This window comes from Amia ocellicauda, chromosome 3 (assembly GCF_036373705.1).
Source record: "Amia ocellicauda isolate fAmiCal2 chromosome 3, fAmiCal2.hap1, whole genome shotgun sequence".
NCBI lineage: Eukaryota > Metazoa > Chordata > Actinopteri > Amiiformes > Amiidae > Amia > Amia ocellicauda.
Genome location: NC_089852.1, coordinates 29,549,632 through 29,826,470, shown reverse-complemented (window position 1 = coordinate 29,826,470; position 276,839 = coordinate 29,549,632). Strand labels below are relative to the sequence as shown.

The 276,839-nt window shown below is 40.6% G+C and overlaps 10 protein-coding genes, 1 long non-coding RNA gene and 1 other non-coding gene across 22 annotated transcripts; 6 read left to right on the top strand and 6 right to left on the bottom strand.

Moving 5' to 3' along the window:
* Nucleotides 1-2,411: 2,411 nt before the first annotated feature.
* Nucleotides 2,412-36,803, top strand: spata13 (spermatogenesis associated 13). 8 transcript variants are annotated; one of them, XM_066698951.1, is made up of 14 exons: nucleotides 2,412-2,937; nucleotides 5,509-5,544; nucleotides 22,744-24,537; nucleotides 26,325-26,645; nucleotides 28,351-28,492; nucleotides 31,749-31,876; nucleotides 32,023-32,202; nucleotides 32,698-32,883; nucleotides 33,090-33,269; nucleotides 33,685-33,917; nucleotides 34,248-34,377; nucleotides 34,491-34,863; nucleotides 35,067-35,141; nucleotides 35,383-36,803. In XM_066698951.1, the coding sequence occupies exons 1-14, from the start codon at nucleotides 2,926-2,928 to the stop codon at nucleotides 35,562-35,564; spliced, it is 3,972 nt and encodes a 1,323-aa protein (XP_066555048.1). In that variant the 5' UTR covers nucleotides 2,412-2,925; the 3' UTR covers nucleotides 35,565-36,803. The 8 variants fall into 8 exon arrangements, with proteins under 8 accessions (XP_066555048.1, XP_066555050.1, XP_066555047.1 ...); XM_066698953.1 differs by lacking the exon at nucleotides 5,509-5,544 and having other exon boundaries at nucleotides 35,383-36,802; XM_066698950.1 differs by lacking the exons at nucleotides 2,412-2,937; nucleotides 5,509-5,544 and adding an exon at nucleotides 7,905-8,142.
* A 1,883-nt stretch (nucleotides 36,804-38,686) lies between these two features.
* c1qtnf9 (C1q and TNF related 9) lies at nucleotides 38,687-43,695 on the top strand. Its single transcript, XM_066698948.1, has 4 exons — nucleotides 38,687-38,743; nucleotides 39,263-39,455; nucleotides 39,938-40,000; nucleotides 40,176-43,695. The coding sequence occupies exons 1-4, from the start codon at nucleotides 38,741-38,743 to the stop codon at nucleotides 40,943-40,945; spliced, it is 1,029 nt and encodes a 342-aa protein (XP_066555045.1). The 5' UTR covers nucleotides 38,687-38,740; the 3' UTR covers nucleotides 40,946-43,695.
* A 1,638-nt stretch (nucleotides 43,696-45,333) lies between these two features.
* On the bottom strand, nucleotides 45,334-52,677 carry LOC136746452 (NACHT, LRR and PYD domains-containing protein 3). Its single transcript, XM_066698947.1, has 8 exons — nucleotides 52,243-52,677; nucleotides 51,793-51,870; nucleotides 51,280-51,366; nucleotides 49,493-49,579; nucleotides 48,835-49,002; nucleotides 48,515-48,682; nucleotides 48,023-48,109; nucleotides 45,334-47,238 (listed from the first exon to the last, which is right to left on the bottom strand). Exons 1-8 carry the CDS (start codon nucleotides 52,518-52,520, stop codon nucleotides 47,061-47,063), a joined length of 1,131 nt encoding a protein of 376 aa, XP_066555044.1. The 5' UTR covers nucleotides 52,521-52,677; the 3' UTR covers nucleotides 45,334-47,060.
* A 100-nt stretch (nucleotides 52,678-52,777) lies between these two features.
* LOC136747032 (NACHT, LRR and PYD domains-containing protein 3) lies at nucleotides 52,778-57,143 on the bottom strand. The gene is made up of 7 exons (XM_066699986.1): nucleotides 57,060-57,143; nucleotides 56,751-56,828; nucleotides 55,454-55,702; nucleotides 55,197-55,244; nucleotides 53,364-55,089; nucleotides 52,952-53,042; nucleotides 52,778-52,804 (listed from the first exon to the last, which is right to left on the bottom strand). Exons 2-7 carry the CDS (start codon nucleotides 56,767-56,769, stop codon nucleotides 52,778-52,780), a joined length of 2,160 nt encoding a protein of 719 aa, XP_066556083.1. The 5' UTR covers nucleotides 56,770-56,828; nucleotides 57,060-57,143.
* An 8,558-nt stretch (nucleotides 57,144-65,701) lies between these two features.
* Nucleotides 65,702-71,226, bottom strand: arl5c (ADP-ribosylation factor-like 5C). The gene is made up of 6 exons (XM_066698946.1): nucleotides 70,620-71,226; nucleotides 68,438-68,498; nucleotides 67,434-67,581; nucleotides 67,150-67,233; nucleotides 66,828-66,979; nucleotides 65,702-66,466 (listed from the first exon to the last, which is right to left on the bottom strand). Exons 1-6 carry the CDS (start codon nucleotides 70,663-70,665, stop codon nucleotides 66,418-66,420), a joined length of 540 nt encoding a protein of 179 aa, XP_066555043.1. The 5' UTR covers nucleotides 70,666-71,226; the 3' UTR covers nucleotides 65,702-66,417.
* Nucleotides 71,227-74,552: 3,326 nt separating this feature from the next.
* cacnb1 (calcium channel, voltage-dependent, beta 1 subunit) lies at nucleotides 74,553-143,114 on the bottom strand. Of its 3 annotated transcripts, XM_066698943.1 has the most exons (14): nucleotides 142,863-143,114; nucleotides 137,375-137,461; nucleotides 108,344-108,463; nucleotides 106,669-106,791; nucleotides 106,107-106,243; nucleotides 105,403-105,479; nucleotides 102,731-102,759; nucleotides 97,098-97,178; nucleotides 96,830-96,888; nucleotides 95,995-96,104; nucleotides 88,656-88,807; nucleotides 85,995-86,090; nucleotides 85,027-85,212; nucleotides 74,553-81,955 (listed from the first exon to the last, which is right to left on the bottom strand). In XM_066698943.1, exons 1-14 carry the CDS (start codon nucleotides 142,947-142,949, stop codon nucleotides 81,455-81,457), a joined length of 1,845 nt encoding a protein of 614 aa, XP_066555040.1. In that variant the 5' UTR covers nucleotides 142,950-143,114; the 3' UTR covers nucleotides 74,553-81,454. The 3 variants fall into 3 exon arrangements, with proteins under 3 accessions (XP_066555040.1, XP_066555041.1, XP_066555042.1); XM_066698944.1 differs by lacking the exons at nucleotides 137,375-137,461; nucleotides 142,863-143,114 and adding an exon at nucleotides 128,801-128,943; XM_066698945.1 differs by lacking the exons at nucleotides 137,375-137,461; nucleotides 142,863-143,114 and adding an exon at nucleotides 114,057-114,422.
* Nucleotides 143,115-146,872: 3,758 nt separating this feature from the next.
* Nucleotides 146,873-146,944, top strand: trnac-gca (transfer RNA cysteine (anticodon GCA)). The gene has a single exon. It is a non-coding gene; the product is annotated as a tRNA-Cys (tRNA).
* Nucleotides 146,945-147,700: 756 nt separating this feature from the next.
* On the top strand, nucleotides 147,701-152,151 carry rpl19 (ribosomal protein L19). Its single transcript, XM_066698942.1, has 6 exons — nucleotides 147,701-147,814; nucleotides 149,130-149,236; nucleotides 150,569-150,691; nucleotides 151,094-151,214; nucleotides 151,498-151,608; nucleotides 151,979-152,151. Exons 1-6 carry the CDS (start codon nucleotides 147,810-147,812, stop codon nucleotides 152,100-152,102), a joined length of 591 nt encoding a protein of 196 aa, XP_066555039.1. The 5' UTR covers nucleotides 147,701-147,809; the 3' UTR covers nucleotides 152,103-152,151.
* Nucleotides 152,152-166,120: 13,969 nt separating this feature from the next.
* Nucleotides 166,121-177,567, top strand: st8sia6 (ST8 alpha-N-acetyl-neuraminide alpha-2,8-sialyltransferase 6). The gene is made up of 7 exons (XM_066698940.1): nucleotides 166,121-166,856; nucleotides 167,356-167,418; nucleotides 168,489-168,569; nucleotides 170,007-170,151; nucleotides 171,250-171,362; nucleotides 172,219-172,311; nucleotides 173,339-177,567. Exons 1-7 carry the CDS (start codon nucleotides 166,759-166,761, stop codon nucleotides 173,859-173,861), a joined length of 1,116 nt encoding a protein of 371 aa, XP_066555037.1. The 5' UTR covers nucleotides 166,121-166,758; the 3' UTR covers nucleotides 173,862-177,567.
* On the bottom strand, nucleotides 171,241-185,754 carry LOC136746447 (uncharacterized). Its single transcript, XR_010816399.1, has 4 exons — nucleotides 185,669-185,754; nucleotides 178,912-178,980; nucleotides 171,528-171,582; nucleotides 171,241-171,323 (listed from the first exon to the last, which is right to left on the bottom strand). It is a non-coding gene; the product is annotated as an uncharacterized LOC136746447 (long non-coding RNA).
* Nucleotides 185,313-191,055, top strand: 42sp43 (P43 5S RNA-binding protein). Its single transcript, XM_066698941.1, has 9 exons — nucleotides 185,313-185,460; nucleotides 185,691-185,791; nucleotides 185,967-186,063; nucleotides 186,264-186,352; nucleotides 187,461-187,534; nucleotides 187,744-187,824; nucleotides 188,716-188,945; nucleotides 189,949-189,999; nucleotides 190,385-191,055. Exons 1-9 carry the CDS (start codon nucleotides 185,326-185,328, stop codon nucleotides 190,637-190,639), a joined length of 1,113 nt encoding a protein of 370 aa, XP_066555038.1. The 5' UTR covers nucleotides 185,313-185,325; the 3' UTR covers nucleotides 190,640-191,055.
* A 48,681-nt stretch (nucleotides 191,056-239,736) lies between these two features.
* Nucleotides 239,737-275,596, bottom strand: LOC136746443 (SH3 and cysteine-rich domain-containing protein 2-like). Of its 2 annotated transcripts, XM_066698937.1 has the most exons (12): nucleotides 275,486-275,596; nucleotides 274,824-275,050; nucleotides 262,564-262,903; nucleotides 256,627-256,721; nucleotides 253,076-253,157; nucleotides 251,458-251,573; nucleotides 250,361-250,439; nucleotides 249,867-249,922; nucleotides 249,479-249,567; nucleotides 246,756-246,807; nucleotides 245,465-245,602; nucleotides 239,737-244,272 (listed from the first exon to the last, which is right to left on the bottom strand). In XM_066698937.1, the coding sequence occupies exons 2-12, from the start codon at nucleotides 274,911-274,913 to the stop codon at nucleotides 244,174-244,176; spliced, it is 1,236 nt and encodes a 411-aa protein (XP_066555034.1). In that variant the 5' UTR covers nucleotides 274,914-275,050; nucleotides 275,486-275,596; the 3' UTR covers nucleotides 239,737-244,173. The 2 variants fall into 2 exon arrangements, with proteins under 2 accessions (XP_066555034.1, XP_066555035.1); XM_066698938.1 differs by having other exon boundaries at nucleotides 251,458-251,570; nucleotides 274,824-275,596.
* Between the last annotated feature and the right edge of the window lie 1,243 nt (nucleotides 275,597-276,839).

Sequence of the window (276,839 nt, the reverse complement as noted above, 5' to 3'; positions counted from 1 at the left end):
AATGAGATATTGAGAAAAATGTCTTGCCATACTCCTGAAAGTGCTGTTACCAACTTTAAACCCACATTTACATGCAATGTTTTGGGAATCTATGTAATGTATATATCTTAAATTAAAATGCATTTTAAATCGTCTATATTTACTATTACATTGAATTGAAAACTGTCTCTCTCCATTTGATCTCTTTAGCTGCAAAAATTATGTGTTGGTTCATATACAGTGCAGTCCATAAGTATTTGGACAGTGACACTTTTTTTTGGGGCTCGGTACTCCAGGATTTGAATGAAAGAATGACTAAGACGGAGATTAAAGTGCAGACTTTAATTTTAAGGTATTTACATCCACCCATGAACTGTGTAGGAATTACAACCCTTTTTATACATAGCCTCCCCATTTTAGGGGAACACAAATAATTGGACAGTTGGTTGCAGAGCTGTTTCTTGGCCAGGTGTGTGTCGTTACATCGTTAGTTCATGCACAAGAGAGTTAACAAAATGTCTAGAGTTTATTCTAGGTGTGACATTTGCATTTTGAGTCTATTGCTGTTGTCTCTCAACATCAAGCAGTGTCAATGCCAGTAAACCAGGCCATCATGAGGCTGAAAAATCACAATAATTCGATCAATCAAAATCAACTGTTTGGTACATTGTTAAGAAGCAAGAACACACTGGTGAGCTCAGCAACAGCTAACGACCTGGTACACCACGGAAGACCACTGTAGTGGATGACTGAGGAGTGCTTTCAATTGTGAAGAAAACCCCCTTTTCCACTGTCGAACAGATCAAGAATACTCTCCAGGATGTAGGCATAGACGTGTCAAAGAGTACCATAAAGAGAAGACTTCACCAACATAAACTCAGAGGGTTCACCAGAAGATGCAAACCACTGAACAAGAACAGAATGGCCAGGTTACAGTTTGCTTAAAAAGTAAATACAAAGTGGAGGTAGTGTTATGGCTTGGGCATGTATGGCTGCCATTGAGACTGGCTCACTTGTCTCTATTGATTATGTGTCTGCTGATGGCAGAAGCATCTTATCTGCTCAGATCCAACCAAATGCCTCAAAACACAGTTTTTCAAAAAGTGGAATGTCAATCACCCAACTTGAATCTAATTGAATATGTGTTTCACTTGCTGAAGACAAGACTGAAGACAAAAATGCCCCGAATCAAACAGGAACTGAAGATGGCTGCAGTGCAGGCCTGCCAGAGCATCACCAGGGAAGAAACCCTGCATCTGGTGATGTCTATGGGTTCCAGACTTCAGGCAGTCATTGACTGCAAAGGATTTGCAACCAAGTACTAAATACTGTATGATGACTATGTATAAAAAGGGCTACAATTCTTACACGGTTCATGGTATATGGATGTAAATACCCTCATATTAAAGCTGACAGTCTGCACTTTAACCTTGTTTCATTAATCAAATCCAATGTGCTGGAATACAGAGCCAAAATAACGAAAATGGTGTCACTGTCCAAATACTTAGGGACTGCACAGCCCATCTCTTCATGCTTAATGAGCAGCAGTGGTCAGCAAATCTTAAAAAACATTGAATAACATGAGACTGGGCTTGAATTTGAAATTGCCCGAACACTGAAATAAATGAATTCCTAAATAATTAAGTAAATTCAGGCATGTGGTTTTGTCAGTGTAATGCACCTTATAAATCCTGTCTTGTGTTTAGAAGTGTCCAGGTTTTTAGGACCCTGTTCTGAAGACATGCAAGCTATCACTTCCATTACATTACAGTAATTTGCTGTGGTATCAGTTCTACTAATGGATCCAACATCACACAAAATTGCTGTAGATAATAATACTAATAATCTTTGCTATTCCACTTCCAGAAAGAGAGCAAGTCACTACAAAAATAGTTCAGTTGCAGTCCCACAGTACACCACACTACACTTTACTGTGATTTCACCATGGTAGGCCAATGCTATATTTAATGTGTTTTTACCACGCAATACAATAATGACCAGCTGTGTGGAGTATTAGGGCTGTGGGCTCCAGAGCTGATGGTTATGGGTTCAACCCTAGGTGGTGGACATTGCTGTTATACTTTTGCAGGTAGCACCTTGCTTCAATAAGCTGTATACTGTATATGAGTAATTGTATTTAAAATAATAATAATAATAATAAAACATACTGTAACAATTGTAAGTCGACCTGGCTAATGTATATAATAGTACTCTAAATATTTACAACATCGCAAATACAAGTCCGATCGTTTTATTACACACAAACCCCAAACTCTAATGTATCAGGGAATAATAATGATAATAATAGGTGTGTGGGCCAAAACTTTTATTAAAATAGCTAAGGTGGCAACCAGCCTACACGTTTTCATGGTGTGCAGTGTTTCAGTTTAATTGCAATAGGGGTGGTCTGTGTCGATACTTTCAAAAGCAACGATGTCCACAAAGGTCTGAGATTTCCTTGCTGAACAATACCTTAACGCACCACTTTCACGGTCTTTTCACTTTCGACTCCGCCTCACTATGGGACAAGTGCGCCTGGTTTCGGGTTGAAGGATGATGCAGATACTACTTTAAACAGTGACTTACATACACACCACTGGGTGTGCGGACTTCAACAATACCGGCTGGCTTGTATTGCCGTGCCAGGTTGTATATGTGTGTGTTATTTCCAGTGGACAGTGTGTTGTGTGCAGAAGTGCGGTGGAGTCAGTGGGGAGATAAGTTCACTCACTTTACCCTCCAGCTCCGGCGCAGATCCGACTGTGAAAATGCGATATTGTCCGTCTCTTTCCATAACAAGGACACACGTATCTGTTTGGATATATGAATGAGAGGGCGTGGAAGCCTTTCTAAATTTGCCTCTGTTGCTTAGCCGTGGATTTTAAAGAAGCTACCTACTGAAAAGAACAAGAAAGAACATTAATCTCCCCAAACAAGCACTCCACAATGATGGCAAAGGTAAGTGTGCGGCAGCTGCGCGTAGAATGTTAACAATTAGCACAACAAGTTGTTGGTGGTAAATCGTTCCTTTCCATTGTGACGTAGTGTTGTTCTTTTTTTTGTTTGAATCACAATAATGAAAAAAAAAATAAACATCTTCTAGCTATTCGGGTTTAAGAACTTTGTCGGCAACTTTTTGGTTTCATTTTGAAGGTCTGTGTCTCGGAAGGGCTTTGTCGAGGCCGCTGGGTTTCAATGGTTGTCATGGTTACCTGGAGGGCTGGGGGGCCGCCGGCGGGAAGCGGGGGCCCCAGTGACCCGGGACACGGTGCGCCTGCTGGGGTTCAAGACGCGCAGTGCGGGGGCAGCTCCGACTGGACGTGCAGTGCGTGGAAGGCAACAGACACGACTCACACTTAGGGCTACACCACATCAAAACTGTGATCAAAGTACAAACTCGTGTGTGTTTTTATCGGTTTAAATTATTTTTAGAACCCACTTTATGGTTTTTATACATCAAAAACGCAAAGGAGAACAACATTGCAACTTTATAACTTTGAGATTCACGGAAGGGTCAAAGGTTGACCTTATTTCCTTATGTGAAATCTGACCATGTGCTTTCCTAATTGCATCAACACCCTGAAAACCAGAAGATGCGTCTCTTCTTAAAATGTCCCTGTTATGTCAACTGAGGAGAAAAACATATTACACCCTTTATTTAAAAGCAATCAATATCCAGGATTATTTAAAATAACAACCACAGTTAGACTCTGTAATATAATGCTGACAACACATTCATATATATAAAATATTACATATGTAATTTGCTCATATATAATAATTAGTTTTTTATATATATATTTATTTACTAGTGAATTGCAAGTCTAGTTGACAGTTATTTATTAATATTATAATGATTATTATGATCTATGGCTTTTGGCATTTGACTTGTGTGCTTCAGTTGTGTGACTGTTGAGAAACATCTCTGGGATATGGAAATGCAGTTGAAGTCAAAGATTAAGACTAACTGATTTAGTAGCACTCTCTGCTGTGGTTTGTGCACTAGAAACTGGGTTAATATCATCACAGGTCACAGGCTCCTTTGTATTAAATTAATTTTTCCAGGTCATGAAATCCGCCTGTATCGCCTAAGGTCCCCTAACAGCACTATTAAGAGAAGCCTGAATATTGTCATTTAAAATAAGAGCAGGAATCCATACCCAGTGGTGTGAGCCTGGAGGCTGCGTCCTTTCTGTCTTTTCACAGTGCTGCACGCACGCACACACACACACACACACACACGCACACACACACACACACACACACACAAACACACAGACAAAACCCTGTCTGTTGTTTCACAGTGCTGTACATTTAACACAAAACAGGAATGCTTTTAACACATCAGTAAATGTAATCTGCAGTGATACCTGGTGTTTCTTGTCATTATTGCCTAAACCAAAGCATCTCTCTGAAGTCAGAGGCAAACCTGTTCCTTGAAGAACAGGTGACTTCCTGAGTCCACTTTGTGCATTGTAGTATTTCATAAGATAACCACTAATGACTGAAGAAAAACTATAGTCCTTTGTGTCATCCTCTCTGATCTGTGCTGGCTAACTGATAAAATCAGCCACCAGCCTCTTGCTGTTACAGACTCTCCTTTCTCCTCGTGTTTAACAATAGAGCATTCTGTGCTGAGCATTAGCATTAGCCTGCAGGTTTCTCAAGAGACTGAATGAAGATAAAGACACTAAGTGGTACTTATGATTTCACTTTCTTTATTGTCCATTTGGTGATTGGCAATGCCCAGATAACCTCATATATAAAATACCAATATAAAATTGATCCACAAGCAGGAGTGGATATAAAAATGACAGCCCCTGTAAGTGTGAGGCTTTGTCTGAAATCAGTCCTTCAAAGCATAAGGACCAAGTTAACTCCTGTGAACCGTAATGCACAGTCACATTGTTGCAGTGATTCCTTGGTTAAAGCACCCCATTTCAAATGGAGTAGCAATCACACCCTCACTAAATTATATTATTATATTTCTTAGCAGACACCTTTATCCAGGGCGAATTACAATTATTACAATATTTGTTTATATAGAATTACCCATTTATACAGCTGTGTTTTTACTGGAGCAATGTAGGTACAGTGTCATGCTCTAGTGTACAACAGCAGTTTCCCCCAGTTAATACAGTTAATAAAAAATAAAGACTAATTGATCCAAGGTTTTTATTGTTTCAGTTTTTTCTTGAATGGTTTAGTAGTTGCTTCTACAATCTGACTGGTTAACTTGTTCCAAACTCCAATGAATATGTTGTTTTGTGTTCTGTCATAATCAGCTCTGTTCTTAAACCTGTTTAGTAAAAAGTACAATCCTATAAGACCTCACGTTTTTGCTTTTGTTTGCTGAGATTTTTCAGGAACATTAAAAAATAAATATATGTACAGTTCTACACTGTAAGCATGCAGATGTGTATGCGTATCCTATCATATTACTTCACTCCTACATACCCTGTGCAAGTTAAAGGATATACATAAACATGAAGCACATCAGTCTGAGTATTGTTTTCTTTTTTAATCCAGAGAACCTGCTTGAGATCTATCAGCACTCCAAACCTTGTAAGTAAATTAAATCTTTTCATACTCGTTTCTGTTTTAATTTCAAATTTTAAATAATTTACTTTGAAAAATAGATTCCTTTTTGTAATATAGTTCTTTAGAGAATATGATACTGAATGAGAGCACAATTGCTCGGTTCTGTTTGTTTTTTGTGTTTACTCTTTAGCAACTGTGGACCCAAGCTCAAACTCGTGAAGTAGAGTTAGCTGCAGTGTGTGTTTCTGATTATTAGATTATTAACAATTGTATAGAAAATTATTTTCAGTGTTGCACTTATTTTTTGATATACAGTACCTGTTATTTACAAAGGAATCTTTTAAAATAAAAGTGTTCAAACATGGTCTGATGATTCAAACATTTTAAGTAGGCTACTTCTCCCCTCCCCTAAAACTAAACATTAACATTAAAATCAATGATATACAAGGCAGTCACTTATTGATTGAACCCAAAGATAAACAGTGCATGCCAAATGGTGTGGATAAAGTTGTCTGGGGCACAGTGAAATACTGCTGTTATATACTTTGCAGTAAAGGAAAGTGGCTGACACTGTATATGGGCATAGCAGTCTCTACTGAGAGACACACCCATGGAAAGAGAGAAGGTCAAAGTGCATTCGAATGCCCAGGGTCAAAGCTAAATAACCCACCATCCACTGAAATCAGGACATTTGAGAGACTGACTCGCCCTCAGTATGCAGCTACATGGGCAGATTAAACATTTGTTTACTAAATATTTCTTAAACTAGTAATGCTATTAGAGATTCTTTGAATTTCCTTTTTTAAGCTCCTGTGCCATATATAGTTGCTCATGCATGTCGGGGTGTGTGCCGTCTGGAAGTGGCAATTGCTTTGTCTCCATGGTGACACTGCTTTCCCTTTGCCTTGTGAGTAACAGCAGTTTTTGACAGTCGTCAGAGCCGAAGGGTTGGCTGACCCTTGGATGACAGAATGCCAGCTGAGAAAGGGTAGACTCGCTGCCTGCAGTGCGATAGCAGTGCGTGTCCATTTTCCTTCTACTGAGCAACACCGGTCTCTGGGATGCCTTTGCATTAGCTGCCATTAACACTGGGCAGTGTGCGTGTTGCCTGGGGGAACACCGGTCCCACCCACATGCGCCTTTTTCTTTTCATTTAAGGCTTTTAAAATGCAACACAACTGATGCATGAAACACGGCCAGTCATGCCAAAACTAACGGCCGCTGTTATAAGAGTACTTGTACAAGTTCACAGAATAGACTGTAGCGAGATGGCAGTAGTTTTCTTTACTGAATTAATGTACTGTATATTGTTGAAAACTAATAATAATTGATATAGCGCCTTTCATACTAAAAACAGCTTGAAGCGCTGTACATGAAAATACAATTACTTGAATATTTAACCACGGCCATGTGTGTTACTGACTACTTCATCAGCGCAGTGAAATACCTCGAGGACCCTGCGGATTGCAAAGCTCAGTGGGGTGATTTGAATGTTTCACCAAGTCACTCAGCTATCGTTTCCTCAATGGGCTTTAGCTTACTGGCATAGCTGGCTGAAAAGATTGACACAATGTATTGGTATTCTAAATGCAGGTCAGGAACTACTCTTTACAAGGACACCTCTACTCATTAAGGCTGAAATCATTGAAATGGGATTCTGGTTGTTATGTATAAATCTTCTTCGCTTTAGTTTGCATTTTCTTTGCTTTAAACTGCATTTTCAATTTGTATTATACTGCATATCATGTATTTATATAAAAAATATACAAGCAGAATAAATAATTGACATAATAGAGTATATTTAAATAGGGAAATAAATCGATAGAGAAGTTACCATCCTTTATTTAGTCAAAGGCAGTAGTTCATGAATTCTCAGTGTTGTGATAAATCACAGCTGTCTGGTCTTTTCATAACTGGAGTCGTCCAGTAGGGGGAGAAGTCCCTCTGTGTCCTTCAATTAAAATCCAGGAACAGGTGATTATTAAATCAACACATTTTCTGTGTATTTTACCTGGTGTTGTGCCCCCACTCAGAGGTTATCAGTTCTTACAGAAATGACACGTATACTGTGTGTGTGTTTATATATATATATATTTATAAAAGACATATAAGGCGTTAAGCCTGCAGAACAGTAGCCTCTCGGGACAGTGTAGCTGTGGTCCCAGAGTGGCCCTGCCTCTGCCCAGGGTGGGACCAAGGCATTGTGCTTCAGACTGAATGCACGCTTGTACACCTGCACTCCCTGATTCTTTATCAAACAAATGGCAAAACTTTGCGGCTGCTAGAAGTGCAGCGGGTTTTTCCACAGACTTGCCAGACTGCCTGAAATTCCTAACAGCCTCAACTCAGACTTGTAAAACCAGCTAATCTGATTAGAGCAGTGGCAGGGCCGGGGCTGACGAGGAGTGGGAGATGGGGCCGTGCTGTGCAGGCACTCAGTGACAGGTGGACAGACCTCCCAAACCGGGACCGTCTGGAAAGGAGCTGTCTGCTCCGTGTTTCTGATGCTCTGAGAAAGACGCTGCTCTCCTGCCGCTGTGGAGCATGATGCGGGTCTCATTCAATGTATCGACAGAAAAGCTAACCTTCACCTTGGCAGCATGCCCGGCCGTCACGTGGACGGTGAGTAACCCACGACTCGCTCCGACACTTCAGCACTTCAGGGGGGATGTGCATTTTTCGTGGAGCTTGTTCAACTGGATAGGTTGCATCTCTGTCTAGGTACTGGGCTCTGAAATCTAGTAAAACAGGATTGGGACAACGGGTCTGTAAACTGTGATTTGGGGTTCGTTAAGGTTAAATATCCTTCCCAAAATAAATAATCTATTTCCCCCATGATCAAATAAAGAGGGTGCAGTACAATTATGAAATTTGTGCTGCTGACATTTGTGCCTTTGAAAGTCTGGTGAAGATGCAACATGCCACACTAGAGAAGAAGGACTGTTTTGCTAATCTGGACATTTAATTGAAGGAAAGGATACAATGAAAATTAATTAGTGTTATAAAATTCTTTAAAAAACAAATCAGATATTTTTAGTAAAATGTTATGTTATTTTAAATAGAAAAGCATTAAACCTAAAGTGCTTTTTTCCTCTTGGTATCTGCAGCCCCTCTGCTCTAGTCGGCATTTTTTCCTGCTGTTGGTAACTGGTAGCCAGGACAGCAGGTTGAGGCGATGGTGATTGAGAGTGACGTTGCTCCATGGTTGCTCTGCAGTGGGTCTGCAATCCCACAACACTCCCACTCACCCAGTTTCCCAGGCACAGGCTTTGACTAATAGACCTTGTTCCCAAGCATCCCAGCCTGGGAACACACTCACTTATCCTGCCATCAGTTCCAGCAGAAGCAAACAACAAGGCAAAGTATAACTTTTAGTGTCTTCTGGTGGCCACAGAATAACACCAGATACCCGCTGTCAGGGAACCTGATCCGAGCACTGAGGAGGGGAATGCAGTGCAGTCAGGGCTGCTGAAACACCACACTAGTCAGGACAGTAAATGGCTGACCAGCTGGCAACGCCATATGCCTTCATTCAGACATACTCTTCTATTGGTCTACCCTGACCCACTGTAATTAAACCGTCTTAGCTCCATCTTTTGCCTCTAGATGCTGCTCTCAATATTTTAATCATGGTGGGAGCCTGCAGTGCGTACATTGCAGACGTGGCCACTGTAGGACTTTTTTTGTATTGACAATTGTGTGTCATTGCACCAGCAGTTTTACCAGCAGTCCTATGTATTACAGGTATTATTTGCATTTGAGGTCCAACTTTTTATTTACTGTGATTTACATACAGGGATGTATATCTTCATTATCACTTGTCATGCATGCATTGATCTGCTTCAGAGGAATTATTGTTTTGATCCCTCATTAGACCCCGACATACTCTACTTCTGCTTGTTAGCACAAGTTATTCTGTAAGATCTGGAAGCAGCCTTTAGCAAGACTTAATCACCACCATCACACTGATGCTGTGAATCCACTGTAACTGATGTCTCCTGCTTCGCTGATCACAGAAGGAGTTGTGAAGTTATACGTTACTGTGGTGTCCTGTAAGGACTACACCAGGGTGTAAGATTACCAAGTTACCGTGGCTCCTTAAAGGAGAAATGTGTGATGTGGCCATAATTGCCTTTTGTAATTTGTCTGGGACAATCAGGGAACATAACAATCAGAGAGATGGTATACATAAATATACAAACTATACAAACAAAGGTTGTTGACACAGAAAGAAAATCTGGAAAACAGTAAGCAGATTAAATGTCCAGTTTCATAGCCAAAGAAATCAGTAGGAAAAATACTTTTACCTTGATTTTTTGGGAGAACAGAAGGAGAAATCCTAAAAATGTTTCGATTAAGCTTTTCTAATCTATATTAATGATCTGGACTCTGGGATAGTTAGCCAACTTGTCAAATTTGCAGATGATACTAAAATAGGTGGCTCAGCAGATGCAATCTCGGCAGCACAGGCTATTCAAAGGGGGGAGATAATATTCAGTTGTGGGCCGACACCTGGCAGATGAAATTCAATGTGGACAAGTGCAAGGTATTACATGCAGGTAACAAAAATGTCCACTATAATTACACTATGGGAGGAACAGAACTAGATGAAGTAACGCATGAGAAAGACCTAGGAGTCTATGTGGACTCCTCACTTTCTCCATCCAAACAATGTGGAGAAGCAATAAAAAAGGCAAACAATGTTAGGGTATATTGTCAAAAGTGTAGAATTGAGAACAAGGGCAGTGATGTTCAGACTGTACAATGCACTAGTTAGAGCTCGTCTGGATACTGTGGACAGTTCTGGGCTCCACACTTCAAGAAAGATATCGCTGCTCTAGAGGCAGTTCAGAGGAGAGCAACCAGACTTATTCCAGGTCTGAAGGGAAAGTCCTACTGAGAGACTGAGGAACTGAACCTTTTCACCCTGGAACAGAGGAGACTACGTGGGGACTTGATTCAAGTCTTCAAAATCATGAAAGGCATCGATCACATCAACCAGAGGAGCTTTTCCAGATCAGCAGGGACACACGCCCCCCGGGGACACAAATGGAAATTGGGCTTCAAGGCATTCAAGACAGAAAACAGGAGACACTTCTTCACACAGAGAGTTGTCACAATCTGGAACAAACCCCCCAGCGATGTGGTAGATGCTGAAAGTTTGGTAACATTTAAAAATACACTGGATAGGATCCTTGGATCACTTAGTTATTAATAACATTTAAAAATAGACTGGATAGGATCCTTGGATCACTTACTTATTAATGGACACCAAACGAGCAAGATGGGTCGAATGACCTCCTCTCGTTTGTAAACATTTGAATGTTCTTTATGTTCAAAAGTATAAAAGAGGCAGTGCTGGACACATGATCAACATGTACATTTTCCATCCCAGCAGGAATTGGGTAGATTGTTAAAATATTTGTGTAATACCTACAAGGTAATCATTTGATGTTTGTTTTCTGGTGCACAAATATAGAGAAGATACTTTATCATTCCATTGTCTTTGCAGTTGTTTCATTCATTATTATTTACAATTCTGATGCATAGTTGAATTTTAGAAATATTTTCAAGGCGACTCTTTAATATTGACTGCCAGTGTATACACATTGAATATTTTATTCTTATCATTTTCATGTTTGACTGCTTTGAGACGCACATAAATCAATAAAACATTATTGTCTGTTGAATTACCTCATTCTGCCTGGTAGGTGCTGGCGAATGCTGGTACTTAGTTGTTTGTCAGAGAATATTTTGCATTCCAAGTGATTATGTAAATGCAAGGGAAATATTTCCTCAAAGCTCTTAAGTATGTAGCCTTTGTGTTTTATCTGAAAAAGAACTGAACTGTTCCTTTGTACTGAGGTTTACTGTCTCGCCTGAGTGAGCTCTTACAAAACAGTCACATTGCCAAGATTTTTTATTCAGTCACTCCTCTTAAGACAGCTTTGTTTTCTGCTTATATATTACAGGTGCAGGGTCTGTAAGGTGAAATAGTGTTGGCTCGGCAGCGCCTCTAGCACTCACACATGAGTGACATTGATAATAACTGCAGGGCGCTGTCGCAGTGCCATAGAACCACACTAACAAGGAAGGCACTTCAAAAACGCCTCTTCAGCTCTAAAGGTGCAGACTGTGCTGTCTTCAGTGCCGCTTGTAACAAATTAACGAAATAGACAATTTCCATATAGAATAGGGTATAAGAAGATTACTCCAAACACAGTGAGATTCAAAACATGCTGTTCATTTTAATTATCTTTCTGAAGTCACATTTGCAAACTTTCATAAAAAAAGGAAATAAAACTAACAAAAAATATAAAAAGTATATTAAAAAGTATAAATTATGTGTGTATATTTATTAAGTCTATGTTGACTTAAATATGCATTTAATTATCTTGCAGTGTACGATGTTTGATGTGCCTTTCTTCAAGTGACTCTTTTGGTGCAAGCAATTTCTTCTTAGATTAGTTTTTTTTTTTAAATCTCCCAGACAAGTTACAGCTGCCATGCCAAGAGGAAGTTCTTTCCTTATCCTTTAATTAAGTAATATTTAGCTTTTCTAATTAAGACATGAGTTAATCATAGCAATTGAGCCTAATGCACTTGGGTACAGGACTCAGCAGGTATCACTACAGCATTCTCTGAGGAATATTAAAGCAGCCCAGTCTCACAGCATGCGTCCCGTCATCTTTACACATAACATACATGTGTGTGTGTATATATATATATATTTTTTTTTTTTTTTTAATGCAAGAAGATAATTAACAATAATAAACAGGGAACATGAAAGAACATGTTTTATTACAACATTGAAGCAAATAACAGTCCTGCAGTTTTGTCATGTCTACAATCTGTGGAATCCAGAAAGTGAAGTTGTAAATTACATTTCGGGAGTGGGGTCCCCAGCATCCGTTGCTTCACTTGCCTCCCCAAACACCATCTTTGCCGCAAACTCCCAGGCTATTCCACACCTTGGGGGGGTTCTGATGCCTCGTCCACACGGCCAAGACAACGTTCCCTCAGCCCAGTGAGTTTCTATTGATCTATCAATTTATTTATTTACATATATTTATTTATGACAAAGCTGGTATGTGTTTAGCTTAATTAAGTTTAGTTTACAATGTGGTGAGAATGAAAACCCAGTGGATTTGATATTTTTTTCAACTATCCAGAAGTTGGCAGTAACACTGCAAAGAACATTTTAAAATATTTAGTTTTTCATAACCTCTACAGCATTAATCAAAAGTTCATTTTTTTAAGTCTTGAAAGGCTTATGGATTGATCTTTGAGCATCCTGGGCTACAAGACATAAGGTGTGTAAACAGCATTATTCAAAAACACAGCTCTCACTGGCTAATCCCCTCTTTCATCCAACTCCCTTGATTGTAAGTTTCACAGGAAGTTGCAAATGTTAGCAGAGAAGTCAGCTTCCTGTCCACAGGCACCAGCTAGTACTTCTTTCCCCCAGTTGAGGCAGAGTGTGCAGTGCAGGGCTTAGGTTGTAAACTTCATACAGTGGGGCCACGGTCACATCCTACAGACGGACACACTAAAGCTACGTGGGAGAATGAGGCCAGGGGCTGGGGCCAGGGTTGCCGAACCCCAGGCGAGCCACTGAGAAGTTAATTACACACAACAGCTTACAGGGTCAGCTGAGTGCCTGAGGAAGGTTTATAACCCTTTGTAGTGTTTGTACCCCCCCTCTGGTCGCAGGATCAAAACTGTTAATCGTCATCCCTTTCCTAGGCCTGAAAAAAACCCTCTCATTTTGTAGCATTAATCAAAATGGATTAAATGTTTTACAGCATCCTGCCATCCTCTCGGCAGTTACAAACCAGGACTTCAAAGCAACTGCAACTCCACTGAAAGACCACATGTTTCCTTGATGGCATTAAGACTAGCAGACAATTATTATTTTTGAATACTATTACACTAATGATGGTTGTAGTAATCTATCCATATCTCAATGTATCATGTTGTAATGTAGTGATCCACGGCCTGCAGTGTCTGTTAAAGTGGCAGAAATATTTAACAGAAGTCTGTCTGAAAATGTCTTCATACTCCAAAGCGTTTGTCAAAGATTGTTTATTAGCACAATTTCTACAGGTAATAGCATGATGCAGTAGCTATAAAACTATTAAAATAAGTACACCATTACAAGAAGGGAATGGTATGCATTGTATGCTGAAGACAAAAGATGAATACAACAGTCTAGATCCTTTGTAAATGATTTATTCTGGATAACAATATTTCTCTTGGAATCCAGCATGCAGTTTAACTATCTCAATGCCTGTGAGGAGAGCAGAGCAGAGCTGGGAGAATGAGACGCTGCTGCCTGCAGGGCTGGATCAGAGAAACACCGCAGGGGCTCTGAGCACAGTCTGCTGATTCACCAGTGCTGTGCCTTGGGGACACACACTCTTTTTTTAAGGCAACTCTGTCTCTTAAAAATCTAATTAAAATACATTTTACTCAGGTTTAATATGTAGTTCAAATTATATTGCAAGCCACTGATTAACTAAGAATGGCGGTTGTCAAATATGTTTTATTGACTTACTTGGTAAAAGTGTCTTTAGTTGAGACTAATGAGAATTTAAAGATGTTAATCAACCTCTCAGTATGTTAACGTACGCGACGGTCTGGCAGAGAGTTTGGATTCAGCAGTCTGAAATATCTAAGGAGCAGAAAAGGAGCAACGTAGGGTGGTGTGGATCTGTTACACACTGTCTGCCATTCCCATTGTGTATCATCTAACACAGTACAGTGTCACAGGGGGATTCCAGTGTGGGAAAAATCATTCAGAAAGAAGAAGAAAATGAATGCGTCCTTAGTGAGACACTGTTTTGATTCAAGTAGTTCACATTTGTTATTTCTAGTTTAGTGATGCAGGTGGGAGTTGGGGCTTGGCTGTTAGTCAGGATGACAGAGAGTGAGGACTATCCCAGATATTCCCAAATTGCTTTTTCAGTTCACTTGGCTAGGTGGCGTGGTGACATTCACTCTGCATTGTTAGCCAGATAATCACACTTCCCTGCTTCCTGTTTGACTACCAGATATGTCCCTGCAGTAATGAGATCTGTTGAGAGCTGTCATCCTGCTGTTTGCTGAACGAGGCGGCTCCGCTATTCCCATGTCACTCAGTACCGTGGGTTTCCGTGTCAACCTGTGTGCTATGTCTCGCCCGGGGCAAGAGGAACACAAGCTTCCTCAAGTGACACAGTTATCAAAGCGTGAGAAGTTTATGCAGAGAACAGCCTGAGCAGGTGTCTAAAATGGCACAGACCTGCGAAACAATCACCTGCTCTCTCCTTTTGTGTGTTGATTTGTAATATACTCATGAATTGAACACAGAAATGCCAGAACGCTACAGGATTTATGGTCCTCCTTTTAAAATGCATCTCTCTCAATACCCATCAAATAGAAGCAACGCAGATCAATTCCCAACCAATATCAGCTACAGCCTCCATTTTTAATGTTATTGTAGTTATGAATCCCCAGATAGGCTGATGATAATATACGAGTCCCTCTTCCAAGTAATGTAGCCTGCCAGTCACAGCATGTCACCACCCTTCACTGTTATATGTTTGCATCTGCTGAACACAAACCGCGCAAACAGTCTCTCAGCTCCTGCATCAGAAGTATGACAGCAGGTTCCCACATGCAGCGAGCCTTTATCACACACCAGGGACTAACGGGGACAGGTAGTGCATTACTGAGTTACAAATCAAATACCTGAAATAGTTTCTCAAAAATATTTTGCAAATGACTAATCTATTTTCTCTAAAAAAAACAGAGCAATATCAATCAGATGTCAATATGAGCCTTGTTCACAATGTGATTATTTGTAAATGGCTCGTATTTGCTCAGCATGAATCACATTGCCCTGTATCCTAGGAATGTGGAATAAAAGGTAGAGCAAAAGAAAACAGAAGCCCAGAAGACTCTGTAGGAGCTGCTGGAATGACTTCCTGAATTGCTATATCGCAGCTTTAAAATATCAGCACTTTGATAAGGCAAAGGGTATGGTATCCAGCTTTGTATCTAGCAGTTGCAAGCCCCCCTTCGCACACGCACACGCACACACACTCCGGAGGGAACAGAAGACTAGCCTCAGTTTAAAATATTCATGTCAAATGACTCCATTCTCTGTTGTCAGAAAGAGACAACTTACAACTTATAGTCCGTTTGCCTCCCCACCAGTGCTGTTTCCCCACAAACTCACAAACCAGCTGTCTGTGTACATTTGCAAATGGACCTAAATGCTCAATTAAGGATGAGGCACGATTTCAGCAAGAATCTTCCATTTCAATTCAAATCATTAAGATTAGTGATATTCTCAGCTGCTCAGGCCATACAGAAATAAATATGAAATTGGATGTAGCGTATTTGAATTGATTATTGAATATAGCTCATATTTAAACCAGGGAGGTTACTATTCAAATATAAAACCACAGAGGGGAATATTTCTTACAGTGGAGATGAGAAGATATACATCCACCAGCTACACTCAAAGCAGACTTTCATTCATATCTCCCAAAGACCTTATTCCTTACTTAGTGTGCTTTGTGAATTGAACATCACAGGACACCTACAAACTGACATTTATTTTCACTTGTGGCAGTATGATGTAATTTGTTTAAACAGTGCTTTAAATGTTGAATCACGTGGGAAAATCTACCTTTGTTGATGCAGTACAAACACGAGCTGTTGCTGAAACCCGCAATGATACTGACTGAGGTCGCAGACAACACAAACCATTTAGTTTAAGAATGGCTACTTCAGTAGACCAGTAGAGCTGGTCTTTATGTGTGTTGTGGTGGTTTTTGTTTGAACTCTTCTCTGAAGTTATCTAGAATGAAACTGATATTGTTTAAAAATGACATACATACATAGTCTCATTCTCTGTCCCGTTTGGCTTGTAAACCTTGTAATATGAACTCAGAGTGATAATTTGCAAGTCATTTGTAAGTGTGGCGAACAGAAAGCACATGTTCAGCTTCAGCACTCCTCCACAGGTACAGCACGGGCTGCACTGTCAGTTCTTCTTTTACTGGATATCACAAGTCCTAAAGATTTTATATAAAGTTCACCAGCATATGATGCATTCAGTCGCAGCACAGCAGGTGATGATGCCATACGATGCTTCAGTGTGACTGGGCTGAAATTAAAAGGCCCAACCTGCTGAAACGAGCCACTGTGTTGTGCTGAGGGCAGGGGAGAGATTGCAGTTCAGGAGTTACTGATTAACACAAGTCCCTCACAGCAGCCTTAGGACAGTTTCCAAACTGAACAATGTTGCTGTGTAGGGGCTGGACAGAGGACAAAGTTCTTGCCTCGGCTGTCGTCAGTTTGACACAGTAGGCTGCTGTATTATTATTTTTGGGCCCCCATTGCCATATTTGGATCATCCCAGGTTTCGGTAGGTGATTTTTCATGCTTGTTTTCATAGCAAAGCGATGTACAATGTGTCGTAGGCTAATAACATCTGTGATATTGGGAAATGTGACTCTGCCAGCAGTGTTTCAGCCATTGCTTGCATCAGAAATCACCTCAGATCAAAATATTGTACTTCTTGCTTGTTCTGTTTTAGGCAAAACAAATATTATATGTTTTATCTTTGTATAATTTAAATAACTATTCTCAGGGTGTAATGAATAAGAAAATGAATGTACAGTGATATTAGAATCATGCCTCATTGTATTATGTTCTGTTTGTTTGTTTCAAGTAATAATTTGAAAAATAATGTAAATAACGTGAGAAATTGTGAAGTGGGATTTGCTCTAAGAAGTCATAATTGAGTTATTTTCATTCACTCTGATCTGTTCAAAATCCACGAATACTAAAGAAACATATACATATACTCAGTGTCATAGTTTCAGTAAAAGGAACTGATAAACTCTTTAAAGATTAACATACATATTCAGGGAAGTATTAACATTGAAGAACAATCATTAGATATGCTAGTGTACTATACTAGTGCATTGTTTATGCTGGTGTTCTGTTGCAGCGATGGCTGCTGTGTGAATGTTATTTTCTCACAGTGCAAGTCTCCTGAAGGGTGAAGCCACAGCCTGCGATAATAGCAGTTAGATGGAAGTCAAATGGAAAAAATGTGGAAATACAAATTGTTTTGCATTTAAATACATCAGAACCCACCACTCCAGCTTCTACATCCATTTCCCCCCTTTAAATACAATTTTAAAGACTGCAGAACAATTTTGAATCTGATTAAATACATTTCTAGAGCTCCTTCTGTAACAGAAATATGTTACATGCATGTAAGAATTGATTAGGGTTATTACAAAACGAATGTAATTCGGTCAGCTGGGTCATTTAAAACCTACACACTGATAGTTTGCTTACTTGGTTACTTATACAAATTTAAATATATATTGTTTCTTGTTTAGTTTTTGAAATACAGTAAAGGTGGCAGGGTTTCTGTTCAGAAAACATAATCAACATGAAAGAGGAGAAAGTGACAGAGATTGAGTGTGGGTGATACAGCAGTTACTGAATGAATGGCAATGTGGCCATATTGTGATAGTTAATGATCAAACCGAGCCGTAGAGACTGTCCAGGTGTGCCTGTAATTGCCCCTCGTTTTGGAAAAGCTCCAGTCAAGCTTATTACAGTACTTTGCTTGGCCAGTGTTAGACACCCAGTGTATTTTCATAGACTCTGGATCCTGGGAAGTCTGTGTGGTGATTTGAACATCTTGGAATATTAATTGAATGCCGGATAGCAGCTCCATGTTGTGCACGCTAAGGGAGAGTGTAAACGGCAAATCTGTCCAAGGTCAATTTTGCACAAAGCAAGAACTGTTGAACATTTTCTGTACTGTACATAAAGTAAACAAATACATATTCTCTTTTTGGAATAAGTACTGTAGCGATGTGTGCTGCTGTCTGTGAATAAAAATGCTGTCTCTATTCTGACATTCACGTTGTGATGAGGTTTGGATTACAGCCAGGTCAAATACTGCAGCTCGATGTTACTTAATAGAAGTTTTAATGTACTGTAAAGTCCAGTTGGCACAGTCCAAGAAATAAAATGTATCACCACATTCACATTTAATTAGTGTGTTTATCTGAGCAATAAGATTCATATGTGATATGGAAAGTGGAAAGTTAGAGCAGGTACATTCTTAGTGTCTGTCAGACGGGACTCTCGTGGCAATTCGTGCAGTGTTCAGGTCCAGCAGAGACCATTAGCCATGTGTGCCTTTTTAAACCATTTTTGTTCATTTATGTAGTTTATTGTGGTTAGTTCTGATCTTACTAGTGAAGCACACACAGTTCGGACAAAACGCTGTTTAGAGGTGATGTGATCTCATGGTTGAATGTGTTCAGTTGATCTTCATAAAATTTGCCTTTTAAAATGTGTGAAAAATTAAAAGTTCATATGTGTTCCCGTGGCTATTAAAATGCATGTGGTTTAAGGCAACTAGGACTTAAGCTAATATACGAGGGATGTGTTGGATATGCTTTTATGTTTTGGTCCACTCAGTCATGTTGTGAAGCAGCTGAAGGGATTACATGCTCACAGAAAAGCTGTAGAATTTGAATTCTATTTTGTGTAGCCTTTTCTTTTGTTTAATAAAATATTTGTAATTGGTAATAAAATATTTAATTTCAAGAATCTTCTTCAGGCAGCAGAACAAGTTCCCTGAGGCAGTTTTAGTTTATTGTTGCCTGAGTTACATGCTTTTAAATAACACTTTGTGTGTGTGTGTGTGTGTGTGTATATGTGTGTGTATATATATATATATATATATATACAGTGAGGGAAAAAAGTATTTGATCCCCTGCTGATTTTGTATGTTTGCCCACTGACAAATAAATGATCAGTCTATAATTTTAATGGTAGGTGTATTTTAACACTGAGAGACAGAATAACAACAAAAAAATCCAGAAAAACACATTTAAAAAAACGTATAAATTGATTTACATGTTAATGAGTGAAATAAATATTTGACCCCTTTGACTTAGTACTTGGTGGCAAAACCCTTGTTGGCAATCACAGAGGTCAGGCGTTTCTTGTAGTTGGCCACCAGGTTTGCACACATCTCAGGAGGGATTTTGTCCCACTCCTCTTTGCAGATCCTCTCCAAGTCATTAAGGTTTCGAGGCTGACGTTTGGCAACTCGAACGTTCAGCTCCCTCCACAGATTTTCTATGGGATTAAGGTCTGGAGACTGGCTAGGCCACTCCAGGACCTTAATGTGCTTCTTCTTGAGCCACTCCTTTGTTGCCTTGGCTGTGTGTTTTGGGTCATTGTCATGCTGGAATACCCATCCACGACCCATTTTCAATGCCCTGGCTGAGGGAAGGAGGTTCTCACCCAAGATTTGACGGTACATGGCCCCGTCCATCGTCCCTTTGATGCGGTGCAGTTGTCCTGTCCCCTTAGCAGAAAAACACCCCCAAAGCATAATGTTTCCACCTCCATGTTTGACGGTGGGGATGGTGTTCTTGAGGTCATTCCTCCTCCTCAAAACACGGCGAGTTGAGTTGATGCCAAAGAGCTTGATTTTGGTCTCATCTGATCACAACACTTTCACCCAGTTCTCCTCTGAATCATTCAGATGTTCATTGGAAAACTTCAGACGGGCCTGTACATGTGCTTTCTTGAGCAGGGGGACCTTGCGGGCGCTGCAGGATTTCAGTCCTTCACGGCGTAGTGTGTTACCAATTGTTTTCTTGGTGACTATGGTCCCAGCTGCCTTGAGATCATTAACAAGATCCTCCCGTGTAGTTCTGGGCTGATTCCTCACCGTTCTCATGATCATTGAAACTTCACGAGGTGAGATCTTGCATGGAGCCCCAGACCGAGGGAGACTGACAGTTATTTTGTGTTTCTTCCATTTGCGAATAATCGCACCAACTGTTGTCACCTTCTCACCAAGCTGCTTGGCGATGGTCTTGTAGCCCATTCCAGCCTTGTGTAGGTCTACAATCTTGTCCCTGACATCCTTGGACAGCTCTTTGGTCTTGGCTATGGTGGAGAGTTTGGAATCTGATTGATTGATTGCTTCTGTGGACAGGTGTCTTTTATACAGGTAACGAGCTGAGATTAGGAGAGTCCCTTTAAGAGAGTGCTCCTAATCTCAGCTCGTTACCTGTATAAAAGACACCTGGGAGCCGAAAATCTTGCTGATTGATAGGGGATCAAATACTTATTTCACTCATTAACATGCAAATCAATTTAGAACTTTTTTGAAATGCGTTTTCTGGATTTTTTTGTTGTTATTTTGTCTCTCACTGTTAAAATACACCTACCATTAAAATTATAGACTGATCATTTCTTTGTCAGTGGGCAAACGTACAAAATCAGCAGGGGATCAAATACTTTTTTCCTTCACTGTATATAGAGAGAGAGAGATTATGCATAAACATAAACATATACATATTATATCTTGAAACTTCAGAAGACAGTTATCTTCTGTACAGGATATTTCTTGTTCCACACACCTCTCTGAAAGCTCTTCCTTCTTGTTTGTAATCTGCATTGCTAGTTGTGAGGCAGCATTTCAATCCTCTACATAAATTTCCCCCAATTCTTTGTCTTTCAGCCGGTGGCCTCATTATAGTGGGACTCTCTCCTCCTCCTCCCACCCCCCTCTCCCAGTGACTGGAAGCTGTTACATCCCTCAGCTCCATTGCACCATTGTCTTGGTGATAGGTTATACCTCCCAAACAAACAATCCCAGTCTGCTTCTCACGAGGGCCCGCCCTCCAGGTCTCACACAGCCAGTCCTCCCACTCCCTGATCCACAGCTCATTTGTTTCTGTCCTCCAGGGATTTTTCTACAGCTTTGCTTATTCCCTAATGAAAGCACTTGTGCTGCATTCGCGATGTTCTGGCAGAACAGTGCTAGGGAGTGCTGTGGAGTATTGCTTTGAGTAGGGGGCAGTCTGACAGGTTCCTCAGACTGCCTGTCTTCACTGAAGGGCTCTGTTTGAGTGGATCATGTGAAGCCTGCAGTTGTCTTTGTGTTTCACGATGGTGGTAATGAGTCCGGTAAGGAACTTTTCCTTCTTAAAAATATATGGGGCTTCTTCACATTTGCTCAACACTAAGTTGTGAATTAAAGCAATAACTTGGTTGTAGGTTACCAATGCAGACTTTACAAGTTTGAGTCTGAAACTTTTCTGTTTTTGTTTTGTTTTTTGTTTTTTCTTTCATCGTTTTTTTGCTTAGTTCAGTTTTTAAACATAATATGTTTTACGAGACATGGATAAACGAGAAATGATTGAAGTGCGTGTTCTGAAGTTCTTCTGCGGACATTAACAAATGCACAACATACAAATACGGACAAAAGTCATCTTCTGTTGTAAGTAAGTGATGCTTCTCTTTTTCATAATGTCTGAATGATTGTGAAAGTGTTATGCCCATCATCAACTTCTTAAATCAAGATTTGAAAAAGTTTTGTAGACATACTTTTATCACATGACATATTTAAACTAGAATTCATGCACAGGGAGGGAACCTTACTTTCTCATAGAAGTCTCAAGTAAGTGGATACAAATTAAATTCCTTCCAAAATATGTTGCTATAAGGCAGGGAGGGAGAGAATGAGTGTTGTTTAGGTTTCCCCCGCTGTAGCCGGTTGAGCAATTGGCAGCTCCCAGCTTCCCGTTTCATTGCACTCCTCCAGGTTGGCATGACAACTGTTGACACGGCTATGGAAAGATAACAATACAGCGCTGGCAATCAGAAAGTGCACTTCATTAACACTCCCTGAAGAGGACAGGAATCTTGCACCTGCTCAGCACTCCTTCACAGTTAAATTAAATTATACAAAGTTCTGTTAGTTTATTAGAATAAAGTATCTGTTATAAAAAAAAAGTAAAGCTGTCCAGCAGTTATGAAAGTTGGTTATAAAGTTATAAGTTAGTTAGCTGGTGAAGTTGTTTTTTTAAGAAACAAAAAACAAAGACAAATATTCAAGAATACGTTTTTTTTTCTTAATAAGAGGTTTTGTAATCCTTTTGGTTATGATTAGTTTAATCTTTCTGACTTTTACCAAATTAATAATTTACCCTGTTAAATAGTCCTTGGTCATCTCACCCCTCTTCAAGTATCCTCGTCACGTGAGAAGCTTTGTTGAGCTAATAATGTTTCTCATGGTCTTCAGTGTCCACAAAAGATCTGATCCCCCATTGTGACGGGAAACGTGTGAAAAAGATTTCCTAAATGCTGCCTTTGTTCCCTTTGTTGCAGGTAGTGCAATCCACTGAAGAAATGACCCCTTGCAGCACATGTGGGGCCCAAGGAAAAGGGGGTGTCCTGCAGGAGGGGTCAGAGCCAGGGTCCCCAGACGAGGACATAATTTCCAGTTTTTCCAGCAACAGAAACTGCCTTCATTCCCACAGGGTGGTGGGCAGCACTGAGCAGGTTTCCAACAGCCAGCCCAATGGCACACCTATCATGAAAGAGGAAAACATCAAAACCACAAGGCTGAATGACTGGAACACACAGAAACGTTTGGGCGCCAGCGTTCACAGTGATGTGCTGGAGACGGAGAATGACAGGCTGAGCCCGTCCAAGATCATGCGCTTCTTCTCCACACCACGCAAACGATCCAGCTCCAGTTCTGAGAGACCTCAGCCTCCCGCCGTCATGGGCAGCTCCCCCTCCTGGAACGCACTTTCCTCCCTGAAGAAAATGGGCTCCTTCAAGAAGCTCAGATCCACGGTCTTTCAAGGCATCCAGGGCAGGGAGGGCTCAGAAATGGCACTCAAGGAAATGGCTGTGAATGAAGAGGGCAAACATGTCCCCAATGGGGTTGGTGTTACAGTGGAGAGTGTAGAGGACTGCAGGGGCATGGGACAGGGCCTGACCACAGAGGGTTCAGACGCAGAGGATGGAGACGACTCTTTCCTAAGGAATACGCATCGTTCTCGCAGCATCCGCAGGGCCTATGGGGCTGGCCGCATCCCCCTATTGGACACAAGGAGGGGGGACACCCAGCAAAAGAACCTGCAGACCCTTTCTCCCATCGCTCAGGAACCTTGCGGCAGTGAGCCACCTGAGAAGCCAGAGGAGAGTGTCAAGGTGGTTTACAGACGGAGCAAAAGCACTGACAACTTCAACCTCCTCAAGAAAAGCTCTTTCAAACGGAAATCCACATCTAACCTGCCTGAGCTCAAAGCTGCAAATGACAATCAAAAATCTCAAAGGACATTCAGTACCTCTTCTGTGGACCTATTGGATAAGCACCCTGGTAACACAGAGAGGATGTCCAGACGCTGGAGAAGCCCAGTCAGAGCTAAAGACTTCGACCGTGTGCTGAAGCTGGTGAGCAACGTGGCAGATCCAGCAGCTCGGCAGAAGGACAGTTCTTCAAAGAGCTCGGCCTCCGAGAAGAGCAGAAACACCCGGCCTCAAAGCCGTCTGCATGATGACTACTCTCGCCGTGCCTCCTGCTCCTCTGAGCGCGAGCGCCGCCGCTGCCTTTCTCCCAGCCGCAGTTTGGTGACCGTGGCCTCTGGACCAGCTGCCCCCGGGCATCCAGCCTCAGAACCTGCCCCTGCCCACGGACTGCCTGCTTTTCCCAGCAGCCACCCCTCTTGTCACAGCCCAGACTCCCTGTGCCCCCCCAGCCCTCTGACCAGCCCGTCCAGCCCTCTGAGCCCCAGCAGCACTAACAATGAGGTCTTCTATCCTGACGACAGCTGTGAATCAAAGAGCTCCCCTCTGTTTTTCTGCAATGCCCAGCAGCCCATCTCTGAACAGGGACCCAGTCCTGCTCAACCACAAGGCCCCAGCATGGAGAATGCAAAGATCGATACTACCCTACACTGTACCAACCGACACAGCACATTGTCTCTGAGCTCCATGGACAGCGATGGGCGGGCAGAGGGACCGGCTCACAAACCAGGGAAGAGCCCTGTGTGCTTCCAGGACTCAGTCCACACAGTTTACTATGACGATGCAGCTGAGGACAGTGGGATTAGTAGCCAGTCTCAGCTGAGCCTGAACACGGCTTCTGGAGGAGAAGACCGGAAAGAGGAGGTAAGATATTAGTAGTATTTCTTCTTCATATAGCATTTGCCCACAAATTAACACTATTGTTAATATTCTTATCACATGACAATAACAGTTCTGTACGTGAATTTCAAAAGCTGCTTCAAACTCCCTGCCACATCTGTCCACACAACCCCAAGACAGCAGGACAGTGCTGCACCGTGGAGAACAGCTGCTTTAATATCAATAATCCTTCATTAAAAAAACTCTTCAGCAGATAATGCTTGTCTTTAACTCAGTAACTTTATATAAAGAACATGCTGATGTATCATAAGGAGTCTTTTTCTGGTACTTCGATTTAAATCTGTTATAAATCTGATGGTTTATTATTATGTATTCCATCTGAGCATTTATTCACATTTCCTGGTGGTAGTATATGGTAGATATTTCATGATGTAGGTTCCAAGAACATTGTGTGAATTGAATATACAAATAGCTCAGGTAAAAATATACCATTGACAAGTATATTGCACACTGTAGAATATAATACAAATATGGAGTTGTTAATATATCCTTTATATTGTGGAAAGTGTCAGTTTTGCCAAGTCACCTCGCTCTTATGACTGTTACTATACCTGTGCTCCTGTGTGTGGTGGGGAGGTTTGAAAAGTCAGATTTACAAATCAATATGTATCTCTAAAATGTAGACTCACAAATCATGTACTAGGAGTCTGGTATGTTTTTCTGCTGCCATCTAGTGACATCGTCTATGTCTGCAGTTAGAAAACATGTGGTTAGTTCCAAAACTGGTAACTGGTAAATCTACCTCTTATATAAACACAGACATCATTGCAAAGTGCTTTATAGAAACTCTGTCATGAGTGTGCTTTGGGTTAATTGGCACAGAATTGGCAAGATGGTTTGTGAGTTTGTTGCGTGCATCTTCTGCCCAGCTTCCTTCACTCCTGTAGGTGGAGTTGCAAAGTAAGCGATAAGTTTATCTTTATGATTAGTGATTGCACATGTTCTCACAGAAGCAGTGGTGCAGCTCCCTCCAGCACAGTTATCTGTGTACAGAGTGTACTTTTCCTCGAGTTCAAACATCATTGGGTTAAAGTACAGTGCCCAGACAAAGGCAAACTGGGCAGCTCAGACTCAATTATTCGCTCTTAATGCAAGTGGTTTATTTAGGTTTATAATTATTTATACATTATTATTATTATTATTATTATTATTATTATTATTATTATTTATTATTATTTATTATAATTCTCATTTAATGTATTAATTTATTTAATTGGTGATTGAAATGGCCTTGGTCTACTGCTTGCTGTTTCAGTGTTTATGTGGAAAACCTTTACCAGTCACTGAGCAAGAGGTAAGCCTGGTTTGCCTTTGGTTTCAGCTGTTGTGTTTACTTTTACCTCTGCTTAAATGAAGTATATATTTCTTAGCAGTTACATTATTAGATCTACATCCACAGACACAATAAGTATTTTAATGAAGAAACTAGTGACTTTAACATTTCTTAGAAAAGCACTATTCATGTTTTGAAGAGTTCTGTATTCTGAAGGGTTCCATGAGGTGTACAATGTTGATGAAAATCAATCCTGGGGTTTAAATATGTCTCAGCTGTAAGGTTTCGATGCAGATTCAATCATTTTTCTGGCCTTTGAAACAATATCAAGTGAACCTGAGATTATGGGCACAGTGTGGAAGACAGAAAGGTCATATAGTCGTGCATATTTGAACAGAGGAAAATCATCCTTGAATCCAAGCGGCCCGACAATCACAGACCTGTAAAAGCTCATGTCACCTGTTCACATTCAAATAAGGGTGCTGCTGAGGAGAAGTGGAGGAGCTCTCAGTCTGCAGAGGACGAGAAGGTTGACGTTCAATCAGTGATCGAGAGAGCGCGGTACTGGGGGAGGGACAGGCCCCGCCCTCGGCCCGTGTCCGATTACAGCCAGCTGATTGAGCGCTCGTGCTCCATCCCTGAAGATGATGTTCCTTTGCCGAGCGAATCAGAGCCGGAGAGCCGGCCCACCATGGCCCAGATCGCCTGGAGCAGGAAGCGTAGGCCCATCTCGGTCATTGGGGGGGTTGAGCTGTTCCCCCCCACCAGTGATGGGACCATGGACTTCCACCATGAACAAGTAAGGCTGCTGGGCTTCCTGAAGCCCGCTGGCTGTCTCGGTGCTCTTTGACTTGCCGAGCTCTGCCGAGACTCGGTGTCTGTCCTAACTGGCTAACAACTAATCACTTTCATCTACAGTGTGATCAACTCTCATTACTAACACACTAACCAATCAAACACTTCTTCACTTAACAGAACTGAACTCAATACAAATGTTTATTTCTCTTTTTATGAACTTGAATGTTATATTTGCACCTAAATCATGTGTTTACCTTCAGAAAATTGAGGATTACATTGTGCTAGGGAGTGAGAAGGTTTGAAGATGTGTGTGTAAATTGCAGTGACTGTCTATCCAGTATTTGGGGTTTTAATTATTAATTTCCATTGGCGTGGCCTGTGGTGTTTTATCTGGCAAGATTTAATTAAAAAGCTAGAAATAACTGACTTATTAAACTGTACTCTTTCTTACTCTTACTAACCCTCATGGCTTTGCTGGAATTCTTCAAATTGAAGTTCATCTCATGAAATCCTGCTTGAGAAATTGTTCTTTTTATGTTAAATTTGTTAGTCTATTTGTCATGTAATTTTTTCTCAGAGAGATTGATTTAGGACAGGGGTTCTCAACCCTGTTTTACCCTTTTACACCCCCCCCACACACAAAGGTTTTACAGAAGTTTAAACCCAAAATGTGACCATAATCAGCTCTGTGCTGAATGCACGGTTAATGAAAAATACATCGGAAGAAAGGAAAATTATTCATGATTTTTAAGATTCACAATAAAAAGGTCTTGAAGGTCTTATATGCCTCCGAGGGGGGTAGGGACCCCTGGTTGAGAATCTCTGATTTAGGAAATTGCTTGCTACTGATTCATCCTACTGAGTGACAATCTTTGATTTAAAATGTAACGCTTATTAGTGCTGACTACAAATGTCACTGCTCACCACAGTAACACCTATGCAGTGCCCATATAGAGTCCCATAAGAAGAGCTCGTCTGTCTGCTCATCTGGGGGTCTCGGGGTGGGGGGGGGACTGTGCCGCAGTGACACACATTCCAGTCAGAGGGAACGGTCAGTGTTAGTCTGCATGAATGCACAAGGATTACTCATGCAGCAGTCAGAGATTTTGTTTTGTATTTTCTTAAGATTTGACTCTGTTCCCTCTAAAGCTTCAGTACAGCAGTGAGCTGTGTGTATTGCTCCGCGGTGCTTGCTGACGTATCGGGTGACTACCAATGCCATTTGACAATGAATATCAAAGCTGCTTTTAATATTCACTGTCAAATGTACAATGTTAAATTATTGTGTTAGAAAATCTAAAACTTACTACTGATTTAGTGACATTTTAAATATCTTTACTTATATTTTGAAGATGTTTGGTCTTATTTGGTTTGAAGGTTAATTCTAAAAAGGTGGTTGAAAAAAGAAACTGCCTTTGACACTTTTCTATCAAAGATTTGAACAATTTAACACAGGACATTTTCGACTGAGAGACTCTGACAAGTCCTGTGAAAAAGCCCATCATTGTCACAGTGGGTAGGCCATGTTTCTTTGAACCATCTGTCTAACCTTTCAAGCAATCAGCATCTGACTTCTCTTTCTCTCTTTGATCAACTCTTTTAACTCTTGATGAAGCTTTCCAATGTTAGTGTAAGGGGTCTATTCCTGCTGCTCCCGAGACATATTCATGGCTGTGTCATTGACCAATCCTGTCTCTGATCTGCAGCCCCAGCGCCCCCCCATCCCATCACACCAAGTGCCCCCATACCGCGGTGTGTCGGCCCGCTTCCGGCCCTGCGTCCTGTCCCAGAGCACCCCCATTGGCCTGGACCGGCTGGGCCGACGGAGACAGATGCGACTGTCCAGCAGTAAGTCTGAGCAGCGCCTTCATCTGTTTCTAGTGTTGATATGAGTTTGTCTTTCTCACTTTTACATCCATATGTGTGTGGTTTCAGCTACTACACTTTCCCATGTATATTATCTATACAACTTAATGTATGAAGTCAGTTTACCACAAAAATATTTTAATCATAATTGGTAGTTTGTAGTAAAAAGTACATCGTATATTTACCAACTGTGGGCACATCTATGTCTGACCTAAGTGAGAGAAGATAGGTTTCCAGCTGTTTTCAGTTCCCCTCCCTACCAGACCCCATGATGCCTTTGCGATTGCCTGCGCCATTACAGCCGCCCTATTGTTAGCTGCAGACTGTCAGCGAGGGAGCAGCTCCTGTCTGACGTGCACAGAGCAGCCAGGGACTGCTGATGCAGTGCACAGCTCTCAGATTCAATGTCCTATTGTTCTGGGAGTAGGCCATGGTCAGAGCTAGTACTCGTAACAAAAACACTCATCTGCTCTGGGGACAATCTGCTCTAGACACAGTGTGTAGACACAGTATATGTGATGGTAGCACGGAGGGAAATGAAACGGTTCTGGAGTTTGGAAAGCCTGCAGATTGGTGAGTGCTGGTCTGTGAGGTGTTTTCTTTTTCCTGTCAGAGATGACGGTGTTGTAAACAGTCAGCTTCTGTTGGTTTTCATCTACAGTGTGCTTTATTTGTCTTCATTTTTCATCACATTATTTACTTTTAAAATGTAATTAATATCAAACATGTCTTACAGTATCCAGTTCTTATTCAATTTCAAATGAGGATTTATTTGAATTATTTCTCAATAAATCTGTTGTTGATCTCTTATTTAGTGTATTGTATTATATATTCTGTATTATTATGGAAATGTGAAGTGCACCACCCTTACGTGTGTGTGTGTGTGTGTGTGTGTGTGTGTGTGTGTGTGTATTTCTATTAGTTCCCAGACAGTACAGTGTTAAATTATTTTTAAAAAACGAATTGTTGTTTTCTTTCTAGTTAAACATGTAAACGGTGAAATATTGGTGTAGTGATATTGTCTTTGCTGCATTAGTGAAGCTTTGATTGTTCAGCAGTGTGGAGTAGTGGTGAGTGCTCTAGACTCCTGAGTGGAGGGTTATGGGTTCAGTCCCAGGTGGGGGACACTGCTGCTGTACCCTTGAGCAAGGCACTGCACCTAGATTGCTCCAGAACAAAATACAAATACAGCTGTTTAAATTGGTGTAATAAATTGGTGTTTAAATTTAATGTAATAATTGTAGGTTGACCTGGATAAGGTAAGAAATATATTAATGATAATAGCAGAGTTTGGTTTACTGCAGTTGACCCAAAACTTAGACACCTCCACCATTATCTAGGCAACATGTTTTTTCACTCCTAGCACTTCTGCTTTTGAGAAGAGGTCTAAAAATACACCTCCCCAGCATATTTTCAAGAGATAACCTTTTCTTGTGTGACTTCGGTATGCAGACAGAAATGGAAACGGTTAGCCTTCTAGTTTGCAATGATGGTTTCATTTCCTAAACTTCATTAGAACATTCCTCAGAGTGTGTAGTTTGCTGATACCCTCCTCAGTGCAGTTTCTGTGCATTTATGATAGCATGGCAATCTGAATGTTAGGCAGTCTTGAACTGTACCCTTTTCTGCGTGTCTGAAGACTGAGTCCTTATTAACTAACCTTAATGAGCCTGGTTGACTTTCCTTGTTCTTTGGGTGGTGTCGGTATGTTGCAAACTGTAATATTAGAGTAGTAGAGTTATGATAGTTGGATTGAGGGACATTTTATTTTCCACATTCTTCACTACTGAATGGCATGGTGAGAAATGGCACTTCACTCACTAGTGCATTGACAATGGCTGTAAGGAACTGCTAACATGTATAAGTGTATATATAAAGTGTAATAACATGGCTATAAAGGCATGACATGAAGGATATAGATATCTTCTGAATGAGGTTAAGGAGGTTAAATTTAAGTTTAAGGTCAAGTTGCTTGCTCTCACCGTGAGATAAAAGTGATTTTCCTTACTATTATATTTGAACATACGTGTCCATTTTATGCTTAACATTTATTTAAAATCCTCAAGAAAAAAAATAGTATTATTACAAAATACAGGGAAATGCTTTATATATATATATATATATATATATATATATATATATATATATATATATATATATGATGTGTGAAGAGACAATTAAGGAATTCATGACAAGATGTCAGTGTAAAGATTGATCCTTTAATTCAAGCATGCAGGGGAGTTGCTCTCGCAGAATGTCTCAATGAGTTCAGATCTTGCATGGGGTAATATAGTCAATATGACATCATACATCACTCAGTTCTACCCAGCAACAAAGTTACATTTAGCTTATAGGAAAACATATAAATAATTATAATTTTTCATTGAACAAGGAAGCGTTGCTTCTGTCTTCAAACTAAAGTTGAAACAGGAAACACTGTGGTTCAAACCAGACAGACAGAAAAGTTGACTATTAATACAAAGTGGGCAAGACAAATGGCATGCACACATACATTGCAAGCATTATTCATGGGGTTCTATTATACTGTGGTACACAACCAAAAATACATGTGGAAACCAGTAATCTGTGACCTTTGTCTGGATACAAAAATGTTTGGCCAGTGTTGTCAGTTCTGATCAAGCAGAGTTCAGAGAAATTCATTGCTTTATCTCTTTGTGTGTGTGTTTCCTTATTAAATCTCTAAAACTGTTTACAGTGCATTTCCTACTTAATTTGGGCATAAATGCCTCTCCTGGTTGAAAATGTACTGGTCAGGGCCAGTCACATGGTACATATTATTGAAAAAAACAGTTCTTGGAACTCCCTGACTCGGAGCCAGTGCCAGGAACCTGCTGGCATCTTGTCTTCCTCGGAGACTGCAGGTGCATTGATGCTCTGCATTACGCAAATGGCAAAAAATTGAATAACCCTTCTTAAACATAAAGCACCCTGCTGGCCTCCACAGCTTGCTGGCCAGTGCTGAATTGTCACTGGATACCATGGTTTAGACCAGCAATACATCTCACTCTGCTGTGACTGACTGAGGCCTTTCTTATGTCATTTTCTAATTTGGGCACTTAAGTTCTTTGGACATGAACATTAGATACAAGTCAGATGCTTTAGTTGACCTTATTTAAATGTATGAAAATGGTCCGTGGTCGCCAGACTATTTACAGGAGCCAGTTGAAAGATTGAACATGAGATTTAATGTCTGTGCTCGTTTGTTTATCCTCTGCAGATGGAGCTGTCAATACTGGAGCCCTTGTGGACGACAATGGCAGCGAAGAGGACTACAGCTTCGACGAGATGGCCGAGGGGAGTCCTCGATACCTGCAGCCTGGGGGAGAGCAGCTCGCTGTTAACGAAGTAACTGCCATTCAGCCATTTTATTCCCGAGAGGGACTTTTCAGGATTTAATTCCATTGTTTACTCTGATATCATATATTTTTTTGACTAGGCATGCTTTCAACAATTGCTAATGATTTGTGTCTCCTCTGTGCGCTCTGTCCCAGCTCATCGCGGATGGCACTGTTGTCTATGCAGAGGCACTGTGGGATCATGTTTCCATGGGCGAGCAGGAGCTGGCTTTCAAAGCAGGAGATGTCATTCATGTCCTTGATGCAAATAACAAAGAGTGGTGGTGGGGCAGGATTGAGGACAAACAAGCGTGGTTCCCTTCAAGCTTTGTCAGGGTAAGTGACAAAGGTTCATACTCTGAGTCCCTTCTGTATTATGGGTATAAATGAATTATTGTGGTCTGTTGTGTTTATGCAGTGCAGTCTTTAAAGTTGCATTCCACCCATCTTCTGGCAAAAATAAGGGTAATAATGAAAGGATAGTTTCTCTGCCATGTGCCAGGATAACATACATTTATGCTGTGTGTTAAATGTCCACAAGTTGGCTTATGAAACTTAATAGAAAATGTAAAGCATCATTCCTTGTTTCTTAAATTAAGGGAAAACTTTCAAAGTGCAATTTAATCACACTGAAGTAATCCATTGTTCTTAGCCAATTAAGATCCAAAATTTTGTACAGCAGACATACTTATATTTTGTTGTGTAGTTTATGCAGTTCTGAATGTAAGTGTATTCTGAAGTAAGACATGACAATACAGAAAACATACACTTGATTGTGTAATGCTGAGGGTGGAATCGGTGCCCTAATGCGACTGTGTGTTGCTCTCAAAGCTGCGGGTGAACCAGGAGGACTGCGTGGCCGAGAGCGCAGAGAGCACACTGGATGACACGGACCCCTCCTGCAAAGAGCCGCGGCACAAGAGCTCGGAACACAAAGACCAGATGAGGACCAACGTCATCAAGGAGATCATGAACACAGAGCGGGTCTACATCAAGCACCTGAAGGACATCTGTGAGGTCTGTGTCCACAGGAATGTAGACAGTTCAATAAAAACATAATACGATACATGCCCAGAGTATGTTTATCACCTTTTACAGTGGCCTCCACATTTATTAAACGTAATTTGTAAAACGTTAGAGTAATTTTTTTTATGTTCATTTATTTTAGCAAAACATTTCCATTCATTCAGTTTGTAAAGTTAATTGTTCTATTGTTTATTCAGGGCTATATCAGGCAGTGTCGGAAGCACACAGGCATGTTTAATGATATTCAGCTGAGGACAATATTTGGCAATATTGAAGATATCTACAGATTCCAAAGGAAGTTCTTAAAGGACTTGGAGAAGCAGTACAACAAGGAGGAGCCTCATCGGAGTGAAATCGGCTCCTGCTTCCTTCTGCACGTGAGTTCAGAGGGGCCCGATAGGTTCGTAAGGGAAAATAAATAAACAGTCAGCCCGAGAATTGAGTTACAGAACATGTAGAGAAGTAAGTCACACAGTTCATTTCAGCACAGTCAACCAAAATGTCACCACAAAGATGAATTAACTTCTCACTGATGCTTAGTCGGAAATAGCGTAATATTACTACAAAACAAAGAGTGGAAAGATCTTGCAGATGGGCTAGAGGGAACACACAGGGGTTTCGTTTCTCACAGACATGCTGTGCCTTTGAAACATTCGAGGACTGACTTTCCTCAACAAATTAAACCAACTATCCGTTTTCAAATAAGAAAATGTAGTTTCCTTTTGAGTTGGTCTCAGGATAGTTTTGAAGGTCTTGAATGTGAAACGCTGATTGAATTATTCTTCCTCACAGCAAGAAGGCTTCTCAATCTATTCGGAGTACTGTAACAATCACCCCAGTGCCTGCACGGAGCTCTCCCACCTGATGAAGCACAGCAAATACCGGCACTTCTTCGAGGCTTGCCGTCTGTTGCAGCAGATGATTGACATTGCCATCGACGGCTTCCTGCTCACCCCGGTGCAGAAGATATGCAAGTACCCCCTCCAGCTGGCAGAGCTGCTGAAGTACACCACGGTGGAGCACAGGTGAGATGGAGACCTGTGTAGTCCTCCCGAGCAAAGCAGCAAACAGCAGACACAGAATACCGAATTTGATTGCACATATTAAAGAACAGGCATCATGCAATCCATTTTTATGTGTGGATTTATAGAGATAATGACAGTCAAAGGCTTTCCCCCCCCCATCTGAAATTCAGTTTAATCAACTAGAATTTATTACAGTTTTCATTCGATTAAATTACTGTTTATAAAGCTCTGCAAGCAACAAGATAAATATAGGTGAATTCAAATTTTTTTATTGAATGGTGTGAATGCAACTACATATATTGAATATATTTTACACAATTTATTCCCTAGTGACTATCAGAATATAACCGCTGCGTATGAAGCAATGAAGAACGTCGCTTGCCTTATCAATGAGAGGAAGAGGAGGCTGGAGAGCATTGACAAGATTGCGCACTGGCAGGTCTGCATTTTGACCTGGGAGGTGAGTCACCGCTGTCTCCGGTGTCTGATTCCAGCGCATTGAGCAGCAAGAGAATGGTGGGTGGGTAAATAAATACAATCCCCTAAACAGTGATTCTGTCTTATTTGTTAAAGGGGGAGGATGTTTTGTGTCGGAGCTCCGAGCTCATCCATTCCGGAGAGCTGACGAAAATCACCCGGCAAGGCAAGACTCGGCAGAGGGCCTTCTTCTTGTTCGACCACCAGCTCATATTCTGTAAGAAGGATCTTCTGCGGAGAGACATGCTGTACTACAAAGGCCGCATAGACATGGACCACACAGAGCTGATTGACACGGAAGACGGCAAGGACAGGGACTTTAACATCACCGTGAAAAATGCGTTCAAGCTCCGAGACAAACCCTCTGATGAAGTTTATATGTTCTCTGCGAAGAAGCTGGAAGACAAGCAGAGATGGCTGCTAGCCTTTGCAAACGAGAGGAAAAGGGTGCAGGAAGACGAGGAGATGGGTCAGTGAGATATTATATTTATAAATCTATAATATTTGATGATCATCCATGATTTTATACAAAAACATGACAAACATATGCTAATCGTATCCTATGTGATGCCTAACATTGTAGCAAAGTGCAAGGCTGAAGGTTCAACTGTTTAATTTTCCTTTACTCTAACATTAACCTGCAATGTATTTTTCTTTTTTTCTTTTTTGTAGGAATGGAAATCAGTGAAAACCAGAAGAAACAAGCAATGCTAAATGCAAAAAAATCAAGACAAGGAAAGTTGAAGAGTAAGAGTGTTTTCTAGTTATTTTAATATCCAACTGCTGACAGCTTTAAAAGAAAGATAGGATGTGATCTTATCAGCACAAAATATAAAGGAAATAACTTTGAGAAAACATTCTGTGCCCTTCATCTGCACAGTCATCAAGAAGAAAATTACAATTTGTTCCTTATATATGTATCTGTGTTGGTTTCTTTTATGTGTTCTCACAGACATGCAGATACAAGTTAGTCTTTCTAATGTTGCAGGTTTGAGCTACAGTGGATGCCCTGTGCCCCCACCACACCAGGCCCTGCACCCAATGCATCAGCGCCACGTGACGGTGCCCACCAGTGTCCCCCAGCAGCAGGTCTTCTCCCTGGCCGAGCCCAAGAGGAAGCCGTCCCCGTTCTGGCACAGCTTCTCCCGTCTGGCCCCGTTCAAGAAGTGAGGGAATGTGTGGAGTAAGAGCCATTTCATCTGGCGGCAAGGAGTGGAGGACACTTGTAGATATTTCAGTTCTGCTTTTTTTGAGCATATTCCTACCTTATACTTCACAGGAATACTGACAAATGTGTACTCTATATGGAAATATATATGTATTGAGCAAAGTTTAGAAATACTTGCATTTTCTATAAGGCTGGATCCTTTTGTAATATTTGATGTCCAATTTCTGAGTGTCCATGAGTTTTAATGGTGTGTGCAATATTTCTGAAGTATATCTTGCTTTTAGGGACATTATATTAGAGAAGAGAAATTTTAGTGCTGGTATTAAAGTGAAAGAAGATATATCTTTCTTTTTTACCTAAAACTGCAATTTCTTTTTCTGTGAATCTCTCACACACACTAATTTTGACGACCACATAGAAGGTGGGAAGATTAAATCATATATTTATATGTGTGTGTGTGTATGTATATAATGCGTGTGATAAACGGACATATGAAGAAATGATTCTCATGGAGAGAGCCTTTAACTGTCCTTTCAGTGGACTGGCCTGAGTTTGAGCACAATGATTTCCCTGAGCGGGTGGACGTGCTTGCTGAACTTATGGGATGATTCAAAACGTCTCTGTGGACTTCAATAAAAATAAAAGCTTTTGCTTTAATAGTTGAATACATATAATCTTTTAAAAGACACGACATCCAATAGCTGTGTATTGTTGCAGCACTGACAGGCACCTGTTGTTTTGTTTTTTTTATCATTTGTTGTGTCTGAAAGCTGTGACATTTTTAATTATTATTATTTTTTTAAGTTACATTTTCTGGAATGAAGTGGAGACAAGTGGCTTAAACTTTGTTGATGTATTACCTCCACAACTACTGAAAGATTAACAGTGCCATTCCAAAGATCTGCTAAAATGTTACTTTTATTTTGCTTAAACATTTACCATTTTGCCTCTTGAAGCTTGAATTATGTGAAGGATTACAAGTTACAAGCTGATGCCTGCTTTATACATCTGTACGGTCCATGCTTTTCTATTAATTTCCACTATACTTCAAATGCTGTCATTCTGCAGTATGAACATATACCACAAAGTATAAATATAGGCCCTGTATAAAAAACACCAAACTCATATTAAAATGATGTGACCCACAAAATGTGAGAAGTATGCTTCTTTTCATTTGGTCTGCTCTTATGAAAATCAAATATATTTTCAAATGTAAAATTTGCACGTTTACACTATGATACAATATGTATTACACTTTAAAAATGTATTTCTCCAAGTACAAATTATAAGCAATATTGTGTATTTCATAGAAACAAACACTGTATAAATATATGTATATTTTATAGTTCTAAAGTATTACTTCTATATGTATTTTAAGCCATTATGGCCTCAGGCTACTCAGCCTTGCAGACAGATAATCAACAACAAGGCCTGTGTGGAGACTTACCCCCCTCCCCATTGATAGCCCCCACACACCCACACACAATCAGGTAAGTGTGGAACATGTTAATGCACACAAATAAAGCCATTTACTGAAATGCTTTACTCAAGTGCCACAGTGTTAATAGCACATAAGGGGAGGCTAGCTGTATAGTTCCAATGCAGCTACCTCATACATGTATGATACCAATAATTGTATTATTAAATCTGTAAATGGTTATTAAATACACTGCTAAATACACACCAATTCTTCCAATTCAAAATGTTTTAATACTGAAAATACATTTAAAAAATGTAAACCTATATATATTTTCAGTGATATTACATGTATATAAAATATACTTTGTTTCAACAATAATTCAGACGTATTTTGAATACAGTACTATATTTTGCAATATGTTTTGGGGCAGAACCATATTTACATGTTTTGTAATATATAAAGCTCTTGTCATTTCTGCATGTTCCCTCATTATTGTACTTGCCATAGGTAGTATTGAAATACAGCTAATCAGGCTAATCAGTAATGCAGATATACATGTATTGATCACATTGTGTATACTTTATTAATTGTGTAGATCATTCCAGAAATAGTGACATCAGAAGTTCATCACTTCCCCATTTAATTACCCTTAATGTATCTTAAGTTAATATGTTTTAGTTTAATTCTACTGAAAGAGGGTCAATGCGTTGTGCCTTTTTGATTCTACAATTGTTGTTGAGCCAATGAATTTGGTATAAATTTTCCCCATATTGTAATTTATTTCAAATATAAAAACTTAAATACACAACAGTAGGGGAAGGGAATTGGATTCCTTGATGGTGTAAGTCAGCAAGTCAAAATTGCCTGTTATTTACAGGTGTCAAGCAGTGGATGATTGAGAGGCACTTATAAACCCTGCAGGAGCTCAGCCTTGAAGGCCTGGAAGTGCTTTCCCCCATAAATAGTAATACAAATAAAAGCATAAAGCTTTTAGTATGAGTATGTTGCAGGATGACAGGACTGTGAAACTGTGTTGAAACATACTGCATTCATACTATTTAGACAAAGATGCAGACTTGTGTATTGAACCCAAACAAAGAAAAGTATTATTGATGATTTGTAAAACGAAATGTTCAGATGCATTAAATCAGTCTGATGAATCTTAAGCCCCTTCCACACTAGCATCCTGTACCCAGATAGATCCTCCCTATGTTTGGTCACGGTGTCCTGCAGAATGGAGACTCTTACACTAGATTCAAGGACTGTTAGATTTACAGTCACTGAGAGAAGTATACAGTGTGTCCCGCTCTATCTGGGTCAGTGTTGACTGACCACACCTTCTGAGGTGAGTACTTTCTACCAGATTTCATGAACAGAAAGTCTACCCCAGGTTTTTGTGCTCGTGTTAAAGGAACTTCACCCTGCAAGTTACAGAGCCTCACCCAAAATCTGTTGTGCGCCTGTAAAAGTGGGATATAAAATATTGTGACAAGGTTTTGTAGTGACATTCCGTTGCTCTAATCTAGAGCAGATGAATTGATTATGGAAATCAGAGGATGTTGTTTCACTCCACTCTGTGTTATAGACATTGGACTTTCCTAACAAGCCACACCTTCAGGATAGGTTTGACCATTTGCTTGCATGGATTGCACAAGTAAATGTACACTAGACCCTTTAAAACATTGCAACCGAAGTGCAGATGCCATTGTGTGTAAGACCTCCATGTTGACATTCTTCTTAGCTGCGTGAAGATCTACTATGGTTTGTATTATATTTTGCCTTAAAAAAATGCTATTGTAAAAAATCTATCCGGTATTGTTATTGTGCAGCTAATTACTCTATAGATCCATGTGTTGGTCATCACAATTATTCCTGTGAAATTTTTTGTTTTGTTTTTCCTATTTTTATTTTTGGAGTATATCTGAAAAATTAAGTACCTTTATAATTCTCTAATTGAACATGAGCAGTGCTGTGCACAGACATTTTTGTGGTCGGGGGGGAGGTGGGTGGTAAGTGGCCGAAGTGCGGTCCGGGGAGGCGGGTGAGTGGAAGCTGCCGAAATGTGGTCCGGAGAGCAGGTGCTCGGGAAAAAGGGCACTTTGGAAGGCTTATGGAAAAAGGGAATGTGCTCTGCACAGGTTGAGCCTTACCTGTGCACGTGCCTGAAAATGAGTAAGTTAAAATGAGATTAGAATTAGAATATGTTTTCAGATTATATTTAATATTTTTCTATGCACACAAACCGCTGCTGCTATAGGTTAGCATTTGTCTTTTTTCTAGAGCATGGAGTTAATGCCAATATACAGAGTGACCGTTTCCCTTGTCCTGCTGGCGGCTCTGGCCAAAGCAGAGGATTTGCACAGAAGGGACAGCTGTCCATCTGGCTACCCTGGGATTCCTGGAGAGCCTGGACACAACGGGGTCCCAGGCAGAGATGGGCGGGATGGTTCTAAGGGTGACAAGGGAGATCAAGGTAGTAGCAGGGTTCTGTTGAGAGCTGGACATACAGATAGTGAGCATTTAAGCTTTTAATGCTCAACTGTCTTTTTTTTTAACCTTGTAAAGATTACATAATTGAAAAGAGTGAGAGCGAACAGCACAAGCTGAACAAACAATGTATTATCCATTATGAAGAAACAGTTTAGAACATAGAGAATGTAAAAGTGTACAAACAATACAAAACAATCAAATTTCAAAGCTTATGGCAAATATTCCAAATGACGTAAATGGTTTAGCTATCCTCTAGATATTCTGTTACTGTGTAATCGCCACATTCCTGCACAACCACAAGTTGGATGACATGATTTGAATTCTCGAATGTTGAGCCCCTCCTGCTTCAGTAATTATGTTGCATTTGTAGCTTTTAATGAATTTGACAAGTATTAATGAATAACTTGAAAAAGAGAAATGTATAGCGCTGCATGTTTCCAAGTTTTTGGTCTTTGCCTTTGACAGGTGAGTTGGGGACCTGTGGCGCAGCAGGAAAGGACGGGCCAAAGGGAGATAAAGGAGAATCAGGTGAGAAACTCATCAAGAACTCCTCTTGCTTTTGTCATTTTTTATATGACTCATCATTAAAGCTAATTAAACAACTAGTACCACTTCATACTTTTCCTAATTACTCAATTATTGGATTGTCATCCCCTAGCTGGGTGATAGGTAAGGATTGAGATTGTGCTTTTGCTATCCCTAGGCACTGCAGGCACTGCTGGCGTGAAGGGCAGACGAGGGGAGACAGGCGACAGGGGCTTTCCTGGGAAAATGGGGCCTCAGGGCATTGCAGGGCCTCCTGGAGCGAAAGGACAGAAAGGCGAGTTGGGGCTGCCTGGGCCGCAGGGACACAAGGGCGACGTGGGGCCACAGGGGCTCAAGGGGCAACAGGGCCTGTTAGGTCCTCAAGGAGAAAGAGGCTTTTCTGGCCCCAGGGGACCCACGGGGCTAACTGGCCCAATGGGTCAGATTGGCCCACCAGGTACGAAGGGCAGCATCGGATACAGAGGTGAGACAGGGCAGAAGGGAGATGCGGGAGAGAAGGGTGAAAAAGGCAACATGCCGGAGATTCCAAGGAGTGCCTTCTCTGTGGGATTGACAGAGGCCACCAAGCTGCCCCCCATCAACACACCCATTCGCTTCGACAAAATCATCTACAACCAGCAGAGCCACTATGACCCTCTGACAGGCAGGTTCACATGTGCATTTACAGGAGCGTATTACTTCACCTACCACATCACAGTCTACTCCAAGAACGTGAAGGTGGCCCTGATGAGAAATGGGGAGCGGATCATTCACACCATGGACAAATATCAGAACAGTGAAGACCAGGCCGCAGGGGGCACTGTTCTGCACTTAGATGCAGGAGACAGGGTGTGGCTGCAGGTGGTGGGAGGAGAGTTCTTCAACGGGCTGTTCGCAGATGAGGATGATGACACGACCTTCTCAGGGTTTCTGCTCTTTGCCAACTGAGATGACGAGATTAACAGAATAGATTAATACAGAGTATACAGCAGAGTTGTAACCTGAAAATGATTGACTGGTGACCGACTGCTCCTCCTGGGGTCTTTAGGGTTTCAGGGGGAATATTTGTATCCCACCTTCAAAGGTAATGTCTTTTTACTGGAGACCAGCATCAGTTTTTAACATCAGTGACAGAATGCAATAGAAGGATACCCAACTTTCAATGCTGTATATTCGTAGATTGGTAAAATTCATAAATTGGTAGATTGATTTGTCTCAATGTGTCCCATATTAGATTATACTGCTCAAAATATTCTCCAAAGCCACAATATGTCTGGGACTTCAGTAAAAGGAAACTATGATATTCATGCTGTTAATGAATGATCCTGTTTGGTAGCATAACAACAAACTTAATCCTCCCAAGATAGTGCTCTTCCTGTTATTCAGATCTGCCTTTTCAAAACTCATAAAATGTGACTTAGGAATATTTTTATATAGAATGCAAATGCAAAGACTTTTAATTATTTGAGAACGAAGGAGAAATTGACCTTAGTTGGAGGCTTAGTAGTCATACTCTATTACAGGTATTATAAATATTTTATCACATATGACCCAAGAATGTTTCAGACTACCAGTTTAAACCTGAAATATGCTCCTGGGCCAAAACCCCCAAATGATCTGAGCTGTATATAGAGTGAGTACAGTTCCTTTAAGTAACTTGTGAAATGGAACGTGTTCCTCTCAATCAGATTAATTAATGAGTATATGGTCTCTTCTGCATTAAGTAATGACCAGTTTTTGTGGTGTTAGGACACCCTGCCCACACTGACAGCTGTGAGGTTTTTTCACTGTGAATTCCCTGTTAAAAGGACTGTCAAACTCCTCACTGTGCACAGCTGTACAGTCTCTCTCCTGCGTGGATCCGCACATTCTCTTCCCACACTGACTACAGTTATGTGGTGTCTCCGAATTTGGTCATTTGCTTTCAGCTGTCCTGACGCAATAAAACTCCACCCACACTAATATGGCCTTTACTTGATATTATGCTTTATTTATTTATTTTTGTATCATGATAGAAATAGATACTGCAACCCCCCAGAACACACCCGCTCACAGCTGCGGTCTTTTCCTGTGTGAGTTCTCTGGTGTGCCAGAATGTTTTCGCACACTGACCGCAGCTCTATGGCTTCTCACGTGTGGACGAGCAATGTAGCTCCTCCCACACTGACAACTCCACTATAGTCTCAGTCCTGTGTGGATTCGGGAATGTACTTTCAGTGGACTTGGTGTCATGAAACCCTTCCCACACCGGTCACAGCTGTGTGTTATTTTTGTGACTTAAAATTCCAAGACTGTCTGAAACACTTCCCACACTGAGGACAACTGTGCGGCTTATCGTCTGTGTGGATGCGCAGGTGTCTTTTAAGCTTCGATGAGGTAGCACAACTCTTCCCACAATGGCTACAATTAAACGGTCTCTCTTGGGTGTGAATCTGGTAATGCACTTTGAGGTGTCCTCCTGTGAGGAAACCCTTTCCACACTGCTCACAGCTATAAGGCCTCTCTTGGGTGTGGTTGCACTGGTGTGTTTGAAGTGGAAGCTCTTCTGAAGTTCTTTCCACACTGTGCACAGTAATTACAGTCCTCTGGGTTTCCACTGAACTCTGCAGTGTTTTTGTTCACTGCCAGTGGGCTGTAAGGGCTGGAGGTCTTGTTTTGGGGTTGTAATGATAGTAAGCACGGCCTCACTTCCTCCTGAAGGGGAATCCTTTGTTGTGGCTGTTGTCCTCAGCTCCCTGTGTCCTCTCTGTATTGTTCCAGCTGGGAGAGATCTGGCTCAGTCCCTGTGTTCTCATCTATAATAGGCCGGAGTTCATTCTCTGTCTAATAAGTGACACATTTCAAAAGGGTATCTTGTGTATCAGGTCCTATAGAAGGTCCATGTGATTTATGGGGTTTCAGCTGAAGACCAGCGTGCGGTTTTGAAACAAAGGTGTCCTGTTCATTCAGCACTAATTCTGTTTGTTCCTGTTTAACGACAGATAGAATTCCATTGACATGTTCTTTATTCCCGGGAGACACGTTGTTGAGCACCCCTCTTCCATGCTCAGGTCTTGCTGGATTGCGTCTCTGTGTTACACACTCCAGTCCTGGCTCTGCCATGTGGACAGGCTGCGATCCGTTGAGCTCTTCCTGACTCTGTTCACTCTTATGCTGCTCATTGATCTTCCCATTGCCTCCGGTAGCAGTCAGCTCTGTATCCAGCCTCCGACTGCAGTCCCAGTCCTCCTCACAGCGATCACTGGCCTCCACAGCCCCTGGAACAGAGAGAAAACAGGAGTATTGTCTGCAGCTCCACTGAGGCACGGCAATTGAATAAACCAATCCATTAAAAGTGTTTGGTAAAAGGGAAATTGGAATAAAATTGAATCAAATAATTGGCAATTCCAAATAATAAAAATACCACTATGAAAAAAAATCAAAAGAAAGCACATAATTGGAATGATGCGGTCAATAGGAAATGTTCACCACTGGCCAAGTCCTGTCCAGTTCTCCCCTGTGGTGTTTTTAGCTCCTAGAATGAAGAATATAATTATACTTTTACATCTTAAGATGAGAAGAAAACGAAGAAGTTGACATATTTAGGATGCAGTAATCCTCAGCTCTTGGACCAATCAACAGACAAGATGCAAACCTCTTACTGTTTTAATAAGGTATAGATTGTGTTCACTAGAGAATCTGTGTGATTTGGAATGTATTACATGGGGAATTAAATTGCCATCAGCGCACCACAGGCTCTGTGTGTTTCTTTGTTGTTTTATTTTTCCAGTGCAGTCTCTTTCAACAGCTGGATCTGGGTTGAATTTAGTCTCCTAGAACTGCCTCGTTGCCCCTGAATATTGATGTCCTCTGAAGTGCAGAGAAAGTTTTGGTTTTCCTTTATAAAATATTTTCATCAGTTAGCAACAAAAAATAACAATCACTTGGAACAGAGCACCTGCTAGGCAGCAGAGGAGGACATCCCAAATGGTGATTGGATGACAAATGGAAAACACTGCAGTGAATATAAAATAACGTAAAATGCTTTTTGGAAAATTCTAAATGTGTTTTTCTGTGTGGGTCAAAAGCATTGTGCTATAACATAATATAACAACTTTATAAAAAGTTTATTAAAAAACAAAATCTGACTGGACAGGAGCTGTGATGCAGCTGTTTTAATGAGTGATTCTCTCACCTCAAAACTCCACCTTGTAACATTTGTAACCTATAGCCTTTGATAGCAGATCTAGTATATTTTTAATAGCATGTAGTACTATGCACTTCAATGATTTGCACACTTTCATTTTCTGAATGTAAAGCCAGTTTTAAGGCAAATATTAAGAGTCTGATTCTACATTATTCACAAACAGCTTAGTTACCCCTGCAAGGTTAAACCTGACCCCTCACCTGCTCTTCACTGAGGGCAGATTCCAGGTCTGGTCGCTCCTGTTTGAAATACACAGGATACAGCTCAGTCACCTCCTCAGCAGACTGGACACAGGGCACCTCTTCATTAATTCAGGGCAGAATTACAATAACATTCATTAATAGACATACAATGAATTCCAAAAAAACAATGCTTTAAATGTGAAGCTTAACTATATTATCTTGTTTTATTTGTTTAAATGTAGCTGTATAGAGAACTGTGTTGTGATCTCAGATGATGTGTGATTGTGCTTAGCTACTTTCATATACTGTACAGCACTTTGGGCCATTTTGAGCTGAAAAACAGTAAAGCTTTGTGATTTCATATATAGCTGTTTTGACTGCATCCTCCATGACAGAGGCGAGCTATAAATACTGATGCATGCTTTTGTCATGTGTAGCAGTTTTTAAAACATCCGAACCAACTCGGACCTCTAAACTTTGGGAGACAGTGTAGCATACAATACAGTCCCATTTCCGGTTCTGTTTCTTGGGATTTTACGGTGGGATGACAAAAGAGCCACGAGTTTGTCCTTTTAGGACTTTTCTATTACTAGTATTTGGTGATCAAATGATGAATGGACAAAGGCATCAAAGGTTATTCTATAATAATTACAGTCATGAAAAATTACACAAGGTCTAGGGAACAGATGGCATAAGAGAAATACAATAAGATCTAAACACCCAAAGAAATACAAAAGTACATTCCTTTCTTATTCCAACACTAGAGATTGTAACACTATTAATTTCCACTAGAGGGCAGCATCAGCACAGCTTTTTTTTGGGGGGGGGGGGGTGATCTGGGTTATACATTTTATTGTACATAAAGAATCAAGAACATAAACACATACAAATACCCCCTCTCATAATTGTTCACCTGCCATTCCTTTAATTCTGAATGAAACACAAACAAAACAACACATTTTATATGATTCATTTATTAATTTCTCAGCAGACACCTTTACCCATGCTGTCTTAGACTGTTCACAAAATACAGATACTTCAATTTGCAGTTCTAGCCCTAACTGCAGTAAAATTAACTAAGAGGAAGGACAAAATACTGTGAATGATAAAGGATGTTGAAAGAAAAAGTTGAAACGGACATTCATTGGTTCGATAGCAGGGAACGCTGCAGGCTCTGTCAATTTGAGTATTGTTGGTCAGATTTCCAGAATGTTCTTAGTGTTCAGAAGTTCTTGCTCGATTCGTCTGGTGATGCTCCAGAGACTTGTTTCCTTGGATGCATCCACTCCTAAGTTTTCGATCCCAGGTTGTTTCGCTCCAAATTGGTAGTTTTTACTTTCTGCTTTGATGTTTCAGACAAAGAGATTTCAATCGACGAAGCCCTTGCCATTCCTCTCCCTTACTTTCTGCAGAATGTCTATTGGAGGTGTGATGGCTTCGAGGAATAAGACAATGGTACAAATGTTACGCAGACTTTCCTTCTTATTCTATATTGTCGTTTTAGTGTTCTTTGATTTACATTTTCAAGTCCCTTAAGGCATGACCTTACATTTGATATCAAACAAGCCAGATTTCTTTTTACGGTAATGTTACATTTTAAATTTGCCAGTCAAAAGTATCTTGTGGTTTATTTTGTTGTTGTGTTGAGCCAATTGAGAGAAGATGGTGGAATGACATACTGCAATATTGTTTTGTTTTTAAGGTTAGGATTCACCTGTAATCATTTGTCTCTTTAGTTCTGGATTTAGAAACCAAATCTGCTAGCAGCTTGAGCCTGTCATTGGATGGGGCTTCCTTGGAATTTCCCCAGGGAATGGGTGCCAGACTCCAGTCCTGGGGGGCCACAGTGTCTGTTGGTTTTTGTTTCAACAGGAGCTCCCAATTTCTTGATTAATATAATTATTTACTCAGGTAGGCTTATGTAAAACATTCATATTTTATTTTTATAAGCCTAAACTAATGACAGCTTGGAGGATCACTATTGTAAAAGAAAAAAAAAAGTACAACTGAACATCTGAAATATATATTACTCCACTCTGCTCAATATTTTGAAAAAAAATGTCATATTGCATCTGCATTATGCCAATTTGGACTAAGCTGTAGTTGTATATTGTAATTATAAATGTTCAGGTGTTTCTCAACTACTGTTCAAACCGAAGGACCATTAAAGATTGTAAATATGCGGTAATGAAATTAAAGAATTTAATCATTTGAATCAAATGTGAAAATCATGGCAGTCCATTAGTCCCGTGTCACAAAGGCAAGCTGTGAACGATGCGATGTGTGCTGCTCGGGCAGCTTTAGCTTGTGATGCAGTGAGTCGAGAATGTGAATCTGATAAATCAGCCAACCGCAGACCCCAGTTTCGGACCATATAGTTTTGCCTCATTTTTGAATATTTTACTTTTTTATATTACATTTTATCAACTGTATTGGCTGTGCGGTCACCAGATTCCATGTCTCCAGATTGCAACAACTACCGATGGCACTCAGGGAAGTCCTGATGTCATCAAAAGGGAATGCATTTTGTTCTGGAACTACCATATTCATACAATGCTTGGCATCTGTTTCTATCGATTCATTAATGACTGCCAATATCATTCACTTTCACTTAAATATGTTTTACAAAATAAGTGTTTAAGTACTTTATGAATATTGCAATCTGTTTGAAAATCCCTTGTTACTAAAGCTGTTGTTACTCTGCAGCAGGTTCACTAGTATACAAGTAACGCTGCTTTCTGCATCCCTTGCCCCCCCCATAAGGCTCTTCTATGAACGATGTCCCTAAGATCTTCAGGCACACGTGTGAATTACAGGTCTGATTACACAGCTCCAAATCCAGGCACTGGTCACTTGGCTTGTTACATCTCCACCTAGCAGAAAAAGCAGAATATAGACGTAAGATTGGGCTGAAAGATCCTCAGCACACAGCAGGCTTCAACATAACACTGAAATGTAGTTTGAATGAGGACACAATGAGACTGCAAGCACACCAAGAAGACATCCCTGACCAGTGAAGTGGAGAACCCTGAACTTGCTCAGAAACTACAGACACAGAGCACCATGCCGTAACAAATGTAAGTAATAAACAAAACCATCATTTAATGTGCCAGAATGTGAGGAAAACTTATTTGAGTTTGAGGGTTAATGATAATGCCACTTCAGTGAACATTGAGTTTATGGAATATAGGTCAAATCTCATTACAATTAACTTTGAAGAGGTGATCAGTTTATATCGCTGTACTAAGATTCTGTTGGTGCTTTTAAAAAGTGCTTTTACTATTGCCATCGGCTGGAACTTGGAAATATTTTCATTTGGAACTTGGAGTGAGATTTTCAATGCAATGGAATCTGTTGTAACAAGATTCGACCTGCACTTAAAAACAGCAAAAGCAATGGACGATCTAAACTGTGCCCTACAGCACTCCAACTCCAGCCAGTGCTCTCATGGAGAGACCATTCAGCCTGGGGAATATGGTGCTTAAAAAACAAAAAACTGCTGATTTGAGAGATTTTTTTTTTTTTTTTTTTAACAACAGAACTGAAACTTGTTGTTCAGATTACAGAGAAACATCAGACAACAATTACTTGGAAAACAGTAGGGGGTCCTCCAGGATCACTGGTATAGAGAGTTATACATTAAAAGCATGTACACACCCGTCAATGATGAGGGAGCAGTCGGGACGCCTCTGGGATTCACGTAGCACTCTGATTCCTGGCTCGAGCAGCAAACCACAAGAGACTCTAAATCAAAGCCACAAATAAGAGGAAGGGAGTTACAATAACACAGGAAGGGAGTGATTACCACATCCAGATTGTCATATTGTTGTTGGTGAACGCACACAAAGCAGAACACGCTCTGAAGCAGAAGTGTGGTGAAGATATCTATGTCCAGTCTCTGACATGGACAGCCCAGATTTTCACCTCAACCACAGCTTGTCCCTGTCCAGGCACACTTGCGCCTCTACATATTTAACACTCTTTTCCCTCTCTCATAGTCCGACCCGCACCGCAAGCACTGGTCTCGGAACGTCCAGAATGGACATCGTTTTCTTTGGCTTTCTTATTTGAGTTTCTTATTTCATTATTTTGGAACCCTTCATGAGGGGGATACGTACTTTTTGGATTAAAAAAAAAAAAAAAACATACCTCAGTTTCTGTAGACGGCCGCAGCTCTGGATGAGATGCATTAAGCTAGTAGCACATCTTTCTGTGAGGTTGTTGAGAGTGAGCTCTGCCTTTGACAGAGCCTGCAGTGTGCTAAGGGCAAAGCACAGATCCTCCAGCTTCTCATCTGGCAGCCGACAAACCACCACCCTGTAGGAATTACACACACATTACTACAAGGTCACATGACAGATACTGCACACTGCTGGGAGCCATCATCACAACACAGTGACTTCTGTAATTTAGAAATGGTAATAATTTGATGGAAGGTATAGAAAATTATATAAACCAATGTTTCTCACTGGAAATGATGCAGGTTGTTGCATTTCTGAATGAAACAATTCAAGACAGGTATCGATGCGTCTGTGAGTTCATTGTGTCCCAGCTGAAGACGTGTTACTGTCTGTTGTATGCTGCTGGCAGAGCACAGATCATCGAGACAGGTGTCTGTAAGGCCAGTCAAGGACCACCTGCAAAAACACAGTGTAACTCAAGCCAGCAATTACCCAGAGTTTCAAAGATAAAGCAAAAGCAGGTAGTGAAATTCATTACAATCTTGATAAGATACTAAAAGTGATTTTACCCAGCAAGTATGTTTTCAGAAAAAGATCTGTGGAACTATACCAGAGCTTAAATGGCTTATGTAAATAGAAAAGTCTCTTTTTCACATAATGAACATTTGGGAAACTTCCAAGTCATGTAAATTTACTGACAATCTTCTTTTCAAAGGCATGTGTTGATTGCAGAGCACCTTTCCACTGTGTAAAACTAAATGTCTAATGATCATTGTCTATTTATGTGACAGCCAGCATACACACACAATACTACAAAGAACTTTTGTATTTCCCTGGATCAGCTGGCACAGTAACAGGTGAGTAAGAGAAGCTGAACCAGTATAATGCATGCTGTCAGGGCTTTAGTCTGTTGATGTATTGTACAGGATAGTTTAGCTGCACTTACTGCAAATCCTTTACAATGACCCCACGCTCTCTCAGTTCTCCGCAGAGCAGAATCTTTTCATAAACATTTACATTATGACATTCCAACCTGTAGAGAAAAATAATATGAATAGGATTTGTTTTTATTTACATTTTATTAGAATAAAGAAGTTACATTTGTAACAGACTCAGGGATAGGAGTGTAGGACATAGGTACGGATGAGCAAAGGCAAAGTCGAAATCAGGCGAGGAGTCAGAGCCAGCTAACAGGTGTATAGAGGGAATCCAAAAACGTGGACAGGTACACAAGCAAGGGGTCAGTAAACTAGCTAACACTGCAACGAAAGGAGATCCAAGAATCAGAAGTAAAGAAAAGGAAGCAAGGGTCAAAACACAGGCTTACAGGACTGGAAATAGAGCACTTGGAAATGTAACCCAAGGAGAATACAAGACTTAGCAAAGCACTCAGCAAACAAAGGAGAATATATAGAGCACACTGATGAGCTAGGGCAATGAGGAGCAGGTGGGTGGACAAGGATCAATTAACTATGTGGAGGAGAACTGACAATCAAGCAGAAAACGGTTGGGGGTTGAGGAGGGGTGTTCATTTGGATCAGAGTTGGACAGACAAGAAAGGAGGCAAAGTCCGAAATAGAGAAGGCAGAGCAAGTCTATTCTGAGTTATTCAAATTGAGTTTTAATAATAGCAGCAGGACTAAGGATTTTGGCATTTGGGCTTCAGTGCTATTTTCTAACATTTTGGACAGGATGCAGAGTTATTCTCCCCCGCTTTGTGATCCCTTAGGATGAGGGGTTGCTAACCTTGAACCTGGAGAGCCGCAATCCTGCAGGATCCTGTAGACCCTGTGCCTCTCCAGGACCAGGGTTAGCCACCCCTGCCTTAGGAGGCTGGGGTTTGTCAGTTGTAGCACGTGGTGTGAAAGGATTGAGGAACAAGCATTTGCTCAATGATGTCTTAGATTTCCTTTTTTATCCAGTAAAGCAGCCCATTCTTCACTCTTAAGTGGGGATCACATGGACAAAGTTTCCCTACAGTCACTCCTTACATTTAATAGGGCTTAAGAAGATTGGGATGTGGCATGTGTTCCGGTGCGGGTCCATTCATCCAAGTTTGAGCCTGTCCTCTTCTCATATTTTCACTTCTATTTTAGCTTTTTCTTTCTCCTCCTCTCTTGCATTTCTCTCCACAGATTGAAGAAGAGGTGAACGATCTCTGCTGTTGAGTGTCATCACCGGCTACATTTTCCACTATGTCTGCTCTCACCTTGGTCCCTGGATGGTGTACATCATCACTGTGGTGGGATAATCTTTAGTATGCCCATAAATACATGACATGGAGACTGGGTTCTCATGATGAACAGGACGGGGCCAAGAAGTTCCTTTTGAATCAGCTTGACCATACTGCCTGAGTCCAAGTGAGTGGAGAGCCTCCGGTGCCCAGGAAAACCATCGACAGCTCCTGTGTTCTGGTTGAATTGAACAACTCGGCAGTAGGCTTGGGTATTTCCGGGATGGGGTACTTGCAGGATATATCAATCTCCCTACATGGATGACAACTCCAGGGGTGCTGATCAAAGGCACCATGTCCAGGTAACCCAGGGATCTTCAGCTCATCTGTACTGGCGAGCACAGTGGTGGCATTCCTCTAAATCAATCAGTTGTTCTGTGTTCTCAGGAGTAGCCTGGCTATTTCATTGGGCTGCAGCCAGCTCTCCATACTGCAAGTTATCAGAGCTTTACTCTAGTAATGTATCATACAGGAACGTTCAGCTGAACTTATGCACTTACTCCAAATCCTTTATAATGACACCGCTGTCTCTAAGGCCTCCACAGAGCAGAATAATTTCAGAAACATTTACATCTTCACATCCCAACCTGGAGACAAACAAACAGAATATGAAACTGATATTGATTACTGATTAAACACATTACATTTTAAATAGGCAGATTGTCCAAATATGTGTAACTTACTGGCTATCACTGCTAGGTTTGTGGCCCATCTGCTATTAACACTACAGGTACAAATGCCTTTATTATAGTTAACTGTATCAAAGGCTTTATGGAAATCGATACTTTTTCTGGTGATTTAGTGATTGACCACCTGAATATGGACCTGCACTGCACTGCGAACCTGACTGCGGCTTCACAATGACCATGAGACCTTGCCTGTTTACTTTAATCAGGAAACCATGTAATGGCCTGAAGGTAGCTAGGGAAGCACTTACGCTGGGCTCATCCCGACATATAGCGGGGACCCCCTGTACATGCAGTTATACTTTTAATGTAAGAGAATGTACTCACAACACATCCTCCTTCAGCCTGCCTGGTGTGCTCAGGGTTGCTGACATATACGAGTCATCCCTTCCCTTCACAGTGATTCTAAATTAAAAAGATAATTAGAAAAAATTAAACAGCCTGAATGGAACAGTGATTACTATGCTAATGTTTGTGATAAAATACTGAGTTCAGCTTAAGGCGTGGTCTGTGAGAAGGAGGCTGTGTCATAAATTGCCCATAGATGCCCTACACCATCTGTAACATCCTTCCTTTTGTCACTAGAGAGAATGTAGATGGCAGATCAAAGATTCAATAAACATGTATTGATAAGATGTGAAAAACAGGATTAATGGTGCATATTAGCTTGGGTGGGTCAACAACATTTCGGCCACCCCACCCCCTGTCAGAGCCTGGCATAGACTTGCACATCATATGGATCTCTTACTGATCAGTTTGTGGTTCTATACCTCTTACCTCAGGACCTGTAGTTGGCCGCAGTTTTGGATGAGATGGATGAGGCTGGCAGCACCTCTCTCTGTGAGGCTGTCCAGAGCGAGCTGGACCTCTGCCAGAGTCTGCACTGTGCTGAGAGCAGAGAACAGAGTCTCCATCTTCTCATCTGATAGCCTATGAACACCCACCCTGGGGGAAATACACACATTACTACAGACACTAGACACTGCTGGAGGACACAGGCAGTCATCAGTCTCTACACACAGGGATTTCTGTAAATTAGGAATTAAGGAATTCATATTATGTGGAAGCTGCAGTCTTTGAGACAATGGGGAATCCTAGTGACAGCAGCCATTTTGGCTCCTCACGCTTTCCACACTCCTTTTACATATAATACAATACACTTTTTAAATGGCCCAATGTACACTAATTGTTATGTTTTTTCATAATACTATATCATGCTTATTAGGCCACCAATGATTGCTGATTACACCTGTACTTATTTATATATATATATATATATATATATATATATATATATATATATATATATGCATTACTTTATCAACTTTTTGTCCAGCAACTGTCAAGGGTGAGAGTGTAACACAGCTGACCACAACAAACTAATCCACAATGGAATAAATAATTAAATTAAATAAACATATTGTTTAAAGTTATTCTATAGTATAATAAAAAGCCATATAAATATCCTTAACATATGTAAAATGACTTGCCAAAGTTCCTTTATTTTACAGCCAGGAGACTGCAGAGCTTTGCTTAGCATTGTCAGTCCTTTATCTCCTAGATGGTTGTGCTGAAGACTGCAAGGAAACAGAGAGCAGAGTTACTTTAAGGTGTTTAGGTATCTGGACTTGTAAAGCTCTCTGGGCTACATAATACCATAAAGGCATAACAATTATATACTCTATGATATAAGTTACAGAGGAGCATTATTTGGAAATAAATACAACTTGAGAAAAGCATGCTTATCTTTACGACACATTTATAGCAAAGTTAAAATAATTCCTACTTGCAATTACCCTTATTATTATTATTTTGGTAAGACATTTCAACATTTGTATTGTACACAAGTGTGTAGTTATGCTTTGAACATTAATTTTGTCTTATTTGCAAATACTAACTCAAGACTCTGACACTTGGGCAACACTGGCAGCAGCATTTCCAGCTCCTCTGATTTTAAGTTGCAACTCCTCAGATTAAGCCTCTCGAAGCGTCTGCAGGCTTGAAGACAGTACGTCACGACCGCACAATCCGTTCTCTTTAATGGTTGGAATGATAGATCTAACTCTTTAAAGTTATCCATTGCAAGTGTTACAAAGTCTTTTTCGTGGATCTCATAGAGAAAGTGCAAAATGTTAATTAATCCATTATCTCCAAATATAAAATTGTTCATTTTAATCACTTCTTTAATCCATCCTTCCAGAAGGAACCGTATTGCTGGTGAAATGGAGTGATTATACTTCTCCTTCAGTAAGTCTGCAGTTTCACTATTTGAAAGCCCAAAAAGAAACCGGATAGTCATCAAAATATGTCGTTTGTTTTTCTCCTTACTCTCTGCCAGCAGCTCTGCCACCTTCTCCTCTGCCTCTTTGTCATCACACAGAACGTAGGAGAACGCTGTGAAGAACTCCTGAAAGCTGAGGTGCATGAAGCTGTACACAGCCTGTTTGAAAATCCTCTTCCTCAGCAAGATTTTATTTAGAAAGGAAGATGGGACTTGAGAGGGGTCTGGAAAGATGTCTTGTATATGTTTATCATCAAACAAGACTCGCTGCTCTCTAATGCCACTTTCTGCTAAAGCACCAAGGCGTCTCAGGACATCCTGCACAGGCAGTCTCAAACTCTTGCAGTGGTGCTCCAGCAAAGTGTCGACAAAGTACACAAATATTGTAGTGGTTGTACTCAAAGCATGGTTAATGTTTGTACCTTCCTCTAACTGCTGTCTTAAAACTGTGCAAACAATCCAGCATATGACTGGAATGAAGCATGTTGTGAACATAATTTGATTTCTCTTGACATAATTAAAGGCATCCACTGCTTGCTTTTTATCTTGGAAGAAATTCTGAAAGTATGTTTTCATCCCCTCTTCTGAAAAACCTAAGATCTCTGTGTAACGTGGTTGTTTCAAAACCCTTGTCAGTTTGTCCAGTGCGGTTGACCTTGTAGTGATCAGTAAAAAGCACTCGGGCAAGATCACTTTTCTCATCAAACGACTCAGTGTGATTGCAGGTGAGTTCTGCTCATGGAGGTCATGGGAAAGGGAATGTGACACGTCCAGTGAATACTTTAACTCATCAAAGCCATCTATTATAAAGAGGATCTTCTCTGAAGAACACAGGATTTCTGTGACAACTGGCGCCAAGTGCTGACTGTTGTTCAGAATTAGATTAACAACACTTATGTTTTCGCCAATGAGATTAAGCTGTCGGCACTTTATGTGGAAGATGTACAAAAAAATCTCAGAATAAAGTTTCCCAGATGCCCAATCAAACATTATTTTCTGTGCTGTAAAAGACTTTCCAATTCCTGCCTGACCCTGTAATATCACAGTTCTCCGTACTGCTCCATTCTCATCTGGATCAAACAGGTTTTCCACACTAGTGCTCATGAATTCGTCACAGTTTCTCTTATTCATGACTTCCTGAAAGGAGTCTCCTCTGCAACGTAGCTCCTCTTCCCTTTCCTTCTGTTGACGATGCTTCTGTATTATCAGCAGTTTCGTGTACCGATTCTCCAGCTGCACGTCCTCCCCGGGGAGGTGGTTGTACTCCTGCACTGTACTATATTCACATCTGACCCATTCCTGATATTTCTTCCCGAGCTCCTCTTCTCCACAGCAATCACTGACTGTCAGATAAAAACAAATACAGCTGAAGAAAATTGTATTTGTAATCTTGTTTGCAATACAGTCTTTTAATATAAATTAATCTTAGCATAAACAAGCCAAAACTTACCTGATCCTGATGATTGGGGGTCTCCTCTAATTTCAGTCTCCAGTGGACCTGTGTATGGGGAAAGAAACAATTAATTGTGCAATTACAGTATAGTATTTTGTATTGCTGTAATTTGTCTATTCATGAAAATATTCCACTACAGTTTTCATATTGTAGTACTAACCCAAGGTGGGGTTTTGCATGGTGGAGGACACATAAACCCAAGTCTAAGGTTGAAAGGAGATGACAGAGGGAGAGACATGCTGAAGGAGACTTACCCAGGTCTTCGACGAGATAGGGTTCTGCATCTTTCAGGATGGTGTAAAAGGCAGCTTTTGCCCGGTCTCCCGTACAATGCAGGGCCGCATACAGCTCTCTCATGCGGTCCTGACGGGTGGCAGCAGCGCAGATATTAGTGTACGTCTCTTCTTGTATCAGGCCTTGTGAGAGTAGGGCATCTGCCAGGGGCTTCACCTGAGAAACCCTCTGAATGAGTGCAGCCCTGTGCCTGTTCACAAAGATGACACCTGGAGATGAGAGAGGCGGAGAGGTGAAGAAGAGTTTGGGATAGAGGAAGAAAGAGTGGGAGAAGGACACGAGAGGGGGAGATAGAGAGAGACAGGCAGGGGAAGTCCTGTCATCTGAACGACCTTGTTAAACCAACTATTGGCTCATTCTTCATCAAACTCATATTGGAAACCAAAAAGGATTTTCTTTCTGTAGAAAATGTTTTATATTTGAATTGAAGAGTCCGGGGTAAGAACAATGTTAAATCTGCATTTATTCACCAGAAATGTAGAGTATAAGTAATAGGTGGAATCAGTTAATTTATATAATTTATTTAAAGTTTAATCTACAAAAAAGTGTGATAATTTATTCTTCTTTATTTGCAGTGCCATAAATTCTTATAATTGTGTTGAGCATGAAGCTCTTCAGTTTGTATGGATCAACAGTTGTGTAGAAGGAGCACTGCACTGCTTTTGAGAATGCAGTGTAATACCCAGGAAGCACAGGGTTTGTGGTTGGGAGAAGAATTATGCAATGTCTGCAGCATAGACTTGTATAGAAGTTATTTTTTCTCTCAATTTAATTTCAAGCAAACATGTTTATAAAACTATTTTTAGTTATGTAAGACTATGGGATACATAACATACTGGTTTGCTTTAAGAAAATGTATGTATTTTTACTGTGTATACATTTTCAATAAACTTTTCAGTCGTTTGCACAATAGATTTATTTTACAAAAACAAGCAGACATTTCAGCTCATGCATTCATCAGTGCTAACAGTTTGTACACATGTGCAACAAATACTTAGTACAAAATAAAATTTGGGTAATATAGCATCATGTGGATTTTAAAACAAATCCTATTGTCTTAATTGCATGCTCCATATTTTAGATTGTAATCACGACTATCCTGATTATTAGAGCATCACATTTTTCAAGGATGGTGCTATGGAGTGATTGAGATGAATTGCATTAATACACTGTAAACTCAATATTACACTTGGAAAGTAATTTTAAAACTGCTTGATTGTAATTGAGCAGATTGCTGACAGTGTGAAACAGACTTACTGTGCTGGGACTCTGCCATCTTCTCTGCTGACTCCGAGTGTTCGCTGTGTTCCTGCCGATGTCACTGCTGACCCTGAACTAAACAAAATGTTAAAAAAAATAACTAAAACATAACAAACTACCCCATCCTCATAGCATACTCTGCTATTTTACTTTTAGGAAACAACTAATTTTATAGTTTTTCCCCCCTCCAGATTTACTGCAATTTACATATAACCTGTATATAAATCAGAAAAGGAAAAGTTACCAATATACAAACAGTATCTCTCTCCTTGATAACATTTTAATATTTGTGAAAACTAAACTTACTAGCTGTCTTCACTGATTTTCTTTCCATTTAATTATTTTCTAGGTCTCCGTATCTGCTTCCCTCTCTACTCTTTGCCTACAAACTCAGATCCTCTCACATTCTCTTCCTGTTTTTCCACACACACACACACACACACACACACACACACACACACACACACACACACACACACACACACACACACACACACACACACAGCCCCCCATGGGAAATTAAATGCATGCATTTAATAGTTTTGCTGTAATACTGTGTGTGTGTGTGTGTGTGTGAGTTACTAACCCTAACCTGCTACGACCCCTGTCAGATATAAATCAGCAATATAAAAACTTTATATTAGTTTTTATTTTATAGCTACATTCTAGGCCAGGGTTCGTCAACAGGCCAGAACATAATTAGCAGACGGTGTTTTCTCCAGTGGGGCTGAAGCCCTTGAGCCCCCGCATAGTCAGCGCCTATGCATGCATGAAGGCTGTTGATATTTACTGTGACTTTGTGGAGAAATTCAGAAGTTCAAGACAGTAATGCATTTAACACAAAGCTATCCATGTAACTTCTTCACAGCAGGTTCGGTACAGTAATAAAAAAAAAACAGATTTATAGGCTACACCTGGCTTGTGATCATTAGCTGGTGTTCAGCCGATTTTCTTCTTTGGGTCAGTGTGTTTGTGTGGAGGAGCACACATAGCTTACAGTGTCAGGGCAGTGGTATGCACAAGAAGAGAGCAGATTCCATGAGTTGTTGAAAAAAAAGACAGCTCTTTCTCCCATTTACTGTAGTAAGGAAACCCTACAGTAAGACCCAGATGTCATACACAGGTCTTGTTTAGTTTAGCATGTTCAATGCTAGTGCCGCAACATATGTGGAGAGTGTATTCATTTGGGTTGCTGCTGTTGAGACAGCATGGATTAGAGACAGCAGGAGTTAGGTAGTCAAGTCATAGTTGACATCTCTGCAGATGTGGTCTACTGATGAGAAGACAAGGGATATATTGTATATTGCTAGGAAGAGTTTAGTTTCATCAACTGCGGTTTATTCTTCTGCTCTGGTTGCCTACACTCCACCATTTAATTTCCTTCCTGAAAGGTCATGTCCTGGCCTGCATGTTCTGTGTCTGACGGGTGCTGGTAGTCTTGCTTACATGGCCTCGAGTCTGTAAATGTGCATGAATGTGTAGCACAGCTGTCTGCAGCACAGACCTCAGACAAGCCTCTAGTCCAATATGCCACCAGCCACTCAGACAGGACAGCAGACTCATGGGCCATGTCAATGGTGTCCACTGTCCAATGGGACAAGCATTGCTTAGATAAGGCCGGCTCTGGAGACCATGCTCCATAGCAAACCAACAGCTGTGCAGTCTGCCAGATGCCTGTGGTATGATCCATCATGATCCTCAATGCCCACACAGGGCAGAGCAAATGCAAAAGGAGAGGATGGAAGGCCATCAATTCAACAGGGCAATTTGCTTAGAGAAGGAGATGAATTTGGGGCAGAAAAGCAGAGTGAGGATGAAGACAAACCCTTGAACCATCACCAGTAAAGTGAGCATAAGTTGGGTGCACAGACAAGACATGCTCTTCACTAATGTGTTTTGCAGATATGAGGGCCAGCAAAAAAATGGTCTTCACTTGTGTTAGTTGAAGCTGGTGTCTATGACGTGGTTCAAAAGGGGCCTTAAAGTACTTTTATGCACTCAATTATAGCCAATCTGAACTGGCCATCTACCAATGTTGCCAGATCAGAGGTTTTCCCTCAATGTTTAGAGGTTTTTAGTCCATAGAGAGGTATTTCTAGAGGTCACAATTCAAAGTTTTTGTTTAAAAAAAAAAAAAAAAAAAAAAAAGGTAATTAAAAGGATTATAAATAAAACTTAATATCTTTATCTACCAAAATATATCACATGGTGCAGCCTAGCACCAAAACATTTTGTTGGGATGTCCGAAGCTAAGTCTACAATCTCTTTGCCGCCAGCTCTTCTTGAATACACGGGAACACGGGAACACGGGAACACGGGAACACGGGAACACGGGAACACGGGAACACGGGAACACGGGAACACGGGAACACGGGAACACGGGAACACGGGAACACGGGAACACGGGAACACGGGAACACGGGAAGCAAGACTTCACATTAAGTGAACAGAACAAAGGAGTATATATACACAGGATGATGAGAAGGGGAACAGGAGACAGGTGGAAATGAATCAGGGATGATGATTGAATGATTGACTGATTAGAAACTGAAGTCCTGGAAGGGGATCTGGGGCTCTGGTGACCTCTGGTGGCACAGCAGGGAATAAATCAGGCAGTGGATGTTACATCATCAGAAAACTCTTACAGAGATTCTGTCACACATAATTTATTTAAAGTATTTTCTTAATGTTTTTTGTTGTTGTCGTTGTTGTTATTATTTGCCAAACTGTGCGTACAACAAGAGTAAGAGCTGTTTTCAGTTTGAACCCCAAGGCCATTTGAAGAAATGTATTTACTTTATACATTGCACATTATTTATGTTTTAATGCCAGTCACAATATTATTCTCATTTGTATATTATTGCATATCAATGCTCAACACCAGTCGTTTCCATCATTTCATATCAATATTGTAAAAATAGAAATTTGGCAGGTTTAGGTCCAAATGTAGAGTTCTTTCCTAACTTCTACAGGTGTTATTTTTTTAGGCTCTGGCAACACTGCCATCTACCGACACAAACGTGGAACTGACTAGCTTGCTGGCAAACAGATTAAAGATGGGTATTGCGATGGCTACACTTGACCCTATCTATCTTACCAGTTTCACACAGAAAAGTAAAAAACAGCAGCACATTAAAAACATTATACAAGGCAGCAGCATTGAGGAAAAAAACATGTCTTACTTACAACTCCAGTACTGCTCTCTGGTAAAGGCTCAGCACGTGCTTCTGCGATGTAATTATTATTATTTTCGGTATCGATGTTGTTGAAATAGTCGCCAGATAGACCCTGAGTGTAGTTCCAACACCTCCTGCAAAAACTGCAAATCACGAATGCTCCTGTTCTGGGTCTGGGTTTGTTCAGGGCACTTGCTTTTAAGGAAGACAACATACAGTGCATCTGGAAAGTATTCACAGCGCTTCACTGTTTCCACATTTTGTTATGTTACAGCCTTATTCCAAAATGGATTAAATTCATTATTTTCCTCAAAATTCTACAAACAATACCCCATAATGACAACGTGAAAGAAGTTTGTTTGAAATCTTTGCAAATTTATTAAAAAAAAAAAAGCACATGTACATAAGTATTCACAGCCTTTGCCATGACACTCAAAATTGAGCTCAGGAGCATCCTGTTTCCACTGATCATCCTTGAGATGTTTCTACAACTTGATTGGAGTCCACCTGTGGTAAATTCAGTTGATTGTATCGAGGCACAGATCTGGGGAAGGGTACAGAAAAAATTCTGCAGTATTGATGGTCCCAATGAGCACAGTGGCCTCCATCATCCGTAAATGGAAGAAGTTTGGAACCACCAGGACTCTTCCTAGAGCTGGCCGCCCGGCCAAACTGAGCAATCGGGGGAGAAGGGCCTTAGTCAGGGAGGTGACCAAGAACCTGATGGTCACTCTGACAGAGCTCCAGCGTGTCTCTGTGGAGAGAGGAGAACCTTCCAGAAGAACAACCATCTCTGTAGCACTCCACCAATCAGGCCTGTATGGTAGAGTGGCCAGGCGGAAGCCACTCCTCAGTAAAAGGCACATGACAGCCCACCTGGAGTTTGCCAAAAGGCACCTGAAGGACTCTCAGACCATGAGAAACAAAATTCTAAAGATTGAACTCGTGTCTGGAGGAAACCAGGCACCGCTCATCACCTGGCCAATACCATCCCTACAGTGAAGCATGGCGGTGGCAGCATCATGATGTGGGGATGTTTTTCAGCGGTAGGAACTGGGAGACTAGTCAGGATCGAGGTAAAGATGAATGCAGCAATGTACAGAGACCTCCTTGATGAAAACCTGCTCCAGAGCGCTCTGGACCTCAGACTGGGGCGAAGGTTCATCCTCCAACAGGACAACAACCCTAAGCACACAGCCAAGATAACAAAGGAGTGGCTACAGGACAACTCTGTGAATGTCCTTGAGTGGCCCAGCCAGAGCCCAGACTTGAACCCGATTTGAACATCTCTGGAGAGATCTGAAAATGGCTGTGCACCGACGCTCCCCATCCAACCTGATGCAGCTTGAGAGGTCCTGCAAAGAAGAATGGGAGAAACTGCCCAAAAACAGGTGTGCCAAGCTTGTAGCATCATACTCAAAAAGACTTGAGGCTGTAATTGGTGCCAAAGGTGCTTCAACAAAGTATTGAGCAAAGGCTGTGAATACTTATGTACATGTGCTTTTTTTAAAAAAATAAATTTGCAAAGATTTCAAATAAACTTTTCACGTTGTTATTATGGGGTATTATTTGTAGAATTTTGAGGAAAATAATGAATTTAATCAATTTTGGAATAAGGCTGTAACATAACAAAATGTGGAAAAAGTGAAGCGCTGTGAATACTTTCCGGATGCACTGTATATGAACATAACTTGTTAAATGAGTTGGTTTATGCTGCTATGGATCACTGATGGTATTTATGCTGTGTCCATACTAGAAGTCAATTTTTTGACACACTGTAACTAAGAACTGATTTTAAAACACAAAGTTTCAAAATGTGTGTAGCAGCTCTAGAAAGGCAAGCTGTAATTATATTTTACCCCAGCAGGTGGCAGAAAAAGACTAAACTGATATTAGGTCATTTGGCAATAAGTATAAAATAAGATCATTTGCACATCCACAGCTAATTCGACAATTATCTAAGATCATTAGCTAGACTGCATACAAAGCTGAATATCTGACCAAATTTGAAAATAGACCCATTTACCGATTTTATGGGTTACAATCAATCATTATTTTTGTTATTTTAGAAGTCCAAATAAGGTCCCTGCTCTTCCCTTTTGGAATATCTCCCCCTGAGAGAGACAGGTGTTGCAGGTCCAAGAGTGTCCTCTGACCTCTGTGACACTGTGAGTCAGACCCCCTCTTAAAGAGCAAATCTGCAGCCAAGACAGAAAGCTGTCCAAACCTTCCAGAGTTACTGTAGGGCAGCAGTTTATGGCATATCTACTGGATTTTTTTCCAATCAAGCTCCAAATAACATAATTGGTATGGTAACTGTTTTTTGTCCCATGCTAAAATCAAATATGTCCACTCTTCAGTTCAATTTGTATTGTATTGCATATAGCCAGGGTCAGTAGAACTATGACACCCTGTCCATACTCAGTGATTGTCAGCACCCTTTACTTTCATGATCTTCTGATCGCTGCCTTGGTCAGAGAAAGTTTAACAATAACAATATAAAAGTTTAAAGAAACCATTGAAAATAATGGTACTCAAAAATGTACTCAATACTCAAAAATGCAAAACAATGTCGCCAAATAGGAAGGAATCAAATTGTTACCCTGAATAATTAGACTCAAACGTCCCCTGTGCCTCAGAGCAGCAAAGTGTCCGCATCACTAAAAAGCACAGGACCCTTAGCGAGGATGCAGAATCACTACTATATGTATATATATATATATATATTGGGGTTGAGTTTCACCGTGTCTGGAACCCCACAGTATATTACGATATATATATATCACCACTTCTGTGACCTTTTTAATCTATCTGATTCTGCAATTCCCTTGGAGCCATCCAGTCTGTGAAAAGGTGATAAAACCCTGTAGCTAACTCTTCTTGTTATCATTAAGTATCAGCTAAAGTCAAGGAGGTGAGAGCCTGTCCAGGACACAAGGCAGGCCAGGCCATCTTAGCAGGAGTGCTTTTCCGAATGGCTTTTGTAAAGGAGTGAGACAGATTATAAATCTGGAAACATGCAGATCAGTTACAACCCATTGGCTGGACATCTGACCAATGAACAATGATGGGCTTCCCTCTGACTGGAAGTGCCAATGAAGAAGAACTGTCCAATCACCCTGGACAAAGAAAGTGTGAGAAACAGCTTTTATCTTCTTAAGGAGAGCAAAAAGGGATGTGAATTGAAGAAGTTCACAAAGAAAGATAGAGAATGAACTGTAAAGGTGAAGGCAACACTTCAACAAAAGGTTCCCAGATTCACAAGCACACAGAATCATCCGGTTCAGGACACAATCTGAAGAGACAGACGTTTGCTGAATTTGCTCTTAATCAAGAGTTGGTTTGGGACTTTAAAGCGGCCCTTGAATTCAATGACAATAGAGGACTAATAGCGGGGTGGGTGCTGGTGAATTGTTGACTGAGGGGTGGTGCTGGACCAAACACTCTGCCGATCCAACAGTCTACAGTGTGTTACTAGTTGTTTAGTTGTTGCTTTAATAAAACCTGTTATTTTGTATTTATTCAAAACTGCGTCTGTGTACATTTTATCTGATACATTTAGGCTCTACAGACCATGGAATTCCTATTTCCAAATATAGTTTGTTTGTTGCCACTTCATGGTCACACTGAAAGTTTCAAGGTTAGGAATATTAAATATGATGGGAAACAAGCGTCTGACTTCTCAAGACACAGAAAGGCAGCTCCACACAGGCCTGTATGAGCCGGATTGAATTATTTGGATATGTTTAATATAGTTGCTGATCAATACTAGATATTCTCATACTAATACTAGAAAGCCCCTCTTAGATGGTATAATAACCGCTCAGGTTACATGCCATCGTCACCAGAAGAGTCCCTGCCTCAGGCTGACACCACAGAGACAGTCTTTGTAAAATCACTGATGTAAAAGGTTGTGGAGCATGTTGAGACTGAATCTTAAGATCCTTTTAAACAACAAATTGCACTTTTACAATATCTTAAAATAGCATGTACTTCATAGAGGAAGTTATCATCTAATGGCTGCTAGTTTCTAGTTTCATAACCCACTTTATATTAATCACTCTTTGTTGGTGTTTTTGCATAGATTGTGGTTTCCATTGTTGCAAAACAAAGTTTCACGAGCAGTGTGACAAAACAGACTGTCACGCAAGTGGTGGGAGCACTGGGATGGCAAGCTGCTGGGTGACGCGTGTTCAGACCTGCCAGATGAACTTGTCTAGTAATCCATCCACTGATGAGGAATAAGGTGTACGGCCGAAGGTCCAAAGGCAATGTAAACCAAAGATGGAGAACTAGCTTGTTCCTTTGCTGACAGAGAAAACTTTGGAAGCATATTCTGCTATGGATGAGGACTGTGCCATGATGTACAATAGCCTCAAGGAGGCTTTAAACACAAAAGTTGACATTTCAGCAGAAACTTAGTTGCCTAAAGGGCTTCCCCAGATGATGGATTTGCCCAGGTCAACACACGACTGAGGAAATTGGAAAGATCATGATTTTGGAACAGATGCTTTGGGTCTTAGCACCTGACGTGCGCACAGGGGTAAAGTAATACAAGCCCATCGACACAATGGAAGCAGGAAGGTCGGCAGGGCAGTATCTTAATGCTCACCAGAGACTTCCAAAACTACAGACACTGGCAAGCAGAGCTTCCAGAAGCATTTAAGGTATCAGGATTATCAGACAGGGAAGGGGAACATACAAAAGTAGTAGTGAGATGGGGAAGGGATTAATTTGTTTTTATTGTCAACAGAAATAGAGAAGAAAGTCTCTCCACAGATAGAAAAAGTGTTAGCAATCAAAAACAAAATGTAGGCAATATTCTAGGCTTTGTGGGCTGGAATCAGCAGCTTAACCCCAGTTCTCCACCATCACTGCCTCTCTCACTGACCTCACGATGAAAGCAGCCCATAATCCTGTCCACTGGAATGCAAGATGTTAAAATGCTTTCAACACTTTGAAAGATTGCATGGACTCACACCCAGTTCTGACAAGCCCTCAATTTTCTAAATGTAGAAAGAGTGCCTAGCAATGAAGTGGGCACTAGACAGTATCAGATACTACTTGTTAGGCAGATAATTTGATTAAGAGACTGACTACCAAGCTGTGACTTGGACTCAAACCATGAAAGCTATTTCCCTGTGTATGAGGTGGTACCTATCTTTCCAGCCTTTCAAATTTCATATCCAATATAAAGCAGGTGAAACAGAACATTGTGGCAGATTATCTATCCCGAATGCCAGACATGGTCAATCTAGGGGAAGGGATTAATAAAGTGACAAAACACCATCATGTAAATTTACACCTGGAAAATAGAATAAAGCATTAAACAATTAATGAGTCCTTATCAAAATAACTCTTATTCTATATAGAGGCAGTTCAGAGGAGAGCAACCAGACTTATTCCAGGTCTGAAGGGAATGTCCTATTGAGAGACTGAGGAACTGAACCTTTTCACCCTGGAACACAGGAGACTACGTGGGGACTGGATTCAAGTCTTCAAAAAAAGGTAATCGACCACATCAAACCAGAGGAGCTTTTCCAGATCAGCAGGGACACACAGACCCGGGCACACTAATGGAAATTGGGCTTCAAGGCATTCAAGAGAGGCGTCACAATCTGGAACAGCAAAAATCATCCCCTCTTTCATTTTCAAGGCATAATAGGTTCCAGTAGTGTGTGGTGAGCAATTGGTGTGCATGTAAATGTTTGACAATGCTGATTTGCATGTGCTTGTCTGGGTCACTGCTAAAGTGACAGATTGACACAGGACAACTCATTAATACTGATATTTATTTTTGTATAAAAATACATGAGTCCATATAAAAATACAATACTAGAAATGTATATAGCATGCTTTCACAAATATGATGAAAAGAGACACTATAGCTAATTTTGATCAGTCAAGGGCTTTAGTTATTTTGTACATTTCAAGTAAAAGCCTATTATTGAAAACAAAACACAAAATAACAATAAAATCAACACAGTCCATTTACAAGAGCTGCTTCACATGATTTGCACACTGATCATCAGGTCTGTGTGTTTGTGTTCACACAATAAGAGCAGCTGAACAATATCACGATCCTGAGCAGTTAGTGTTCTGTGGACAACCAGGTCAATCACTGTATTAAAACACAGTCTCAGCTCACACTGTCCAGACAGGCAGATGCCTGCATGTACCGTGCTTATTGCATACGCAGTGGTCTGTGGACTACAGGATTAGTATTGAGCACCAGCGTCTCCCGAAAACCCCACCTGACCCCCAAAACACAAGAGCGCAGCCCTGCCAACAGGACTGTGAGGCTGCAGGTGAGAAGTACCACGACTCCAGGACATCACAAGCCAGGTGCAACTCAGGCCGAGAGCAAATTGCTTCAGTCAATAAGTTGAAAGTAGTTCGGTTCTCACTCCGCTCAGTCGAGTTCGATGTCCCAGGTCTGGTTCAAGTATTGAGGTTTCTGTTGGCTGTAGTTGGAGCTGGTTGAGGGTTTAGCTGGCGAGAACGTGGGATCTCATCCAGTCCAGACTGGCTGGCAGGCTGCAGGGGGAATGAGACACAGAGGTCAGGACAAGAAGCGCACTGGACCACAAACAACACAATTCATAGCTTTTGAGAGACACTCCCCCCCCAAGTCCACCTCTCATTGTTTCCAGTCCATGTTCACATCCTCCTAATCACTCCTCTCTACCGTGCACCTTTAACACTACACTGCTATTGAACTGGATGCCACAGACAGATGGCAGCACATTTCATATTTCATACACGTCTGCCCTACGACATGCAAACACAGGAGCAAATAAATAAGGGCTGGCTGGTTTTATACAAATTGCAAACTACTTAATTGATGAATGCTCTGGGCTTATTTAGTAGAAATGCCCACACGCCCTCGAGGACCCACCCCTCTCCAGTGAGCGCGCAGCAGGCCTGGATGTGCCAGGAGTGGCCGGTGATGGAGCTCAGCGTGAGGCAGCGGGAGATCTCCGCAGCAGTCATGGAGTTCTTCATGTCCTGCTTGTTGGCCAGAATGAGCACAGCCGCATTCTGAAGGTCCTGGGGGCAAAGGTCAGAGGTCAGAAAAGTCAACGGGCAGCTTCAAAGTATAAATCAGCCATTTCAAATCAATCTACATGAGTTACTGATCACCCTTCTTAACCTACTGGTGATTGCAAATCTTCGGACTCTCAAAGCCTCTGTCCGTCACAGCATCCCCTGCTGCTCACCTCATGTGCCAGCATCTTGTGCAGCTCCTCCCGGGTCAGCGTGAGGCGCTCTCTGTCTGTGCTGTCCACCACCAGGATCACAATCTGACCGGCGACAGGAAGACAGACACACCTAGTTAGTTTTCGTCACCTTCCGTTACAAAGCTAGTCAAGGCAGGCAGGCGGACAGACTTTTGAACAAGGCAATGAACAGAGGTCTTTCATGATCGTACCTACGTTTGTACGTACCACATACAAGCTCTTGCAAATGCACAGTGTGTGTGTGTGTGTGTGGGTATATGTACCTCAGTGTTGCAGTAGTAGGAGTTCCAGCTGGTCCGCAGGCTCTCCTGGCCCCCGATGTCCCACACCAGGAAGCGCGTGTTCCTCACTGCAATCTCCTCCACATTGCTGCCGATGGTGGGGGAGGTGTGCACAGCCTCCTTGGTCAGACTGGGGGGCAGGGAAAGGGGGTCAACACCACCAGCAGTAAGAACCAATCCCAACAGACATTTCAAAAGTAAATCCTCTCAATTACAAAGCGATGGTTTGATCAAAAAAACCTTCTCGGCTAAGAGGGCACTCCCAACTAAAGCCAGCAACAACCGCTCAATCCAGGATATAGGACACACTCTGCGGTGTATTTTTGTTAGTCTCCGCGCAGCATGAATGTCCTTCCAAGTTCTTTTCTTTGGTTTGTTTTTTGATAACATAACACTCTTAAATAATTGTGAGATTATTGGCAAACAGAGCTAGTGCTTTTTTATTCCAGTGCAACTTAATTAAGCTGTTTTATTAATAAGTTTTCAAGATGCCTTTATCCAATGCTAACATATAATGTATTACATCTAAACATTGGAAGGCTAATAACACTAATATAACAATTCATGCACACATTAGTGACAAATTTGAAGGTATAAGAAAAGATGTAAGAATAGCCAACGTGTCATACGTTTGATGTAGAGAGAGACATACGAGGAGGTGCAACTAGTGAAAACAGAAAAAATAAGATACGGATATTTAATAGAATAAAGGTAAACATTTGTTGACATAAACGTTGCCATTTACTTTTTACCATGATCACCGATACATCTGGCTTTTCAATTATCTAATGTCTACATTTTAACCACTGTGTTGATGTGGAATATGGATACCTAAGAATTATGACACCTTTAACTCCGTGAAGTGAGAGGAGAGTAAGTTATTTATACAGAGGGGGGAAGGGGTTTACGTCAGAGAACATAAAACAAAGAATACAGAGAGAGAGAGAGAGAGAGAGAGAGAGAGACATGCAGAGTTGTATACTCACAATTGATAGAGAATAGTAGTCTTGCCTGCGTTATCAAGGCCCACAATGATAACCTTGTGCTCTGTGGAGGGGAAAGAGAATATTAATACTCATTGCACACTATAATAAAACTGAAACTGAAATGAAAACTCCACTGGTGTTAACACTCATCGAGATTTGCGGTTTCAGTTTAAAAGCTGCTCCCATTCTCTCCGTCGGCCTTTGCACTTGTGCTCTTTCCTACTGTAACGTCTTGTATCTTTTGGAAGATTACCAAAGAGGTGCTGAGGAACCAGAAAGCTAAACAAAATCCTCCCCATGGAAAAAGAGTATGATTGCCAACCGGCGCCACAAAGCTGAATGTTTTAATAAGAGCAGTAATTAACGTCAAAACAGAGGCTGAAGAAGTGCAGGAAATTAACAGTGACGCTTAACGCAAAGGGCTTGATATATTTCTGTGATTTCTAAATGGTGACACGCTGTAACAGTTTAGAAATATCACATCGTCTGCAAGAATTCCTACGGACAACCAGTATTATTCACTGATATTAAACTATACTCTAACAAACACAAGTAAACAAAAAATGGCATTCCCCTGATTTTATAACTGAGTTTCACATTCACTTTAAAAATGAGCTCCCAAGGTTATTGAATGAATGAGAAAGGCCCTTTAGGAACTAACTTTTGTATTTACAAACACTATTTGTCCTGACTGGTATCATTAGCAATATGCTGGTGACCTGGCAGGGATGAATTTAAAAACATGTCCAGGATGCGACCCTGTGATCAATCTGGTCCACCGTTTTCTCATTGCAGCCTGGAAGACGTGTACAATGAGTGTAAGTGACAGTTCCTACACAGCGAGACAGCGGGCAGGAAACAGAACATCAAGGCCATAGCAAGGACGTGTCTTCTGATCCCAGACCTGACTGTTAATAAGGACGCTCCATCTGCCGCGGAGGCCAAGAGGCAAGCGGGGTTCACCACGGGTCAGGGCGGAAGCCAAAGATCCATCACCTCTGACAGGATGGATCAGAACGCACAGGAGTTGCCATTGAGACACCTAGGGTAGCTCTGACCACTTGAGTCTGGCACAGCGGCACAGTCATTCACGAAAACACCATCAACTCCTTTTTCAGATGTACATTTAAAAGGTAAACAAATCAACATGTTTACATTGCATTATGTTATCCCCCCAAGCAATGCAATGTGCAATAGACACTATATGCAAAAGAATATCACACCACAGACAACTCTGCTTGCCTCCTAGATTTAAACCACAGCATATATTTTTTGAAAAACTTAGTAGTTTACAACCCAAATCAATTATCGACAAATTATTATTAAAAAAAAAGTTTCCTATAAATGATCTTGGGAGGTGCAGCCTGTAGCTGGAATCTGAGTCACAGGCACAAAGGTGAGCAATTGTTCAGCGCTTCCCAGACTGTGTAATATTTACCATGGTACAAACCCTGCAGGACAGGTAAATCCATAATTCCAATGGTTCTATTTAAATAAGCATTCCATCCCAATTAAAACCCAAACACAATGTCAGTGTCTACTACAAAACTGAAAGATAGTATGTGGTGGTTAAAATTTCTACTTCGGTTTTCAAAACACCCCAACATGGAGCAACAGCTGATGCTTTAGACATTGTGCATGCTGTGCTTCTGATCATTTCAGAAGTCAAGTCTCCATGTCACTTAGTCACTGTGAGTCACGTTTTACGCCCAATGGAAGCTGAACCCCTTTAAAATGAAAATATACATCAAATACAGTGAAAATACTGCCAAGAAGGGAGTGACAACTTCTAAATATATATATCCACAAAAAGCTATGCATTTACAGTGAAACAGATCTTTAGAAGATGTGTTTGATGGAAACACACTTCAGTCTTTAGTGGATTTAGAAGAGCAGTGAAAAAGTTCATGTTTTAACCTTGCACTGATATAGTTTACTTAAAAAACTAAACTTTTTTTAGCGACTGACATCACATTTCGACCTACAGAGAGCTCAGGCATCCGGGGATGGATACATTCATTGTTATCCACATGAAAGCTGTTGCTACTGCTACTTGTTTCCACAGCATAGATACATTTAAATCCCAGAACTGTCGCCAGTCGTTATTACCCCCTTTACAGACCCAGCAATCACACCCTAGTGTGAAGGCATTCAACACAACACCACATGAATCAGTCCTTACCTCGATCTCCGAACACTGTCATTAATTTGGCAAAGAGAAGACCCATTCCCTCGGCCGCCAAACAAAATCAATTAAAATATATTCAGGAACAGCGTATATGCCGTTTTAAAGCGGCCGGGTCTCCAGGGTCGCCGGCAGCGCAGGTTCCAGTGATGTAGCCGTGACTGGTGGAGCTGGACTCGGCTAGGGCTTCCACTCCAACCGGGGGACGACAGCGGCGGCGGCGGCGGAAAAACACGCTTATAGAAAACACGGAAATCAGTAAGAATTCAGTAAAAAATAAAAAGCACCGATCAATCTCCCACCTTGCTGGTTCTGACGCAGCTAGTTAAAAGTGCAGCTGATACAGCTACTATTATCGAATACACTGAACATACATACATAAATAAATAAATAAATAAATAAATAAATAAATACAAAGGCGAGCATGCACAGGAGCGTTGTGACAGCCTGTCTTTGATCTTGAAACTAAAGTCAATACTATGTGGAAATGAAGTTTATGTAGAGGAGAAAAAAAAAAAAAAAAGGAAAGTTTCCTGTACGCGTCAATTTTACGACATCAGCCTCAGTTTTCTCTTCTGCTCAGGACTTTTCCAAAGCGGATTGTCACGTCACGGAGGAGGCGTGGCTACCGGCGACGTGCGCGACTCGCAGGGCAGTGACGTCACAGTGTGGGGTGCGGCCTGACGGGAACCCCGAGCCTTTACAGAGCCGTGTCGGTAGAGTGGGTGTGTCACTCTGTGGACTGAGGTGAAAATATGGATACACAGGAAGTTAATTATAGAAACGGGTATTTTCGCCCCTCCCAGCATTTAGGGGAATTCGACTTTTTATGTAACGACTTTAAATTTACAAGATAGTCAAACGGAGGGATTTTTTATGCTGTTATTTGCGGGATTTTCAGGGAATACCCGGGTTTACCTGTAAGGAAACCACTTATTATCAAGTCAGTGGAGAGTTTTTGGCATTATTAAATTGATATAAGGAAAAGGAAACACAATACATCAGCAATGACACGTACTAGAAATATAGAAATCCATGAGAACTCTCATCCCTTGGTAAAATAATATTGATTTTAGTCCAATATTGTCCACATTTGAGAGGTCTATGTCCTTGGGGAACTGCAAGATTGTTTTAAATTATAAATCTTCCAGTGAGCATTCAGACTACACAGTGGCTTACAAGCTTTCAGATGCATACACCTCTTGACCATTCTAATAATTGTATATACCTTAATTATTTCACTGCAATTAATAGATTATTGTTTACATTATAATGACATTGCTACCATTTGTAATATGGTGTATACATTGAAGGTTGGCTAGTAAGTTGCCGTGGATAAACGATTCTGTTAAACTACTATTAATAATACAAATAATACATGTTTCTATAATAGCTTACACACTGTGCAAACAAGAACCCTTATAATATCTATTCCAATTTACTTCTCTCTCTTTATAGAAAACCATAAAATACTGTTACTCCGTCAGATAATAATATAGGTTAATTTCTTATTATGTTGAACCATAGTAGTTCATAACCCTGTACTGTTATAGCTGGGGTTATAGACAGTCAACAATACCCCGACATTGTTAGGTTTCTCTTACTGTCACATGGCAAATTTGTTGTTGCCAGACTTAAAACCATCTCTTCTCTGTGGGCAACTTCATGACAAGCTGATGTGCACAGAACATGAGACCACGGAACACGGAGCAGCCCATGTTTTAGAACACTGTACACTTTGCGGAAACACAGACTTCTGTTACTTAAGAGTGTGTGCGTACTGACCATCTTAGGTGCAACATCAACTAACATACACCCATTTTGAGTGAAGACCTGTGTGTAGATTGATTCTAGACCCAAACCTATGACTTAAACCAAGGAAATATATTCAAATAGTTGTCATTGTTTTTGTACCAAAGGAAACTTCCATTTAATACCCAAAAGAAAATCTACATTAGGGAGGATACAGGTAATAATACAATAATACATTTAATTCTATTATCAGATTACTAGTTTGAATACCGAATTTTAACACCAGAGCCCTTTTAAAAGATGACACATTTACTATCTTACAATCTACTACTTAATGAGGTCTATGGTGTAGAAACTGAAAATGCTATCTTTGGATTAAGTGGATTTACACTAACATTACTAAGTATCTGAAATGGTCTGCTTTCTCAGATATTATGCCTATTTTAATTTAGAATACTAACCATAAATTATATTTAATGTTTTTCAGATGGTCTCATCATTGATTCATTATATTATAGGGTTGAAATACTTTCTATTACATCTCTTACATATTTACAGACGTGGCCTAAAGTATTGGTACCCTTGCATTTTATTCAAATAATGTACCATTCGCCCTGAAAAGTGTTGAAATTAAAATATCTTTTGTCAAAAAAACTGTGAAAAGAAATGAATTCTTGCTTATTCTATAAAGACATTCTAATATGGCCTGGACAATATTATTGATCCCCTAGAAAGAAGATAATAGCCAAGCATGGCCCTACAAGACCATCTCTAAAGAGCTTGATGTTCCTATGAGCACTGTTGCCCAATATTATTAAGAAGTTTAAGGCCCATGGGACTGTAGTGAACATCCCTGGTTGTGACCGCAAGAGGAAAATTGATGCAAGAATGAAGAGAAGGATTGTTCGAATGGTGGAGAAAGAACTAAGGAAAACCTCAAATCAGATCCAAGCCGACATTCAAGCTCAAGGTGCAACAGTTTCAAGTCGCACCATCTGTCGCTGTCTGAATGAAAATGGACAAAACAAAAGTTGAGTTTTTTGGTAAATCATAACTCCATGTTTACAGGAAAAAAATGAAGCTTTCAAATAACACCAGCCCTACTGGAGGAGGCTCAGTGATGTTTTGGGGTTGCTTTACTGCCTCTGGCACTGGGTGCCTTGAATCTGTGCAGAGCACAATGAAATCAAAAGACTATCAATGCATTTTGGAGTGAAACGTACAGCCCAGTGTCAGAAAGCTGTGTCTCATTCACAGGTCATGGGTCCTCCAGCAGGATAATGACCCGAAACATACTTCAAAAAGCACCCAAGAATGGATGAGAAGAAAACATTGGACCGTTCCGAAGTGGTCTTCTATGAGTCCTGATCTAAATCCCATTGAACATCTGTGGAAAGAGCTGTAACTCGCAGTTGGGAAAAACCTGAGAGAACTGGAGCGGTTTGCTCAAGAAGAGAGGGCCAAACTGCCAGTCGAGAAGTGCAGAAATCTCATTCGAGCTACAGACAGCGCTTGATTGCAGTTATTGTCTCTAAAGGCTGTGCAACTAAATATTAAGTTAAGGGTCCCACTATTTAAAGTAATATGTTACAACATAAATCAAAAGCAAAGTTTCTGTTCTATTGAATGTGAAATAAAGAATGGTGGATACCAAATACTTTCGTCAATTTCTACTTAGTTCAGACAAAATTGTGATTGTGTGTTTTTTTTTTTAAAGTGGAAGGGTACCATGACTTCCGGCCATGTCTGTAATTGTGAATCACTGAAAAATCATTTAGCTGACATCCTGTATAAAAATGCTATGAAAAATAAAGAGACAAAGAACAACAGAAGTCACTAAATATATTCAACTAACAGCACACATAACCTTTTTCTTTGATTTCCCTAAAGATGTAAACGAGACACTACAGAGCTACGAAACACAAATAAAGTACTCAAAAGCAATGACCAAAGGGAAAGCAGTTTCTGCTCTGAAGACCAATATCTAGTGATTCACAGATAGCAACACCTTTCTCTGGTATGGGCAATCTTTTGAAGATCAAATTTCCTTCTTTTCAATCTGTATAAGTCTCATAATCTTTCTTGTTTTTCCCACATTTCCCACATGTGTACCCATGCAGAATCAGAGGAATGAAGTGTATGAGGCTGGAGGTACACCAGAGGCAGAGGCAGTGGAGGTTTACTCAAAACTGGGCAAACTTTACCTTTTTATTAAAAGGACACAATCAATTTTGTATAACCATTTTAACAGGCTTGGAGAGGGAACTTTGGATATATAGTTGTAGTGTGAAGTATTCACACTTCTTTTGAAACAAAACAAAATGAGATTCATTTAGTTTGATTATTATTATTTATTTATTAGCATACGCCCTTACCCACCGTGACATATTATTGTTGATTTAACTATATTTTTTTGAGTTGACTGAACGTCGATCTAGGTCTGTAAAAAACTATAAAGATTCCAGTGGGTAAAATGAGCTAAGATTTGGAGGTACTTTGGACTGTCAATTCATTCATTTGTATCGAGTAAGACTCCAAAGTCTTAAAAGCTGGAATCTTTAGTTTTATCTAAGATGAAGTAGTGTTAATTTGAAAAGATATAATCGATAAATAGGAACTAAATGAATCACAGAATAACAGTTTCAAAAGAAGGCTGCGAGTGCTTTTAACTACAAATTATATATATTAGTTTTAGTATAAAAAACCCCTCATCATAAATAGGTGGGTTTGTTCCTGAACCTCTCTGCAAGAGACAGATTAAGAACATGCACATTTTCTATTTCTTTTTACAATCAGCAAATAGCAAATACCAGGTGTAATACAGTTACAATTTCAATAAATTATAAATATTGTACAAACACTGAAGCAAATTTTCTAACATTCCCAAAGAAAACAAAATGGCATCAAAAAAAATCATTCATATTTTGTAATTTAAATAAATTCATTTTTTGTATTTATTTATATATATATTTATATATATTTATATGTGATTGGTTACACTCTGAGTACTTTACACCATAAATTATACAAAGTCACAGGTTGTAAAACATATATGAGATTTCTTGTAAAACCTTGTCCCCGAGCAATGGGAAAGGGCTGGCGAGATCCCCTTGGCATCCAACCACTGCTGGCACTCCTGCACTGATTCACAGGTTTACTAACACCATGTAGATAAATGAGCAAGTCCATGCTATATCTGGGGTGTGTTTTAAAGATGAAAACGATGCCAAGTGCAACTGAATGGACAGCATTTCATAGTAATATCTGCAACAGTTAAATAAAAGAAAAACAATACTTAAGTGTTTCACAACTGAGATGTTGCAACACACAGAGCAATGCATGTTTTTAAAGAAAGTATGTTTTGACAAGATATTGTTTAAATATTGACAGATTATGGCAAAATATAAAGTGCTGATTAAGTGAACACACGGATATCTTTTAAGTGACCGGGATTACTTTGTGTTCCCAATCTCCATGCCCTGGATGCTGCATTAGTGGGTACTAAGATTTTGCAAGTTTAAAACACACTGTTGCATTGCACATGCTTATGTCTGCGCTTCAGTCTCCCCGGGCTGTCTGGACATGGTCCTGTATGCTAGATAATCAAGTAGATTGTGTGAATGCATGGTTAGATCCTACAATGAGTCTGATCTGCAGGCTGAGCTGTAAGTGGTTCCCAATTAAGTCAGAACCACATCCCTATAAAGAAGTGTGAAACAGCATGCCAAGGGGCTCTCTTGCCAGTCCCGTGGGTAGCTGAGTAGTTTTTCTTGAGTGTGCAAATGTACATCATCAGACAAAGTCTGTCGGCAGTGGCTTTGCAAAGACAAAGCTTAAAAGTCAGTAGTTTATTTAAGTGTTAATAGATAGGCAGGCTTTGATCTGTAAACCATAGGGATTATCAAAGCTGTTTGCTCCAGTGTGGGATTTGCACCAAGGAAAAGAGAAAACAGAACATTAAACAGAACAGATCCAAAAATACCCTTATTATATATGTTAATGGCTCTCTTAACTGTATATAATCAGATCTGCTTTGAAAACTTGAAAAAAATGGTGCAAGAACTTTGAAAAATGATTCCCCCCCCCAAATCAGGCACAACAAATTTGCCCGTTATCAGAAGCTTAGTAAAATAAATGTAACATTTTTTAACCTGTTCACAGGAATAAAATCAGTTTAGATCAGTCACATTTAACAATAAAATAAATGCTGGGCTGCATCAATTGGTTCAAACCGCGATCAGAATGCTACATTCTCACAGCATGCAGTGCTGTGCTCTACTCACAAAAGTCTAATATCAATGAACAAGCTATCAATGAATGGTTGGGGTAAATTCTTTTCACATTAAAGATGACTGACTGATCTTATTCTGATTGTATTTCAATGGACTCAGTGCTTTTATAACAAACGTTTCAATAGATAACTCACATCATGTATATGGCAATTGTCACATAGGCTTTTGCTGGATATGGTTCTGGTACACAAAGGCGTTGGCAAAATGGAACGACTGAAGTACAGCACTGTGGCAACATTGGCACTAGAGAGGTTCACATCAACATGACAGGCCTATCCGTCCTGCAGAACAGAAACACATACACCCCAGAGCTACCTGTCTGACTGCAACAATCCTAGGCAGGCTTTGCCACACTGCCTGCCTGTTATCCCATTACTAACTATACTGGGAAGCAATGCAATACTGGAGGGAATAGACTATCTCTTTATAACTCTGGATTCAATAATCAGCTTCCCCCATTTGTCAATATCTTCATATCTAAATGAGAGTACACAAACACACACACACCACACACACACACACGCATACATACATATACACTCACACACACACACAGAATAGCAGGGAACAGCATTGATTTTATACAAGGATGATAATGATTTGGTCCAAGAAGTTATGTGAGCAGCAGGCTTTTTTGTTTTTAATCAGGAAGTGGCAAATCAGAGTTGCAAGTAGTAGTAGCCGTCTGACTTGTGTTTTTGCTCCACAGGGCTTGAGAGTCTTGGTATGACTACCACAGTTTCTGAGTCTCAGAAACTCAAGACAACCTCTAGCCTCACAGGACCAGCATGGCAAAAGTGTATCAAAGCGAGGAGCAGATAGTGCCAGGGGCTGCATCCCCTTAGCCACACTAACTACATAAAGCAATACGAGGATACGCTCCTGTAGAGCTGGCTAAGAACAATCCCTTCCAGTTTATCTAAGGCTTTCTCAAGCTCAGACTCTAAGGAATAATGTTCTTCTCGTTCTTCTCAGGGTGTTCAGAGCTTTCCAGACATTTGTGTGACTGGTGAGCCAGGTGTGCGAGAAAATGGCCCGGCTATGCTCTAGATCAGTCATTGAGGTTCTGTGGAGTCTGATGACTGTACAAGACTATCAGACTGAAAAGGGACTTTCGATTTTACTGTTATGTGAATTAAAAGTGTCCCTTAAACACATCCCTAGTCAAGCTCTGCCACACACTGAGACAAACACCTCTGCTTCTCAAACAGCTGATTCAGCTAGGTAGAAAAACCCTTGTTTTTAAAGGGTAGACATTCAGAGGACTTAATACTTTAGTTAGTGGAGGTCTATCAATGTACAGCTTGAGATGTCCTGAACTCCCGTTTCAAGAGAAATGCTGTACCAACATGCCAGGTTTTTGTTTCAACCAAGGAGAGTTCCTTGTGCTATATACAGTCATGTCCAGGTACCATGCTCAAGCAAGGCAGCATGCAGCACAGAGCCTAACTTACAAACCTGTACAGGAGTTTCTGCATGCCATTACGGGCGGCACTTCAGAAGAAACATGTACCGTTTTAATTGAACTAGCAAAGGATTTCCTATTTGAATTTATGAGAAGTAAACATCATGACCATAACCTTAACAGTAACTCATCACAAACAGGCACTTATTTACTTACTGTATACAGTATATAGGCTCAAAATTTTGACGTCTGTTATGCATCAATTACACAGTAAGACATAATACAAAACACACAGGCCCCTCTTCATCAGAGCCTTTCATCTCAGTGTCACTGATTTAAACATTGTATACGACTTAAAATAATCTAGCCAGCTTTTCATAAAATGAGACTGATCATGAGTCTCGTTGTACACAAATGTTATAACTTTATTTCACCTGAAAAACTGTTCAGAAGGGGTACGAACTATGAGAAGAAGGGGCCTTACTGCGTAACAGTTAATTTATTGTAATGACTGAAACTAAAATCTAGCTTTCTATAAATTGATAGGTCAGAGTTTAAGTCCAGAACCCCTGGCTTATTTGCCTCGTTAATGTAGTGATTATTAGGAGGGTCTGTTAAGGATCTGCTGAACTGCTGGCATGTAACACTAATGAGATGGCGGGACAAAATGGCTTGATTTTCACAGCTTGTAAGCTTACAGTAAGTCTTAGTCATAGTGAGTTTAAGCAGGAGTCTTAATGGAACACAAAGCCTTAGCTTCTTTAACCCCTCGTTCCCAGACAACTTTGGTATTTCTTCATTATATCCACTCAGAAGGCAATTGTTTTTTATTACTTCTTGTTTTTAAAATCAAGGTAAACCCAAGCCTTTCTTTTTACTATCCCATAAAACATGGAGTCGTAAGGTATCATACATCAGCGTACAGTCAGAGTATCAGTAGAGAGAAAGTTCAGATAACAGGGCCCCAATTAATTTTAATAGTAGACTCTGCATTATGTTTGGTTTTATTTCCCTGAAAGGAAGATAACTAAGCCCAATATCTCATTTAATTCAAGCCATATGGGTTTCATAACGTCTATAAATAAAAAAGTGAGCAAGATATACATCCTTGACTTTCAGTCAATACAGAATTTACATATGATTGCTTTAAAAGCAGTAAAGCACCATAGTTGACATTCATTTGAGTATATTTCTTGCTTTGAAGGCTACATAACAGTATGTCCAGGCTAGGGGGACACATGATATTTACATTCTCAATAGGTAATTTTTAAAATATATATAAACAAGGAAATATAAACTTAGAATTTGTGTTACATTCCTGACAATCTACTCACAATTGTTGGAGAAAGGGGCTCCTTTTGTAATGATATTCAAAAATGTACATTAAAAGACAAGATTAACAAACATATGACTCCAGTTATTGTAGATAGCAAAAGTAAAAGACAGTCCAATTTAAACATAATCTTTCAGAATAAATCCATCAGCTTCTGCTTTTAGCACTGTAGAGTTTCCACAGTTTTTCTTTTTAAACCTTACACAAGTCCCATCACTGGGATGGACTGAAATATCCTAATGAAGATAATCAGAAGTTTGGGTAACCCCTGTGAAGCAGTCGCTGGGTTTAACACCACTCCGACAACCATGTGCAAGTCCAGATGTCCTTGTTCAGAAAGGCGATTGTGTGGCCGTGCACCCAGGCAGAAGTGAAACAGGCAGGTTCATCGTGGTGACATCCATTTGTCGTGCCGCCTTTTACTGAGTAGTTCTCCAAACTGGGGCGGAGGCACGTTAAAGCTGGCACCTGTATCTCCGTGTTGTTAAGTTGTATTCAAATAGGCTCCTTTTCAGCACAAGCAGCAGACTTGTATTGTACTTCTATACTTAATTTAAAGAGAACTAGCTTTTGTATCTAGATTTTGTTTGTTTCAAAACACATTAGTTTTCTTTTTGTTTTCTAATTCAAATTCCTAAACACAAAATAGACAACAACAACAAAATAAAAAGGAAATACTTGCTACAATCAGGCACCTTTTTATGCTTTTCTAATAGTTCAGTTTTTCTGAAGAGGGTGGTGGTGGTGGTGTTGTCATCCAAAGACATTTATAAAAAATACAAAATTAAAAAAAAAAGTGATTTTGGCTGAAGGATAGTTAGCTTTCTTTCGTAATTTGGCTGAAGATGATGGTTTGCAAAATTTCAAACTTGGAAGATACACACAGGGAGATGCCAAATAGACACCCCAAACATGTGGGTAGAGCAAAGAGGTCCGGACTCCCCAGGGTGAAGAGATGCTGTGCCGGTGAAGTTGGGTCTGGGCAGCTGAGTAACACGGCCCGTGTCTGCCTCTAGTGGCAAGCAACAAGAACAGACGGGAAACCCAGGCAGGATTGCTGTATTGTATGATAGGCAGGTATGCCGGTCTGATTACAGAGCAGAAAAAAGGATCTGTAATTTTTAAGATCTAATAAGAAAAAGTCAAGGCATTTACTCCAGTGAGCTAAAAGGTCCTGGGAGTTTGGCAAATAAGATTCCCAAATGCTGGATTAGACCCTGAATCTCTGTTTATGTTGAGAGTCAACCCTGTTTAAGACCTCAGGACAAACATTACAGACACCACCTTCCCAACCTCCTCTCCCTCCATTCATTTTTACCTCTGTTATGGAGAAGTAGGTATATATTAATAGTAATACATTTACTGATGCAGTCAACAGGAGTCCTTGGTGGCCTACATGTTAGATTAAGTTAATTTCATGCTGTACTTAAAACTAATTAAAAAATATACATAAATAGCTTAGTAACTCCTTCCTATCCAAGATTTCTAAAGGTTTTAATTTGAGTACAGAAATGTACTAATAAACTGCTCATTTATTAGTGCCTTTCCTCTACCTTTTGATTGGGTAGTGTAGTTAAGACACAGATTCTATTATTTCCAAATTATAAGGCTTTCTGAGTTCAATTTAAAATCCTGATTTAGTCAAAATGGTCTAATTTTGTTACATTTGTGATTTATAAAATGTGATCTTTTTTTTCAAATGCCAGTGTGAGATGGTTAAAAATTTTCTGTAAGAAAAGACAATGCCTACCCCCCATAACAAATATGTTTAAACATGATGTGCTACATCTTGAGGGCCTGTCCAAGGTTAAATCACACAGTCCAGCAAGGGACAGATCATGGATCCTTCCCTGGAATAAGCTCTTCTCTTCCCGTCTTTGTTCACCTCCCCCATCCCCTCCCAACAATGCATTTTCCTACCTTACTCTGCTAATGAAAGCTTATTGGAGCCTTTGCAAAATATCTGTACTAGTAATTATGAGTGTGCGAAAGCAGATCTGGCCCCCATCTGGCCCCCAGTCCCTTCCCTTCCCCAGTCAGTCTGTATTGGCTAGCGGATGTAGACGTCCCGCCCCCAGTCTTCCTGGTTCTTGTTGCGGCCCACTCCGGGTTCACTGGCTTCCTGGCCCTGGCAGTACCTCTCCCGGGCCTTGGCTCGGTTCTCGTGCATGGTGGCCCGATTGAGGTTCTCCTGGTCAGGCTCAGCGCCCTCATCTTCCCAGGAGGCCTGGCGGTGCTGGTGCTGGCTGAGATGCAACCGTGCTCCCCCGCGATATGGCTCGGGCTCCTCGTAGGGGTCTGTTTCGATGTCCATGCAGGAGTCTCCCGCTTCAGTGTAGGCCGAATCACGGCTGCCCTGCGTCTCCGAGTCGAAGGTGTCCTGCCGTGACAGCCCCCGGCTCCCCCCACCCCGCGACTGGGCCCGCGACGAGCGCAGGTACATCTGCGGTTGGTGCTGTTTGCCCCCTGGGTCACTCTGGTAGTCATGAAGCCCAGTCCTGTCAGACAGAGGCCCATCCCGCTTCTGTTCTCCATGCACCAAGTACGGGCCCTGACCAGGGCAGAGCGCAGCCACAGCACACCATGCAAAGGAGAGAAAAACAAACAGCAACAGGCACGGGCAGCAGTTAGTCAAGGCAGTTAGTTGAATCAGTCAGTTAGTCAACAGACATTAGCATGTCCTAGATTTTCAGAGCTCAAAAACAGACATTCACTGTGACATGTTTGCACCTGCCAGCAGTAGACGGAGATAGACAGAGATCAGAGCGATATCTTTCCAACACTCCCTAATGACATTAAAAGAACCCTGTAGTCAGATTGTGACACATGTCAAAGTGACACATGCATAGGAACACTGCACACTATCTTCTGACGATTCTTGGTTTTGATTATTGCTATAAAGATATATTGGAAATTGTACTCTGCAGATTTTCAGTCAGAATGAAGTTTTTTTTTTTGGTTTGTCATTATACACAAAAAAGTTTGACTATGCCCCATGGTCTGCCAGCCCAGAAGCAGATGGATATAGAATCCCTTCAGTTTGAAAGTGATGTGGAGAAGCTATGGAAACAGGTTTAGATAAAATTGCATTGTTTAACTCTCAGTGGCAGATGGAAGATAATCTATACTTCTATGAGAATTACAGATCTGACAATGCACTGAGGCTGCAATGCAATGCCTATTGCACTACACAGTCTTCAAAAGACTTCATAATATGACATAGACAATGACGGTTTGAGGCCTGGAGCTGATCTGTGAGACTGTAATATTTAAACACTCAAAGATTCAATCCATTTTGTATTCAGTAGTTATTCCTAGTTATACATACTAAGAACACTAAAGCACCATATAATCTATATATACTGTTACAGCAGGCTGATGAGCAACAGTCACATATATATTTTTAACTGCCTAACATAAATAAATACATTTCAATATATTTCAATTTGACATACGCAAGTCTGTAAGTGTAACAATGAAAACAACATAGCATCTATCATCTTCACATTTAGCCAGTTTCATATTCCAATGTACAATCTTGAAACAAACCACCTGAAACCCAAACTACCTGAATCTGAAAATAAGTTAGGGACAATTAACACATAGACTGAGTTTACATGCAGGTGAAAAATCAGGCAGATGACAACAGTTCAGGTAGAATTGAGACTTATTTTAAAAGTTGTATAGCTAGATTTACAATTTTACAGTGATTTCTAATTAACAATTCCTTACTTGGACCTTTATGTTTTGTTTTGTTGACATGTAAGATCTATTCAAACATAAACCAAAACTATATAAAACTATAAGCAGCTATAGCCTCTTAAATAAGTAATGGCAGTAACTCTAGTCATAGCCATAGTTACACATACATAAATCAACCAATAAATACATAAATTAATTTGAAAACAAATAAATCCATGACAATCACATTCAAAATAATCCTAAAGACAAATCTCAATGCTTTCACAGATTGTTTCTAAAATATAACCCTGTTTATAGTCATTTTATAAATAAACAAATATATTTACTTAAATATTCTAATCTGTGCACGTCAAAAAAGGTTCAGTTACAATTTTCAGCATTTCAAACAGCAGACCAGTTCGTTAATACTACTAAGGGAAAAAAAAACATTTGGTGAAACTGCAGATTTTTAAGTCAATTTATCTAGAAGTGTTTACCCATTGTTAGCATTTTGGTCACATTAGTTTTTGTGAGAATGTGTAATACGTACACAACTCGGATTTTTGTTTTGTAAAGGTAACTGCAGTGAATGGATTAAATCTCACAAGGTTTGTGCTTGCTTGTCAGTGATTGAAATGCTGAAAGGAAGATAAGACAAGAGGGGCGTTGTCTCGACAACCCTTCCTGTTTAGTTTCACTGTGAATAAATAAAACATTCTTGTTAGTCATGCCTTCTCAGTGCGTCAGAAAGGCAGCAGCAACACTGACATTCGCAGGGCTCACACAAGGATATATATATATATATATATATATATCATTATTTTTAAAGGGAACCGATATTTGGTATCACAGAGAACAGAAGCAGTGGGGTTCTGCCTTTGTCTCCTCTTGAAAAAATATGTCTCTCAAGCAAACTTGAAGTTGAAGGTATGTAATTTAACAAAAAGGCCTGACAGCTACCAGACACTTAGCGGAGCGCCTGTGATATGAATGTCTCTATTGACTTTAACACAAGGTTTCCGATTTCTATTCTACTCTGTCTTTTATTGACTTGAATAAACCCCAATAAACGCAACCTAAGAACATTCCATTTGCTGCATCTGTGATCACTGTTTAAATCCCAGAAATATCTGGCAGCAATTGGATACATTTTCCTAAAAAATGCATGTAGGAAATGTGAAATCGATTTTGTTTTCCTGCATACACCACACAGACTTTTCCCTTTAAATGCATGTCCTCATTTCGTGCGAGTTAACAAGATTAAGAAAAACATTTATGTAACTAGGATAGTTATGAGGAACAGTACTGTGAAAATGTGGTGAACAGAAAAACAAGTTCAATATCTTCTCTTGATCTTTCTAGAGGTTCAAAACTAGTTTAAAAAAATATTATACGTATATGTTTGTGTATGACTCTGAAAATGGTAGACGAAATAGTTAGATTGGCATGTTGCAATATTCCAGAACTAAATACCTAGAATCCACAGAAAACTATAATGGAATGAGTTTCTTGAAATCAATACACTGTAGATTAATTATCAATTTTCTCATCTCACTTTTATAGTCAAGGTAAGTTTTTCCATGAAAGTGTGTGTTTGAGTGCCGGCCGATCCTACATTCTACTGAAACAATACTGAAGAAATTGCTTATTTCATAATTGCGTGGGTGCTAGTGTGTGTATGTGTGTGCGCATGGATTCCCCCAGTGTCCATGTTCGATTTGCTGTGTGTAATCATCTTGGTAGTGAGGGGTGTTCTGAATCTCTCTCTCTCTCTGCCTGTATAGAGCCTTCTCTATACTGAGATGTATTTCCTCGGTGGGCTGGGGTCGGGGAGCTTGGGCACCCTGCCGCTCCCCTCTAGAGGGCGTGCTCTTCCTCCCGGGCTTCATCCTGGCCCCCCCACAGCCCTAGGTTGCGGCGCAGTGAGGTAAGCACCTGTACCTGCAGGTTGGAGACAGGGGCAGGGGAGGAAGCCAGGGCCGCGGTGGCCATGGTGCGGTTGAGCAGGGGGTTGGGGGGGTTGCTGCTGGGAGGGTGCGTGGCCTTCCAGTATGCCTCCAGATAGTCAGCCAAGTGCTCACAGGCGTCCTCCAGCTGGTTCTCATCCAGGATGATATCAAAGAGCTCCTGCAGCATTACGGAGAGAAACATACATAACCAGGGCTTCAGAGTGCAGCCCCCCACAGGTCAGAACTGAAGGATTTTTATATACTTTAAACATTATCTGAGTCCAAGAGACTGAAGTAAATAAAGTTAATTCACTTGATGGGACTGCAGTTCTAAAATGCATCTCTTATGGTTTCTCCCAAGATCTGCATTTATAATAACATTTATATTTTTTATTTACATTTCTATTTCTTCTCTGATGGCTGGTTTATACAGAGGTCTGTGAAGACACCTCTCTTTGTTCTGTTATAATCAGCCTGACGCCATCTGTCGCCCTGCAGCTCACTGGTATGTAAACATTTGGGGTGGAGAAGTAATGTAATAATATTATTATATTAATTTCTCTGTCATCCAAGAGTATCCCAAAGGGATCCTGAGCAGCAAAGGTAAGAGGAGATTTCAGCACTACTAAGACAATATGGTGAAGCTGATTATTACAGTAAGGATGAGGAACTACCCATCCCAGAGGGCTGTCGAATCATTGTGTATTTTTGTTCTCTATTTATCAATCTGTAAAGTGCTCTGTGTGATTCCCTGTGAAGGGCGCTATACAAAATAAAAATTGTATTGAATTCCCCTCTCTTTCTAAACAAAAGGATACCAGAGGAGTATCATGTATTCTGATTTGTGCATCAAGAAAATTGCCGGATTAGAGATTTATCTGGTTTAAACCCAGATCAATGGAATTGCCATTTTAACAGTCTCAAAGAGGATGGAGTGGGTATCGAATGTAGTGGACTTACAGGGGGACACTGAGCTAGTTTGTCCGCTGCCACCATTTGTACATTGAGGTGTTTGGCCTGGGATTTCCCTCGGGACTTGATGAGCCTCTGCAGCACCTGAAAAAGCACCACAGAAGGTTAGCACTGTTCTTCAGAGAAAGTATGGAAACGTCATGCAACAGACATCACTGTTGAAACCTGCAAAAACAAATGACATTTATTACTTTTTATTTTTTAAAGAATATAATTAAAAAATAAATATCAGCTGCCAGGTTCCTTTCATTATCACCATCCTGATGATTTCAGTTCCAGTTACACCACCTTTCTAATTACGAATCGGCAATTACCAAACTAGAATCAGTTACAACTACAGCTCTGTGACTCTTGAGGAGGGATGAGATGCAGCATGTATCCTCCAAAGTCACATTGTCCACTGCCCACTTATTATATTAGTCATAGGATTTTTTTTTTTTTAATTAGATATTTTTTCACCCCAATTTGGAACTGACTTATTAAATTAGGTTCACTGCTCTGACCTATGTTCTTCTTCAGAAGGGAGAAGCATGCATCCTCCAAAGCTAGTCACACATTTTTGCACTTACAGCCCACAATGTCTAATGCCCGTCTATCCCACCAATCAAAAAATTTGATGCAGACAGAACAGCTCAACACCACAGGACTGCAGACAGCTGAAACGCCACAGCACTCACTTCAATATGGACCACTGAGTTATCCTCAGACCACCCACCCACAACCATACTTGGCCAACTGTATGCCACCCTCTAGGAGTTCCCTGCCAAATATGTTTCTGGTACCGGCTGGCTTCCAGAGCAACTCGCTCCCGCCTCAGATGATGCTGCAAGTACTCAGAGTGCAGACTTTGACAGTTATGCCACTCAGGAGTCAGTCAATCATAAGATTTGATGTAGCTGGAAATTACAACAATCTGAGCCTGCGGTGCACAAGAAGTCATAAGAACAGCTGGTATGCGATGATCTGAGGAATCTCCAGATCATTTCTGACCACCTAACGTCTGAATCCCTGGGCTAAAACCCAGAATATCTTGCATCCTACACCACTAAGGAAGTGTACAGAAGCATATTGCTGCCACACGAAAAAAACATATATATCACGTAATTACGTGATAACTATCACCTGTTTACGTGATACTGAATTATCACGTTTTTACGTGATAGGGAATTATTACGTTATTACGTGATATGGAATTGCCACATAATAACAGACTGAACGAAATGGAATACCGGAGACAAAACAATGATGTCAGACATTGAGGATCTGACATAATTGTTTTGTCTCCGGTATTCTAGTTCAGTCTGTTATTATGTGACAATTCCATATCACGTAATAACATAATAATTCCCTATCAGGTAAAAACATAATAATTCCCTATCATGTAAAAACATAACAATTCCCTAACACGTAAAAAACATGATAATTCAGAATCACGTAAAAACATGATAGTTATCACGTAATATACGTGATATATTTTTATTTTCTCGTGTGGCAGCAATATGCTTCCGTAGAAGTGAAATTATACTTTACCACGAAACATTTAGGGATGCTATTTATGGAAAGAGAAATGTTAGTTGAAGAGCTGTTTTAACATAGTAGAAAGTACTGAATATTTAATATTTCTATGTCCTGCACAGAACACTAATCATCATGTTCCACAAAGGGTAAGCTATTGCATTTCTCTCAAACGAGCTATATAAGTAATGCTCATAGCTCATGCTACTTTCTAAGACTATTTGTCAATAAACTATATTTAAATAACCTGTCAGATAGCTTGGGACAGTAGTACATACATAAATCCTTTCCATATTTAAATAATATATTTTAAGCACTGCCACAATTCAAAATGCACCCATTGTTACATTACACAAAGCTCTTCCCTATATACAATACTCACTACTGTTCAGCACTGCCTTCTGCCATAAGCTCGGTATACAACCTTTCCGAGGTACTTGTGTACTGTGATATGGACAACAGACCCCGCTATTCAATGTTACAGTTCAGTTTAGAACTGGCACCAAAAAAGACAACCCTCACTTAATTCCTGCAACACTCAATTTAGTAACTGGAATGTCACACAAGCAATACAGGAATTTACAAAGCGGTTGTTTGGAAGTTAGAATGCATTTTCCCACAGAAACAAGGTTACAAATGTGGTTCCTAGGCTAGCATACAAATGCCTACTTATCAATAATGTAGCTGAAATACTGTACATTTGCAATTAAAATAAGTAGAAAACAATACTGTTGAAATACTAGTAATTAAAGTTATGCCATTTCTAAAATCAAGGTTTTATGCATCTTTATGTGTTTTTATAGTGTGAATGTAAGATACTTACCACTCTTCCAGATCAAGTCTATTTGAAAAAAGGGCAGCACATGTATCAAACCAAACTAGGTCCCTTTTCCTCAAGGAACTGACACTGTCTTTTGAGTTCTCAGTTGATTTTGATTAAAGCAAACTTGGAAAGACATTCTTTCGGAATATTCACAATATGCTCCAAACTAAACAAACCCAAGAACCACCTAAACAGACAAAGTGTAAAAGCATCCTTCGGCAGCGTAGCTGTTCCACTGCCTTCATGCCTGATCAAGATGCGTCTGGTTTGGCTGTGCATCTGTTGCTGTGTATGCATGTCACACGTGGTACCTTGGGTGAGGCGATCTTGATGTAGACGATGATGGGTGCCAGGGAGGTCTTTGCCAGCTGAGAGGGGTGGTTGATGGTGTCTGCGTCCAGGGCAACCAACTGTAGGGTGCGCGCCAGCTCAAAGATCCGCTCAATCTCACTTTGCACCTCCGCTGTGAGGGGACACGGCAGCAGAGTCACTATCTACTACATGACACAGACAGCGCTGCTCTGGCAGTCTCACTGAGGTACAGCAGGGCACTGTCATTGGGATACAGCACGGAGCAGGCTTAGTACTGAGCCCCTGAAATAAACAGCTCAGCTACGGTAGACTCATTGAGATACAGCATTAGTATCTTATGGAAATGAGCAAGCATAGCGATGTGTGAACCATTAAGCAATGCTATGCAAGTCCCATTGAGACTGGCAATGTCCAGCATTCACCAATGGGTATACACTTTAAGAAAGTTGGCATTCAAACTTTAGTAAAGGCCAAAAAGAAAAGATGATAAGGGATCTAATCATCTTCCTTTTTACTGAACTATGATTGTAGGGTATTATTTTAGTGCTACTTCATGCGGATATACTATTCCTTTATTATAACATAGTTTCTCCAAGAGACAGCCAGCACAGGCCGGTTAATCTTGCATCACAACGTTGTTAAGAATTTCATGCAGATTATTCTGTGGACATTAAATTGTATTAAATGCAGAGTGAGTATTGAATTCAGAATATTATAGAATCTTGTTGCATTGGAGGTTCTAAGAAAATGCAAACAGGGTATTCTGAACACACATTAACTGTTTCTCATGTTCCCCTCAGTTCTCCCAGCACAAACAGAGACTCAAGTAAACCCTGACACACACACACACACACACACACACGCAGACACTCAGGAGAGAGGGATTATTAGAATCTGAAACCCAGAATTATGCTAAATAATGTATGTATTTCTACAACTGGCCTGTCAAAATACATAATCCAAATAATTGATTGTTAAGTTGAAGTACATGTTATACAACACAGATCTTCTGTTCCTAAACTGTCCTATCACAAAAAAGATTCCATCTTGACTAAGCAGGAAAAAAGCTTTTTTCTACTATGATTTATATTACATTTAAAGGAGAGGAGCACTTTTGTTTTAGTTGGCTAGGACCCGATAAGAAGCACTCCCTTTTCAATGGGAGATGAAACAGACGAGGAGACAGGATATAAAGAGGCCCAAGGTTAGCCCTTTCTATTAAAGAGCTTTTTAAAATGAAACTGAAGAAGTTAAAGATAACCAAAATTCAATTAGCGCAGAGTTGACAGAAGCAAATGAAGTATAAAAGTGATTAAAGGGAGGAAAAAAAAAAAACTTTGTTGTGCAAATAGTGGAGGGAAAGAGGGGGATTACTTATGTTAGCAGTGCATAGACTCAGATAGACTCAAATCATTGGATCTGATATGGGCCTCTAGCAAAGGGAAGGAACAGATCAGATATGATTTGATTTCCCTTCACTTATAATTACAACATGGTTTGAGACCAGGATCACAAGACATTTACTTAGTTCTCTATATGGGAAGTATAACTAAGTTCTATACACTATATATTTGAAAATATCAATCTAAATATGTAAACCTGGCATGATGTACAATTTTATTTTGACCAGATGTATACAGTATGTATAAATAAATAATAATAACAACAACAATCATATGTTTTTTGTAAGGCAGTGCTAATAGAAATTACATAATTTACAATTTTTTAGGTTTAAATACATTGTTCTCTTCTGGCTACTTGAACAGCCACCATAGCTTAAAATCAAATCAAGACACTCTCTGCTTTGAGTAGAAATGTCCTTTAAACCCATGCTAATGTCCGAAATGTTCATAAAGTTTCATATTGCGCTGTTGTGATATTAAAGGAACTTGGGCTTTGCAAAAATAAAATCTCATCTAGTTAGGTGGATTTATAAAACAAACACAAAAAATTGTAAACTATACAGTGAGGGAAAAAAGTATTTGATCCCCTGCTGATTTTGTACGTTTGCCACTGACAAGTCTATAATTTTAATGGTAGGTGTATTTTAACAGTGAGAGACAGAATAACAACCAAAAAATCCAGAAAAACGCATTTCAAAAAAGTTATAAATTGATTTGCATGTTAATGAGGGAAATAAGTATTTGACCCCTTCGACTTAGTACTTGGTGGCAAAACCCTTGTTGGCAATCACAGAGGTCAGGCGTTTCTTGTAGTTGGCCACCAGGTTTGCACACATCTCAGGAGGGATTTTGTCCCACTCCTCTTTGCAGATCCTCTCCAAATCATTATGGTATTGTGGCTGAACTCGAACCTTCAGCTCACTCCACAGATTTTCTATGGGATTAAGGTCTGGAGACTGGCTAGGCCACTCCAGGACCTTAATGTGCTTCTTCTTGAGCCACTCCTTTGTTGCCTTGGCTGTGTGTTTTGGGTCATTGTCATGCTGGAATACCCATCCACGACCCATTTTCAATGCCCTGGCTGAGGGAAGGAGGTTCTCACCCAAGATTTGACGGTACATGGCCCCGTCAATCGTCCCTTTGATGCGGTGCAGTTGTCCTGTCCCCTTAGCAGAAAAACACCCCCAAAGCATAATGTTTCCACCTCCATGTTTGATGGTGGGGATGGTGTTCTTGGGGTCATTCCTCCTCCTCCAAACACGGCGAGTTGAGTTGATGCCAAAGAGCTCGATTTTGGTCTCATCTGACCACAACACTTTCACCCAGTTCTCCTCTGAATCATTCAGATGTTCATTGGCAAACTTCAGACGGGCCTGTACATGTGCTTTCTTGAGCAGGGGGACCCTGCGGGCGCTGCAGGATTTCAATCCTTCACGGCGTAGTGTGTTACCAATTGTTTTCTTGGTGACTATGGTCCCAGTTGCCTTGAGATCATTAACAAGATCCTCCCGTGTAGTTCTGGGCTGATTCCTCACCGTTCTCATGATTATTGAAACTCCACAAGGTGAGATCTTGCATGGAGCCCCAGACCGAGGGAGACTGACAGTTATTTCGTGTTTCTTCCATTTGCGAATAATCGCACCAACTGTTGTCACCTTCTCACCAAGCTGCTTGGCGATGGTCTTGTAGCCCATTCCAGCCTTGTGTAGGTCTACAATCTTGTCCCTGACAACCTTGGACAGCTCTTTGGTCTTGGTCATGGTGGAGAGTTTGGAATCTGATTGATTGATTGCTTCTGTGGACAGGTGTCTTTTATACAGGTAACGAGCTGAGATTAGGAGCACTCCCTTTAAGAGAGTGCTCCTAATCTCAGCTCGTTACCTGTATAAAAGACACCTGGGAGCCAGAAATCTTGCTGATTGATAGGGGATCAAATACTTATTTCCCTCATTAACATGCAAATCAATTTATAACTTTTTTGAAATGCGTTTTTTCTGATTTCTTTGTTGTTATTCTGTCTCTCACTGTTAAAATACACCTACCATTAAAATTATAGACTGATCATTTATTTGTCAGTGGGCAAACGTACAAAATCAGCAGGGGATCAAATACTTTTTTCCCCTCACTGTATAATCCTCAAGCTGAATTTCATGTGAACTACTATTATTAGATCACAGTTTGATGTCAAATTTGAACTAGTGTCATAGATGAAGGCATTTATTTTTCGAGGATACTTCCCATAATAAAAAGCAGAAAGACTGACAATGGAGAATAGTTCGAGCTGACATGTGCCATGAACGTGTCTCTCTTAACAACCCATGAACTGAAAGATGAATATGACAAATGTATATTCTGAAGGTGTACACTCGAGGTACAGAAAGTAATGGCGCACACCACTGGGGTGGCTATGAATGATACATAAAACGGAAAGTACCTTTTTGTTATTAATCATAATGAAAAATCTAACTATTTTCCTAGGGGGCATGGCTCTGAAACCAGACTGATTTTGACTGCCGAGATGTGACCCATTTCTAGGACCGCAAGAAAGGGTAAACACTGAGCAGAACTGTGTAACGTTTTCAATTACATTGCATCATATTTTGTATTATATCAACAGTCCCCCGCAATTCAAGTCAAAAGGTATTGGACAAATAATAATAATCATATTAATAACAACAACACCAGAACTCTACACAAGTTCAAGGGCCTTAGCTACCTCTACTTGTACTCTATTTTACCTCTAGGCAACATGTACTCGTTTTATATGGAGAAGCTTGCATAGTGACAACTATTAAACAACATAAGGGTGTAGTTTATTGTCCTGGACATCATGAGTTATTAACTCATCTCTGTTCTTTAAACACCAAAGTACAAATGCTTTTCAGCACCCTTTCAGAATTACAGAAAGCAATCACTTTACTTCAAAGTAAGAAATCGGTCTCTAGCTGTTCTATAAAAGTTATCGATTCTTCTTTTCTTTTTAAAGTGCACTATTTTGGAATAGTTTTACAGAATTTTGCAGAATGTTTTACCAGACCCCTGTTTACATTTTGTATTGATTTGGTGCTATGTGGATATGAGCCTTATATACACACGCAGAAAGAATGACCAGATTGCAAGTTGTGTTTCTCCACTTAAGTTACTGCATTAGTTACTGTGGGTAGAAATATTCCCCCTGGTAAGGAAGTGATAGCCAGCAGTAGAAAAGAAACTGGTTTGATTGCACTGTATCATCTGGGGAGTTATAGTGTGCATATCAGCTTAATTGGTCACACATTAGAATAGCCTCCATATTTCAAATTCATTAAAGTAGAATACCACAGGAATAACACATGAATACCTCATGCACTCTCTCTGAGCTCTGATATTGATCACATATATAACAGTTAAGGTTAGGGTTGGGGTTAGGGTTTATATATGTGATCAGCATCAAAACTCAGAAGTCGTGCAAGCAATATTCTGTTGTTATTCCTGTGGTATTCATACTTAAAATTCATTGGGAAATGTGCCTATTATTTGTAAAATGTGGTTAAATTTGCCTCAGGAGAATGCTGCTATAACTGATTTAAAATCTGCAATGACCTCACAATAAACAATGCTTACCAGACCATTTTCTTCAAAGATCTACTGTTACTAACTTTCTTATCTTATGAAATACACAGTAGAAATGGACATGGCCACCTTGTGTTAAGTAATGTTTTCTTTCTGCAAGCAACAAGCATATAAGAGCTTTTATGCTGGCATGTAGATAGGTAGATAGATAGATAGATAGATAGATAGATAGACAGACAGACAGACAGACAGACAAGCAGACAAACTGACGGCCATACAGACTGACAGGCAGGTGCAATGAAAGGAAAGGAAAAGCGCTAGTCTATATTAATGGAGGATACGTACCCAGTACGTCTGAGTCAGAGAGGGTGGGAGAGCGCGGGGATAGGGGGATTGGGGATTGGGGGAGAGGGAGCAGGGAGGAGGGATCAGATGAGAAAGAGAGAAAAGCCAAGATCAGATTCAGACAGTCAGTCAGAGCAAAATCGAAAACCCCACGCCAGGCCAGTCTGGCTCCAACACTGAAATGTCCTTCAGTGCATCATTGTTCTGAGTTCCTTGTGACAGAATCGGATCATACAGAACTTTATCTCTGCTGCGTGGTTCTTCAATGTCGCAGCATATGGCCAAGCTCATATTCTGCATTTGTCTGTTCCTGTAGAAAATATACTCCTCGCGTTCTCACAGTTCACTCTTCCACCTGTTTTTTTTGTTTTTTAATTATTTTTTTAAATAAGAAAGTAAAATACAGATCACTTCCTGATCTTTTACTGATAAGGCTCCTCCAAAGACGGCATAGCTTTTCTTTAAGAAGTATAAACAGTGAATGCTGTAATCATAAGATCTACAAATATCAATATGCCAACAGGAGAACTAAAATAAGATGAAACTACAATTAATATAACTGCTTAAAAAACAGTATAATTGTCATCATAACTGAACCCCAACCTGACTTATAAAGAGAAAAGAAAAGAAAGGAAAGAGATTTGCCTGCTCTAAGGTTAATTCATATTCTTCGGTATTTTGAATAAATCATTGCTCCTTATGTCCACAATATATCTTCCAAAACTCCTAAATCTAATTATGATAATTTTAAATATGACCCATAAATCAATGCTCTTTGACTTTAGCTGACCAGAACAATGATTTTACCATTTTAATAAGAGATTATTCTAGATGGTTATTTCTGTGAACTCAAGTTATTCTAGCCCATACATGTGAATGGATACTGGGTGCCGATTTGGGGAGTCGCAAAGTACTACCCAGAGATAAAGCTGTACCTGATATCCATTCAAAAACACAATTGCTGTATTGTAAGCAATATCAGTGTATTGGAAGATTCCACCAATCCAAGGCATTCATGTTGGACAAATGTTCAAAATTACAATGTGATCTGTCTTCGATACAACATTGTAAATTCAAAATTCAATTAAGGTTTTCATTGTGAAGTCAAATCTAAGTAACCTTGAAAATTGTAACATTTAACCTAATCAGCATATTTTGCAAATACAAATGATGGTTTATATTACAGAAATGATGTGCTTTAAAGGTTTACTTTTTAGTGATCCAATAAAATTAAGTGACCTAAATTAATCTGTTTAACTTTAAAGAAGAGAAGAAGCAAAGTGTGGTTAAGTTTGTACTTTAATTCATCTTATGTTCCGCATTGTATTTAACGTGGGTATAATATCACAAGGAAACGGTCTTGTGCACTTTTGAGGAAAAAACTAATCTGTACTAAATGTGTTTCCTTACTCTGAATACTGGTAACTTCCCGCTGTTATACTGCTGACAACACTGACACACATACAGATATGACTCCAGGGTGGGATGAACACTGAACTGGGAACAGGCTGGACATAAAAAAAAAGTCTGCTTTTGAATATGTGTCGGTTTTAGCATGTGTGTATGGACATCAGGCTGTGTATGTATTTCTGTGTTTATCAGTATGTGTGTGGGATCCAGTATATGCATATATGCTTGTGTTTTCAGTGCGAGTGTGTGGACCTGGACATCAATTTCTGGGTGCATATCTGAGCTTGTGTAGCAGATCTCATAGTGAGCTGGTCATGGTGATGTCACCCTTCTGAACATGACAGACCAGTGAAACTCCTAGCGTCAGGAGACTGGTCTCTTGGCACACTTGGTTTGCCGCTCTGTTGGAGCCGTGTGAATCAGGCGCTTGGGATGTATCTGAGACGTCCTAGTGGGGGCCTGACCACACATGGCATACTTGTCATCGTGTGAGTGTCAGTGTCAGTAGGTCTGACGATTGCAGTCAGAGTCTGTAAGTATTGTTTGTGTGTTGTTTGTGCATCATTATGTAGATGGGTGACTGTGTGTGTGTGGGTCTCAAAGTGCTGGGTCTCAAAGCTCCTCTTACCCAGGCTGGATCGAGTGCTGGAGCGTTCAATGATGGTGTGCTTGCTGGGGTTGTTGAGCACCGAGCGCTTAGCCAGAGAGATATCAGCCGTCACCCGTGTGATTGATATTCTGAGACAAACGCACACAAACAGCATTATTCATTAACAGCATTATTGCATTTGGTCGTTTTCACTGTGTGACATGAATCAGTATCGGCTTCATTAACATATGTGTGAAAGTGGTGCGTTAACAAGTTCCTCATCTATCCTGAGGAGATTTTAAACATTTCCCATGATGAATCCTCTCCATGAATTTAATTGTGTTTCATTTTGTTTAAAGAAAACCCATATGCTTCTCTGTACAATATGAATAAAGCAATAAGTACTGAATTTCAGAAAAGTAGCTAGAGCCATATTAGAAGATACATTTTCTGTAGTTTCAGGGATGATTTAACAAAGTCAAATACAGTTTTAAATGCAAGAAGACCAGTGGGAAATAAGAACTAAAAACACAGACCTTAACCAAATATTTAATTGAATAACTCAATTTAATCCCTGTGAGGTTAACTGGGCTTTGAACTGAATTACACTGTCCACACTTTATCATTCTGTCTTTTCATTAAGCAATAATATCACAGTCATCATTGTGCATTACCTCTCTCTCAATGCACCACACTAAGTCTGTTGCCTTTAATCCTGATACATTAATAATTATATGACTGTATTCAGTCTGCTTTACAATAATAATAACATTATTCTTTACCATTCATGCAGGTATTTCATATCTTTTTGCCTTTATTGATGTTCTGAATTCCCTTAAAATACGATTTATAGTAGAAGAGCTTGCGGCCTTACCTGCCATCGAACCTGTGTTTGAGGAAATCAAAGAGTGCCTTTTGCATCATATCAGTCACCTGACAAATAATAGGAAGAGAGAGGGTGGATTAAGGATCCCTTATTTTCTGTAATTGGTGATTGCATTTTATTGTGTAAAAAGAGAACTGATAAAGCTCTGAAATGAATATTGAGAATGGAAAATAATAAATATGCAGAATTGAAAAAGAACATAATGCTGCTTTTTTTATCAGAGAATGTCTTTGGTCATTTCTCAAAGCTCAGTTACCTCATAGCCCTTGAGAGACGGCCCCACCAGGATGATGGGTCTCATTGAAGGCACCACGTCATATGGAGGAACGTGCTCCATCTGCAGGCAGAGAGAGAGGCTGGGTCAGAGACACCCAAGGGGACAGAAACACACAGACAGTACAGGGAACACAGAGGGGTTGGGGGCTCAGGAAACTGATTTGTATTTGACGTTTTGGATCCAATGTGCTTTTTTTATCAATCCAACCTGCCCCATTTAATCCATTTCCTGCCATGCCAATTTCTCTCACTACAGAAATCCCTTCTAAACTACCTAGTGAAATATCAGAGTAGCTGCTAATGTGCTAGTGCTGCACAATATGATTATTTGACTATGTGATTGGCACTTTCTGGGAGGGTTGTAAGCAGAATGAACACTGACTGAAGGCACTGACATTTAAAATTAAATAAATCAATACAGACTCTGGCATCTGTTATCAGCAATATGGTGCATGGAATAGAGGAAAAGCTGCCTTTATACCTCTGGGTCTAAAAACCTTAATGCGAGCAGCTTGGCATCCTGCACAACCTTTAAAGTGTGGATTTTTGTCAGGGCTTTGCAAAGCTAACTATAAGAGAGCTGTTCTCCGTTAGATCATATTTCATAGAAGCTCTTCTAGCGATGAAATAATATTGCACACTTTTCAGTATTCTCATTCACAGTCTGCTGGACAAAGTCAAAGTAGGAAAGTCCTTAAAGTCATGTTGTACATTGTAGCTTGAGTCACTTCAATACCCTCAGGTATATCTGTCAGCCGGGGGCTTCATTATTTACACCCTGGCTATTAAAACTTCAAAATATCAGATCATAACATCTGATAGGGGTCAGGGTATTTTGAGAAATGGTGTATGCAATTTTAGCACTGTGTCGAAAATATATATATATATATATATATATATATATATATATATATATATATATATATATATATTTTAAAGAATCATATATGCAGGCTCAAAAATTAAATTGTGTACTATCTAAATTTCATTGGTGGTTTCCTTAACAGACAAAGCAGAATTGTTATTAAAAATGCTACATGCTGCCAAATAGAAGAAAAAATAAATAAAACTGCATGCAACACTTTTGAATCATTTGTGTTTCATGTTGAACGTTACACATGCATGAAAAAATCTTCAGATTCATAATGTATAATGTTTGATATCTTGTTGATACTTATTTAAATTTGATTGCATTCCAATGGAAGCAAAAGGCCTTTTTTTTTAGCAACACAGAGGATGGGAGTTCTGCATACACAGCATATGATCTCTAATGTCATCTTCATATAGTGCATTTACTAGCGTTCAAAATTACACTGACACTATGAAATCCACAGATATGGCGGTTCCCTGAAAAAGAAAGACCACACATGGCATACTTGTCATCGTGTGAGTGTCAGTGTCAGTTACCGAATGGGAAGAGCTTTCTGACCTGCCAATCAGTGAAAACGTGTACCAAAGCTGCCCAATAGGTGCCCAACTGGTAGGAGGAAGAGCCGCCCCCCAGCGACTGTGAAAAGTCTCCTCCTGACTGCAGCTGACTGCCATTTCTTCATCAAGAAGGTCATCTGGCCGAGTGACCGCTGAAGGGTAATGGCTGTCTTTCTTTTTCAGGGAACCGGGGTTATGATAATAACCTATCGTTCCCTTTCAAATCGAAAGACAGCCATTACCGACTGAGAAGACTATACCAGAGCTGTCGTGAGTTCTGACACCTGATTTAAGCCCCAATCCCATCATGGCAAGCAAAGCAGAGCCTCATGGTGGTAGAACCTCGTGAAGGTCTGTTGACCAGACCCGGTCGCAGCATTACACAAGTCTTCAAGTATGGCAACCGTGAAAGAGAGCCCATGACGTGGCCTGTCCCCTTGTTGAGTGTGCTGAGATGTGTTCAGGCATGGGAACGTTAGCAGTCTCATAGGTGAGCCAGATCGTGTCCCCCACCCCACTCTGGTGATAGAACCGTAGCAGCTGGTCGAATTTGCGGCTGTGCGCAGTCCTTCGCGTATAGAACCTCAAAGCCCAGACAGGGCAGAGTGTGTGTAGTCTGCAGTCCTCATCCAATGTATATGGAGGGGGATGGAAAGACTCCAGGACAATCGGTCGATTGATTTAGGTAGGAAGGATGGGTTCGTCCTCAGAGTAACTCTGTCATTGGTGAATCCTCTCCAGTGTCAGTGGAAGAAGTCAGTGGGGGGAAGGCATACAGCAGTTCCTGCGGCCATGGGTGAGTAAAAACGTCCATGCCCAGGGGACCGCCTCCTGTTTCCAGGGAGAACCACAGAGGGCAGTGGGTCATTACCCGTGTGGCAAAGAGGTCAACCCGAGCTTGTCCCATCCTTTCCCAGATTTGTTCCACAACCTGAGGATTCAGTCTCCATTCCGAGCTGTCCGGACCTCCCCAGGAGAGAATGTCCGCTGCTGTATTGGACACAGCTGGCAGGTGTTTTGCCTGTATGGATCGGAGATTGTCCTGTGCCCACAGGAGAAGTCTGCACGCCACACAATGTAGTCTGAGGGAGTGTAGGCCCCCCTGGTGGTTGATGTAGGCCACCACCGACATGATGTCCGTCTAAACCAGGACATGCCTGTCTGTCAGAACATGGCGAAAGTGGTGCAGTGCCAGCCACACTGCTTGCAGCTCCTGTACGTTGATGTGAGCGGACGACCAGAGACTGCTCCACATCCCTCTGACTCCTATCCCATTCCAGACAGCACCCCATCCTGTCTCTTGCTGGGTGTAGCCTGTGGGCTTTAACCCAGCGTTGTAATGGATGCATGTGCATGAGGCCCAAGGGGAAGAATATTTGAGTTGGCCACCATCAGCCCCAACAGTTGAACAATTTGAAACTTGACCAGATGGAGAGTCAATGCCCTTCTGAATGATGCGAGGCACTTCTCCAATTACTCGATTCTGTCTTTGGATAGGTAGGTAAGCATGTCTGGAGAGTCTAGCCTCATTTCCAAGATGCTCACCATCTGTGCCGGTTCAAGGGATCTTTTCTCTATGTGAACTGCGAGACCCCATGTGACATATGACCTCTGCTGTATGTTCCTCCGCCTGAAGCCTGGAGTCTGCGCACACCAGCCAGTCATCCAGATAATTCAGGATCCTTATCCCCTTTGTCCTGAGGGGGGCCAAGGCTGCGTCCATGCACTTTGAGAACATTAACAACATTATTATTATTATTTTTATATTATTATTTTTATTATTATTATTATTATTATTATTATTTCTTAGCAGACACCCCCTTGTCCAGGGCAACTTACAAAATATCAGAGCAATACAAAGTGCAATAATACAGGGCAATAATACAGTCAAAGTTAAGAGCTAAGGTAGAGGTAGGATAGGGGAAATCAAAGTAAACAATACAAGTGTTATTAATGCAAAGGCAAGAGTACGAAAAAAAAAAAAAGCTCCTGACAGTAGCCGCACCCACATGTTGTTCAGCATGCGCTGCTGACTGGCCAAGGTCTCCGTCACTTCCTGAATTCGGCGGAGGATCGTGCTCTTAAACTCCTCCTCTTCCTCTCTCCAGGAAGGAGATGCCCCTTGCCTTCTAGGGGGAGGGGACTGGCATGGTGAAACTCACTGTGGAGTAGAAGGCCGAGATGAGCGGGATAGGGAACGTCTATCCCACGGGGATCTCCTTCTGGGAGAGCATGGTCTCCTCTCTGGAGAATGCCTGCGATGAGGTGGAGAGGGGGAAGCAGACTGCACCCTTGCTGGGGAGGCCCTGGATGAAGACGATCGCCATCTGGCTTGTCATTGTGGAGACACTTGCAGGGGGGGCCTGCGTGGGACTGAACCTGCAGAAGAGCGGTGGGTAGCTGCGACGGCTTGTTGAGGCTCTTGAAAATGGCAGGGAGTTCCTGGCCCTCTTGCGGTGCGTAGCCTCCGTGGAGGCTGTACAATGCTTACAGCCTCAGTCGCTCATCAGTGCTTGTTGGGCGTGTTCAGTGCCTGGGCATCAGACACAGAGCTTGTGCCCATTGTCAGAGGGCAGCTCACTCTGGTACCCAGAACACCAATGAAACGCCCCTTTAGGCTTCATCATTCGACAACATCGAGGTAGACAGTATTTCCTATGAGGGGTTCGGCGAAGTCCTCCTACCCCAGGAATTGTCCGTATATATTGAAGGTCTGTCCTCATGTCTTCCTTGTGCAGACCTTCAATATATACAGACAATTCCTGGGGTAGGAGGACTTGCCGAACCCCTCAAAGGAAATACTGTCTACCTCGATGTCGAATCATACGTCGATTTCAGTCGAGGTTTGTCGACGGGTCCTCCTGGCGCTGCAAAATCGTTCAAAGATGTCGAAATGTTGACAGGATCATCAGGAGGTCGATGAAAGGTCGAATTGACAACATTGATGTCGAGAGGTCAACGGAGTAAGACGAGGTTGACAGCTGTGTCCGAGAGGTTGACAGTGGTGGTCGATATCGATGGGGATGGTCAAGAAGTCGACAGTGGTGGTTGATATCGTCTCTTTTTTGTTGAGAAGTCGACAGTGGTGGTCGAGGTCGACGCGTTTGGTCGAGAGTTTTGACAGCCTGGTCGAGATGTTGACGGTATGGTCAAGAGGTCGATATTTGGTCGAGAGGTCGGCAGATGTTGATGTTGGGGGAGGTTGGTCGTGTTGCTCTTGATGTCACCGAACGGTTTAGACTCCCGCCGGCAGAGATCAAGTCAACATGGGGATGGGAAGAGATGTGGGCGGGTCGGTCAGCCGACCGAAACTGCAGGAGACTGCTCCAGCTGGAGTAGCATCGCTTTCTTTCTCCTTCACTCAAATCTGTAGGAAAAAATGGTACAGGAAGTAATGATACACAGCAGATCTCAATGGAGGGACTGAAGTCAGCTCCAAGCGAGACCCCCGCTGTAGACTTACCTCCGAAAAGAAGCAAAGCTCCAATAGTAGCGATAAAACTCAGAAGAGCACAAGTGAATAGTTATCCAAATAATCCAACTCCAGAGAGCAAGAGAACACACTTCTACAACTTTTAGTAAGCACGCAAGTGAACGAGAAGAAATGGCAGGCAGCTGCAGTCTGGAGGAGACTTTTTACAGATGTCAGGGGCCGGTCTTCCTCCTGCCAGCACGGCCACTATTGGGCAGCTTTGGTACATGTTTTCACTGATTGGCAGGTCAGAAGCCTCTTCCTATTTGGTAATGGCTGTCTTTCGATTTGAAAGGGAACCCATTTAATTGAAAGAAAAACATTTCAAAATGGATTACCCAACCTTGAATACATCTACACTAGCACTGCCCTAATAGCTTATAACAAACTGAAAATCAACAAAAGGCCAAAACAATGTTCCCAGAAAAACCCAAACCTCAAGTTTACTGTAGTAAAGGCACAGTTAAGTGTAGTAAAGCAGTGTGAAATCAAGGCAGATCCTGCATTGGCAGGGTAAACCATGTAACAACTGAAACTGCAACAATGACAAGTAAATTCACTTGTATTCACTTGGGGAAAGCATGGGTAAACTGCACTTTTACCATGGTAGCCTTTTCATAGGTTACCCACCCCTCTACAGCATTACACAGAATGAGAATCAATTGAAAACAGAATCCCAGAGGCTATAAGAAATATAAACATAACAGACTCACCGACTTCTGTTTCTGTTTAGCAGGACCACCTTTCATTCCGCATTCAAAACCCCCCAAAAACAAGAAAACAAAAACAAGAACACAGAGCAGGAGTGTTATTGACAGATCAGGACGAGGCTATTGACAGGGGTGAGTAGGCCACACTGACTGCCGAACAAACAGAATCTGGCTTAAAGAGACGGATCGACGCAGTCAAGCTTGTGTGTGTGCCTATGTATTGACGTGTCAGCACCATATTGTTTAGTCTGTGGCTGCCCTTTTGGTGCATCAGAACCTGGCAGCCTCTTTCTCACAGTTTTCAAAACTCCAGCTCCTACGCTTTCAGGGAATAGCAATTGGCACGGCTCATTTGTTTACTACAAATCTGTGTCCATAAAATAAATTGAAAAACGACGCAAAATCAACAGTACAGTATTGGAATAAAAGAACGCATTATGTAGCAAGTTGTTTAATAGCCTGGACCACCAAAAGCAGACTGCTGTTGTCTTTACTGATGCAGAAGATTTTTTTTATATTTAACTAACATTATTAAAACACTTCTGTTTTTGTAGATGTTGGTACAGCCTGACTAGTGTAGCTGGAAAAGTTTTTAACAAAGAAGAGCCGTTTTAATATGCTCAGCTAGTAAATTATCAACCAAATTATTTTTGGATAAGATGATTCCACCAGGAAGGAAGGAAGTGCTGAAATATATACAGTTGGATATAATTTATTGTAGCCCTTTCGTGATCTTGTTGGGTGCACTGGCTGCAGCTTTTGAAGACATCAGAAGTCAAGTTACAAAGAACCGTTGAAGATGAGAATACACAGGTCCACTCAGGGAGCTATTTGTAAGTCTAAATGGATGCCAGGTCGTGTTATATAAAACATGTGCACACTCAGGGTTTCAGAGAGACGAAGGATGAGTCTGCATTCACCTCTTTCAAAATCACAGCCCAGTCAATTGGCCAATCAACGCCAGTACTAACAGTTGACGGTTTTTAGCTAGCTCTCGTTCCATCAGCTTGTTTTCCGTTACTGCGGAGAAATAAGCGGAGGATCCAGATTGGAAATTTGAAATTGTTTTAATTTCAAAATGCAAAACCAGCAGGCAGTGTGTGTGTGTGTGTGTGTGAATGTGTGTCCCCGTGTGGCAGCCAGCTCACCCATCTCAATTCGCACACAAAGATCTAACCGTTACCATAGCAATCGGAGACAGAGGGGAGAGAGGGTTAGTGGAGGGAGCCTGGGTGGGGTGGGGTGGGAGGGGTTTACAGACCAGACAGTGGACTCAGTAGCAGGAGCAGCAGGAATAGCAGCAGCACTGGGTCACTAGTAGTTGCACCAGTGAAACTGCTTTACCTTCTTAAAAAAGGGGATGCGCTTGGCATTAGCCTGGGGAGAGGTGACGCTGCTGACACTGGCTTTTGGGGAGCGGGAGTCAACGGGGGGCTCGGGAGCTTCTTCTGCATCCAGGTCGAGGGGGTCAACATCAAAACCCACTGTGGACAACTCCACATGAGCTGGGAGGAGGAGGCAGGAGGAGGCAGGAGGAGGGAGGAGGCATTGTGTGGCAATGGACAGACAGAGGAAGACAGGAAGGAATTGGGGTGGGTGGGGGAGTGGGAAGTGGGAGAGGAGAGTTTAAAAAGGAAGGACAGAGAGGGAGAATTGGAAAGAAGGAGGATCCAGGTAGGAGGGAAGTCAAACAGAAGGGAGAAAAGGTAAAAAAAGTAATGAAATTAAGGGACCATGATAATATGATAGGAAAATGATACATACAGACATAAATAAGGAAACAAAAAAATAAAGGGTCATCAATCCAGGAGAGACAGAAAAAGAGATGAGAGAGAAAAATATCAACATGAGATATTTTTTTCTGCTGGGTGTTTGGAGATGCTATAAGAGGGTGTGAGCACAGGGGAGCGGGAGGGCCCTGTTGCTGTGGGTCTCAGAGGGAGAGAGGAGAGATGCAACAGCAGGGTGAGGCTCCTCAAGCTTGCAAGGAATCACGGGATCAAGGTGTCTTTATGGGAGATCAGCTAAAACAAGTTAAAACAAGATTTGAAGGTATTAAAATAAATCCATATTTCACTTTTATTTGGTTCCCGTGGGGTTGGAAAACATCGTGGAATCCCCCCCCGGAAACAAAAATAATAATTTTTTAAACAGACCCTGGTGAGAAGAACATTAGGTTTTCTTTCATTTGAACATGTTATCCTTCAGGATCATATCACACAATATTATTTTTTCCCCAAGAACTGGATGTAAAATTTGAAACCCTACTTAATAATGTGTTCCAACGGAGTAAATAACTTTTTAAAAACCTTGGGATCATGACATCTAGAGGAATTCCCTACTTACATTTGAATTAAATACAGCAATTTAAAATTAACTTACACCCACACCAAGAACTGATAGCTACACAACTAACATACTTACGTGGCTAACAAGATCTCTCTGTGAAAAGCACAGCAAAAACATTACCCTTTTTAGAATGGTGTGTGTATATAATAAGTCAAGCAACACTAACTCATTAATGTAAGTGATGTCTGACTATATTTCATCAGCAGTACTGGCAATAAACATGAAAGACTGCTGAATAGCCAAGAACAGAAGTAAGAGACGATATGTAGGATCGAGTGCTTTTTAATCCCTGTTCCCTGTTCTCTGTGATGACGTGGTGTGGTTACCTGTGGCAGGTGGAGTGGGTCTGCGTGTTCCTGTGGCAACATCCCCCAGGCTGGAGCTGGAGTTTCCTCCAGACTTACTGCAAAGACAACCAGTCAGGGAGAGCTGTGAATAACCCTAGCAACACAGAGCCAACTGTATGTCATCTGGAGCAAGAAGAGCCCAGTAAAGTTGGCTTAGCATTCTCCTTCTCTATATTCTGCAGACCACTATGTGTATTTATACTACAATGAGTACAGACCTTGTAGAACCAATTCTGATTACTGCCAAGTGCCAAGGGAATACAAGAAGGTGAAAGGTCAGTGATGAGGAAATCTGGATCCAGTCTGTTTGCTGTGTGTGATATTAGGAAACTATGATTAAATAGTATGATTAAGTAGTAGATGATTGCAACCAGTTCAGGATTAGCAATGTGTTGAGATGCCAGTGTAATTTAATGTCTTTAATCCCCGTCACAAAACCTCACTCCTGGGCTTTGTCTGGGCTTTAAGTCCCATGTGTAGTGTGTATACTTTTTCCACAAGATTGGCCACATTGTATTACTTATACCGGATTTGTATTCACTGCAAGGCATAAGTGAATTTTAATAAAGATGTTTTCGTCCTTGTAGTATTGTGTATACGTAGCACACTGTACGTCTAGTGTTTGGTTCACTGTGCATATCGATTGCTCAAAGGCATCTGCTACAAATATAAAAAATAATAACCTAGAGCTCAGTCGGCTCTGCCTCATCCTCTGCTCCTGCTGTAGACGTGTGTTCTCCAGCTTGACTGGGCTGGGGATGAAGCCCACCTCACAACCCTCCTTCACCAGCCGCCCGATCCACCAGTCATTGTTGTACTTCTGCAGAAGGACAGAGACAGGCACCCTTTGGGTACAAAAACACCACCCAACAAGAACTCCCCATTTACTGCTAAATTTTCCTGTTAGACAGACCCCTGGCCTGGGACCTAATGATAGCAATGCATGGAAACCCATCATACTCTAAACAGACCACCACGTCTGTTACGTCCATCACCTTTCAACTCTGAATTGCTCTGTAATTAAAACCTTGTCCTTGGGAGATAAAAAGCACAAAAATCACCCATGTCAAGTCTGCAGGTCAGAACGGAATTAGTCAGACAGGTGTGTCTGAGTAATGGTTGGCGTTGATGCAAGACCTGTCCAGACTTGTCTGGTGTAGTGCAGCCCTGACCTGGGAGTGACTGACTGGCTGAAAGGTGACAGCCTAACTGACTGATTATTTTTCCAACGGATGCAGCCCTGACCTCTTTGATATGGAGGAAGTCCTTGGCCTCAAAGGAGATGGCCATTCCTTGGACGGGCACATCATCATTGGGGCCGGAGTTATAGCCCACATTTGTCCTAACAGCAAAGGCCACAGGTTTGGTCTGCAGGGGAGAAATACAGAGAAGGTTAAGCAGGGATCAATACCACAGGAAAAGCGAGTAATCAATACTGCAGGAGACTTATAGCAGTGTCAGGAGCTAAAAACTAAAGAAATGGAAAGTGATGTCAAAATGTTTAAAAAATCCACTTCCTCTGCATGCCATTTTCCCTTATTCAATGATAATTTATTACTCACTGTGTTAATTTGTACAGTCATCTATTTGATTTATTTGCTCTATGATGGTATTTCATGGTCAGTATTGTAGTTTACCATTCCCATAATTACCATGAGTTCACTTTGCTTTTCTACACTTAACAGTGGTTATCTTTCAAATTCAAAAGGAGCAATTACTCATAACCAAGCTGCTGATAGGCCTCTGTTAGCTGTCACTCAGATGAGCCCTCCTCTTGCCACTGTCAATCTATAACAGGGAAGCGTGTTGTGGAGAGGCAGCGAGGAGAACCTGGGAGAGGAGGGGAGTGTTGACTGGGAGTACTAGAAGGGAGGGAGTCAGACATCCAGCAGCAGTGCATCAGCTTGAATCACAATCTCTTAGATCTTTTCCATCATGTGAGTCTGAGCACTGAATCAAATGGTTCAACCAAGACCCATACAGTCCATTGGGGATTGACACTTTAGCCCATAAGTGGCCACCCAGTCTTCAGTACACTTCCCCCAATTCCACGTCTCCCAGCCGTGCTGGAGAAGGTCAAGAGGGAGAGGGGGACAGGGTTACTGGTCGATCCTCGATGGCCTAAGAAGCCGTGGTTCCTTGGCCGAGATCCGTTGCAGGTTCCCCTGTGGGGGGATTGCTTGTCTCAAGCCTGTGGCCAGCTATGGCATCCTGACACAGCGCTGTTCCAACTGTGGGTGTGGCCCCTGAGCAGGAAGGCTGTAGCCTTAGGGCTGTCCTTCTCCATTGCGGCTACCATTCAAAATGTGAGGTTGCAAGCCTCGTCTTCTGTCCAGACACCATCAGTACCTGTATCCTACTCTATTACAGTGATTTTGCAGTTTTTGCAGCAGCTGTCAAATTATGGCAAGTCCCCATCGACACTCAAAGTCCATCTAGCAGCCATATCCGCCTGTCATGTCCACATTGATGTAGTGTTGCTTGGGCCCCAATTTCATTATGAAATTAAGGCACTTTCCATTGCATGCAGCAATGTCCCATAATCCCTTTGTGAGTTATTTTCTCCTTCAACCCAGAACTGCATATGCAACCTGACGTTTTACAATGTTTTACATCAGTAATCAGTATATATTACAGCGGTTATACTGCTGTAAACTGTTACTGTCTGAAGAAGAGGTGCACATCACAGCACTTTAGGTACATGGAGTTTTATGCTACTTTGCAAACACTTTACATACTGCTCTTTTTGATGGTGAATAACAAATCAAATGGAGACAAGGGTTCAAACCAAGAGTAGAAAAATGCATCCCAATGGAATGTGCGAAATGAGACTGTGACATACAATCTTAGTACATGCAATCATATCTAAGCCTGTGACCTCATCAGTACACAGAGGTGAGTATATGAATGCAGCTCTCACCTTGGCTTTTTCGAGGGTGGCAAGGGCCTGTCTGTCAGCCTCCTTGCGCAGAGCCTCACGGTCCTCTTCCAGAGACACATCTGAGTCCGAGGGCCTGCTGGTGTATGAGTCTGCAGAGCCCTGAAGGACAGAGAGAGAGTGAGGGACAGAGACAGGAAAGGGGGGTTAATACATTAGAAAGACACAGGAAGACAGGAAGGCCTGGAAAGGTCACTTACATAGATGACTGAACACAAAAAAAAAATCTCTAAGTTTTCATGTTTTCGGAAAGAAAGAAAAGCCAGAAAAAGAAGAGAGAATTAATGAAGGGTTGTTCGAAACATATAAAAGTGCATGCAAAAATGGGTAAAAGGTGAGAATCTGCAGAAAGCTGTAAAAAAGGTAAATGAGAGAAGTTAGGAAGACATGGGCAGAAGGCACAGACAGTTGTCTGCGTGCACAGCTAAGAGGACATTAATTTGTGCTGGAGAGTCAGAGCCACTGGGAACTAGATGAATGCATGGCATGTCAAGCAGAGGAGCCCCGAGACACAGCCAGAGAGAATGCATTCAAGCCACAGGTCCCAGGTGAGGGCAGTGAGGGGGTTAACAAGATGAGCGTGTATGTGTGCAGCTGTCAGGGCTCTCAACAGGATGACAGATGGAAACAGACAGCGGGACAGGCCCTTTACTGCTGGGAGCACAGCAGAGCCGGGCTGTCCTGTACACCATGCAGTGCTTGCCTGAGGAACAAACCTACTGCCACTGAAAAGTATAAAATCTTAATACACTTCCAATGCCTGGTATATAATTATAACAACCCGGCATTTCTGCAAAAGGGGCAATAGTTACATGGTAATACTAACCATAACATGTAATCTGGCATTACAGCTGCAATGCACTACTAAAATCATATTATGAAGGCATTTCCTGCTGTGTATTTTGGAAGAATCTCATACGGTGCACAGCAATATGCCTGCATGACGACATTTGTAATTAAAGTCATAAATAATTATGAATGTGCAAAATATGTAGCATAATCAATCTCCTTGCATACACTATTGTATAGTTATTGAAGGTAGGGAACACAGATTTCCTGTTCACTATAACAGTTCTGAAAACTGTGTACTAGGAAAGATACTGTAATAATAATAATAATAATAATAATAATAATAATAATAATAATAATAAAGATAATGTAAGAGAGGAGACCTGAAAATATGCAGTATAAATTTGGTTATACAGTATGAAAGGCAGTGAAAAAACATCGCAATCCGTGTCATAAAGTTAAACATTTATTTGTTTATAAGTTCTGCTGGAGACAGCAGGCACTAATAGATAAATCATCTCTGAAACGTAAGCCAATGCTATTTCCACTGCTCAATTTAACATTTGCGCACAATAACTTGGTATTTCTTTGGACTGTAATATAGACAGTGTATCTAGATCATGCAATAAGTATCAATAAATACAGGAAACCACAAAATAAATGTTGCTGAAAATGTTATGTGTCAAGTACAAAAGTATGAAAAGTATTTTTGCATCTTTTCAAATGCCTAAAGATCAGGCAAAGAATATCCACGTGTAATTAAATAGCTTATACTGTAGGACAGGTCCCTCCTTGGTAAAACACAGTCCAACCATTGGTCCACTGGGTCCATGTCCTGAAAAAACATAGTTGGCCATAAAGCTGAGAAATTTCAACCTACTTCCCGAATGCTCACCTTTATTATACTTTTTAAATTACTTTGCTTTTCTAATTTCATTTCAGTATACTTCTTTCAATTCAGTCAGAATGACTCAAACAAACTCTATGTTAAAATTAAAATATGACAAATTGTAGTCCTCCAGGAGACTGCATTATGATCTTTGGAGGAGAAGGAGGTAAAAATAGAAGATTGATATAGATTTTCTAATTTTTTAATTGAATAAAATAAAGGTTAAACAAGAGAGGGCTATTAGACTCATCATTCATCATTTGTTTCTTAGAGTCTCATCAAGCCATTTCCCAGGGAGTCGGTTTCAATAGCATGGCTGGGGACTTTCTCTTTCTGTGGAGAAACCTGCTGTTTTCTGACCTGAATGCTCCTAAACTTAATTTCCACTTTTGTCTCTGGGTCCTTCTATCACCGTCTCCTACCAGTTCCATTAAAGATTTTGATTTGCATGAATCAAACATCTACATAAGTCTAGACCAAATGAAATCTTTGAAAACCAGCAAAATACAAACCTTTCTACTACTCATGAATATAAAAATGAGAAAAATGTAAACAAGTTTGTAATTTAGGATTCACAGGCCGGTCATAAAGTCCTTAGTTTTCTCTTTTTCAGACAGAGATTCTGAGAAATGCAGTTATTTTATTGTTTATTCTGTCAGACTGGTAAAAATATCTAGACACTATGTAGCTAGTATGTCCCTGGTTTTCCCCTATAGCACAAGGTTTTCTCTTTCTCCTGCAGCTGATGATTTAATATTGCCTGCTGTCACTTTGTTCCGGCTGTTTGACAAAGAGCTGGATACTTGTTCAGACTCACTCCTGCAAGTTCTCTCAGCTGTTTCGGAAACAAGGGATATATATCTATGGATCTTTGAGCCATGTTCAATCTCAGAACAAGGCTTCGTAGTGGAGGAGGGGTCAGGGTAGAAAAAGGCCATCAGTGCCATGTACCTCCCAACTAAAGATATTATGCAGTGTAGTGTTGCAGGAACACAGCTCTGCAATGTGGTTATGGAACAATTGACTGTGCAAATGAAATACTTCACACAGAATAGAAGTTAAGAGACATTGTTTAAAAATAATCTAGACAGTAATGCAACACAATGGAACAAAAGGACAAGATTGCGTACGTTTCATTGTTTTAACTTTCATTGTTTTCAGTCTCAAAATTATAAATCAGGAAATGGAAAGAGAAACTTTGTTCAGTTGTGATGAGGTGTCTGCTGCATTGAATACCTGCTGTTGACTGTGCAGCATATGGGAAGTGACTAATTTAGTAACTTTTATTTCAAGAGTACAAAAAAATGATAATCACACATCCTATTTAAAGTATCTCCCTAAATGGTGAAGTGAGATTCTTCACATGGAAAGTGCTATACAGAATATGTTTTCCACTGTGCTTTAAACTGCTTTATCTATATTTATCAGGGTGCAAATCCTTCTTGTTATATTTAAGTACATGCATGCATCTGCTAACATCTGGTAAAGCAAACCTCATTAAGAAGGGTTCCTCCAGTGATGAACAAAAAAACGTCATATACCATCCCTGATCCTCTCCTAGAATGTGGGCCAGATAGACTCACAAGTTCCTTTCCAGTAACCATACACAAATAGTCCTGCATTTTCACTGTGGGCAAACTTTCCATCTATTTAATTTACTATTGAGTGGGTGGTGTGCCAGCAGCTTGAATACAGTGGCAGATATAGGGTGCCTTGGTGTGTTAATATAATAAAAAGCACCCAGGCTGCATACCTACAGAGATCTTGGAAGCTGTGGAACTGCAGATTCAAACGTTCACAGTAACTGGCAGCTCTCACTAGATCTGGACTAGATGATGATAATACTGGATCATGACAACAGTTGAGGCTCAATGGCATAAACTGACCTAATCCTCGAGCAGCACATGTGGGGCCCAGACAGAAAGTGAAAGTATGTTGTAGTTTGTTTGTAAAACCGATAAATAATGTGACTGTTTTTAAAAGATTTACATTTTGAATGGGACTACATTCAAATAAAGCCAAAAATCCTGAGAATAAAAATAGAAAATTAATACAATACAATTAAGAGCTAGTTCCAGAACAGGAGGTTTTTGGAGTCCTCAGATTGTATTAAAATAAATGTTTTTGACAACCTAAATGGGATACTTTTTAGTATCTGAAATTTAATTCAGCTGGCTCTAGAGGGAGAATGTTTTTTAAAATTAATTTAGAAATAATACAAGAATGAATGTACTGTCCTCCCAATGCAGGTAGCAACAGCTCAGATACTGGTGACTGTATTTTTTAAGAAGTTGTTACCAAGTCATTGTACTTGCTAATTTCTATAATAAAGTCATTTTTTATTATTCTATATTAAGTTATAATCTGTAGTGCTTTTGCTCCATTATGCACATATTCGTTAAAATTAGCAAAACTGTAAAAAATAAAAATCTGCCTTGCATAGATATATGGCATAGATGTTTTTTTTAAATCAGTTATGTTATGTAATTTAAAAACTAAATTATTCAAATCCACAGTCAAAAGTCAAACAAAAGCGCATGCTCCCTAACTGCAGTCAGACTACCTCCCCCTCCCCTTGAATAAAGTGTTGACAATGGTATATCTGTTTAGCTTCATTATTTTAGTTCTAAAATATGTTAAAAGGGAATAAAAAGTAATTATAATGGGTCCAAAACGTGCCAGAAGTGAAAGTTATGATGGTGAATCGAAAATTAAGCCATAGAATCAGTCAGGAGCCAGGAACTTCAGCAGAATAAAATTAAAATTACAATAAATGTGATAAATCTATTATTTGTATTATTGTTAATTTATCAAACCAATTTACTGATTAACAGCACATACTAGTATTTAACTAATTTTCACTTTTTTGAAACCTGTCCCCATTAGTTCAATGTATTTATGACGCCATTTAACATAAATTGTTCTGGAACCTCTGTCTCATGCAAAGCGAGGCTGTATTTTGTATGCGAATTATAAAGGCCTGTCTGCTGTTTCTTTGCTGTTTATTTTTCCTTTAACTTTCGTCCTCAATACATGCATCTTACCCCATGCACTACAATGTGTATGAAAAATACTGGAATGTGAATTCTGAACTATTTCATTGCTGGCCTTTGTGAGCTTTAATGGTGGTCCCACCATTTGCTTTGGGTTCAGAGTTCAAGGTTCTCGTGAACTCACGGGAATAACTGATCTATAAATATCATAGAACTGAAGAACACTAATGGGCAAACTAAAATAATACCAGGGGATACAATTAAGACTCTTAAAAACCTTAGAGTGCCATGAATTCAGAGCAGCTATTTTAACTGAAAGAGGGCCACACATCACCCACTGACTAATCACAACAATGCTACAGAAATATCATTAGCAAAATATTAAAAGCCATAGCACCTGGTCAAAACATACGGATTTTCTGAAATACCATTGACGTACTTCCATTTTACACAGATATCAGATACATTGAAATTAATGTTTGTTATTCCTTGTTCTCTCCTGTACAAACACACATATTTCTAAATAAATGCAATCTCTTGAGATTAGTACTCTTTGGTATCAGCACCAAGCTAGATAAAGTTGAACATAAACAAATATGAAACCAGATTTAATAGATCTGTCAAGATGGAGCCATTTATTCAATGGGACTAAAGAGCAGATTCTATTTACATCTCTCTCACAGGACCAAGCCTTATGAACCAGGGCTATAAAAAACACCACCTCTTACTGCAAACTATGCAGTAGCAATGTTGGACTGTCCATACAGCTGTGCACCAACACATCCTTACAGTTTAGCAAACTTCGCCTGGCGAACCCGAACAGAACAACTCTCTTTCACTGTATTATCAACCACCAAAGTCCAACTGCTGGACTGAACTCCTACTAGGCTTCGTTGATCAGTTTGACATAAGATAATGGCCATTATTACCAATCTACAATGCTCATCAACATTATTATTATTATTATTTACATAACACACAATACATGACGTAATAGTAATAATTATAATGAGCAGGCACTTACCGGCTCTGAGTCATCTAGCCCATACAGGTACATTCCCACATTGACAGAAGCCAGTCTCAGTTGAGCCTGGCACAGAATACAGCCAAAAACTTACTGACAAGACCGAGAGAAGCACCTAGCAGCTCAAACTACCTTACAAACTGCCTCAACAGGTCCGTTACATGGAAGAAAAGGAAAAAAAAACAAAAAAACATAACGCTTCTGACTCACACAGTCAAACCACAGCCAGAGACAGAAAATAAATAAATCAATACATTGAGATTAATCGTGACTCTGTTCTATGGACTGTGTCGTTTAATTAATCGTAACGACAGGGTGTAGCGCTGTGGTGTGGGAGCCACCCTGGGCTTAATGACGGAGCTGCTCTCTCACTCGCTCTCTCTCTCTCTCTCCCTCTCAGTCAATGGGATCTGCCTAGAGAGAGAAGGCACTGCCTCTAATTTAGCTGCTTGCTTCATTTCACAGCTCTGTTCAAAATAGCTCCCCACCAGCTGACACCAACCCTGTCTGCTTATTGGCTGATCCAGCCAAGGGACCCAGTCAGTGTCATAGTAACCAGCACAGCTGCTTGACAGAGAGAGTGTGGGGGTGAAGAAGAGATGTAGGGTGAGAGATGAGAGATAGTAATATATATATTATTACATAAACTGAAACAGTACCTGCAAAAAGTACAATTTGCTGAATCTGCATTCTACTGGGGAAATTCAACAGGCCACCATGGTAGAGCTTTACAAGGCACAGGAGAGAGGGACAAACACAACCAGAGTGTGGGAGAGAGGGAGAGAGAAAAGCAGAACAGTAGATAGATTTTATAGAATGAGAGGAGAGAAAGGGTAGAGGTGTGACTAGTGACTGTTTTTATGTACTTAAAGGTAAGTGGGACTGGAGAGCATACAGTGAACAGATGGAGAGAGGGAGAGAGAGAACAGGGCTGGACTGAGAGCGTTCTTCATAAACACGCTGTGCTCTAATAAAGATTGGTACACTGGACATGTGTAAATACTTACTGAATCTACTACAGCGAAGAGCCAAAATAGTAATGTATTACAATCGAAACCAAACTTTTTTTTTTTATGTTGCTCCTAAAACATGTTTACATGCACTTGATCGTTTTTCAAAAATGGTTCTTCAGAGCCGTTTCCCTTTTTAATGGGGAATCCAACACAATGACAAATCTCTTAAGTGAAAAATAAATAAACTGCATTTCTCTTTTCCAGACCTAGATTCTCTCTTTTTACATTTGCAGCTTTAAAGCCTCATTCACTAAATGGTGGTAATGTATTTTGCACACGCCGCGATCACCGCGTACCTCATACACCCACCACATTCATTGGCAACAGTTCCACTTATACCACTGTTCTCTACATGGAGAGCAGAGGAGTTGCAAATGATGGGAAGCAGAGGGATCAGGGAGAGGAGTCTGGAGAGGAGGCAGACATCGTGTATTCTGTATGCACATGTCCATTTAATTCGGGCAACAACAAAGTTGGGGACCACATTTGCAGGGCTACAGATACTTATGTTTGGTACAGATACCAGAATTTTATCTTACTTAGCACTAGTTCTCCTTCCCTCTTTAACACCAGGCACCTCCATCCCCTCCCCTCTGAGGAGTCTACCACCTACGAGGACCCCAAATAAAATATGAAAAACACAGCTGAAAAAAATCCCAGACAGTTCCTCCATGACCCCAGTGGGGACTGCAGCAGATGACAATATGTTTATGTATAGTTGTACCCAATTACTATCCGTATTCTGACACACCAACCATCACAACAGCATGCAGACTGTTGCTCTGAAATCAGGCTCTGCAGTGTAGTGGAAGTGTGTGCTTGCAGGGGGGTTTGATGAACATCTTTATAATGAGGGGTATCTCAGCTGACTCAAGACATCCCCAAACAACAACAAAGTGATCACAGTCTTCTTTTGAACAGCTATACCCCCTTCACCTGAGATTTTAAGAAACGTCCCTGACTTTGCCCATGACGACATTTAATACTGACTGGATTGCTTCTGTGGGCCACACTCCTTTTGTACCTAATTAAATAAAAGTGACTTCCACAAACTCATATTAACTATGAAGTAAGCTACCAAAAAGGGCAGCAGCTCTACATTAACAGCATTTATTTTTTAAATTGACAGGTTATGAATACTTGTGGAAAATATATTAAACATATTTGGTTGAGAAATAGGACACTTAAAATTATACTTTGTTCTTGTTTTGATTTACAAAGAATGCTGCATACCTTTGATTTGTTACAATTTATTCATATAAAATATATGAATACATTTGGAGGCAATAATATACAGTGCATCCGGAAAGTATTCACAGCGCTTCACTTTTTCCACATTTTGTTATGTTACAGCCTTATTCCAAAATGGATTAAATTCATTATTTTCCTCAAAATTCTACAAACAATACCCCATAATGACAACGTGAAAAGTTTATTTGAAATCTTTGCAAATTTATTTAAAAAAAAAAAGCACATGTACATAAGTATTCACAGCCTTTGCTCAATACTTTGTTGAAGCACCTTTGGCACCAATTACAGCCTCAAGTCTTTTTGAGTATGATGCTACAAGCTTGGCACACCTATTTTTGGGCAGTTTCTCCCATTCTTCTTTGCAGGACCTCTCAAGCTGCATCAGGTTGGATGGGTGCACAGCCATTTTCAGATCTCTCCAGAGATGTTCAAATCGGGTTCAAGTCTGGGCTCTGGCTGGGCCACTCAAGGACATTCACAGAGTTGTCCTGTAGCCACTCCTTTGTTATCTTGGCTGTGTGCTTAGGGTTGTTGTCCTGTTGGAAGATGAACCTTCGCCCCAGTCTGAGGTCCAGAGCGCTCTGGAGCAGGTTTTCATCAAGGAGGTCTCTGTACATTGCTGCATTCATCTTTCCCTCGATCCTGACTAGTCTCCCAGTTCCTACCGCTGAAAAACATCCCCACATCATGATGCTGCCACCACCATGCTTCACTGTAGGGATGGTATTGGCCAGGTGATGAGCGGTGCCTGGTTTCCTCCAGACACGAGTTCAATCTTTAGAATTTTGTTTCTCATGGTCTGAGAGTCCTTCAGGTGCCTTTTGGCAAACTCCAGGTGGGCTGTCATGTGCCTTTTACTGAGGAGTGGCTTCCGTCTGGCCACCCTACCATACAGGCCTGATTGGTGGAGTGCTACAGAGATGGTTGTTCTTCTGGAAGGTTCTCCTCTCTCCACAGAGACACGCTGGAGCTCTGTCAGAGTGACCATCAGGTTCTTGGTCACCTCCCTGACTAAGGCCCTTCTCCCCCGATCGCTCAGTTTGGCCGGGAGGCCAGCTCTAGGAAGAGTCCTGGTGGTTCCAAACTTCTTCCATTTATGGATGATGGAGGCCACTGTGCTCATTGGGACCTCCAATGCTGCAGAATTTTTTCTGTACCCTTCCCCAGATCTATGCCTCGATACAATCCTGTCTCAGCGGTCTACAGACAATTCCTTGGACTTCATGGCTTGGTTTGTGCTCTGACATGCACTGTTAACTGTGGGACCTTATATAGACAGGTGTGTGCCTTTCCAAATCATGTCCAATCAACTGAATTTACCACAGGTGGACTCCAATCAAGTTGTAGAAACATCTCAAGGATGATCAGTGCAAACAAGATGCACCTGAGCTCAATTTTGAGTGTCATGGCAAAGGCTGTGAATACTTTTGTACATGTGCTTTTTTGTTTTTTATTTTTAATAAATTTGCAATGATTTCAAACAAACTTCTTTCACATTGTCATTATGGGGTATTGTTTGTAGAATTTTGAGGAAAATAATGAATTTAATCCATTTTGGAATAAGATAACAATTATGTGGAAAAAGTGAAGTGCTGTGAATACTTTCTGCATGCACTGTACATCAGTTTACTGATATTTTGGGGAGATTTGTATGATTTTAATGATCTCTGCTACTCTGTGTGGCTCTCAACATGTGACCCTCAGTCTTTGTTGCTGTACAGTCAAAATCTGAGGCAGAAGTAGAGGTTGATATCAAGTAGCTATCTGTAATTCCTGGCAAGAAAAACAGTTGGTGTTACACAATGTCAGCATTACATCTCCTACACAGCTCCCTTGACAGTCACCTGTGCCTTTCTGCTCCTTTGAGTGAATGCTTCATGAACCTTGTGCCTGCTCCCTGCACCCTGTACCCTGAACACTGTGCCGCAGCTAAAGTAGGCATTACATGCTTGCTTATTATGTGTATAATTAACTTAGTGAATAGGGAAGCAAATCATTATTTTCTGTGGTATGGCATACCCAGTGTTATGCAGTAATTTTAGGCTCTTACATTTTTTACAATAATGTCAGAAATTGGGAACAAATTTGTGCTCAGCAGTAATACGCTTTGAAAATCATTCTGCCAATGCTTCAAATAACCACCATACAATACAATACAGAACAATGCAAGCATCACAGATTGGTTCGTTAAAAAAAATACAAGAAAAGACACTATGAAAAGGCTAATTGAAACAGATACGTTTTCAATTTGGGTTTAAAAGATCCATCTGTACTAGCATTTCCCCAGTGGGACTGGGAATAGAGTTCCAAAGACAGGGAGTATAACGGCAGAAAGCCATCGCCCTCCCACATCCTCTCCTGGTATACAAATACATATTAGAGATACTGCACAGTAGTAAGCAAAATAAGATTAATATTTAATTAGTCATAAAGAAACTTTTTGGTACTGAAGAGATAAATGCTTGATCCTATTCCATTATCTCTCTTTCATTGCCTCTCTCTCTCTCTGTGCCATTTTCCGTGGCCTGTGTTCACAAATCACTTGCCATTGCTCTAAAGCATGAACAACTTTCTCCTACAGGGAAAAACGCAAGAGATATCATCAGAAAGTGTTTTTCATGAATATACATTAGGTGTGAGATGGCATACGTAAGCCATGACCTAATATTATACACTCACCTAAAGGATTATTAGGAACACCATACTAATACTGTGTTTGACCCCCTTTCCCCTTCAGAACTGCCTTAATTCTACGTGGCATTGATTCAACAAGGTGCTGAAAGCATTCTTTAGAAATGTTGGCCCATATTGATAGGATAGCATCTTGCAGTTGATGGAGATTTGTGGGATGCACATCCAGGGCACGAAGCTCCCGTTCCACCACATCCCAAAGATGCTCTATTGGGTTGAGATCTGGTGACTGTGGGGGCCAGTTTAGTACAGTGAACTCATTGTCATGTTCAAGAAACCAATTTGAAATGATTCGATCTTTGTGACATGGTGCATTATCCTGCTGGAAGTAGCCATCAGAGGATGGGTACATGGTGGTCATAAAGGGATGGACATGGTCAGAAACAATGCTCAGGTAGGCCGTGGCATTTAAACGATGCCCAATTGGCACTAAGGGGCCTAAAGTGTGCCAAGAAAACATCCCCCACACCATTACACCACCACCACCAGCCTGCACAGTGGTAACAAGGCATGATGGATCCATGTTCTCATTCTGTTTACGCCAAATTCTGACTCTACCATCTGAATGTCTCAACAGAAATTGAGACTCATCAGACCAGGCAACATTTTTCCAGTCTTCAACTGTCCAATTTTGGTGAGCTTGTGCAAATTGTAGCCTCTTTTTCCTATTTGTAGTGGAGATGAGTGGTACCCGGTGGGGTCTTCTGCTGTTGTGGCCCATCCGCCTCAAGGTTGTACGTGTTGTGGCTTCACAAATGCTTTGCTGCATACCTCGGTTGTAACGAGTGGTTATTTCAGTCAAAGTTGCTCTTCTATCAGCTTGAATCAGTCGGCCCATTCTCCTCTGACCTCTAGCGTCAACAAGGCATTTTCGCCCACAGGACTGCCGCATACTGGATGTTTTTCCCTTTTCACACCATTCTTTGTAAACCCTAGAAATGGTTGTGCGTGAAAATCCCAGTAACTGAGCAGATTGTGAAATACTCAGACCGGCCCGTCTGGCACCAACAACCATGCCACGCTCAAAATGGCTTAAATCACCTTTCTTTCCCATTCAGACATTCAGTTTGGAGTTCAGGAGATTGTCTTGACCAGGACCACACCCCTAAATGCATTGAAGCAACTGCCATGTGATTGGTTGGTTAGATAATTGCATTAATGAGAAATTGAACAGGTGTTCCTAATAATCTTTTAGGTGAGTGTAAATTGTATTCATTATTAATTGGCAGATTGTATAATCATATAAATAAGGGTACATTTCATGGGCTTTTTTGTACAATGGATATTATTATGAGTCATCAGATCGCTAGAAATATTGTCATGGGATGATTTAAATTAGATAGAAACAGTCTATCACAATCTATATTGTTCATTCCAACCAAACTGTAAGAAGGCCAAGTTTCACAATTGTGGTTAAAATAAAACACACATTTAGTGCCATTGTAGGATTATGTTTAATCACTGTTTCTTTGCACCACAAATATATTAACCAGGATTAATACATCATGGATTAGGAAACTAATCTTAAATTTATTCTTAACAGTCAATTACTTTACCTACAAACCATATTTAAACCTAATTAAAAATAATACAACAATGTTACATAAATTAAATGACCGCTTATGTCTTTCTTTTAAATTAAATGATTATTGTTATAGAATATAGCTGCAGCTAAAGTTTACTCTAAATTAAGATTGGCTCAGATTAGCGTTCATGCTTCCCACATAAAACAGATATTTGATATTTTCTTTTCTAAGGATGAAAAAAAACTTCAGGTTATGTTTGTTATTCCTTCGCAAGTAAAACTCTTGTAAAATGCTTCTGAGGATATTGTCAGAAAAAAAAAATACTGGAAAAGTTCAATAAAGGTTGGATGGCTTCAAAAAGAAAAATAGATCTGCAGACTTTCCAGTGTATGAAACATATTTTTGGACCTGATAGACCAAACTTTTAGTAACATCTGACAAGATCAAAAGACTTTGTTTAAAAAAAAAATAATAAGAGCCCTCTAGGAATTGAAGAAAAAGATCTTAAGCAAGTGACATGTCTCCATTGGTGTAAAAGTAAATAAAAATGGATTTCTTGTAACTCAATTCAATTCACACATGTTGCCATGATGTGTATGTTTACACTACTTTCAAAGGAAGGTTTTTAAATTAATAGGTTTAAGGTTTAAGCCTAGGTTAAAAGTACTGGTGCAATGTGATATTGTACACATTCAATATAAAACCTGGTTTGAAGTGCATCCTCAGCAAAATATAAACCTTAATTTAATCTGGATTGAAGACTACAATTAAGTATTTGGCTCCTCCGACAGCTGGGGTGAAGACCAGTGGTCTATATATTTAACTTTTTCATCATCTAAAAGCTATACAGTGAACCTCTCAGAATTTTAGGTCAAGACTGAGGGTAAGCACTTTTACTATAAAAAGCATCGTGAAATTAAGCATCATGCTGTACATTTTCACACCTAAACTGTAATTTAGTATTTTTTATTTTTATAGTCAAAGAATAATATAGTGAAGGTACTAAGATTTTGTATTTAAATAGTATCCTTAAATAGAAGAAAATATTGTCTGACATTAGAATAACATTTTGTAATGATCTTGCCAAGATGTGTTATATTATGTTAAAGGACTGAGTAAGTGAATCAAGATTTTTTCTCCTTCTAGCGGAAATCAAGTTGAGAGGTGAATGCAATTAAGGTTCTTAAAGTGAGATTATTTTGCCTGAATGAAGTGAAAAGGAACAGTTTAAGGTGCCAACTAATTCTGTTAATTGTTTTTTTTCCTTATTTAAAAAAAAAAATCTAAACAATTAAGAAAATAATATTTTCTTAAATAATACTGGAATTAACCAACTTTATGTAAATGTTGTCTTTATTTACACACCGATCTTTTAAAAGTTAATTAGTGACTTCTCTGTGCTTGAAGAAAAAGATCAGCCACTTCTCGCAACAATTCAAACACAACATGCTGATAAATAACAGGGAGAGCTACGGTCGAAGTGATGTGCGGAGCTCATGTAAACCGCACAGGTCTTGGGCCCATAATGTTTGAGCTTCTCATTCCTTGTTTCTTTAAAGAGTCTGTGAAACCATACTATCGTTAAGCTACTTGATTATCAAAGCATACATTGAAGTTAAAATGTCTTATTCAACTGAAAAAAAGATCAGGAAGTCCAAAAATTCCAAACAATTGTGTCAGCTTTGGGGGAGCTGCCATGCAGTGTTTTTAACTTGTGAAGTGAAGTGATGATGCATGTGCACGTTTGGCCCAAAAGCTTGGAAAAATCAGGATTGTGGCCAAACAAAAAGTGCCCCGTAGATGGATAGGATAATGACGTAAAAATTACAAGAACTTGGGAAAAACACGCCAATATCCACATGTAAAACCGCATTTCATATGTAAACCCTATTGAGATAATTGTATCCTTAAATGATCGCAGTTTAAAAGTGCAAGATAATGTTTTTTTGTGGGTTTTAAGTAAAGTAAGTGGTATATTTCAGGTTAATGGCAATGCGGAAAGCTGTTTTATCTTTCTTCTTTTGTTTCCTAATATCATAATGCTCTCTATATTGTTGTGGGTCTGTTGTGCACTGTTCTGTACTCTACATCTTGTTGTAATCCTAACCTAAACATGTATTCACAGTTTGCTAGCTAGAAAAACCACTCAGGTAAGATCAGTAAAACAAAGTATTTAAGAACTAGACATGAGGGAAAAGTCACAGCTGTACACTGATTAATTTGACAGCCATGGATTTGTCTCCAGTACTGTTCTTGTGAATGTAAACCACCCTTTTTGGAAAAACAGCACTAATTTATATGTTAATTTACTCCTTTGCCCCTAATGTGCATGGCTTTGGAGTAACAGCAGTTCATCCCAAGTGCAATAAACTAAAACCATGTAAACCCAGAGGGTCTTTAATCGTGCATATTGTCTCCATTAAGGTCGAAACACACATTCAAACTCCACCTTTGTTAAAATAGCCCAAACAGTTAAGGTAGAGTATCAGTAAAGTGCGCAGGTTCCACTATTTATTCTAACAGCAAAAATATTAATAATCTGATCTTCCATGTGTATGTTGGCTTTTGCCAGATTACATTTTACTGCACTTTCAGAAAACGGGGACTGATAAAGATTAAATGTGTAACAGAGGCATTTAGAGAATTTGCACAAAAGCACTTTTAGCAAGGAAAACAATTGTAAGTGTCTGTTTGTCTGCCTTCTTTCATTTATCCTGCTGTAGCCCAGAGGAATGCTTCCACATGGCAATTGCCACTGAACTGACTTTACACCTGCTTGGTTCTGACATGAAAAACACGATAGTAAAATAAGGCTTCTAATCAGCACCCTAAGGGCTGAATTATATTAACAATCGTTGTTGATTCTACAATAACAGCAGTTCATGTTAACAGCTGAAGAAATATTATACAATAAGGGTACAAAGAACTGCATTATATACGTATGGTTCAGAGGTCAATATTTCCCACTTCAGATGCAATGCTTCACAACATGCTTCTGAAAATCTGTTCACTTCAACAGTACTCTTCTCTATTGTACTACAGTATATATAAAAACACATATTGAAGAAATTTACTTTGTAAAAAGCCAGAACAATCTAAGCGCACTTTCGTAAATAAAAGGCATACAATTTGTGCCTAGTTATAAGGCACCCGGAAGATTCAGTCTGCTGCTGAAAACATTTAGTAATTCAGCTTAACGTAACACTGCTGTATGTCTCCACTTCACTTCCTCTCTATAAGCTGTCAAATGTCTTTAACTTAGATGTTTTTTTTCACATATTCATATTTATAACTCAAATCATAGGATATACATCAATAAATAAAAGAACACATACAAGATCAACTAATTATTTAAGTCCCATGGTAGATCATATAGATATAAGGGTCTGGATATCTATTTAGTGTCCAAACAAAGGGTCAGTGCCATGTTGCATAAAACCCCTGAACTTAAATTAAAGGACTAATATAAATCTCACAAGATTTTTTAAAATAACTATACCTACCACATCACGATCCCTGCCAATTTTAATATCACTGTTTTTTAATAAAAAATGCATTCTGTAGTTTAGTTTATAATGATGAATAATTCAGAAAAAGACAGCTACTGAAATCTTCCTGTTGATCTGGTGTTGCAACAGAATAATTTATTTTAAAACTCAGATATTGAAACCAGCAAGGATCCTGAAAAGCATGTATTTTAAATAAGCTTGTGGGAGGTTGTATTAGCCCTTTAAGTATTTCATAAAGTGCCTTTTTGCTTTTAGCCCATTTCCATCATTGTGTTGAGGTAGATTCTACAACACCCCGAGACTCAATGAACACTTCAGGGGGAAAAAGGAGAATCTGGACTTTCAGTTGTTTCATGCAACTGGACACAGATAAGACAAATGGTAGAATCATACACACTTAGCTGTAGTTTAAACATTGTTCTACAGAGGAAAATGTGCTGGTCTACACTGAGCTCATTCATTATGAACTTCTCGTTTGTCAGAGATCCTACAGTGCATCTTGTTCAGCACTTCATCATGTGCCAGGAATGAGTCTGACACTGATGGCACTCTGCAAGGCTCTAGGCCGGAGGGGATGGGATAGGGGTGTTAGTTCATTTTCAGTATTCAGTACTTTGCAAATTCCCTGGCATAAGCCCTCCTAGGCATATAACATAGGTTCTCTAATTAACACAAGACATTCACCCTGCGAGATGAGGTCTTCCAAGTTCCTTTTACGGGAATGAACACCAAATTGTGTTTCACTGTACACCGAGATCAGATTAGAATTCATATTGTAGCTAGGGGTATAACTCTTTTATGGATAGAGATCTCATAAAAAAGAAAGAATATAATCTCAACCATGTTGGCGGGTACATTTCAAACCAGTACAAAGAGCCTCTGTCTTTGATTTGGAGTTTCTGCAGTCCGTTGCGATATGCCAAGACATTAAAGAGGACATGATCTCCACATCAAAAAGGCAGGTCGATCGAAGTGTACTAAAGTCAGCAACAGAGCTAAAGTTAGATGTTACTTGTCAGAAAAATACTATAATTTAATTGGACTTCTTTATGACATTATTCCCTAGTGAAAGGTTGTGCAAGATAATACGTCTCACCTGCTCAAAAAATGTCATTGAACAATATTTTTTCAGTTCTGTTTGACTTTGCCTTTGGGGTTCTGCAGAAAACAGAGGCTCAAAAGTTTAAGTCAGAGTTAAACCAGAAACTGGAAAATATAACTACGGGTTTAAAATGCGAATGGTACACAATGGCTGTTACTTTTGTTAAATGCTTGTTAAGGTTTATTAAACTACTAAAGGGGATGTTTTATCTTTTCTACAGTATTAATAAGTTGAAGCACCTGATCCTGGCCAGAATGTAGGTTTACAGTCTGTCAGACTTGAGAACTGTACTACAGCTTGAGGAGGTCATTACAGCTGTGCAACATTGGACAAAATGCATTAGCACATCTTTGAAGACCAGGGGAAAGAAAAGACATGTCTGACTCATCTTAACACTAAAAGTCAGTGACTGGTCGCTATGTCACAGCCATCAATTTAGCACTCAGAACAGCAGGACAAGCCCATTAATGCTAGTAATAAACCTGCTGATTTCAATAGACATCCACATTGCAGAAATTGATTTAAACAACCCGGTTTCAGATATTCATGTATGTACATGCGCAAACATTGCGTTTGGCTGTGACCGTGACAGTAAAGCGTTCTCACGACTGCACATAGCATCTGTGTGGGTTTACTATATTTTAACATGCATCTACATGTGCACACGCGTTTTTCTGCATGCATGTGACTGCAAGCGTTTGTGACGTGCTTATGCTAAAGCCGACGCTGAAGCCTCTCCTCAGCCAAGCTCGTTATTGCAACACGTTAGAGAGAGACGGAGAGCTGTCTGATAATAAAGTAAATACAATATGTAGTAAGTTCTCCCTCTGCTTTCACCAACCAGCAATAAAATGCCAAGGCATCAAACTTTAACATCTTCAATTAATTTTGAAAGCATTAATTTCAGTCAAACCTTCTGCCAAGACCTGACAGTATTTAACACCATCTAATACTATGTACTCAAAGGTTTGTTTGATTGCTTTTTGTCCCAGATTTTTGATATTTTACAAAGGCTGAGGATATATCTAAGACTAGGAAACACTGATGAAGCTTTAAGTAAGTGAACTTGGATCAATATACACCGATCAGCCATAACATTATGACCACCTGCCTAATATTGTGTAGGTCCCCCTTTTGCCGCCAAAACAGCCCTGACCCATCATGGCATGGACTCCACTAGACCTCTGAAGATGTGCTGTGGTATCTGGCACCAAGACGTTAGCAGCAGATCCTTTAAGTCCTGTAAGATGCGAGGTGGGGCCTCCATGGATCGGACTTGTTTGTCTAGCACATCCCACAGATGCTCTATTGGATTGAGATCTGGGGAATTTGGAGGACAAGTCAACACCTTGAACTCGTGATTCATCAGACCAGGACACCTTCTTCCATTCCATCTGCTTAGATTACTGTAGACCATTCGAATCTTCACTTCTATTTTACTTACAGTAAGGTGTAGATGTATTTTTACAGTGATATTGGTAATCTTTAAAACAGGGCTTTGGAGTGCAGAGCAGTGGAGCAGCAGGTTTTTGCCCGGAGCTGGAGCAATTTAGCAATTTAAAAAAACAACTACAAAATCATGCTGAAAGCCTCAAATGAAATGGAAATGTTGAGAAGCAACTTTTCCAGTTTTGAAGAATTTTACCTGTCTGCATTTTTATAAATGTTATTTAATTTGATCTGTTTTTATGTGCTACCGCATATATATAGGATTTTCTCATACTTCATGGTGTTGTGATGGATTTAGTGCAGGTGGAAAAAAGTCTGAATGAAGTTTCAAATCAGTGATATCTCTTTCTTTCAAATAATTATGATACAGTTCATTATTTAATTTAAACTGGAGCACAGAGCAAAGTAGTTAAAAAAAAATATGCTGTTCCAAATCATGGCTTTAATATTGTGTGTATCTTCAAAATTGTATATTAGTGTTTGTTTAACTATATGACACCTTGGGTAAAGGTACTACCTTCATGACTAATTTATTCCTTCCCATTAGCTTTAAGATTATTAAGACAGGATTTAAATAAAGATGAAATTGGAGTACAATTTGAAAAGGCATCTAAAATATATGAGGAATTATTTTCTATAACAATAAAAAAGACTAAGCTAAACTAGTAATACATTCCTTAGACTAAATGTAAAAGCCCTGCATATTATGATTGGTAAATCTCCACTTCTAGATTTTGTATGTAGATGAATACACAAAAATGCAGTAGTTCAACATGCAGAAGAACATACAGTGCAATAGAGAAGTCTCATGAAGCATTGTTTCATACAAAAGCTCACATACTGAGCTTTACTGTAAGGATGGTGATGCACGAAGAACAGAAATACTCCCTTGTCTTAGCAAAACGCCAGTGCCATGAGTCACTCATGCCGAACGTCATGGTGGTTCCAGTAATGTGGTGTAAAGGTGTAGTGTAATGTGTTCAGGGTGGCACATTGTTACAAGATGCCATCACACAACTTTTGAGAAAGCTCAGTAGCAGAATGAAGGGAAGTAGTGCTGGCTCACTACATATAGCTCTGCGCTAATATGAACTTGTCTCTGAATCATGCCATTTCACTGCACTGTGGTTAATAACAAGCTATGACTAGACTATACTCTTCATATACAGTACCTGAGTCATGGGACCTGTGAGAGCCCTCCAGCTTCAGCAATGCAAGGTAATGATGAAACATTCCTCTATGTATTCCCTATAAGTCAAAGGATTACACATACCAACATATATGCCTATTTATGCTTTCTAACTGTTGGGACTTATCTCCACAGGAAGGAAGTTTACAATTGTTCCTCTCTACCTTAATGTGTGAGATGTATTTGTCCTTTTTTTGAATAAACACCAGTGAAATCTCAAAATTACATGTTGCAGAGTAATAATGGTCCTTTGCTGCTAAAACAAATGCAAATAATCTTACTTCCACAAAGTCTCCTTTGCTACACTAGTTCAATCACTTCCATTAAAGACTAAAAAGAAACCACAAAATCATCAAAATGACTGAGATAAAATCACCAAATAAATCAAGCCCTTTCTCCGTCTTGCACTACAATTAATTTGTGTTGTTGGCCATCTTTAAAACTTTGCATAACCCAGAGGGAGTGCTTCAGTGATGAAGGTTGCACCCTACGTTTATTTGTGCGTTGTGAATCAAACCAAATCTGGTCACCAAGTGAATGAAGCAATACTGTAATTGAAAATGTATGCACAAAAGTTAAAGACCAGGTTTCGTTACTGGCGCTGCTTACCAGCTACTTTGAAATCTCAAACAAAATGACATCAAAAAGTCACTTAGGAGAAAACTATGGCAGTGGCCACTAGAGCCTAGTCCTGTAATGGCTGGCCAGTGCAGGTCTTGTAAACAGAGAGGAAAAGAGAGGGGGACAGGAAGGTCTAATTAAAACCAACACTTGCTGCAGCTGTGGCAGATCCGAAAATGGAATCAGAGATAGAAAGACTGATAGCACAGAGAGAGAGAGAAGGAAATGAACTGCACAACACAATCAGCCCTCTTCAGGTCGGTTTCCACTGACCAATTCACAGTGTCAAACACACCCACACCCCACACAAACACATGCTCACACGGCCAGCCTGACCCCACCGAACACCTACAAGCCAATTCCAGCAAACGAAAGAGCGCTTCCGCCGCTTACCACAACAGGCCTGTGTATTTTCTCTAGAGTCTCCATTCCTTGTTTGCCACGCTCACTGACGGCAAACTGGGAGGCAGATGGGTCCAGCGAGTGTGTGAGAGTGAGTGTGTGAGTGTGCAAGAGGGTGAGAGTTGAGCAGTGGGAGAAGGATCCCCCCCCCCCTTTTCCTAACCCCTCCAGTATCTAAGCACAGCACAGGAAAAGAGAGCGGGAGAGGAGGGAGAGAGAGATAGAGAGACGGATAGAGAGAGAGAGAGAGAGGGAGAGGGGGTCAGGTTGCAGGACTCTTGCTACATTTGCAAACTGGTAATTATATTTAGCCCTGGCAGGGCAGAAACAGGGGCTGAATAAAAACGTCCCCAGAAGGAGGCTCGGTATGCAATCGTTCAGCCATTCAATCCCCCCTTTGACGTAGAAACCAGGACAGAGATGGGAAGGGGGATACCCCCTCCCTCTGCTCCATTTGGTAGTATATTAGAGTGAAGACAATGTTAAAGCCTACTGAAAACCACAGGAAGGACAATAGCAAGAATACAAGGGCATGCTAACACCAAACAGAGCAAGGTGGATTAGCATTGTAAAACAGCAAGGGCTCCAACAGTGAAAGCATTTTAGATGAGTGGAAGGGAACAAAATAATTACACAACACTGTAAGCTCTAGTAAAGCATAGGTAAAACACCGCAAAGAATAAAGCACACTGAAAATATCCTGATGTGTATTGAAAAAAATAATGTGAAGAAGGTGAAAGAGCAGACATGAAATCATAAAAGGATGTGGATTATTAGGTATAAAGAGCAGGAGAAGAATAGAGGGAAGCTATAGCAGCACTACAAATCAACACCAGGCAGGAACTGAATTTTACATGCACGGAACTTGCATTAGGAGCTCCACATTCTCTTGCATATTAACCATAACAAACTTGTCAGGGTTTATCTTTTAACACCTTTAATCTTCAGGAATACCTATTGCAATCTCTCCGTTTCAATGGGAAAATTCAGTCTTGTGGCGTGTTCCTTATATAAACATCTATATTTCGTCACATTTATGTAACAATATACTGGAGTCACATTTCCTGCAGACTACACGTGCAAGCTTGACAAAGAATGTCTTCAGATTCATATTTATTGTAACCCAGAAGAAACTGAGCATTTCAATATGGATACCATAGCAACGCAAGCAGGGGTAGCGTGGAAACAATGTCAACATACTACCACAGATTGATTTGCAGTGTTCTCCAGAGGCTGCTATACAATGTCTGCAGCCTATATGATAAACATTGTTGCCTACATGGAAGTTAGACCATCATTGACATATCTATAATTCTACACTCATATCTGAACGAGGGACCATTCGTTTTGAATGGCTTTAGGTAAAAACATACCATAGTATGTTGCAGTTTCTAAGAAAATATTAGAAGGAGAGGCAATACAATTCAAGATATGGCATCTTTGACACCCTGATACTCTATTACTGCACCCCATAATTGTGTACATATTTATGTATTAAGACGGAGTAGCTGTATAGATAACAGAAAATATTAGTATTAGTATTAATCCATCGCAATGTGTTTGCATACTCATAGTTATAGTGGAGACTCCTGCATTCATCACAGGAATACAAACTAATTCCAGGCAAACCAAACAGGTGCATCTCAACCCAAAACAGACATGAAATCATTTTATCTGGATGAATCAAGGATACTTTACAAGAACATTTCAGCTTTAGGCAATGAAGCAGTGCCCTTTTGGGGCAGAAGAGGAGAGCGTGTTTGAAAGTTTAATTTATATCCTTTAAATTGGACAGAACATTAAATGGGATAAGTGCTTTGGACCACAGCCCACTGTGAACTGTACTAATCTATCGCAGCATTGCAGACCTGTCTACAGCACCCTGGGGAGCCCGCCTGACAGACTGAATGCCGGAGCCAAAGACAGAGTCAGACAGACAGTGGGGAAAGACACAAATCACAGTCCCTCAGGACAGCAATGTGAGCCGCTCCAGGACTCACTGACAGCTTCACTAGTTAAAGCACAGCCGGAAAGACCAGATTCATGTAAATACTGCCGATGTTCTGTACTTTTCAATTCACACTAAAGGATGCAAGGGATGAATACTCAACCAAATATCTGGACGGAGGAGAGGGTCAGTGGAAGAAGATGGCTAACAGTGACATGGTTTGTCAATGGATCACATGCCAAAAGGTAGATAAAACATTCCATTATATTTCTCAGGATGAGTCAACCACATAAACCATCCCAAGAGGTGCTCAAAACACAGAGTTCAAGAATGCACCCACCTTCTGACTACAATAAGCAGAGATTTCCATTACAGGAAGATTGAGCATTGCTTCATTCTTGATATCTGTGTGTTCACAAATTAGCAGAGCTTATTTCAAATCCTACCCTGTTGTTATGATATATAATGTTGTTTAAACAGAGGATAAACAACCATGCTCATAATCCTGAGAATACCTCACTTCTCTGTAACACCAAAATAAGGTCTTACCCCTTTGCTTCTTAATGTTTCCAATTTTGGTTCCATCTCACCTCTTTGTTACTTTGTTTTTGTGACTCTTGGATCGGTATGATCAGTGTACTTTGTACCGGCCTTAAGCAGCTGCTTATTTAAAGAGACTTTTAAAAACCTGCAGGACTGTGGAAGTTTAGCACTGGTGTCAAGCAGTGAACTCATAAGTTTCATTCAGAAGCTGCCACTAGAGGGAGACTGCTTCCATCGTGCCAAGAGCCCCACTTCAGTTTGTAAACACTTCTATAATGGCATTCAACAACATTTTTTATTTTTTAAATGTGATTAAATGGAAAGCATGGAACAATAATTGCGGAGTATTCCCTTCATAAAGACATTGGTAAAAGCAGCACCTTTTTTCAGGGCAACTATTTAAATAATGCATAGGTCATATACATCAAATAGAGACTGAATCAGAAATAGAGGTTAAGAGCAGGAAAATTAGTAATACCATTACTAATAATTACCAGAAATAAAGTGCAGCATCACAATTCAGTGCTGTGGCTTCTGAATTTAAAGTCATCAACATGTCAATGCACTGCCCTGTAACCACCCTTCGAGAGAGCTAGACGTTCAGATCAGTACAGACCACAAGCATTTATTAAACTCTTCCTATGCTGCCCACATGTGTCACACACACACATATTACTACTAAGCCACATTCTGTTTTCTGTACAACTGTAAATATTTAAAGAAGAAAAGACATCTACATCTGAGTTTTTATTTTGAAGCAGTTGATGGCCAAGGTTTTCATGTTCATTCCATGAGATGTAATTTTAAATTACTACTACTAGCTAGTAGCTACCTAACTTACTCTGTATTTTGTCAATGTAAAATGCAACCTAAAGCACAAGCTTTCATCCTAAACCCCTAAACCAGAGCTCCATCCATACATTGCTATGAAGAATGTCTTCATTCCTAGCTGTCTTTAAAGGAGCAGGGATCTCAACACAGCTTTGTAGTCAAACCACTGTTCTCAAACAGAGTAATTTCCTTACCCTGTTTATTGAAGACACATCTAAAGAAACAGGCATGTCTACATCCCTAGAAACATTCAAATGTGAACAGTAGGGGTCTGTGAGAAATATGTCCCAAAGAAGCTTTAATGATTTTCCTATCAATGTTGTTGTACAAATAATAATAATAATTATTATTATTAATAAAAATAATAAAATCCTTGCTATCTCAGCTATTCCCCTGGTTTCCAAGGTGCTGCTAAGCACCCTGCCCCCCCGCAGCTCTGAGCCGAGGTGAAATTCATATGCAGTCTCCATGGCAACCAGGCCAGTGTACCAGTTCTGCTGTCAGCTGAGGAAGCATCTCTCTGTCTGTCTCTCTCCCTCTTTCTCTGTCTGTCTCTCTCTCCCTCTTTCTCTGTCTGTCTCTCTCTGTCTGTCTGTCTCTCTCTCCCTCTCTCTCTGTCTGTCTCTCTCTCCCTCTCTCTCTGTCTGTCTCTCTCCCTCTTTCTCTGTCTGTCTCTCTCTCCCTCTCTTTCTCTGTCTGTCTCTCTCTGTCTGTCTGTCTCTCTCTCCCTCTCTCTCTGTCTGTCTGTCTCTCTCTCTCTCTCCCTCTCCCTCCCTCTCCCTCCCTCTATCTGTCTGTCTGTTGGTCAGACTCAGCCTTCCTATAATCATGTGTAATGTTCCCACTGCCGGTCTATCTATCAGTAGTAAAGCTCCTCTTCTGAAAAATCACATTCCCTGCCTGGGAATCTGAAACCTGAAACATCTCGCCGTGACTACTGATGTGGATATTTACTCAAATAATTAATAAAGAAATGCAAAAAAATACCCCCCTTTAGACTGACAAGATTAATAAGAAACGTGACATTTGAAAATACATTAATAGTCAATAGATTAAAATTCAGTACCCTTAAATTCCTTGTTAGCTGTGTTTTGAGAGCATGTTACGTGATTGTTTAAATAAATTGACAAAACAAAAAATTGGACAATATGATTTTCAGAGAGAAATAAACAAAGTAACCCATCTTTAGCAAAACAACTTTTCCAAAAAACAATTATACTTTAATTTAAAAGTAACTTTTGTGAAACCACATTTTAACAACAGAGCTCTAAGTGCCTCCTAATGTGTGAGCAATCACAAGTGCTCAATCCCATTTGCAAGGCTATCACCAAGGAGCCAGAGCATGAAAACCAACATCCGAAGGAGCTGCCGATTAATTACACAATTAAGCTATTAAGATCAAACTAACCACATGAGAAAGGAACAGTAGGTAATGAGTTTATCTGCAACAAAGTCTACTGATAATTAAAAACTGCCATTAGCAGTCATGTGTTGTGTTCTCCAAAGAGTGGTGTGACAGTCAAAGCTGCTCCCCTGTTAGAGGCTGATCAGAGTTAAGGATTTAATGAGGAGACAGAAATACACAGGGAGCTGGGTGACCTTTACACCCAGCAGGAGGGTGGAGCTCCCAGAGCCTCCTAGACTCATGACCAAGGGGAGCAATTTCAGCATGACACACACACCAAACAGAGCCTTTAAATGTCATGCAGCAGGGGGAACTGTTTATGCATTACCTAACCCCCAAGTTCCCAGTGTTACCCATGAGGGAAGCTTTTCAGCGCAACACACACCTGGCTTCAAAATGTCACCTGGAAAAACAATTCAAGGCAACACATCCCTGTTTACATTTGACACACAGAACCGGAAGTCTTCGGGTGGTCTCCTCTTAAGTTCAATCTATTACTATATTTTTATGAACCCAGTTGGTCACTGGAAGTCCCACCATAAAAAAGAAACTGGTGCATGTTGTCTTATGGCAAGCAGAACCATTGGGGGATTGAGAAGGCAAACCAATGCAGTTCAGTTCAGTTCAGTCACTGGAGAATTATTTCACAGCAGCAGTCCTCCTTCCTAATGTCATTCCATTGGGAATTAGTGCAGAGCAATAAGGTTTAGAAATTGATACTTGATGCCAATCTGGTGCCTGATGCTGACCGATTAAGATCAGTGAAAAGCACATGAACAAGTACAGACTCAGACTAAGAGCAGTGTTTTTGGTTTCATTGCTGGCATCTGCAGTTGAGTGTCTTGAATCTCCAATACACATGGTGTCCCCAGTGGCATCATGCAGCTCATCACCAAAAGGCAATGTCCTATTATATTACAACTGAGGCTGCATGACAGCTGAAAGGAGTGGAACAGGAGACTTTTCACAGATTTAACAAAAACCTCCATCCAGGAATGCAGATATCTATGCGAGACCCTTCCTTTGTGTGAGATAGTAAGTATATGGATCTGAGAAAAAACAACAAGGAGGTAGAAGTCAACAAATACTGAAAGTTAGCTGGCGAGTATAGCTGTGGAGTAACTGAATTAAAAAAAATGAAACAGGAAGGAAAGAAGGATGAGGGAGAGGAGGGGATAATACTGCAGAGAAAGAATGGGAGAAGGTGGAGAAGAGCTGTTGTGGAGGGAAGTAGGTGTATAAATAATTAAGGCAGATCAAACAAGAGTTCGCAAACACAGGAGAGTGATTTTTCCAATTTCCTGTGAGCCCCCATTGTGACACAGCACCTCTCAAAGACCCCCTCATACCAGCCCTGGGCTACCAGAGGAGCTCCCTGGTGATGGAGAAGCCAGCCTCAGTCAAGACTCATTAGTAGGTAAGAGCACCGAAAAACGAGACGCAATGTTCCTGTCTCAAGTGGCACTGAGTTCCTGAAATTGTGGACTGAATGACTTAGTAAGAGTTGTGATATAGGTAGATATCACAGACTAAGTGGTGCTAGCAGTATATACACTGCTTAAAGACAAGTATTTTATAGAAGCTTCTTAGTGACTCCAAGAATAAAAAATAATTATTTTGTTATGAGAACTTTGTCCCTACATCAACATTATAGCTGTATGAACCATCATTTTTCTCCCTAGTGGATTTGTACTGTGCTGTGTATTATTCTAACCATTATAACTATTACACCTGAACTAAAAAACCCTTCCTTTTGTCTTGGATACCTCTTCAGAGATAATTCACGTAATGTTTTTGCATATAAAGTCTGTCATTCAAACAGCATTGACTTCATCTGATATCAGCGTGACAAATAGACTAATAATAATAAACTACACAGTTCTATTCAGTATGTGGCTTTTGTGGATGATCAGACTTTCATTTCAGTTCATGGCCATTTACTTTTCATTATAAAAATGCAATTGTGCACAGCCTATTGTCATAATGGATCAATACAACAATCATCAAAGTTGTTGGAACCATAGCACCTAACAAGAAGACCTATAATACATGTTTGCTTGTATACCAGTAACTATCGTAAGTAACGTTTAATACACATTTACTTGCAATAAGTTGCACTCACTTTACTTAAAGTTGTACCATTTTTGGGTAATATATTTGTCGGTTTTCAATTTAATTTTTGCATACTCGACACAGAGTCTGTTTTCCACGGATACACTCTTCCTACTATTGCTCCTGCTCGCACCCTGTAAAAATTATATTTTTTAATAACCATTAAACATCACCAACACATATCCCCATACACCCATGAAGTGAAATCGTGTGGTATACCAAAGGGAAGCCTTAGGTACAAACATTATTAGTTTCCAATTTTATCTTAGATTTTGACTGCCAGGATAAACAAAAACATACTCAATATGTTCAAAGTGATTGATAATTTACAAATTATTAAATACGACTATCTGCAAACTTGCATTTGTCAATTCAATTTATTATTGAATGGAATTCAGAAAATATTCACTCTCACTCACACAGCACTGGTGGACCATTTTTACATCATACCTGCACAGAATTTTGAATTATACTTTCACCAAGACATCTAACTTTAAGCAGTTCAAGGTACCGTTTTCTGTAATATTGTTTTTACCGTGTTGGGGGCGATTTGACATAAACGAAAAACATGATTTAGATTCTTAATGTTTAAAGATCATTGTAATAAACTGATTTCATATCAGCTATTTATCCTAGTTTGAAAAATAAGAATACTTCAATTAGTTTACCAAGCAAACCACAATCTGCAGCATTAAACATATTTTAAAATCCAGTGTAAAACCACTGGTCTTTATACTGTTAACCTCAAAATAAGTTTCAAGAAAAACAAAAATTGACTGCAACACACCTTTTGAAATTAAATTGTATATTAATTATCTGCTATTGACAGGAACAAAAACATTATAATGTATCTTAACAGAGATAAATGAAATTTATCAGTTCAGTCGGACAGTCAACACCTATGTGTGAACCCTTTTTTTTTTTAAATCATGTCCAACATCATATTCACTTCTGCCTTCCTGGGTGTTTATTCAAACCATATATACCACATGATTCAGACATATAACCCTATCCAGTTTTACCATACACATAAACATCCCTGTCTTTTCACACCATTTTCAAAACAATATTTAGAATCCCTTGTGTTAGAGACCTGGCTTCTGAAACTTGTCAGGATAGGTTTACAAATGGTTTTGCTCCATTGTTACAATAACAATAACTAGAGCAAAACTATTGGAGAGGGGGGAATTAAAGCACAGTGGCTACATCTTTGGTGCCTATTTCCTTCAAATCAACACAACAAAAATGACAAAACTAAATTATAATCTTAAGACCATGAACATTTTAAATACAATTCCAGTTAAATGATGTCCAGTTGATTCATAAGGAGAATGTTCACCATACCTTATGTCTTTAAACTAACTTGTACAAGATTTTGTGTCAGTTTGAACATTTTATTGACTGCCTTTAAGGCTATTAGCAGCTTGGCCTTCTGCCCAACATTTTGTTTACCAAGAGCACACGGCCATTTAAGGGGAGGATAAATCTCAAAAGCTGGGGTGCTATGGAGTGGCCATCAGTTTTTGAACTAGGTCCTTGACAATCATTATTTTTATTTCCTGGCATTTTTTTAAATTGCCTTTGACAAAGGAGAAATGCATTAGAGATACATTGCACTGATATTTGTGAACCAGGACTCCTGCCTTACTGCGAGAGCTATGAAGTTGTTGTGCAGGCACCAAGTGAGTGGCACAGGTGCTCACCAAGCCCCATCAAGAGTGCCTACCTGTCGTACAAAACTGTTGGAGGTTGTGTCGGAAGAAGTGCTGCCATCGGATCGTTTAAAACGGCTCTTCCGTTTGGCGTACTTCCCCTAGAAGGAAACAGAAAGACACAAACATCACAGGCTGAGGTGAAAGAAGAAAAACAGTTCAATAATTTGGTTCAAATCACAGAGCATGAAGAATGACACAGGGAACAGTCAGGCACAAGGGACCACCAGCCCTGCTGTTCCCACAGCCGTGTGTAGAGACCCCTAAACATGCCACAGCACAGGCAGCTGACAGAGTATCCAGTGGAGAAAAACTAAAAAAACTAAAACATCTCCACCAGACACTGTCCAAACAATGGGAAAACACTGGACTGCTCATGGACAGGATGCCTTTTTACTGATTATATGCCTTGGTCACTCCAGGAGGTGAGATAAACTGACGTCACTGTCATAGACAGTGACAACATATTAAATCAACAGGATATATTTAATGATCTTTAACTCTCACGGTAGATCACCAGTTCCATAAACTCCAGATTTAGAAATAGTGCTGTTCTCAGTTCTGACCTCACTGACTCCACATCTCCATTCACTTGGTCATTGGAAACATAATATACTTAAAACAGTAATGTTATACAGTCCTTGGATGGGTGCATAGCAGCTTTCAGTATTTAACTCTCTATTATTAAGATCTCTCATAATAACACATTACACACCGAAAGCAAAAATAAACGTATAACATTTGAAGAGCCCCTTTAGCACACTTAAAACAACCATTTGCCTCAGGATCAACTAATTTATTTGAAGACAACCCCCATTAACAACCTTCTTAACGGCCTGTCGTGGGACTTTTTTCTCTAATCCAATTGGCCAAGACCCGGCAAATCTCCTCTGCCGTTCAGTCAGAGCGCTACATTAAATTAGCCCCTGCTGCGGCCATGTTGTCATGGAAACACATTGCCCACTAATTGTATTTGGTAGCAATCAGAAGCCTGATGGATAAGATTGTTTTCAGACACAGACAATTTGCTACAGTATAGTGAGAATCAGCTCCACCTTAAAATACACACCTTCTTCATTCATGCAAACTTGCCCTCAAGCATTCCTTTGTTTGTTAAATCAATATAAAAAATAAACGCGTTCTTGAAACTAATTTAATTTGGCCTCACAAAAACCTGCATAAAGTCCCACATGCAGAACATAATGTAAACTTAAGTTTCCTAAGTGGTCTCTTTCCCTCTCAGACTGTTCCCAGCATTTCCATAGTTCAAACAACAAAAATGTCTTAATTGTTCTTCCTCAGCAGACTCACTGAGGTTCCCAAATGATCCATTAACTCTTTGAAGGGCTGCCACCCCGGGAAAAAAGTAGCCATTTATCAGAAAATGAAATCTGAAATGAAATTGCAGAAACTATTTTCTTTATTGCATTTTATTGTATTTCAAAATGTCATAAAATGGTTGTATCCTATTTTAACATCATCAAATACACTTTATGGTAGATGTTATAGGTGTAATTTGAGATCTTCACATTAAAAGTACTGTTTTACAAGAAACCAGCTGCCTAAATGTGACCAATTGTTTTGTCTGAAAGGGCTCATAGTAAGAAAGAATGATTAACAATAGTGCTAACATAAGTGTGTACAGTATGTAGAAGTTGCCACCCGTCTGTATACAGAATATCCTCTCCCATTTCAAAACTGTTGTCTGCCTAAGTGAGACATAATCTGCCTTAAACTGGTCTAGGGTGATGTGAAGCTTTGACATGTGAAGTAATTCATACACTGCATTCAGCATACCTTTTAAAAGTGAAGGGGTAAAGAGGAACTTTAGGGATCGCTTAGAAAACTATAATTACTGTGCAGCCTAAATACTGCATGTAATCCAAGGCAATATATTGCATTTTATATTTAAACCTCATTAGCTTAAACTCCTTCAGAATATCCAGTCTTGCTATATAGAAAGAGGATTTAATCAATCTTGGCTTTACTGTATGTTTAATAACTTTGGTCAGACAGCTGAAGTAACATGCACTGTAGATTTTACTAAAGAGACTAGAAAATGTATTTAGCAGGATTTAAAGGCTAACAATACTGACTTTTACATATTTCAATTTAAACTTTGTATTTCACATAGAACAGAACTATTCTAATTGAGGCAAACTGATTGAAAAAATTAATTTCTAGATCTCCATCCAACCTAAGCTCATCATTTTATTCTCTATGAAAAGCAAAACATAATGCCAGGATTTTATCAAAACTTTGATAAAGAGTGAATAGTGAATTAGAACTTAAGTCAATAAATAATTGACAAAATTAAACACAATGATAGGTGAGTGGCAAAGTGGTGTGGTGGTTAGCACTGCTGCTTCACAGCTCTGAGGGCTTGGGTTTGAGTCCTGGCTTGGGGGGGACTGTGTGTGTGGAGTTTGCATGTTCTCCATGTGGGTTTTCTCTGGGCACTCTGGTTTCCTCCCACTGTCCAAAGACATGTGAGTTAGTTTGAGTGGTCTCTCTAAATTGCTGTGTGATGCCTGTCCTGGGTGTATTCCTGCCTTGTGCCCTATGCCTGCTGGGATTGGCTCTAGCTTGCCCACAACCCTTGCCAGGGGGTACAAGTACATAACAAAGTTTACAAACAAGAGGAAGCCATTTGACCCATTGTGCTCGTTTGGTGTTCCTTAATAACTAAGTGATCCAAGGATCCTATCCAGTCTATTTTTGAATGTTCCCAAACTTTCAGCTTCAGCCACATCGCTGGGTAGTTTGATCCAGATTGTGACAACTCTCTGTGTGAACATATGATATGATAGGTATACAAATGAATGTGTATACAAATTATGTTTGCAGGTACACACAGTTCACAAGAGGCGTTTTCACAGAAAGCATAAATGATTCAGCAATACTTCACTGAGGTCCTGTGTGGCACATTCACTTTAAGTACAGCCAATTAAAAGGCCATCAAATTAGAAAAAACAAATTTTAAAACAATAATATGTCATATTTAATAAGACCATGCTCATTTTTAATGAGTGAGAACAGTTTCCACATTAAGTATGAACAAATATACAAATTAATGTTTAGGGACATCAAGAATTGCATGACACATTAAATGGTTGGTCTTACTAGCTTTCTTTTAATAATTGTATAATTATCAAATCTATATAAATATGTGATAGACCTAGATGAAGAAAATCAAAACTGGTAGTGTTCAGTACAACAAATTGCAATCATATTTCAGAAAACCAAAGGGAAATCCCCTGACTAAAGTAAGGTAAAAGAGTCTCGGGCAGCTGTGAGATATATTAAGTTTAACGCTTCCTTTTTTATATGATGAAGCATTTAAAGCAATTTATCAAACGGTCACTTGAGATTCTGTGACCTTGAGTTCATGAATGCTAAGCCAGTCACCAAGGAATTTCCCTAAACTAGAAGTTGAGATTACAAATCAAATGACTACAGGGGGTTTATCAATTAAAAGCAATGGTATGCATGTCATCAGAGGTGATAATAGTGTACAGAACATCAAGAATATGCCTCAGTCTATACCTCATCTCCTCATGTCCTACATTGTTTTCCTTTCTATGGAAGCTAAATCTGCTTCATTTCGGCTGATTAATCATTGACGTTTACATTCAATGTTTTATTACAATGCCCACAAGTTCTGCACCTGCAAAGCCAACCTAGAAAATTTCAGACACTAGGGGGTGGATTAATTCAAAACACACCTGCTAATAGTAAAGTACATATGTACTTGACAGTGATTTTATTTAGGAGTAAAAGAATGAAGCATCTGGCCAAAAATTAAGCCACCACCAGGTTTGTCATTTTATGGTAACAAGGTGGATCAAAGTTTCGTTATAATCTGCCCCGAGGTCTGACTCCTTGAAAAATATCCCAGGAAGGAATTAATTATATGGAGAAATACATAAACCTTCCCAAAACCACTGGCATAGTGTTATATGAAGAATTGTGTGGATACGTAGATCCCTTCTATAGATATTCAAAGACTGCATTGTTATATGTAGTTTTTGAAAAATATCTGGAGAAAAATCAAAACATAAATAATAATAAACAGAGAACAGACAGCGTAGATAGTAATATCACATACATACAGCACAATAGGAAACCACACACACGTATCAGAATTAAAGACAAACCAATACATTTGAACCATAAATAATTCAGCAAATTGTAATTAATTTAATATGCAGTCACCTTCCTTCAGTCTTCAGTGAAAGAATCAAGTGTTGTCAATGATACTGTCATGTGAACCATTTAAGCCCCCTCTCCAAATGTGTTGTAATAAGGCTAATTGTGTTTGAGATATAATCGTGTGTTGGTTTTAACATCATACGTTATAGTCCATATTTTGTAGCAAGCTAGAGACTTCAATAGATTCAATAATCCAGCCATTTGGGGCGGGTGATGACTAACCAAATATCTAGTTAGGATCTGTAAACACCACGGTGTGTCTAATTGTATTTAAAACAGACAACATACCGATTAAGTATATTGAACATCTAATCTTGAGTGTAACCATAACTATACAAACTAATCAAACACCTGCCCAACTCTACAGAGTTAGTACAGGTAGTGTTTTGAGAGACTTCTAAAACTATACTGTTGATGTCAGGGCAGGCAATCCCCTGTATATCCTAGACTGGATAACACGTACATCTTTATTTGATTTGATTATCCCTTCTTACGGTTGAGCAATCAAGGCACCAGCACCTGTCCTGAACACAAACTGTAAACCATCGTAATTACAATATTAACACTTTAAAGGTTTAAATGAAAATACACCAATGACATTACAATTTAATGTATAAATCGCGATAACTTTAGAGTAATACAAAGCTGTACAGAAATAATTGAAAAACATAGGTTTTGACCACTCCTATTAACAGTATACAGTTGTACCAGAGCAACAGCACAAATGGGTTTCTATTGATTTAAAATGTAGGTTTATAAAGAAGAAGAAAAATGGAACATTGCCCGCATTCTAAAGAAGAATGTATATATAATGTTGATTTACTCATTATAATTTATATATAGGCTACATGTTAACTTACACATCAGCACGCCACTTACAATAAGAACATAAAATTAGGTTTAAGCCGAGTGAGTAGACAGTAACTAATACAGTATATACATTAACCTTTTTAATCAGCTATACATCAATGTTATCAATAGCAATAATAATAATAGCGATTATGTGAACCAATACCTTATTTTACAAACACCATAGTCATAAATAGAGTAATACGATGAAAAGCATATGTGAATATATAAATGACTGTAATTTATTTTCAAAATACAAATTAACGTAATTGACAGTGCAGTTCATTCTGAGTTGGATACCTCACTTTGAGCAGTTGGACTCCACATTTGACTATTCGTTTATTGCCGATGTTTTATTTGGTTTGATACCTCGTCCCTTCCCCCCTCTACACCCTATTTATAAAACAAGCTTGTGTCTTATTAGGTTTTTTTTTTCCTTACCTGGGAACTAGGATTATCAAAAATGTCCATTTGGATCTCCTGGGTAGAAGTAGAAGGCGTCCTGGACATACTACTTTTCTGTACCATTGAATTACCGTTGTTTTTGTATTATTATTATTATTCACAATGCAATCATTGTCAGCGGGTAGAAATTGATAATTGCTCTTTTCCAATATGCTTTCCTCCCAGTATGAATAAACAGCTGCGCCTTGCTGCCTCTCTCTCTCTCTCTCTCTCTCTCTCTCTCTCTCTCTCTCTCTCCTCCTCCTCCTCGCCGCGGACAATAAGCTTGAGTTTCCAGCTGCAGGGAGAGCACCCCCACCCCCCAGCAAGGCCCGCCCTCGCCACCTATCAGCGCCTATGGCTGTTGGACAAGCCACACACTCCCGCCCTGCGATTGGCTGGAGTAGCCGTCACTTTCGGCCTAGTCACATCTGAGGGGCGTGGCTTGCGCGCACAGCCAGGGAGGCACACATTGAAAAGCAACTGTTACCAATTCGTCGTGTGTTTGAACATGTATCAGATAGGGATGTCATTGTGTCGTTTGTTTGTCTTTCAAACCCCAAGTGTGGCATAAACCTATACTCAACGTGGGTTCGCCTTTTGTTTGATCAAGTTAGAGCTCTTGTTTTGTTTGTCTTGTATAAAAGAAGCAAACACAACCGCTTCTGCTTTCCCGGAGATGCCATTTCCTGGGGGGTTGCATGCTTGTGGCCCGTTATTCGCTCACGGTGGGGAGAGTGGTGGTATACGCAGCAGCCGAGCTGGGACGATGAAGCGGAAAACACTGCAAAACACACCGTTTTTATTTAACAAAGAGGATGTGTTGATCTTGTGTAACTCTAATGATGTTTTGCATGAACATCCCTAACTGCACAGAGCACATCAACCGGCGTGTGTTAGACGTGTTATTGGTAAAATATTCGCAGTGAGTGGGCGAGTGGTTTGGCGATTGTGTTTTGGAAAGATCTCTACCTGTACCGAGAACATTTCTGATTGTATCACCATTACTACATTAATGTGCAGCCTGTTTATTCCAAAGCAGGCTCTTTAACGTTTTGAAACCCCAATTGGACAGTTCATCTTCACTGTGCCATCAAGTTGAGTGTAAAGGTGGTTTAGTGTTGGGAACTTGAGAAAAATAAACTCTTTTTCTAATTCATTACTCTAAGAACAGACCCAATAAAATAGCTGCTACACTACATGATGAAAAGAGTTTCTTTTCTTGTTGGTTTGATGACCTTACACAAGGAGTTTGGTTTTTTTAATACGTTACTCTGCCATAATCAAGATTTATTTTTGCTTTCCTTTTTGTATGTTTTAGTGCTTCCTTAAAGTGCCTAAAATGTTAATTCGCTGCGGTGAATGTCCAGACCCAAAATAAAAAAAACTCCTGGCAGGTTTTAATTCTTCCTTTTTTAATCTACCATCTGTAAATAAGTATGAGTTCCTTAGCAACTGAACAGCGAGCTCCAGTTTTGCTTTAATTGGTTTACAGCTATGCGTTTAGCTCGGGTTTTCAGATCCAGAAAGTCTCTGTTTTCATAACCAGGCAGTTAGTTCAATATATGTTATTTTGCCTCAGCCTAAATGTGGTCTCCCTAACATGTTTTTGCTTCAAAATTACAGCGTTTACAACAGTCCCATTGAATTCTGCACTGCAGGCCTGACAGCAGTGTTAGTGCCCTCTCTCCATGGCAACATCACCTGCAGACGGAGCCCGTGGAATTCTGCTGACATTCTAGAACTGAAATCATAGACATCCTGGGCTTGGATCTGCGCATGAGGGAGTGAAGCAGTGCGTCTCTGACAATTGGGTATCTTTGCATTTGAGAAAATCTCTTATTTTCAAACAATCATGCTCTATCACATTTTAAGGGTAGCCCTGAACTGGAATAGATTACAAAGAAAACGATTTTGCTACTTCAGTTCTGTTCTGATGTGGTTCATGGTGGGTTGCCAAGGCCACAAAAGGCCTAGTTTTCTCATCCCCAGATCCAAGGTAGAAACAAGATGTCACGGGCTCCTTGTTACAATAGCAAGGGGTGAAATGGAGTGTCTGGTAATAAGAGCAAAAGCTTTTTTCAATCAATGCCTTCCACTTAGTGCACTAGTTATTAATGGGATTGCCCGTGATGGTGGCCTGGCGGGTTAATGTTAACAATACAAAACCAGCTACTGTCTTTCTCCTGAAGTGAAGGGTGACTGGGGTGCACTAGGTCATTCTAAAGCATCGGGAGCTCACTTGCAAAAGTAATTATTTATACCCTTACCTCTTTATCTCTATAGTACTGGGGCTACAAGAATTCCAGACACCGTCTGCTCGTCTGCTGTTCTCTCTGCCTCGATTGACACATGGTACTGCACTTCTCCGCTCCCTTCACTGGCTCCTGATCTCAGCTCGCATCCAGTTCAAGACTTTGACTCTTACCGTTCTCTCAACCAGACTGCACCTAGTTACCTACAGGCCCTCATCTGTCCAATCCCCCATAATAATTACAGAATTTCCTTAGTTTTACCATGATAACCTTCTTGAATCAAAACTAGTCTTTTGTTAAATATCCAGTAGGGTTTATAGTAACCAATTCCATGTCTTTAGAAACATAATGAAGTATGAATATAGACAAACAATGAATTATTAAGATTCAGGGTATGTAAAAAAGTAAGTGAACCCTGGCTCCATCAACTTAATTAAAGATTATATAATCAGGTGTTTAAATTATTAGGTAGATCTTCAGGGATGACTTTGGGAGGCCCCAAATAAAGAGCAGAGACTTTGAAGGTAAAGGTGTGTGGAAACACATCATGCCATGATCAAAAGAAAAATCTGAGGACCTCTGAAAAACAATTATTGATGCTCTTCACTCTAGAAAATGTTACAAAACCATTTTTAAAGAGACAGGGTAGCAATAATCCACCATCAGACAATAGACGAAAGCTCAAGAACACAGTCGCTCTACCCAGGAGCAGTTGTCCTAGCAAAATCTCTCCAAGAACAAACCAGCAAATGATCCAGGAAGTCACAAAGAACCCGAGGTTCTGCATGCCACTCTCACCTTGGCTAATGTGAATGCTCATGACTCAACTATCAGAAAAAGACTGAACAATAATGGTGTTCATGGAAGAACATTTCTGCCCACCTGAAGTTCACCAAAGAGCACACAGAAGATCCACAAGACTTTAACGGTTCGATTCCAATTCAAAAAGCTTTATTGTCCTTTTTTCAGGGTAGAAAAATTATTAAAGATTAATTGGCTTACAACACAACAACACACACCACACAAAATACAACAATGATTAAACAATACATACAAAACTTACATTGCAGAATTACCCTCAGTGCCCCTCCCTACTGTTTGAATAGCTTTTGCGCTAGAGATGTACTTAATTATTTTAAACATTGTATTTGATTTATTTGATAGAATTCTTGAATTGTATAATTAACTATATAGCTCAGCTGTATAATACGGCACGTTTCTGATTTTTGGAAATATCGACTTGTCTTGTATATAAGCTAAATCGATCAAATAACTAGACCAGCGGTTAAAGAATAATATAACAGTCAATTATTTAAAGTTAATTTCTTAGGTCAGACACCCCTATGACCAGACATGCCCCTGGTTGCGGGACATTGATTGTAGATTACAAATTAACCGATTAAAATCCTGCTGCGCCTTCATTTTGAAATGCTTCTGTTTATATATTTAGTTATATAAGTAATAATTAATAATGTAGGCTATTATTAAAATATACTATTCCGTTAGATATTACCTATTTTAAAGCATAATCAGAGTAAGTTCGCTCTCTTAATTAAAATCCGTGACATAATAAATACCTATCCAGGTGATAAAACACAACGGTGGACAATAGGCTAACCATGAGCGCAGTATCTCAGTAATTCAATATTAAAGTTTAGAAAGGCACTAGATAGAACAGAACATAGATGTCCGAATTTAAAACTTCAGGTGTTTAATTACACAAAGGTATGCGATAGAGACACGTATGCAGTGGGGGGTATAGCTCAGTGGTAGAGCATTTGACTGCAGATCAAGAGGTCCCCGCTTCAAATCCGGATGCCCCCTTGCATGGGAAATATTACTGATTTATTTTCACTTTATTGCCTTGTCTTGGCTGCCAGTCAGTTTCCCCCCGAGTGCAGAGCCCCGATACCCGGCCGTCCGAGGCGCTGCGCCCTGCGTGCAATGATGGACAGCAGACCCACACACGCCAAGTGTCTGGAGAAGAGTGAGAGCTGTTAAACTGTTTACATAACTCTCTCTTTAGCATTTCAACACAGAAGCAGAGGAAGTTCACGGTGTGACATTAAACCGTTGACAGATAGCTGCTGCCTAGGCGAGAAACTGGCAAGAATGGTGGACAAAACGGGGGTGATTATATCCAAAGTTGAATAGGACTTATTTCACAGCTATTTATTCATATATCGTTTGCTAATAATAATTGTATGATTATTTAGCAGGAGTAGAAATATAACACACGGTATGTGTCGCTGTATTGATATTTCATGTGGAATACATTATCGGGGATGAAGCGGATCAATTACAGTCATATTCCCCGGTGTTTCCTCACGGCTCCTCAGTGCCGTCTGGCGGCGACGCAGAACTGCGCAGAGAGGCATCACCTTTATCCCAGCATGCACCGGGGCAAAGTGTGGCTTTGGGGACATACCATTTGTAATCAGCGTAGGGAGATCCCGTTTCCGACAATCTACTTGTTCTGTTTTAACTTATAGCTAATAGTTTTAAAACATTTTCATTAAAAACAACGTTCAAATAACGGTAGCGTATTGTCTATAAACTGCCCTCTTGCTAAGAGAGATCTATTTTAGAGAGTGTGTGCCTTTCTGGTGGCGATGGGATCTCCCTTTCCTGATAATGGTATGGCTCCGCCTGACTCTGACTCTTTCTTTTCTCTCAAACAGCAGCAGCCATGAGGTAAGCGCTCTAGACCTGCTCCGGCCCTAAATTGATAAAATTGCCGAAAATATCGCTTTTAACCCTCTTCAGCAACGTGTGAATCCCCGCTCAGTTAGGTGTGAATGTGCGGTGCGCTGTATAAACCACGCTGGGTTGGAGGAAACGAGTGGATTAATGTGGAAATGTGTTCTCGAGGCAAAACGAAGAGGCCATGTTGTCATTTCTGGAATATAACGCCGTCCTAACGTGCAGCCGTCGCCGATTTTAAGACCAGTTTTGACACCTGTCGTGTACGTTAGACTACAGTATGCCACATAAACATTGACGGTGTTTAAATGAAGCATGTGTTTTATTAAGACCCTGTATTCTCTCCCGCACATGCACGCATGCCTGCACCCATCGCCCGGGCCCGCACGGCTCTGAAATCGAGCAGCGCGTTTAGGCCAAGCAACGCGAGATGTCTTCACTGTAATTTTAAGTTTATTGCCGGTTTATATCCACAGCATTGGTCACCTGTCATGCGTTTTAAACCTTACTTTAAGTCGTTTTGGAGTATTTTACAAGTTAGAAATTAAATGCACGTACTTTTAAAATGTGATGGGTTATTTGCTCAGTGAAATCCTACCCTGGCTGGTGTGATGTGAAATGTTCATACGATATGTACCGAGGCATTTTATAATGGATGTTTGAATGCAACCTATGCTAACGTTTTTTACTCAGTTTAAATATGCATTTTAATGTGACCGCGTTTCCTCTTGAACGGATTGCAACTGAAGTCTCATGTTTGATTTATCCGACCAAAAACTTTGGTCTTCCTATTAAATTGATTTGGGTGTATCAGACATTCTTCAGATACAGTGTCTTTATAGTTTTCAATATTGATCTTTGTTGGATGTCTGTTCCCTTCAGTAAAGCTTATTAACGGAACAAACTAAAATGCAATTTCAGATTCGTGTTGATATGGGAAAATAATAACGCAAAGTTATTTGAACTTGGTCTCTATATTTTAAAGACCTCAAGTAAATGATGGCCAATTGGTATAAACGAGGCTCTGCAAAACAACTTGCTAATTATTTTAAATTCTCCAGATTAGTAAAGGAACTTTATTAGAAGGTGTGATGGTCTGCATTGCCTAAAATTACCTCTATAGTCCAGGTTGAGAGCCCCAAATGCTGTCTCTGCATATATTTCAATGCAGAACATGGCTCATAAGTATAAGAATTGAAAGATTCAAATGATTGGGAAGATGCCTCGGTCTTGTGCTCGAATGGCATATAATGGTTGGCATTTGACTTTAAAAACATTAACAACTCTGTCCATCCCTCATTTCCAGCATGCTCAGGCTTCAGAAGCGGCTGGCGTCCAGCGTCCTCCGCTGTGGCAAGAAGAAGGTGTGGCTCGACCCCAACGAGACCAATGAGATCGCCAATGCCAACTCCAGTGAGTGCCCTCTGTCCCACAGCCCGGTCTGCTGGCTCGGGCTCACGGGCACTAACGTGTTTAGAAAGTCAGAAACGTAAAGCAGTTTTTTTTACATGACTTACAGAATGTTGCATAACTACTGCCTGAAGTAATGCTGAAATAGTAATCTACTCAAATTAGATGGTCTTATTTTCAGTGCAGTCTGAGCAATATTTGTGCAACATTTAATCTTTGCTCATTAGTGATCGCTTGCCTTGCTTATTTTATTTACCAGCAACCTGGTAGATGTAAGTTAAGTTTACTACCTGCAATGTAGTGCTCATTTTACAAGACTGGAAATCATTCTTGATTGTTGTTTTCAAACTCATGCCATTGTTCTGCTGCCTGATCAAGAGTCATTGTATTCACTCTAAAGGTTAGAGCTGTCAGTGTTTTACCTCTGGCAGGTCTGGTATTGAATCAATTTCATCTATTAAAGGGCAGCATGGTCTTGGATAATGAATGTGGAGAAACTTCAAAGTAACAGATTAAATGCTGTTTGCTGTGCTGGCTAGCTTGTAGAACAGGATGAAACCCAATGAGCCAGGGAAGCCTGAACTAATTAAGCAAGTTTTTGATGACCATTATCTTGATTGATGCTTTTTTTTGCATACATAGTAAATGGCTAATTTATTCTACCCTTAGCAAGCCTTGCATTTTTGTTTGAAAACCTTTTATATTGAAATTTTAATCTAAATGTATGCATAAAGATATGGTGGTCAATTTTGAGATGCCAAGCCCTTAATTATTTTCTTAGGGTAAAGTGACAGGATTGAGGATGTATTGAAAAAGCGGTTTTTAAATAGTTCTTAGTGCTTTATGTAGCCTATTAAGAAGTGTAGAGTTGCTGTTGCAGTCTTGTAATCTCCCTGCCCCAGATGGAGTTGTATTTGAGAAGCAGGTTGGGCAAGTCTGGGCATGTTCCTGTATGCTTGATGGTGTCTGTTTAGTTTATTCTACAATGTATTTATTTATTCCTTGGAAATGTAGTTACACTTCCTCTTTCAATTGCTGGAATTTTGGTCAATAACAACCTCCCTAATTATTTCCAGATTTGTAAGGTTTATCTCGGTCTTCATTCTGGCAAATAACTCGCAACCACATTGGATTAAAGAAAGATTGTTTGGTTTATTTAGCTTTAACTTTACTAACTACTTTTACCGAACCAAAACTTTCAACATAAACTGAAGTCTGCTTAAGCTTTCTCAAGGTTTTTTGTGCAGACTTGAATATTAGTGCAAATATGAGCCTTCAGATTCTCTGTGCAATCTGTCCACCCTTCTAAGTGTCGTTCAATCTTTCCCTCCACAGGACAGCAGATCAGGAAGCTGGTGAAGGATGGTCTGATCATCAGGAAGCCAGTGACTGTGCATTCACGTGCCCGCTGTCGCAAGAACATGCTGGCGCGCCGTAAGGGCCGCCACATGGGCATTGGTGAGTACCAGCCTTCGGAGACGGGCACTGTATTCGTGCACTTTCAAGGACTGTCAGTTTGGCAGTTAAATGAAGCTATATGATCAGGGTTATGTTCGACACAGAATAATGTTTTAACTGGCTGTAAATCTTTTTAGTGTTATTAGTGTTTTGCATGTTTACATTGAACACATTTCAGATCTTTAAATAGCAGGTATGTCAGTGTTAAAAGACCATACAATCCCTATTAACTCCAGTCAAGTTTGCATAGCTGTCTATGGTCTGTCGAGCACGATATGCAGTTCCACCTTGAACTGTTGAGTCCCGAGGATCACTGGACTGTAGGGCGGTCGTGTATTGTAGAGGCTGTGTGGTGTTTGGCCCACTGTGGTGTGGTTTATTAAGTCCTCTTCCTCCCTCCAGGTAAGAGGAAGGGTACTGCCAACGCCCGTATGCCAGAGAAGCTGTCGTGGATGCGCCGCATGCGAATTCTGCGCCGTCTGCTGCGCCGTTACCGGGAGTCCAAGAAGATCGATCGCCACATGTGAGTTGGGGTTGTGGGCTCGCCGGGACACTCGTGAGTTTGACTTTTCTATGACTGACGGATGCCCTCCAGACTCCTGGTGCAGCATGTCCGGTTTCAGTAATGGTATAGGGTAGCTGCAGATTTTCTTTCCATTCTCCTAAAAGGAATTGTGATGGATCTGTAAAATAAGTCCCCTACGGAGCATTGCTCTCCTTATTGAAGAAGCTATAAGCTTGAGTTGGTAGCACGGTTGATCTATCCTGTGGGCTTACAGGACAATCCATTCTCTTCTACCCTGCAGGTACCACAGTCTGTATCTGAAGGTTAAGGGAAACGTCTTCAAGAACAAGCGCATCCTGATGGAGCACATTCACAAGCTGAAGGCAGACAAGGCTCGCAAGAAGCTCCTGGCGTAAGTGTTCGCACCGCACAGTGTTGCAGGGGATCTGTTGGACCTGGGCCCTCTGTCTCCAGTTTCTCAGTTCTACTCCATGGGCACTGAATAAGTGCTTCATTGTAGTCTGTATATAATTTGACATTTGAATATAATTTGAATAGTTTAGTCCATAGAATTAGGCATTACGTTGCTGGTTTCTTTAGACATTTTATGTTTTCCTACCAACCAGTCCTTTAATACCAGATTGATGCAGAGTTTTATAGACCATCAGAAATTTGATGGACTACATGCTTTTAAGACCATAGTCCTCATGCCATTCTCTGATCAGTTTGTATTGTGCGTATACTCACGAATTCTTCATTAACCCTCTCTCTCGTCACTGCAGTGACCAGGCAGAGGCTCGCCGCTCCAAGACCAAGGAAGCTCGCAAGCGTCGCGAGGAGCGTCTCCAGGCCAAGAAGGAGGAGATCATCAAGACTCTGTCCAAGGAAGAGGAGACCAAGAAATGAGCCTTGTCCCCACTTTCTCTTCGTTAATAAAGTGTACAGAAAGACACAACCTCTCGCATTCTCATTTAAATGGTCTGCTCTAGCTGAAGGGGGGGAGGGGAGGGGAGGGGGGGGCATCAGAGCTTAGTTTAATATAAAAATTAATGGCCAACTTGTGTATTCTACAGAACTCGCTTTTATTAGAATTCATTGGTTGCAACATTACAGCCTATTAAGTAGATTTTACTCCGTGAGGTGACTTGCAATCTGTGATCAGAAGGTGTTACACTGTCATCGCCAGCCCCTTCACACCGGCACCACCTGGGTAATGGTGTTGGCTGGTGTGGGGGGCACATGCACTGGTAGTGGGGCTGGATTGGCTACCACTGACCTGGGTGAGGGAGTTGAAGGGCACGATAGTCCTACAGTGGACTTCCTTCTCCGACCAGATCTAGGCTGCTTATTGAAATGGTGCAAATGCGTGTGCCTGCGCTGCGAGGGTAGAGGAGGATTGTTTGAGGTTCAAGATAAAACCGTTAAAGGATTTCAGTGTTGTATTTAATTGTGCGAAGAGTTACAGGTCTGCTTTCACAGACCGAGAATAGCTCTAGTCATGGACTACCCACTGGTACTTTAGGTGGACTAGTCGAGGACTGGAAAGCCACCAAAAGGGCTCCTGTAAGTGCCTGATCCATCCTATGTTATGAGTTTAGCCTATACTTTTAACTGGCACTGTGCAAGGGTGTGAATATTTCAGATCTTCAGTTGTATGGCAATACATGTGGGATATTTCTTCCCTCTCCTTTACCATGTGGCTTGAAGTTGCTTTCATCAGAAGAGACTGCGCCTTTATAAATTAGCAGGTGCTTTTTGAAATAAAAATTATACAGAAAAGTAATGCAAAATACAGAAATATACAGTATGTCAACAGGTGGTCCATCTAGTGTTCATAATTAAGATAAACGGCAACTTTATAGTACTAAAGCACAAATGAATAAAACTATTGTGTTGCACTTATTGCAATGCAACTGGTGTTAATTTGGCAACAGTGTAAATGATGCTTGATTTAAAATGTAGTCTTTCCATTTAAAGGCTACTTTAAAATCCAGTTGTGGTGGACACAGTCATGGCCACTGTGACACTGAACATAGGTGCTGCTGGAAAGACCACTCCTCTGCTCTTAGCTGTAGAGTATTCTGTCATCTGGTAAGTATTGAAACATCATGTCTGCCCATGAGAGCTGCCCTTCCTGCTATGTACTGTTGCATTGATTGTGAGGAGTTTTTGTTTTGTTTTTTAATTATAGAGTCAAACCTATAATTTATACACTCCTACTAACATATAAGTACATATAAAATTATTATTTTGGCAATTTGTCTGCCTCCAAATGTCAAGGTGTGTCTTGTTGGGAAGATGGAGATTCAATAGCCTTTGATATGACAGGCATATATTTAATGTAATACATTTAAAATTGCCCTCCAGAGTTAATGTTTTGGGAAAATGACCTAAACTCAATAATTTGGGAGCCTGGCATGTAAACCAAGGTATTGAATATTGTCTTGATCTGATTATAGAGAGACTGTGCCATTGTTGAGAATTGTAAAGTACTGTTGAGTAGGAAGCTGTTTTTTTTTTCTCAGTGAGCCAAATGCTTGCTTTATTGGAAATTAGATCAATGCCGAGACATTGTCCTTATTCCATGAATATGTGTATATTTATATCCACAAGAATTAGATTTACCCCTTTATTTTTTTTAATTTAGGCAGCACTGTGGAGTAGTGGTTAGTGGAAAGTTGTGGGTTCAAATCCCGGGTAGAGCAGTGCTGTTGTACCCTTGAGCAGGTACTTCAGTTAGATTGCTCCAGTAAAATGCCCAGCTGTATAAATGGGTACAAATGTAAGTCACCCTGGATAAGAGCGTCTGCTAAATGACAATAATAATAATTTAGATTTTTAGGAAAAGTTAATTACGTTAGTGAAATTATGCAGCAGAGTATTGTAGCTTCTAGTAACAGCAGGTTTGCTCTGACCATTCTGCCTGTGATTGAGCTGGCCACCTCTTGGTCTGGGTTTCATAACATGAGGTGAAATGGGCCGTGAGTGTGGGGGCGGTCTGACCCGAGTGTTGATCAAGGACTGTATGATTCATGTAGTTCTGAGTTATGATTTTAATTAACATCTTAATATGTACATTAGACATTCAAATGGAATACAGAGTCTTGGTTGTATATACAGATGGGTGACAAAGTAAAGGACAAACCAACATAAAGTGTCTCAGTAAGGTGTTTGGCACCACGAGCCATCAGAACAGCTTCGATGCTCTTGGCACAGATTCTACGAGTCTCTGGACTCTACTGGAGGGATGAACACATTCTTCCAAAAGATATTCCCTCATTTGGGGTATTTAATTATTTATTTGTTTTATTTACTCCAGCATTCACAGTTTGGTTTTCCTATTATTGTGGGGTAAATATTGCTAGTTAAACATTAGAAATCCTACTGTATCTGAAATGCAACCTTATCTATAGAATTGTTAACTTAATTCTCCAAACTAATTTAGAATAAGGCGCTTGTCATCTTGGCTTTAGTTGTTAAATGTAAATTTGGTTTATGATGAAACCCATACTGCTATTTATTTAAAAATAAAATGGGGGATTTTGCTTTTCCTGGGAAATGTAAATATAAGAACATAAGAAAGTTTGCAAACGAGAGGAGGCCATTTGACCCATGGTGCTTGTTTGGTGTCCATTAATAACTAACTGATCCAAGGATCCTGTCCAGTCTATTTTTAAATGTTCCCAAATTGTCCACTTCTACCACATCGCTGGGGGGTTTGTTCCAGATTGTGACGCCTCTCTGTGTGAAGAAGTGTCTCCTGTTTTTTGTCTTGAATGCCTTGAAGCCCAATTTCCATTTGTGTCCCCGGGGGCGTGTGTCCCTGCTGATCTGGAAAAGCTCCTCTGGTGTGATGTGGTCGATGTCTTTCATGATTTTGAAGACTTGAATCAAGTCCCCAGTAGTCTCCTCTGTTCCAGGGTGAAAAGGTTCAGTTCCTCAGTCTCTCAGTAGGACTTTCCCTTCAGACCTGGAATAAGTCTGGTTGCTCTCCTCTGAACTGCCTCTAGAGCAGCGATATCTTTCTTGAAGTGTGGAGCCCAGAGCTGCACACAGTATCCAGATGAGCTCTAACTAGTGCAGTACAGTCTGAACATCACTGCCCCTGTTCTCAATTCTACACTTTTGACAATATACCCTAACATTGTGTTTGCCTTTTTTATTGCTTCCCCACATTGTTTGGATGGAGAAAGTGAGGAGTCCACATAGACTCCTAGGTCTTTCTCATGTGTGACTTCATCTAGTTCTATTCCTCCCATAGTGTAATTATAGTGGACATTTTTGTTACCTGCATGTACACTCACCTAAAGGATTATTAGGAACACCATACTAATACTGTGTTTGACCCCCTTTTGCCTTCAGAACTGCCTTAATTCTACGTGGCATTGATTCAACAAGGTGCTGAAAGCATTCTTTAGAAATGTTGGCCCATATTGATAGGATAGCATCTTGCAGTTGATGGAGATTTGTGGGATGCACATCCAGGGCACGAAGCTCCCGTTCCACCACATCCCAAAGATACTCTATTGGGTTGAGATCTGGTGACTGTGGGGGCCAGTTTAGTACAGTGAACTCATTGTCATGTTCAAGAAACCAATTTGAAATGATTCGACCTTTGTGACATGGTGCATTATCCTGCTGGAAGTAGCCATCAGAGGATGGGTACATGGTAGTCATAAAGGGATGGACATGGTCAGAAACAATGCTCAGGTAGGCCGTGGCATTTAAACGATGCCCAATTGGCACTAAGGGGCCTAAAGTGTGCCAAGAAAACATCCCCCACACCATTACGCCACCACCACCAGCCTGCACAGTGGTAACAAGGCATGATGGATCCATGTTCTCATTCTGTTTACGCCAAATTCTGACTCTACCATCTGAATGTCTCAACAGAAATCGAGACTCATCAGACCAGGCAACATTTTTCCAGTCTTCAACTGTCCAATTTTGGTGAGCTTGTGCAAATTGTAGCCTCTTTTTCCTATTTGTAGTGGAGATGAGTGGTACCCGGTGGGGTCTTCTGCTGTTGTAGCCCATCCGCCTCAAGGTTGTACGTGTTGTGGCTTCACAAATGCTTTGCTGCATACCTCGGTTGTAACGAGTGGTTATTTCAGTCAAAGTTGCTCTTCTATCAGCTTGAATCAGTCGGCCCATTCTCCTCTGACCTCTAGCGTCAACAAGGCATTTTCGCCCACAGGACTGCCGCATACTGGATGTTTTTCCCTTTTCACACCATTCTTTGTAAACCCTAGAAATGGTTGTGCGTGAAAATCCCAGTAACTGAGCAGATTGTGAAATACTCAGACCGGCCCGTCTGGCACCAACAACCATGCCACGCTCAAAATGGCTTAAATCACCTTTCTTTCCCATTCAGACATTCAGTTTGGAGTTCAGGAGATTGTCTTGACCAGGACCACACCCCTAAATGCATTGAAGCAACTGCCATGTGATTGGTTGGTTAGATACTTGCATTAATGAGAAATTGAACAGGTGTTCCTAATAATCCTTTAGGTGAGTGTAATACCTTGCACTTGTCTGAATATTATCCAAGTCCCTTTGAATAGCCTGTGCTGCCGAGATTGTATCTGCTGAGCCACCTATTTTAGTATCATCTGCAAATGTGACAAGTTTGCTAACTATCCCAGAGTCTAGATAATTAATTTAGATTAGAAAAAGCAAAGGCCTTAGTACTGATCCCTGTGGAACTCCACTTACAATCTCACTCCAGTTAGAAGAGACTCCTCTAATCGACACCCTCTGTTTCCTATACATCAACCAGTTCATAATCCATCTACTTACATTACCCTGAATGCCTACAGCTTCCAAGTTTAGGATCAGTCTTTGGTGTGGAACCTTATCAAAAGCTTTCTGAAAATCTAAGTACAGTGAGGGAAAAAAGTATTTGATCCCCTGCTGATTTTGTACGTTTGCCCACTGACAAAGAAATGATCCGTCTATAATTTTAATGGTAGGTGTATTTTAACAGTGAGAGACAGAATAACAACAAAAGAATCCAGAAAAACGCATTTCAAAAAAGTTATACATTGATTTGCATGTTAATGAGGGAATCATTTCTTTGTCAGTGGGAAAACATACAAAATCAGCAGGGGATCAAATACTTTTTTCCCCTCACTGTACATCATATCATATGCTTTCATGTGATCTGCAGTTGAAGTTAATGGTGTATAAATAAAGGTAAAGTACTGTTGGAAATATCCCATCTGGCCCAGGTGATTTGTTTGTTTTTAATTCTGCTAGTCCCTTTAGTACCTCCTCCTCATGTATCCTGATCTCTCTTAGGGTTTGTGGACTGATTGTTAACCTTTGGCATGTTATCTGTTTTTTTTATTTTGTAAAAATTCTCATTTAGAACATTTGCCACATATTGTTTGTTTTCTAAGATACTTCAATTTTTAGCCTTTAGTACCCATTTCACTTCCTCCATTATTGACCTCTTGCTGTTGTTGTATTGAAAAAAAACGGTTTGCATTAGTTTTAGCTCCAATAGCTATGTTTCTTTATATTTCCCTGTTTGCTTTCCTGATCCCTTTTAAGATCTGTGTAGTTTTCTGTATTGTTTGTATTTTGTTTAGTCTCTATTCCTTTTGTACATGCTATACAACATTTTCTTTCTCTTGATATTTTATTGCATACTTCTATTAAACCATTTTGACCAATGTTTTTTGGTCCTCAATTTGCTAAGTTTTGGTACAAATTTCCCCTGAGCCTCTAGTAGTATATTCTTGAAAAATAACCATCAATTTTTGACTGAATCTGTATACAGTGTGCTCCATCTCTTCTCATACCTTCAAGGTTTGCTTTTCTAAAATTGTAGGCCATTGTTTTAGACTTGGTCCTTGTTTTTTTTAAGTATGCCTTGAAGCTAACCATATTGTGATCACAGTTCACCATTGGTTCTCTAACTCTATCTTGGTCATTTGAAAATATCAAATCAATGCAGGTACTCTCTCTGGTTGGTTCCCTAATAAAAGAGCTAAGGGTTTTAAATTGATAAAGCGAAGTAGTAATTTAACATTCATTTGCTCTAAAGCCATGCTGATGTACAGGCTACTGGCTCTGTTAGATCCTACTAGGGAAATTGTAACATGTAATTCACTCAGATCCAGTACCTGTCTCTCTACGGTGAAGCTATATATATATATATATATATACACTCACCTATAGGATTATTAGGAACACCTGTTCAATTTCTCATTAATGCAATTATCTAACCAACCAATCACATGGCAGTTGCTTCAATGCATTTAGGGGTGTGGTCCTGGTCAAGACAATCTCCTGAACTCCAAACTGAATGTCTGAATGGGAAAGAAAGGTGATTTAAGCAATTTTGAGCGTGGCATGGTTGTTGGTGCCAGACGGGCCGGTCTGAGTATTTCACAATCTGCTCTGTTACTGGGATTTTCACGCACAACCATTTCTAGGGTTTACAAAGAATGGTGTGAAAAGGGAAAAACATCCAGTATGCGGCAAGATGCTATCCTATCAATATGGGCCAACATTTCTAAAGAATGCTTTCAGCACCTTGTTGAATCAATGCCACGTAGAATTAAGGCAGTTCTGAAGGCGAAAGGGGGTCAAACACAGTATGAGTATGGTGTTCCTAATAATCCTTTAGGTGAGTGTGTATATATATATATATATATATGTGTGTGTGTGTGTGTGTGTGTGTATTTTCTTCCAGTATAAATCTGGTAATTAAATATGTTGTTATTTAAATGTATATCAGCACACACATATGGTTTAATTTTAACTCTCACTCAAATACATTTAGATTATCTGCACAATTGTTTTCCGCGAGGCATAATGGGGATTCTGTCAATCTCAATATTTGGGTACCTCTGTCTTCCTCTTGTGGCTGTTCTCTGTACCTGTGGGGCCTACTGTTATATCCTTTAAGCTTTTTAAATTATTCTGTCGATTCTTGCAGGACTGAAAAGTTAAGAGATGATGCATTAATTTATGTCAAGGCAAACAATATATTAATATGTGTATCCTATTTAAAAAACACCATTCTAACCCCTTTAGACACATAGTTAGTATGTATACATAGTGGTGTTCACAATTGTACATGTATTGATTGGAGGGATTGATCATGGCCTTCATTGTACTTGACCCATAGTTCTGTCAACAAGCTCTTTGTGTAAAATAGTATTTATTCCAGGAAAGTTCGATGGATACATTTGGGTCTATTTTTAAATGAAGCACCTGCATGCTCAATTATAATTTGTATCGGAGATCAGGTTTGTTGATTATGTGGATATTTGTCTTAAATGGATTCAGCAAACTTTCTGTTTAACATTGAACAGCAAACAACAACAACTTGACTTTCCACACCGACTTTCTAATTTCAGTGGCAGTTTGCCTCGGTTTAACCGCTAATGAAAGATTTGTAAAAATATCAGGCTAGTTTTTCCTGGTATTACAAAAATACACGGTTTCTACTACAGAAGCACAAAGAGGCCCTTATGTAAAACAAACATACACTAGAACGAGTACAGGAAAAAGGAGTACATAGTGTGTACGAAGGTAAAAAATATACAAATCTGTAATGTGTGTTGTTTTAAAATTACATTTCTGTATACTTCTGATAAGGAGGAAACTTGAGCTTATGTTGGGTATTAATCGGTGGGGAGCTCAGAATTTGGGTGCCACTGGTCTCTATGGTTATGGCAAAGCGCCAGGAGAGCAATTTGGCAGACGCCCTGGGGTGAACAGCGGGGTTTGTGTAGATGGGCACTGAGGTTCGCTTGTTAGCTGCTTAAGCGAGCTGTACTGGTTGCTGCTGAGGCCCCAGCCTGAATAATCTCACTGCAGTAATGGCCCCTCATTTTACAGGCTCTGTAAACTCTCTCACACCAAGGACCCACAGGGTGTTCTTGCGGGTGGTGGGGGAAAAATGTAATAATTCATACAGTACCACAAAAAAAGTGACCTAAAATAATGTAATAATGAATCAAGGGGAATTAAACCAATATTAGACTAATATACAAAAATCAGGGATGACTATGTTTGAGAAATGTAGTCAGTTTATCCTGTTCCCAGCAGGGGGCGCTCAGAGCTACATACATGGGTAATAGTGTGGCTATTTTTGTGACAGTGGGACTGGAGGAGCTGTTTACGGAGCAGAGGCAGGGGAGAGGTGAGGTTCGTACCAGGTCACTGCAAAGCTGTAAACACAACTCTATTTGATTATTGGGTTTATTGCTTTTATATTCACCTAGAGCTTCACCCAAGTTCTCTTTACCCTATTTTGCTTAAACCAGTTGCCCACTGTCTTCATCTATGAAGTTACTATATAGTTGCTAGTTAACAGTCTTCCAAAAGACCTGTATCATTGATCCTGTTTAAAAGATGAAGCTGTCATGTCTTCTCTGGTTTGTGACAGAGATACTCCTCAGATGTTCTCTCCACTGGCTCCCAGTTCAAGATCTTGGTTCTTAGCATTGTCTCTACCAAACTGCACCCAACTTTCATAAGGGCATCTGGACAAAGCAGACATATGTCCCCCAATAGTTTTAGATGGCAGATTTCCCTGCATTATTAATATCAGGAGGAGACTGATTTGTTTAGTACTCATCAGCATCTAGGAAATGATGAGTTACTGTAAACAGATCTGTGGTTAGAAAGCACTGCTGCTCGGCTAAATTAACTAAGTGACTAACTAACTAACTAACTCCAGTCATGCCTCTGCAGTCTCATAGGGACTGAAACAATGTCCTGATCCCCCCTCCATTCAAATCCAGGTCTGACTCTGTGTGAGGCTGAGGTTCACAGGGAGGTCTGGACACAGTGTACAGTCCAGTGGAAAAAACATACTGGACAGTACAGCAGAAAATAATTAAATTCAAGCCAGGCAATAAATATAAATACAGACATATAAATATGAATGTATATGAATACATCCCTGGTATATGAAGCTTCTGGGAGATGAAGAAGACTTAATTGAAGACCTACACATAAATTAAAGTATTCCCATATGTTCCAGTGTGCACGTCTGTGTCATTTCTGTGAAAAAATAGAATACGTTATTATTTTTATTATTATTATTATTATTTCTAATAAGTACCAAGTATACAAAGTGAATGCACAATGGGCACCAGTCTTTTTTGCGTGAGCCAAATACTATTACTATTACTACTATTACTACTACTACTACTACTAATAATAATAATAATAAATAGTAGTAACGATGTGGGTGTACAAAACGGAAATTAATTAAGATGAGCAGATATTTTTTAAACATAGTCTATAATTGTAAATTGTTTACACAAGGTTGTAAGGAACTCTCTATTGAGGTGAATTAATAATTACTAGGGGATCTGATTCAGTTACTTGTATTCCTAAAGGGTCTGGACCAAATACAGTTACTAAAAATAGGAGCCTTCTTTACACAAAGAGATGTAGAGGTCTGGAGCAAAGCATGCACTGAGGTGTCTGAGGCTGGCTCTCTGAAGTCTGTATGTCTTGGCAGTAACCTGAGGACTGAGATGGCCTTGGTGACTCAGGTGACTGAAAGAAATGCCAGAGTTCTGTGATTCATAACAGAAGTGCTTTAATCTAGGATCTGGAGATGTGCAGGGAGAGCAGACATCGTGTGCCTGGGAGGAGGGAGGCCTCGGGGCTTGTTTACCACAAAGTGAAGGAGGCTGGGAACTTCTGTTGAGAATAATCACCGTTACGGGGGTCGGTTCTTGTGTACGTTGAGCTGGTGTGCCGGGCCTGTGATTAACTCTGCTCAGACATTACTGCTCTCTCCTGACTCTCCCACCAATCCTCTCCCTGACTCTGACACCTCTCTCTCCTTGCCCCTCTCCCTGTCTTCCTTCCTGTCTCTCACCCGCCTCTCTCCCTGTTCCCCATCCTCTTCCCTCTCCTTGTCTTTCCCCACCTCTCCCCCTGCGTCTCCTATTGTTTCCCTTCCTGCTTCTGTCTCTGTATCTCAGCCTCCGCTCTCCCTGCCCCGAGCACAGCTCCCGAGGAATGCGCCCGAGTCAGCTGTTTCACATAAGACTCTTGCTACTGACATCCTGTGAGCCGAATTCTGCTCCAGCACCCTGGAGAGAAGCTGACTGACCTAGTTAGGTCTTGCCAGGGGGAGTAGATTACCCTGCGGGGAAATGTGTGTGTCCGTGTGTGTGTGTGTGTGTTATAAGGCTTGTAAAAGACAGCTCTTCCCCCCAATACCTTTGGTTTCAGAAGCCCAATCGTCTCTGATGAAGACCAAATCAGGGACAAAGACACATTGGCTCTCTCTCTCTCCGCAGTACCTCTGGGCTGTGACAGAAGAATGAGATAACAGACTCAGCTGGGTATATGCAGTACTCATGGGGTGTTTAATAAAGTTTGGTCTTTATCCCGGCTATCGGATATTGTACAGGAGCAGAAGTCATAACCTCAGCTGAGATCTGATGGAAGATGAGGTCAGCCCTAGAGTATACCATGCAGGGGAAGTGAGAGATGGAGTGGCAGTACAATATAACTGTTTATATACCAGCTCCTCCTTCAGGCATCAAGGAACAGTCTGTCTAGCCACATGGAGAAGCGGCCGGGGGGGGGCAACTAAGAATGATAAATTCCAAATCAGTCACAGACATCCACACACACACAGATATACACACACACACTCATACAGATTGAGACACAAAGATAGATGTGCTCATACACATCTAGTACAGGGAGCACTTAAAACATGCAGTAGCATTATTAAAAGTCTACAGTGCACTAATTAGAGCTCTCCTGGAAAATCGTGTAGGATTGTGAATTAGATCAATCCATCTGTGTATGTGTGTCTCATCAGAGAGATAGAATCCGCTACTGAAGATGTTACTCGGGGGTTTCTGAGAAAGGTCACGCCGAACTTGATTTTTTTAAAGCCGAGATCGTGTTGCAACAGTGGATCAGAAATCTGTGGGTTGTCATCAAGTTTTAGCCTTGATGTTTCAGACAGTCAGACCGATTCATTCTGAAACTTTCCATGAAGTATGAGGGCGGTCCTACAGGTGTCCAGGGTGTGGGAAAGTGTCTGATTATATGCTTGGCTCAGTGCATGTATGCAATATATATACTCCAGATGCAAATAATTATGAAACAAAGCCAAATACCTTGCTGTCAGAGAACATATTGTACAGATCTTAACATCTTCCAACTGTGTGCAATTCTGGTGAAACACTAGAAGAAAGAGATGTGTAGTTCAAAGACCTCTTCAAGATCAATATTGATACACGGTTTCCACAAATGTAAACTGACATTCAGAAATGAAAACGGGGCACACGTCTTCACACAGAGAGGTGGAGATCTCCCCAGCCATGTTGTGGAAGCTGACTAGTTGGGATCATTCAAAATCAGACGGATCTTGGATCATTTAGAAATGTGTGGTTCCCAACCTGGTTGTTACCTCACTTTAGGTCCACAAACAAAGAAATGGGGTCATCAATTCAGGGTGATATTTGTTGATCAGTTTTGGGTGTTTTAGAAAATATATAATAATGAGATAGAATGCATTGAACTGAATGTACAAACAGAATTAGTACACATAATAATGTCATATTTTGCCAATGCCAATCTGTACAGCATTTTGGGGTTTGAGAAAAAAATGACAAGATTTAAGCCCTTGCACCTGCATATACATACTATACACAGTCCACACATTGACATGCTGACCCATTCTATGATTCACTAACCAGGAGGTTTCCCCAAAGTCAATATTATCCTAATCAAGGGATAAATCAGCATGTGCACACTACGCTCCAGTTCGTTACACACACACTCTCTATTTCTCTGCACATAGCATTACTTCATCACTTCTTATCATGTGCAGTCCTTTTGTTGATGTTGCTGAACTATCAGTTTGTCCTTATAGCCCCTTCATAGTCAGCCAAGTTGCTTAATTAATGAGCTTCCTCAGAAGCACACTGTGTCCCCTGGTATGATGATGAACAAACTTCTTGTTCTTTCTAAAACACATAAAGTTTTGCAAGTGATGCAATTTGGTGCCAAATGGTGTTATATTAGAGATTATAGTTTGAGGGAAGTTACTATGCTGACTGATCAAAGCAGGGAGCCAACTTTAGAGCTGTCTGTGGAGTAACATTGTGTGGCAGGGGCTACAGAGGACTCGGGTGTGTGGGGGTGACGGTTAACGACAGCGAAGTGTTAAAACTCCAGTCATGCCTCTGCAGTCTCATAGGGACTGAAACAATGTACAGTCCAGTGGAAAAACATACTAGACAGTACAGCAGAAAATAATTAAATTCAAGCCAGGCAATAAATATAAATACAGACGTATAAATATGAATGTATAGAATACATCCCTGGTATATGAAGCTTCTGGGAGATGAAGAAGACTTAATTGAAGACCTACACATAAATGAAAGTATTCCCATATGTCCCAGTTTGCACGTCTGTGTCATTTCTGTGAAAAAATAGAATACGTTATTATTATTTTTATTATTATTATTATTATTATTTCTAATAAGTAACAAGTATACAAAGTGAATGCACAATGGGCACCAGTCTTTTTTGCGTGAGCCAAATACTATTACTATTACTACTATTACTACTACTACTACTACTACTACTATTACTACTATTACTACTACTACTACTACTAATAATAATAATAATAAATAGTAGTAACGATGTGGGTGTACAAAACGGAAATTAATTAAGATGAGCAGATATTTTTTAAACATAGTCTATAATTGTAAATTGTTTACACAAGGTTGTAAGGAACTCTCTATTGAGGTGAATTAATAATTACTAGGGGATCTGATTCAGTTACTTGTATTCCTAAAGGGTCTGGACCAAATACAGTTACTAAAAATAGGAGCCTTCTTTACACAAAGAGATGTAGAGGTCTGGAGCAAAGCATGCACTGAGGTGTCTGAGGCTGGCTCTCTGAAGTCCTTCAAGAAACATTGGTATGAAGTTTGAGCTGATTAACTACTAGAAAATGCTGATTTTGTCCCGCTTTTGTTTGTAACTTTTCTTATGTTCTGATGCATATTCCATACCATAACTGTGTGTTTGTATTCTTTATGTGAAGCATTAGTAGATGCATACAAACAGGTTTATTTTAATTCCCCCCCCCCCCAGAACTTTGCCCCATGCTGTGTACTTTCTGCTCTTTGTAGAGGAAAACCTTTGACCCTGAGGATATAATTTGATAGTCCCTGAATGGTAACTACAACATTAAGCTATTTTAGAAAATTATTACCAAGTTTTTATCAGTACAAACATGAGCAAATCCAATGCATATTTTTGGGAGATTATTTGTTTAATTTTAAATATGTACTCATCACCTGAGCTGAAGTTTAGAGCTATTTTTGTCCACGTAACATTTATAATATAGATGAAAACTTAAGAGTGCAACATTTGCCATGTATGTATCCTGTATGTCTTGGCAGTAACCTGAGGACTGAGATGGCCTTGGTGACTCAGGTGACTGAAAGAAATGTCAGAGTTCCCTTTCTGACATTTTTCAAGAATCAGCTGCAGACAGGGAACAATGTCAAGAAGATGTCCCTGCAGACAGGGAACAATGTCAATCACAATATTTTCTCTTCCCCTGATACCAAGATCTTATGTGTGTATTTGAAGAGAGTTTAAGAAGTTGAGAGAGAGAGAGCGAGAGAGAGAGAGAGGGAGAGAGAGAGAGAGAGATAGCATGGGGGGAGGGGTGAGACAGCAGAAAAGGGGCTGATAGAGAATCTGATTGGCTGATAGCCTTGGCTGGTCCTGATTGGCTGTCAAAGCCTGCCTTAATATAAACAGAGTTACCAGACGCCCCCCACACCCCCAATCCTCCCCCTGCAACAATCCCCCTACCCCCTACCCCCTACCCCCACTCACACAATCCAGCACAGAACAGCAGCTAATTCAGTACCAGGCACTCAAATTACTGGCTCTGCTCAAATCAGTGCCGAAGACAGAGGGGCGGGGAATCAGAACAGGGTGGGAAAAAACGGAGAGAGAGTGACTGTGAGAGTGTGTGTGAGGGAGGGAGGGGGAGACGCAAGGAGCAATTGCTGAGATTATGGGAGTCTTGGGAAAAGCTGGAACGTAGTAGGCTGAACTACACTGAGAGAGTGAGAGAAACTGATAGGAAAATAAATAGTGGAAAAAATAAAGAAAATGAAAAGACAGTCACTTCTGCTGTAAGGTGAGGAGGGGGACAGAAGGGTGAGAGGAAAGAAGTGTGGAGGGTATTGGAAAAAGGTTACAGGCAGGACAAGCCAGAGAAGACTGGGGTGAAGTGGAGGAGGTATAGAACCGGGGGGGAGAAAGCTACAGGAAGAGAGAGTAGTAAAAGAGATAAAGAGAAAAAAGAAGAAGTGTGATAGAGAAAGAGACAGAGAGGAAAAGGAGTGGGACAGAAGGACAGACAAACAAGGTGCAGAGAGGAGGGAGATCTAGAGAAAGATAGGGAGGCAGCAGAGAAGGGGACACGGAGCGAGTGAGGGAAGGAGAGATTGGGAAAGGGAGAGGGAGAGGGAGAAGGAGGTTAGGAGAGAAGAGGGGAGAAAGAGGGGAGGGGAGAGTAATGAGGCGATTCATTGTGAAGTTGCTGTTTTCGTTGATGCTGTGTCTGTTCATCCTGGGGACAGTACTGATGAGCTTCTGGTACACCTTCAGCTACAGGTGAGTGAGGGCCACAGCCACAGACTGCACACTGACAGCCTCGGGAGAAAGACATTTCCAAAAGGCAAATGGTCTACATTCAAAACGACAAGTATTCAACTCAAACATCTTCTTTATTTAAAAAAAAAATTCTTCCTCGTCGTTTATTGGCGACCCATCAGCCTTCATCAGTATGAATAAATTATGCATATTTATATATATCATTTTGTGTGTGGACATGTTCTTAATCTTTAAGGCACAGAGTACAGTGTGTCTAGAATGCAGCCAGGTAGGGCATGGTGTGTGTGAAAGAGTAACAGCAGCAACAAAGTATAAAGTACAAAGTAAAACCTTGTAAGTATTTTGGAAACACAATTCCAAGTCATGACAGTAAAGCAAATTTGATCTTGTTATACAACGTGATAATACTGTAAATGTGAAGGAAGGGTTTTTACTAAAAGCTGTTCTTGTTTGCCATGGATGTTTTATACTGACTGAGTGAGTGTGTGTATTGCCACAGCAATGTCAGAGTGACACACCCAGCAGTGAAAAAAACAGTGTCCGAAAAATGTCAGAACTGCAGGTAAGGGTTTGAAGGGTTGGGGGTTCTGGGGGGCTGGAGGGTAGGAAGGGAAGATGTTCAGGGTTTGAGAAGGGAAATATACATATCTATAAACATATCCATATATATAGTAACATGTCAATTGAATTATATTTTTGAAATACAATACAATCTTAAAAAATAAACTAAATGGATTTATATAAGTTATTTGCAACATAGTTTTTCAGGTACAAGTGTAAATGTTTGCTGAATTGTATTTGTATAGACATTCATATGCATTTTCATATAGAAGAAGGAGTTTAGTTGCACTCTTCAAAGTAGTTGAATAATGGTGGATGCTTAAGCTTTGAAAATAAGTCCAAACATTAAAATCTTAAAAAACATAAAATAACAATGGAGAATGGCAGTCCAAATATCTGCCCACTGGGATCAAAACCAACAGATGTTCTGATGCTGAGTCACGAGTCGCCCCAAAACACTAACCTAATTACAGAAAAATCTTGTTTAATTTGTGACTTGCTGTAAAATTAAATCTCTTTGATGCTAAATATTATATATATATATATATATATATATATATATATATATATATATGGAATATAATGAGCATGTGATGAGTGTCATCTCCATTGTTCAGTTTTTTCCAGATCTGAATGTTTGGACTTTTTAAGTTACTGCAGGAAAAATGTAATTTATATGTCTTTCCTATAGAGGTAATGGGTGAGCAGAGATGTAGGCAGATGGGTGGGAGGGCGGGGTAATATCAAGATCAAGAGATGAGTCTGCAGGGAGGGTGAGGGGGCAGAAAAGGGCTGATAGCAGCTAGAAGGGGGGAGAGTGAGAGAGAGAGGGTGGAGCTCAGCTGGTAAAACACACTTAAAAACTGATGATAAAATGTGGAATAATCCAAGTTCGGAAAAATAGTACAGCTGGTAATATTTGCACAGCACCACACAAAGAAATATGACATTTTACTCTGCTTTCTCACAAAAGCCTTATGTGTGTGTGATCTGAGCCCCATGCACAACTGTGGTTCAAATGTATTGAAAGGGCAGAAGCCAGCGTCACTGCCTGTCTGTTCTGCGTTTCAGGGAACAGTCTGTGATTGACAGGCTGCTGCAGACACACATTGTTGACTGGGAGAAACAGGAACACAAATTCCAGAGTTTCAGGTAAAAAAGCATTTCTTGTTAATCTTTCCTAGGTACACATGGACCTGTGCAGCTAGGTTTGCCCTCCATTTCTAGTAGTTCATTTACTTCTGTTTAGATACTCTACACACACTGAATACACACGCATACACTAAAACATTATGGGTGGCTGGGTATTGACATTTTATTTGAGCACCTTGGTGTGAACAGGATGTACATGTACATGTATTACAACATAAGCCACCAAAGTCGCTTCTTGATTATCATATAAGACTGGGTTCGAAGAGGTTAAAAAGGAGAACTGCTTTTTTTAAGTCAGTTGTGTAGTGACTGATGTTTTTAAAAATATTGCAGTCTGTTCAGAATAGTAGTGGAAACAGACAAACAAGCCGTTGCAATAATCCGTTTTTGAGGAAATACTACCTGTCAAAAGTTTTTGAACACCTAAATGTTTCCAGTTGTTATTGAAATTTACGCAGTTTCATGTCTCAATGTACTCTGAAATTAAAGCATAGAACAAATAAACAATTGGAGATAAAAAAGAAATCATGGAATTGTTTTGTTTAACAAATTTTAACCCCTTAAGCTGACAAACCCCTCTGGTACCCTTTAAAGGGCACCAAATCCATGTGTGCTCTTCACTGTTGTGTTGTTTACCAAGTGTTTGGTATCCCATGAGAGCTGAGACTCTTAGCTTTCTAACGATTCTGAAGCATTCTCTGATACCCCCCCTGCATTCTGAAATGGGGGGGGGGTGGGGGGATACCTGGTCTGAGTAGGAATACAAAATCTCAGAAAATATTGACAATTATGACATATTCTCGAACCAGACAGTCTACTGATCAAAACAAGACATCGATGTTTTGGAAGAAGCAACACACACCCATAGAGAGCTCAAAATGTCAAGATGGAAAACTATGTTTACAGTGTACTAATACACAATGAATTTATATTGAATTGGATCTAAACTTCACTTTGTTTGATACAACATCAAATAACATATACTGGTCGTTAGGTTGTTCTGTGATCTGTGACCGTCTGAATAAGCCCCCCCCCCCCCCCCAGAGCACACTGAGCATTTACCCCCGGGCTCTGAATGACGGCAGGTGACACAGAAACTGTAAATCGGATGTGTTTGAGAATGAAACACGCTGGTAGCCAAGAGAATAAGCTTTCAAACGATGTGCGCATTGTAGGAATACAGTGTAACTTCTATACACAGGAGCTGTGCATAACACTACCAAATAATGCTTAAGAGGCTGTAGTAACACAATATATACTTTGAAATGTACATTATTTTCAGTTTTTGGTAACCTAAACATTATTTATTAACTCGTTTACCGCGTACCTTTGTACCATTTCAGGTTATTCACTGGACTTTAATTGCTTAAATGCCAATAAAAACGTAATGCATTCTCTGTCAGAGACTCTCTCTCTGAATCTCTTTTTATGCTCCAGGGCTCAGCTGAACAGCAGGTGTGACGGTCTCTCCAAGGCCATCATCTCACAGACCAACACCCCCCTGGGGTCAAAGGTTGTGTATGACGGGGAAAAGAGGAAGCCCATCCAGGTCACCCCCAAACTGTTCAGCACCTTCCCCAAGGTGGGAGACTGCTCTCTCAGGGAGGGGAGGGGGGTGGAGTGCAGGAACCAGCACCTTCTCCATACTGAAACCCTGCTGGGTTTGTCGAGGGAACAACTTCAGCCCTTCCTTTTCTGGTGTTAAAAAAAACACATTAAAACATCTGCTATATATAAGTAGGATCAGAGGCTCTTTGTGTGTCAGGATTGATGTTTCAGTCCTGAGACAAGACATCTGTTCCTATAAGTCTGAGTACAGCTGTCCTTTCACAACACAGCACCAGGAATTCTACTACCACAAACCAGTTAATACTTAACTATTAACTGTCTTTATGGCTACTGTTCCGATAGTTATAGTTGTTAAGTATTTATTTGTCCAAAGCTTTTATTTATGGCCTCTCAGATTCACCACAGCTGCATCCCAAATGTAAAGCAAAGTCTAATTGGGTACACAGACAAAAAGAGAGAGACAGACAGAGAGAGAGAGGAGGAAAAGTCAGGTCACAATAAAGATAATTGAATTTCAAATTCAAATCTGAGAGCGAGCAAGACAGAGAGAGAGAGAGAGAGAGAGAGAGAGAGAGAGAGAGAGAGAGAGAAAGAAAATGCACTTGTATTTGCTTCACACAAATTTAAAATGTTAAAAAAAAGTCACAAACTGCAATTTCACAACCATTTAACCATTTAGTAAAAGTGATGTGAACTCCTGTCCAGCAGATATGCCAAGGCACTGTATATGAGACACTGCAGCTACTGAAACGAGTGTGAAGTAACAGTATTGTGCTGCTGATAACAATAGCCCATGTGTCTTGGCTAGACTGTATGTATTCACTGTTGTCTGATTTCCAGAGAATCAGAGTGTGATTGGAACAAATACACAACAACCCATGGAACTTAGAGGCAGGATAGGGTTTTATAATTCACACTGCACACAAAGTCATGTTTCAGTTGAGGATTACACCTGGGCTAAACCGGTAGTTAATCAATACAAGCCAATGTTCTGCTAGAAGACATGGATGGTGATGTGGTGTCAGTAACTGGGGCTGAAGTCACTACACAGGTGTAACAAGCAGTTGTTTGAGCAGGGTGTGTGACTGTGTGTTGTGTGTCTCTCCTTTAGGAGCATCCTTTTGGAAATCGGACTTTCACGTCATGTGCTGTGGTTGGGAATGGAGGGATTCTCATGAACAGCAGCTGCGGAGGAGAGATCGATGAAGCCCAGTTTGTCATCAGGTATCAGAGAGAGAGAGAGAGAGAGAGAGAGAGAGAGACAGAGTCAGAGACAGCTTTGGTCTCCACACTGCCATTGTCACGTGTTATAGCAGTAGAACGGGCTTCAAATGGCGTGATTAAAATGTCATTACCGTCGAGCATCGGCCCCACTCCCCCGCTGCTCACCTCGTCCGGCGTGCTTTCGCGCTGCCTGATGGGTGTAGTTCCGCCGCTTGTCAAACTGCCAAGAAACACAGGCGTTCATAAGGTAGGGATGTGGAGAGCAGAACGTGATTTGTTAAACACAGTGCTCATGATAAACGTATTACAGATCCCTCTGTCATGGGTGACCTTCACTGCTGTAATCAAACAGGCAGGCGCACAACTGTGTTTAGCAAAAGAAACAAAAGTTTATTTGAACAAAAACTCAAAACCAGATCAAAGTCCATATAAACAAAGTCTGTTACCACAATCCAGTCCACATCCAGTATTTTCCACACTACTCTTCGCTCTCCTCTGCAGGAGAACAGGACAAGTCTTGAGGAGTCAGATGGCCATGTGCTTCCCCTGCTCGTTTGCTGCCCCCTGGTTCTGGGGATCCTCAAACCTGCCTTGTAACTGTGTGTGTGTGAGAGTGGATGGATGGACTGGAAGTAGGCACTATTCAGTTTCTCCTCTGCCCTCCTCAGAGCAGCCCATCTGGATAATAATGTGTTATTTCTGGGTACCATTGTATTTTTGTGTGCATGCAATACCTGCCTTAGTGTATCACTGCTTCTCTCTCTCTATTGCACTAGGATGCATGTTGGGTATATGTTCATTTGTTTGTATAAGTTGGTGTGTGACCCGACGCCTTCTCTGTCTCTGTGCTGCACAGGTGTAATCTTCCCCCCGTGGACCATGGCTATCAGAGGGATGTGGGTAACAAGACCAGCCTGGTGACTGCCAATCCCAGCATCCTTCTTGATAAGTGAGTCAGAGTTAGGGTGGGCATCCCAATTGATAATATCATACGGATAGAGCTGGACAGTTCCTGTCCTGGTCTTTCCTCCTAAGATCTTAATTACTTAATTCACATAATTGTTTGGAGAATAATTAAGATCACTTGTTTTGTTACAAAGAACACAAAGAAGGCTGTTGTCAGCTGGCCTCCATAAAGGTGCAGGCTTATAGGATGTAGGCATCTCTGTTAAATTTCAATCAATTAATGCTTTATATGTTAATAACATATTTTTTAAATCAATCCTTCAATGTACTAGGGAGCGAATGTAGTGAAGCCAATTGTAAGACAACAAAATACCTTCACTTAAATCCTTAATTTAAACGTTTGTACTTACTATTGTCACTTTTTTCCTTCTCAGATGGAATATTACTAATGTTGCTGATGTTTTGACAAGATAATCTGTATCTTCAGTATAACAATTACAATTTATCCAATAATTACACCTAATGGTAAAAGTATATAGAAAATAGTAATGCAATATAAAAATAAATCCCACAGGACCCAGAACAGAACCCAGAAGGACGCCACGAACAATACCTTTTGTTTTAGAAACAGACTGCTTGTTTGTAAGTGATGTCAAGACAGTTCTGAACAGGTCTACCAATGTTGTGAGATGATCAAGTACAATGACAGCATTTGAAACTGTACAAATATTTAAGTCAATAACCAACTTTTTTTGACCAGAGCCATCTTTGTGATATGATATGGGCTATATACCCTGACTGGAACTTCTCAAGTATTATTACTGAGCAAACTATCGATTTGTTTAAATGCTACCTTTGCAAAACCCTTAGCCGCGAAAGGATAATTTGAAGTTAGTCAGGTATCTGAATTAGTTTGTTTTCTAAGTACGGGCTTTACCAGAGCTGTCTTAAAGGCAGAGCAACCCAGCTGACAAAACTGTTAATGGTCACAAGGACATCATCACACCAAGAATGACTGAACCAGGCTGATTCTGTGTGGCTTTTCACTGCCGTGCTCTCGCCCCCCTCAGGTTCAATGGGTTGATGGAGCTCCGGCGGCCCTTTGTGGACAGCCTGGGCAGCTACGGGGATCCCCTGCTGGTGCTTCCTGCCTTCTCCTACAGCCGCAACACCCCCGTGTCCCTGCGGGCCCTCTACACCCTGCAGGACTTTGACAGCCCTGTACGCCCCGTCTTCTTGAACCCAGAGTACCTGCACAACCTGGCACGTTTTTGGAAGGCACAGGGCCTGCAGGCGATACGTCTCAGCACTGGGCTCATCATGGCCAGCCTGGCCCTGGAGCTCTGTGCTAATGTGCAGCTCTACGGCTTCTGGCCCTTCTCCAAGGACCCCCACAGCAAGCACCCACTCACCAACCACTACTACGATGACCAGCAGGCCAAGAAGACTATCCACGCCATGTCCACTGAATTCAGCCATCTGCTCATGCTCCATAACCAGGGCATCATTAGGGTTCAACTCGGAAAATGCCAGGCCGGCACCAGGAGGGCCACACCCTCGCTCCACCCCCCCGTCTCCCCACTGCGGCACTGACGCACTGCACTGAGCTCTGTGACTGTATCACGTAGTGCATTTATTTTCACTTCCACAAGAAACACAGGCAGACAGACCTGGGTTCAATTATTTGCACTTGGAATTTTATTTACAGTTATTCACTGTGTATACACACATACACTCACCTAAAGGATTATTAGGAACACCATACTCATACTGTGTTTGACCCCCTTTCGCCTTCAGAACTGCCTTAATTCTACGTGGCATTGATTCAACAAGGTGCTGAAAGCATTCTTTAGAAATGTTGGCCCATATTGATAGGATAGCATCTTGCAGTTGATGGAGATTTGTGGGATGCACATCCAGGGCACGAAGCTCCCGTTCCACCACATCCCAAAGATGCTCTATTGGGTTGAGATCTGGTGACTGTGGGGGCCAGTTTAGTACAGTGAACTCATTGTCATGTTCAAAAAACCAATTTGAAATGATTCGACCTTTGTGACATGGTGCATTATCCTGCTGGAAGTAGCCATCAGAGGATGGGTACATGGTGGTCATAAAGGGATGGACATGGTCAGAAACAATGCTCAGGTAGGCCGTGGCATTTAAACGATGCCCAATTGGCACTAAGGGGCCTAAAGTGTGCCAAGAAAACATCCCCCACACCATTACACCACCACCACCAGCCTGCACAGTGGTAACAAGGCATGATGGATCCATGTTCTCATTCTGTTTACGCCAAATTCTGACTCTACCATCTGAATGTCTCAACAGAAATCGAGACTCATCAGACCAGGCAACATTTTTCCAGTCTTCAACTGTCCAATTTTGGTGAGCTTGTGCAAATTGTAGCCTCTTTTTCCTATTTGTAGTGGAGATGAGTGGTACCCGGTGGGGTCTTCTGCTGTTGTAGCCCATCCGCCTCAAGGTTGTACGTGTTGTGGCTTCACAAATGCTTTGCTGCATACCTCGGTTGTAACGAGTGGTTATTTCAGTCAAAGTTGCTCTTCTATCAGCTTGAATCAGTCGGCCCATTCTCCTCTGACCTCTAGCATCAACAAGGCATTTTCGCCCACAGGACTGCCGCATACTGGATGTTTTTCCCTTTTCACACCTTTCACTTTTCTTTGTAAACCCTAGAAATGGTTGTGCGTGAAAATCCCAGTAACTGAGCAGATTGTGAAATACTCAGACCGGCCCGTCTGGCACCAACAACCATGCCACGCTCAAAATTGCTTAAATCACCTTTCTTTCCCATTCAGACATTCAGTTTGGAGTTCAGGAGATTGTCTTGACCAGGACCACACCCCTAAATGCATTGAAGCAACTGCCATGTGATTGGTTGGTTAGATAATTGCATTAATGAGAAATTGAACAGGTGTTCCTAATAATCCTTTAGGTGAGTGTATATAGAGATATATACCGTGTGTGTGTGTGTGTGTGTGTGTGTGTGAAATTGTATTTATTATTGGGGACCAGCTGGAATCTGGAATCTCTTCTTTCTCTACAAGCTTCAAAGGCTTTTTTCCTGACAGTTAATATATTATCACTAGCATATTAAAAAAAATCTTATGAGGAGATTTGACTGGTAGGAGAGATACAAAATGTGAAGTTTCATCCAGTGTGTGTGTGCCTTTGTGTGTTTCTTGAACAAGAAGATATTTTAAACGTAAATCTCTCTTTACTTTGCAGTGACTCATAGTTTTCTTCCACATTTCAAATCCTACCAATCAACAAATTAAAAAGGAGCATATGATGATAATATATGGTACTGTAGGCCTTAAAAACCGAAGCGATTGTAAACATTGAGCCGTGCTCTACTCAGGGACTCTGTGACATGAGGTGCCTTCCTCTGCTTAGCTCTGTATAAAGGCCATAAATTTAACACAGTGATTTTGTACACTATTTTTTCATCTCAGGATTGACAAACAAGCCTTTTGTGGGAGCAGACTACACACAAACTGGAATACATGATAATCTGTGGCTCTGGATTGAAGCCAACAAGTGGGGCCAGCCAGCAAGAATGCAGTTACTCTTTGCCAGCTGTTTGCAATGGAAAATCCTGTCCGATAGCACCTGGGAACGTTGTCTGACAAGTTACAGATACTCAATGGTGGAGCAGCGTGGGGGAGTGGGGTTGAACCGAGGATGACATGATCAGAACAGTGTAGCATGGAGGCATGGAGCAATGGATCTGCACAGCCTCTTTGGTTTAGCAACTAGGATGTAGGCTTGCTGTATTTGAATGTTTCATTTTTGGAAGTGCAGAAATTACTGTATCTAAACAATCTCCTTCAGACGTTAGGTGTTTTGTTGCAGCCAACTCTGACTCTGGCATTGTTTGTCTGGAAAAATGTCCTTTGAGTCTTTCTTGTTATATACTTTGTTACAGTGGGATGAAAGGAACAAATCCAAACTTTGCCCTACAAGTGAATGTCAAATTACAAACTTGTACACAAACACATTGTTATTTATAATTCCTAGAAAGTCTGACCTCACACTTTTGATTTACTTTGAAAAATCTCAACTCATCACAGGGAGGGCGCTATAAGCAGGTAGAAAAGCAATTCCACATTTCCAAGCAGTGGCATGGTAGTTTTTATTCAAATCAATAACTTGAATTCTAAGAGACTGGTGTTTTATACAGTAAAACCTGTGCATATAAAAACAAATTAACCAAACTAATTTAACAGAAACTGTGAGAGGGGATATGATTTTAAATTCACCCTAATCTTAAATAAACACATTTTTCAATTGAGAATTATACATTGGCTGCATTGATTGTAAAAAACTAAATGTATGTAAAGCCTGACTGTTCTTTAATTATTGTGCACAGCAAAGAGGTAACAATCATCCGCTGTTCATTATTCCTGCCACAGATCAGACAAATCTGAGAACAGCTGGTCAGCGTTAACAGTTTTATTGGGAGAGTAATTAGGTTTTATATACAATGTACTACTGATTACCAGAAGATAAATCGTAACTTTAACACATAACTACAAGCAACAAAAACGAATACTCCTAATATCTACTTATACACATTACAAATATATTATAAACCTTTATGCATTATGGTTCTTCCTCTTCCTAAGTAAAGGTTAATGCTTTAAGGTAATTTTAAATCCAGTTATGTCTCAAAGGGTCATAGCGACTATGAAGCCATATGGTGACTACATGGCAACAGCGATCTTCTGAAAACCTTTACCCTTTGAATTTCTGGGTATTCCTACAACTCTGTGACTATAGCTGCTTCATATGTCCTTATAGACCATTACAGTGTCTAAATAAGGTGCTATAAGGAGTAATACACCGGAGCTGAAGACTGTACTATCTCAAGCTACTCTGGTTTAAACGCTGTATGGTGCCTGGAATTTTTAAACTGAATGGCAGTTTGAGTCAGCAAATCTTAATTTATACAATTTAAAAATAAGCAAAAACAAACGTGGGTTGGCAGTAATTCCAAGCACTGAACAAGGAATTAATTTAAGCCTAGCAAGAGGTTTTATAAGGATATTTAGTTATATGAAATGCCTTAAGCCTTATGATTGTCTTTGAGTATGTTGGATTGCATTTATATAAACAGAGACATTTGATACTTGAAGCATTTGCATCTGCTATGTGTATATTTTGTATCTGAATATAAAGAACCTGTATAATTTGTTTGTTATGAAAGTAAATATAGGGGTCCCTGCCCTGTATAATATATATATATAAATCAATAAATGTGGGGTGGTTATTAAGTTAACTGATTTACTGTACTCTGTAGGTTTCTAGATATGCAGTTATTCACATAGTATGATATTGAAGAGTCGTAGAAATCCGGAGAGAGATGTACCTCCAATCAAAAGATTTTTATTACAAGCAGCTGCAAGGAAGAGGTTCAAGAGGCGATCTCAAGAACAGTCTTAGAGAAGTTACAAACTACAGGCACTTTTATGCAGACCAGACAGGAGAGACAGATAACAGGCCCACGTCTGTCCTGTGATGAGTGGAAGTTCGGTTTCTGCCTGACAATTGCTCAGGAAGACCAATATATAGTCAAACCGGGGAGAATTAAGGCATACGTAATGTTTAATATAAGGGGGGTTTGTACCATGTATCAAGCCTAAATTGCTGTTGGAAAACTGGTTCTTATCAAACCCTGTTCTTCTAGGTATCAGGGTTGCACTATAGCATAGTACCATAGCACAGTGAGACAGTGAGACAGTGACCTTGTTTACACAGACACACAGGGAAAGAAATGCAGTTCTTCAATATTATTAAGTAAATGGCACAAATGTAATTTTTATAATCAGGAAATAACCATCGTCATTGATCCAATTTCTTGTAAATGGGGGATGACTGTCTTGGTAACTTCAAACATAGTGCTGATAAAAACACATGAAAGGTTACAAATGAGAGGAGTCCATTCCACCCCTGCTCTTCATTGAAGTTGCTAATAGTTTATTGATCCATTGATTAATCCACAGGTTTCCCGAAGGATCCTACAGAATCGTATTTAACAGTATAGCTGAGTAGATCATTCCCGAATTCTACCACCTATTGTGTAAAGAAGTGACTCTTTATTCCCACTGGTGACCTCAAAGCTTTGATTCACTGTTGAACCTGAAGTAGTCCTCTAGGTTACCGCTAGCCTTAGTTCCCCATTCACTCATGTGCTCACTCAGTGTGCAATATACTCACGAGTAAGGGCGGTACATGTTTATCAGAGTTACTCCAACATACGTAAAGCTTACGTTTGTAAGAGACACTGGCTGTTACCAGGTTCAGTTATATTGGAGCAGTACTACACCACCTCCACTTTAAAGAAGGCAAGGAACTCTATTACTCCAGTTCTTCTACTTCCCCTCACAGGTTCAGGATCCCAATACACAACCCACTGGAAAAACTACACACACGGGTATCTGGTATTGTGCACCACACAGTCAAACAGTCTACACATGCTCTAATCAAGACAAACCGGGTCTGACAGACAAGATGGCTCCATCTCACCAGCCTCGGGGCAAAAACAGAAGTGCGCCCCATGGTCAGGGATAGCGTGCACACGTGTGTGAGGTTTTCTTTCACATGGCGATGCGTCGCTTCTTACCGTAGCGCGAGTGCATCTTTTGCCTCAGGGTAGCCATATCTGTGACCCGAATCCAGGAATCATGTCCAGCTGAGAGAGGCAGAGAACAGCGAAACCTCTGTCAATAACACACACTCTGTAGTAATACTGTAGCATTTTGTACTTTTATAAATAAACTAGGGAGGACAAAATTCTCACACCAGGGTAACATGCAAAACAAGAGAACAATTGAGAGAAGGTCAATGAAAATTATTAATTACTATTAAAAGCAAACAAACTACATATACCCCCCTGCTATCTCTACCTGTACAAACTATGATTGGTGTGGAATACTAAGGGGTAGTTTTATAACCCAAAGTGTAAAGGAAACCACAATCAAACAATTCAATTAACAAAATGTACATACTTTATAAACTTATAATCACCATAAATATATATTAGAAGATGTATGCAATATTAACCACACAAAACAGAAGCCCTATTTGGCTTATTAATTGGGGATTCAACTCTAAAAGAGGGAAGGACTATTTACAAAAATGGCTAAAACAACTCTTAATATCAATAAAATACATAAGTTACACCTACAAACGGGGAACAGGTATAGTTAAAGACGGATATTCACATATGTAAGTTAGACAGACATATAGTTAGGTCCATAAATATTTGGACAGTGACACAATTGTCATCATTTTGGCTCTGTACGCCACCACAAAGGATTTGAAAGGAAACAATCAAGATGTGCTTTCAGTGTAGACTTTCATCTTTAATGTGAGGGTAGTTACATACAAATTGGGTGAACGGTGTAGGAATTACACACATTTGTATATGTGGTCCCCCAATTTTAGCGGCTCAAAAGTACAAAGTATCATAATCATTAATTAAATTGTGAGTTTCAATACTTGGTGGCAAATCCTTTGCAGTCAATGACTGTCTGAAGTCTGGAACCCATAGACATGACCAGACGCTGGGTTTCTTCCCTGGTGATGCTCTACCAGGCCTGCACTGCAGCTGTCTTTAGATCCTGCTTGTATTTGGGGCGTTTTGCCTTCCGTTGATTGTTTCCATTCAAATCCTTTGTGGTGACGTACAGAGCCAAAATGATGACAATTGTGTCACTGTCCAAATATTTATGGACCTAACCGTATGTGGACATTTAAGTTCAGTCTCAAGTTCCAAAAAGCCCCAATCTCTATAAGTCGAAAGTGTGCCGTCTCACCTTGCGCTCTCCCTGCACCCCCTTCTCTCTCCATGCACCAGTTGCCATTTATATATAATAGGCAAATAACTGAGAATGCAAGTAATTAAATTAAGCGCAGGTTTACAGAGGGTGTGTGCCAAATGGAACCTCAGTTATTACAATACTTTTGCAGGGAATATGTCCCTTCTTTCACTCATAATGATGCCTCTCTCTCTCTTTCACTGGGACCGTGTCTGTGTAGGGATTGTCAGGTACGCCCCCCCGTCTCTCCTAGCTGCAAGACTGGTAACCATGTTCACTAAAAGCCATCTGGTGCCTCTCCCTACAGATCCTGCCCAGCAAGCCTCTCAGACACCGGTACCACCACCAGAAGAGAACAGACAGACAAAACAAAAAGCAGTCCCTTCTTCTTTCTGACAGTCCATTAAAAGTCATAAAGTCACATTATCACAGTATTTACCCGTCTGAAATCAACATCCTCTCTAAAGAGAATGTAAACACTCTAAAGACACAACAGGAGCCAAGAAAAGAAAGACAGTCAACATACTTAGTTAACCCCTGTTCTCTAGAGGCTCTTGTTATGCTTCTCTTCTCAGCCCGGGACACAAATCTCATTTCTTTCCTGGTGTTCCCACCGTTTGCTGTCTATAACCACTGACACAAACCGCTCTCCTGGTTACAGGTGAGCTGTCCTCTCAGAGACCGAGAGGAGGGGGCAGGGTAATAAAATGGTGCAGATCATTAAAGTGAAGAAAATAACTGTGATAAAGTATGTTTTAGTCGCAATCTGTGACATATTCACAAAATGGTTGCAATTAGCATCCATAAATTATCTTCACTTGAAAAACTGCCATATGCAAGAAACTGTATCTAAACTGCTGGTAAATATTTGACCACCTTTAGAAAATAAAGGGCTGGTTTCCAAGACACAGATGATCACTGTATGGACAACCCAATGTTTCTTAGGTTGGGTACTCTGTAACCCAGATGAATCCAATCTTTTAAATCAGGACTATTTATTTACTAAACTGACCAACTAAGCCTTTTTTCAAGGTGAGCAGGTGGGGATGTACAGAGACCTACAAAAGCTGCAGAACTGCCTGTTGGGTTTCCAGGACTAGGACTAAATGCCTCACAGTGGCCACAATCTCATTTGTGTAGCTACTTTACATGTAACGGCCATCAGAGTCACTGTAGTAAATAGTTAATCCTTCATTCATAACCCCAACAGGCAGCTCCGTGCTCCCATCAACCCCAGCAGGATACACATCTGAAATACAAATTAAAATGGAAACTTGGAGTCTGTGCTTACGGCTTTCCTGAATTTAAATGAATTGATTAACAAATGACCTGCATTCATCCCATTAAAATGAGATCAATTTAGTTTTTTCTTTGCACAAGGTGGGAGTTTTAATTAAAATTAATGATTTCTGACAAGTGGAAATTGGCATCTCACTGGCTGCCTCCCCTGGTGGTTGTGAAGTCACAGCAGTAGGTCCTATCTGTTACACAGTATCTATTACACTCCTGCAGCTGGTGGTGACAGAGAGCGGCGTGATACCACAGCGCCCTCGTGTGGCAGCTCATGGTCAGAGCCTTTGTGTCACACTTGCCCTCCACTGCATTTACAGTAAGTGACACATATTTTCACTAGAACAGGGCTCTGTTTTTTGTTCCACCCCATCTCTCAATGGCTTAAATGATCTGTTTATTAAGCATTAAGCATGGTTTGTAAAGAAACCTACTAAACCTGCAGTACTGGCCCTCACTGGATTAGCCCAGAGTTCCTCAGTCCTGGTCCAGCAGATTTCCAGCTCTTTCTACATCTCAAATACTCATTACATTATTATTATTATTATTATTATTATTATTAATAATAACAATAATAATAATAATAATAATAATAATAATAATAATAATAATAATAACAACAATGTAAACAAATGTATAAAGTATGTATTTCACACCAGAGTATCCTGCATTATATAGTTAATACAGTGAAAACAGGGTCAACCAAATTTCCAGGAGGGCCATATTATCTTCTGTTTTTTGTTCTGGGTGTACTCAATTAATTTAATGATTTCTCCAATTAGACCTATTTAGTTTTTCTTTTTTTTGTACAATTATTTTCTTTTTACAGCTGATGGTTTACAATAAGCTGTTGATTCAAGATACAGTTTGAACAGAACTCTTCCAAGCCTGGAGGGAAGTTGTGAATTAATCCAGTTAATCATGTAATTAGACCAATTAAGTAACAGAGCTGGGCTGAAACAAAATCCAGAAGACAGGCCTGTCCAGGAATTAAATATGGAACGCCATATCTCTCGAGCACTGAAAAAGAATTAACTAAAAAGTCACCCAGAGAACAGGAAAACCCAGAAAATAAATTAAACTGTAATTTAGAACCCATTTTTCTCATGTGTGTGTTTAGTTTTAGAAAATGTCTTGACATTTAAGTGGCAGATTTAAATGGGTTAGGCTGACTTACAACAACTGTGCCACAAATCATGTCATTACCATTTCTGTCCAGATGGGATTGATTATTTTTTTAGGGACTGTTTTCTTATCCACACACTGCCATTGCCATGTGGATTGCTCTTAAAACTTGCTTCAAGCATTGCGAATAAAATATTTTTACAAAAACATTTAAAATAAAGCAGCACCACAAACACGTGCACATTGACAGAAAAGAAAATGGAAGAAAACTTCTCATCACATATTAGTAGCTTTATCCTTGTATTCCATGTTTTCAACTATAATTATAAGTATGCAGTGTTCAAATCACAGCTGACATATGTCTGAGAGCAAGTCCCTTCCAAGTCTGACAGCAGCATGGCAAGCCCATCTGGACAAAAATGGTAAGGACTTGTTCATATAAAACCGCTGTTATAATTCAGCCTGTCATTTGAACCATGGCATTTAGCAAGTCTGACACATGCACGAAATGCAACCATTGCTATCTGAGATGCAGTTTAGAGCAGTGGTGGCCAACCCTGTTTCAGCAGATCCACTGTGCTGTATGGTTTAAAGGTCTCTATAGTCTAAATCAGAGGTTCCCAACCCTGGCCCTGGCGGACCACCTCTCCTCCGGCCCCTCACTTGGTGGAATGAGCCGATTTGCTGCTGCAGAGGCGGTGTTGGGGGTGGAGGAGGGAGGCCAAGCAACAAATGTGGGAAAGTGTGTTTGTTGCCAGATACTTATGCTTAGTAAGGCGGAAGTCAGGCGTACAATTGGGACCATCGTCCTCCCAAACATCAGTTGCAAATGCTATTAAATGGTTTGGATAAAACAACATTGTAAGAAAATGTGGCCAGCCCTGATTCAGAGGCTGACATCAGCCACTAAGAACCATGGATAATATATTTCTTTAAGACTTCAAAACGCAGAGTACAGACAGAAGCAGGGTGACTGCGGGAGCCGATAAGGATTCAAAGTGCATTGAACATGCTTGTGATGTTTATAGCTGTTGAGGCTGATCTTACAAGCATGGCAGGGAAAACTGAGAAGACAGGGGAAAATATGTTTTTCTCCAGTAAAATAAGATATTTATTTTCACCATGAGGTTCATGAGTGATGTTACTCCGAGTTTCCTCTGAGTTTATTTTGTAGCTTAAAAAACAAACAAACTGTTTTACTGGCATTTTACCTGAATGCCTCCCCAGAAATTGTGTGTCTGGTGCATTATCAAGGCTAAAGAACAAGATAAAATATATTGATTTTGTTTAAATAGATTCCCTTCACCAGGAAGAGTGTTCTCTGAGTTCAGTCCCTATCAAACATCTTATGTTTTAATGGAATGCAGACCACAATCAACAGATACAGAATAACTAGCCATGCAGACAATAGTGACTGAGGTAGAGATAAAGACACTGGTTGATTCAGGTTGATTGTCTGAAAGGCTAATATATAACTAATAATAATCTTCCTGCTGATTTCAATTCCCCACAAGATGTTTAGATATCAAGGAAAACGGCAACTCTCTAGGAACCGGCTCGGGACAGCTGGATTACAGTGTTTTAAACAGGAAATGTGTGACTTCTCATAAAAACAGTAGGTGAGGGGAAAGACTGCAGAAACAACAGCAGAAAGATTGTTAAAAAGTGTAATATCTTTTAATGGCCCAAAGGCAAGGGATATAATAAAGGTACAGTATTATACAAGTCTTTAACAACATGCAGTGCCCTCAATACCTTTGTTGGACACCTTTATGTCTAGTGTGAATTACGGACCTCGGACATTTCATTCACCCTGACCCCGCAGGGATGTCTAAATCTTCAGAAGCTGCCAAGACACTAGAGAACACAAAACACACACAGATTTTACAGCGCTGTCTCTGAATCTCTCTCCCAGCTCTTAAATTGAGACACGCAAGTTCTAAAAGCCAGGTTTTAAGTTGGAATTGCAGTCACTATCTATACCGCATTAATAGTTGGTTTGTTGTTCAACTAATTCAGCCAGGATTATCTCCACTTTAAATATGTTTTTTCAGACATACTTAGGAACAAATGCATTCTGAGAGAATGAACTAGAGCATACAGCTACGGTCACATTTACATAATCTGTTAATCAATTTATTTAGGATTTAAATTGAGATGGCCCCAATTATGAGTTTTTCCTTTGCTGTTGCATTTGACATTTTGTAGCTTTAGGCTGTTTTCAGAATGACCATGTTTTTGGTATAACTTATATAAAGTTAAACATTTCCTCAGGAGGAACAGTCTGAAACTTATTTGTACCTTTTTCAATTTTCTGTACCTTGGTGTACAGGGAAGTGACTGGTAGACAAATACAATCACTTATGATAAATGGTGAATCACAATGTATATGTTTTGACAGTTTTTAAGCCTTGAAGAAATTATGTTTCTGGCATGAAAGGCTAAAATGATTCATGTTATAAAAACGTGCATTTGTTCCCTGCCCTTTTAAATAGCTGTCGATTAAAAACAATCACTTATTTTGGTTTATTTCCCTACACTTGTTGTATTACCCCTTTTTGTGCTTCAATCAGTGCTATTTAAGCAATGCAGTCCTGAAGTGTGTTTCATGTCTTTGTATAACGTCATACATGTTACAAGTACGAATAATTATGACCCAAATGAGGAGGACAATGTGGACAATCCCAAACGACCCATTCAAGGTGTCAAACTGCAGTAATTACTCAATTGACCACAGGCGCTGCCACCCCTAGGTAGCATATATAACAGCGCCTGTGAGAAGAAAGGCCACCGGCGATTGTATGGAGTTGTCGTCCATGGACAGCCTTGACGCCCTTCCTCGTCAGCCGCGGTACAGCTGTCCTCAGCAGGGCTGCGGGGCCGTGTTCACTCGGGAGTGGCGGCTCCGGGAGCATGGGACTGCGCACAGCGGCGAGGTGAGGCCGGGGAGCAGTGGCGGCTTCGGGTTTGTCATTGTACGCGTTAAGCTACAGGCCTCGTGGTCTGGGCGTAGTCCGTCAGTGCGGTTTAGCATTTTGTAAGATGCCCGGGGTGGCAGACATTTTGTTAACCGTGCTTCTTGTACCAAGTGGTTACTAACTTGGCATGGCCTACGCGCTTTGGGCTCTTCCAGTTGTAACTCACCTGGAGGTGCTTCTCTCCGCAGCGGCCGCTGGTCTGCGACGCCCCGGACTGCGGCGCCCGCTTCTCCCGCAGCGCTCACCTGCGGCGCCACCGGCTGCGCCACTGCGGGCAGCGGGCCTTCAGGTAAAGGGTCTCCGCAAACACGCAGAGCAGGCGTGCCGGCTTGCTTTTGTTCAAACTATACAGCGTCAAAGTCGGAAGCTGGGTTTACATAGGGACCCATTTATACGCTACTAGAAAACAATGGTTAGTAGTTGAGGCTTTTGAAAATGTTTAACGGCTCTCTGTCTGACGCCAGGTGTACCCATGTCGGTTGCTCCCAGGCTTTTTTCACCCGGGACAACCTGACCCGACACGTCCGCTGCGTCCACGGGGCCGAGGACGGCTGCTTCAAGGTATGCACGCCATGGACTATAAAGCGTCTCGATCTGCCAACCCTTCACTTCTCAATGTTTGGAAGTCAAACCTGTATGGACTGTCAAATAAACCATCTTTTGTTGGTTTTTCAAAAGCACTGGCTGCATTTGTGAGGCTGTGTTCTGAGTAAAGTTGATTTACACTAATGCTTGACTCCTAAAGCATGCATTCCTTTCAGTGCCAATACCAAGGCTGTGACAAGAGCTTCAAGAAGCGCAGGACTTACAAGATGCACTTAAATGAGCACAGCCCGACCCTGTCTTTCAGGTATTTGTTTTTTCTCCTGCTTAATAACTCCCTTCATCACAATACATGTAGTTTTGTATTAATGATGAATTTGCAACTGAAGTCTTAAACCGTGTATAATTGAATTGCCCATGGGATGAGGGAATAATCCATTAGATGGCTGGTGCAAGTACATTTTTAAAGAGTTGATTAACAAGAATTGTAAAGCTTTCATCTCTATGGGGAGTTAATGAAATTCTAATTTGAGCCACACCTTCAGTGCAGCAGGCATAATCATTGTCCCCCCCACCCCTCTTTAGCAATCATCATGGCTCGATCCTTCTCTGAGCCTCCGCTTACACCTACTAGCTTGTGCTCCTCTAATTAATGGTACAACGATGCATTTCCTGCGTTTTGATTTATCTGCAGTGTGCTGGTAAATTAAATTCCAGACCGGTGTTGCTTGATGCTAATGGTTTCGCGTCTGTCATGCAGTTGTGTTGTGAGGAGCAGTTTGTCTTGGTCTTTCCCTTTCTTTGGGGGGGGGGGGCTCTCCTCCCCAGAGGCCCCGTCTGTGACACTGAGATAGAGCTGTCCTACTGCTGGGTTGGATCTCCACAATCCCCCCTCCTTGAGCTACACTATTAACCATTTCCCATGCTTCTGAAATAATTGGAAGCAGCTGCTATTTGTATTTGAACTTTCTATTTCCTGCATCTGATGCTTAATTTGGATTTTAGTAGAACCGTTTTGTTTAGAAACATTTTGTAACAAGTATTGTCCACTTTGTTAAATAAATCTCTTTATGGTTAAGGGGTATTTCTCTGGCAATACTAGGAGTCTGACTTTAACATGACTGATTGCATCTTCACATTTTAATTGTACGTTTTGAGTGCAGACCTTACTGAAGAGGTCTGAAGCTAGAATGTTTAATCGGATTAGGGTGCAGGCCTGAACAAGTGTTCACCTCTATGCATGTACTCCAGTCAAGCAATGTTTCAGTTTGACTTTGGACTAAAACTGAAATGGGTGCTTGGTTGTGCTTATTGGGAATAAAAATGTACAGGATACAGAGCACAGTAAATGAGTTGATAAACACTCAATGTTTGGTCAAAATCCCCATATTCGTACCGTACGGGTGTCCTTTCAGATGCCAGAAGGATGGATGTGGGATGAGGTTTGAAACCAGAGCAGCACGCAGAGCACATGAGAAGAGACATGGAGGTGAGTTCAGAAGGGCTTTTTTTTTTTTTTTTTTTTTTTTATGGCGTTGTTGGATGGTCCCAAAGGAACCTATTCTTGGCTCTTGGTAGTTAATGACGTGCATGCAAATCCTGTATTTTTAATGTAAATATAAAATTTTAAAATTGGTTTATTCCTTAAACCTCATTAATCAAACTGTCAGCACTCACGCAGAGATTTTTCCACACCAGGGTATGCCTGCAAGGCCATTGGCTGCCAGATTGTCATGCCCACCTGGGGGAAGCTGCAGAAACACATGGTGAAACACCCAGGTAACCTCTCTCTGGGACTTGTGACACTGCTGCAATCCAGGAAATAGTTTTGCCTATATTTAGATGTTCAGTTTCTTGTTGCAGTGCCTTATTTAATCACACGTCTGTCAGAACTGCACAGCATGTTGCAGACATCACTGAACATTTGAATAAACCGTTCATAAAATGTGCTCTTAGGATTGTGAATGTATGCATGTAGTTTTTTCGGTTTAGAGACTAAATGTTATTCACTCTGCTTGTAAAAACCAGCAGGGAAATGCATCAATGAAACTACATAGGTTGGTTGTGGGGGGGAGGCATGACAACTGGTCTGTCCTAATTTCTAATTAGGAACGGGTTGCTGCTGGTTCCTTTATGTGCCATTGTGTTTTGCAGTGCCTGTTGTCTTGAAGGTATACTGTGAAATTAAAGGCTCGAATTCCTCTTCTGCGTGAGCCAAAAATAATCTGCACGGTAATGTGAAAAGATCAAGAGAAGGAAGAGATGAAATGAAGGAATGGGGACAGCAAGCTTTTTTTTTTTTTTTTTTAAATGTAGCAATTGTACTCCCTAGTTAAACTTTTCCATAAAATTTAAATTGCGCTTTGAGATTTAAATTTGGTAGCCAGCAGCCGTGAGGGGAAGGGGGTTCTGGTGTGGGTGTGTGGTCATTAATGGTAATTGCCAAAATCAAGGTCATGTATTCAAGAACCACTTCCTGATGGTGCCTCTAAAGCTATAAATGCCAGGACTATTTGTATCTACCAAGTTTGTACCCTGTAGTTTCCTAGTGTACTGCTGCAAACAGATGGCACTACCCAGCTACCTCTAAACCGAAGTGGCATGGCTGGTAACCCCAGAGTGGTGTCCAAGCTTGAGCCAGTCAGTGTGGTCTAACCCCTCTCCCCTCAGCGGTGCACACCTGCCAGCAGTGCAAGAAGGAGTTCAAGAAGCTGGACTCCCTGCGGCGCCACAAGCGCTCCCATGCCCAGCAGAAGCCCGTGCTGCTCTGCCCCAGTGAGGGCTGCAAGGCCTACTTCACCACCACCTTCAACCTGCAGCACCATATCCGCAAGGTGCACCTCCAGCTCTTCAAATACCACTGCTACTACCCCGACTGCCCCAAAGTCTTTGCCATGCGGGTGAGTCCCAGGCGGCCCTGATCTGGGGCTCTTGCTAGGGTCTGAGAGCTTGTGGAAATCTGTACTCTGAGCCAAGTGATCTTCTTGTAACGGTCTTTAATGGGTATTTGGGTCTCCCTCTGATAGTTGCAGCACTGACTGTCATTTTCCAGTCTGTCGTGTCCCCAGTAAGTGCTCTCTGAAACCTGATCACAGGGGTGCAGTGATTCTAGTCTTGCAGGCCTTGGTTACTGTAGGTCTTATAGGTGCCTTTCAATGAACTATACAAGTCCTTTGGCATCTTGTATAAATTACTTCAATCATAACCTGTGCTGGAATGCAAACCAGAGACCCCTGTGGCTCTCAATGGCTGATTGCCTGCTCCTGGTCTAATAGCTTCCTTTAGTGTACTCTTTCTAGTACACTTTAAATGCAGTTTCTCCCTCGGTCTGTAGAGGCTTTTGTGCCAATTCTGATTGTGTAATTTGAGTTGTACATGCAAGACTATTGACTTGCGTCCCAAAGGAGTCTTCCAGGAAAACTGAAGTAATAGTAATTGAATATATGGAAGTCGTGTCAAAGTGAGGTTATGCCCATTGGTAATCTTTGAGACCCATCCCCAAGGTGTTTTATGTACCTTAGTGTGCTGTAACCCCTTTCCACTTTCATTACCACAGTAATAGGGTAACCTTTCCTTCCTCATTGGTCGGAGGAAATTAAATCCCTTGTGTAAAAAAAAAAAAAAAAATCACTTCAGTATAATGTTTTTCTCTGGGGTAAATCTCTCTAAAGCTTCAGTTTAAGAGCAAGGGAACTCTAGTGCTGGTGAAAGGGTCTGTGTGATGAGCACAATACACAAGCTGATCCTCTTTAAAGATGGATTAAAGCCTGGCTCAGATTATTCAATCTTTTAAATCTCATGAATAGTGAATGTATAGTCCAAATTAAAGTTCCCATGCATTAGTTCTCCCCTACATCTAAAAAGTTCATACTTGTGTACTTGACCTCTGACTGTTTCCTGCAGGAGAGTCTCACCCGGCACGTTGCTCATCATGATCTCGATGGGAATGTTAAGGTAAGGAATAAACCAATCGTCCGTTTAATGAAATTTTTGAAGGCTTTATTGGTCCCTATCATTAATGACAGCCTGATGTGTATTCTGAGGATGGGGTTTACCAGGAAAGTGCCTTCACAAGACGAGGGCTAAAGGTGTTTTTATTTGCATCCTCTTGTGCAAGAAAGCAATAATAATTTGGGTGTAATGGTTAGGTGTGAGTGGGATTTCTCAGCCGTGACTGTAAATAGACTTCGCTTGTTGGACCTTTTGAGCTTATTATAAACTGAGGGGAGGATGGGATGTCAAATTCCCCGCTACTGTGGCAGCCTGCTTTCCGCCCCTCTTCACGTGCAAGCTGCTCTGGGTGTGCGGCTGGAAGCCCTGACCTCTGGTTGCTTTGCAGTTGAAGCACCGGCGGCCAAGCAAGAAGTGGCAGAAGCGCCTTGGGGGGAGCAGTGGCCACAAGGCTCCCCTGGTGGAGGACGACCTGCGGCGGCTCTTTGCCCTGCGCCTGCGCTTCCCCGGACGTGGCAAGGTGGAGGCTGACCTCTCGGGCCTCTTCAACGAGCGCAAGATCCCCCGCCGCGTGGAGACGGAGGTCAGCCTGAGAGAGCTGTTTGACCTGAAGCCAGCACGGCGGGTCAGCACTGCCTCCTAGAGCCTCACGGGCGGTGGGGAGGCTTTCTTTTGTAAATAGGATTCTAGAAATATAACGGTCTTCCTGGCCGCAAGACCGAGTGAAAGGGAATTGGGTATAGATTTGTTTTTTAATTTACTTTTTCAAACCGGGCTTGTGTGTAGACGGTGTCTCGCAACCCTGGGTCCAGCAGACTTAAATAAGTGATTTCAGTTGTATCGAGGGGGGGGGGGGGAATTGTCTAGGTTTAATTGTTTTGGTAAGGGTGTCTTTAAGTTGCCTATACTACTGAACTGCCCTTCGCATGTACTTTTCTAGGTTCTTTTCAGATGACTTTGTGCTTTCCCCTAATCTACTTTATGGCATTTAAATTGAATAGTTGTGAATGGACTGTTGGAAAAACATGACCCAATAAAATCTCTAAAGCCAGTGGTAAACTTATTGTATTTTTTGAAACTGTTCTGGTTTTGTTTCTTTAAAACCCTCAGGGATTTCCTCTTACTTTATAGTGTATTGCATATCGAAGACTTCTTTCCAGTACCTGACCTTATGCAGAGAATAGTTTGTAGTAAACCCTCCGCACAAGTAGATGGAAGCCTTTTCTGAGTTGTGCTTGATTACACGAATAAAACCTAGTGTGAATTAAATGCATGTCTTGGAGTGGAAAAGGTACGAACTTCTGCTTTATAACTGCTTTCTGGAAATGTCTTTTAAACTGCAGGAACATGTTGGTAGGGTTGATTTGTCCTGCTTCTGCTGGTTTATTGCTGCTCCACCCCTTTTTCTCTTCTGGCAGAGGGTGGTGCTAATGAGCTTCATAGTGATAAATGCCCTGTCTGTCAAGCAGGCATGTGCCCATGAGAAATGACTCTCCTCCTTTGATGGAGAACTTAAATGATCTATCTTGAAAGCTAGCATCTTACAATGGGGATTTGGATGGGGAGGGGGTGGGCTGTTGGATGTCTTATTCAAACCGTGCCAAAGATGTTTTCTCGCGCACAATCTGCATATAGAATACCTCACCATGAATGAAATGCATTTGCCTCCACCCAAGGCATTGCAGAGCAAGCCTGGTTAAAGCTGCTTTCTATCCGGTGTTTTCATAACGAATAATTGGAAGAGAAGCGGTATTGAATCAGAATGTCATGCACGACTTGGCTAAATACCTCTGACTTTGGCATAATAAGTAAATGACAGATAAAATGGTTTCAGCCTCTTCAAATGGTTATTACTGCCGCCACCTGTGCTCTCCAACATCCCTATGGTATTGAGTTTCCCTTATTTTCGAGTCTCATTCTAAATGTGACATCTTGTCTTTGGGGATTTCTCAAAGAAGGAAGACCCTTGATAATAGTTTTTCTTGGCGGACTTCCTCACCTAGAGTGAATGAATAGTGTAAAAAAACAAAACCAATGCATCTTGTTACTACTGCAGTTCGGATTTGGTTTTCCAATAAACATTTACTTTTATACTTGCATAGTTGTCCAAGTGCTAGTCTCTGCTATAGTTCAAATGCAATTCAATTATACTAAAGAATCATGTTTCAGTGATACAATCTTAATCTGCAGTATGTACTTGGATGAAAGTGGTTTGGTTTAAGCCAATTTTAAATTGGATTTATTTAAATAGTACTGTCTTATGCAGCACTCCTAGAAGGTCTATTAAATATGGCAGAATATGCTTAAAATATTAGCACCAACAGCAGACTCAAGGCATTGTAGAGAGTAAAACTGAAGAGTCGGTGTTACATGAGAGGCAGAAGGAAGCCTATCTGACTTCAAGCATCTCAACCCTGCCAGTTGCTCATTGGGGATTGAATAAAGGATTGAGTTTTCTCTTGTCTTGGTTTGATGTTTAAACCTAACATTAACCAGTTAGTAAATGAAATGAAGTCATGAAGCATGTCTGTATTGTGCAAATGTGGGTGGTCCGGATTTGCCATTTCAAAAGTCGTATGGGTGTGAAGAGGTCCGTAACGCTCTGCTCTATATTAAAGATGGCTGACCTCTTGCCAGTGTAGCAGTTTGCAATTCCTGACAGTCTGCAATGGATCCAGAGTGCATTCCTGCTCACAGCAGAAGTAGTCTGCCTGGTACATTGCTGTATAGTAACTTGTGGGCCTGTAAACAGGTGTGAGAGTGAAATTGCCCACGGGGGCTCAGCTTCTCTTAAATGGTCGCAGTCCAAAATTGGGCTCTGAGTTTGTGTCCTCGTAACTCTCCCTGCGCTGGGTGTGATGCTCCCTCTGTGAGATGCAACAGATGACCCCTGTCTCTTGGTTACCATATCCCTCCGTCGGGGAAGCAGGTGCATCATCTGCATCCAAACGCCATTAAACTACAGAGGCTTTTTTTTTTTTTTCCTCTCCCTTTTGTTTCCTTGTCAAGAATCTGCTTTCTGAGAAAATGTGGCCGCCTCGGTGCCAGTAATTGAGGAGCATCTGGTGCCGTATCAGAGCCAGCTTCCCTTGTCAGAGTGCGGTGCTGAGCTGCTCCTGCTCAAGCTGGGGCTGCAGGTCTCTGCTGCAGGACGAGAGCAGATCCGCACGTTTTCCACCTGGGGGTTCGCAGGGTAGCTGCTCTTCAAGAGCCTTCAATGCACGGACGTCTGGATGTAGAGATACATTAAAACATGCAGCATTTCCTTAATATGACTGAATTGTTTTACATAGTGGCCTGTCTTTGATAACCACAGAAGAATTTTTTTTTTGGGGTGGGGGGAGTCATACCAAAATAATGTCATGTGAAAATAATTCCTAGGGACTATAATCGTAATTGATGTTCTTTTGTTTGTTTTTTAAATAATGGATGTATGCAGGAAAGTGGCCAACATGTGAAAGATTACAGGTCTCTTGTTCTTTGAAAGGGTGTCCTGGGACTCTTCAAAGGCTGGTAGAACAGGCGTAATCTCGGTTTGATGTCTGTTTCCGAATTAATTCCAGCGCAGAATGCCCAACATCCTACAATGGGTTGGGGAGGTCACAAGGGGATGAATAAATAACATGCATTCAGAGTAATTACTTGGTAAATAATTTAATGATATACTGTATAGCTGGTATGCTTGGTAAGCTTGTTATATTTCAGATCACACAAATGTATTATATTTGGAGAGGACTGGGAAGAAACAGCATGTATTACATGTAAAATGAACAAGCTCAAAATACTTAAGGCAGGATTGTATAGTATAGCATACTATACATAAGCATACTTGAATGGCACTGCACTTAAAGACACAACCTTTACAAATAAATAGGATTATTGAGATTTAGTCATTACGATAGCAAAAGGAAATAATTGCCCTTAAAATAAGAACAAATATAGTAAGTCTTTTTCTCAAAGGTATGTCTTAGACAGGTTAAAGGAACAGAATCCCCTAAATCTCAAACAGAGGAGATTAGGAGGGGATTGGAGTAAAATATTCTGAATCATCAAAGATATTAACAATGCCAGCCTACAGGGCTACTTGAAGCTCAACAATTAAACAAGGACCAGAGGTCATTAGTGGGTCTGGAACAAAATGAACTTGCAGAATTCCTTCAAGACATGGTCAGGTGAAATTCTTGGATTGATTACATGGTCCAAATAGCCTCCTCTCATTTGTAATTTTTCTCATGCTCATCAATTAATTTACTTCCCTGTAGTCACAACTAAAGATGTATTAAATGTACTACATGTATGTGTTTATGTGTTACTAGGAAAATCAGATGTTAACATTTTAAAATGTTGTCCACGAATTCCTAAAGAAATAATACTGCAGGATTCACTGCAATGAACAGTTAGAAGCTGGAGTGTAAAGAGAAGAGAAGGCGGCATCAATGATGAACTTGGATTAATGGTCTCCCAGCCTAGTCCCGGAGAACTCCAACACAGTTAGTTTTATAGGTCACCCTAAATCACCAAGTTCTGAAAACTGGGAACACATTAGTTATGAACTAAGAAGGTTCATCCTTGAGGGGCTGGTATTCAGGGGGTTTATTTATCTGCTGGATTGGAGATCCATTCTGATTTTGAATGGCATTGTTGTAGCACCTACATGTCTAAGCCCCGCCCACCTGTATGAGGTCATGAAGATTGACTTGACTGTGTTCTAGTCTCTGACATTTAATGAGATCATTCATAACATGCCAGTACATCAGCAAGGTAGGTGCATAGCTTCCCAATCCACTAGCTGCATTAAAAACATATAGTTGCCATTTTCTTTATTACACTTTGGTTTTCTTAATTTACTGTCTAATGAAATTTCCTGCAGTAAATCATTTTAACAAGCTGCCCCTGCTGCTAAATTAACACTGAAATTGATATGAAATTGTCCTCTAACTGCTGATGTGATGGCAGTTGTTGCTGTTGTACCCCCCCCCCACCCTTCCTCCCCCTCTGTCTTATTTATCATCTTTTCTCCATCTCCTTGTTTTATTTATATATATATATTTTGGTCTTTAATTTCCAAGCGTGCCTGCGAATGCAAAGTGATTCTGTGTGCTTTGGGAGACTTAATTAGTGCCGCCCCTCAGAGTAAGCAGGCTATATGATTATTTATAGCTAGTTATGAGTTTGACCCAGTGAAAAATATCTCTGTGTATAAACCCGGTAGGAGGGCTTTGATGAAGTGAGTCCTTGCACAGACAGAATGGTGCTTTACTTAATAACCAACAAAGATCTGCTGCTGCTCACGGATGTTTTATTCTTTTTTTTTTATATAAGGGACGATTCACTGTTACGAGGAGTGTAGGGGGTGTCTGTCTGTCTGGGTTGGGTTGGGGGGGTCTTTGTTTCCATGGTTACACAGGATTGGTGGAGAGGAGGTAAAGTGGAGGCTTTCTTGATGCTTTTTGCATTAAATAACTCGCCAGATATTTGTCAGGTAAAATAATTCTTCTCAATTACCGCTCTCTATTGTCAGGGAGATGTCAGGTGCGAGGCTTTGTAATTACCTTGTAATGCTCCTGACCCAGGTTAATCTTCATTTTCTAATAACTGTCTCGCCTTCTTTATATTGCTTTTCTCAGTGTCCTGAGGCTTTGCAAGTGCTTGAAGCCGCAGTGTCCCCACAGCCTTCATTTGTTTTACCCTGACAAGCGGAATACTGCAACTGTCGCCTTTGCTTTCCCCTTCTGCCGAACCCATCAACCTCCTACATCAAGAGCCACAGGTAGCCCCTGGTAACATTGTCCCATTCCCAAAGCCTCCTTACCTATTGTGCAGACAGAGATTGTGTGTGATGAAAACCCATCACCCCCTGCACACTTTCATGAAAGCAGAATGAGCTCTAATAGCATCCCAAAAAAGGAAATACAGTGAGGGAAAAAAGTATTTGATCCCCTGCTGATTTTGTACGTTTGCACACTGACAAAGAAATGATCAGTCTATAATTTTAATGGTAGGTGTATTTTAACAGTGAGAGACAGAATAACAACAAACAAATCCAGAAAAACGCATTTCAAAAAAGTTATAAATTGATTTGCATGTTAATGAGGGAAATAAGTATTTGATCCCCTATCAATCAGCAAGATTTCTGGCTCCCAGGTGTCTTTTATACAGGTAACGAGCTGAGATTAGGAGCACTCTCTTAAAGGGAGCGCTCCTAATCTGAGCTCGTTACCTGTATAAAAGACACCTGTCCACAGAAGCAATCAATCAATCAGATTCCAAACTCTCCACCATGACCAAGACCAAAGAGGTGTCCAAGGATGTCAGGGACAAGATTGTAGATCTACACAAGGCTGGAATGGGCTACAAGACCATCGCCAAGCAGCTTGGTGAGAGGGTGACAACAGTTGGTGCGATTATTCGCAAATGGAAGAAACACAAAATAACTGTCAGTCTCCCTCGGTCTGGGGCTCCATGCAAGATCTCCCCTCGTGGAGTTTCAATGATCATGAGAACGGTGAGGAATCAGCCCAGAACTACACGGGAGGATCTTGTTAATGATCTCAAGGCAGCTGGGACCATAGTCACCAAGAAAACAATTGGTAACACACTACGCCGTGAAGGACTGAAATCCTGCAGCGCCCGCAAGGTCCCCCTGCTCAAGAAAGCACATGTACAGGCCCGTCTGAAGTTTGCCAATGAACATCTGAATGATTCAGAGGAGAACTGGGTGAAAGTGTTGTGGTCAGATGAGACCAAAATCGAGCTCTTTGGCATCAACTCAACTCACCGTGTTTGGAGGAGGAGGAATGACCCCAAGAACACCATCCCCACCATCAAACATGGAGGTGGAAACATTATGCTTTGGGGGTGTTTTTCTGAAACCTTAATGACTTGGAGAGGATCTGCAAAGAGGAGTGGGACAAAATCCCTCCTGGGATGTGTGCAAACCTGGTGGCCAACTACAAGAAACGTCTGACCTCTGTGATTGCCAACAAGGGTTTTGCCACCAAGTACTAAGTCGAAGGGGTCAAATACTTATTTCCCTCATTAACATGCAATTCAATTTATAACTTTTTTGAAATGCGTTTTTCTGGATTTTGTTGTTGTTATTCTGTCTCTCACTGTTAAAATACACCTACCATTAAAATTATAGACTGATAATTTCTTTGTCAGTGGGCAAACGTACAAAATCAGCAGGGGATCAAATACTTTTTTCCCCCACTATATGTGGCTCTTCCTAGTGGCTCCTCAGCTCGGAGAGCAGGTTGAGCTCCATAGTCCAGGGGTTGGTTCTAATATTGGCTCTGTTTTAGCCTTGGGCTGACCCTTAACGGGCTGCCCAGTTAACAAGGTTGGGTGGACTGGAAATCCGCCAGGGTTTTCTTGGCTTTTGTGGCTTTACACGGTGCCCTTGAAATTGTCAGAAATAATAATATCTATTGACAAAATGTTTTAATGTCTTTGTGTTTAATTAAGTATTCCTTTGAATGTACCCAGAGCAACAGCACAGTAACTTTTTGACAAGACCAAAAAAGTTGGTATATATTGTGCTATATTGAAGGGGATAAAATGTAAAAATCACATAAAAACTGAAAAACCATAGTAAGAGAAGCACTTTACGGGTTTTAATAAAGAATACTGCATAAATGTTTTTAAAATTTTGTAAAATGTTGGAATTAGGCAAGATCAACACAAACCAAGCGACATTTCATACCATGTTTAGTTATGATCATAATTAAGTCAATGCAAACAGAAGTATATAGAAATAAAGACCATGCTTACATGAGGGGTTATCTGAGGTGACAGACTCTAATTTCTAAAGTAATTAATTAGCCTAATGCTCCGAAGCGCACATGTCTGATTTGGCTTGTGTCATCTCTGGTGTAAAGGGATTGGGCTCAGGGGATCTCTTTCATCACCTTAGGGTTCAACTTCCCACATATAAGGGATTACTGGAGGCTGGGTGGGGGGGTCCAGTTTTTAAATCACAATGTGCTCAGATCAACTGTAATCCCTTTGCATTCTGATCCAAGGCCTGGGGAGTTGGAATGTATTTGGGCACATTTATTTCTGCCCCATTGTCCTCTCCTGAGCTGTTGACCTTTCTTATGTTTCATCGTGTGCTGTTTGAAGTTTCTCCACATGCCAGTTGAGTGTGCTGAGAGCCCGTGTTCTCCGGTCTGTGGTGGGAGGCTGCACGTGTTTGTGTGTGCGTGTGCGTGTGCGTATGGGTATGCTGCACAAGTAGTGTCCATTATGGCTATTTATTTGAATACCTTTTTAATTTTGTAAATAAGGTAAACAGTTTCAGAGATGATCACCATAATTCTTGCTGCTTTATTATAGTGATTAACTTTATCTTTGCATTACTTTCTTTTTCTATACCCACCTCTCACTGTGCTGAAGTGTGGCCTGTCTCTGGCTGAGGAGTGCCAGAGTTTAATCTTGTAATAAGACCTGTAATAATGATGTAAAGAAAATGGTCATTTAAATTATACTTCAATTTCAGGTAGAAGGAAACACCTTATTGCATGTCATGTTGTGTAGGTCTCCCTGGATAAGGGTGTCTGCCAATAAATAAATAATAATAATAATATTAACCATTTCACTAGTCATTCACTGTAATTTACAAATTTGGCTGTATTTCTGTTTGTACTGTATGTATTGTTCCTGCTCCACTTTGGCCATATACAGTCCCAGCCTGCACCTCTCTCCTCTCTGAACAGCAGGAGCCTGTTTGGAAAGAAAGCATTTGACAGAGGACCTGAAATCACAGTGGAATATAAGCCATCCACCCTGTAATAGTCATCACGCTGGTAATGAAAACATTACGACCTGGCAGATTCACTTTAGCCCGCTTAGCCCCACTGCCGGATGTGATTTTTCCGTTCACCTCAATGGTGTGTAAGACTTTACAGTGTGATAAAAATGTTAACCATTCAATATTTCACCATGCAATTCCCTGGCATCGGCGAGTCAATCTCAGTGGCTTGCAGTGACCAGAGCGTAATAGGATTAAGTCAATGAAAATACCTGCAGTGTGAGGAGGCTGGCATATACATAAGACTTTAAACCAACTCTCGTTGCTTTTTGTTGTTTCAAGCATTCCCCTTGTGATAATGATCTGGTATGATTTTTTAACAATTAAATCCTCATCTTCTCCCAAAGCTTAAAAAGAGCATTTTCTACATCTGCTCTGGGCCTGGGGTATGCTTGTTTCTGCTGGTTTTCTTTCCAACTGAGCTCGCAGTTATTTAATTGAACCCCTAATTAAACTAACAATTTCCTTAATTAGAGCTTTTTAATTATGTTTAAATTCTGTAACAGTTGGATATTTCCAGGAATCATGAAAAGGATTAAGTAAATCAAAATCAGCAAGTTCTTCACTCCTGAAAAATGAAAACACAAAAATCTAATTTACTGAATTATTATTCAAGGTTTAACCTGCAGACACACTGACTGGAAAATCCAGTTGTACCTGATCATGATTATACAGAGAAAACTATATAACAACAACAGATAAAGAAAAATATATACAGATTCAAAAACAGAGATCCAGGGTTAGTGTCTCCAGTTTTCATATGGCTGGTGATCTGGATGGTATTACTCTGTGCGTCAACGTAAATTAAAGGACTCATTCAAGGTACCAGCAAAAGCAAACTGAACTCCACTATAATCTTGTCCGAGTCTAATAATGTTATTGTGGAAATGTTTTAAAATCATCTAGGTAAGTCCAAAATAACTGAGAGAATTCTCCAGGCTCTTATAAGTATGGGAATGTAGCTGTGTAAATGACCAGTCTCTTCCTGACGCCTCCACCCAGATTAAGATGCTCAAGCAGTGAGAGCAGACTTGCAGTGAAAAGATCAAGCAAAGGATTAATTCAACTGAGCTGCAAATCAGGAAAGCAAAGTAGGTTAGCAGTCAGGCTTGAAGCCATATATAGCCCTTCTCAAGAATAGCTGACCTAAAACTCGCAGTGAGCCTTGGCTACCACTTTAGCCTTATTCAAGAATAACTCTGGCACTGGATTGACTGGATTTGTACTGTTTTCACCGAGTTACAAAAGCAAAATGTTGTTAGTGTCACAAACACCTCCGAGGACAGCTTCAATAACACACTTGAGAGCAAGCATACCTATTGGTACTGCATTGACTTGTTCTCTAATTAAATAGCTGGGAGAGCGAGCAGCAGTTGATTCCAGTTACTTTTCTGAAGCATAGATACGGTTTTGGCGTTGCTCTGTAATAGCTTTACAGCAGGAGTGAAATTGAGGAAAACTAATGTAAGTCCTAATATACTGTCTTTGGTTTGAGAACATGGCTAGTTGTACGGCTTTCTTATTGTCCTAGGAATGAATAAGCTACAGATAACTGCTGCTGTCGTTTGCAAAGTGATTGAGTTCGGTCTGCTGTGTTGCATCCCATGGTGAGAGAGAGGGCATGGACATGTGGGTGACTTTCCCAAACACATTGAGAGAGCAAGCTAAGCAGCCCTTCATGATAAAGCAAGCAAGCAAGGCCATTATTAAATTGGTCAGCCTGGTTCAAGATTGCTTTCCTGGCAGGGAGGCTGGGCTTTTTTCTCTGCAGATGTCCAGAGCGCAATAACAGATATTGAAGTCCACTGTGGAGAGCCTATGAAGTTGTGCAAGCGGAGTAACAACCTCTGAGTAACGCCCCTAGGTGTAGAAGGGTTTGTCGCATTTTCACGAGGCTCTGTGCCCGTTCGATTAGTGAGAACCGCTGGAACTGCTGGGATAACAGCTCTGGGCCGGAGAGGTCAAGTGACAGAGGTCAGAGTCGTGGGCTGAGAGTACGGATTGAAAATCCCTCCGTGTAGCAGAGAGGAATCGACCAGCATGTTTGCAGTTTGCAGCTCTGTCTTTTGAAAGGCCGAGTTGGGAGAAACTGCTTTGTACATGGTCTCCAGGGCTACGTGTCCTGCCTGCCCTTCAATTGAAGTTTTTAAGAGCCGTTTCTCTTCTTCCTTTTCCATAATTCACTTTGGTCCCAGTATCCATTAAAAAGCACCCCCCTCACCCCCAATCTGTTTAAGGGATAAGCTTTTCATCTGTATGAAATATTAAAGATGCTATCTATATTAAAGTTGGACTATGGGATTAAATGCATTCCTCTGGATCTTTGATAAGATAGTATGCTGTTTAGTTGCTGGTATACTATGTTGCATTGATAACTAAGAATTATGAGCAATTTGAAGTGAAATGCAAACTGCGCAACATTTCTGGCTTCCGAGTGTTTCAATTTCTGATTAAACTGTGCGTGAATGAGAAATGAGTCTTCCCTCCTTTTAATTCCTGGTGTTGCTGCAAATCAAGATTAAAACACATTGCCTGATGAGCATCAATTGCTGTGCAAGTGAGACTCTATTATACTGATTCTGTTTCCACCGCACACGACAAACTCTATTACTATTACTTTTTCAGTGGATCTGTGTAAAGCAGGAATAATATGAAAGAAAAAATAAATCCTTGACTTGGATTTCCACACTTTGGGAAAGCTGTGATTGCAGTGTTTCTCCAGGCTTCTATTGCACAGTTGCACAGATCGAATGTAAATGAAAACAATATTTGAGTTTCTATTCTCTACAATATGACCAGGAAGTGTGATATGAGGGGAAGCAAAACACTATGAACTGGGGTAGCAAGGAGGAGAAATGTCCCCTCTGTTGTACCTTCATTTGTATGTGAAACTGATAATGTCTTTGTAATTAGGTGCGATGAACAGGACAGTGCTCAGCTTGGATGGTACTGTCCTGGTCTTGTACCCTTATCCCAAGATAATAAGCAGCTGTGCAGAGAGATTGCCCAGAAGCCCCCCAGCTGAGATAGAGACAACTCTTCAATGCAGCTCCAGTGTCTTCATGTGAGCAGGTCCCTTCACTGACTAATACAAGCCTGGAGCAGCCTGATCTCAGCCTGGTCCCTATCCAGGAGGGAGTGGCAGAGTGTTTCATCAGTCCATCAGCAAGGGTTTATGAAGCATTTTCTGACCTCAACCACCACACTTTAGCTTTTAATTAGCATTTCACAAACACTCAATTTTATTTTATGAACATTTCAATTACATATCAAAGAGACACAATCCTACTTTACTTTCACTCTCTCTCTTCAGAAACCAAATTGAATTGAACCTTTAGAAATGTGGCTAAAAAATTAAAAAATAAATCAACTAAGGAGATACAAAAAGAGCAGAGACAGCAGGGGACCTGTTCCAATTATTCAGTAATCCTCCATCGTAGTGGCTTCAAAGTGCTGACTGTCCTGGCTCGCTAATGTAGCCTTCAAAGTTCACCCGCAGTTTAATTGAATAAATTCGTCATGCCTCCGCCTGAACAAAGGACAGCATTCGATAAGAGATGGAAAAATACTTCTTTATTATAAAGTGTATATATATATATATATATATATATATATATATATATATATATATATATATATATATATATATATATAACAGCTGAGAGGAGCTGGAAATTGAACTCTTAACATCTGCAGCTGGACTGTGTTTAACCCTCTTATGCTTTGCCATGATAATTAAGCGTTACATATAATGCTGTCCTAAGCAATTATATTCTTCAATACCATCTGGACTAAGTCCATAGGGCAGGACTGGGTGTAAGTGGGCATAGATTAAATTGCATACTTCAAACCTGGCTGATCCTGATGGCAAGCATCCCACCTTAAAGCCTGATCACATCTCAGAAGCTCAACAATGATGAACCTGGTCAGAAATGGGAAGGAAGACCTTCAAGGAAAAGATGGCTGTTGGTTGTTGTCCTGGTGGACCAGTAGGTGGCCCTCTTCTCATAAAATCAGAAATTCCTAACCAGTGACCTAGTGTGCTGACAGTGTGCTGTGATGTAGGAGATGATACCTTTTCAATGAGACAATAAACCAAAGGAAAAGAGCCGTACTGGTGACTTATACAGGACAGACATGATCGCCAGTTTACAGCAGCCAGACATAAAATAAAGTTTTATGGTTCGGTTTTTATCCTCAATGATTAACATAACAGGCCTGACTACTATGCTCAAGATGAATACAGTAAATTTTCACACAGGTGATTTAATAAAATTAACCCTAATTTTTATTTCTCTGCTAGGCCTATATCAAATCCAGATGAGTAGGTAGTGTGAATAATACAGCTAAGCAGCTCGTTCCCCAAGAAGCACTGTGCACAACTGTCAGCAGGAGAACCTGCTCTAGGTATAACAGGACTGCACCAATTAAGCAAAGGGGTGGGAGTGGGCAGTAAATTCATTTAAATGAGTATCCCAAATATTGGCACAATGACTGCCAAGAACTTCTCTACCTTTTTGCACTCTGTCTCACCTGAACTTCAAATAACCCCTGCCACCCTCAAGTGTCATTTTTTCTCTAACCGTGTTATGCCAAGACCACACCCCATTTCTGCTAGGGGCGTATTCTAGCCTAATAAATCTGTGTCATCGGTCTACTGTTGTGTTGTTGTTGTGTTGTATTTATATGTAGCTGAAATTCCCCATTTAACTGAGCCACTGAGGAACCTGCTCCTTGCAACTTTATTTTATCATGTATTTACTGGGCACAAAAATAGCTAAGGCATATTTTTTTTTAACTAAACGAGACCTCGTGTTGCTGGCCACAAATTAACCTGTTGCGGATCCCTGATGTATGGTGCACTGTCACAATAGTAATATTGTTATTATATTATCCTGTTAGAACAGAACAGTACTGGTATCTCAGCCTCATCTCATTGCTTGCAATTTCTGTTAGAAGCACCAGTTTGATACCTGATAGCATTTAAATGATCATGCCCTGGAACAGACAGAGCACTAGAAGTTAAGACACCTGTGGATTTCCCGTTGAGAGTCTCTATACCAGTGTCAATTCCAGACCTTAACTTACGGGTGCAGGGTGGCTGTGGTGAAGTGACAAATCTTGAGGCTTCAGTATTAGTTTCCAAGGTGGCTTGACATAGATGTCTAGCTCTTCCATTACATGCATTTGGAAAGCCATCACTCCATGCCTGATATCTTCTCTGGGCCAGAGAAGTGTCAGAGAGTAGGCAGAGATCAGGTCAGACTCCAGTGCCCGTCTCCCTCAGTGTGGTGAGATGTTTTTGCAAAGTGAGACTACGACATTAATCTTGGATGTTCATCTGGTAGAATTGATTGAATACAGAGATGAAAGAATGATGTAATAATGGGATCACTGACTCAATCATTTCCCCCAGATGTTAGAATCCAGGCTCCTTGTGCTGTAAGCCATTGGGATTTTATCAGCTCTTAACCTTGTGCGTCTCTTAGGGACTCTCTTTCTCTTAACTCACTCTTTTGGCTTCTCATTGGGAGCAATAATGAGGGATGACGGGGTCCAAGATAGTGAAAGACTTGCCCTGAAGATGACTCATGTTTTATGATGCTGTAGTATGCAGGAAACAGTTCATATTAATTGTAGGTGAGATCTGGTAATTAAGTGTTGAATAATTAGCAAGCATGACCTACTGCCACTGCTAACGAGACAGAGACTGGTGTCTCAGATGGAGCCTGCTTATGCTACACAGAGAAACCTTTCTCCCATCACAGTGAGATTTAAACAATGGAGAGGTCAATGACTTTGCATTAGGGTTTTCTAACTTTGACTTACAAAACAGAGACATTTCATAAAAAGAAAAAACATATAGTACTATGATTAACCCTATGTTAAACAGTCTGACGTTACATGCACAACAAAGCTTATATTTCAACCTGTTGCTTCAGGTTGACACCTTTCTCTAAAATAAATAATTTGCAAGATTATATTAACTGATTTATTATCCACTTGTAAAGTTATTGAACTCTCCTCTACAAGTCAGTACAGTAATAGTAGGCAATGTAGTGTGCCGTAAGTGAGAGATTCATAAAATGAAGGGCTGACTTTTTGTGCTTTTGTGCATTCATACTGGCTCCATAATATAAGGAGGCCTCATACAGTCATACAGTGAATCAGGAATAATTTGATAATGTATGTAAAGTAAATGCAAGCCTCTGAAATTGATTTAGATTGCTTTATTACCCTAATTTAGTAGTGCTTTGTTCCACTGCATTAATTTAATTTATGGATTAATGTACTCATATATATTGCCTACCAAAATGGACAATCTGTCAGAATATGAATTGATTTTTATGATGTCCCACTTTAAATTTAAATAATACATATCATATTCAATCAACCTTTATTTGAAAAAACTGAAATTGCTACAGAGCACTTTATAGGATATAACTTCACTTTAGTGCACGATATTGTCGTACCAAGCTGGCAAGTGGGCTAACTTGGAATCCTTCGATTACTTACAGCGATTATCCTGAAACATGTAAGCGCTGGTATGATGCTATGGATCAAGACCCAGGAGACTGGTGTAGAAGGAGAGTGAAAAAGTGAATTGAATGAAAAAAATCTCAGAGAAATCCTAGCATCTAGTAATGAAAAACTAACCCTTGTAAACTGAAGAGATTAATCATGTTAGATTTTCAGATATCTTCCTCTCCGGTAAACATGTCTCTGCGTTCAGGGAAACAAGGATTGTTTACAGAGATCCTTTAAAATGCTTCCTCTCTTTGCCCTGTCTGACCTTGGGATGGGGAAGGGAGCTCCCTGCCGGCCTGGTCATGCAATGGCTGTCAAGAGCTGCAGGTATGTCTGATATGATAAATATATTCCCTGTGTATTTCTAAATGGTTTGCGGAATCTAATTGGTGACTTTTACATGAAAAGAAAATGTCCAAAGGCTCATTAAGATGTATTTAAAATAGACAACATCCAATTATTCCCCTTTATCAATAACAATGTAAAGCAGTAACACAATATCATCAATTAATGACACACAACAAACAGATATTCAGCTCACAAGGAACATCACGCTTTTCATCTTAATTTAATTCTGCATCATCTTGTTGTAAACATGGATAAACACATTGAAGAATTATTCCTGTTGATCTTGACAAATAATCTATCCCAATTAATTGTGCATCTCTTTATTATGTGCTGACAAGGACAAGCAGCCAGGAGGTTTTATCTATGGTGTGGAGATGCCCCCTTCTCCACAAACATGATCTCCAATATCGAGTGCTAATATGAAGATGGATAATATTCACCGGCATATTTTAACACCACAGTTTACATCACTTCATGTAACTCAGTGCCTGGAGAGCTCAGCGAGACTTGATCATTATTTCACATCGGAGTGATGTGCTGTCAAGCTGTGACAGTGTGATGCCCGTCTCTGACCAAGAGGTGTGTGTCCGTCCTTGCCTGAGAGTTAGGAGTCAAACACGTCCCTCATTAACGTGTTTTGGTGCGTTCCAAGGGCAGCTTTTCTTTTTCTTTCAGCTTTTCTGGGCTTGAAGCTGTTTGAGCCCAGATTTCCTCATAATTACATTGAAAAGTTTGGGGAATTAATTTTGTGGTTTGTCGGGGAAGGTCACTATTTAAAATAATGCTTCAGCCATTGGGGACACCAGGGCATGCATGTCTGTGAGGCAAGATGGTTACGTAAGAGAGCTGGGGACCTGGTCACAATGAATAAGTGTACGTCTGCCTTTCACACTAAGAGCACGAGGTGGCCTGTGTGTCTGTACTGTGATTGTGTGCTTGTTTTTTAGGGAACTACAGAAAAAAAAAAACAGTGAACATCTCTTTACAGTTAAGCGTGTCCTCAGATGATGCAAAATTATATATCATTATATCATTATTTTATTTTAGTTTGTTTAACCTTTTGCACAACATAAATGTATTTATGGTACAGTAAAGCAAAAATATGACACAGTCTAGGAAAACAAGGTCAGCTGGCTCACCCAACCTAGCACTCATCATAAAATAAAATATAATTACTTTGGTACATATTCTTCAAGAATTATGATTTGGGTGCTAGTAATAATATTAATGAGCTAGGAGTATATATTAATCTGACTGTTTGATAAAATATGCAGTCTGTTACTATACAGCCCTGTACGCAGCCCTAATCTGAAGTCTAGCAAAATTCGGATTTAGAAGGTAGCGGTGGTACAGGGGTCTGAAGTGCTCTTAAATGCTCTTGGCAAAATACACCCCCTCAATCTGAAATAGAGAGACTTTAGTTCAGCCTGGAGACGTTTAGCTAGCCGTGTGTCTGAATGCATAATTGACCAATTGACTGTGTGATGGGAATGAGACACTAACTGCATTCTGGTAGTGATCAACCAAACAATTAGACATCTCCAGGGAGACGGCACACCAGCCTAATTACAGACAGGGCAGTTATTAGTTGCCCTGCCACAAGGATTAAGGCTAGGCTGACCATGTCACTCCATAATCCTCATAGTAATAAACTAGCAGAAAACTAATTCCAACGTTGACATCTTGCAACTGCCAAAAATATCTTTAATCACAGTTAACACCAAGATTTTTTAATATAATAAATTAAACTATTAAAGAAATGCTTTAGATTTTCTTTTCCAGTCACATCAGAACTATTGCGTTTGTCACTTTGGTTTTTGAAATTTGTGTGTTTAGTTTTCAGGGGCAGAGTAATACAAGCCCCAGCCTTTTAATTAGTTGGAAACTTGGAAAGATGTCAATATCCCACTAAGTTGGGCTCTGCCGTCCTATTGTCACCATAATCACATCATAACAACTTGGTTTAGAGGAAAAAATGGATTCTAGACCAAATAAAAATTTTGAGCTACCTGTAAATCACAAATTACAAACATGTACCCAATCACATTTTATATAAAGGTAAACTGCAAAATCACTCCAGCAGGTTTGCCAATACTTACAGTATTAGAGTAACACAGAAGCTACCACTAGGGCAACCATTTGGGGGCACCAAAAATCCTGCCATTTACTGAAAAATCTGAAATTGCATTGATGAGTACAAAAACATACTAATATTCAACTATAAGCACTATTGTAGAAGTAGCGCCCAATGGGAGGTGGGAAGCAGCACTGGGACATCTGTACAACAGACATCTGTTATGTATGTATTGTTTGTATTAAACATTTTCCTATATATTTAAAATTATACTAATTTACTAATTTCAAGTTGATCTTCAACTGTTAAGCAAGTTCAGTTTAGTGTCTTTAGCTTTAATACTTAAGGTTTTCAATGCAAATTATTCCAACATGATTTCTATGTTTGCTCAATCTAAGATTTCTGTCTGATCCACTTACTTTGTTATTGCTCTCAGTAGGCTTATATTATGTATAAATATTAGATTTGTATACTGTTGTGATTCTCAATCTTGTACAATCTTTAATGTTGCAAAAGAATTGTTTGGCTGGCTGCCATGTCAATAGAAAACAACATTTCTGGAGCTCTGCCTTGTGCGTCACGTGTGTAGGGGCCTGTTTTTAGTACCATTTTCACTGCCTTATGTCAGCACAGAGCCAAACTAAAAGCGACCCATTTAAATGCAGTATCAGTGTTGGCATAACCTGAGCTGATCAGGATTCAAACACAAAATCTTCGACATGTCAAGCTCACTGATAAATCTGTCTGCAATTTTTTGCAAACTTATTCAGACTTAGATAAATATCCTCTAATTTTGCTGAAATTAATAAAATGCCATTCATACATGGAAAAGTATACGATCTCCACATACCAAGGTTGTTAAAGGCTTTGTTCTTTATTAGAGAATGTGTGTTTCAGAAATATGGGTAATGTACAACAGTGTAATACTGGTGTAGGTTTGGTTTCAGAATTGGAGGGGACATGCATTTCAATTTCAAGTGGTTGTGGAGTTGTTGACTCGTAAATATTGTTATCAAGCGGGGAGGGACACACTGTCAATATCAGGGGGACATCCACTACGCCTAAGAAGCCAGACACATATTATTGGGGGGAACAATTTAAAGTTCTCTCAACATTGGGGGACACACATCCCAAAATAAACCTACACCTATGTACAGTAACATACCATACAAACATCAGACACTATTTAACTGTAATAATTATGCCTGTAAACATGACTGGCACTAAGACAATTTCGATTAAATGTGATTCATTGAGATAGATATAATAAGATAGAGCATGGTACACTGAGTACAGCAAGGCAAAGCTAGTTAAAATCAACCCTCCCCAAAACATGTTAGACAGACTGTCTCCTCACTAATCTTTATCACTGGCTATTGTTATGCTACTGATATAAGACATGCAGAGACCTCACAGCCATCTGTGACGATTTTCTGTGAATCAGGACAATACCCACTAACGTGTGGGGAGACTGGATTTGTCACAAACCATGTAATTTTACTGCTGCAAAATGTTCCCAATTTCATAGTTTTATTCCTTACATTATTGTGAAGAATACAGTAATATACAGGTGACATTACAGCAATTATTTTATGGTGTAAAAGAAAGTGGCCTGTGAGAAAAATAAAATAAATGGTTTGTGAATCATTCACGGGTTCAAGCCTTTATTGGAAAACTATTATTATTGTTATTATTATTATTAGTCATAGTAGTAGTAGTATTAATGCATTTTATCACACTAAAGTGGTAGGAAGATTAATGATCGTTCCTGTTGCATTCCTCTATCCTGAACTTATTAATGATTCTACAATTGCATTTGAGCTGTTTGCATCCCTAAGCACAGACCCTTTTGAGTTTAGTGGGGTCATTATTCTGTTGCCATGGCAGATGACTTAGTAAGAGCATGTACTGTGTGACATTGAGCATGCATTAAAGAAATCCGCATCACAGAAACAGCATTCATGGTTTTACAAAGGCCATTACCTGTAAGAGTGTATAAGCCCACTTGGTTTTCTGATACATGCCTAAGGTTATTCCATTGCCCTGACCGTTCTGCTCTCCTGGACTTTACAGACAGGGAGCATGCAGTCCTGAGGAATAAGTCAAAGGCTTGGCTGGACACTGCAGAGCATCCTCATCAATCTTGCCTCTCTGCAGCAGAATTAGCAGTGGCGGCCTCAGTAGCTGTTATCTGTATTTTTTCCATAGCTGGTCTGTAATAAAATGTTGCCTCCCTGCCCAGAAGCCGGCGCTGATCTCTGGTAACACAAAAGAGAGGATAGCAAAGATTTACCAAGAGTTTCCTAATTTAATCTCTCTCTCTCTCTCTCTCTCTCTCTCTCTCTCTCTCATTATACAGGAGCTTTGGGGAGAATATTTAGGCATACAGAAAGACTGGGATAGCAGGAGAAGATGGCAGAGGAGGCTGACAGAGAGATATTACACTGACTGGGTGGTAGAGGAAGGGTGGGACAAAAGGGAGCAGTGAGATAAGATCTGCTGGGATAGAGAAAGGTACTGTAGGTAATAAGGGCACGGATGGAGAGAAAGATAAACAGAGTTATTCAGTCTATTGTGCAATATGGATGTGTGGTATGGGGTCCAGTCAGTCACCAGGTATACACTAAATGAGAATAGCATCCAATGTATGTTGAATTCTGCAAAAAACATATTACGGGTTCAAAGGAAGGAAGAGAGTACAGATGGGGAAAGAAGGAGACATACACAGTGGGACATGAGTTTAAAGTGAGGGATAGAGTCTTAAGAGAGATATTGGATTTTCCTGGATTTTAGATATTATTCCCCCCCTCCATCTGCTCCTAGTTTTGCAGTACTGTCATATTTTTCAGCCTGTTTTACAAACACACTTTTGCTCTGACAGAGAGAACTGTGTTGAGACACTGTTTCACTGTCAGCTGGGGCCTGGCGAGGCATACACAACACATTCCCAGCAGCACTTTGGACATGTCACTACAGTAAAAAGTAAGATCCAGTCATTCTTGTTGACTCCACAGAAATCAATGTCGTGGCAGTGGAAATTGTACACACACACCTAAACTAGGCTCAATCAACTGGACTCTTCACCAGATTTCTCTAAAACCAAATTAAACTGAATTAATAAGTAAATAACGTGTTTGAAATGAAGGGTGGAAATACTTTCAACTGCAACTGTACCTCGGGCCCTGAAATTAATTGGTGTATTTGAACATCTGGAGCTGTTTGCAGTCGGAAACCTGAAATTCAGTGAATCAACCCATTCCAAGTGATGCAGAATAATTATGAGGTAATAAACACATCAACTAATACGTCTTAGTATAAAATATTCTCTAACAAAGGACCATAAAGTTATTATTTCAATATATCTGTTCACCTAAAACAGTTCCATAGACCCACATAAAAATATAACACCCGATCCTCGCAATTCTACATGCATCGAAGTGCCTAGTAGAAGAAAATTGTATGCAATCGAGGAGAGGTGGAGCCGGCCCTGTAGATCCCGGAAACATAGGCACATGCATTGAGCCTTCACGATATATAGCCCCCTTTGTAGTCTATGGAACAACTACCGCAGGTACCCACTAGAGGCATAAAAAAGCTGCTTTATCCAATGCTTTTGCAGCCCCCCAGAAGCCGCTATTCACTTGCTTTAGCCTTATTCTCTCAATTCAGTGTGTAACAGCGCTCCATTTGTCGCCTTTCATTTGATCCCATGGAGAGGCAAATGGATAGGCTACATTTTATGTTGTGTTTTAAGGTGCCTTTATGTAGCCTATATGTGTATATATTTATTTTAATAACCAAGACCATGCAATAACAGGGCCGTGCAGAGACTCAAATGAAGGGGGGGGTGGTTAGACTATAGTGCAGGTCTGTGGATTAATTTGTCGGCCGAATCAGCAGTGGCAAGTAACGGCCCCTGCCCTCCCCTCTGCACGTTCCTGTTTTCCATCCAAACCACAGCAAAAACTGCACTCCTCCAAGGATGGCAGGTAGGCACTTGTAAGACCCTCAGCAGACAATCTCTCTCTTCTCTGGGACCCCAGACAGCCAGGGCAACAGGCAGCACAACAAGGGAGGGGAACACCTGGGCAGCGGAAGCAGGACCATGGGGCGGCCTGGGGTACACGACTCCACTAGCACCCATTTCTCGGGACCTCCTGTAAGGTGGTCTGGGATACCTGTCGTGCCATGTCTTACACCTAGATGGCCCCAGGTGAAGAGCCGGGCCTCTCTCCCATCTCTTCCCATCTCTTCGCTACCCGTGCAGATAATTAAACAAAGGAAACACACCTGAAAATCAATCAAAGGCATAATCAAATCAAGCGCAACTAATACAAAAGAAAAAAAATGAAAAGCAAACTACATAATTACAGTGTGATTAATGTCTGGGCTCTGGCACCTTACTTGACACTAACTCAATAAAACCAAATTGATTGTATCATTATTGATTTCTTTCAGCAAAAAAAAATCTCTTTAATATCACTTAGTAAACTGAATGAAAGGGTTTTTTCCACCCTGTTATTATTTACGTATTATTTATGTATTTGGGAGATATTAAATACCCGTTTATTGTAGTTAAGATAAATATATAAATTACAGAAAGATTGTCGCTCATTTTTGAGGAATATTTTGTGTCACCAGCTGATGTGACAGTTACTTAATAGTATATTTGATCTAATTCATAGAAACGGCTTGATTAAGATTACCAGGAGTGACAATCAGTTTGTTGGGTTATGGTAATTCCCCTGACTCAGGTTTTCTTTTCTATATGTTTTTTAATGTGTAATTATTATGCATTATGGTATTGCTTCAGTGCATTTTATTTAATTTACTTGATTACTGGATTTGGCTACAGTCTGGATTTGAGTCCCTGATCTGCAGGTTTTTCACCCTCGAGCTCACTGACTGGAGCCTCCTCAAGACCCAGTGATGTCTGTTGGCCTGAGTTTAGGTATGAAGGTCATGCATTACTCTGGGTGTGGCTGCTGTGTGTGTCTATGTTTCAGTACATTTTTTCCCCCTAGAGTTTTAGCAGTGCCAAGGAAGCGTGTGTTTATGACACAGAAATAAGACCCCAGAGCCTCTAGTCAGCGTGTTGGCGTCTGCCTCCTCTGCTGTCCTTGTGTGTTTAGAGTTGCTTCTTTCAGCTAATATTTGCCTTGATCAGAAATAGAAGTAGGTGGGGGGCAGGGTGGAAGGGGGGGAGGTCTGAATACGCAAGAGTATGAGAGACGGTGAGAGAGAGAAATAACCAAGGGGGTTTATTGGAGAAAGAAGGAGACAGAGGTTAAAGAGGACACTGCAAGTCTGCAATGTGATTTGAAATGGCAGGTGTATATACACTATTACTATTATTATTTGCAGTTGTAGTAACAGTCTTATTATAATATATTGTTTATAATAGCAATAGTATTTCTATAACTGTTATACCATTAGTGAAATGACTAATAAAAATACAAATCTTTTTTCTAAATATAAAAATGTATGGTTAAACTAAACTCCTGATCCTCACCTATGGATATTCTCTTAAAGCAGGCAAATCATTTTGGAAGTGAAACCCTTCTTTTGCTGAGAAACACTGTTATTGAAAAAGCAATAAACTGATGTTGAAGTTCTAACCCATTTTGTAGCTCTGTTGTCAGCATTTGTTAATTGAGAAAAAGCCTAAGAATTAACAGCACTGTGCGGGTTATTTCAAGTACCTCCTTTGATTTTGGTCATTCTTGCTAGATCCCATTTCTTAGATAAACACTGCAGCTCACAGAATGCCTGCTGACCTCAGGGCTTGCCGACAGGGGCATTGACTGCCGTGATGACTTCTAATTCTGGGAGATGATAACCATGGGAAGGGAGCAGAAAGGGACCAGGGAGAGATTAGAGAGTAAGAGACTATTGACTATCTAGCTGTAAGGTGACTTTGCAGCAATGTCCTCAGAATATGTTCACAATGCTGTTTGCCTGTGTTTTAATATGAACCATGCCCTGTGACCAGATTTACATAGTGTCACCTCAACTCCAGTGGACAGGAACTAACTGGAATTAATTATGATGCATTTTAAAATTGTATTGCTTACTTGCAATACTCTGCTTAAAAGCTACAACCCAATCATAGTTTACAGTCTAAATGTCATTCTCCTCCATGTTTAATGATTTATTTCTATATCTTGTATCAATTTTTTTAATCTGGAAAGCTCTTTTTAGCAATCATGCGAAGGGCCCTATACTAATATAAAATTGCTTGATTGACTGATTAGGACATTCTGTGTTTATGCACCCCGATGGTACCTAAAGTTATTAAATATGAAAGATTTAACAATTAAAGACATGCTATTTTTACATTGATTATTCTTCTGACTGATGCATTTTATGAATCCTACAATAGTTACTGAAGTGACCAGTTTCCTTTTCAAGTTTTTAATCAATGCTTAATTGCTTTGTGATATTTGGGCCTTTGTAAAATAAAATATAAGTTGTTTTCATCCTTGTTTTTGATGTTGAGGTGGCTGTTTGGTGGGAGATTGTGTGTTTGGCGGAGACACATCAATGATAGAGAGATTGGGAGGAAAAGGAGGATGTGAATTTAAAGGAGAGATGGAGTCAAGACAAGGATGAGGTAGTGTGTCCCCAAGTCTATTAATAAGTTGGGCAGGGGGGCCCTTACCCCACTGCTAGGCAAACTGCAAGACAAGGAGAGTAGAGGAGAGGGGGAGGATCAACACTATGAAGCGATTGGGAGAAGAAAGGGAGCAAGGATTTGTAAAAACATTCTGACTGAGTGAAAGGGTAAAAGGGGAGGATTACAGATGAGGGGGAGGAGGAGATCAGGGTTTAAGGATGGAGGGGGTGAGTTGAGGATGGAACAGTGTTAGATATATGGACAGGGTGATAGAGAAGGTGATGGAGTGAAACTGTGAGTATGATAATGGGATTCCTAGGGGAGGGCTGAAGATTGGACATCGTTGTTAGCCTTTGTCAGAGTTTTTTTGTGCGTCTATGTGCGCCTTGTCACTGGTTCTAATGAGGTCCCCATGGGGGAAGATAATGGCGTGTTATATATTGTGTTGCATGACACCTCATTGTGTCTTTGTCACTGTGTCACTGTGTGTTAATGAGTTTTCCTGTTCTATTGTGTGTGTGTCAGCACAAGCTATTCCTAACCCCCTTCCTCTCCAGCCTATAATTAACTTCTATTTTTGGGAGGGATATTAATTTTAACACGTTCAATTCAATCTGCTGTAACGTTTATTTTGTTTTGTTTTGTTTTGTTTCTTTGTTGGATCTTCTTTACAAGTAAAAAATGAGTTATTGCTTCTGTTTTTTCTTTTAAATGGTAAAGAGAAAATTACAGGGCAGAAGCATTTTAACACAATCGAGCTCCTGTGCCCCCATTTAACATCAGTCTAATTCTGTTAGGTTTGCATATTACAATTACTATTTTATTAATATTTTCATTCTGAATTCATATATATAGTGTAAATTAGGACCACAGTTATGGTTATGTAAGAACTGGCCTTTTAATTTCAAAGTTTAAAGTTAGTACAGAGGATCCTTTACTAACAGTTAGTTGAGCTCTTGTATCTTACATTGAAGTTTGTGCTGACAATGACTGTGTGCAGTTGTCAAAAGTATACATACCTCTGTAGCTACCCCAGCCGAGGAATAATGAATCTTACTGATGGTTCATGGAAGCCTTTATTTAAGTTCAACCGTTATACTGTAGTTTCCTTCCACAAAGCACCGTAAGAGCTGCAGGACAGACAAATACATAAAATTCAACTCTTGAAATCATAATATCCTTAGCATAGTATCCCATATTAACATGAATTTAGCTATGAAAGGCTAGCACTAACGTCATGTATAGCAGCTAGACATACAGACACCTTACATTCAATTAGATGAAGTAAATTACATGAAATCTTCAAATTGTTGTCACAGACAAAATAAAACACAAAAGGTACCTTGTTCCCGGTTCAGCTAGGTGCTAATTATCGATTATTTGGCACGTTATCATCAATAGTTTTGCAGAGGAATTTTACACCATCAACTTATTTTCCTCACTCGCGCCAACTAACATTTCTCCTTTCTTGCCAGTTCAGTTTTCTCAATCCGGGCTTCAAAATAAAAGTCCCTTAATCATTAATCAAATAATCACTCACAAAATAAAAGTATTAACAGGAAGTGGTTGCAGTGTATAAATAAGCTTAACCTGTGTCATTTAGTGATTTAAAGTGATTTGAGTGATTTAAAGAAAAGCATACTGTTCATTACACCACATGCATCACGCACAAATGATTTCTGCTTGAAAATTACCTATATATGGGACAGGTAAACCATATGCATATGAAGTAGGAAGACCCATACACACCATTAAAGTTTCTGAAAAAAGATAAGCTAAGGCTGAGGAGAGTTGGTAAGCAGACTTAACCAGTCTCCAGCAACAGGATCAGTTTCCGAACTGGGTGCTCGACCACTGATATCTTGTTGAGACGCTCACCCTTCTTGCCAAGCTTCCGATCACTGAGGCACACCTTAAGTCTTCTTACCAGTCCGTCTTTGTCAGTTATGGTTCCGGAAACTCAACCCAATCTCCATCTTCTTCTCTCATCATCACGATGTCCCCAATTTGCAGATTTCTCCTAGGCGTATGCCAATGCTGTCTGAGAGTGATGTTGGCAAGGTATTCCTTTCGCCATCGACTCCAAAACTGTTCGGCCAAGTATTGAACATGCCTCCACCTTTTCTGGCCATACATATCTTCTTTGACGAATTTGCCTAGTGGAGGTAGGGCATTGACAGATTTCATGGTCAAGAGGTGATTAGGAGTGAGTGGCTCAAGGCTGTGAGGATCACTGAGGTTGTCGACAGTTAGTGGATGACAATTGCCATCCCAGATAGCACAGGACGTTGGACCGAAGACGGCATATGGTTGGCATGGTCGGAGAGCAGTCGTGGTCGGGAGGTGACGTATAGCCGACGTCGGCATATGGTTGGCATGGTCGGACACCAGTAGGTCGGGGATGTTATGTATAGCCGATGTCGGATTGTGGTTGGCATAGTCGGACTGCAGTTACGGTTGGTGAAATGGATCATGTCCGACTAAATGCCGACAGATACGATATCAGTGCAACTTGTTTTAATGTATTGACCTATATAACTTTAAAATATCATACGCATGAATAATAATCATAGTAAATATATTTGATTCTGTCACAATGTGCAGCTTCAGTATTGAAAGCGCTCGAGCGCTCTTCCTCGAGCCCACAGGCGTCTCCTCAGGTGACGTCAGAGCGGAGACCCGCTTTAAAGTAAGTTCACTTCCACGACTATTATTAAAATATTTAAATGTACTGTTTCAATGTATTGAAATGTAGAATATGTAATTGTCTGAAGTCCGGGTTGTATGTATGACACATTAACTGTGATTGTTTTCAAAATAACATTTGTAAAATATCAATGATAGGCTTCTAATTTTCTGTATTGCGGAATGGCTTAAAGTGTAAATGACAATATAGCCAGTTGAGTAATTAATTATGTAGCGAATGTAATTCAATTTGTAACTAATTTGTCAGAAGTGAAAAACAGAATAGTGTTCACATTTTCTTCGCATTTTATTTTTCTTCAGTCAGTCGGTTTCATTAAGTACAGGCATTGTGTGCGAAGATGCCACAGAAACAAGTTGTTTGTGTATTTGTAAGAGGACACTGAATTAGACACAAATGTAACTTAATGGTTACAGGACAGAAGGGAAAATTCACAGAACTATTTAAAAAGTGACAATTAAAAATACAGTTATAAGAATGAAAATGGCTTTGCATTGTAGTTTAGTTATTTTTGGTTTATCTGTTTATCTAGAATTGAGCCAGACATGTCCAGAGGATTCAGGAGCTCGGTCACTGAGAAGCAAGATCAGACGCTTGTCGTTTATTCTTTTAAATGTTTCATCTAGTGTTTGTGAATAAAATTGGTGCTTGTTATTCCTTAATAGTGCCTCTGCTGAGTGTTTTTAATATATGATCTTGCATGTCTTTCAGTTGTGTTTTGATCTGGGTATCTGTAAGTGGCTACTGCACATTTACTTATTTAATATTAAATGCGTTACTTAATTAGGCTTGGTTCTGTTGAGCATGTATAAGACGTCAGCTTTTAAAAAAACTGTGTGAATTGGATAATACAATTTTAAGAAATACTCTCTCAAGCTTCCCGCATCCGAACCTGACACAGTGTGATTGTAGTTCTGCTCTTCTGCAATATATTTCTACAAGATCAAGAACGGGCTCTGAAAACACTGCGGGCTACAGGATGAGGACAGCGAAGCAACGAGCAACACTGGATACATGATAAGAGCAAAGCATACTTTTGGGGATGGACATTTGCAGGTCAAAACACTGATGTACCAACCGTTGTTGGCCCGACGTCGGGCCGTCGTCGTTCTGCACATCGGGCCAATGTCGTTGGGCCAATGTTGGCCCGATGAGCAAAAAGACGACGGCCCGACGTCATCTTCCAATGTTGGTCCGACCACTCATGATCCGTCGGGCCGACATTGGCCCAACGCTGCTGTGATATCTGGGATAGCTTTGTAGAAGAAGGCCTGTAGCGAAGCATCACTCAGCCTGCCAGAAGAGAGAGTGAGTGTGGACCTAAGGATGCCTCTCACTGTCCTAATTTGTCTCTCCAACACCCCGCCGACATGGCTGGAGTAGGGTGCGTTCATGCTGAAGTCGCATTGTTTCTCGGCCAGAAATGCAGTCAAACGGTCTGCATCAACTTCCTTAAGAGCTTCTTTGAGTTCATTTTTGGCTCCGACAAAGTTACTTCCTTGATCAAACGTGTTCTGACGAACTGTGCCACGTATGGAAATGAAGCATCAGAGATCATTGATGAAGGCATCTGTCGACATGCTGTCAAGCATCTCAATGTGAATGGCACGAGAGCAAAAACAAGTGAAGGGTAGACCGTACCTCTTGTTCTACTTTCTTCCTTGTTTCGTAAGAAATGGGCGAAAACAGTCCATTCCGCATAAGGTGAATAGTGGTGATGGTTCCATGTGCTCAGGAGGTAAGTCAGCCATCCTTTGCTCTTCCGTTGGCCTTCTGTGCCTTTTACAGGTGAGACATTGGTGAATATGGGATTGCTACTGCCCAGTTGATTCATGGAATCCAGTATCCATAGGACCGTTCTTCATTAATGGTGAGGCCTTTACCTTGATGCTTAACCCTTTCATGGCAATGAGCGGTTATTATCTTTGTTATGTGGTGATCCCTAGGAATGATCGCAGGATGTTTGATTGAGCTGCAAAGAGATGCATTGCGTAATCTTCCTCCCACCTTGAGTACACCATCCTTGTCAAGGAAGGTATCAAGGCAGACAATTCACTTTGGGATGGAAGTGGAATCCCTTTGCTCAGCAGTTTCAACTCGTCTCGATATACTTGTTCCTGCATGTCTTTGATTATGCAGCGTTGTGTGTTCTCTCGTTCTGTTACTGTGGTAAGACTGTTCAATCAGTTTTTCTGATGCCCCTAAGAATGTGTGCAACAGCTCAGATAGCCAGTGACCTGGATGAAAGTTTAGACAAAAGATCAACAAGGCTTGCTCGTTCTGTGGTTCCTGTGTTTAGTGCTTGAGCACTCCTGACTTCTGGGTCTCCTATAGCTAGCTACGGGATCACATCTGCTGACAGCTTCACTTCCTTATTCCATAAGAACTTGGGTCCTATTAGCCAGGTAGACCACAGAAACTCACTGGGAGTCAAGCCCCTGGATGCATGGTCAGCAGGATTCTCACTGGTTGGGATGTATCTCCATTCTCAAGGAGCTGAGCTGAGATGTATCTTCTGAACCAATGTATGCCAAAACTTCCTTGGAGTCGGTACAGAAGAACTCCTCCGCATCAGTATATCCAAATTCTTCCTTGAGCATTTTGCTTATCTTCACTGAGACAACAGCAGCTGTCTCCATTGTTCCCATTTTGGTTGAAGCTCATCTGTTAGTGGGTCGTCCCAGCTTGTGCTACACCTACACATCTCCAGAAGTATCATTTTTCCTTTGAGCAAGAATGGAGCCACAAACCAGAGAGGGTCATACAGGGAGGCCGCTGTGGACATGCCATGACGTATCGCAGGCTGTTCCTTGAGGCTGACATTGAACTTGAAGCAGTCAAAATCTACATCCCATTGAATCCCTAGAGCTCTCTCTAGTGGCTGGTGAACAAATGTGAGGCTGAGATTCTTAACATCAGCTGCACGTTCAGATGGTGGTATACTCTCTAAGACATCTCTGTTGTTGGACACAAACTTGTGCAGTCGGAGACCACCCATGGCACAAAGTTCTCGAGCTTCTCTAGCCAGCTGAATAGCATCTTCTGTGCTGTCCGCACTTGTGACCCCATCATTTACCTAGAAGTTCCTTATGATAAACCGAGAGCCTTGAGGGTAGTGGTCGCTATTCACCTTAGCTAAATGCTTCAGCCCATAGTTTGCGCATCCAGGAGAAGAGGTTGCACCGAACAGATGTGGAACTCATGGGGCTGTGAGTTCAAGTCTCCTTTTTCCCACCAAAGGAAACGCAGATAGTTGTGGTCGGTTTCATGCACGTGGAATTGATGAAACATCTGAAACATCTGGCAGAACTGTAGCCTCTTATACGAAGCCCTGAAACTCTTTCACTTGTGAGAATTGTGTCCATTCCAATCATGGTGGTCAACTTCAATTTAACTGGATTTGTGTCAGCATGTAAACCGTTGCACACTCCTTGGTCAATAAATGTGGTATCGCTTTGCTCATCAAGCAGAGCATAGATGAATATCTCAGCAGATGGATCATTCTTTGTTGACACCCACTCTGGCACCACCATCGATGTCTTGGGTGAACCTTCTCCCGCTACTCTGAGTGATGTCGCAGCAGCTGCCTGATTCGCATAACCTTGAGCTGTAACTGTTGGAGGTGCAGGCTTCTCCTTTCTCACATAGTTGTCATCATGGAGAGATGTGGGATGTTTTCTCTTATACACTCACCTAAAAGATTATTAGGAACACCTGTTCAATTTCTCATTAATGCAATTATCTAACCAACCAATCACATGGCAGTTGCTTCAATGCATTTAGGGGTGTGGTCCTGGTCAAGACAATCTCCTGAACTCCAAACTGAATGTCTGAATGGGAAAGAAAGGTGATTTAAGCAATTTTGAGCGTGGCATGGTTGTTGGTGCCAGACGGGCCGGTCTGAGTATTTCACAATCTGCTCAGTTACTGGGATTTTCACGCACAATCATTTCTAGGGTTTACAAAGAATGGTGTGAAAAGGGAAAAACATCCAGTATGCAGCAGTCCTGTGTGGCGAAAATGCCTTGTTGATGCTAGAGGTCAGAGGAGAATGGGCCGACTGATTCAAGCTGATAGAAGAGCAACTTTGACTGAAATAACCACTCGTTACAACCGAGGTATGCAGCAAAGCATTTGTGAAGCCACAACACGTACAACCTTGAGGCGGATGGGCTACAACAGCAGAAGACCCCACCGGGTACTACTCATCTCCACTACAAATAGGAAAAAGAGGCTACAATTTGCACAAGCTCACCAAAATTGGACAGTTGAAGACTGGAAAAATGTTGCCTGGTCTGATGAGTCTCGATTTCTATTGAGACCTTCAGATGGTAGAGTCAGAATTTGGCGTCAACAGAATGAGAACATGGATCCATCATGCCTTGTTACCACTGTGCAGGCTGGTGGTGGTGGTGTAATGGTGTGGGGGATGTTTTCTTGGCACACTTTAGGCCCCTTAGTGCCAATTGGGCATCGTTTAAATGCCACGGCCTACCTGAGCATTGTTTCTGACCATGTCCATCCCTTTATGACCACCATGTACCCATCCTCTGATGGCTACTTCCAGCAGGGTAATGCACCATGTCACAAAGGTCGAATCATTTCAAATTGGTTTCTTGAACATGACAATGAGTTCACTGTACTAAACTGGCCCCCACAGTCATCACCAGATCTCAACCCAATAGAGCATCTTTGGGATGTGGTGGAACGGGAGCTTCGTGCCCTGGATGTGCATCCCAAAAATCTCCATCAACTGCAAGATGCTATCCTATCAATATGGGCCAACATTTCTAAAGAATGCTTTCAGCACCTTGTTGAATCAATGCCACGTAGAATTAAGGCAGTTCTGAAGGCGAAAGGGGGTCAAACACAATATTAGTATGGTGTTCCTAATAATCCTTTAGGTGAGTGTAGGTGTCACAGAAATGACGATGACGGCAGTCTTTTGCGCTATGGCCAGCTTTCAGGCATCCGTAGCAGAGCTTCTTCTCCTTTGCATAGTTCCGTCACATGTCCAAAGACATCTTTGTGAACTTAGCACACCCATGAAGCTGGTGTCTATTATCCTGGCAAAGTATACATGGAGGCTTAATGCCTTTCTGCACTGACCTTTGATTCTCACTGTTTGTGACTATTTGAGAGGTGAAAACACTGGCCTTGTTTCTCTGTGCATCTTGGGGGTTTCTGAGTGTTAGAATCCGATGAACGAAGAGCATGGAAGGACGTTATTGGGTTACAGGCAATCTCAGCTTCAATAGACATGAATGTGCGAAGTCCTTGAAACTTGGGAATTCTTGCTTCTCGTTCAAACTTTGGGTTACCAGTCGGTTCCAGCGTGAAGCTGCCCAGTCTGGCAGTTTATGAATGAGCTTCTGATTCTCTTCACAGTTGTTTAGTATTTCAAGACCCTTAACATGAGTCATGGGATTTTGACAGGCTTTAAGAAAATCAGAAAAGTCTCTGAATCCTTCTGAATCCTTCAGCATCCTTCAGATGAATCCTTGGCCAATTCATGAGCTTTCTGAATAGTGAATGGCTGGCCGTAGCAACAATTCAGCTTCTTCCAAGCATCATTGTTGCTTCTGTAGAAGGTGCCATCTAGAACATTACTTGCTGGGCTACCAACGTACTTCTTTAGATAGTACAATTTTTCAGCTGAAGAGATGTCCCTTTGGTCAATGAGTGAGATAAAGGATGCTTTCCATTCAATTAATTGAATTGAATCACCGTTGAAGATGAATGGTTCTGGAACAGGGAGCCTATTTAGGGCTATGCTGTCTTGAAAGGTCTTAGCAAGTGAAGAAACATCTGGATGAGTGGACGTTACGATGTGGGATGGATGGACTGCAGTTAGAGGCATGTTCTTTGCTCCCTTGTTACCTTCATATTTATTGTATTCAGCAGCTTCACACGCTGTTTCCTTGTTGTACACCTCTAGCTTAGCTCGAGCTACCCGCAATTCCTTCTCTGCCTGTAGATGTTCCAACTCACGCTTTTGTGCTAGAGCTTTCCTCTGTTGCTCTTCTAACTCTCGTATCAGATCCTTGTGTCTCTCTTCCTCCAGCATCGTCTCATACTCAGCCTCTTTCATTGCTAGCTCTGCCGCTGCATCTGCACGTTAGACTGCTGTTGATGAAGTCACAGAGTGGTTGTCAGACTTGGCACTCTTTAGTGAAGCAGCAGATCCATAAACAGAGTGTGCATAGTCACGATTAAGCAGTTTGTGGAGGCAACATCCTTCCTGTTCATTGTCAAACTCATTGTCAATGTCTACTATTCTGTTGTAAGCAATTCTGACAATATTTGCTGTCACAGCTTCACATGTATCAATGTGTCTTCTCAAATCAGTTTGTGGTGTGATGAGATCTCGAATTTCAAGATAAGTATTCATTATATCTTCTTTATCTTTCTTCAGTTCGTCAATAAGAAGCCCCAACTGACTCTCTGTAATGTATGTCTTTAGTTGATCTCTTGCATTGCGTGCTTTGCGTGCGAGGGCCTTCAGGTCGCTCGTCATCTTTCTGAAGCTTTCTGAAGACCCCGTTGTTTCGCTTCAATTGCTTCATTCAGATGTAGTCACTCTGACGTCTCAACCTCGTTGCAGAGGTCATTCTCCCATTCTTGTACTTCGTGCTGAAGACCAGCGTTGTGCTCCTCTACCTCCTCTAAGCTGTCTAACCTTGACATTCACGGCATTTATATAATTCAACTAGAAAACATGCAACACCTCGCAAACACTTGAATGACTGAAAACCATAGTCAATGTAAAACAATCAAAACACATTTCAATATACTTGAAATGCAAAGTTCAAAGATTGTTCTTATTAAAAGTGAAGTGTAGTAAACTGTTCCTTTCTTTTAAACTGTAGATGAAGAGATGAGTATTAAATGTTAACTTCGTAAACTCTCAATCCATTGCTCACCTTATTAGCAATACTAACAGTTCTGCATCAATAACAATGAATGTGACTGTACTTGACCTTTGCACTGAATCCATGTGACTGCTGTTTGATTGGCTGTTGAAGGTCAAGCTTCGATGCTTGAGGATACGCAATGCTACGCAGTAAATCCAACACAGACAGCATGGGATGATATAGTAGCATGTGCGTCGCGAAGACCCGCCATCAGGATCGATGAGGGTCAAGCTCTTACTGTAGCTACCCCAGCCGAGGAATAATGAAGCTTACTGATGGTTCATGGAAGCCTTTATTTAAGTTCAACCGTTATACCGTAGTTTCCTTCCACAAAGCACCGTAAGAGCTACAGGACATACAAACACATAAAATTAAACTCTTGAAACTGTTCACAATATCCTTAGCATAGTATCACCTGTATTAACATGAATTAAGCTATGAAAGGCTAGCACTAACATCATGTATAGCAGCTAGACATACAGACACCTTACATTCGATTAGATGAACTAAATGACATGAAAACTTCACATCGTCGTCACAGACCAAATAAAACACAAAAGGTACCTTCAGCTAGGTGCTAATTATCGATTAATTGGCATGTTATCATCAATAGTTTTGCAGAGGAATTTTACACCATCAACTTATTTTCTTCACTCGCGCCAACTAACATTTCTCCTTTCTTGTCAGTTCAGTTTTCAATGAAACAGTTATCATTTATCAAATAATCACTCAAATAAGCTTAACCTGAGTCATTTACAACCCCATCCATCCATTCATCCATTTTTGAAACTGCTTATACTTGTGGGTCATTCACGGGGTCATTTACAACCCCAAAGACGTAAAAATTCTGGATTGTGGATGAAGTAAAACATAACAAGAAATGGTACTGTATTGAAATGGCGCTTCCTTAGCAGGATTCATCACCCCAGGGCTTCTGGTAGCTGTAGTGTTAGTCTCCTGGCCAAGTACTGCTATGCCTTGCACTATGCTACAATAAGGAATTAATATAATAATTAGGCCCGTTGCAAACTACCACTGCTGCCTTGGTCTGATCTCTAGCTAGTCTAATTGCCCATTAGAGAACTGCTGCTTGCCCTTTTGTGATAAAATATGAATGGTAATAAGCAAGAGGAGGTCCATTTGACATTTGACAAATTGGGTGAATAGTGTATGAATTACACCCATTTTTATATGTGGTCCCCCCAATTTTAGGGGCTCAAAAGTAATTGGACAAAGTATCATAATCATTAATTCAATTGTGAGTTTCAATACTTGGTTGCAAATCCTTTGCAGTCAATGACTGCCTGAAGTCTGGAACCCATAGACATCACCAGATGCTGGGTTTCTTCCCTGGTGATGCTCTACCAGGCCTGCACTGCAGCTGTCTTTAGTTCCTGCTTGTTCTTGGGGTGTTTTGCCTTCAATTTTGCCTAAAGACATTAGGTGTGTCCAAATCAACTATTTGGTACATTCTTAAAAAGAAAGAATGCACTGGTGAGCTCAGGAACACCAAAAGGTCCAGAAGACCATGGAAAACAACTGTGGTGGATGACAGGAATTCTTTACCTGGTGTAGACAAACCCATTCACAACAGTTGGCCAGATCAAGACCACCCTTTGACTAATTAACAAACTAAAAAAAAAATCCTGGATTGCTTCTTCAGCTTTTGTGCCACCTATTGGATATTTTTGCTTGCTACATTTAATTATTTGCATGTCTTGCATGCAGTATAAAACAGAATCCACATATTACAGTGAATAAATTCAAGGTTTAGGAGAAGATCAGAATGATCTACAGGTGTAATCACTGTAAGCATCTCCCTTCCCCATGTCACAGTCATTTCCACTCCAGGCAAGTGAGTGGGAATGAGATGAATAGTTCAGACCAGTGTTAGGAGGTTCCCATTTAATTCTGCTCTATGCTTTGTGCCTCTTCTATAGGTATAACATTTTGTGTCTCCTAGCCCAGCACTGTTTGTTGTGCATAACATTTACTGATCAATGACCTGTTTCAGCTCTGCCACTAAACTCTGCAGCAACCTCACTGATAAACACCAATCTACTTGATAAAGGCACCAGTGTAGTTGATGTTGTCACCCCACTGCTCTAAAAGATATCCCTGGACACTTGCAATGAGTCCACTCTTGATAGTCTAGGGGAGAAAAATCATTGTAACAGTCTAATGTATCAAATGAGCTCTGATACCTGCACTCACACAGCTCTCTGAGTCCAAGCCCTGAGGATCTCTGAAGGGCACTGATTTCTTAAATAGCTCACTAAATGGGTTTCATTTTAGCTCAGTGGCATTCTCGCGCATCTAATTATCACATGAACAGTGGGTTCTTGCTCGTTACAGAACCCAGACAATTAATTTGTTAAAAGTGTTTCTAGTCCCTGTTACACTTCATACTATTATGTTGAGATAATTCGGTATTGTGCAGATGCTTCTCTTAGGTATTTTGACACAGTGCGAGGTGTAGTCAGGTAGGGGAGGTATGTGAGCCAGGGTCAAATCCATACCTGGTCTCCTCCCCCTCCTCTACCTACCAACTTAATGACTGCATTCAGAGCACACACCTGCAAGCAGTCTATCCCGAGCCCTATTTAAACTTCAGTGCAGGATACCTGGAGAGCGGGTGAGAGCGGGTGACTGTAGCGGCCGTAGTTTTGAACTGAGCCCAATAATGCCAGTTTTGTTTTTCAAATACGGTAGTGCTGTGTCCTCATTTGACTACAACTTCACGGCCATCACATTATTATGTTCAAAGTTGAAGTACCAACTTTATATTTTAAATGTTGTAATTTTCTGTGAAATGGGATTTGAGAAAAGAGACTTGAAAAGCAGAACAACCACCCACCTCAGAAGCAACAGAAATACATGATGTTCATGTTTGATGTTGCAAGACATGTGTGCTGCTTCCCCACTGGGAATATAAAGCTCTTCCTCTTTAATAATATGCTGTTTCATTCTGCTTTTTTCTCAGATATATACTGTAGCTACTTAAAACTATCTTATAAAGCAGCAATCTGCTTTCTCCCAGGTAGCCTCCAGTTATACCTACTTTTACCTCAAACTAGTTTGTAACTTGTCCAACTTCCTTTTTTAATGAATATTCATTGTACATTTTTCAGTTTATCCAATGTAACTCACAAGGTTTTCAACAGTACAGTATAATCTATAAAAAATATACTATTTATGTTATTTGCATTTAAGTTCCTATGTAAGGATATAAAGATTATTGCTGAAATAGCATGAACACTGATTCCATAGGAATGCAAGCAAAATGTCATATATGTCTATATTGGTCTATATACAAAGATTTTTTCCAATAGAACTTGGAACATTTTTCAGAGCAGACATGATGTAACATCTGTAGTATTTATGGGAATTAAAATAGTAAGATTTAAACTATATAGTGAGGGTCACAGTTGTCAACTCTCACATAAGGAAGGTTTTTAGATACATTTATTACAATCTTTTAAAAATATATATTGACTTGCAATGGAATATTATCTGGGTGCTTTTGTTGTTCAATAACATGACAACAACTTAAAATGTTATGGGCACTAGTAAAAGTGGTTAACTAAGTATTTCACATATACAGATCTAATGTTATTGTAAACTGATCGCTTAACTTTCTGTGATTCATCAAACATGGATTTCGTCTCCCCCAACAACTGAGTGACGTCATGGCATGTCAAATAGCATCTGCTTTCCACAATCCAACAAATCCTAAAAAGACAGAGTTTCCTAATTTACCTAATCATTGCCTGTGCAAGTAGGGAATGGGGAGCGATTCATCAAATGTTTCCAGTGCAAAGAAGGACTGTTTTTCTGTCCAAGTTAACACCATGTTGCAGCTGTTCTTAACATGGACAAAACATGGAGGGGGCTGTGGAGTTGGCAGAAAATGGGGGTGCAACTGCAAAACTACCTCGCAGCATATGACCTTATAGAACGCGAGGCTGCAATACAACCGCAAAATCAGGGTGAGCAAAGGCAAGTCCGTCCAAGAATCTTTAAGCAAAGAATGTATTTCCTTAACATGCCCAATGATAAGATTAAACAAAACAAGGACACTGTTTTATCATTGGATCATTCCATTAAGTGTTGGGGGAAATAGACTGCACACGTGCCATTACGTAAACCGATGGAGGGTGCCACAGTGTACAGTGAGGGAAAAAGTATTTGATTCCCTGCTGATTTTGTACATTTTCCCACTGACAAATAAATGATCAGTCTATAAATTTAATGGTAGGTGTATTTTAACAGTGAGAGACAAAATAACAACAAAAAAATCCAGAAAAATGCATTTCAAAAAGTTATAAATTGATTTGCATGTTAATGAGGGAAATAAGTATTTGATCCCCTATCAATCAGCAAGATTTCTGGCTCCCAGGTGTCTTTTATACAGGTAACGAGCTGAGATTAGGAGCACTCTCTTAAAGGGACTCTCCTAATCTCAGCTCGTTACCTGTATAAAAGACACCTGTCCACAGAAGCAATCAATCAATCAGATTCCAAACTCTCCACCATGGCCAAGACCAAAGAGCTGTCCAAGGATGTCAGGGCCAAGATTGTAGACCTACACAAGGCTGGAATGGGCTACAAGACCATCGCCAAGCAGCTTGGTGAGAAGGTGACAACAACTTGTGCGATTATTCGCAAATGGAAGAAACACAAAATAACTGTCAGTCTCCCTCGGTCTGGGGCTCCATGCAAGATCTCACCTCGTGGAGTTTCAATGATCATGAGAACGGTGAGGAATCAGCCCAGAACTACACGGGAGGATCTTGTTAATGATCTCAAGGCAGCTGGGACCATAGTCACCAAGAAAACAATTGGTAACACACTACGCCGTGAAGGACTGAAATCCTGCAGCGCCCGCAAGGCCCCCCTGCTCAAGAAAGCACATGTACAGGCCCGTCTGAAGTTTGCCAATGAACATCTGAATGATTCAGAGGAGAACTGGGTGAAAGTGTTGTGGTCAGATGAGACCAAAATCAAGCTCTTTGGCATCATCTCAACTCGCCGTGTTTGGAGGAGGAGGAATGACCCCAAGAACACCATCCCCACCGTCAAACATGGAGGTGGAAACATTATGCTTTGGGGGTGTTTTTCTGCTAAGGGGACAGGACAACTACACCGCATCAAAGGGACGATGGACGGGGCCATGTACCGTCAAATCTTGGGTGAGAACCTCCTTCCCTCAGACAGGGTATTGAAAATGGGTCGTGGATGGGTATTCCAGCATGACAATGACCCAAAACACACAGCCAAGGCAACAAAGGAGTGGCTCAAGAAGAAGCAGATTAAGGTCCTGGAGTGGCCTAGCCAGTCTCCAGACCTTAATCCCATAGAAAATCTGTGGAGGGAGCTGAAGGTTCGAGTTGCCAAACGTCAGCCTTGAAACCTTCATGACTTGGAGAGGATCTGCAAAGAGGAGTGGGACAAAATCCCTCCTGAGATGTGTGCACACCTGGTGGCCAACTACAAGAAACGTCTGACCTCTGTGATTGCCAACAAGGGTTTTGCCACCAAGTACTAAGTCGAAGGGGTCAAATACTTATTTCACTCATTAACATGCAAATCTATTTATAACTTTTTTGAAATGCGTTATTCTGGATTTTTTTGTTGTTATTCTGTCTCTCACTGTTAAAATACACCTACCATTAAAATTATAGACTGATCATTTCTTTTTCAGTGTGCAAACGTACAAAATCAGCAGGGGATCAAATACTTTTATCCCTCATTGTATATCAATCGCAATGGCGTCTCATCAATTAACGTGTAGCTAATTTGCGATGCCACGTGCAGTATCATCAATGTATGTGTCAATTTCCCAGGATCATGCCACGATTCCTATATCTTGAGCCAGTCCATCATCTATAGACTTTTTGAGGGAGACAGACTTCCTGATGGTGTTTTACTGGGTAGGTAAAATGATTTCCTTAGGGTTTCCAATGTAGTCAATAATGGAACACAAAACAACTGAAATGAAACCCGTTATACGTTTCTGGAGACATTTTGATGAACAACACAGTCAAAATGCTAAAATTACAGAAACAAAGCCATTGACAAGATATTCTACAAATTACTAGACAGCTGCATGGAAAAGTATTAATGGTATGCTATTATTAATAGACACTAATCAGTATCAGTAAACACTTTCTTGTGCGTTGATCTTGATATCCTCCTCGTCACAGATACAGAGAGCAGGAGGAGGACCACAGAGCATCCTGAGTCCCAGCAGATAATAAAGAGTCAATACAGACACAGGAGCAGACACAATTGGCAATGTACAGGGAGTACAGCTCATTCCAGGGAAAGGTGAGGGAATAGGGGGATATCATTATGAACTACTAAATCAACTACAGTGGAACCTGTGTTGGAGGCATCCTTGTTGGGCTGGGGGAACTAGCAGGAGGAACACAGTGTTGTGGGACGGGGAGGGTAACAGGACTCAGAGTTGTAAAGGGTGTAGTGGGTTGAATATTTACAGGGGAATTTAGTTCAGGGTCTGTGGCTGGAGCCGAGGGGTTTACTGTTGCTTCCTCAGGATCCATGTGCTGCGCAGCCACTGCTGGTTCTATATCCAGTGACCAAATCACTATATCAAACGACCAAACAGGTTAGTTACTTTAAACTTTGCAATGCATTCTCTTGTGCTTTATCAGTAGTTAATGATTTCATATATACCTTTATGAGAAGGGTTACTACTGACAAAAGCAATCTCATTTCCTACTTTGTATATATATATATATATATATATATATTCACATATTTTAATAAAACACCTACCCTCCAGTCCAATATCATGACCTCCAAGACCCTCCAGTGCACACACATCCCAGGTGGACAGGATTCTCACATGAGCATTACTCAACTTACACTTCATATAATGGTATACTACTTATGGAAAATAGTGTATGCATACTTGTTAAGACAACTACTGCATACACATACACAAGAGTTTCAGACGGGAAACAAATGTTATGTATTCCAATGTTGTTGCCCCCCCCGCTCTCTTTATTCTCCTCTACTCTTCCTTCTGTATGTCCTTCTCTCTTTCCTCATCTCCTCTTAACCTCTCCCTCCATCTTCCTGTCCTTATGCACACCATCCTTTAATCAATAGATTCTCCTCCGCAGATACCTCCTCCATCATCTCTCCCGAATCTCTAATTTTCTTTATATTTCTAATGTATACCCTCCTAAGGGGAGTTCCTCTATTCCCTAATCTTTATGTGTCCTCCCCACCTAATTCACATAAGCTTTAACCTACTTAATTTCCTAAACCTCCCTCCCTCTCTCCTTCTCTCCATCTCTCTCTCACACACACACACATTTTTGTTTGGTATGGTTTGGGGGTATAATGGATCTATTGGTGTTTTGGTTGGTTGGTTTTAGTAAGGCATGCAATTGTTTTGTTCATATTTACTTGTATGTTTCAGAATGTATTGAGATTCACTGATAAGTAGCCTAATTGCATATTTTACAGTGTTTTGGTGTGTATTGGTATTTATTTGCTGTTTTAACTGGGATGGATGTGGGGTCTGTTGCCTTCCATTTGTTGCTGTCTTTCTCTCTGTCTCCCGTCTCGTTCTGTCTGGCTTGAATTGTACCCAGCATCTGAATGTCTTACCCCCCTGGCTGGAAATTCATGTTGGCTACTTTCCTGTCCCGGCTCGACCCAGAGACTCATAACCCTCCACTTGCTCACGCCATCACGCCACTAACACTCAGCACAAAGCACATCTCTCTCCCGGGGGCAGCTCCACTTTAACTATCCACTTCCCGGTTGTCCTACCTGAGGTTCAGCCTGGGTGAGGAGACATAAAGCATAAAGGCCTGTAATGTCTTCAGCAAAAAGGACCACAATTCTAATGTGTTGTAACTTTTGTATAGGCAACTTTTGATTAACACTTATTAATGTGGGCAAATGGGGCTCAATTTAATTATTCACAGAACTACTGCCACCTAATGTGTACACTATCAACAAACACTGTACAGAACTAATTTATTATTTTTGTAAATCTGGAGAAGCTGTGGCCTATTCTTACATTTCCAATAGGAGTGAACATAGTTTTATTGATGGATAGTATGAACCACAACTGTGACGGATACTTGGATATCTAAAAATGCTGAATGGGACATTGTTTGGATGTACCTATATTTAAACATTCTTTCTATGTCTAGATTTGCTTTACTTTTAAAGCCTCCAGATTTGGCATTGACAGTGGTTAATGGACTTGGGTAACTGCTGCACCTGGTTTAATGGGGGAGATGAACTTAGCTAGTACAAGCCCTCCAGAATGTGCCCAATAGTGCCCAATCTGTTTTTCTACTTTGGACACGCATATAATGGTACTCTCATTTTTGACTTTGTGAAATTATTTAATTACCCTTTGATCCCCTATGGAATGTGCATTAGAAGCACAATGTCTAAAAAGAAAAATTGATTGCTGTGAAATGTGGAGATGAATCATATATGCTTTGCTGTGTGTTCTGGGGGCCTTTGTGTGAAGGACTGTCCACCAACTTGATTTGATAAAAATAGATGCAATGAATAAGGAACTAAATCTGAAGAGAAATAAAATGGCAATCAGGAGTTGCACACACAAGCAGATTTGAAGGAGGAAAAAAGCAAGGACAGGACAAAAGCTAGGGCTAGGACTCCTGTCTTTAATATGCTACTGCCATTAGGGAAAACTAATGAAAACTGACAGCAGAGGAATCTGAAGGTAAAAAAGAAGAACCACTGTACTGAAACATATTTGTTTGAACAGAATGAACTGAAAATGATCAAAGCGGAGCCCAGTTGTGTATTGCCCAATATGTATTGTTATTCAGAATAGACCAGTTCTAAAAGTATGATTTATGTAATCCTCAATGACATAAATAACTTACGAAAATCATTTCTGATGCCCATTCCATTAAATGTTTCAATATATTATTTATGCTTTCCCAGTCATGGGAATTTTTACCCTTTCCTTAAATCAGTTTGTTTTACCCAAATGAAAAGGACTAATCGTTGAAGCTGAACTGCAGATAAATGAAAAGGGATCAGAGGAACATTTCAAACACTTTGCTCATTTGAACTACACTTGGTTCCCACTATGCAGAGAGCTGACAGTGTGCAGATTTGCAGATTAAAGGCCCTTTCGTTCCAATTTCATTTGGAAAATATAATTTGCAATGGGGTTCAGATAACACCCAGAGCCAAACAAATAGGGTTATGAGAACAAAAATATGTTTGGCATCACACGGAAGGCATTGGATACTTTAGAAAAGCATGGTCCTGGCTGGTACATCTAGTAAAAGCCTTCATCTGGGAAACATATGCTTATGGTAATCACACAATTATTGGAATTAGTTTCCCCATGGTCCACGTCTTTATAATGGGAGGCCAATTTATATGTTTCTAAGGTATTGAATACACAACTTTATTGTGGTTTCTGTTTGTGAAAGACACTGATGGGAGGCATCCTCATTCTAACAGTTCTGTAAATTCATCCCAGTGGTTGTCAAATCAGATTTCCAGCCTACTTACTGGGGGTCAAATTGGTATTTCTCTAAAAGGTATTGGCAAGCAGGTGTTTCAGTGAGCAGTTAGGAACCTAATTGTGGGTGCTTTGAAATTGAGTGATTGAGTTAGTTTCAAATCCTATCTGTACTATTACTACAAAAAAAAGTGTGTGGTCAGAGCCCTGGTTGGATTTGAATCGCTGTCTCTGGTGCACCTCTGACTGCCTGATATGCACAGGTCCAAAACTAATGGATTTATGCCCATTTGCCTTCCCCTGCCTGTGCATCCCGGTAGGCTTCTGGTCTTGGATGTCGCTTAAATGAACCTCTCCCTCCCATTCCTGACTATTGTTCCAGGTGGTGTGGCCTTTGGCCCCTGCTCCCTGGTCTTGTTTTACGTTTTCATTTGAGCACGGCCAATAGCCCTTGCTTCTGATTTGGTCTGATTGGTAGTGTGTAGGCCCCTGTTTCCCATTCAGGTTGTTGTTTTCACTTCCCAGTACAGCTTGGCCGTGTGGTCCCTGCTCCTGGTTTGATTGATTGTTGGTGTGCAGGTCTATGTTGGTTCCCTGTCCCCCTTTTATGTTACTTGTTTTATGTTGTTAAGTCAAGGTCTCATCTTCACGTAGGCTGTTGCCTCTGAGCTGGCCTGTAGACAGCTTGTCAGAAAAATCATTCATGAGTTCTTCATGGTAACTTGCAATGCCCCATCTCCCTTTGGTTAGCATTCTCGTTTTCAGATAACCAGGCTTGTCTTCACAACCTATCATTTTAGAGGCACTGTTAAATTGGCAATAAACAAATTAAATAAATTAAATCGGAAGAAACTAATTAGTTTACTTTTTATTCACATAATTAGTTAAGTAATTAAAATTGGAGACTGAATGAAAATCAGAAACAATTGTGGCAATCCACACTTTAAGAACCACTGGTCTAACTATAGGGCCCAACCTTTGCTCCTAATGGAGGCTGTTAATGAGTCAACCACTCAGGATTGCAAAGTCTTATCGAAGACAATTAAACTTTTATTTCATCTTTACTCAATATGACTTTCCTTGCCTGAAAGCATTTGTCTTCTGAAATCATTCCAGTGGCTCTTTCTACCTGCATAATAACCGCAGCACATAGTATGCAACAGGCAGGGTAGGAGTGGAATATCAGCCATGTGCAGGTGCAGGTGATATACTCTTTCTGTGGAAAGTGCATTGCTTATAATGACGCACTGATTAAGCCCCTGGAAATATAATCCCATGAAGATTTAATTACATGCATTTGAAATTTCCCCTTAGCCCTTTAATAGAATCAGTCTGAGATATGCGAGTCCCCCCCCACTGCTGTCCCCTCCAGTGAGCTCCCAGTCAACCCAAATTTCCAAACACTCAATTAAAATCCATAAACTGGAGTAAAACGGCAAGGATCAGTGCAGCTGCAGGCATCTCTCTCCTTGAGTCTGAACTCAGGTCACTGCTTTCTCTCTCTCCTCCCGACACAGACTGCTCCACAGCCCAGGTCGTACAGTGGGCCATGTAGGATTTTATTAAGATTGACTGCTCCCAGTTTCGCTGTTTGATTGATCAGCCATCTGTTCTGACGTTCCCCAGCTCTTCACACGGCAGTGCATCTCTTTCTGGGTAATTCGAAGTCGAAGTCTATTCAGAGCAGAATAATTATGATTATTATTGTATTAATTACTATCAAGGAGTAACAATACGGAGTGAGATAAACTAACACTAACTAGTCTGTTTGCATGTACACCATGTTCATGTCACATAATATTTTCCAGTTAATATTGTAATGCAGAAATGTATTGTAACATATAAACAAATTAACATATTAACAGATACATTTATACTGTTGTGTGCCTTAATTCTGTTTGGGTACATAAAGAAGTTAATATTTTCATTGCTGTTTGGACAGAACATGACAAGTAATAATATGCAATCATTACTTGGTTGACTTGACAATAATTACTTGAATTGCTGTGGGGAAGACAAATCCAGTGATTTTATAGTGAAACCCAGAAGGAGCATATGTGCTGCATACATTTTACACTGCCATTATTTGGCAAGTATAACATTTAAGTTTATACTTAGGTTTATAAGTTTATAAGTTGCTTATATGATATAAATGATCTGGAAGACTGGTATGTATCCTATACACTATAGCAGCACATAAAGACACATAAAACCATAAGTTAAGGAACTGTGCCAGTTTCCCTTTTAAAATATACTTTCAAATTCTTCTTCTTCTTCTTCTTCTTATTATTATTATTGTACTGGAAGCTCAGTATGCCCACAGTGCAGATATCATAACAATAAGCGGATTTGATACTCCTGGAATCTAAACCTGCAGGTGTGTGAGACGCCTAGTCTCTGATGTGTGATGATCTGAGGATCACTCAGACAAGTTCTGCCAGACACCTTGCCAGTTGTTACTCCTGCTGGGATCCTGTGTACTGTTTTCAACTGGCTCTAGCCTGGAACAGACCTGGCGATTGAATTTGCAGTTAAATCAGTAACGTATTGGCAGAATTAATAAGCAAGCCAAGATCAATATAATTACTTAATTACCATAACTTAAAGAACAAGTACCCCTTGAATACATAATTAGCCAATGTGTCCCTATGATTGAAGACCCATTTCTAAATATACTTTAGAATGTATTTTTTCTTCTTGTATACATTTCTTAAACTGTGGCAATTAAGGAATTAAATTGATCACTCTCTATTACAGTTATAACCCATATTACAGATTTTGTGGTGACTTCAAACTCTAGATCTGTTCAAGGTATGAAAACATTGCCCAGGATTCTAACATTAGAAAACCAGTCTGGCTGCTCCCGGCTAAAGACTGCAAAAGCAGATTCAGAACTGGACTCCAGCTCAATTCAGGCTATAGGACACAGTAAGATATACATTAAACCACTCATCAGCATTTTAACAACAAAGATATATGTTACTTCAAGATGTTGAAGCAGCATTATAATGTATAACATTATATTTTTCAGAACCTTGCAAAAGACCTTGGTGTTAATGGATAATCACCTTGTATGGCATATCGGTTCAGACAGCATCTGTAATACAGCAGCCTAATCTCCTGGGCTGCTCAGCACTTAGCACTGCTTATGCAATTTCTTATTAAACTACGCTTCCTTACACTCATGATTACTTTTGTATTGTTAGCACTTCTATTGTTTCACTGCAACTTCTGCTGTGCCTTCCCCTCCCTTTAGCATATATATAGGACTTAACTGTATTACGTCTGCACTTGTTAGCTCATTGTATTAGGATGTATGCTTATTGCATTTTGTACTGATTGTATTCATTTGTAATGCTTAGACATGTTTATGTTAACTGTAAATCATCCTGAATTAAGGGCATCTACTAAGAAATATATAATAATAGTAAACATTTCAAATTTAAAATGGTACAATGGTAGCCTACGTTTACAAAATGTTATGTCAGAGCACTTTACAGAAGGAAGAGCAGGTAACCTTCAATTGCTCTGATTGCCTGTCTGAAGTCACAAACTATTATATTCCTTCACACAGGGACTTTCTCATAATAACTGTTGAGTGTCAACAGGCGTTTACCCAAGGTGAGGGGTTGCTTTCAGCGAGAAACCACACTGGGTCACACATTTGTTTACCAGGTTGAGTTTCCACTCCGCACCTCAGGCTGCAGCTGCTGTTAATATAATGTGACATTTTAGACAAGATCAGATTTTTCCCCTCTCTCGTTTATTATCCTGCGTGCTCTCTGGTTGCTATGGATGCTCAGGGAGATTGATTTAGAAGAACAAGAAAAAAAGACGCACAAGAGCTGAAGATGTTACACTCGGCGCTTTATTAAAGTCATGTCCGAGGCTCCTCGGTCTAAACTGTCATGCATAAAGAGAGCGAGGGGGCCAGTGGGAGGATGGTGCAGATTGTGGGATTAGTGCTGGCATTTTCCTTTCTGTCTCACTGGTGGAGATTATATAGCAGCTGCGTCGGAGGCCATCTGATAGCGTCTCCAACCTTGTGCCCTCGGTTCTCTCTCCAACATTTATAAACAGTGACTTTAGTGCAGCTCCAAGCATGTCCAGGAGAGGCACCACCTCTCACAACTGACTTTGTGTCAAACTCAGTTAAATCACTGTCTCATATGTTTTTGGACCAGCAGACCAGCAGTCTAGGGATCTCAAGGGTAGCGATACTCCTAGTTAGGAGTATCACTTTACACTCACAAAATAAACAATGCTAATTATGCTCCTAGGCCAAATTATTCTACGTTGATAGATGATTGTGTCTGTATTTGCACACATTTGTAAAATATCCAGATTGCTGGGAAGGCTGTACAAATGAGCAATGCCTTTGGTGGAATATCTACCTGAAAACTGCATTTTAAGCTTGTGAAAAATGCAGTAATGTATAAGCCTTTTGCAGCATGTGTTTAAAGCAATTTACTCATCAATATCCTCTGACCCGTCTCCCACCTTTGCCTTGCCCTGCAATATAGAACATTCCATATAGATCCAGACATACAGAGATATATTAGTAGTATATACATATACACCCACACAGGTCTGGACAAAATTGAGACCACTAACAACATTGATTTCTGAACTTGGAGTGGTCTCAATTTTTTCTAGAGCTGTATATATATATATATATATATATATATATATATATATATATATATATATATATATATATATGCACATGCACACACATATATAATTTTATTTTTGTATATATTTACATAGCAAGATACATTTACAGAACTAGAATCATTAAACTAATTATTGCCATATTGCGCAAAGTATGACAGGGCTCTCAGCCGTGTCACAAAGAAAGAAAATAACCCCCTAGTGATCCTTGCAAGGGTTCAGACTAGCTTACTGTACAGCGCTTTTCAACAGCGACACTTCAAAGCGCACAGCCGTTGGTAATGAGAGGAGGAAACGCTGCCGAACAGTGCTTTCTGGCTGCCACAACCCATTCAGTGTGTGGACACTGTGAGATGAGAGGTGTTTGGAAAGTTGCCTCTAGACTGAAATAGGATTACATATTTTGGTTTGGTTTACTTTTTGTCTAGGAAAGGTGTTGGGATTCCTTCCACAGACAATGGAAAAAAAACAGATTAATTGTTATTAATATTTCACTCCCCTGTTCAACAAGGAACTGTAAAAATGCTTGGCAGTACTACAGCTACCTATTGTAGTGAGGTGTGATTTATTTTTGGATCAGTTTGCAAATGAAAGCGAGAAAGCAATTAACAGAAGACAATATGACGTAAATATGGGACTACACAATATATAATGACATGATTAAAAAAAGAGGTCAACTCATATATGACTCATACATGATCTATTTTATTGACCCTCGTGCATTATCACTAAAATGTCAGTTTGGAATAGTCTTAATGCATGTTGTTTCAGTGTAGAGGCAACTAGGGGATGATTCGTTAGTATTGGCTCCATTTTGCAGCACTATCGTCAAGCAGCATCCAGAGACCCTTCATTGTCTTCCATTACATTTAGTGCATCTTCTTGTGACTTCACCATTACAGCCCCAGCATGGCCTGGGGCATGTTTTTCCAGTTGGTAAAAGATTTATTAATGAGTAAGGATGGTGTGTATGTTTGTTAGAGTTACTGTACCTTAACATACCTACAGATTATCTATTCTCATAAATGGCTGCAAAAAGTCCCATTAAAAAACTATTTGAAAAACTGCAAAATGTAATAAATCAAATTAGAACCAGTCTTACTCATGAGTAGATGTATTACCAACCAAAATGTTCTATTATACTAATTTAGTTTAATTTATACTAATAGAGGGGGTGGGGGTTGTATGAAATCACCAAATATTTGGATGCTGCTCAGAGGAGTTCTTTATACAGATGGTCTGCATACTGCAAACAGGGACTTCTCTGTAGATACAACAAACACAACAGCAACCTTGTTGTTTCCATTTGCTACAGTGCTGAAAAGGGTCTGTATTTAGTCCTGTGCTTTTTCTGTCAGTGTTGGAGTGATGTCCAGAGCTTTTCAATGGTAGGCTCCTTTGGGGGGTGTCTCTGGATCAGTACATTAGGAAAGGGTCCAACAAAGGCTGTCAGAGAATGAATAGTGTGATGGACCTTGTAGGTATACATTCTTCTTTTCAAGCCGGTTTACTGTGGGTGGCTGCTTAGCAGAGCTATAATTGTTATATAACATCTGGTAGATCTTGATCCCCTTTTTTTTTTCTCCCATTTTCTCCAAGACACAGTTGCTATTTCTGTCAACGGCTTTCACAGGATTCTGTCTCCTGACCTTTCTCGTAAACATTCAGTTGCGCAGAAGAAAATATCCCTGTAGACAGAGACACTGGCAGAATGCAAAGAGAAGGAGCTGGGAATTGCTTGAGAGAAGGAGCTTTTCTTAGACAATGGAAAAAAAAAATGTTTAACAATGTAGGGACCTATACACGTGACATTCAGTTCAGTGGCAAGCTCCCTTTCCATTTCCATCACACACAATATACGCCAAGTATTGACAACAGTACAAGAAGACAGCTATAACACCACACTTCGATCAGTGCCCGTCCCGGGGGGGAATGGCTCAAAGACATATCAGTCATTTCCAAACTCTTCCATCACATATTCTCAGAGGGCAGCATCAAAGAGCCCGAACAGTGAGAGCAAATTTTAATAACATTAAATCTGCTTTGCTTTTCCCACCCCAGCCGATTTAATAGGCTTAGAAAAATGCTCCAAAAAATTGTGATTAAACACTTGTTCCATAACCTCATTTAAGGTCATTAATATACTGCAACTCTACTTTGAGCAGGCTGTGTCTGCTCACAAACATTTGAGAAAAAATCAAGTCTTTTCAAGTGCATCATTTGTATTATATTACCATTCCCACACAATACACAGTTATACAGTACTTATGAAACACAAAGCTATAGGTTTTTAAAATTACTCTTCATTTGAATGTGCTACAGCAGTTGCTGGTATTTTTAAACAGCAAATATTTGGATATGTGTGTTAGACAAATACATGTAACGACAATGCAAAGATTAATATTGCCAGTTGCATTCAGCACACTGTGCAAAGGAAAATAATTGACATGCATGTCTCTAAATACACAAGTCTGTTTCCTGTTTTCTGTGGCTTGTTCCCTACTGGAATTGAATGCCGCAATTAATAAAGTGCAAGTGCAGCTATAAATAACAGGTGAGCTACTGGAGTCTAAATTAAGGCTGTGTAAATCCCAGTGCAGCACAGGTCTGGAGAGAAGCCAAACAGGGCAGGGAGAGGAACGCCGATTATCACAGACACCTCACTCTCAGACATAGATGCACACCTTACACTCTCACACACTCACAAGCCTGACTAGAAACACTGTAGTGCTTTTCAGAAGCATCAGTTTTACCAATTTTGTGTTCCTCACAAAATCCACTACCTGTAAGTCAAAAGTCAGATGAGATTGTTGGATCTGTTGAGAGAGATGGTCTGATCAGCCACCTTGTTTTGCAATCTTCCTTATGCTCTTAAACATGACTGAACCTATAAACACATCAGCTGTACTTTCTTTTTTATATTTATTCATAAATTAATACATATATATTTGGACTATTAGGGTACTTACTGCAGCATTTTCTACACATTTTCTTTTTTTACATATAGTACTTTTTCTCCCACTCGGACTTCACCTTATATTCCACATATATCTTTATAAAGACAAACTGTTATACAATTGTAGTCAAAAGTATTCAAAGCCTTTAATTGAAACAAGGCAATTTAGTGATTCACTAATTTAATTATACAAATCAAGGTGATTAAACTACACTAATGTTACGTGTAGTTAAGACAGGGGTTGTGCAAACTGATCTCCAAGTCTCTTGTCCACCTCCTGTGCCAACAAGATGAATCCAGGTTGAATCAGTGTCCAGTACCCTCTGAAATGTTATAATTGATCTATTCAAATTATGTCATTAACAATTATTCAGAAAACTAAACATCACTGAATAACACTGTTTCAAATGCAGGTTGTGAATACTTTCCGCTGATCTCACAGAAGCACACGTGCACACAACCCTTATGCTAAATATACAATCACAAAGACCCACAGCTCAAAATCCACCCCTGCACTCAGCCCTCATATAGCAAGTGTGAGTGTATAGATGCCACCAATCCCCTTCCCTGTCCTCCCCTCCCCCACTCCCTGGCCCAACTCCTCCTGCAAATCACTCCCTCTGCACCGCACTGGGAGGCACGCTGAGCACCAGACAGTCAGGAAGAGCACATTCAAGCCCTTCACACGGATGCTTTGACAGATTTTTTTCTTCCTTTCAAAAGACAATAATCTCTTCAAGGAGCTGCTGCTCCTCTTTGTGAAGCTGTCGCGCAGTTTATTTATAACTCCCTTCCTCTCTGCTGGCTTGATGAAACAGGCTGGGTCTGCTGGTGCGAGGCAATAATCCAGGCATGGATGACGACTCTCCCCACAGAGCGGCACTCAGTAACAGCCCTCTGACTCCACCTCTCTCAACTGGGACTGATCCCATCTCTCTTTCCAGGGGCCCGTACACCGGTTATTCACAAATGAGGACCTTTTTCTTAAAACTGTACATCATCCTATCAAGCGGGAACTACAGACCCCTGGAGATTACATAATTGAAAACAATATGCTCAAATTAGGAACCATACTTAATAATGAGCCCATTGATTGCCAAGTTGTGTGAATCAAACATGCACATGAATTAATAAATGTTCAGAATGTGATTGCGCATGCTTTTATCTTATATATATATTTTCAACTACGTTATCTCTGGGGCTCCATAGGAAACACAAATTACTCTTTATACAAACACCCTCTTCCACACATTGGGCTTTAATGGACAGCTCTGCTGCAGTGAACTAAAGCCTGCCTTGTGAAAACCCTGGCCCCCAAAGATGCTCAGCACTAGCACTGCCAGACCCAGGGCAGGGCAGCCATGGTTAATGCTACAATCAGGTGGGATGTAAAACAATCCCAGAACAATGGATAACGCAATGTGCTCTCTTTCAAAGACACACTAAGCAAACACAGTAGCTCCAGTAGCTATATGTTCACCAGGCATATTGATACTAAAAGCTACTGTAAACTGGATGCAAAGAATAGGACAGAAAAGCATGCATATTAAAAACACAAGACACACACGATATACTGTATATATCCATATTTGCCTGAAATATACTTAAATATATTGTGAAATATATATTCTATTTCCAAAGATATATATGTTTAAATAGTGATATGTTTAATAAAATTCATTTTCTGTGTGGCTCTGATGTACAAATGCATAGTGGAACCACTATGTGGAATATTCTTCAAATCTCTGTAATGTGTCCTATATGGAATATTGCTTAATTGCCACCAGCAGTGCTGACTGATTGAAAATGAATTCACAAATAGGCCATTAGGGTTGTTACAAAGTGTCCCAAGCCTTAGTTCCCAGAATACACACAAAGCCCAGCCACAACATGGAAAATAACAAGTGCTGTCTGTAAAAAACATTGTTAGTGTCAAAGAAATGAGCTCATTTCCATTGCTGGATACTGTCCTGAAAACAGCTCCATTTCATTCAAACTCAAGGGACAAAAGCCCCAGGAAAATGGGATAATACACACTATATCTCTATGCAGCTTTTCACTGCCCTGGTCAGTACTAGTCTAAACACTGTGTTCTAGCTCTACTAGGAGAGATCGTAGACTGTTCAAGGAAGTGGAGTTGTGCATTCCTACTGTACAATACCACCCTAATAAATAAATTTGAGACAGGACAGTACATTCCCAGTCCCACAGCTCTACCCTCTCCCCCCCACAACCCCTTCCAGCAAAGACTTTGCTGGAACAATGCAAGGAAACACATGCCAAACAATCTAGAGTACATAGCAACCTTAGAAGTGCTGTTAGAAAGCTACAAGTAAAACTACACAGACTCTGTGCGAGTCGGTTAAGGAGCAAACTCCTATCCTCTCTGTCATGCAGCGCACCTTCACCATTATCAGAATCTCCGAAGCTAGTGGTGACCTTTCCCACCGTCCCACCTCATCTTCCCTCTCTCCTGGCTGAGCCTGGCAAACTGGGAGAGGGACCTACAGTCTTAATACAGACAATGAAAGCAGCAGCTTCAGTAGAAACCTGTTTTGGATTCCCAAATTGTGCCTGAGGTCAAACTGGGTGAGTGGATACCTCCCAGGTTCGCTGCTGTACTAATTACAGTAACTCTAAGTCTCTATAGTAGTAATAATAATGAAAAAAATAACACTAATTATATCTGTAACACTTAGACCTGTAATTACACAGTAATCACTTAAGGAGTGCCCATAGGTCCAGCCATGCAGTTTGGTGATTTGGGGGTGAACCAGTCTTCAGTGCAGGGTGTGCTGTTGGGGGGGGAATATTTGGGGTTCAGGACGAAGGCAGCGTCGGCCCGCAAACCCTCAGAACTCCAGGTTTTGCGGTGCGTGGGCCCCTGCTGTATCGCCAAGCTGCCCCCTGACCTTCTCCCCCTCCCCTCCCGCTCGATCCGAGGGTGCAATGAGGTGCAGGTTTCAGGGGTGTCCCAGGCTCAGCCACGCGCTGGGGGGCGGTGTGTGTGCTTTTGTTTTTTGTCGGGGTGCAGGCAGCAGGAATAGGCTCAGATCTCCTCCAGCAGGTCGCAAGGGACTAGGCCACGCTTCTTCCCGCTGGTCAGCCTCAGAAAGCCGTTCACCTCCTCATTCTTCCCCACGCAGATCTGAGAGCAAGACAAGCAGGTGTGTGAGTGAAGGGGGGCTGGAGAGACTGAGCGAGACACAGGCCAAGAAGGAGGACAGAGCGAGAGAGAGAGGAAGGATGAACCAATTTCTAAAACACTCAGCAGGGACATGGAGGTAAATAGTTTATAAGACTAGTTACATAATTTATATAGGTGTCATGTGTGTATATATTTTTCATTTCTCAACTTAACTTCTAGTGTCTGTACTAAATCCTGCTAGCCCGGGATTGACTATATTACATGTTATTGTAGAATTAGTTATTGTAGAAAATATGTGTCAGTCACTTTATAAACAAATTTTAATGATTTTACAAGTGTTTAAAATTTCATTTTCACTGTGCAGTAGCCAGTTAAATAGAATGTTTGTTATTTTGACAAAAAGTATTTGGAGGTGAAGCGACAAACATTTTATAGTTTGAAAAGGATGTTGGGATACTGAGACCATCAATGGAGAATCAGGACTTAGATCTTGTTGGCTTGAGAAAGAAATGCATTGAGAGTACAGAGACAGTGAGTGCATTGCAGTATACAGCAGTGGTGCAGGGCTTAGCTGTCAGTCTCCATGTTTGTGCGAGCGTGAGAACGTGTCGGCCTCATATAAACTCTGTGTACGTGTCAGATACTGTGTGTTTGTCTGTTTGTGTGAGTAGGAAAGAGCCTGAATTTGATATTAATAAAGCTCTATCTATCTGCCTGTATGGTTCTGCACCACTGTGAAACTGTGAAATCAGTCTGTGTAGCTGTGTGTGTGCATGCAAAGATTTCTATGCAGAAATATATAATAACATCAGCAATCAGGCTGATGTTATATGCCTTCTTAATGTTTTGTGCAATTTTGCTAATACTAAGTAGTACACTGTGTGGCCAAGTTTAGGCTAATCTGCTCTTGTTTAGTGTACAGAAAGAGAACATTTTGACCTTTGAAAGCAATCAGAGAAGTGCATTATAGGCAGATGTGCACTGAAGAGGAACATTTCTCAGTGACACCAATTAGAAAATGCATTTTAAAGAAATAAACAAATAAATACTTCCTTTGCTCTGGGGTCTTGCTGGAGTGTTGCTGGCTGCAGGCAGGATTGAAAAGCATGGTGTAGTCAGCCCCTCGTGTGGGGTTCTGTGCATGTTGTGTGTTGTGTTGCGTTGCGTTGCGTGTGGTCCATGTCCGGCTCACCTGGGACTCTTTCACGGTCATCTGTCCAAGCTCGCGGTTGCCATGGAAGGACTGGGTGACCCTCCACACCCTCTCCCCCGGCCTCACCCGCTGCACAAAGTTGGCCGGGAAGAAGCCCACCTTGTCTCCACTCTTCCCCTGTGGAGAAGAAAGAAACATTGGTGCAAATGCCTGCCTTCCCAATAATAACAATTGTAATAACAATACATTTAATAATACATTTACTTTATATTGAATTTTTAATTCAAACAAATCCCAAAGAGCTTCACAAGAAAAGCAACAGTAGATTAATACTTTACATTACAGTAACCCAGTCTGTAATATAGGTCTTAAGTGATGACTTCAAAACACGAACAGTCTCTGAGTTCTTAAGAGACAGAGGGAGGGAGCTCCAAAACTGTTACAAATGATAAAAACCTTTAATCTTTGGTACAGAAAGAAGATTATTTTTAATGTATGTTGGGAACAGGCCACTTAGGGCCTTGAAAGCAAGCAGGAAGGACTTGATATCTAATTGACTGAGTGCTTATCTTCTGTGTCTGTCTGTCTGTCTGCCTGTCTACCTGATTGCACATCTATTTGCCTGACTTTCTGTCTATCTGTCTACACACTTGTACAATGCTAACTTAGGACGTTAGTCTTCACAGTAATAGAGTTACTATCAGGCAACATTCTGTAGAGTGTTGTAGGGCATTTTGAATCCACCAAAGTTTAACATAAATTGATATGCTATTTAAGGACTGAAGACAAATGGTTCCATTCACCCAGGTTGTGTGAACTGCTATCAATTATGCTGGATGTGTTTGATGTGATATCTGTTGCCCTTAACCAGCAATCAGCAAATGTCCTCTGTGTGTGTTTGCGTGTTTGTGTATTTGAGACAGAATTTCTCTGCATCTGAACTGTCAATTGCTCCACTCAACCTTTCTGCAGTGAGACATTTATAATGATTCCATTAAAACTTAAAAAAAACCTTAAAACAAAAACAACAAATGAATGACTAAACCTCATTAAACTTTCATTAAATGGCATTCCAGGTCGCAGTGTTTGTTAAATCCATTATATTTCCATGTTCGGGTGCCTTCCACATAAATGGAGTTTTATTTTTGTCGTGTTGTTTTTAAATGGCTTTCCTGTGGGGGAGGAGGGGAGACTGGTGGGCTGATATAAGCTGTACAGCCCTGTAGACTCTCAAGCATGAACACTATGCCTACTCACACACACACACACACACACACAGAATGACAAGAGAATTGCACACACATTGAATAAAATTAATTAAGAACCTCACCTTCCACCAGTCCTCATTGGAGTCATCTGTGACTTGCACACGGTCGCCAGGCCTAAGAAGAGTGAGAGAGAGAGAGAGAGAGAGAGAGAGAGAGAGAGAGAGAGAGAGAGAGAGGGAGAGGGAGAGGGAGAGAGGGAGTGAGAGAAAATGAAAGAGGAAGAGAGAGAGCAAGCAATGCACCTTTTGTTGCTTTCAAACACTTTCTAAACCAAAAATCATTGGGGAGATATCTATATACAATAAATAGAATGATTTGACAAAACCAAATAAAATTGACTAGAATAACCATACATTTCCTGCACAAATGATCTAAATGTGATTTAATCCCATTATATAGAGAGCAAAGAGATAAATAAAATACAAGTATCAAGTAACAATAGAAATCAAGAGGACGTGAAATCTTCCAAGTGAATAATACATTTTAGACACCTACTTAATTCCAAAGCCATTTAACAGGACGTTTTACAAAATTTTCCCCATTTAAAATCATATCTTCAAATTACAATTAATCTGCCTGCTTCTATAGTTTTTATTGTGCTGATTTTAGGGGTAGCAATGGGATCTATGAATTCTGTAGTTGCTCTATTCCAGTAATTATGTAAGCTTTTCACGGACAGCCTGAAGGGCATAGACCTAAACCATTTCCAGTGTATGAATATTAAAGACATTGGAGTCTTCCAAAGCATAGCAATAGTGCCACACAAAAGCATTGTTCCATCTTTCGGATTTGCCTGCCTGGAATGCCTTAAATATGACAGAGAGCAAGTGCATTGATTTGTGTATTAAATATCGGGTTATTCCAATTAATTAAACATTCATGTCATTCATGCCTGAAAATTAGGTCATCTGAAAAATGCCTTTCCTCTTGCCAGGTCAATCAGTCTCCATCATTTCTTCCCATAGTGCTGATTAATCAATACAGACTTTGCATCTGTTCTTCAATTTTAAGTGTCAATCAGCTCAGTCAGTGTCCATTCTGTAGCACTCCCAAAAATCCTTCTAAAATGATTTCAGAAGCCATATAGTGAAATGCATAGATAGTTTATTTAATGTGTTTAATGTATTTACCCATCTCTATAGTGTTATTATTAGTATAGTATAGCATAGGATTCATAACTAATAGTAATAACATTGTTTGTATACTGTTGTAGGCCCGTGTGAATTCCTGCCTCTGTATAAGAAGTATTAATACCACCATAAAACATTTGCAGCCATTTTAAAATGAAAAACCCAACCATTGAGATAAAATGTATGAAACAGAACAAGACAAACACACAACAGTTTCTGGTAGCTTGACCTTTTCTATAATAAGGCTAATAAGAAAATCGAATGGGTTATAAATGGGAGGGGACCCATTTGACCCACTAATGAAGAACCCAGATTGTAAACCAGATATTTGTGAATGAATTTGGAGAGAAAGCATGGCTGATCCAAACCTCCTCAACTCTTTGTGTAAAGAAGAGCCAGCTATTTGCATTACCCTGATCCGTATTTCCACTTGTCAAGTCTTGATGAATATATTGGGGTTGAGTTTGTCCATGTTTGTCAGGATTTTGAATATCTGAATCAAATTTCCCTCTTAGTCTCTCCTGTTCAAGGCTAAAGAGAGTTCCTTGTGCTAGTAGGATATTTTGGACAGCCTTCTATTGCACATTCTTTCCTGCACTGACTAAGGACTAAACCCCACTACTAGAATGGTTGATGAACAAACTGCTTGACACACAGCCTGGCACTGAACACCACTAGCCTCCTCCTCTTTACTGATACCCCCAGCAGGATTTCACTGCTTACACTGTCACAGCTCTTTCACCCCCTCTTCTGTCTTTCACTCTCTGCATTTGTTATCTGTCCCTCTCTGTCCCTCCTTATTGGTTTCAATTTAGCTCACCTTATCTACTGCTTTCTCCCATCGCTCTATCTGTCTATCTGTCTTTCTTAACTTCACCCATCTCTCTCCCTCTCTTTTTTACTGCTGTGCCTTTGGGGCGCACATCTTTGAGCAAATCTCTCCAATCTCTCTCAAGCCCTCCTCCTCTGTCTAAGTAAAACTTTGTATTTGGTGTCCTCTCACATCAATTATAAATTATCGAGGCAGCCTGTTCTGAACTAGGGTACCACACAATGATACATCTGGAAAATGGAAAACTTTTAAAGAGACGCTACTAAATGACACACCACCAACATAACGTCAAGGGGGGCAGCAATAAAGTCAAATAGATGTTTTTTCTCTCCCTCCATTACCCTGAGCACACACCGACACAAGAACAGATACAGACAGACATGCAAACACACACACACACACACACACACACAGTAACTAGGGCCACCATACTGCTCTGGGTTTTAAAATAGTTGCATAAACTATGCCACCTTTGAAGATGAATGTTGACGCCTAATTATAGTGCACCACTAACATGTCTAACACTAACACTGATCACCCATTCATTTGTGGCTATAATTTTCTAAATCAATGTTAATCATACTTTTCTGTATTTTAATTGCTCTGCCTGATGACATCAGAAGCACTGACCAGCTTATCAGAGAGTCGCTCATTTGACATGCACCACAGTTAGACATCAGTATTCTCCTTGGCAAATCATAATTATCCATGTGTTAGTTTCTTTCAATTAATGGGCAATCTTTAAATCTCTCTTAAAGTGTCCTGAGGATTACAGAGCGATATGGCAGCCCTAACAGTAACCCTTCCCACAGCTTCTACTCACTGCAGCTCTAGGTCATTCAGCTCCTGGGGGAGAAATTTGTACAGCACTACGTAGGTGTGTATGGCATGCACCTCGATCCGCTTTGTAGCCTGATGACAGGGTGAGAGAGAGTAGGAAAGTAGATGGAGAGGAAAGCAGAAAGAACGATACAAAGAAGGAGAATGGAGGATGGAGGATTTGAATGAGATGGGTGTACAGGAAGACAGGATGGTGGGAAGGGGAAAGAAGAGCAGAAAGGGTGACGGATACAGGTTGGCATGGGTTGGAAGAGGGAGGAGGGAGGGCGAGCAGAGGAGGAAGAGAAGGAGGAGAAAGCAGAAAGTTAGACTCTAGGGCACCACAAGTCAAGGAGATCCAATGAGATGATGAATAATGAAGAGGCTGGTACCTTCAAGCTGACTCTGTCTTCAGATATGGCCTTCTCAGTTTCAGAGGGATTGAGAGCTGGAAGGAGGGAGGGAGGGAGGGAAAAATCAATGATTTCAGTCCCCTAGCACTGAGCTGCACAAAACAGTGACAAGGTCAGTCCCACCTCCCTCCACACACACGCAAAGGCCTTCAATAGCTCAACAGTGAGATTATACATTTTTGCTTATATTGTAAAGCCTGCCATAATTGCCTGCACTGAAGCCTGTCAAGGGCAGTTGTACAGTGAGAGAGGTCATTCTTCGCTCATTCATAGCCCTGATTGTCATGATTGTATTGCCCCCTATAATGGCTCAACAGTAAACTCTCTAGTAGTGTTTGGTGTACAGCATGTAGGGCTCACACAATATCTTCATCCAAATCCAGTGTACTATGGATCTTTCTCCCAGGGCCTGAGAGATTTCACACATTGCTCTTGCAATATCTTTCTATGCAGTGTGAGAGACTGTCTCTTACCCACAGGCGTCTGGGTCCCCTCCTCTTCGGTGCTGCGCTGACTGTCCTCCCCATCATCCGCCCCCTCACTCCTCTCACCCTGCAGACAGAGAGAGAGGGAGAGGAAGAGTCAGTGACATGGGCCCAGATAGACGCAGGATTACCCAAGAGGCAGGGGCAAATCTATCCTTGTAGGCTCACTGAAATCTAAAGGCCTGGATCCAACACTTCATTTGTAGTCCATCATCTGAAAAGTTGTCCTTCAAGGACATTGCACATTGGTTCTGTTAAAACCACACCAGGTACACAGCCTTTCCCCTTCTTGCACTGATGTGTGTCTCACAAGCTATGTCACTGTTTCTGTAAAAAACCTTATCACACACAAACTACACCTCAGACACAGAAGCAGAGTACTTGGTTCAACATTAAACAACTTATTTGAAAGTGCAAATCTTTGTAAAGAACGTAGGTCACTTTTGTGTTGTTTATCTGTTATCTGTTTCGAGATCCTTGTGAACTGGACTATAACCATCCTTTATACATAAGGCCAAAACAACACAGGCCACAGAGATCTGCGTGCTGCCTGCCTTAGGATGTACTTATTATATTATACCCAGCTTTGGTCTCTCCAATTCTTAAATGTTGTTTATTATATTTTCACAATTAACAGTTGGCATCATTTTCTTTAAGCCTTTTAAAGGGATGATATAGTTCGAATTGCAGGCAGGTGCATTGTACTGGGTTGCTGCCTACAGTGGACACAGACAAAGGGATGCAGCTCACAGAGGAGGAACTGCAGGTAATCATTTACAGATTTATAAGCCTGGAAGTCCAGAGAAATACAGAGAGATGGTTGTGGTGTGACCAGCAACCACAAAAAGATGTGTACACTGTGACAAACAGACAGACAAACACTGAGACACTATGGCACTGCAGGATAGACTAAGTGTGACAGACAGGAAAACAGATGTGTGCAGTCAGAAGATATTAATAGTCTGACAGAGAGACGTGTGCAGTGTAGGATACAGACAAACAGGGCTGAAGTGTAATAAGCATTGTAATAACAAACGTGGTGGTGGTGTAATAAGCAGTTACAACAGAGTTTCCAGCTCCCCTACCATGCTTCTGGTGGGTGACTCAGAGACGCTGCCGAAGCTGGATCGACTCATCTGTGCCAGAGATGTGCCATAGCGCAGGGTTTCGTACACAGGGTCCACGCGGTTCTTCACCACTGCTGACATACAGACAGACACAGACACAGTCACGCACACACAGATCACAGGTCTACATGCCTGGGTTTATACAGTAAGAAGTCAGCCGCTGTTACCAGGCAGCATAGCAAGAGAAATAATGTGAAAGTTGATCCTGTTATATTTGTTTTACCATAGTTTTAAAGTGGTTTCTTATTGGTGCATTTTTAGAAATAGTACTAATAGAGAAAAAAATGGTGGTATGACAGCTCCCCTGTTTCTGATCTGGGTAACATTTAGGCTTCCTGTGAGTACAGTGGTGGTCAAATTGTTATAGCCTCACAATTTGGAATCAAAGATTACTATTCACCCTGGTTCCCTATCATACTGACTTGTGACAAAGTCCTCCACAAAACGCACTATTAAGTCAACTATTTATTTTCACACTGTGAGTCCACATTGCAAACAGCATAGCTATAGACCTGTATGGACTGATGCAGCTCTCACTGATAACATGGCTGACTCACAAGTGCTTGGTTGGGAGGCACAGGGAAACTTTGTTTGACCCCGCCAAACCATCCCAGCACTAAACCAATTACACAATGGCCCTCAGGGAATCCTGGTCAAAGTTGGCTATGACTCAGCTGCAGTTAAAATCAGTTTAACTTATGGGGCTCAACTTGCATTCCCAGTCAAAGCTTTAACAGATTTGGACACTTGGAAGCCCCTTGGCATTACTGTTTAACAAGTCTTTCTCTATATTAAATCTCTGGATAATTTTTTGATCCTATATTGAAGCCAAGTCTCCTCATCACAACTTTATCCTGCCTGGCTCTAGATAGAGCATCAATGTGACCCGTCACATCCTGTCTCAGGCCTGTCACTTGGAATTTCTCTTTTCCTCATTTTTTAGTTTTGCAGCAAGAAAAAAAAAAAAAAAAAAAAAAAAAATATATATATATATATATATATATATATATATATATATATATATAAAACATGTTTCACTTTTCGCTTCTGCAGTTCAATTCGCTTAAGTGTGAGCCGACAACAAGCTGTGAAAATGCATCAAAGGAGCATCTAAAAGCACTGAAAGCTGCATTGGAACTTTCACAAAGACTTTCCCTTTCCTTGCACAAACAGAAACAAAAAAAATCCAATTACAGAGTGAGGGCCCAAGGAGAACCGGAAAATGAGAAGAGCTGAAGACAGATTGTATTGGGTAGTTTAAGGCCAGTCACTCTGTGTGCAAAAGAATGACACCCGATAAACTTTATTATTATTTTATTTTTTTATTAGCTCATTTAAAAGATGCACCAGGGGCATACTGAATCTGAAATGACAAGCAAATTGGAACAAAATTTAAGAGCCTGACATGAATTATGGATGGATAATCAACCTTCACTGCTCTGTCAGGGCAGGAGGGAATGAGTCGAGGTTTGTGTTCTACTGGAGTCGTCATTGGCACAGGTATGAACTGCTGTCATTTAATTTTTGTCTCCATTTGCTCCCATGAAACATTAATGAAGTTCATCAGTATACTCACCAGGAGGAGGGACTTCCTTAACGACTCCTAGCTGATCGTTAACAAGCAGCGGAGAGCTGAAGTTGCGTTTGAATGCCCCTGACTGAGAGAGAGATGGAGAGAAGGTAAGAAAATATCACATTGAGTCAAATGGAGAGACATAAAGGAGAAAGAGGGGACAGGGAAACAGGAATTAACATTGACCTAGAAAGAGGGAGAGAGAGAAATAAAAGGTGGGAGAATCATCCACAGAGGAAGAGGTGGAAGGAGAAATAGTTTGAGAGAGTAAGGGAGGGAGAGAGAGAGAGAGGGAGAGAGAGAGAGAGAGGAAGAGTGGAACAGAAAAACAGAAGGGACAGAGTTCATGGAAAGGAGAGAAACAGGAGAACTAATAGACGGGAGAGAAGAGAAGGCAGAATGCAACAGGGAAGAAATACAGAGACAAGGAGTGTGAGAGAGAGAGAGGGAGGATTATAATAGCTGTAATATTTCACAACACTTGACACAAGTTTACTAATTCTCGGAGTAAGCACCAGTTAATGTGTATGGTCGGGTTCAGTGTGCTCAGAATTGTAATTACATCTTCCCTGTTAATGCAACCTAATCTTCCCACAGGACGGGACTATTTATATCACAAGGATGGCGCCACATTAATACACAGTAAACAAGAGCAGCAGAGGTACTCTCCCATGTTGTAAAGCTATTTACACAATGCAGTGCGCTGTAAAGTCCTCTGACCACTCAACCCTATCCATATTTTAAATGTAGCCTTTTAATGTAACCCTGGCTATTCATGGCTTTCATCCCTCAGATAAATGTAAGGACAGTTTGACCTTGTACCTGATTGAGGTGTTTAAGACTTGATACGTAACCCTCACTGTATATAGAAACAGTATTGGCATTCTACAGTGTTTGTAAGACCCACTAATCACTTGTCTGTGGGACAATCAGAATAAATCCATTGAAACCAGGCCCTATAGAAAGCCAATGCATCCACTCAATCCTGCACACAGATTCACTGAGACAAAGTACGCACACACACACACCAGCAAATAGAAACACACAAACAGCAGGCGACAAACAAACACACACACTTCCACATAACCAAACACATTCATTCAATTAGAGACCTGCTCTGGGCTGCTCTTTCCTCAGGGGTGGGGGTTTGGTCAATATCACTCTGGAGGGGGGTGCCGAGACTCTATCGATCCCCTCACCTCTCTGCTTCGACAGTCAGGCAGCCAATTTCCTCACACAGAGAAAACGCACTACACCCCCCTGTCCCCCGTCACTGACTCACCCTGGCCACTCTGCTAACACAATAGAAAGCTAGGGAAATTATTTTTTCTCCACTGGGACTAAATGTACAATGTACAAACGTACTAAACAATATCTGCCAATTTTAGTGACTTACAGAAGTGATTGTCAGTATCAATCATTTCCAAAATGCCTTTTTTTTACAGACCTTAATACTTATTTGTGTTGCAAGATGAAATCAAATGAAAAACGCATAGACACATATGCATAACAATCTAATGGTTTCCATAGACAGCCCCCGTCCTCCACTGTTCCTGTAACAATAAGATATTGAATAATTCTAAAATAATAATTTGCATTTTTTATGGAAAAAGATTAAAAAGGCAACTGAAGTGATTATACGGTTATATTTTTTAGTGCGAGCTGTCATTTTCAAAAGTGTGACCATACACCACATTCAGTGTGTTGTTGTGCACCCTTATTTGTTGTTGGTATAAAGATTGGTTATGAATTCAACCAATCAACCAAAATAATTGTAGACCATATGTGTTTATGCATGTCAAAGGTTCATTTGACTCTCAGCACAGTAAAAACAACACAGAAGTGTTTATCACTTCATATGTGTATCACAAGCCCGTGTGCTCCACAAAAGTGTCTGCACATTTCATCTATAAGGAAGAGTGTGGGAGCACAGTGAGCTCATGTAGTAGCAAATACTGTTTCAGGGATTCTGGGAGTTCCTTTGGCTTTTCTCTGCTCTCTCAGGCCCACTTTCATAGCAAATTAAACAATTTAGAAATGCATTCCTGTATTCCTGTTTTGGCCCACTGAGTCAATTTCCAGTGGCGTCCGATGCCTCACTGCGGCGCTCCAGTCCGCATTACAATGACCTGGATGGGCCTCTCAACACAGCTAAGATCTATACATATTCATACACGAAATTTCACAGTGTATTAACTTTGGCTGCTGGTAATAAAAAGATTGATTTTCCAATTGACTGGAGGCAAAACCTAAGGCATCTTTTGCATTAGTGATTAAATTAAAAAATGCACACCTGATTTAAGCATCATCCTTTGAGTTCACTGTGTAGCAGGGCTTTGTTCTATATTAACAGACACGCTGAAGTTGGCCTTGGTGGAGTACAGATTAGTCATCTTCTGATCTCTCCCTGCTCCGGATCAATCTTCTTTCTAATCGTCTTCTATTAAACTGTGGTCATATCCAATCCTCTTTTTATTATTTAATCGCAAATCATCTCCATTACCCTGTCATTAGTGTGGATGAAATTCACACTGCTATTGCACTCTGTTATTAGCATCAGTCCATATTACTTTTCAGGAAGGGGAACATTCCCCATCAATACCACTTGAGTATTAACTAATATCTAAACAAAGTTTTTGCTATTCTATATCTATTAATGTCATGAATATTTAAAAAGAAAAAAAAATGAAGTGGTGGTAAAAACAAAAAAAGACCATTATGTGATTGTCTTCAGTGTACATTTAGACCAAGAGAAATAGAAGAAGAAATAGAGGAATGTGTTGATACTGAAGTAATATTTAAAAACAAAGTAGAGTTCAATTATGTGTACTGTCACATGCTCTTGGAAGGCCTAATTATACAGTACTGTGCATAGAGCTGACTTTTGTTGTTCTTATTTTTATTCACGTGGTATTAAGTGATCATTTTGCCTGCATTTACTTTATTCACAATTCCATTCAGCTACTCTAAAATGATGTTGAATTTCAGACTCAGTCTCAGTCTGTTGGTCTAAGGAGCTCATTCCAGTGGTCCAATCATCTGGAAATATTGGAGGTTTTAGTTTGTTTTCAGTCTACCAATAAAGTTTCATAGTCTCTGTCTTACTTTAGTCCACTAAAATGGTATAGAGATTCATGCTGAAATTTGGTCTTGTCATGATATTGTCCATGTCCAGAATGTTGAGTTCACTACCAACAAAGAGGTGATGTGATCTGTAATAATCCTGGAGGTCATTATATCTTGAAGATGTTCCACCATCAATGACTCACCATGATGCTGTTATTCTCTGTCCTGCCTAGCTTATGCTGACCTGTCAGCTAGTGTGATGAGCAGGCCAATGAAAAGATTTGCAGATAGAGGAGACAAGATGGATTGTGCGTTATTTGGTGTAGTTTGAATATATGGAAAAGCATCAACGTTTCAGAGATACAAGAATAATATTAATGTTGAGTAAATTAACATGGTATCATGAGAAGACCCAGTAACAGCAATCCCTAGTCTTTCCCACCAATAATGGTAAAAAGTATAACCCCAAAGGGAAAGCTTTTACTCACCTTCCCATTGCACTGCTGCTTGGACAGTTCTGACGAACACCACAAGTGTATGCTGAGTTTACAGGCTTTACACCTCAGTCCCTGCTTGGAGTTCCCTGTGGAGACAATAGGCATCAGAGCACATCTCTCTCTCTCTCTATACACACAATATATATATATATATATACACACACACACACACACACACACACACACAGATGTAAATTACAGTAATTTCACACAACCAGAGTAAATGTTAAATGTAATGACTAAAACCACTTAAAGGAATAAACACATGAAAAAAATAAAACTATAAGACCTCTGACCTTCTTTCTCTGATTTTTTTTAATCGTTATATAATAACAGTGTGACCAAAACCATCTTTATAATGCCACAATACCATTCTGACATGTCAGTGCATTGATGCAGTCTGAGAAGTACCAGGCAGGTTGTGTTCCTGTTACTGACGCAATGTACTGACGTAGGTTAAGTACTAATAATGACTCCCCCCCCAAAGTAGACTCATGTGCTCAGGAGTATTGTCTGTAGACTAGTTTCAGTATTTCCCCAGGCCTTTTCCACTTTTACAGAGGTGCACCAGTCTTAATTGGATGATGTTATTTACTGCACGAAGTGAAAACTGCGTAGTGCTTCCCCGTGTGATTTTGGGAATCCAATTAAAAATTCTGTGCTCATTGTAATTTATTTAGCAGATACTGTGATAAGTAGCTTTACTTTACTTAAGTAGTTATAGGAAATCAACAACAAGAACTCAAGAACATTCACTTCCTTATTCTCTATCCACTCTAGTGTAGCTGTGGCCTCGTGCTTTAGATCATTATCCTGCTGAAAGGTACATTTTCACCTGAGTGTTAAGCTGCAGCAGCTATGAACATATATCTAAAGGGACATGCATCCCTTTATTTATAATGCATCTTATTTAATATAATTTATTAGAATGTGTAAATAATGTATATGTTTTAAAACTAATTTTAAACTTTGCACATTTGTAAATAATTTCAAGAGGCTCTTCAACACTTCAATTTTTAGTGAAATAGGCATTCAGTTTTTCATGAAGACTGCGTAAACAGGGGTGTATTTGAATTAAAAATTCTTCAGCTTCAGAATACCAGAATAAAGTGCCCATTGTGTTATGCATGGCTCAGTTGAAAACTTTATGGGTAAAGCACAGACATCTTGTTGGATTGTTTCTATAAGTTGGTCATTAAAATGCAGTGTCCTGCTTGAACAATGTTTAAATATTTTTTACATGACATGGCTCCAGAAGGCTCTTCTCCAGGTTGATCTTGAGGCCTTATTCCTTGAGATGTGTGAGGACTACCCTCAAATGAGCCACTACCTGCTCCTGCAATTGAGCACACAGCAAGCCAGTCATCTGGATAATTGACCCTCAGGCCATGGAGCTGCAGAGGCCATGCACTTCAAGAAAGTGTGGGGAGCAACAGACAGGCAGAACAGGAGGACAAAGAACTCGAACACCTCACCCTGGAACATGATGCTGAGGAACTTCCAATGACCCAAATAGGAACATGAAAGTACACATCTTTCAAGTCCACGGTTGTGAACTAATCGCCTGGTAACTAATTGGAGAGGGTCCATCACCATTGTCCACACCATGCACCAAAAGGGGGGAAGGCGGAGCCGAAACTGGAGGGAGTAGACAAGTGACATAATTTGGAGCACCAAAAAGTGTCCTTGGTGTGAAAACCATTATTTAATTGCTGCAGGCAATTGCTGGAGGCCAGAGACTGCTGTGCAGCCTTAGGACAGATGAGAGGCCTACTGGGAGGGTGGCTGAGGACCCTTGAAGTGCGGGGCCCGGTGGCACTTCACATGCTTCTTCTGCAGTTGCGATTGTGGAGGAGGTCCAGTCTGCAGAAGTTGGCTCAAGTCTCCTGGTGGTCTAGGCCGCTGCACAGGTCAGACTCACAGGAGAGCAGTGGCTGGTAGCATTCTGGATTGTGACTGCCTGGGCTTCCACAGTGTAGCATTTCTGCAGGGGGATCCTGTGGCATAGCAGAAAAGAGATGGGTGGACATCATATCGGCAAAGGTCCACCATCGGAAAGGTAGCCAATCCAGCTGTAAATTGCTCTGCAGCCTTGATGATCTTGTGGCTGGTTTATCCCAAAAGAAGATTGCACTTCCAACAAAAAATGAGGGAGGTAGGGACCAGGAGCAGGAGCCATCCAGGGGAGAGCATAAATTAAGCCATGTTGTGTCTTCATGAAATCCATAAATTCTCACATCTGATGTGCTAAAGCAAACATGACAGAATCACCCAGACAAGCAGGGTGACAGAGTGGGAGAGGTCACAAGACCAGGAGCTTCCAGTACAAAGAAAGTGGGATCCCAAACAATAGGCAAGATATACAGAAGAATAAGTTGCTATATATAATCGATATATAATACAGATATTACAGAGTGGACTGTCACCAACAAAATGCAAACAATTCCATTCTGTACCGAAATGCACTCAACTGCTCAGAGAGATAAAAGAAACCCCATTACTTACCACATCTCAGCAGCCAGTTTCATAGTCTTAATCTGGTTGTAACAGTCCAAAAACAGGGAAAATAATCCTTTAGGCTTAGGTCTGTAATGTTAGTGGTTTCTCTCTGAAGGTGCACACATGCAGTGAAACATCAGCTGGTTATTTTCCTCTGTAGTTTCTTCAGTCATCCAAGAAGGTGAAAATATATTTGTTGTTTGTCAGGACAGGTGACTGTTTCATTCTGTGTTTGTTTGTTTGTGGTGTGGTTTGAAAAATAAATGCCATTTTCCTTTGCAAACAAAAGGGAGAGAGTCCATGTTCTTTTTCATGTTTGCTTCTGGTAGAACAAAGCAGGTGAAAGGGGCCTGAAACCAAGAAATGGGGAGAGTGTAGCAGTGTGGTGGAGAGTGGAGGTATATAATGAATTGCATTGACAGAAGGATAGTTATTGGATTTTTTGTTTTGTTTATTGTATTTTCTTTGTATTGTTTTCGATTAGTCTCTGAAACCATACCTTTGCCTTGTTTTGTCCTTTGTCTATACTTTTGTGTATTCTATCTGGGATTTTTCTTTGAGGGTCAACATTTTCATTTATTATACAGCTCTGGAGAAAATTGAGACCACTGCAAAATTATCAGTTTCTCTGGTTTTACTATTTATAGTTATGCGTTTGGGTAAAATGAACATTTTTGTTTTATTCTATAAACTACTGACAACATTTCTCCCAAATTCCAAATAAAAATATGAATGGAATGTAGAGATGCTGATTTAAGAAAAATGTGCAGTGGTCTCAATTTTTCCAGAGCTGTATATTCACTGTAAAAGCATAGTCACCGTTTCTTTACATGACCTTTACATTTCTTTACATGACCTGAATTGGGACACCAAAACTAAATTATTAAATTGGGAATCTGTTGGTCCACTACCCACACAAGAAGCACACTTGGTGGACAACAGAGTATTGTAATATATTATGTAGAAAGCAAATTGCTAGACACTGAGTGAGGAGGAATGCAAAAACAGTCCGACACACACGGATGGCTTCTCTTGCACTGTGAAAGGCAAAAGAGGCTGTTGTCTGCTTGCAGTGTACTTGGGCTGTAGAGGGGGTAGGTCAAGTGGCCTATCAGCACCTCTTTATAAGGCTTTTCAGGTGCTTCTGTGTGAAAAGTGATGTCCCATCATCCCTTGAGGAACAGTTTTGAAATTGAACGATAGCTGGCATTATCAGAAAAAAATAGTCACTTTATTAAAATTCATTTAAAATGTGTTTTAACGTTTCACAACGCCCTGTGCCACCGATGAGTAATTCACAGAGCACAGAATAACTATCAGTTAGAATAACTTTCAGTTCTGAGGTATTTGATAGTCCTTGGAGAACAAACGAAATCTGCAAAACATACTGATATTTTGCATCTGTAGACTTGTCAGTAGTAGTTACACTATCAGACATCTTTACCAGTTGTACAACATTTGTCTTATGCAAATCAGCAGTTTGGGGTATATATTCCCTTTTCAGTTGACCTGCTGTTGACCTTACTCCCACATGTATTACATGTTTGCATATAGTTTGGGATTATCATTTAGTTTCAGGGGAATATTAGCACACACAAATGCCTCTGTCAGAATTAAAATAACATCCTGTTGGCATTCAAACAATAGTTGTCAATTTCAGCCTTTCGTTTTCTGATTATTATTTTTTTTCTCTGGTGCTAAATGTTGCTCTCCTGTAGGGATGGGACGGTATACATTGTTGTGTGTATTAGCTCAATGACATGAGTTTTGATTGCAATGTTTTGACTACATGTTTAGGTCTTTGTTTGTTTTAACAATCATTGTATTCAATTAGAAGTTATAGTAATTGTAATTAGTTCATATTTCCTAATTAGTCAATTAGCAATTTGTTGATTTCTTAATTGGGGACTGAATTAATATAACGTGGGAGGCTGCAGGGACATCGAGAGCATAACCACTGAATTACAATTGAGAAAAAAAAAGTCACAAACACAGTGCCCTATGTATTATTACTACTTGATTTCTTAGCAGACACCCTTATCCAGGGTGACTTACAATTGTTACAATAGATCACATTATTTTTTAACATTTTACCCATTTATACAGCTGGGCATTTACTGGAGCAATCTAGGTAAAGTACCTTGCTCAAAGGTACAACAGCAATGCCCCCCCACTTGGGGATTGAACCCACAACCATATGCTCCAGAGTCCAGAGCCACAGTACTGTAAGGGGATGTAGTGTGGTCACCCTATACAGGTTCTTAGGGGCTGGGAAGTTCTGCAGGTTGTCATGAATCTGTACCTGTCGGTCTCTGGGGGGATCTGCCAAGTGTGGGTGTGCATTATTGATTATTGCACAGTGCATGCTCACAGTTGGCGGGTTCATGGGACAGTTAATAAATATGCCCTGCCTGGCAGAAGAGTAGCTTTAATAAGAAATTAATGTATTCATTTATTTATGCAAGGGTGTAGATTTACTATCAAGAATGAAACAAATGTGTCAGTGGACTATAATTTATCCAGTTCTGTTGCATATATAAATATTAAAGAGCCAGTTTAATTTCTGCCCTGATTAAAACACTTCTGTTATGATTGTCGAAACGTCAGTATTATATATAACAAACAAAAACATAAACAAGGTTAACATTCAAAACGAGAGTTAACCTCATATGTATTGTTTTGAATATTAACCTCATTAATGTTTTTGATGTGGTATACCTCCATTGTCTTATACATAAATTACAACAAACACGTAATTCCAAATGGATAGCCAAAATCACACGTGGAAATACACATCAGTTTTCACTTTAACTGCAGTAATAAATCATCCAATTTAGATTTGTACACCACTAAAACATTGGAACAGGCCTGATAAAATGTATAATTTATATTTCCACATGGACAATAATCGTGGGCATATGACTTTGGGGGCAAAGATACTCTATATAACTGTCTGGGGTCAGTACTAATCCATAGCATATGTCAGTACACTGTGTCAGTACCAGGAGGACAAGTGTTTTGGTCCTGATCAGACTGCACCGAGGCACTGTCATGTCAGAATGGTATTGTGGCATTATAGAGATGGTTTGTGTCACAATGTTACGATTTAATGCTTAAATACAATCCGAACAGCAAAGTATGAGGCGTTTTTGTTTTATTTTGAGTGTTTATTGTCTCGTATGAACTCTTAGTGTGGGGATTGGAAGCTTATTTGTTAAATATGATGTCTCAAATAATATTGTGAAAGGCATACAATTTGCATTAGTCTCTTCTGTATGTTCTCCTAAATATAACTATTGTTGGTCTATGCAAGACTGTATACTTGTTGTAGCTCATAGACAGGTCATTGCGAAGATGTGTTCCTGTAGTGATGAGAAGTGTGTCTGTGTAGAAGCTGCCAATTAAGGGAGAGGAACCCTGGGAGCTCACCAACAATCATGTGCTTGCAGAGCTGGCAGTAGGTGGGCCGGCGGAAGACATATTCCTGGAAACAGTGGGTCTTCACAGGGCGGAGCTGTGCTGGGGGCTTGGAGGAAAGAGAGGGGCTGGGGCTTTGGGAGGCGTTGGGGCTGAGAGAGGGGGTGGGGCTTTGGGAGGGGTCACCGTGGTTTAGAGGAGGGGTATCAGGCGGCAGGGGAGGAGACGGGGGCAGCGCTGTGATGAGGTCGCTGGGGAACCGAATCTCACTGTTGGACCTCTGGAAGAAGTTCTCCACGCTCTTGCTGCGCATCATGGTCTTGAATGAGAGCGAGCGCTTCAGCCTCTGCAGCTGTGAAGAAAGAGGAGAGGACCAGAGTCAGGCACAGGGGAAGATGCCACCTAGTGAGGAGGAGGACTCACTGCAGTGAGGGAATACAAAATATAGTATAGGAAAAAAAAAACACTATTACTGAAGAACACCATCACTCTTCTATGATTTGTGATCTAATCAAATACCCCAAGCATGATTACCTTACAGCAGGTCTTATTTAATAGGATGGCTAATGATTTTGTTTGGCGGTGTTTAAAATACACAAAACTAGAATCAATTTAATTAAATCAAGTGCAATTGTATAACTGGTTTGAGTATAATTTCATCGTTATAACTGTAATATATGAGGACATCTGATGAAAATCCCCCTCTAACACATAGGTGACAGCAGGATAGGGAGATGTATAGGTTGGGGCTGACCTTGGCCCTCATTCCACACTCTTCATGGTAGACCGGTGTACGAAATCTATTTAGAAATTCTCACGAGCCCCTGTTTGATGGTATAATAACATGCCATCAATACTGCAAGAGTCCCTTAGGTTGCCCTCACAGAGGCAGTCTTCTCCATCATTGGTGTAAAAGGTTATTTGATTAGTTCCAGGTGATGCTGATATTGATGCAGGAGACATTTTAAGTAGAAAAACATTGCCACAGTCGTCAACCAGTTAACCGTCATCAGGTAACGGCGCCACTGAAAATACCTTCAATGGGTCTTTTACAGCCCAGCCCCAGTAGACACATTAAGCAAGAAGCTGCTGAAAATTAATATTTGATTTATTTTATTGAACCGTCTTCAGAACCCTTTAACGGCGCACTGAGGCTCAACCACATGAAATGCAGAGGATTATGTACCTACTTCTATGGCAGTCATCAAGGAGTAGAAATAGAAACATAACCATTAAAAGGAGATTACGAACACAGAGAAGGGTAATGGCAGTTTTCATTAGATGCAGCCCATTGCCAGTCTGAGAGCTGAGAATGGAGCAGACTGTCAGAGCACAGTACAGTACAGGTCCAGGACAGACCCAGCCCCCACCTGGCCTGCTTGCAGTCACACTCAATAGCTCTGTGTTTGTGTTTCTGTTTATCTGTTTATTAAGTTGTCCGTGTGTTTGCTAGCGCTTGGGTCTCAAGCTCTTGAGTCGGTGAGAGGCAGGATCAATAATTTAATATTGTGAGTGTTGAAATATAGATGCAATCTGGGGTGGTGCAGACACTCGGGGAGGGACCTGTGCACTTCACCTCTCCACTGTTCTGCAGCTCGCCCATTTACTGCAACCCCCACACCGCCCCAATCAATGTGCCCCAGGCCTGTTAACTCTATACCATCACTAAGAGTTTAACTGGAATGTTATCAGTCTGAAAAGTACTTCCTCTTGATTCCCGCTAGTGTTGTCCTGTTTAAGTATATTTATCGATTGTTTTAGGACCTTGAATACCTCTATCAAGTTCCCCTTTAATCATCTCAGTTGTAGACTACTGAACCTCCATTCTTTTAATTTGTCGGTTTCAAATTGTTTACAAATCTTTCTTCAGAGGACTGAACGATCTCTTTCTTATTCCTAACTCTCCTACATCCATCTCCCTGTCAAATCCACATTGTGTTTTTATCTTTCCCAGCTCCATTCAGTTCAGTATATTCAGTGAATTTAACGCAATTAGGATGTTTTGTTTTTTGCAATTCTACAAAAAGTATCTTTTTAATTATATTTTTTAGAGACTGCACTTGTCAATGACATGATTCGTTGTTCTGCTTCTCTCTGCTTGGCAATATATAAACTGTTATTACTGTCTGATACAGAGGACCAGACAACTAGAAAATGTGTCTAATTTCTAACTCTACATGCTTGTTATCCAAGAACACTGTAGTCCTGAACATCATCTGCTACATTGCATCATCCATGTTATTATGGTTATATATTGCAATTAATATTTCATGAACACTAATGCATTTTGTATTGTTTTGCTCTGTTTATTGTCATTGCTCTCTATAGTGTGTAATCTTATGTAATCAGGTGAAAGCTAGAGATTTTACAGTATAATTTAACAGGAAGAAAGCCAAGAAATATAGCTAGGCTTTTCAACTAATGCTAATATTACTTGATTTGGGTATTCAAAATCTTAAAGGGTCCTTGTCAATCCAGGGGCCTTCTTTGGTCATTTGGAAACTAAGTTTAAAGGCATTCATAACAGAAAACAGGAGACACTTCTCAACACAGTGTGACCAAATTCCTCAGGCATACTGTTAAAGCATTCTCCTTGGGATCATTCCAAAATAGAATGAGAATCATTAAATAACTAGCTACCAAATAAGCTTGGCGGTTCAGACAGATTCCTCTCATTTGCAGACTCTTTTATTCTTCTTTGTGCGACTTCCGCAGCACAACCCAGAGCCCCAAGGGTGCGCACCTGTTCTCAGAGTCCCTGGAGTGGGGTCCGACACAGATCAGCATGTCTGTCTGGCCCCGGCACTGCGGATGGAGTGATCAGAGAGGGAGCTGTCACACAAGTGTGTGAGCGGCAGCCACAAGCTCGCCGCAATAATTTGTTTTGTTCTCCTCTTTGCTGACATCAACTGTTATCGCAAAAACACGCTCCTGCGGGGATAACTCCCATCCATCAGAGCGGCACAGCTTACTCATCTGGATCGGGACCCGCTGGAGAGAGCAGGATGATCTATTAATAAACACCAGCTGAACAGCCAAGAGGAGATCAATCTGACGTATGCTTAATTGAAGAACAAAAATACAGGAGGGTGATGTGCTGGTCTTGTGTTGCATTCCCACTTCCTTTTAATCCAACACACATTTCTGCAAGCACAATCACTTGCCAGTGTCCCTGGAAAATTTGCCTACATACAGCTAAAAATTATGGATTAAAAATGATTCCATCTGCAAAACTGTGCCTTTGCTGAATCAGCACAGGACACCAAGAGACCCTTTAACTGTCCACCAGTTGTGATTTCAGTCATATCTTGCCTCGTATCCCCTATATTCTTAGAGATTTGTATGCTGTTAAATGTATTCAGCTTACTGAATAACAACTCAAGCTCAAATACTTGCTTAAAACTGCTCAAGACTGAATAGGAGGACATGGGGCAGGGGACGTGTAAGAGTTGGACAATTGCAGTGCACAATGTTGGACCACAGGGTTCCATAGCATTGCACCAGGCTAATTTGTATACCAAGAGAAATTAAATAACAGGAAGGTGAAGATGCTGTAAATGACTTATTTGCTGTAATGAGGCCCAAGACTTTCATTCACCCCTCCAACACTCGGTGGCTTTTAAAATAGTCTTCTGGATCCACTCTCAAATGTTCCAAATTCTTCCTCCCGGCGCATCCCGTTGGGAACTGGCAGGAGAGACATGCTTTTTCTAATCCTCTGACCTACAAATCCACTGCGCTCTGATGCTCCTCGATCTTAAAACTGCCCTCAAATTAACAACACGCTGCGTGAAGCTGATTACAGTTCGTACAGGGCTGTCAGCTCAGACAAGGCCCTCTATTCCCCGCCTCACTCCCCCTCGCAGGCTCTCCGATCCACTATGAGGCTGCTGTGCTCTCTGCATCTCTCTCTCTCATCCACCCTCTTATATAAACATGCCACAAAGTCTACCTTGCCTTCCCTCTATTATAAAGGCACTATAATTCATCATCCTCAGTGAAGAAGCCTCACATTTTTTCTCTGTCTAGTTCTCTATCTCTGTTCCATATAAATCTAAGGCTGTAAGGAATGTACAAGATGGAGTTCAGGTAATATAACACAGTGTCCCTTCGTCACAGAAAACAAGCACACACATCTACACACAAACGCATGAAAGAACAGTTAAAAAAATGTCACTGTCAACTGGGGCAAGGAAATACAAATTTTAATCAATCACTTGAATGCATTTATACCAAAGCCACAGTTGTTGAAAATGTAAATTACAATTCACACTTATTGATGTTCAGAGCTTTTTATTTTACTATGGAGAAGAATTTTGCTCTCCGTTTTAACAGACAAGGCTTAAATGATTTCCAGTTCTAGCAAATCTAGCAAAAGACAAGTCATCCTCTTGGCATTTTACCACATTGCAACATCCGGTCCTAACACACAATCCCAGCGGACCTCCCTTGCCTCATATTATAAGGTTACCTTGCAGCAGGTCCACCATCAATCTCTGTAATGATACTGCACTATTATTGTATTATAATTTCTCCCTTCCCCCCAGCACAATTGATATCATATCAATCTGCTGTCCTTTGTGCCTCTCATTCCCAGTTGCTCTACAATAATACACTTTTATTGTATGTTTACTGTTTACTGTATGGAATATGTAGGAAGTATAACCAGAGACACTGGTTTAAGTATTCAGACAATGTCACGACCGTACTCTGCCAGATTTTTCTTCACATACAATGTCCCCTAGGCTCTGTGTGAGGAACAGTGTGCAGTCTCTCAGAAACAAAATGTTATTTGTAGGAGAGGAGACGCTATAAACAGTCTCTCTCTTTCTCCCCTCCTCAGCTGGATGAGATGCATCTGAAAAGGTCAGCGCAGGCCTCCTACGCCATGGCCAGCACACATAGGCACACAGACTCTGATAATCAGCAGCCAGGTATAGGCAACGTGCCACACCATCTGGAGGAAAAGGGAGACTGAGGAAGACAAAAGGCGGAATGTGGCTATAAAGAGAAACTTCTAAAGAGTAATGACTAGTGACTAAACTGCTAAAAGCCTCCAGTTGGAGTGAAGGTTGAGCCCTATAGTCCAGACAGCACTGCTCTGAGTCTGAGCTCTTTCACAGCTGACTAAGATTGTGATGCCCGATGGGAAACTGGGCAACTAACCAGGGGGATTTGAGTTGGTCAGGCTTTTCTCGGCTTATCACACAACAGTGATTCATACGACTTACTGGGTATCCTGTGAACTCAGCAGTATTACTGGTAAGTACTGTACCGGTCCCCTCAACACGGCTGGATCGTGTCTGTTTTCGTTGTGGGGCTTGTGAGGTGAAAAGAAGCAGGTGGCTCAGTACCTGATCTTTTCAAAGCCTTTTCAAAGCTCGCTAGAATTGTTGCTGTGAGCCTCATTGATGAATACATCCTAATTCCAGAGAAAAGATACAATATAATTGTCGATTCCAAATGTTAAGAAGATCAAGGAAACATTTTTTTTTTTAGTAATAACAGCGCTAGAGGGGGGAGGTAGACATCCCGGTGAGAGCCACACTAATGACACAGACACCATTCTCAGCAACGCAATAACAGCCACTCCATGTTTCCCAGCACAGACTCTGCCCCAATCAGTTCCTCATTTACTGGCGATCTGCACTCCTTCCTTGTCTCAGGCTCTTCACCACCTGCCACTGATCCACTCTTTATTATAAGGCTCTGTCACATGAATTTACCTTTTAATTCCCCTCTACTGGAGCAGGATCTCCTCAATTGTCTGCAGACTGAGATAACATCTTGTTAGAGCATACATCTGTCAAGGCAATTCTAAAACCCAATCTCAAAATAGAGAAATCGCTAGTTGGTTTTCTTTACACAAAAAGGTAAAGAGAAGCATTCAATCCTACAGAAAACTTTAATTGGAGCATAAGGGGACTCTTGATTGTAACGGTCTGACAAGCTTCATGACAAACTCTTCAGATTTACAACTGGCACAACACTCAGAAACTGATCAAATACTCTGTTTTCTTAATAAAGCTCTGAAGAACACAAAAAGGAATCTAGGGCACAACACTTAAAATAGATCCTTGTACTGAAGTACAATTTAAAGACAAAAACATTGTTTTGAAAAGGAGAATCTGCTTCTTTGTTGCCCTTACAACAATACTTAGGAATTATTAACATTTAGTGGCACGTGTCCCAGCCCTGTGTCAAACAGTCCTGGAATAATAGGATCAAGTGGTGACCCCTTGAAGGTCTCTGTGTTACGTCACAATCCCTCCCCCCTGAAATGGTCTTCACATTCAAATTGTGATGGGATTGTACCAATTATGTGGACCTTGTAATTTCAGCCCTACTGCGGGCACAGAAATGTGGGTCTCAGAATTGGCAAACTCATTTGATCTCTTATTGCAAATTATAACAGGAGTAAGTGTGCCCTGGGGCAGGGGAATTGCTAGCAACTGAAATTAGAAGCATGAAGGACAGGAAAGCAAATCTCCCACAAACAATCTCTTAGAAAATAAAAAGCACTCTGTCCTGGAGGTAGGATTGGTGTGCTTTCTTACTTCACTGTTGGCTATTTGTAATGTACATCACTTTGCTTATTTTGCAAAGTTTGTAGTTCTTCCATAGCTCGAGAGCTGAATCAGGACTTTGCTGGTAGAAAGTATGGCATTGCAGCGCTTCCAGCATCTATCTTCTTCACTCTCACGAGTTCTGAAGGAGCCGACAGATGTTGGAACAGCCAGCAGCAGACCAGGGTCAGAAATTTGTAGAAACCTTCCGATCAAATACAAAATGTTCTTTGGGAAATGAAAGTAAGAACCTGCACAGTAGTCAATCTTGGGCCAAATCTTACTTTTCTAACTGTTCAGTCTAATTCTTTTAGAAAATAAAAAGGACCTGGTGGATCCACGTGTGTGGATTTGATTTCGTTGAGTGACTGCCTGATATGCTTTTTACATTCTTCACCTAGGGATCTCAAAGACTAAAAAGTGAGCTTGAGCAGGCAGATGTGGTATTTTAGGAGTAGTACCTCGGACACCACATTAGCACAGAAATAGACTGGAAAATTAGCACTCACTTTAATCTATGTTAATTCCCCACAGGTCCAGCAAGACTGAGCTCTCCCTCTCTGATGAAGCAGGATGTCAGACTCAGTTATGTACCTGACAGGGGCTGGAGGGGCGGAGGAGTGCTGACAGAACACAAATCAATACTCTGACACAGGTCTTGGTATTTAGAGTCCTGCACATGTCCTGGCACTCTGCCCGTTAGTGCGGGTTGAGTGTGCTGCCATGGGAGTGTGTGATGGAGCACTCATGTCTCTATTCAAAACATTTATCTCCCAGGCTATAGCTATAACTACAAAGTGCTCCAAACATGACACCATTGTTTTGCAGTCCCAAACACTGTGGCCACCCTGAAGCCACCAAAATTATTACTTCACAGGGACACAATCCTCTCTCTGAGCTCCAGATGCTTCTTCTAATAGCCTTGACAGTGCAATATCTATTTTATACAAGAGTATAGCAATGCAGCAGGCAGCCCCAGACGTCCAGAGCCTGTGCATCACACCGTGTCTTTCTAACATACACTCTAAAAATAAGAACCTTTTAGGGTTCCCAAGGTTACTTGAATACAAGGATCCTTAAAGAATCTTAAATGTATCTTTAATCAACTGCAGTCATGATGAAAAAGGGTTCATGATCTGTTGTTTATGACGGACCCTCGCGGTTCTTAAACAAACCCTTTAACTCATGAAGAACCCAAAGTATCTAAATAGAACCAATAAAGAACCTTCAAGTTTTAGAGTGTAACTCTCCCCACCTTTCCTCCCTTATTCTGTGCTTTGGGGTCTTCTGCTTCTCTGTATTTATGCTTTTCAGTAATCACAGGAAGAGATACATACGTTGTTTCAACACATCTTCCTCAGTCCTGTGGTTTTCGAATCGTACAGTTCATGACATCTGCTCTCTCTACTGAGGACTTACCCAGTATATGTGCACAGAGTATACAGTGATTCCCTACTCTCCCCTACAGTCTATGTTCCTACTTCCTTCCCCACTTCTCAATCAGTATAACTCCTATCTAACTCACCCTCTCTTTCTCCCTCCCTCTTTCCCTCTTTCTGTTCCCCCTGCATGCCCCTTCCCTCAATCTGTACCACACCTTCTGTCATTCTCCTTCTTCTCCCCAGACTGAGGGAGACTGTCACTTTCTGTTTAGCAGAGCCCTGTGAAGGGTGCCATCAGCTGCTCTCGGCACAAACTGACAGCAGAAAAGAGAGCGCTCTTTAAAAATTCACAAACACCAAACAAAAATAGATTTCAGACGGCACAAAAGAGCAGGGACAGAAGAACCGGGAAAGAGAGCACTGCAGCCCCTTTCGTTCTCTGTGCTGCATAGAACCATGGGAAATATGCAGGGCTCAAAAATGAGAGCTTTTACCATCGTTACAGAACTGTAACTCACTACGTATTTCTTGCAAACTGTCAACAGTGGAGATATTGTTCATTTATATGGGTTATCTTTCTTCACAGCAAAGTTTAAAGGTGGCCACAGATGAAGTGTTTAACCTCTGCCTCCCCCATCCCCTACCCCCTACCCCCTACCCCCTAAGGCACTGCCTTCCCTGCAAACATCCTTTTTTAATACATTCAGCTCCCCAATTAATTTCTGACTGATATGCCTATTAAATGTGAAAATCTCCTTAGTCCAATATTCTCAGCACCCACACTGGAAATAAACAAGCTCTAGGGGCCCAGAGCAGTCTCTGGAGATTCAACGGCTGTCCGTCACTCAGCACCTTTCACACTTCCAGGTTCTTGTTAACCATATCTTGAGCTTGACTTGCCTTGCCAGCTGAACAGGCCTGTTACTCATTTACACCCTTTATATTTCACATAAAACAAGTGAACAAGGTGCGGATAGCCCACCATGGACTTTTTACACCTCCAGGATCTCTTTTTAAGTTTGTTTCACTGCAGTATTTTTGAGGAAGAAATGTGCCAGATGCTGTACCATACTCAGCTGACCTCACAAGGTAGCTTAATTTAAAAAAAATGGACATTTATTAAAATGATTACATATACACATTGTAATCGTTAGTGTCAGTGTCATGTGCTTCCCAGTCTGTCTTTGTGTGTCTGTGGCTGAATAGGTTGTGTATGTGTACAGCACGGTCTCTGAAACTGAACTACTGGGATTCTACAGCACCATAGCATCTCACCGACACATCATCAATCGTCAGCAAAGCCCAACTGAATTGATACCCTACACCCAAGTAAAAGAGATACAGAAACTACTGAACCAGGGGCCTCTATTCTGAAACCGAATTTGAGGAAATGCTTTTTTCCAATAATAAAAAATGAGAAACGTTCTAACAGTATGGATCTTCCATTTAAGTGCTCCAGCTGGCCCACACAATAATGCCCAGTGATGTCAAACTCAAACTGGATGCCAGTAGTAGGAGATATTATCAGAATAAATAATTCCCACACTAAAAATGCATTGCTTGTGACCTCAGCAGTCCTAAATGCAACTATTCGGGTACATTTTTTGGTGACACTGTACAATAATGAGCGCCAATTCTTAGTAATTTGATGTATGAATACTACAGGAGTAATACAAGATTATCTTACACACTTACTGTTAATCACATAACAAGGTTAAGGTTAGGGTCAGGGTTAGGGATGAGCTTAGTGCTTATACATGTAATCAACCTTAGAACTCACTGAAAGTGCACAAAGCATTCATATCCTATTCCTGTGGGATTTCACACAGCTGTATTTCTAAGCTCTTTTCTTTCTTGACAGTGGCACCCACCACTCTGTGGATTATCTCCAGTCTTGGGGAGGGTGCACGGATCTCAGACACCTCAAAATGAAATAAAGGGTTGTTTTTGTTTCTCTGGCCCCTGCCGTGTTGAGGGCCCAATCCCACTGAAAAATCTGAAAATTACATTTGCAGCATCGTTTTTTCTGAGCCATTCTGTCACTGATTGGTCAGCTACCCTTAGATCACAAAAACTCTTGATGACGTGTTAGTTGCACCTGGCTCAGATTATAATACTCAGAGGCGTGCCACACCTCCTCTGTGCTGAGAAGGCCAGGCTTATTTGCATATTATCTAAATATTTTTCAAAACACAATGATGTTGATTTAAGCTAAATATGTATTTCAAAGCAACATATTTAGTTTGAGAATCCCAAATTTAAGCCACACATTTATTTCAAAGATTTATATTTTATTTGTCAGTCCGAGATTTAAGTTAAATGTTCATTCCAAAGCTAAATATTTATTTTCCGAGTTCCGGATTTGAGATTTAAGTTAAATATGTATTGCATAGCTAAATATTGATAGCTTTTACTTACATATTTATTTAAACTGCCAATATTTGTTTTCAAAACAGAGATGTAGCATTTATTAAGTTTTTTTTTTTATATATTTGACAAAATATTTATAAACATCTGGAAAAACACAGAGAATTAAGATAAATCTGTGAAAAAAGACACCTGGGGAAAAATGTTCTTATTAAAACAATAGTATTCTTCTCTACACAATAATGGAAGTTAATATAAAGGAATGCGGTCTCTAAAAATCCCAATGAATAAAATTGCATCGCTTTAAACCTTATTTGTCAAGTGTAACAAGTACAGAATGGAAATGTACCTTAACCCTTCTTCCAATGTTAATACTTCTACTACTACTAATACTATTGTTATTTTCACTTCAACGATACTGTGCATGTTCAACGGTAATTTCATATACACGTGCTTACATATTTAAATTCACATACAAATACATTTTCAACAATATAGGCCAGTGGAAGCGGATTCATAGCTGTGTGCACTATTGGTGAAAGGTTCGTCCAATCAGTGGAAATTTACCTAGAGCTTGCAGGGCAAAATGTAATGTACTTGGAAAATGCAACCAGTTAGGAAATTTCGCATCTTAGACAAATGGGCTGTGTAACAGTATGACGCACGCAGCCTGCTATTTTGTTTCGTTGCGTATACACAACCAGATAATTCCTGGTTATGTATTAAACAATGATCGGATAATATCAGTAAGTTCAATAAGTGAAACATGTTCGAAATGCATTTTAAAATTGCAAGCACCTAATAAATCACTAAATGAGACGTGCGTTTATACTGAAGAAAATGTGTCATTTCACAGCTTCTGGGAACGAATGCGTCTATTTGCGGGATTTCCACTGTGGACTCTTGCCAACCAACCCTTCCTCGCTTACACCCCATCCTCTCGGGGGTAACACTATTCACACTCACAGTATAACCCGAGAAAACACTCTAAACGCCCAGTTATTTTACAGTGCTTGTCGCTTTTCAATCGACCATACAGAATTGATCCTAAAGAGGAAATTGTACAAACTTGCGCAAACAAATAGCCTATTTCAACCTATAATTGAATTTTAAACTCCAGTCAATACATTACACTTCTACAGCAGTACGTGGTACAAAGATCACTACTGCGTGCATTAAGATAGACTATATTTGTTCCAGTGATGCGTAAGTATACGCCCTTATACTATGATAAAGTACTTCACGTCACTGATTTTGATCTTTTGCACCTTTTGCAGCTTCATATACCAAAATATCTATGAAGAGGCGAAGCTATTCTAGGTGCTCTTCGGCTGCAAACTGTTTATATACATTGATTCATAGCCAAAATGTATGTCTTCCAAGAATCTTAAGATGTTGTTCAGTGAATGATTTTAGATAAGAGGTTTTATATAGAATAAATGCATTAGCCTCGGGGGCGCTTCCAAACGCTGCGTGCGGCTAGACTGCGGCTTTGAACTGGGGGTTTCATTCTCCACATAATGTGGAAATTAGCTGTGTAATAAAGACAACACTGCAACACTGATTCATGAGAACCAGATCTAGAAGCAAATTCTGTTTGGCGGTTTCTTAACAGCAGAGCCAAACATTGACCCGATTAACGCTTGTTATTATATTATTTCAAAGTTTGTAATTATTTATTTAAATCTTACACATTTTAGGCCCTCTACTCGTGTGCTTTTTCCAGTTTGCGAATTGATATTAATTTACAGAAGCCGATTTAAACAATAAAGATAATAGATTGTGCTTTGCCTAGATAGTATAGATATTCTCTAAACATTTCAGACAAAGGCAGGTGTGTATAGACCGGTGACCACTGTCATGTCCACAGGAAATGAACATGATGAGTTTTCTGCCTGCTGTAGTAGCTACACATTTTTCTCGGGAGAATGCAGGCAGGTGCGCTGGCAGGTCTTACCTTGGACTCGGGCTGGACAGACACAGTGCCAGGTGAGCGCTGGAGATCCCGGTTTTGGGGCTCATTCTCCTTCTCGCTGTTCTCCGTCATCCTGCGGGAGGCGGTGGGTGCGGGTGCGGGTGCGGGTGCGGGTGCGGGTCCTGTTCTTTCCGGGACAAAGTGAGTGTACCTGTGGTCCCCGTGCGTCAGTGGTGTAAAGCGATATCCACGCTGGTGATTCCTGAGATCTAGGATATGTAAATATATCGGATTCCCATTTTCTATTCACAATTTGATCTTGTAGATTTAATTCCGTTAGTCAGTCGAGCAGCAGCAGTAATTATAGTATTAGCCTAATAATAATAATAATAATAATAATAATAATAATAATAATAATAATAATAATAATAACCCTTTTCCTGCATCTAACAATGTGTCACTGGTTTGTTTTATTCATCACCACATATAAAAACAAAATACAAATGATTCTTTCAATTTGTGCAGACTAATCACTTTCTGTAAACTGGCAAACGAGTCTGGCTTGCACGGCGCATATATAGCCCGACACAGGATGTTTTACTGCAGACTGCAATAGCAGTGGCAGCATACTGTCCTTTTTAAGAACAAAAACAGAGAGGGAAAAGAAAGCAAGCCGTAGTATTCTGAATCCAAAAGCTGCACACCTCTCCCGCAGGTCAAATATCTCAGTTGTGTTAATAGAGTTGGGCGGTTCTTGCTGTCGCTATTGCTCTGGTATTGTCCCCTAATCCTGGCCAGGTGATGCGCTTGTGAAGCTCCTAGAGGCTCTGCAGCCCCACACGCGTCTTTGCTGCAAGTTTGATTTAATGAGACGCGAGGCCACGCCCCCGCGGCGCTGTGATTGGACCCCGGTCCCTTTGGAATGCTAATATTGACGTCATACAACAGAGTGTCTGGCTGACAGAAATGACGTCAAACTATCAAGGCGTGGCTGAGGAACAGGTATATGTTTTGGTCCGATTTAAGGTGGACTGAAGCAGTGACCCTGCTTTGTTCAATCAAATTAAGAAAACCACTCAAAACTATATAAATTATATATAATTTTATAATACATTTTCATAATACCACATGTAGAAATAGCACATTTTCGCCCGTAATAGCTGGTGTACACTCTATGGTGAAAGGCATGTGTATTGACACCTGGGCATACAGGCGGAACAAACGCTTCCAGCGCCATATTCGTCCTTTGTAGTACTGGGTGGTCCATGCATTGGAAATAAATATCACTCCCCATGCATTTTACATGGCATTATTTTACATAGCAAATGCTACATTCACTTAAGATCTTAACTTTGTAATTCATGAAATAAAAGAAACACTCCAATCAATACATTGTAATTTATGAAGTAACCTGCTTTTTTAAATAGAACATTTCCATTTAGTAATTATGTGTATGACTGTGAAGCACTTTAACCGGCGACTTACAATTCCTCCTTTACAATATTAAAATAGCTCCACTAGACCCTCGTTTGATCCGCTTCCTCGGGAGACTATTGAATCTCTCTCCAGCAGCAGTGGATGTTACTACACAAATCATTTGATAACATTTTTAATATCATAGGCGTTACTAACAAAACGCTTCCCCCGCTCCGAGAGGGGCTTTATGTGTCCGATGACTCAACCTTGAGCTAACTATAGAAGCGAGTGAGCGAATACAGATGTGCACACGTAATCCCAGCTTGTTGAACCTTTTAGTTGGGTTTTGTAACTGAAGTAAGATAGAGATAAGAAAGGCAATTTAAAAACGTATTAGTGACGGCACCAACAGCACTCGCTATTTACATACTCTCCGTGATCATTCCAATGAGAAACGTTTGTTCATTGACTCAGTAATGCATGATAGACATTTACACAAGTACATACGAATGTTATTTTATTTGTAACAGGAGTTGGTAGAGAAAATAGTTTTTTTGCAACCATTGCATTGATATCCACGTCAACAAGAGTCGCTTTTATTCATCTCTGCGGGTTAAGTGTGAAGGTCCAATTTACCGCAAT

What these genes read in the sequence shown, in the direction of transcription:
- c1qtnf9 (XM_066698948.1), top strand. An exon ending in GGGTGACAAGGGAGATCAAG is followed by an intron (nt 39,456 to 39,937) that starts GTAGTAGCAGGG and finishes TGCCTTTGACAG; the next exon opens with GTGAGTTGGGGACCTGTGGC. An exon ending in GGGAGATAAAGGAGAATCAG is followed by an intron (nt 40,001 to 40,175) that starts GTGAGAAACTCA and finishes TGCTATCCCTAG; the next exon opens with GCACTGCAGGCACTGCTGGC.
- 42sp43 (XM_066698941.1), top strand. Translation starts at nt 185,326, where the DNA reads ATGGAGTTGTCGTCCATGGACAGCCTTGACGCCCTTCCTCGTCAGCCG. An exon ending in AGCCCGACCCTGTCTTTCAG is followed by an intron (nt 186,353 to 187,460) that starts GTATTTGTTTTT and finishes GTGTCCTTTCAG; the next exon opens with ATGCCAGAAGGATGGATGTG. An exon ending in CCAAAGTCTTTGCCATGCGG is followed by an intron (nt 188,946 to 189,948) that starts GTGAGTCCCAGG and finishes TGTTTCCTGCAG; the next exon opens with GAGAGTCTCACCCGGCACGT.
- st8sia6 (XM_066698940.1), top strand. Translation starts at nt 166,759, where the DNA reads ATGAGGCGATTCATTGTGAAGTTGCTGTTTTCGTTGATGCTGTGTCTG. An exon ending in TGGTACACCTTCAGCTACAG is followed by an intron (nt 166,857 to 167,355) that starts GTGAGTGAGGGC and finishes GTATTGCCACAG; the next exon opens with CAATGTCAGAGTGACACACC. An exon ending in GAAAAATGTCAGAACTGCAG is followed by an intron (nt 167,419 to 168,488) that starts GTAAGGGTTTGA and finishes TCTGCGTTTCAG; the next exon opens with GGAACAGTCTGTGATTGACA.
- cacnb1 (XM_066698943.1), bottom strand. Translation starts at nt 142,949, where the DNA reads ATGGTACAGAAAAGTAGTATGTCCAGGACGCCTTCTACTTCTACCCAG. An exon ending in TTGATAATCCTAGTTCCCAG is followed by an intron (nt 137,462 to 142,862) that starts GTAAGGAAAAAA and finishes GTTTCCTTCTAG; the next exon opens with GGGAAGTACGCCAAACGGAA. An exon ending in CCACCCTCGAAAAAGCCAAG is followed by an intron (nt 106,792 to 108,343) that starts GTGAGAGCTGCA and finishes TCTCCCCTGCAG; the next exon opens with ACCAAACCTGTGGCCTTTGC.
- LOC136747032 (XM_066699986.1), bottom strand. An exon ending in CTATCTCGTCGAAGACCTGG is followed by an intron (nt 55,245 to 55,453) that starts GTAAGTCTCCTT and finishes CCCCATACACAG; the next exon opens with GTCCACTGGAGACTGAAATT. An exon ending in CCCCCAATCATCAGGATCAG is followed by an intron (nt 55,090 to 55,196) that starts GTAAGTTTTGGC and finishes TTTATCTGACAG; the next exon opens with TCAGTGATTGCTGTGGAGAA.
- arl5c (XM_066698946.1), bottom strand. Translation starts at nt 70,665, where the DNA reads ATGGGTCTTCTCTTTGCCAAATTAATGACAGTGTTCGGAGATCGAG. An exon ending in ACAAGATGCTGGCACATGAG is followed by an intron (nt 66,980 to 67,149) that starts GTGAGCAGCAGG and finishes CTTTGCCCCCAG; the next exon opens with GACCTTCAGAATGCGGCTGT. An exon ending in TGCGCGCTCACTGGAGAGGG is followed by an intron (nt 66,467 to 66,827) that starts GTGGGTCCTCGA and finishes TTCCCCCTGCAG; the next exon opens with CCTGCCAGCCAGTCTGGACT.
- LOC136746443 (XM_066698937.1), bottom strand. Translation starts at nt 274,913, where the DNA reads ATGACGGAGAACAGCGAGAAGGAGAATGAGCCCCAAAACCGGGATCTC. An exon ending in GGGGACCCAGACGCCTGTGG is followed by an intron (nt 249,923 to 250,360) that starts GTAAGAGACAGT and finishes CCCTCCTTCCAG; the next exon opens with CTCTCAATCCCTCTGAAACT. An exon ending in TGACCGTGAAAGAGTCCCAG is followed by an intron (nt 244,273 to 245,464) that starts GTGAGCCGGACA and finishes TCTTGCTCTCAG; the next exon opens with ATCTGCGTGGGGAAGAATGA.
- LOC136746452 (XM_066698947.1), bottom strand. Translation starts at nt 52,520, where the DNA reads ATGAATTCCTTAATTCCTAATTTACAGAAATCCCTGTGTGTAGAGACT. An exon ending in GTCATTGTAAAGGATTTGCA is followed by an intron (nt 49,003 to 49,492) that starts GTAAGTGCAGCT and finishes GTGTTTTTGCAG; the next exon opens with GTGGTCCTTGACTGGCCTTA. An exon ending in GGCCGTCTACAGAAACTGAG is followed by an intron (nt 48,110 to 48,514) that starts GTATGTTTTTTT and finishes GCTTTGATTTAG; the next exon opens with AGTCTCTTGTGGTTTGCTGC.
- spata13 (XM_066698950.1), top strand. Translation starts at nt 8,065, where the DNA reads ATGATGCGGGTCTCATTCAATGTATCGACAGAAAAGCTAACCTTCACC. An exon ending in AGCAGCTCGCTGTTAACGAA is followed by an intron (nt 31,877 to 32,022) that starts GTAACTGCCATT and finishes GCTCTGTCCCAG; the next exon opens with CTCATCGCGGATGGCACTGT. An exon ending in GCAGGAAGACGAGGAGATGG is followed by an intron (nt 34,864 to 35,066) that starts GTCAGTGAGATA and finishes TCTTTTTTGTAG; the next exon opens with GAATGGAAATCAGTGAAAAC.
- rpl19 (XM_066698942.1), top strand. An exon ending in GATCGCCAATGCCAACTCCA is followed by an intron (nt 149,237 to 150,568) that starts GTGAGTGCCCTC and finishes TTCCCTCCACAG; the next exon opens with GACAGCAGATCAGGAAGCTG. An exon ending in AAGAAGATCGATCGCCACAT is followed by an intron (nt 151,215 to 151,497) that starts GTGAGTTGGGGT and finishes TCTACCCTGCAG; the next exon opens with GTACCACAGTCTGTATCTGA.